At 45.6% G+C, this 288358-nt stretch overlaps 4 protein-coding genes and 5 long non-coding RNA genes across 13 annotated transcripts; 3 read left to right on the top strand and 6 right to left on the bottom strand.

The window, feature by feature from the left end:
- Window positions 1-47564: 47564 nt before the first annotated feature.
- Window positions 47565-54350, bottom strand: LOC310840236. The gene is made up of 4 exons (XR_014561855.1): window positions 54023-54350; window positions 51338-52182; window positions 48468-49089; window positions 47565-48127 (listed from the first exon to the last, which is right to left on the bottom strand). It is a non-coding gene; the product is annotated as an uncharacterized lncRNA (long non-coding RNA).
- A 19192-nt stretch (window positions 54351-73542) lies between these two features.
- On the top strand, window positions 73543-86925 carry TMEM106C (transmembrane protein 106C). The gene is made up of 8 exons (XM_083729515.1): window positions 73543-73741; window positions 79324-79552; window positions 80862-80925; window positions 83028-83187; window positions 83298-83438; window positions 83544-83593; window positions 84370-84423; window positions 85327-86925. The coding sequence occupies exons 2-8, from the start codon at window positions 79366-79368 to the stop codon at window positions 85541-85543; spliced, it is 873 nt and encodes a 290-aa protein (XP_083585641.1). The 5' UTR covers window positions 73543-73741; window positions 79324-79365; the 3' UTR covers window positions 85544-86925.
- Window positions 86926-88518: 1593 nt separating this feature from the next.
- On the bottom strand, window positions 88519-205089 carry AGAP2 (ArfGAP with GTPase domain, ankyrin repeat and PH domain 2). 4 transcript variants are annotated; one of them, XM_083729324.1, is made up of 19 exons: window positions 204575-205089; window positions 115878-115936; window positions 114773-114860; window positions 113604-113689; window positions 112161-112302; window positions 110639-110773; window positions 108493-108590; window positions 107766-107918; window positions 106679-106765; window positions 106462-106566; window positions 105601-105763; window positions 101570-101671; window positions 101300-101446; window positions 99359-99418; window positions 97935-98086; window positions 96854-96944; window positions 94643-94865; window positions 93332-93587; window positions 88519-90814 (listed from the first exon to the last, which is right to left on the bottom strand). In XM_083729324.1, the coding sequence occupies exons 1-19, from the start codon at window positions 204732-204734 to the stop codon at window positions 90608-90610; spliced, it is 2514 nt and encodes an 837-aa protein (XP_083585450.1). In that variant the 5' UTR covers window positions 204735-205089; the 3' UTR covers window positions 88519-90607. The 4 variants fall into 4 exon arrangements, with proteins under 4 accessions (XP_083585450.1, XP_083585448.1, XP_083585451.1 ...); XM_083729322.1 differs by lacking the exon at window positions 204575-205089 and adding an exon at window positions 159325-161660; XM_083729325.1 differs by lacking the exon at window positions 99359-99418 and having other exon boundaries at window positions 204575-205087.
- On the bottom strand, window positions 127941-130908 carry LOC310840247. Its single transcript, XR_014561869.1, has 2 exons — window positions 130761-130908; window positions 127941-128040 (listed from the first exon to the last, which is right to left on the bottom strand). It is a non-coding gene; the product is annotated as an uncharacterized lncRNA (long non-coding RNA).
- Window positions 170187-172167, bottom strand: LOC310840259. Its single transcript, XR_014561880.1, has 2 exons — window positions 171096-172167; window positions 170187-170363 (listed from the first exon to the last, which is right to left on the bottom strand). It is a non-coding gene; the product is annotated as an uncharacterized lncRNA (long non-coding RNA).
- On the top strand, window positions 186553-188111 carry LOC310840249. The gene is made up of 2 exons (XR_014561871.1): window positions 186553-187018; window positions 187870-188111. It is a non-coding gene; the product is annotated as an uncharacterized lncRNA (long non-coding RNA).
- A 17669-nt stretch (window positions 205090-222758) lies between the features above and the next one.
- LOC310840237 lies at window positions 222759-225023 on the bottom strand. Its single transcript, XR_014561856.1, has 2 exons — window positions 224794-225023; window positions 222759-223192 (listed from the first exon to the last, which is right to left on the bottom strand). It is a non-coding gene; the product is annotated as an uncharacterized lncRNA (long non-coding RNA).
- A 4416-nt stretch (window positions 225024-229439) lies between these two features.
- TSPAN31 (tetraspanin 31) lies at window positions 229440-252448 on the top strand. 2 transcript variants are annotated; one of them, XR_014561848.1, is made up of 7 exons: window positions 229562-229844; window positions 239436-239603; window positions 245654-245734; window positions 246702-246842; window positions 248256-248369; window positions 249180-251222; window positions 251286-252448. XR_014561848.1 is itself a non-coding variant. In XM_083729531.1 (6 exons), the coding sequence occupies exons 1-6, from the start codon at window positions 229782-229784 to the stop codon at window positions 249252-249254; spliced, it is 642 nt and encodes a 213-aa protein (XP_083585657.1). In that variant the 5' UTR covers window positions 229440-229781; the 3' UTR covers window positions 249255-252448. The 2 variants fall into 2 exon arrangements, 1 of the variants encoding a protein (XP_083585657.1); XM_083729531.1 differs by having other exon boundaries at window positions 229440-229844; window positions 249180-252448.
- Window positions 252449-254738: 2290 nt separating this feature from the next.
- Window positions 254739-278404, bottom strand: CDK4 (cyclin dependent kinase 4; the record flags this gene model as incomplete). The annotated part of the gene is given in 9 exon segments (XM_083729479.1): window positions 254739-255675; window positions 258001-258136; window positions 260513-260563; window positions 265834-265943; window positions 267844-268011; window positions 268511-268646; window positions 274081-274329; window positions 278252-278328; window positions 278330-278404. Coding segments are annotated over 9 exon segments (1095 nt in total). The 3' UTR covers window positions 254739-255582.
- Window positions 278405-288358: the final 9954 nt, after the last annotated feature.

Here is a 288358-nt window from a genome sequence, read left to right as displayed (position 1 = left end):
TTGAAACAGATGCGTTTTTATCATGGGAAACAGAATTAGCCCTCAATGTCTGAACAACTTTTTTTTGCAAAAATCCCTAAGCCGCGCGGTCACAATTTCTTCTAAATTTCTGACGTTCTGCAATTCACTCAAAAATGGTGCTAAACTGTTGCAAACGATCCCCTGAAAGGTTTTTCGGTGGAAACAGATGTGTTTTTATCATCGGAAATAGAATTAGCCCTCAAAGTCTGAAAACTTTTTTTGATAAAATCCCTAAGCCGCGCGGTCACAATTTCAGCAAAAATCTGACGTTCTGCAATTCATTCAAAAATGGCGCTGAACTGTTGCAAACGATCCCCTGAAAGGTTTTTCGGTGGAAACAGATGCGTTTTTATCATGGGAAACAGAATTAGCCCTCAACGTCTGAACATCTTTTTTTTATAAAAATCCCTAAGCCGCGCGGTCACAATTTCTTCTAAATTTCTGACGTTCTGCAATTCACTCAAAAATGGTGCTAAACTGTTGCAAACGATCCCCTGAAAGGTTTTTCGGTGGAAACAGATGCGTTTTTATCATCGGAAACAGAATTAGCCCTCGACGTCTGAACAATTTTTTTTGAAAAAATCCCTAAGCCGCACGGACACAATTTCAGCGAAAATCTGACGTTCTGCAATTCATTCAAAAATGGCTCTGAACTGTTGCAAACGATCCCCTGAAAGGTTTTTCGGTGGAAACAGATGCGTTTTTATCATGGGAAACAGAATTAGCTCTCGACGTCTGAACAACATTTTTTTGAAAAAACCCCTAAGCCGCGCGGTCAGTATTTCTTCTAAATTTCTGACGTTCTGCAATTCACTCAAAAATGGTGCTAAACTGTTGCAAACAATCCCCTGAAAGGTTTTTCGGTGGAAACAGATGCGTTTTGATCATGGGAAACAGAATTAGCGCTCGACGTCTGAACAACTTTTTTTGAAAAAATCCCTAAGCCGCGCGGTCAGTATTTCTTCTAAATTTCTGACGTTCTGCAATTCACTCAAAAATGGTGCTAAACTGTTGCAAACAATCCCCTGAAAGGTTTTTCGGTGGAAACAGATGCGTTTTTATCATCGGAGACAGAATTAGCACTCAACGTCTGAACAACTTTTTTTTTGCAAAAATCCCTAAGCCGCGCGGTCACAATTTCTTCTAAATTTCTGACGTTCTGCAATTCACTCAAAAATGGTGCCAAACTGTTGCAAACAATCCCCTGAAAAGTTTTTCGGTGGAAACAGATGCGTTTTTATCATGGGAAACAGAATTAGCCCTCAATGTCTGAACAACTTTTTTTTGCAAAAATCCCTAAGCCGCGCGGTCACAATTTCTTCTAGATTTCTGACGTTCTGCAATTCACTCAAAAATGGTGCTAAACTGTTGCAAACGATCCCCTGAAAGGTTTTTCGGTGGAAACAGATGTGTTTTTATCATCGGAAATAGAATTAGCCCTCAAAGTCTGAAAACTTTTTTTGATAAAATCCCTAAGCCGCGCGGTCACAATTTCAGCAAAAATCTGACGTTCTGCAATTCATTCAAAAATGGCGCTGAACTGTTGCAAACGATCCCCTGAAAGGTTTTTCGGTGGAAACAGATGCGTTTTTATCATGGGAAACAGAATTAGCCCTCAACGTCTGAATAACTTTTTTTTGCAAAAATCCCTAAGCCGCGTGGTCACAATTTCTTCTAAATTTCTGACGTTCTGCAATTCACTCAAAAATGGTGCTAAACTGTTGCAAACGATCCCCTGAAAAGTTTTTCGGTGGAAACAGATGCGTTTTTATCATGGGAAACAGAATTAGCCCTCAATGTCTGAACAACATTTTTGGCAAAAATCCCTAAGCCGCGTGGTCACAATTTCAGGAAAAAACTGACGTTCTGCAATTCACTCAAAAATGGTGCCAAACTGTTGCAAACAATCCCCTGAAATGTTTTTCGGTTGAAACAGATGCGTTTTTATCATGGGAAACAGAATTAGCCCTCAACGTCTGAACATCTTTTTTTTATAAAAATCCCTAAGCCGCGCGGTCACAATTTCTTCTAAATTTCTGACGTTCTGCAATTCACTCAAAAATGGTGCTAAACTGTTGCAAACGATCCCCTGAAAGGTTTTTCGGTGGAAACAGATGCGTTTTTATCATCGGAAACAGAATTAGCCCTCGACGTCTGAACAATTTTTTTTGAAAAAATCCCTAAGCCGCACGGACACAATTTCAGCGAAAATCTGACGTTCTGCAATTCATTCAAAAATGGCTCTGAACTGTTGCAAACGATCCCCTGAAAGGTTTTTCGGTGGAAACAGATGCGTTTTTACCATGGGAAACAGAATTAGCTCTCAATGTCTGAAAACTTTTTTTCATAAAAAACCTAAGCCGCGCGGTCACAATTTCAGCAAAAATCTGACGTTCTGCAATTCATTCAAAAATGGCGCTGAACTGTTGCAAACGATCCCCTGAAAGGTTTTTCGGTGGAAACAGATGCGTTTTTATCATGGGAAACAGAATTAGCCCTCAACGTCTGAACATCTTTTTTTTATAAAAATCCCTAAGCCGCGCGGTCACAATTTCTTCTAAATTTCTGACGTTCTGCAATTCACTCAAAAATGGTGCTCAACTGTTGCAAACGATCCCCTGAAAGGTTTTTCGGTGGAAACAGATGCGTTTTTATCATCGGAAACAGAATTAGCCCTCGACGTCTGAACAACTTTTTTTGAAAAAATCCCTAAGCCGCACGGACACAATTTCAGCGAAAATCTGACGTTCTGCAATTCATTCAAAAATGGCTCTGAACTGTTGCAAACGATCCCCTGAAAGGTTTTTCGGTGGAAACAGATGCGTTTTTATCATGGGAAACAGAATTAGCTCTCGACGTCTGAACAACATTTTTTTGAAAAAACCCCTAAGCCGCGCGGTCCGTATTTCTTCTAAATTTCTGACGTTCTGCAATTCACTCAAAAATGGTGCTAAACTGTTGCAAACAATCCCCTGAAAGGTTTTTCGGTGGAAACAGATGCGTTTTTATCATCGGAGACAGAATTAGCACTCAACGTCTGAACAACTTTTTTTTTGCAATAATCCCTAAGCCGCGCGGTCACAATTTCAGCAAAAATCTGACGTTCTGCAATTCACTCAAAAATGGTGCCAAACTGTTGCAAACAATCCCCTGAAAAGTTTTTCGGTGGAAACAGATGCGTTTTTATCATGGGAAACAGAATTAGCCCTCAATGTCTGAACAACTTTTTTTTGCAAAAATCCCTAAGCCGCGCGTTCACAATTTCTTCTAAATTTCTGACGTTCTGCAATTCACTCAAAAATGGTGCTAAACTGTTGCAAACGATCCCCTGAAAAGTTTTTCGGTGGAAACAGATGCGTTTTTATCATGGGAAACAGAATTAGCCCTCAATGTCTGAACAACATTTTTGGCAAAAATCCCTAAGCCGCGTGGTCACAATTTCAGGAAAAAACTGACGTTCTGCAATTCACTCAAAAATGGTGCCAAACTGTTGCAAACGATCCCCTGAAAGGTTTTTCGGTGGAAACATATGCGTTTTTATCATCGGAAACAGAATTAGCCCTCGACGTCTGAACAATTTTTTTTGAAAAAATCCCTAAGCCGCACGGACACAATTTCAGCGAAAATCTGACGTTCTGCAATTCATTCAAAAATGGCTCTGAACTGTTGCAAACGATCCCCTGAAAGGTTTTTCGGTGGAAACAGATGCGTTTTTATCATGGGAAACAGAATTAGCTCTCGACGTCTGAACAACATTTTTTTGAAAAAACCCCTAAGCCGCGCGGTCACAATTTCAGCAAAAATCTGAGGTTCTGCAATTCACTCAAAAATGGTTCCAAACTGTTGCAAACGATCCCCTGAAAGGTTTTTCGGTGGAAACAGATGCGTTTTTATCATGGGAAACAGAATTAGCCCTCAATGTCTGAATAACTTTTTTTTGCAAAAATCCCTAAGCCGCGTGGTCACAATTTCAGGAAAAATCTGACGTTCTGCAATTCACTCAAAAATGGTGCCAAACTGTTGCAAACAATCCCCTGAAAAGTTTTTCGGTGGAAACAGATGCGTTTTTATCATGGGAAAGAGAATTAGCCCTCAATGTCTGAACAACTTTTTTTTGCAAAAATCCCTAAGCCGCGCTGTGATGGGATAATGAGCTGCTTGTGCGTAAAAGCTTGATCCCGCTGGGGTTTGGCCGGTCATCCAAACCCAGGCACTAACGGAGCCCCCAAAAGCATGACTCCGTCAGTCGCTGGTAGAATCTGACAGTGGGCGTCTACGGAATTTACGCCAACATAAAAGCTGTTTGACGGACATGCGCTTTCGTGACTCTCTGCGTGACAGTTTCCGGCGAAGGGAGGGAATTCCTAAAGGGGGTCTAGTTACCTCTTCACTAGAAGCGTCTGAGAGCCTCCCCTCCGCTGTAACTCCTGCACTCCCCCTGCTGGTTCCTGCTTCTGCTGCAGAGTCTCTCCTACTCTGCTAGAGCCTGTCCAGCACCTCTAACTCCGATGGCAGTTCCCTGACATCCACCTCCCCCCCAGGCCCCCCTTCACCCCCTCCCGCCTCCTCTCCCACTGGCGGTGAGGGCGGAAAGCCCCTGAAAGAGCAATCCTCGTCATCAGAGGATTCAAACACTTCTAGCCACGGCGTCCCGTCTCTCTCCCCGTCTTCTTCTTCTTCGTCGGAGGCAGCTTCCTCACCCACCCCTGACTCTGGGAACCCTTCAAACTCTCCCTCCTCATCGGTGGTCCCAAAGTGTTCCCTTCTAAATCGTGCCACGGGTTGCGGTTTTCTTGGGAAACGCTGATGAAATGTTTCTATTAAGATCTCGTCATTCACTACCTCTGCTGGCACCCAAGTGTTTTCCGACTCTACTTCCCCCTCCCATTCTACCAGATATTCCACCTGATTCCCCTTCCACCTGGAATCAATGATTCCTGCCACGTTCATGTCGCGCTCTCTCTCTTCTATCACGAGCGTTTGGGTGGCCTCTCTCTCACGCTCCCCCCACTCACGTCCCTCTCGGTACGGCGACAGTAATGACCTGTGAAATACTGGGTGTAATTTCATGTGACTGGGCAGTCTGAGTTTGAATGCTACTGGGTTGACCTGCTGTATGACCTCAAAGGGTCCCAATTTCTTGGGTCTCAATTTCTTACTCCCACCCTTGAACGGTAGTCCTTGGGTGGACAACCACACTCGGTCTCCCACCCTTATGATTTCACCTTCCCTCCTATTTCTGTCTGCTTGCTTCTTATATTCTTCCTTGGCTCTCTCTAAGTTAAGTTGAAGCTGACGGTGGATCGCTTCCATCTCTTCAAAAAAATGTTCCGCTGCCGGCACGCTCCACCTCTCCCCCCCCTCTCCTGGGAATGCCCGGGGATGGCACCCATAGTTTGCCAGGAAAGGACTCATCCCTGTGGACACATTCTCCGCGTTGTTGTAGGCAAATTCGGCCAGCGGTAGCTTATCTACCCAATCATTTTCTCTGTCCTTTACATAACACCTCAGGTATTGTTGCAAAATGCCGTTTGCCCTTTCCGCTTGCCCATTAGTTTCTGGGTGTCGGGCAGTGGAGAAATTGAGTTCTACTTGCAGTAAGCTCATAAGTTTCCTCCAGAACCTGGAAGTAAATTGTTTGCCTCTGTCACTGACCACCCTCAAGGGGGCGCCATGCAACCTGAAAATATGCTCTACAAACAACTTGGCGGTCTCCTCCGCTGTAACCGCATGTGAACAGGCTATAAAATGACACATTTTGGTTAATAGATCTACCACCACCATGACAGCTGTTTTGCCTTTGGATTTTGGCAGGTCCGTCATAAAATCTATGGATACTGCCTCCCAAGGCCTTTCTGGCGTGGGTAAGGGTTGTAATAGCCCCGCTGGCGCCACCCTCTCTCCTTTTGCTCGCTGACACCTGTCGCAACCCCTAACATATTCCCGCACGTCCTCTCTCACCTTGGGCCACCAAAACTCCCTGGTAACCAACCACATGGTTTTGTGCTGTCCAAAATGTCCCGCTGTGGGGCTGTCATGCAACTGCTTGAGTACTCTGCCCCTCAGTTCCCCATCTGGTATGTACAGTGCCCCTTTGTAATACAACGCCCCGTTCTTTTCTTCAAATCCCCCTGTGTTCTCTTCTGTCCTCCTGAGTTCTCTGAGTTTCTCTTGGGCGTATTCATCGTTCTCCGTACCTTCCATCAGTTCCCTTTGCCCCACCAATGCCGCCCCACACACCCAGCGGTCTTCGGAGATTACATGCCTTGCCTCAGGCGCTCCCTCCCCCTCTAAGTACTCAGGTTTCCTGGAAAGGGCATCCGCTCTCACGTTCTCTGAACCTGGCACGTAACGAATCTCAAAGTGGAATTTGGAGAACTCCTGGGCCCATCGCACTTGTCTCTGGTTCAGGACACGGGCTGTTCTCCAATATTCCAGATTTTTGTGGTCAGTTCGGACTTGAACCTTGTGTTGCGCCCCAATCAGCAAGTGCCGCCATTTCCGGAATGCTTCATGAATGGCGAGCAGTTCTCTGTCGTACACTGTGTAGTTCCTCTCGGATTTGTTCAATTTCCGCGAAAAGAATGCACACGGTCTCCATTCCGACGTATCCTTTCCCGGCTGGAGAAGCACGGCCCCCACTGCTCGGTCTGACGCGTCAGTCTCCACTCTCATTGGTTGTTGTAGATCCACGTGCAGAAGCTGTTCTTCCGACGCAAACGCCTGCTTTAGGCGTTCGAACGCCCGCTGCGCTTCTTCCGTCCAAACAAATTTCTTTTTGCTACTAAGACAATCTGTGATGGGCGCGGTCAAATGGGCAAAGTTTTTGATGAACTTCCTATAGAAGTTTCCGAACCCCAGGAACCTTTGCACGTCCTTCTTGGTCTTTGGTGTTTTCCATTCCAGTACCGCTTGAACCTTGCTGGGATCCATGGCCAATCCCTTGTCAGACAACCGGTACCCCAGGAATTCCACCTCCCTAGTATGAAACTGACACTTCTCCAGTTTCACCCACAGCCGGTTTTCTCGCAGTTTGCTCAGTACCTCTCTTACATCTCGCACATGCTGCTCCTCATTCTCTGAGTACACCAGGACGTCATCTAAAAACGCTACGCAGTTCTTGTAGAGCAATGGCCCCAGGACGTGATTCATGAATGATTGAAAACAGGCGGAGCCTCCTTGTAATCCGAAAGGCATAACGAGGTACTCAAACGCCCCCAAGGGGGTGAACATAGTGGTCTTCCACTCATCCCCCTTCCTCACACGTATCAAGTTATATGCCCCCCTAAGGTCCAGCTTGGTAAAAATCTTCCCTTTTCTCACCTGTGTCAGAATGTCATCAATTCTAGGCATAGGGAAAGTCACTGGTTCTGACACTGCATTCAGGGACCTGAAATCACACACAAGTCTGGGCTTGCCCGTGTTTTTTTTGTCCACAAAGAACACTGGACTGCCCCCCACCGCTCGTGACTCTCTGATGAAACCTCTCTTGAGATTCTTGTCAATGAACTCCCTTAACTCCTGCATCTCACTGTCTGACATTGCATACAGCTTCCCCACTGGCAATTGTGCTCCTGGGAGTAAGGTAATTTGACAGTCAAAGGGTCTGTGCGGGGGCAATTTATCCGCTTCCTTTTCGCTGAATACGTCAATCAAGTCAGCGTATTGTGGTGGCACCTTCCCCTTGTCCATCACTTCCACCCCTGCTAGAGTGGCCCTGCTGCCTGCCTGGGCCTCTCCCTCCTTGCAGTGTTCTAGGCAATGTGCTGATCCAAAGGAAACCACGCGCTGATGCCAGCCTACTAGCGGATCATGTAGTGCCAGCCAGCTCATTCCCAAGATAATAGGGGCTCCTCCCAGGGTGGCTACGTTAAACGCTATCAGTTCTGTGTGCCGTGCCACCCTCATTATCATTGGTACAGTCTGTTGGCTCACTTCTCCTCCCAACAGCTCCCTCCCATCAATCGTGGTAACCTGCAAAGGCTTACTTAATGGGATAGTCTGTATCTGGTGCTCAGCTGCAAACTCCTTACTCATGAAATTACATGAGCTACCTGAGTCCAATAGCGCTCTTATCTTTAGTGGGTGTCCGTTTGCCAGTTCCAGCAACACCTCTATCACAAGTGCTGGTCTTGGGGGTTCCGGCGTGGGCACGTTCACTACTCCCTGGCCTGGCTGCTGTGCCCCGATGTTGGCAACCAGGCGTTGGCTTTTACTTGCTCCTTCATTTCATCCTCCTCCTTCCCCCCAACAGTTCCTGCCATCCCTTGCCATTCCTTCCTTTGCGGACAGACTCTGGCAAAGTGACCTGGCTGTTGGCAGAGATAGCATCTCTTGCCGCTCTTTCCCTCCTTCTTCCGCCCTTCACTGGTGTTTGAAACTGTGCGCGCGCGCGCTGCTCCAAGTTCCATCGGCTCTGCTGGCGGGAAAGGCTGCTCCGGAATCTCTGGAATGCGGAAGTCCTTCCAACGTTCCCCCTTTCCTTCCCGCTTTTCCAAAGCTCTAGCCTCCTGGCGTGCTCCTATGGACAGCGCTGATTTAGTCAGCTGGTCCATAGACTCCGCCCTAGGCGCCCGGGAAAGTTCATCTTTCACTGCCGGAGAGAGACCTTCTTCAAATAGCATTTGAATAGGTTCACTAGCAAGGTTCCACCCCAGTCTATGAATCAGCATGGTGAACTCAGTCCAGTACTCACGTACAGATCGGCTCCCCTGTTTACAAGCCATCAACTCCCTGCGCACCATCCCCTGCTCAATCTCGCTGGAAAACATCAAGTCCATGGCGCGAAAAAACTTCATTGTGTCCTTTAAGATTTCATTATTGGCTGCCATCAGGGGGTGAACCCAGTCCCTCGTCCCTCCCTCTAGATGGCCAATCACGTACGCCACTCTAGAGTTCTCATCGGGGAAGTCATCAAACAGTAGATTGAGAGCATATTGCATCTCTGTTCTAAAGGCTTGATAGTTCCTGGGATTCCCCCCAAATTTCTGCACCAATCCAGGCACCCTTCTGGCAAGTGGGGTGGTTTTCCCCTTATCTGCATCTTGAGCCCTCCTCTCCTCCAGCCTCGCCGTTTGCAGTGCGAGCTGGACCTCCAACGCCCTGTACCTTTCTTCCAGGCTTGGATCTGCTCCAGCTCCAGCTGCCCCGGTTCCTGCTGGTTCACTCATGATGCCCTCTGCTTGCACAAACAGCTTTCGGAGACTGTCAGATTGCTGTGATGGGATAATGAGCTGCTTGTGCGTAAAAGCTTGATCCCGCTGGGGTTTGGCCGGTCATCCAAACCCAGGCACTAACGGAGCCCCCAAAAGCATGACTCCGTCAGTCGCTGGTAGAATCTGACAGTGGGCGTCTACGGAATTTACGCCAACATAAAAGCTGTTTGACGGACATGCGCTTTCGTGACTCTCTGCGTGACAGTTTCCGGCGAAGGGAGGGAATTCCTAAAGGGGGTCTAGTTACCTCTTCACTATTCTCACTAGAAGCGTCTGAGAGCCTCCCCTCCGCTGTAACTCCTGCACTCCCCCTGCTGGTTCCTGCTTCTGCTGCAGAGTCTCTCCTACTCTGCTGGAGCCTGTCCAGCACCTCTAACTCCGATGGCAGTTCCCTGACACGCGCGTTCACAATTTCTTCTAAATTTCTGACGTTCTGCAATTCACTCAAAAATGGTGCTAAACTGTTGCAAACGATCCCCTGAAAAGTTTTTCGGTGGAAACAGATGCGTTTTTATCATGGGAAACAGAATTAGCCCTCAATGTCTGAACAACATTTTTGGCAAAAATCCCTAAGCCGCGTGGTCACAATTTCAGGAAAAAACTGACGTTCTGCAATTCACTCAAAAATGGTGCCAAACTGTTGCAAACAATCCCCTGAAATGTTTTTCGGTTGAAACAGATGCGTTTTTATCATGGGAAACAGAATTAGCCCTCAACGTCTGAACATCTTTTTTTTATAAAAATCCCTAAGCCGCGCGGTCACAATTTCTTCTAAATTTCTGACGTTCTGCAATTCACTTAAAAATGGTGCTAAACTGTTGCAAACGATCCCCTGAAAGGTTTTTCGGTGGAAACAGATGCGTTTTTATCATCGGAAACAGAATTAGCCCTCGACGTCTGAACAATTTTTTTTGAAAAAATCCCTAAGCCGCACGGACACAATTTCAGCGAAAATCTGACGTTCTGCAATTCATTCAAAAATGGCTCTGAACTGTTGCAAACGATCCCCTGAAAGGTTTTTCGGTGGAAACAGATGCGTTTTTATCATGGGAAACAGAATTAGCTCTCAATGTCTGAAAACTTTTTTTCATAAAATCCCTAAGCCGCGCGGTCACAATTTCAGCAAAAATCTGACGTTCTGCAATTCATTCAAAAATGGCGCTGAACTGTTGCAAACGATCCCCTGAAAGGTTTTTCGGTGGAAACAGATGCGTTTTTATCATGGGAAACAGAATTAGCCCTCAACGTCTGAACATCTTTTTTTTATAAAAATCCCTAAGCCGCGCGGTCACAATTTCTTCTAAATTTCTGACGTTCTGCAATTCACTCAAAAATGGTGCTAAACTGTTGCAAACGATCCCCTGAAAGGTTTTTCGGTGGAAACATATGCGTTTTTATCATCGGAAACAGAATTAGCCCTCGACGTCTGAACAACTTTTTTTGAAAAAATCCCTAAGCCGCACGGACACAATTTCAGCGAAAATCTGACGTTCTGCAATTCATTCAAAAATGGCTCTGAACTGTTGCAAACGATCCCCTGAAAGGTTTTTCGGTGGAAACAGATGCGTTTTTATCATGGGAAACAGAATTAGCTCTCGACGTCTGAACAACATTTTTTTGAAAAAACCCCTAAGCCGCGCGGTCACAATTTCAGCAAAAATCTGACGTTCTGCAATTCACTCAAAAATGGTGCCAAACTGTTGCAAACGATCCCCTGAAAAGTTTTTCGGTGGAAACAGATGCGTTTTTATCATGGGAAACAGAATTAGCCCACAATGTCTGAACAACTTCTTTTTGCAAAAATCCCTAAGCCGCGTGGTCACAATTTCAGGAAAAATCTGACGTTCTGCAATTCACTCAAAAATGGTGCCAAACTGTTGCAAATGATCCCCTGAAAGGTTTTTCGGTGGAAACAGATGCGTTTTGATCATGGGAAACAGAATTAGCGCTCGACGTCTGAACAACTTTTTTTGAAAAAATCCCTAAGCCGCGCGGTCAGTATTTCTTCTAAATTTCTGACGTTCTGCAATTCACTCAAAAATGGTGCTAAACTGTTGCAAACAATCCCCTGAAAGGTTTTTCGGTGGAAACAGATGCGTTTTTATCATCGGAGACAGAATTAGCACTCAACGTCTGAACAACTTTTTTTTTGCAAAAATCCCTAAGCCGCGCGGTCACAATTTCAGGAAAAATCTGAAGTTCTGCAATTCACTCAAAAATGGTGCTAAACTGTTGCAAACGATCCCCTGAAAAGTTTTTCGGTTGAAACAGATGCGTTTTTATCATGGGAAACAGAATTAGCCCTCAATGTCTGAACAACTTTTTTTTGCAAAAATCCCTAAGCCGCGTGGTCACAATTTCAGGAAAAAACTGACGTTCTGCAATTCACTCAAAAATGGTGCCAAACTGTTGCAAACAATCCCCTGAAATCTTTTTCGGTTGAAACAGATGCGTTTTTATCATGGGAAACAGAATTAGCCCTCAATGTCTGAACAACTTTTTTTTGCAAAAATCCCTAAGCCGCGTGGTCACAATTTCAGGAAAAAACTGACGTTCTGCAATTCACTCAAAAATGGTGCCAAACTGTTGCAAACGATCCCCTGAAAGGTTTTTCGGTGGAAACAGATGTGTTTTTATCATCGGAAATAGAATTAGCCCTCAAAGTCTGAAAACTTTTTTTGATAAAATCCCTAAGCCGCGCGGTCACAATTTCAGCAAAAATCTGACGTTCTGCAATTCATTCAAAAATGGCGCTGAACTGTTGCAAACGATCCCCTGAAAGGTTTTTCGGTGGAAACAGATGCGTTTTTATCATGGGAAACAGAATTAGCCCTCAACGTCTGAACATCTTTTTTTTTATGAAAATCCCTAAGCCGCGCGGTCACAATTTCTTCTAAATTTCTGACGTTCTGCAATTCACTCAAAAATGGTGCTAAACTGTTGCAAACGATCCCCTGAAAGGTTTTTCGGTGGAAACAGATGCGTTTTTATCATCGGAAACAGAATTAGCCCTCGACGTCTGAACAATTTTTTTTGAAAAAATCCCTAAGCCGCACGGACACAATTTCAGCGAAAATCTGACGTTCTGCAATTCATTCAAAAATGGCTCTGAACTGTTGCAAACGATCCCCTGAAAGGTTTTTCGGTGGAAACAGATGCGTTTTTATCATGGGAAACAGAATTAGCTCTCGACGTCTGAACAACATTTTTTTGAAAAAACCCCTAAGCCGCGCGGTCACAATTTCAGCAAAATCTGAGGTTCTGCAATTCACTCAAAAATGGTTCCAAACTGTTGCAAACGATCCCCTGAAAGGTTTTTCGGTGGAAACAGATGCGTTTTTATCATGGGAAACAGAATTAGCCCTCAATGTCTGAATAACTTTTTTTTGCAAAAATCCCTAATCCGCGCGGTCAGTATTTCTTCTAAATTTCTGACGTTCTGCAATTCACTCAAAAATGGTCCTAAACTGTTGCAATCAATCCCCTGAAAGGTTTTTCAGTGGAAACAGATGCGTTTTTATCATCGGAGACAGAATTAGCACTCAACGTCTGAACAACTTTTTTTTTGCAAAAATCCCTAAGCCGCGCGGTCACAATTTCAGCAAAAATCTGAGGTTCTGCAATTCATTCAAAAATGGCTCTGAACTGTTGCAAACGATCCACTGAAAGGTTTTTCGGTGGAAACAGATGCGTTTTTATCATGGGAAACAGAATTAGCCCTCAATGTCTGAACAACTTTTTTTTGCAAAAATCCCTAAGCCGCGTGGTCACAATTTCAGGAAAAATCTGACGTTCTGCAATTCACTCAAAAATGGTGCCAAACTGTTGCAAACAATTCCCTGAAAAGTTTTTCGGTGGAAACAGATGCGTTTTTATCATGGGAAACAGAATTAGCCCTCAATGTCTGAACAACTTTTTTTTGCAAAAATCCCTAAGCCGCGTGGTCACAATTTCAGCAAAAATCTGACGTTCTGCAATTCATTCAAAAATGGCGCTGAACTGTTGCAAACGATCCCCTGAAAGGTTTTTCGGTGGAAACAGATGCGTTTTTATCATGGGAAACAGAATTAGCCCTCAACGTCTGAACATCTTTTTTTTTATGAAAATCCCTAAGCCGCGCGGTCACAATTTCTTCTAAATTTCTGACGTTCTGCAATTCACTCAAAAATGGTGCTAAACTGTTGCAAACGATCCCCTGAAAGGTTTTTCGGTGGAAACAGATGCGTTTTTATCATCGGAAACAGAATTAGCCCTCGACGTCTGAACAACTTTTTTTGAAAAAATCCCTAAGCCGCACGGACACAATTTCAGCGAAAATCTGACGTTCTGCAATTCATTCAAAAATGGCTCTGAACTGTTGCAAACGATCCACTGAAAGGTTTTTCGGTGGAAACAGATGCGTTTTTATCATGGGAAACAGAATTAGCTCTCGACGTCTGAACAACATTTTTTTGAAAAAACCCCTAAGCCGCGCGGTCACAATTTCAGCAAAAATCTGAGGTTCTGCAATTCACTCAAAAATGGTGCCAAACTGTTGCAAACAATCCCCTGAAAAGTTTTTCGGTGGAAACAGATGCGTTTTTATCATGGGAAACAGAATTAGCCCTCAATGTCTGAACAACTTTTTTTTGCAAAAATCCCTAAGCCGCGTGGTCACAATTTCAGGAAAAATCTGACGTTCTGCAATTCACTCAAAAATGGTGCCAAACTGTTGCAAACAATTCCCTGAAAAGTTTTTCGGTGGAAACAGATGCGTTTTTATCATGGGAAACAGAATTAGCCCTCAATGTCTGAACAACTTTTTTTTGCAAAAATCCCTAAGCCGCGTGGTCACAATTTCAGCAAAAATCTGACGTTCTGCAATTCATTCAAAAATGGCGCTGAACTGTTGCAAACGATCCCCTGAAAGGTTTTTCGGTGGAAACAGATGCGTTTTTATCATGGGAAACAGAATTAGCCCTCAACGTCTGAACATCTTTTTTTTTATGAAAATCCCTAAGCCGCGCGGTCACAATTTCTTCTAAATTTCTGACGTTCTGCAATTCACTCAAAAATGGTGCTAAACTGTTGCAAACGATCCCCTGAAAGGTTTCTCGGTGGAAACAGATGCGTTTTTATCATCGGAAACAGAATTAGCCCTCGACGTCTGAACAACTTTTTTTGAAAAAATCCCTAAGCCGCACGGACACAATTTCAGCGAAAATCTGACGTTCTGCAATTCATTCAAAAATGGCTCTGAACTGTTGCAAACGATCCACTGAAAGGTTTTTCGGTGGAAACAGATGCGTTTTTATCATGGGAAACAGAATTAGCTCTCGACGTCTGAACAACATTTTTTTGAAAAAACCCCTAAGCCGCGCGGTCACAATTTCAGCAAAAATCTGAGGTTCTGCAATTCACTCAAAAATGGTGCCAAACTGTTGCAAACAATCCCCTGAAAAGTTTTTCGGTGGAAACAGATGCGTTTTTATCATGGGAAACAGAATTAGCCCTCAATGTCTGAACAACTTTTTTTTGCAAAAATCCCTAAGCCGCGCGTTCACAATTTCTTCTAAATTTCTGACGTTCTGCAATTCACTCAAAAATGGTGCTAAACTGTTGCAAACGATCCCCTGAAATGTTTTTCGGTTGAAACAGATGCGTTTTTATCATGGGAAACAGAATTAGCCCTCAATGTCTGAACAACTTTTTTTTGCAAAAATCCCTAAGCCGCGCGTTCACAATTTCTTCTAAATTTCTGACGTTCTGCAATTCACTCAAAAATGGTGCTAAACTGTTGCAAACGATCCCCTGAAAGGTTTTTCGGTGGAAACAGATGTGTTTTTATCATCGGAAATAGAATTAGCCCTCAAAGTCTGAAAACTTTTTGTGATAAAATCCCTAAGCCGCGCGGTCACAATTTCAGCAAAAATCTGACGTTCTGCAATTCATTCAAAAATGGCGCTGAACTGTTGCAAACGATCCCCTGAAAGGTTTTTCGGTGGAAACAGATGCGTTTTTATCATGGGAAACAGAATTAGCCCTCAACGTCTGAACATCTTTTTTTTATAAAAATCCCTAAGCCGCGCGGTCACAATTTCTTCTAAATTTCTGACGTTCTGCAATTCACTCAAAAATGGTGCTAAACTGTTGCAAACGATCCCCTGAAAGGTTTTTCGGTGGAAACAGATGCGTTTTTATCATCGGAAACAGAATTAGCCCTCGACGTCTGAACAACTTTTTTGGAAAAAATCCCTAAGCCGCACGGACACAATTTCAGCGAAACTCTGACGTTCTGCAATTCATTCAAAAATGGCTCTGAACTGTTGCAAACGATCCCCTGAAAGGTTTTTCGGTGGAAACAGATGCGTTTTTATCATGGGAAACAGAATTAGCTCTCGACGTCTGAACAACATTTTTTTGAAAAAACCCCTAAGCCGCGCGGTCACAATTTCAGCAAAAATCTGAGGTTCTGCAATTCACTCAAAAATGGTTCCAAACTGTTGCAAACGATCCCCTGAAAGGTTTTTCGGTGGAAACAGATGCGTTTCTATCATGGGAAACAGAATTAGCCCTCGAAGTCTGAACAACTTTTTTTTGCAAAAATCCCTAAGCCGCGCGGTCAGTATTTCTTCTAAATTTCTGACGTTCTGCAATTCACTCAAAAATGGTGCTAAACTGTTGCAAACAATCCCCTGAAAGGTTTTTCGGTGGAAACAGATGCGTTTTTATCATCGGAGACAGAATTAGCACTCAACGTCTGAACAACTTTTTTTTTGCAAAAATCCCTAAGCCGCGCGGTCACAATTTCAGCAAAAATCTGACGTTCTGCAATTCACTCAAAAATGGTGCCAAACTGTTGCAAACGATCCCCTGAAAAGTTTTTCGGTGGAAACAGATGCGTTTTTATCATGGGAAACAGAATTAGCCCTCAATGTCTGAACAACTTTTTTTTTGCAAAAATCCCTAAGCCGCGTGGTCACAATTTCAGGAAAAATCTGACGTTCTGCAATTCACTCAAAAATGGTGCCAAACTGTTGCAAACAATTCCCTGAAAAGTTTTTCGGTGGAAACAGATGCGTTTTTATCATGGGAAACAGAATTAGCCCTCAATGTCTGAACAACTTTTTTTTGCAAAAATCCCTAAGCCGCGTGGTCACAATTTCAGCAAAAATCTGACGTTCTGCAATTCATTCAAAAATGGCGCTGAACTGTTGCAAACGATCCCCTGAAAGGTTTTTCGGTGGAAACAGATGCGTTTTTATCATGGGAAACAGAATTAGCCCTCAACGTCTGAACATCTTTTTTTTTATGAAAATCCCTAAGCCGCGCGGTCACAATTTCTTCTAAATTTCTGACGTTCTGCAATTCACTCAAAAATGGTGCTAAACTGTTGCAAACGATCCCCTGAAAGGTTTTTCGCTGGAAACAGATGCGTTTTTATCATCGGAAACAGAATTAGCCCTCGACGTCTGAACAACTTTTTTTGAAAAAATCCCTAAGCCGCACGGACACAATTTCAGCGAAAATCTGACGTTCTGCAATTCATTCAAAAATGGCTCTGAACTGTTGCAAACGATCCACTGAAAGGTTTTTCGGTGGAAACAGATGCGTTTTTATCATGGGAAACAGAATTAGCTCTCGACGTCTGAACAACATTTTTTTGAAAAAACCCCTAAGCCGCGTGGTCACAATTTCAGCAAAAATCTGAGGTTCTGCAATTCACTCAAAAATGGTGCCAAACTGTTGCAAACAATCCCCTGAAAAGTTTTTCGGTGGAAACAGATGCGTTTTTATCATGGGAAACAGAATTAGCCCTCAATGTCTGAACAACTTTTTTTTGCAAAAATCCCTAAGCCGCGCGTTCACAATTTCTTCTAAATTTCTGACGTTCTGCAATTCACTCAAAAATGGTGCTAAACTGTTGCAAACGATCCCCTGAAATGTTTTTCGGTTGAAACAGATGCGTTTTTATCATGGGAAACAGAATTAGCCCTCAATGTCTGAACAACTTTTTTTTGCAAAAATCCCTAAGCCGCGCGTTCACAATTTCTTCTAAATTTCTGACGTTCTGCAATTCACTCAAAAATGGTGCTAAACTGTTGCAAACGATCCCCTGAAATCTTTTTCGGTTGAAACAGATGCGTTTTTATCATGGGAAATAGAATTAGCCCTCAAAGTCTGAAAACTTTTTGTGATAAAATCCCTAAGCCGCGCGGTCACAATTTCAGCAAAAATCTGACGTTCTGCAATTCATTCAAAAATGGCGCTGAACTGTTGCAAACGATCCCCTGAAAGGTTTTTCGGTGGAAACAGATGCGTTTTTATCATGGGAAACAGAATTAGCCCTCAACGTCTGAACATCTTTTTTTTATAAAAATCCCTAAGCCGCGCGGTCACAATTTCTTCTAAATTTCTGACGTTCTGCAATTCACTCAAAAATGGTGCTAAACTGTTGCAAACGATCCCCTGAAAGGTTTTTCGGTGGAAACAGATGCGTTTTTATCATCGGAAACAGAATTAGCCCTCGACGTCTGAACAACTTTTTTGGAAAAAATCCCTAAGCCGCACGGACACAATTTCAGCGAAACTCTGACGTTCTGCAATTCATTCAAAAATGGCTCTGAACTGTTGCAAACGATCCCCTGAAAGGTTTTTCGGTGGAAACAGATGCGTTTTTATCATGGGAAACAGAATTAGCTCTCGACGTCTGAACAACATTTTTTTGAAAAAACCCCTAAGCCGCGCGGTCACAATTTCAGCAAAAATCTGAGGTTCTGCAATTCACTCAAAAATGGTTCCAAACTGTTGCAAACGATCCCCTGAAAGGTTTTTCGGTGGAAACAGATGCGTTTTTATCATGGGAAACAGAATTAGCCCTCGAAGTCTTAACAACTTTTTTTTGCAAAAATCCCTAAGCCGCGCGGTCAGTATTTCTTCTAAATTTCTGACGTTCTGCAATTCACTCAAAAATGGTGCTAAACTGTTGCAAACAATCCCCTGAAAGGTTTTTCGGTGGAAACAGATGCGTTTTTATCATCGGAAATAGAATTAGCCCTCAACGTCTGAATAACTTTTTTTGCAAAAATCCCTAAGCCGCGTGGTCACAATTTCAGCAAAAATCTGACGTTCTGCAATTCATTCAAAAATGGCGCTGAACTGTTGCAAACGATCCCCTGAAAGGTTTTTCGGTGGAAACAGATGCGTTTTTATCATGGGAAACAGAATTAGCCCTCAACGTCTGAACATCTTTTTTTTTATGAAAATCCCTAAGCCGCGCGGTCACAATTTCTTCTAAATTTCTGACGTTCTGCAATTCACTCAAAAATGGTGCTAAACTGTTGCAAACGATCCCCTGAAAGGTTTCTCGGTGGAAACAGATGCGTTTTTATCATCGGAAACAGAATTAGCCCTCGACGTCTGAACAACTTTTTTTGAAAAAATCCCTAAGCCGCACGGACACAATTTCAGCGAAAATCTGACGTTCTGCAATTCATTCAAAAATGGCTCTGAACTGTTGCAAACGATCCACTGAAAGGTTTTTCGGTGGAAACAGATGCGTTTTTATCATGGGAAACAGAATTAGCTCTCGACGTCTGAACAACATTTTTTTGAAAAAACCCCTAAGCCGCGCGGTCACAATTTCAGCAAAAATCTGAGGTTCTGCAATTCACTCAAAAATGGTGCCAAACTGTTGCAAACAATCCCCTGAAAAGTTTTTCGGTGGAAACAGATGCGTTTTTATCATGGGAAACAGAATTAGCCCTCAATGTCTGAACAACTTTTTTTTGCAAAAATCCCTAAGCCGCGCGTTCACAATTTCTTCTAAATTTCTGACGTTCTGCAATTCACTCAAAAATGGTGCTAAACTGTTGCAAACGATCCCCTGAAATGTTTTTCGGTTGAAACAGATGCGTTTTTATCATGGGAAACAGAATTAGCCCTCAATGTCTGAACAACTTTTTTTTGCAAAAATCCCTAAGCCGCGTGGTCACAATTTCTTCTAAATTTCTGACGTTCTGCAATTCACTCAAAAATGGTGCTAAACTGTTGCAAACGATCCCCTGAAAGGTTTTTCGGTGGAAACAGATGTGTTTTTATCATCGGAAATAGAATTAGCCCTCAAAGTCTGAAAACTTTTTGTGATAAAATCCCTAAGCCGCGCGGTCACAATTTCAGCAAAAATCTGACGTTCTGCAATTCATTCAAAAATGGCGCTGAACTGTTGCAAACGATCCCCTGAAAGGTTTTTCGGTGGAAACAGATGCGTTTTTATCATGGGAAACAGAATTAGCCCTCAACGTCTGAACATCTTTTTTTTATAAAAATCCCTAAGCCGCGCGGTCACAATTTCTTCTAAATTTCTGACGTTCTGCAATTCACTCAAAAATGGTGCTAAACTGTTGCAAACGATCCCCTGAAAGGTTTTTCGGTGGAAACAGATGCGTTTTTATCATCGGAAACAGAATTAGCCCTCGACGTCTGAACAACTTTTTTGGAAAAAATCCCTAAGCCGCACGGACACAATTTCAGCGAAACTCTGACGTTCTGCAATTCATTCAAAAATGGCTCTGAACTGTTGCAAACGATCCCCTGAAAGGTTTTTCGGTGGAAACAGATGCGTTTTTATCATGGGAAACAGAATTAGCTCTCGACGTCTGAACAACATTTTTTTGAAAAAACCCCTAAGCCGCGCGGTCACAATTTCAGCAAAAATCTGAGGTTCTGCAATTCACTCAAAAATGGTTCCAAACTGTTGCAAACGATCCCCTGAAAGGTTTTTCGGTGGAAACAGATGCGTTTCTATCATGGGAAACAGAATTAGCCCTCGAAGTCTGAACAACTTTTTTTTGCAAAAATCCCTAAGCCGCGCGGTCAGTATTTCTTCTAAATTTCTGACGTTCTGCAATTCACTCAAAAATGGTGCTAAACTGTTGCAAACAATCCCCTGAAAGGTTTTTCGGTGGAAACAGATGCGTTTTTATCATCGGAGACAGAATTAGCACTCAACGTCTGAACAACTTTTTTTTTGCAAAAATCCCTAAGCCGCGCGGTCACAATTTCAGCAAAAATCTGACGTTCTGCAATTCACTCAAAAATGGTGCCAAACTGTTGCAAACGATCCCCTGAAAAGTTTTTCGGTGGAAACAGATGCATTTTTATCATGGGAAACAGAATTAGCCCTCAATGTCTGAACAACTTTTTTTTGCAAAAATCCCTAAGCCGCGTGGTCACAATTTCAGGAAAAATCTGACGTTCTGCAATTCACTCAAAAATGGTGCCAAACTGTTGCAAACAATTCCCTGAAAAGTTTTTCGGTGGAAACAGATGCGTTTTTATCATGGGAAACAGAATTAGCCCTCAATGTCTGAACAACTTTTTTTTGCAAAAATCCCTAAGCCGCGTGGTCACAATTTCAGCAAAAATCTGACGTTCTGCAATTCATTCAAAAATGGCGCTGAACTGTTGCAAACGATCCCCTGAAAGGTTTTTCGGTGGAAACAGATGCGTTTTTATCATGGGAAACAGAATTAGCCCTCAACGTCTGAACATCTTTTTTTTTATGAAAATCCCTAAGCCGCGCGGTCACAATTTCTTCTAAATTTCTGACGTTCTGCAATTCACTCAAAAATGGTGCTAAACTGTTGCAAACGATCCCCTGAAAGGTTTTTCGCTGGAAACAGATGCGTTTTTATCATCGGAAACAGAATTAGCCCTCGACGTCTGAACAACTTTTTTTGAAAAAATCCCTAAGCCGCACGGACACAATTTCAGCGAAAATCTGACGTTCTGCAATTCATTCAAAAATGGCTCTGAACTGTTGCAAACGATCCACTGAAAGGTTTTTCGGTGGAAACAGATGCGTTTTTATCATGGGAAACAGAATTAGCTCTCGACGTCTGAACAACATTTTTTTGAAAAAACCCCTAAGCCGCGTGGTCACAATTTCAGCAAAAATCTGAGGTTCTGCAATTCACTCAAAAATGGTGCCAAACTGTTGCAAACAATCCCCTGAAAAGTTTTTCGGTGGAAACAGATGCGTTTTTATCATGGGAAACAGAATTAGCCCTCAATGTCTGAACAACTTTTTTTTGCAAAAATCCCTAAGCCGCGCGTTCACAATTTCTTCTAAATTTCTGACGTTCTGCAATTCACTCAAAAATGGTGCTAAACTGTTGCAAACGATCCCCTGAAATGTTTTTCGGTTGAAACAGATGCGTTTTTATCATGGGAAACAGAATTAGCCCTCAATGTCTGAACAACTTTTTTTTGCAAAAATCCCTAAGCCGCGCGTTCACAATTTCTTCTAAATTTCTGACGTTCTGCAATTCACTCAAAAATGGTGCTAAACTGTTGCAAACGATCCCCTGAAATCTTTTTCGGTTGAAACAGATGCGTTTTTATCATGGGAAATAGAATTAGCCCTCAAAGTCTGAAAACTTTTTGTGATAAAATCCCTAAGCCGCGCGGTCACAATTTCAGCAAAAATCTGACGTTCTGCAATTCATTCAAAAATGGCGCTGAACTGTTGCAAACGATCCCCTGAAAGGTTTTTCGGTGGAAACAGATGCGTTTTTATCATGGGAAACAGAATTAGCCCTCAACGTCTGAACATCTTTTTTTTATAAAAATCCCTAAGCCGCGCGGTCACAATTTCTTCTAAATTTCTGACGTTCTGCAATTCACTCAAAAATGGTGCTAAACTGTTGCAAACGATCCCCTGAAAGGTTTTTCGGTGGAAACAGATGCGTTTTTATCATCGGAAACAGAATTAGCCCTCAACGTCTGAACAACTTTTTTGGAAAAAATCCCTAAGCCGCACGGACACAATTTCAGCGAAACTCTGACGTTCTGCAATTCATTCAAAAATGGCTCTGAACTGTTGCAAACGATCCCCTGAAAGGTTTTTCGGTGGAAACAGATGCGTTTTTATCATGGGAAACAGAATTAGCTCTCGACGTCTGAACAACATTTTTTTGAAAAAACCCCTAAGCCGCGCGGTCACAATTTCAGCAAAAATCTGAGGTTCTGCAATTCACTCAAAAATGGTTCCAAACTGTTGCAAACGATCCCCTGAAAGGTTTTTCGGTGGAAACAGATGCGTTTTTATCATGGGAAACAGAATTAGCCCTCGAAGTCTGAACAACTTTTTTTTGCAAAAATCCCTAAGCCGCGCGGTCAGTATTTCTTCTAAATTTCTGACGTTCTGCAATTCACTCAAAAATGGTGCTAAACTGTTGCAAACAATCCCCTGAAAGGTTTTTCGGTGGAAACAGATGCGTTTTTATCATCGGAGACAGAATTAGCACTCAACGTCTGAACAACTTTTTTTTTGCAAAAATCCCTAAGCCGCGCGGTCACAATTTCAGCAAAAATCTGACGTTCTGCAATTCACTCAAAAATGGTGCCAAACTGTTGCAAACGATCCCCTGAAAAGTTTTTCGGTGGAAACAGATGCGTTTTTATCATGGGAAACAGAATTAGCCCTCAATGTCTGAACAACTTTTTTTTGCAAAAATCCCTAAGCCGCGTGGTCACAATTTCAGGAAAAATCTGACGTTCTGCAATTCACTCAAAAATGGTGCCAAACTGTTGCAAACGATCCCCTGAAAGGTTTTTCGGTGGAAACAGATGCGTTTTTATCATGGGAAACAGAATTAGCCCTCGAAGTCTGAACAACTTTTTTTAGCAAAAATCCCTAAGCCGCGCGGTCAGTATTTCTTCTAAATTTCTGACGTTCTGCAATTCACTCAAAAATGGTGCTAAACTGTTGCAAACAATCCCCTGAAAGGTTTTTCGGTGGAAACAGATGCGTTTTTATCATCAGAGACAGAATTAGCACTCAACGTCTGAACAACTTTTTTTTTGCAAAAATCCCTAAGCCGCGCGTTCACAATTTCTTCTAAATTTCTGACGTTCTGCAATTCACTCAAAAATGGTGCTAAACTGTTGCAAACGATCCCCTGAAAAGTTTTTCGGTGGAAACAGATGCGTTTTTATCATGGGAAACAGAATTAGCCCTCAATGTCTGAACAACTTTTTTTTGCAAAAATCCCTAAGCCGCGTGGTCACAATTTCAGGAAAAAACTGACGTTCTGCAATTCACTCAAAAATGGTGCCAAACTGTTGCAAACGATCCCCTGAAAAGTTTTTCGGTGGAAACAGATGTGTTTTTATCATGGGAAACAGAATTAGCCCTCAACGTCTGAACATCTTTTTTTTATAAAAATCCCTAAGCCGCGCGGTCACAATTTCTTCTAAATTTCTGACGTTCTGCAATTCACTCAAAAATGGTGCTAAACTGTTGCAAACGATCCCCTGAAAGGTTTTTCGGTGGAAACAGATGCGTTTTTATCATCGGAAACAGAATTAGCCCTCGACGTCTGAACAACCTTTTTTGAAAAAATCCCTAAGCCGCACGGACACAATTTCAGCGAAAATCTGACGTTCTGCAATTCATTCAAAAATGGCTCTGAACTGTTGCAAACGATCCCCTGAAAGGTTTTTCGGTGGAAACAGATGCGTTTTTATCATGGGAAACAGAATTAGCTCTCGACGTCTGAACAACATTTTTTTGAAAAAACCCCTAAGCCACGCGGTCACAATTTCAGCAAAAATCTGAGGTTTTGCAATTCACTCAAAAATGGTTCCAAACTGTTGCAAACGATCCCCTGAAAGGTTTTTCGGTGGAAACAGATGCGTTTTTATCATGGGAAACAGTATTAGCCCTCGAAGTCTGAACAACTTTTTTTTGCAAAAATCCCTAAGCCACGCGGTCAGTATTTCTTCTAAATTTCTGACGTTCTGCAATTCACTCAAAAATGGTGCTAAACTGTTGCAAACAATCCCCTGAAAGGTTTTTCGGTGGAAACAGATGCGTTTTTATCATCGGAGACAGAATTAGAACTCAACGTCTGAACAACTTTTTTTTTGCAAAAATCCCTAAGCCGCGCGGTCACAATTTCAGCAAAAATCTGACGTTCTGCAATTCACTCAAAAATGGTGCCAAACTGTTGCAAACGATCCCCTGAAAAGTTTTTCGGTGGAAACAGATGCGTTTTTATCATGGGAAACAGAATTAGCCCTCAATGTCTGAACAACTTTTTTTTGCAAAAATCCCTAAGCCGCGTGGTCACAATTTCAGGAAAAATCTGACGTTCTGCAATTCACTCAAAAATGGTGCCAAACTGTTGCAAACAATTCCCTGAAAAGTTTTTCGGTGGAAACAGATGCGTTTTTATCATGGGAAACAGAATTAGCCCTCAATGTCTGAACAACTTTTTTTTGCAAAAATCCCTAAGCCGCGTGGTCACAATTTCAGCAAAAATCTGACGTTCTGCAATTCATTCAAAAATTGCGCTGAACTGTTGCAAACGATCCCCTGAAAGGTTTTTCGGTGGAAACAGATGCGTTTTTATCATGGGAAACAGAATTAGCCCTCAACGTCTGAACATCTTTTTTTTTATGAAAATCCCTAAGCCGCGCGGTCACAATTTCTTCTAAATTTCTGACGTTCTGCAATTCACTCAAAAATGGTGCTAAACTGTTGCAAACAATCCCCTGAAAGGTTTTTCGGTGGAAACAGATGCGTTTTTATCATCGGAAACAGAATTAGCCCTCGACGTCTGAACAACTTTTTTTGAAAAAATCCCTAAGCCGCACGGACACAATTTCAGCGAAAATCTGACGTTCTGCAATTCATTCAAAAATGGCTCTGAACTGTTGCAAACGATCCACTGAAAGGTTTTTCGGTGGAAACAGATGCGTTTTTATCATGGGAAACAGAATTAGCTCTCGACGTCTGAACAACATTTTTTTGAAAAAACCCCTAAGCCGCGCGGTCACAATTTCAGCAAAAATCTGAGGTTCTGCAATTCACTCAAAAATGGTGCCAAACTGTTGCAAACAATCCCCTGAAAAGTTTTTCGGTGGAAACAGATGCGTTTTTATCATGGGAAACAGAATTAGCCCTCAATGTCTGAACAACTTTTTTTTGCAAAAATCCCTAAGCCGCGTGGTCACAATTTCAGGAAAAATCTGACGTTCTGCAATTCACTCAAAAATGGTGCCAAACTGTTGCAAACAATTCCCTGAAAAGTTTTTCGGTGGAAACAGATGCGTTTTTATCATGGGAAACAGAATTAGCCCTCAATGTCTGAACAACTTTTTTTTGCAAAAATCCCTAAGCCGCGTGGTCACAATTTCAGCAAAAATCTGACGTTCTGCAATTCATTCAAAAATGGCGCTGAACTGTTGCAAACGATCCCCTGAAAGGTTTTTCGGTGGAAACAGATGCGTTTTTATCATGGGAAACAGAATTAGCCCTCAACGTCTGAACATCTTTTTTTTTATGAAAATCCCTAAGCCGCGCGGTCACAATTTCTTCTAAATTTCTGACGTTCTGCAATTCACTCAAAAATGGTGCTAAACTGTTGCAAACAATCCCCTGAAAGGTTTTTCGGTGGAAACAGATGCGTTTTTATCATCGGAAACAGAATTAGCCCTCGACGTCTGAACAACTTTTTTTGAAAAAATCCCTAAGCCGCACGGACACAATTTCAGCGAAAATCTGACGTTCTGCAATTCATTCAAAAATGGCTCTGAACTGTTGCAAACGATCCACTGAAAGGTTTTTCGGTGGAAACAGATGCGTTTTTATCATGGGAAACAGAATTAGCTCTCGACGTCTGAACAACATTTTTTTGAAAAAACCCCTAAGCCGCGCGGTCACAATTTCAGCAAAAATCTGAGGTTCTGCAATTCACTCAAAAATGGTGCCAAACTGTTGCAAACAATCCCCTGAAAAGTTTTTCGGTGGAAACAGATGCGTTTTTATCATGGGAAACAGAATTAGCCCTCAATGTCTGAACAACTTTTTTTTGCAAAAATCCCTAAGCCGCGCGTTCACAATTTCTTCTAAATTTCTGACGTTCTGCAATTCACTCAAAAATGGTGCTAAACTGTTGCAAACGATCCCCTGAAATGTTTTTCGGTTGAAACAGATGCGTTTTTATCATGGGAAACAGAATTAGCCCTCAATGTCTGAACAACTTTTTTTTGCAAAAATCCCTAAGCCGCGCGTTCACAATTTCTTCTAAATTTCTGACGTTCTGCAATTCACTCAAAAATGGTGCTAAACTGTTGCAAACGATCCCCTGAAAGGTTTTTCGGTGGAAACAGATGTGTTTTTATCATCGGAAATAGAATTAGCCCTCTAAGTCTGAAAACTTTTTGTGATAAAATCCCTAAGCCGCGCGGTCACAATTTCAGCAAAAATCTGACGTTCTGCAATTCATTCAAAAATGGCGCTGAACTGTTGCAAACGATCCCCTGAAAGGTTTTTCGGTGGAAACAGATGCGTTTTTATCATGGGAAACAGAATTAGCCCTCAACGTCTGAACATCTTTTTTTTATAAAAATCCCTAAGCCGCGCGGTCACAATTTCTTCTAAATTTCTGACGTTCTGCAATTCACTCAAAAATGGTGCTAAACTGTTGCAAACGATCCCCTGAAAGGTTTTTCGGTGGAAACAGATGCGTTTTTATCATCGGAAACAGAATTAGCCCTCGACGTCTGAACAACTTTTTTGGAAAAAATCCCTAAGCCGCACGGACACAATTTCAGCGAAACTCTGACGTTCTGCAATTCATTCAAAAATGGCTCTGAACTGTTGCAAACGATCCCCTGAAAGGTTTTTCGGTGGAAACAGATGCGTTTTTATCATGGGAAACAGAATTAGCTCTCGACGTCTGAACAACATTTTTTTGAAAAAACCCCTAAGCCGCGCGGTCACAATTTCAGCAAAAATCTGAGGTTCTGCAATTCACTCAAAAATGGTTCCAAACTGTTGCAAACGATCCCCTGAAAGGTTTTTCGGTGGAAACAGATGCGTTTCTATCATGGGAAACAGAATTAGCCCTCGAAGTCTGAACAACTTTTTTTTGCAAAAATCCCTAAGCCGCGCGGTCAGTATTTCTTCTAAATTTCTGACGTTCTGCAATTCACTCAAAAATGGTGCTAAACTGTTGCAAACAATCCCCTGAAAGGTTTTTCGGTGGAAACAGATGCGTTTTTATCATCGGAGACAGAATTAGCACTCAACGTCTGAACAACTTTTTTTTTGCAAAAATCCCTAAGCCGCGCGGTCACAATTTCAGCAAAAATCTGACGTTCTGCAATTCACTCAAAAATGGTGCCAAACTGTTGCAAACGATCCCCTGAAAAGTTTTTCGGTGGAAACAGATGCGTTTTTATCATGGGAAACAGAATTAGCCCTCAATGTCTGAACAACTTTTTTTTGCAAAAATCCCTAAGCCGCGTGGTCACAATTTCAGGAAAAATCTGACGTTCTGCAATTCACTCAAAAATGGTGCCAAACTGTTGCAAACAATTCCCTGAAAAGTTTTTCGGTGGAAACAGATGCGTTTTTATCATGGGAAACAGAATTAGCCCTCAATGTCTGAACAACTTTTTTTTGCAAAAATCCCTAAGCCGCGTGGTCACAATTTCAGCAAAAATCTGACGTTCTGCAATTCATTCAAAAATGGCGCTGAACTGTTGCAAACGATCCCCTGAAAGGTTTTTCGGTGGAAACAGATGCGTTTTTATCATGGGAAACAGAATTAGCCCTCAACGTCTGAACATCTTTTTTTTTATGAAAATCCCTAAGCCGCGCGGTCACAATTTCTTCTAAATTTCTGACGTTCTGCAATTCACTCAAAAATGGTGCTAAACTGTTGCAAACGATCCCCTGAAAGGTTTTTCGCTGGAAACAGATGCGTTTTTATCATCGGAAACAGAATTAGCCCTCGACGTCTGAACAACTTTTTTTGAAAAAATCCCTAAGCCGCACGGACACAATTTCAGCGAAAATCTGACGTTCTGCAATTCATTCAAAAATGGCTCTGAACTGTTGCAAACGATCCACCGAAAGGTTTTTCGGTGGAAACAGATGCGTTTTTATCATGGGAAACAGAATTAGCTCTCGACGTCTGAACAACATTTTTTTGAAAAAACCCCTAAGCCGCGTGGTCACAATTTCAGCAAAAATCTGAGGTTCTGCAATTCACTCAAAAATGGTGCCAAACTGTTGCAAACAATCCCCTGAAAAGTTTTTCGGTGGAAACAGATGCGTTTTTATCATGGGAAACAGAATTAGCCCTCAATGTCTGAACAACTTTTTTTTGCAAAAATCCCTAAGCCGCGCGTTCACAATTTCTTCTAAATTTCTGACGTTCTGCAATTCACTCAAAAATGGTGCTAAACTGTTGCAAACGATCCCCTGAAATGTTTTTCGGTTGAAACAGATGCGTTTTTATCATGGGAAACAGAATTAGCCCTCAATGTCTGAACAACTTTTTTTTGCAAAAATCCCTAAGCCGCGCGTTCACAATTTCTTCTAAATTTCTGACGTTCTGCAATTCACTCAAAAATGGTGCTAAACTGTTGCAAACGATCCCCTGAAATCTTTTTCGGTTGAAACAGATGCGTTTTTATCATGGGAAATAGAATTAGCCCTCAAAGTCTGAAAACTTTTTGTGATAAAATCCCTAAGCCGCGCGGTCACAATTTCAGCAAAAATCTGACGTTCTGCAATTCATTCAAAAATGGCGCTGAACTGTTGCAAACGATCCCCTGAAAGGTTTTTCGGTGGAAACAGATGCGTTTTTATCATGGGAAACAGAATTAGCCCTCAACGTCTGAACATCTTTTTTTTATAAAAATCCCTAAGCCGCGCGGTCACAATTTCTTCTAAATTTCTGACGTTCTGCAATTCACTCAAAAATGGTGCTAAACTGTTGCAAACGATCCCCTGAAAGGTTTTTCGGTGGAAACAGATGCGTTTTTATCATCGGAAACAGAATTAGCCCTCGACGTCTGAACAACTTTTTTGGAAAAAATCCCTAAGCCGCACGGACACAATTTCAGCGAAACTCTGACGTTCTGCAATTCATTCAAAAATGGCTCTGAACTGTTGCAAACGATCCCCTGAAAGGTTTTTCGGTGGAAACAGATGCGTTTTTATCATGGGAAACAGAATTAGCTCTCGACGTCTGAACAACATTTTTTTGAAAAAACCCCTAAGCCGCGCGGTCACAATTTCAGCAAAAATCTGAGGTTCTGCAATTCACTCAAAAATGGTTCCAAACTGTTGCAAACGATCCCCTGAAAGGTTTTTCGGTGGAAACAGATGCGTTTTTATCATGGGAAACAGAATTAGCCCTCGAAGTCTGAACAACTTTTTTTTGCAAAAATCCCTAAGCCGCGCGGTCAGTATTTCTTCTAAATTTCTGACGTTCTGCAATTCACTAAAAAATGGTGCTAAACTGTTGCAAACAATCCCCTGAAAGGTTTTTCGGTGGAAACAGATGCGTTTTTATCATCGGAGACAGAATTAGCACTCAACGTCTGAACAACTTTTTTTTTGCAAAAATCCCTAAGCCGCGCGGTCACAATTTCAGCAAAAATCTGACGTTCTGCAATTCACTCAAAAATGGTGCCAAACTGTTGCAAACGATCCCCTGAAAAGTTTTTCGGTGGAAACAGATGCGTTTTTATCATGGGAAACAGAATTAGCCCTCAATGTCTGAACAACTTTTTTTTGCAAAAATCCCTAAGCCGCGTGGTCACAATTTCAGGAAAAATCTGACGTTCTGCAATTCACTCAAAAATGGTGCCAAACTGTTGCAAACGATCCCCTGAAAGGTTTTTCGGTGGAAACAGATGCGTTTTTATCATGGGAAACAGAATTAGCCCTCGAAGTCTGAACAACTTTTTTTAGCAAAAATCCCTAAGCCGCGCGGTCAGTATTTCTTCTAAATTTCTGACGTTCTGCAATTCACTCAAAAATGGTGCTAAACTGTTGCAAACAATCCCCTGAAAGGTTTTTCGGTGGAAACAGATGCGTTTTTATCATCAAAGACAGAATTAGCACTCAACGTCTGAACAACTTTTTTTTTGCAAAAATCCCTAAGCCGCGCGTTCACAATTTCTTCTAAATTTCTGACGTTCTGCAATTCACTCAAAAATGGTGCTAAACTGTTGCAAACGATCCCCTGAAAAGTTTTTCGGTGGAAACAGATGCGTTTTTATCATGGGAAACAGAATTAGCCCTCAATGTCTGAACAACTTTTTTTTGCAAAAATCCCTAAGCCGCGTGGTCACAATTTCAGGAAAAAACTGACGTTCTGCAATTCACTCAAAAATGGTGCCAAACTGTTGCAAACGATCCCCTGAAAAGTTTTTCGGTGGAAACAGATGTGTTTTTATCATGGGAAACAGAATTAGCCCTCAACGTCTGAACATCTTTTTTTTATAAAAATCCCTAAGCCGCGCGGTCACAATTTCTTCTAAATTTCTGACGTTCTGCAATTCACTCAAAAATGGTGCTAAACTGTTGCAAACGATCCCCTGAAAGGTTTTTCGGTGGAAACAGATGCGTTTTTATCATCGGAAACAGAATTAGCCCTCGACGTCTGAACAACCTTTTTTGAAAAAATCCCTAAGCCGCACGGACACAATTTCAGCGAAAATCTAACGTTCTGCAATTCATTCAAAAATGGCTCTGAACTGTTGCAAACGATCCCCTGAAAGGTTTTTCGGTGGAAACAGATGCGTTTTTATCATGGGAAACAGAATTAGCTCTCGAGGTCTGAACAACATTTTTTTGAAAAAACCCCTAAGCCACGCGGTCACAATTTCAGCAAAAATCTGAGGTTCTGCAATTCACTCAAAAATGGTTCCAAACTGTTGCAAACGATCCCCTGAAAGGTTTTTCGGTGGAAACAGATGCGTTTTTATCATGGGAAACAGTATTAGCCCTCGAAGTCTGAACAACTTTTTTTTGCAAAAATCCCTAAGCCGCGCGGTCAGTATTTCTTCTAAATTTCTGACGTTCTGCAATTCACTCAAAAATGGTGCTAAACTGTTGCAAACAATCCCCTGAAAGGTTTTTCGGTGGAAACAGATGCGTTTTTATCATCGGAGACAGAATTAGAACTCAACGTCTGAACAACTTTTTTTTTGCAAAAATCCCTAAGCCGCGCGGTCACAATTTCAGCAAAAATCTGACGTTCTGCAATTCACTCAAAAATGGTGCCAAACTGTTGCAAACGATCCCCTGAAAAGTTTTTCGGTGGAAACAAATGCGTTTTTATCATGGGAAACAGAATTAGCCCTCAATGTCTGAACAACTTTTTTTTGCAAAAATCCCTAAGCCGCGTGGTCACAATTTCAGGAAAAATCTGACGTTCTGCAATTCACTCAAAAATGGTGCCAAACTGTTGCAAACAATTCCCTGAAAAGTTTTTCGGTGGAAACAGATGCGTTTTTATCATGGGAAACAGAATTAGCCCTCAATGTCTGAACAACTTTTTTTTGCAAAAATCCCTAAGCCGCGTGGTCACAATTTCAGCAAAAATCTGACGTTCTGCAATTCATTCAAAAATGGCGCTGAACTGTTGCAAACGATCCCCTGAAAGGTTTTTCGGTGGAAACAGATGCGTTTTTATCATGGGAAACAGAAATAGCCCTCAACGTCTGAACATCTTTTTTTTTATGAAAATCCCTAAGCCGCGCGGTCACAATTTCTTCTAAATTTCTGACGTTCTGCAATTCACTCAAAAATGGTGCTAAACTGTTGCAAACGATCCCCTGAAAGGTTTTTCGGTGGAAACAGATGCGTTTTTATCATCGGAAACAGAATTAGCCCTCGACGTCTGAACAACTTTTTTTGAAAAAATCCCTAAGCCGCACGGACACAATTTCAGCGAAAATCTGACGTTCTGCAATTCATTCAAAAATGGCTCTGAACTGTTGCAAACGATCCACTGAAAGGTTTTTCGGTGGAAACAGATGCGTTTTTATCATGGGAAACAGAATTAGCTCTCGACGTCTGAACAACATTTTTTTGAAAAAACCCCTAAGCCGCGCGGTCACAATTTCAGCAAAAATCTGAGGTTCTGCAATTCACTCAAAAATGGTGCCAAACTGTTGCAAACAATCCCCTGAAAAGTTTTTCGGTGGAAACAGATGCGTTTTTATCATGGGAAACAGAATTAGCCCTCAATGTCTGAACAACTTTTTTTTGCAAAAATCCCTAAGCCGCGCGTTCACAATTTCTTCTAAATTTCTGACGTTCTGCAATTCACTCAAAAATGGTGCTAAACTGTTGCAAACGATCCCCTGAAATGTTTTTCGGTTGAAACAGATGCGTTTTTATCATGGGAAACAGAATTAGCCCTCAATGTCTGAACAACTTTTTTTTGCAAAAATCCCTAAGCCGCGCGTTCACAATTTCTTCTAAATTTCTGACGTTCTGCAATTCACTCAAAAATGGTGCTAAACTGTTGCAAACGATCCCCTGAAAGGTTTTTCGGTGGAAACAGATGTGTTTTTATCATCGGAAATAGAATTAGCCCTCAAAGTCTGAAAACTTTTTGTGATAAAATCCCTAAGCCGCGCGGTCACAATTTCAGCAAAAATCTGACGTTCTGCAATTCATTCAAAAATGGCGCTGAACTGTTGCAAACGATCCCCTGAAAGGTTTTTCGGTGGAAACAGATGCGTTTTTATCATGGGAAACAGAATTAGCCCTCAACGTCTGAACATCTTTTTTTTATAAAAATCCCTAAGCCGCGCGGTCACAATTTCTTCTAAATTTCTGACGTTCTGCAATTCACTCAAAAATGGTGCTAAACTGTTGCAAACGATCCCCTGAAAGGTTTTTCGGTGGAAACAGATGCGTTTTTATCATCGGAAACAGAATTAGCCCTCGACGTCTGAACAACTTTTTTGGAAAAAAATCCCTAAGCCGCACGGACACAATTTCAGCGAAAATCTGACGTTCTGCAATTCATTCAAAAATGGCTCTGAACTGTTGCAAACGATCCCCTGAAAGGTTTTTCGGTGGAAACAGATGCGTTTTTATCATGGGAAACAGAATTAGCTCTCGACGTCTGAACAACATTTTTTTGAAAAAACCCCTAAGCCACGCGGTCACAATTTCAGCAAAAATCTGAGGTTCTGCAATTCACTCAAAAATGGTTCCAAACTGTTGCAAACGATCCCCTGAAAGGTTTTTCGGTGGAAACAGATGCGTTTTTATCATGGGAAACAGAATTAGCCCTCGAAGTCTGAACAACTTTTTTTAAAAAAAATCCCTAAGCCGCGCGGTCAGTATTTCTTCTAAATTTCTGACGTTCTGCAATTCACTCAAAAATGGTGCTAAACTGTTGCAAACAATCCCCTGAAAGGTTTTTCGGTGGAAACAGATGCGTTTTTATCATCGGAGACAGAATTAGCACTCAACGTCTGAACAACTTTTTTTTTGCAAAAATCCCTAAGCCGCGCGGTCACAATTTCAGCAAAAATCTGACGTTCTGCAATTCACTCAAAAATGGTGCCAAACTGTTGCAAACGATCCCCTGAAAAGTTTTTCGGTGGAAACAGATGCGTTTTTATCATGGGAAACAGAATTAGCCCTCAATGTCTGAACAACTTTTTTTTGCAAAAATCCCTAAGCCGCGTGGTCACAATTTCAGGAAAAATCTGACGTTCTGCAATTCACTCAAAAATGGTGCCAAACTGTTGCAAACGATCCCCTGAAAGGTTTTTCGGTGGAAACAGATGCGTTTTTATCATGGGAAACAGAATTAGCCCTCGAAGTCTGAACAACTTTTTTTAGCAAAAATCCCTAAGCCGCGCGGTCAGTATTTCTTCTAAATTTCTGACGTTCTGCAATTCACTCAAAAATGGTGCTAAACTGTTGCAAACAATCCCCTGAAAGGTTTTTCGGTGGAAACAGATGCGTTTTTATCATCGGAGACAGAATTAGCACTCAACGTCTGAACAACTTTTTTTTTGCAAAAATCCCTAAGCCGCGCGTTCACAATTTCTTCTAAATTTCTGACGTTCTGCAATTCACTTAAAAAATGGTGCTAAACTGTTGCAAACGATCCCCTGAAAAGTTTTTCGGTGGAAACAGATGCGTTTTTATCATGGGAAACAGAATTAGCCCTCAATGTCTGAACAACTTTTTTTTGCAAAAATCCCTAAGCCGCGTGGTCACAATTTCAGGAAAAAACTGACGTTCTGCAATTCACTCAAAAATGGTGCCAAACTGTTGCAAACGATCCCCTGAAAAGTTTTTCGGTGGAAACAGATGCGTTTTTATCATGGGAAACAGAATTAGCCCTCAACGTCTGAAAATCTTTTTTTTAAAATAATCCCTAAGCCGCGCGGTCACAATTTCTTCTAAATTTCTGACGTTCTGCAATTCACTCAAAAATGGTGCTAAACTGTTGCAAACGATCCCCTGAAAGGTTTTTCGGTGGAAACAGATGCGTTTTTATCATCGGAAACAGAATTAGCCCTCGACGTCTGAACAACCTTTTTTGTAGAAATCCCTAAGCCGCACGGACACAATTTCAGCGAAAATCTGACGTTCTGCAATTCATTCAAAAATGGCTCTGAACTGTTGCAAACGATCCCCTGAAAGGTTTTTCGGTGGAAACAGATGCGTTTTTATCATGGGAAACAGAATTAGCTCTCGACGTCTGAACAACATTTTTTTGAAAAAACCCCTAAGCCGCGCGGTCACAATTTCAGCAAAAATCTGAGGTTCTGCAATTCACTCAAAAATGGTTCCAAACTGTTGCAAAATATCCCCTGAAAGGTTTTTCGGTGGAAACAGATGCGTTTTTATCATGGGAAACAGAATTAGCCCTCAATGTCTGAATAACTTTTTTTTACAAAAATCCCTAAGCCGCGCGGTCAGTATTTCTTCTCAATTTCTGACGTTCTGCAATTCACTCAAAAATGGTGCTAAACTGTTGCAAACAATCCCCTGAAAGGTTTTTCGGTGGAAACAGATGCGTTTTTATCATCGGAGACAGAATTAGCACTCAACGTCTGAACAACTTTTTTTTTGCAAAAATCCCTAAGCCGCGCGGTCACAATTTCAGCAAAAATCTGACGTTCTGCAATTCACTCAAAAATGGTGCCAAACTGTTGCAAACGATCCCCTGAAAAGTTTTTCGGTGGAAACAGATGCGTTTTTATCATGGGAAACAGAATTAGCCCTCAATGTCTGAACAACTTTTTTTTTGCAAAAATCCCTAAGCCGCGCGTTCACAATTTCTTCTAAATTTCTGACGTTCTGCAATTCACTCAAAAATGGTGCTAAACTGTTGCAAACGATCCCCTGAAAGGTTTTTCAGTGGAAACAGATGCGTTTTTATCATCGGAGACAGAATTAGCCCATAACGTCTGAACAACTTTTTTTTTGCAAAAATCCCTAAGCCGCGCGGTCACAATTTCAGTAAAAATCTGACGTCCTGCAATTCATTCAAAAATGGCGCTGAACTGTTGCAAACGATCCCCTGAAAGGTTTTTCGGTGGAAACAGAAGCGTTTTTATCATGGGAAACAGAATTAGCCCTCGACGTCTGAACAACATTTTTTCCCCAAAAATCCCTAAGCCGCGCGGTCACAATTTCTTCTAAATTTCTGACGTTCTGCAATTCACTCAAAAATGGTGCTAAACTGTTGCAAACGATCCCCTGAAAGGTTTTTCAGTGGAAACACATGCGTTTTTATCATGGGAAACAGAATAAGCTTTCGACGTCTGAACAACATTTTTTTGCAAAAATCCCTAAGCCACGCGGTCACAATTTCAGCAAAAATCTGACGTTCTGCAATTCACTCAAAAATGGTGCCAAACGATACCCTGAAAGGTTTTTTGGTGGAAACAGATGTGTTTTTATCATGGGAAACAGAATTAGCCCTCAATGTCTGAACAACTTTTTTTTGCAAATTTCTTCTAAATTTCTGACGTTCTGACGTTCTTAGGGGTTTTTTCAAAAAAAGTGTTCAGATGTCGAGGGCTAATTCTGTTTCTGAACAACTTTTTTTGAAAAAATCCCTAAGCCGCACGGACACAATTTCAGCAAAAATCTGACGTTCTGCAATTCATTCAAAAATGGTGCTGAACTGTTGCAAACGATCCCCTGGAAGGTTTTTTGGTGGAAACAGATGCGTTTTTATCATGGGAAACAGAATTAGCCCTCGACGTCTGAACAACATTTTTTTGAAAAAACCCCTAAGCCGCGCGGTCACAATTTCAGCAAAAATCTGAGGTTCTGCAATTCACTCAAAAATGGTTCCAAACTGTTGCAAACGATCCCATGAAAAGTTTTTCGGTGGAAATAGATGCGTTTTTATCATGGGAAACAGAATTAGCCCTCAACGTCTGAACATCTTTTTTTTATAAAAATCCCTAAGCCGCGCGGTCACAATTTCAGTAAAAATCTGACGTTCTGCAATTCATTCAAAAATGGCGCTGAACTGTTGCAAACGATCCCCTGAAAGGTTTTTCGGTGGAAACAGATGCGTTTTTATCATCGGAGACAGAATTAGCCCATAACGTCTGAACACCTTTTTTTTGCAAAAATCCCTAAGCCGCGCGGTCACAATTTCAGTAAAAATCTGACGTTCTGCAATTCATTCAAAAATGGCGCTGAACTGTTGCAAACGATCCCCTGAAAGGTTTTTCGGTGGAAACAGAAGCGTTTTTATCATGGGAAGCAGAATTAGCCCTCGACGTCTGAACAACATTTTTTCCCCAAAAATCCCTAAGACGCGCGGTCACAATTTCTTCTAAATTTCTGACATTCTGCAATTCACTCAAAAATGGTGCTAAACTGTTGCAAACGATCCCCTGAAAGGTTTTTCAGTGGAAACAGATGCGTTTTTATCATGGGAAACAGAATAAGCCTTCGACGTCTGAACAACATTTTTTTGCAAAAATCCCTAAGCCGCGCGGTCACAATTTCAGCAAAAATCTGACGTTCTGCAATTCACTCAAAAATGGTGCCAAACGATACCCTGAAAGGTTTTTTGGTGGAAACAGATGTGTTTTTATCATGGGAAACAGAATTAGCCCTCAATGTCTGAACAACTTTTTTTTGCAAATTTCTTCTAAATTTCTGACGTTCTGACGTTCTTAGGGGTTTTTTCAAAAAAAGTGTTCAGACGTCGAGGGCTAATTCTGTTTCTGAACAACTTTTTTTGAAAAAATCCCTAAGCCGCACGGACACAATTTCAGCAAAAATCTGACGTTCTGCAATTCATTCAAAAATGGTGCTGAACTGTTGCAAACGATCCCCTGGAAGGTTTTTTGGTGGAAACAGATGCGTTTTTATCATGGGAAACAGAATTAGCCCTCGACGTCTGAACAACATTTTTTTGAAAAAACCCCTAAGCCGCACGGTCACAATTTCAGCAAAAATCTGAGGTTCTGCAATTCACTCAAAAATGGTTCCAAACTGTTGCAAACGATCCCATGAAAAGTTTTTCGGTGGAAACAGATGCGTTTTTATCATGGGAAACAGAATTAGCCCTCAACGTCTGAACAACTTTTTTTTATAAAAATCCCTAAGCCGCGCGGTCACAATTTCAGTAAAAATCTGACGTTCTGCAATTCATTCAAAAATGGCGCTGAACTGTTGCAAACGATCCCCTGAAAGGTTTTTCGGTGGAAACAGATGCGTTTTTATCATGGGAAACAGAATTAACCCTCAATGTATGAACAACTTTTTTTTGCTAAAATTCCTAAGCCACGCGGTCACAATTTCTTCTAAATTTCTGACGTTCTGCAATTCACTCAAAAATGGTGCTAAACTGTTGCAAACGATCCCCTGAAAGGTTTTTCGGTGGAAACAGATGTGTTTTTATCATCGGAAATAGAATTAGCCCTGAAAGTCTGAAAACTTTTTTTGATAAAATCCCTAAGCCGCGCGGTCACAATTTCAGCAAAAATCTGACGTTCTGCAATTCATTCAAAAATGGCGCTGAACTGTTGCAAACGATCCCCTGAAAGGTTTTTTGGTGGAAACAGATGCGTTTTTATCATGGGAAACAGAATTAGCCCTCGACGTCTGAACAACATTTTTTTTGAAAAAACCCCTAAGCCGCGCGGACACAATTTCAGCAAAAATCTGAGGTTCTGCAATTCACTCAAAAATGGTTCCAAACTGTTGCAAACGATCCCATGAAAAGTTTTTCGGTGGAAACAGATGCGTTTTTATCATGGGAAACAGAATTAGCCCTCAACGACTGAACATCTTTTTTTTATAAAAATCCCTAAGCCGCGCGGTCACAATTTCTTCTAAATTTCTGACGTTCTGCAATTCACTCAAAAATGGTGCTAAACTGTTGCAAACGATCCCCTGAAAAGTTTTTCGGTGGAAACAGATGCGTTTTTATCATGGGAAACAGAATTGGCCCTCAATGTCTGAAAACTTTTTTTGATAAAATCCCTAAGCCGCGCGGTCACAATTTCAGCAAAAATCTGACGTTCTGCAATTCATTCAAAAATGGCGCTGAACTGTTGCAAACGATCCCCTGAAAGGTTTTTCGGTGGAAACAGATGCGTTTTTATCATGGGAAACAGAATTAGCCCTAAACGTCTGAACATCTTTTTTTTATAAAAATCCCTAAGCCGTGCGGTCACAATTTCTTCTAAATTTCTGACGTTCTGCAATTCACTCAAAAATGGTACTAAACTGTTGCAAACGATCCCCTGAAAGGTTTTTCGGTGGAAACAGATGCGTTTTTATCATTGGAAACAGAATTAGCCCTCAACGTCTGAACAACTTTTTTTGAAAAAATCCCTAAGCCGCAGGGACACAATTTCAGGAAAAAACTGACGTTCTGCAATTCATTCAAAAATGGCTCTGAACTGTTGCAAACGATCCCCTGAAAGGTTTTTCGGTGGAAACAGATGCGTTTTTATCATGGGAAACAGCATTAGCCCTCAACGTCTGAACAACATTTTTTTGAAAAAATCCCTAAGCCGCGCGGTCACAATTTCAGCAAAAATCTGACGTTCTGCAATTCATTCAAAAATGGCGCTGAACTGTTGCAAACGATCCCCTGAAAGGTTTTTCGGTGGAAACAGATGCGTTTTTATCATGGGAAACAGAATTAGCCCTAAACGTCTGAACATCTTTTTTTTATAAAAATCCCTAAGCCGTGCGGTCACAATTTCTTCTAAATTTCTGACGTTCTGCAATTCACTCAAAAATGGTACTAAACTGTTGCAAACGATCCCCTGAAAGGTTTTTCGGTGGAAACAGATGCGTTTTTATCATTGGAAACAGAATTAGCCCTCAACGTCTGAACAACTTTTTTTGAAAAAATCCCTAAGCCGCAGGGACACAATTTCAGGAAAAAACTGACGTTCTGCAATTCATTCAAAAATGGCTCTGAGCTGTTGCAAACGATCCCCTGAAAGGTTTTTCGGTGGAAACAGATGCGTTTTTATCATGGGAAACAGCATTAGCCCTCAACGTCTGAACAACATTTTTTTGAAAAAATCCCTAAGCCGCGCGGTCACAATTTCAGCAAAAATCTGACGTTCTGCAATTCATTCAAAAATGGCACTGAACTGTTGCAAACGATCCCCTGAAAGGTTTTTCAGTGGAAACAGATGCGTTTTTATCATCGGAGACAGAATTAGCCCATAACGTCTGAACAACTTTTTTTTTGCAAAAATCCCTAAGCCGCGCGGTCACAATTTCAGTAAAAATCTGACGTTCTGCAATTCATTCAAAAATGGCGCTGAACTGTTGCAAACGATCCCCTGAAAGGTTTTTCGGTGGAAACAGAAGCGTTTTTATCATGGGAAACAGAATTGGCCCTCGACGTCTGAACAACATTTTTTCCCCAAAAATCCCTAAGGCGGCGGTCAGTATTTCTTCTAAATTTCTGACGTTTTGCAATTCACTCAAAAATGGTGCTAAACTGTTGCAAACGATCCCCTGAAAAGTTTTTCTGTGTAAACAGATGCGTTTTTATCATGGGAAACAGAATTAGCCCTCAATCTTTGAACAACTTTTTTTTGCAAAAATCCCTAAGCCGCGTGGTCACAATTTCAGGTAAAATCTGATGTTCTGCAATTCACTCAAAAATGGCGCTGAACTGTTGCAAACGATCCCCTGAAAGGTTTTTCAGTGGAAACAGATGCGTTTTTATCATGGGAAACAGAATAAGCCTTCGACGTCTGAACAACATTTTTTTGCAAAAATCCCTAAGCCGCGCGGTCACAATTTTAGCAAAAATCTGACGTTCTGCAATTCACTCAAAAATGGTGCCAAACGATACCCTGAAAGGTTTTTTGGTGGAAACAGATGTGTTTTTATCATGGGAAACAGAATTAGCCCTCAATGTCTGAACAACTTTTTTTTGCAAATTTCTTCTAAATTTCTGACGTTCTGACGTTCTTAGGGGTTTTTTCAAAAAAAGTGTTCAGACGTCGAGGGCTAATTCTGTTTCTGAACAACTTTATTTGAAAAAATCCCTAAGCCGCGCGGTCACAATTTCTTCTAAATTTCTGACGTTCTGCAATTCACTAAAAAATGGTGCTAAACCGTTGCAAACGATCCCCTGAAAGGTTTTTCGGTGGAAACAGATGCGTTTTTTGTCATCAGAAACAGAATTAGCCCTCGACGTCTGAACAACTTTTTTTGAAAAAATCCCTAAGCCGCGCGGTCACAATTTCTTCTAAATTTCTGACGTTTTGCAATTCACTCAAAAATGGTGCAAACCGTTGCAAACGATCCCCTGAAAGGTTTTTCGGTGGAAACAGATGCGTTTTTATCATCAGAAACAGAATTAGCCCTCGACGTCTGAACAAATTTTTGAGAAAAATTCCCTAAGCCGCGCGGTCACAATTTCTTCTAAATTTCTGACGTTCTGCAATTCACTCAAAAATGGTGCTGAAGTGTTGCAAACGATCCCCTGAAAGATTTTTCGGTGGAAACAGATGCGTTTTTATCATGGGAAACAGAATTAGCCCTCGATGTCTGAACAACTTTTTTTTGAAAAAATCCCCAAGCCGCGCGGTCACAATTTCTTCTAAATTTCTGACGTTTTGCAATTCACTCAAAAATGGTGCAAACCGTTGCAAACGATCCCCTGAAAGGTTTTTCGGTGGAAACAGGTGGGTTTTTATAATCGGAAAATGAATTAGCCCTCAACGTTTGAACCACTTTTTTTTCAAAAATCCCTAAGCCGCGCGGTCACAATTTCAGGAAAAAACTGACGTTCTGCAATTCACTCAAAAATGGTGCCAAACTGTTGCAAACGATCCCCTGAAAGGTTTTTCCGTGGAAACAGATGCGTTTGTATCATGGGAAACAGAATTAGCCCTCAACGTCTCAACAACTTTTTTTGCAAAAATCCCTAAGCCGCGCGGTCACAATTTCAGCAAAAATCTGACGTTCTGCAATTCATTCAAAAATGGTGCTGAACTGTTGGAAACGATCCCCTGAAAGATTTTTCGGTGGAAACGTATGCGTTTTTATCATGGGAAACAGAATTAGCCCTCGACGTCTGAACAACTTTTTTTTTGAAAAAATCCCTAAGCCGCGAGGTCACAATTTCTCTTAACATTATCCGAGGTGACCCTTCCTGAATCCCAAAATGGTTTTCAGCCTTCTAGGGGGCCAGTGGGCATGATTTTCACAGCTCAACAACTTCAGGAGAGCAAAACCAACCTTGGTGCTCACACCATGCCGCCAGTTCTAGAGGTGCATCCAGCACCTCAGGGGCTCCCCTTGCTTGCTTATGAGAAGAACTCGCTCTGCATTCCATACAAAATGTTGTTGTGCCTGCTGTTTTCTGCAGAGACTGAAGATTCCTTGCCCCAGGTTTTGGCCCTGCTTAAGAACCAGTTAAGCACTTCCATGCCCCATTCATTTAAACTGCTGAATAAACTTGGCCCTCCATGAATCCCATTGAAATCTATAACATTATTTAGTTGTGTCTCAGCATATTTATGGGAAATGTCACTATTACAAAGAGTTTGGAAGAAGAGTTTGGACTTGATATTCCGCCTTTCACTTCCCTTGAGGAGTCTCAAAGCAGCTAACAATCTCCTTTCCCTTCCTTCCCCACAACAGACACCCTGTGAGGAGCTGCATGTGGAGGAGCGGGGAAGCGAACCCAGCTCACCAGATTACGAGACCACCGCTCTTAACCACTACACCACACTGGCTCAAAGACTAATAGATGGCAGCTATACATAACCTTTAGCTTAAAAAATAGCAACAATATCTATCTAATGGAACAGTGCAGTGTACTAGCTCGTGTCTTAGAATCATAAAATCATAGAGCTGGAAGAGACCGCAAGGGCCATCTGGTCCAACCCCCTGCCATGCTGGAACACACAAGCAAAGCACTCCTGACAGATGGCCAGCCAGCATACACTCAAAAACCTCCAAAGATGGGGACTCCACTACTCTCCGAGGTGGCATATTCCATTGTCCAACAGCCCTTACTGACAGCAATTTCTTCTTACTGTTTAGGTGGAATCGCTTTTCCCATAGTTTGAATCCATTATTCTGCATCCTAGTCTCTAGAACAGCAGAAAACAAGCTTGCTCCCTCTTCAACATGACATCCCTTCAAATATTTAAACATGGCTATCATGTCTTCTCTTCTCTAGATTAAACAAATCCAGCTCCCTAAGTCTCTCCTCATAGGGCTTGGATTCCAGACCTTTTACATTTTGGTCACCCTCCTCTGGACATGCTCCAGCTTCACAATATTCTTCTTCAACTGTGGTGCCCAGAACTGGACACAGTATTTCAGGTGTGGTCTGACCAACCAGAATAGTGTGGTAGCATTCCTTTGCTTGATCTAGATTCTAGACACTATACTCCTACTGATGCAGCTCAGAATTGCATTGGCGTTCTTAGCTGCCACATCACACTGTTGACTCATGTTCAGCTTGTGGTCGACTAAAACTCCCAGATCCCTTTCACAGGTACTGCTGTCAAGCCAAGTGTCCCCCACCTGTGCATTTCATTTTTTCTTTCCAGGTGTAGTACCTTACATTTCTCCCTACTGAACTCCTTATTGGTTTTGGCCCAGCTCTCTAGGCTATTCAGGTCATTTTGAATTCTGACCCTGCCCTCTGGTGTATTAGCAACCCCTCCCAGCAATCGTGATCTTTCCAGTCCTCTAGAAGCTGACCCTTTTGGTCATTTTGATCATGGAGCCAAATATATCTTCCCAAGTTTGAAGAGTCTAAACAAGTAAAGAACAAGCTTGCCCTTTACATGCAAAAGCTCTGAAATTCAGCCCATTGGGCAACGGATCATGGGGCTGGGAGGAGGGAGGTAAGGACTAGCCCCTTCTCTGCCCTCCACCTCCAACAGCTACACCTGAAAGATTCATGATGGGGTTCGATTTGAGAAGCTGGATGTTTATAAAGGCACTTAGCTGATTTCTGCCATGGAAATTCTGAACAGAAACACTCTGCAGGTTCAGCCCCCAACAGAAACTGCTCTATGGTCTCTGTGTTGGGAAATGGGAACAGATCTTGCTCATCACCAACCTTCCCTCCGCAAATCAGTATCACTATGAGGCTGAACTGAATAGCTTGCTCCAGAGTTTTAAGAGATACGTTTCTGTGCGGTAGTGGTTAAGAGCGGTGGACTCTAATCTGGTGAGCTGGTTCGCTTCCCCGCTCCTCCACATGCAGCTGCTGGGTGACTTTGGGCCAATCACACTTCTCTCTAAACCCTCTCAGCCCCACCTACCTCACAAGGTGTCTGTTGTGTGGGTGGAAGGGAAAGGAGATTTTTAGCCACTTTGATACTCCTTCGAGTAGAGAAAAGCAGGATATAAAAACCAACTCCATGAATAAGAATTCTATGGAAAAGGACCATCCCTGCCATGATGATGAAAACTATATGTTTGGATTTTGCTGTATTATACCAACCTGTGGAATATGACAGTTCGCAGTTTCAAAATCTATTTATCCACAGTGGATTGACAGTCTGGACACACGAAAACCTCTGGAAGATCTTTTGAATCAATGCCTATGCGAAAGCAGTGGTACCAGTCCTTGCAGTTTCCTTCACAGTAAACCACAGTTAGGTCATCACTGGGCATGGATGTTAAAATCCCCTAGGACAACCAAACTAGGTATCTCCAGGAGAATATCCGCCATGACCTGAAGCAGCTCGGGCAGGGAATCCTTGGTGCAGTGGGGAGGTCAGTACACCAAAAGGAATCCTGTACTGCCCCTTTTGCCCAACTTCCAGAACATGCACTCAGAGAACTGGGTTTTCCCAGTAGGACGCCTGATGCAAGCTAGTGACTTCCTAAAAATCACTGCAACCCCCCCCCCCCCGCCGCCCACATGACCTGGGTTGCTGTGCATAAGAGAAACCTGGTGGACAAGCAGCAGCAAGGACAGACCCATCTGCTTCATCCAACCAAGTCTCTGTTACACATACCAGGATCAAGTCATGGATGGCAGTGGACTTATGAATCATTGACCTGGCATTGCACAGCAACACCTTCAGGTCATGTGGGTTTCCCTTGTTGAGCGCAAATATAACATTGAATCACAATGCTACAAAATAACTCAGCAAGCTGACATTTATCAAGAGTTAAACAAAGATTAGTGTACTAAATATTATTTCCAATTCTAAGTAGTTTGCTATTGGAGAAATACCATATATGATTATATAAATCTAAAGCAAGAATTATTTGAAAATATGATTTCATTTCTAGACCAGACAGACAAGATTTCTTCTACTATATATTTCTTTCTTTATCATATATACCCAAAGCTTCTATTTTTAAACAGGAAATATTTTTGTAACTGAGGTCTATTATACAAATCCATACAGATGTTCATTTTCTTACAGTTCTGTTAAGTTGTATACAAATTATAAACATGAGTCAATTATTTACTAAATTGGCGAGTTTTGCCATTACTGCATATTCTGATAGTTTCTCTTTCCCTGCATCTATTTCAGGACATATGTCAGATTTCCATATGTTAGCCAACACCACTCTAACTGCTATGGTCATATAACTAAATAGTTCCACTGACAATTTCACCATACAGTAGCTGAAGGAGTCATTCCCAACAGCATAGTTTTGGGGTCCAATGCATATTTAGGGGTTTGTTTGTTTTTTACATTTTTTCATTTCGAAATGAACTTTCCTCCAAAACTTTTTGGTCTTCTCACAAGTGCACCATAATTGGAAGAAGATTCCTTAAGGTCTATCACATTTCCAGCAATGTCCATTCATTGCATTATTGGATTGGATTGATCTTTATTACGGCCATTGGCCCATTACACGACAGTTTCCCATACCAACATATTATATTTAAACCTCCAAATTTAAAATCGCCAAAACTTACAAAAGACAAACAGTAACCGAAGCAAAACAAAAACAAAAACCACCATCATACATTACAATAAATTTGTAACCTATACATCGCCCTCTGCTCATAAATTAATCAAGGATATCAATGGTGATATCGCCTAAAACATAGATCATGGTTTAAAACAATGGTGATATCACCTAAAACATAGGTCATGGTTTAAAGGGGTTATCCGAATCACACAGGAGACCGTTTCTCTTCTTTAGGGATAGGACGCTGAATTACATTATTCATCTTCTGTATATTTTTCAAAGTTATATACCATTGAAAGAACATTTTTGTACAGTCATACCTCATGTTACGGCCCCTTCAGGTTACATATTCTGGGGTTGCGGACCGCGGGAAACCTGGAAGTACCGGAACGGGTTACTTCCGGGTTTCGCCACTCGCACATGCGCAGAAGTGCAAATTGCACCTGTGTGTGCCTGTGCAGGCGTGGCACTTCAGGATGCGAACGCTGTGGGTTGCGGACATGCCTCAGTCACGGGTTATATCTGCAACCCGAGGTTCCACTGTACCAATTTTGTTTTAGGGCTTAACTTGCAGTAAGTGTTATTCCTTTATTCATAATTGTTCTCATTGTTCCACTGTAAACTGCTCTTAAAATGTTTGCATCCATTTTGTCATATAAGGTTTTGCTTGTTCGGGCTCAGTGTCATATTTGAGTAATAGTTTATAAATTTTACCCAAAAGGTAGAACTCTGTTATGATGGACTCCAATTCTGTCTTTTCACTGATTTAAATGTTTGCCATACAGTCTTTCTTGAATCTGGATATTAGTTGACAGTATGTAAGCAGTTTCATATTTTTTCTCCTCTTTAATCCTTTGGCATGTATTTGATCTGTTCTTGAAGATGAACCATATCCTGGTACAATATATAGTCATATATTCTCCTATCGGCTCTAATAATAATGTTCCAGTGGTGACATTAACAGTGCAGGTAAGGGCATTTTTGTGATTTTTGTAGTGCAACTCATGATTTTTGTGGTGCAGGCTGTGCCCCTGGCTATGATGTGTGATTTGACGGGGAGTTTGGGGAGCCCCAATGTGAAAAGAGTGAGGATCCATGAGGATCTGTGCTTCAAAACCACGTTTTTGGGCCACGGTATGACCAGGAAGCCGTGGATCTGAGTTTTTTGTGATGTAGGCTGTGCCCCTAGACATGATGTGTGATTTGACAGTGAGTTTGGATTGGCCCAATGCAAAAAGCATGAGGATCCATGAGGATCCGTGCTTCAAAACCATGTTTTTGGGTTACGGTGTCACCAGGAAGCCGTGGATCCGTGATTTTTGTGTTGCATGCTGTGCCCATGGCCATGATGTTTGATCTGATGGTGACTTTGGGCTGATCTAGTGCAAAAATCATGAGGATCTATGATGATCCGTGTTTCTTAACCATGTTTTTGCTCCATTTCGGCAGCACGAAACAGTGGATGCGTGATTTTTTTGGTTCTGCTTACAGACTAAAAAGTGGTCTACAGTATCATGGTGTTTTAATTTTGTTTCACTATAAAAATCATATGAATTCATGAGGATCCATGCCTCGGATCCATGTTTTTGTGGTGCTGCATCCACGTGTTTGATAGTCCAGTCTGTAGGCGTGCCTTCCAGGTGTGATTTGACACTGCATTTGTTGGAGTTATTTTTTTAAAAGTGGAGGATCCATGAGGATCCGTGTAGATGCACCTTTAACCCAGACCCAAGTGCACAATTATCAAGAACTGAATCCTACACAGGAGTAGACCCACCGGTTAGGCTTTAGTGGGTCTGCTCTGGAGGAGGCTCTGAAAAACGGGAAGAGAGCGTGCATTAAGACCAGCCAAGATCATGCGAACAGAGTCAATATTTTAATTAATATTGGTTTATTAATTGGTTTAATAATTACAGGCAAACAGCAGAGGACCTGCACAAACAACGCTGACACCAAACCCTACATATATTTGGTAAAATAGAAAAATCGCCACCCGACCCCACCCCCACCCATCGTTCCCCCCCTCCACCTCTTTCCCCTTTTCTTTCTAATGTCTCAACAAATGAAAATGAATTGTAAAAATGTTACATGGGGGGGGGGAAACATGAGAGAGAGACATTGCACACTTTTGTAAATCAACAAAATCTTTAATAAATAAATAAATAAATAAATAACTACTAGTCATAAAAAAGGGCCTCCTCACCTGAAGGACATCAAAGCCCACCTGAATTCCCAAAACAAAACTATCATATCCTGATCCACGCAGATCCATCCGTGTATGGAGCGATCTGCGTTGATCTGGGTCTGATAGTTTACGACTCCCTGTTGTAGGGTATAACATGTATAATAGTATGTTTTGGGACTTCAGGTGGACTTTGATGTCCTTCAGGTGAGCTTTGGGGCGTACGGCTTTCCTCCATCTCTACTGCGCAGGATTCCTCAGGAATGACAAGATCTTTTGCATAGCTTTCCTCCATCTCCACTGTGGAGGATTTCTCTTGAATTACCAGATCCAGCAAAGAACCACACTTCGAACAAGTAGTTAGACTCTCGCTATTCACTGCACTTCCTGGGGTAATCACCACTACAGTTTCTATTAGAGATGTATCTGTTGTGGTGGTCCTGGTGCAACATCTCTCCATCCCAACCAATGCTGCACTCAGCAGCTGGAAACCTGCAGCGATATAGCCTAGATCAGGGGTCTGCAACCCGCGGCTCCGGAGCCGCATGTGGCTCTTTTACACCTTTGCCGTGGCTCCGGGGCGGATACTAGCGAGGGGAGGAGGCGCATTGTGCACCCCTACACTCCCCACTGTGGCGGGCGCTGTACTGGCTGTGACGTTGCATGGGGGCGGTGCGTGCGTTAGTCATGCACCGTCCTGACGTCACCTTCCCGCCCGCTGTCAGATCGCGGCTCCGGAGATATATTTGTTTTAAATGTCTAAATGGTTTTGCGGCTCCCAGCTTTTTTTTCCTTCGGAAACGGGTCCAAGTGGCTCTTTTTGTCTTAAAGGTTGCAGACCCCTGGCCTAGATAAATAGAAGGTCCAATATGCTGCTTGCTGGGAATTTGAGGCAATTCAAAAGTTTCGGGGAAGTCAATTTCCCCATTTTGTAAGACAGCAGACATGTTCCACACCACAGAAATCAGGACGAGTATTCCTGCAGATAAGTATAGCAGAGCTCCAAGCCCAAAAAAGGTTAAGAGAAAATCCTTGTGTTTTCCAGGCTTGAGCACATTGAAAAGGGCAAATGACTGTAATCCAAGGGCCGCTGAATTCATAACGGCAGCTAAGACCATTAAGTCCTGAGCAATAAAAATTTCCCTCGGGAGGGTTGGATATTGCTCACTGAGATCTTCACAATGGTAATAAGAGTTGCCGTCATTAGCAGGGTCTTTCCAAAAGCAGGCATCCCAGATTCCAATCCAGATGTTTCCAGAGCCGATTCCCTTGACATTTTCCACGCGCCACACTCTCCAGTTGACACTGAGTGTGGATGCAATGCACATCGGCAAGGCCAAAATATCCATTAGGAATGCGGATAATTGGAGGCAGGACACGGATCTCAGCCACCTGACCACCAGGGAGCCATTTTCACCTGCAGGGGGGGTTTGGCCAGGAGGGGACCCAGGAAGACATTGGCAGACATCCTGGAAACAAAAGAGAAGACAAGATGCAGTGAGAGAGGGAATAACAAGTATGTCAAGTCATTGAAGGACATCCTTCCTCCTGCATTCTTCCTTCCATGCACAGAAAGAAGCAGCAAAAGAAAGAGTTCCCCTGCTCTCTCTCTCCCACCTGATCCAGAGAAGCCGACACTCAGACTTTCTTCCAGCACACTGCTACTGATTTAATCTACTGTTGCATTGTTCCTGTGAAAATGGCCAGAACCTCAGCAACTTGTGGTGGATGGGAAGCTGCTCGTGATTTTGCTGTTTTGTGGGTTGAACCACAGAGCCTAGGGCTTGCCGATCAGAAGGTTGGCGGTTCGAATCCCCGCGACGGGGTGAGCTCCCATTGCTCGGTCCCTGCTCCTGCCAACCTAGCAGTTCGAAAGCACTTCAAAGTGCAAGTAGATAAATAGGTACCGCTCCGACGGGAAGGCAAACAGCGTTTCTCTGCACTGCTCTGGTTGGCCAGAAGCGGCTTAATAATGACCCAGACACTGTATGCCGGCCAATAAAGTGAGATGAGCGCTGCAACCCCAGAGTCGGTCACAACTGGACCTAATGGTCAGGCGTCCCTTTACCTTTACTGTACCTATCTTTTTCCACTGAGCATAGACACAGCTGATGGCATAGTGAGGAATGTTTAATAGATAAACTTACATGAAATCCCTTCCGCAGCTACAGTCGAGTGTGCCGGGAACAAAGCAGGTATTTGCCACTGAACTGACGTTTCCCTGAGCAGCCAGCCAGCCACAGCAGCAACTGCTCTGCAGAATTCTTGGGTCAGTTACAGTCCAGTTAGAATCCTGACAACACCACAAATCATAACTCCAGGGTACTGGTCATTTGGAACATCAGGAAGTGGAAAATGGGAGGGAACTCAGTTCCCTTCTTTCCCAATGCAGAGTGTCTTTTCCAGGACACTGTGCAGTTAAAACACGTTCTTCCTGAAGTCAGATTCAGAGCAGTTCCAGCAGTAAAAATGGTGATACAGTATGTGTATGTCAGCACAGATTTGTTTGATGGGCCTGAATGCATTTCATAAAGGATCTCCATGTACAAGAAAGGCTAATAGCATGAGGCCCTGAACAATAAGAATTTCCTTGGCAAAATTATTGAAGACTCCTTACAAACCTCTCATTCTTCTTCCCCATTACATCTTGCTTGGACATTATAGTAAGGGAGAAGATCTTAGCTCTTTTCCTTTGCACTGGGACCACATGGAATGTGTGCCATGGGACCCCATCCCTCACACCAATACAGGCAACACCATTTTCAGAACCTAGGTGTCCATGATTTAAAATGGCTTTCCTAAGACACTTCCGTCAAAATATTTGTGTTGCTTTCTTCCTGTTCCTTTCTGTGTTGATGCTCCGAATGTGAGCTGCTCAGCTGCATGCAGTTTCCACTGAAGTGTGTGTGTGTGTGATTAACATTCGGCCAAGCAATGGGCCTAAATAACTTTGGGAGCCAGCCTTTAAAAATCTAAAGGAGATATCAAATTCAGAGGAATTAAAAGCTGTCATCTTTTTGACTATTTTAAACACCTTAGAAGATACACAAATGTTAATGTTTGAAGGAAGGCAGCAAATGGAGTATTGGAGCCATCCATTCATCCCAGTAGTTGTGACCATTGATAAGATGAAGCACTTTCACACCGCATGGCAGTGTGCAGTGCTTTTTAAAAGGTAAAGGTAAAGGACCCCTGACAGTTAAGTCCAGTTGCGACCGACTCTGGGGTTGCGGCACTCATCTGGCTTTACTGGCCGAGGGAGCCGACGTTGGTCCACAGACAGTTTTTCCGGGTCATGTGGCGAGCATGACTAAGCCGCTTCTGGCAAAACCACAGCAGCGCACAGAAACGCCGTTTACTGTCCCTCCAGAGCGGTACCTATTTATCTACTTGCACTTTGACGTGGTTTGGAACTGCTAGGTTGGCAGGAGCTGGGACCGAGCAAGGGGAGCTCACCTCGTCAAAGAAGCAAGTCCAGTTCTGTATCTGCATGACATCATTCACACCCAAATGCTCTGCCATTCTGTTTCCCCCACTTAATCCGGATACACCATCTCCATTGAAAACTCTGCTCAGTGACACCCATCCAATAGAAAAGTGCTGACCGTCTTCATGCAGATACACTTCCGTGCAGGGGTTTGGCCGACAAGTTCTTCCCGAGTGTGGGGATGTTTTCAGGGGCTCTTTGCTTTTCCCTGCCTCCCCTTTCATCCTCACCTGAGGAGATCTTGGCCATTCTCTTGACAGGGACCTCCGTTCTCAGGCCGGATTTCTGTTTTCCTTCATTCCTCCTTCTCCTGGTCTGGTTCCCTGAGAAAATAAGAGAGAGGAGGTTGCATGCAAGTCAAGGTGTGCAATGGATCTTCAGGGCATTTGGGAGGAAGAAAGGGTTCAGGAACAAGCGACGCAGCAGCCCCCCAAGCGTAAAAACACATTTGGACATATCGCTCATGAGATCCCCCCCCCCCCCCCGCAGGATATAAATGCAGAACATCCTGTGCTCCTATTAATATACAAAGTGGGGTATTTCATATGATAAGAACAGAGGAAGCTGCCTTAGACGGAACCAGACCAATTTTGGGAAAGTGCTACATGGGCCAGTCCACCAATTGGCTACCAATGAGAACATAGCAAAAGACAAAATGGCTGCCATATGGTGTGGTATGAAATAAATTTGCCTGGCTGTGGGGCGTGAAGGCCGCACCCTGCTAGACCCTTTCCACGTGGCCTAGTCCCAGACTCGCTAGCCCCACAAAAGAGGCTCCTCATGAGGCCAGAGGAACATGGCCTGGCTGTGGGGCATGATCCAAAACCTCCAGTCCCAGTCCAGTGCTCTAACCACTAAACCACACTGCCCCCATTGCAGTCTATAACAGCCTGGAGGGCCACAGATGCCCCATATTCTCTGGCTCTGAGATTGCCCAAAGTTTCCTTTCTATCTCTTGTTGTGCAAAAAGAAAAAAAGCCCATGACAAAAGTGATATTTTTGGTTCTTTGGAGACAGTTCTGCTTCTCTCTCTCTCTCTCTCTCTCTCTCTCTCTCTCTCTCCATTTAAAGGAGCCTCATTCCGGACTTCCGGGATAGCGCGAACGAGTAATGGCGGATTCCCTCCGAGCTCCGGAGGGAATCGGCTCCGTCGAGGACGGGTCTTGCCGTGCCGGCGACACGGGGACCCTTAAAAACCGCAGGCGCGGAAGCCTGCGGACCTGGTAACTCAGTGGGCACCTTAAGCGCCCTCCCCGACCCGCGAAGAGCCTTTTTAAAGGCTACGGAGTGGACTGGAGAGTGGCGCGGTGCTGAGAGTTCATCGCTACCTCGGCGGAGCGAAGCCGCGAGCCATTGCCGGAGAGCGCTGTCTTTCTTCCTGAAATTTGGACTGAAATAAGCAACCCGTGAGTAAAATGAAATTTCGGCACTAAAGTTTTCATCCTTGAATTCGAGTACGATCGGGGGACGTGTTAAAAAGGAAGTCCACACTCCCCCCCCCCCACCAAAAGTTTTAAAGCAAGGAGAGGAGTATTAAGGCGGAAAGACTTTGGTGTTTAAATATATAACTTTTACGAATTGGACTAAGAAGTTACTGTGCTGGAGAGAAGGAGAGAGAAATTTCAGAAGTTTTCCTTGCCTGGCTAACCCCCCACCTTTTTGGGATCCCGGGAGTGCCCTGCGTGTGAGCCCGAGGAAAGGAATAAAGAGTTTGACAGCTGTCAAAAGAGCTGTCAAACGGCTGGCCAAGGCCTGGAACTGTGTAACAAATATCTTTTTGGATTAAAAGTGTTACAACTAAACTGAATTGACTGGAAACAAAGTAATTTTGATTAACAAAGTAACAGACTGTTGGAAAAGAATCATGATGGAAATCCCCCTGGAGGAAACTAAAGACATTGCAATGGCTGCTGAAGGAAAATTACTGGCAGAGATACAGAAAATGTTTTCTTTTGTGGGAATTCTACAAGAGCAGAGTATGGCTATGAGTGAACAGCTGGTGACCTTCAATCTTAAACTAAACAACTCTGTTGATGGCAGTAAGCGAATGGAAAAAAACTTTGCAGCTGCAGAAGAAGAGATAACTTTGGAACTGGGGGAAAAAGAAGAAGAAGGAGAAGAGGAAACCCAGGTGGAGAGCATTAATCCAGAGCCTGTAACCTTTGGGAACAAAGGAAATAAAGAAGATGACCAGTGGACTACAAATCTGCAAAAGGAGAGAAAGATAAAAGAAGAAACCCCTGCAATAATTGGAATAATGGACTATAAAAGAGTAAATAAGTATGATGGGGACTTCTTCTTTAGACTGGAGCATGGGAGATCGGTGGATCCTGGGCAGAAATTGTTTTTGACTGATTTGGAAGGAGGAAAATATGAGGGGCTTGTGACAGAACTTCCTCGAGAAGAAAGGGTCAACAAAAAGGACTATCAACAAAACTGGTGGAGAGAGACTAACTGGGGCTTAAGGGCCTCTGATGTGAGGAATCCGGGCTAAACTGTTTTTTTCTTTTGAGGACATTGGTCTGGGAAGGGACAGAGGGGGGAGGGGAGAATAGAGTAATAAGAATCTGAGATTTTGAATTGAAATATTATGATCTTTGGTTAAATACAAAAAGGGAGGAATTCGTGGGAGAGAATTTGGGCCGACCTTAGAAAAAGGATTAAATGTGTAAAATTGGATAAGTAAAACCGGATCAAGTAAAAATGACAAATTGTAAGAAAAGATAGGAAGTGTATTTAAGAGATGAGAAGAAATAACTTGCTGAGATAATTAACGAAATTGGAAGGTGGGAAGGGGTGTGTGGGGAAGTCAATGAAAGAAGGTAATGAAAATAAGGGTATGAAATTTGAGATGTTTTGTTTGTTTTTCTTTAAAATTCAATAAAAATTTATTAAAAAAAAAAAATTAAAGGAGCCTCATTCCTTTTCCCACCCAACTTCCTCCTGCACACAGCTTCAAAATTTCCATGAAGAACTAACTAACTAACTAACCAACCATAATCGGAATTTACGAGATTAAGGAGATTATTTATTTTTATATAATGAAAATAAATGGGAGGATAAGTGAATTGCGCAAGGCAAGAATATATAGGATGGCAAAAATTAAAAGAAACAAAGAATATGATTTGGGTTCTTAAAATAACAACAACACATGCCTCTTTAGTGGATTTCAGAACAAATGTCTCTCTCTTTTTTAAAATTACCCAAACACTGTAATGCAAAGAGTTCTGGTGACAATGCAGTGAGATTGAGTAGAATGCCTGAGTAGAAAGCCTTGGATCCAGGACTTGGATACCCCCTGGTGATGAATTCACTCTTTCCACCCACCCACCCCCCTTTCAAAAATGTGCATGAAATGAATGAGCTGGCATTCATATCTATTCTTTAAAAAAGCATATTTTCTATTATTATTGGGTCCATTCTGACAAATATTGGGTCCATTCTCTCACTTCTGACCCTTCTTGATTCCCTCATTCCTGGGGGTTGGACTAGATCACCCATGGGGTCCCTTCCAACTTTTCCGTTCTGCGATTCTCTCGCCTACAATTCCGACACCCGCTTCAGGTTGTACCAATCAGACCATCAGATAAACCACATTTTCTCCAGTTGATGGTCTTTTTTTAAGGGGTAGAAAGGGCACAAAATAGCCTGGCACCAGCACAAGGCCAACAAACACAAAAAGGAAAAACATCAACGATGTACAGGCCAGCTGGGTAACCCTAGCTTCTACTGAGAGCCCAGTAGAAGACTTGCTGATCAGAAGGTCAGAGGTTCGAATCCCCACGACGGGGTGAGCTCCCGTTCCTCGGTCCCAGATCCTGCCAACCTAGCAGTTCAAAAACACGTCAAAGTGCAAGTAGATAAATAGGTACCGCTCTTATTCTAAGTAAAGCTTAATATCACAGAAACAGAAAATATGTTTGACTTTCTAGGAAATGGCACTGCTGTTCAGATTGCGAGTTACCCAATCTCACAATTGCTTAAGATCATGCAAACAGACCGATAGCCCATTCTAGTCCAATGCACTGATGTCCACAAAAACCAGACGGATGATTCAAGGAAGCTTCCAGGCAGGGCATGAAGGCACTTAGCAATTCCCCCCTCCCAGAACTGATATTCCAGGACAAACCTTTGTTTTGATCCTGCAAATGCATCTCTTGCTCATCTTTTGGGTTAACTGTGCAAATCGTTCATGGCATCCTGAAAACTCAAAGAGTTACAAAGGCACTTCTCCAGTTGTGCACTCTGTGGAGAATTCTGCTGCAGAAACCACCTTCATGCCTACAGCTGCCTAGAGTGAGAAGATGCTAGGATCTTCCAAATTATTGCTTCAAAGGAGCATCTGAGGCCACTGTAACTGTTTTTGTTCTTGGGGAAATTTTCTAATCACAAAGCCACGATTCCCAAGGACTAAAAAGGTGGAGATCTTTTTTTATATATAATATTTTTTTATTCATTTTCCAAACATTTTTATACAATCAACTCATATTAACTCTCACATTCATCAATTTTTGACTTCCCTCAGTTTCTCTGCCAATCTTTCGTTAAAATTTCAATTGTTAATGCATTCCTGAACTTATTATTGCCTTTAACCATTCCTCTTCCTTTCTCCTACTTTCTTTTTTACAATATTTCTTAATTTTTCACAGAGACTCTTCAAAACCAACAAGCGTTGTCTGTGCATCACATATGCTTTTCAGATAATCTGTAAATTTCCCCCAGTCCTCGATAAACTTTTGGTCTTTCTGATATCGAATCTTCCCAGTCAGTTTATCCAATTCCGCATATTCAGTCAGTTTCATTCTCCATTCTTCCACAGTTGGAATTTCTTCCTGCTTCCATCTTTGCGCCAGAAGTATTCCTGCAGCTGTTACAGCGTATTGGAAAAGTTTACAATCTTTTCTATTAATTTCATTACCTACCAATCCTAGTAAGAAGGCTTCTGGTTTTCTAACCAATGTATTTCTCAACATCTTTTTCAATTCCTTATATATCGTTTCCCAGAAGCCTTTCACCTTTTTGCATTCCGACCACATATGATAGAAAGTTCCTTCCTTTTCTTTACATTTCCAACACTTGTTACATGTTTTAAAAAAGGTGGAGATCTTGCAGGGGAGGGAGAACTTGGTGCTGCTCCCTTAGGTGCCAATATTCCCAGAAACTGCAGAGAAGGAGGAGCCAGGAGATTTGGAATATTACCCAAAGAAAAATACAGCAGATGAAGGGCCTGTGGCAGAGGGGGGGGGGGGACCTGGCACCCTACTCTGCTGCCTATTTGCACAATTCATGTAGCAGTATAGAGCATGAGCAGCAAAACCTCATTGCCTTTCGGAATACTGCGTTTGCTGCTTCCCATTTAATACCACCAGCCGAATCCCACACAAGTTTTGAATCATGCCCCACAGCCAGGCGAAGTTCCTCCGGCCTCAAGGGGAGCCTCTTTTGCAGGGCTAGTGAGTCTAGGCCTAGGCCAGGTGAAAAGGGCTTTGTAGGGAGTGGCCTTCACACTCACAGCCAGGCAAATTTATTTCATACCACACCATATGGCAGCCATTTTTTGCCATCCACCATGGCAGCCATTTTGTCTTTTGCTATGTTCTCATTGGTAGCCAATTGGTGGACTGGCCCATGTAGCACTTTCTCAGAATTGGTCTGGCTCCGTATAAGGCAGCTTCCTCTGTTCTTATCATATGAAATACCCCACTTTGTATATTAATAGGAGCACGGGATGTTCTGCATTTATATCCTGCGGGGGGGGGGGGGATCTCATAAGCGATATGTCCAAATGAGTTTTTACGCTTGGGGGGCTGCTGCGTCGCTTGTTCCTGAACCTTTTCTTCCTCCCAAATGCCCTGAAGATCCATTGCACACCTTGACTTGTAGGAAAATGGTTGTTTATGCCTATGTGGTAAAATGGGTGCATGGGTGGAAATTTACTGCAGCCTGACCTTTTGGCAGGGCAGGCTGTGCTGGGCATGATCAGCGCGTGAACACCTCATGCTAGGCCAGTGATTGGTCCATATAGTGTAGCCTGATAATGGGGTGATTTCCATGTATGGTATTGTATTTATCGGCAGAGTTGATACAATGTTGTAAGTTTTTTACTGTTCATAATAAATGTTGGGCTGCAGCAGCTTTTTAGCAGTTAGTTAAGCTTTGAGGCTGGTTAGGCCCTTTCAATCCATTCTGGCGTGAGACTGATTATTTTATGACGAGCAGGCCCTCGTCATTGACTTGCATGCAACCTCCTCTCTCTTATTTTCTCAGTGAACCAGACCGGGAGAAGGTGGAATGAAGGAAAACAGAAATCCGGCCTGAGAACGGAGGTCCCTGTCAAGAGAATGGCCAAGATCTCCTCAGGTGACGGGGTGAGCTCCCGTTGCTCGGTCCCAGCTCCTGCCAACCTAGCAGTTCCAAACCACGTCAAAGTGCAAGTAGATAAATAGGTACCGCATCTGTGGCTCTCCAGGCTGTTATAGACTGCAATGGGGGGCAGTGTGGTTTAGTGGTTAGAGCACTGGACTGGGACTGGAGGTTTCGGATCATGCCCCACAGCCAGGCCATGTTCCTCTGGCCTCATGAGGAGCCTCTTTTGTGGGGCTAGCAAGTCTGGGACTAGGCCACGTGGAAAGGGTCTAGCAGGGTGCGGCCTTCACGCCCCACAGCCAGGCAAATTTATTTCATACCACACCATATGGCAGCCATTTTGTCTTTTGCTATGTTCTCATTGGTAGCCAATTGGTGGACTGGCCCATGTAGCACTTTCCCAAAATTGGTCTGGTTCCGTCTAAGGCAGCTTCCTCTGTTCTTATCATATGAAATACCCCACTTTGTATATTAATAGGAGCACAGGATGTTCTGCATTTATATCCTGCGGGGGGGGGGGGGATCTCATGAGCGATATGTCCAAATGTGTTTTTACGCTTGGGGGGCTGCTGCGTCGCTTGTTCCTGAACCCTTTCTTCCTCCCAAATGCCCTGAAGATCCATTGCACACCTTGACTTGCATGCAACCTCCTCTCTCTTATTTTCTCAGGGAACCAGACTGGGAGAAGGAGGAATGAAGGAAAACAGAAATCCGGCCTGAGAGCGGAGGTCCCTGTCAAGAGAATGGCCAAGATCTCCTCAGGTGAGGATGAAAGGGGAGGCAGGGAAAAGCAAAGAGCCCCTGAAAACATCCCCACACTCGGGAAGAACTTGTCGGCCAAACCCCTGCACGGAAGTGTATCTGCATGAAGACAGTCTGCACTTTTCTATTGGATGGGTGTCACTGAGCAGAGTTTTCAATGGAGATGGTGTATCCGGATTAAGTGGGGGAAACAGAACGGGAGAGCATTTGGGTGTGAATGATGTCATGCAGATACAGAACTGGACTTGCTTCTTTGACGAGGTGAGCTCCCCTTGCTCGGTCCCAGCTCCTGCCAACCTAGCAGTTCCAAACCACGTCAAAGTGCAAGTAGATAAATAGGTACTGCTCTGGAGGGACAGTAAACGGCGTTTCTGTGCGCTGCTGTGGTTTTGCCAGAAGCGGCTTAGTCATGCTCGCCACATGACCCGGAAAAACTGTCTGTGGACCAACGTCGGCTCCCTCGGCCAGTAAAGCCAGATGAGTGCCGCAACCCCAGAGTCGGTCGCAACTGGACTTAACTGTCAGGGGTCCTTTACCTTTACCTTTTAAAAAGCACTGCACACTGCCATGCGATGTGAAAGTGCTTCATCTTATCAAAGGTCACAACTACTGGGATGAATGGATGGCTCCAATACTCCATTTGCTGCCTTCCTTCAAACATTAACATTTGTGTATGTTCTAAGGTGTTACAAATAGTCAAAAAGATGACAGCTTTTAATTCCTCTGAATTTGATATCTCCTTTAGATTTTTAAAGGCTGGCTCCCAAAGTTATTTAGGCCCATTGCTTGGCCGAATGTTAATCACACACACACACACTTCAGTGGAAACTGCATGCAGCTGAGCAGCTCACATTCGGAGCATCAACACAGAAAGGAACAGGAAGAAAGCAACACAAATATTTTGACGGAAATGTCTTAGGAAAGCCATTTTAAATCATTGGCACCTAGGTTCTGAAAATGGTGTTCCCTATATTGGTGTGAGGGATGGGGTCCCATGGCACAAATTCCATGTGGTCCCAGTGCAAAGGAAAAGAGCTGAGATCTTTTCCCTTACTATAATGTCCAAGCAAGATGTGATGGGGAAGAAGAATGAGGTTTGTAAGGAGTCTTCAATAATTTTGCCAAGGAAATTCTTATGGTTCAGGGCCTCATGCTATTAGCCTTTCTTGTACATGGAGATCCTTTATGAAATGCATTCAGGCCCATCAAACAAATCTGTACTGAGATACACATACTGTATCACCATTTTTACTGCTGGAACTGCTCTGAATCTGACTTCAGGAAGAACACGTTTTAACTGCACAGTGTCCTGGAAAAGATACTCTGTTTTGGGGAAGAAGGGAACTGAGTTCCCTCCCATTTTCCACTTCCTGATGTTCCAAATGACCAGTACCCTGGAGTTATGATTTGTGTTGTTGTCAGGATTCTAACTGACATAAGAATTCTGCAGAGCAGTTGCTGCTGTGGCTGGCTGGCTGCTCAGGCGAACGTCAGTTCAGTGGCAAATACCTGCTTTGTTCCTGGCACGCTCGACTCTAGCTGAGGAAGGCATTTCACGTAAGTTTATGCATTAAGGATTCCTCACTATGCCATCAGCTGTGTTTATGCTCAGTGGAAAAAGATAGGTGCAGTAAAGGGACCCCTGACCATTAGGTCCAGTTGTGACCGACTCTGGGGTTGTAGCGCTCATCTCACTTTATTGGCCAAGGGAGCCGGCATACAGCGTCCGGGTAATTATTAAGCCACTTCTGGCGAACCAGAGCAGCGCACAGAAACGCTGTTTGCCTTCCCGTCGGAGCGGTACCTATTTATCTACTTGCACTTTGACGTGCTTTTGAACTGCTAGGTTGGCAGGAGCAGGGACCGGGCAATGGGAGCTCACCTCGTCGCGGGGATTCGAACCACCAGCCTTCTGATCGTCAAATCCCGAGCAGCTTCCCATCCACAACAGGTTGCTGAGGTTCTGGCCATTTTCACAGGAACAATGCAACAGTAGATTAAATCAGTAGCAGTGTGCTGGAAGAAAGTCTGAGTGTCAGCTTCTCTGGATCAGGTGGGAGAGAGAGAGCAGGGGAACTCTTTCTTTTGCTGCTTCTTTCTGTGCATGGAAGGAAGAATGCAGGAGGAAGGATGTCCTTCAATGACTTGACATACTTGTTATTCCCTCTCTCACTGCATCTTGTCTTCTCTTTTGTTCCCAGGATGTCTGCCAATGTCTCCCCTGGTCCCCTCCTCTCCAAACCCACCATGCGGGAGAAAGAAGGCTCCCTCGTAGTCAGGTGGCTGAGCTTAGTTTCCGGCCTCCAGATATCTGCATTCCTGGTGGATCTTTTGGCCTTGCCGATGTGCATTGCGTCAACACTCAGTGCCAACTGGAGAGTGTGGCGCGTGGAAAACATCGAGGGGACTGGCTCTGGAAACATCTGGATTGGAATCTGGGATGCCTGCTTTTGGAAAGACCCTTCTAACGACGGCAACTCTTATTACCATTGCGAAGATCTCAATGAGCAACATCCAACCCTCCCGAGGGAAATTTTTATTGCACAGGATTTAATGGCTTTAGCTTCCATTATGAATTCAGTGGCCCTAGGATTAATTTCATTTGCCTTGTACAATGTGATCAAGCCCAGAAAACATAAGGATTTTCTCTTTCGCTTTTTTAGGCTTGCAGCTTTCCTGAACTTAGTTGCAGGGATACTCGTCCTGATTTCTGTGGTGTGGAACATGTCTGCTGTCTTACAAAATTGGGAAATTGACTTCCCCGAAACTTTTGAATTGCCTCAAATTCCCAGCGAGCAGCATATTGGACCTTCTATTTATCTAGGCTATATCGCTGCAGGTTTCCAGCTGCTGAGTGCAGCACTGGTTGGGATTGAGAGATTTTGCGTCAAGACCACCGCAACAGATACATCTCTAATAGAAACTGTAGTGGTGATTACCCCAGGAAGTGCAGTGAATAGCGAGAGTCTAACTACTTGTTCGAAGTGTGGTTCTTTGCTAGATCTGGTAATTCAAGAGAAATCCTCCACAGTGGAGATGGAGGAAAGCTGTGCAAAAGATCTTGTCATTCCTGAGGAATCCTGCGCAGTAGAGATGGAGGAAAGCCGTACGTCCCAAAGCTCACCTGAAGGACATCAAAGTCCACCTGAAGTCCCAAAACATACTATTATACATGTTATACCCTACAACAGGGAGTCGTAAACTATCAAATCCAGATCAACGCAGATCGCTCCATACACGGATGGATCTGCGTGGATCAGGATATAATAGTTTTGTTTTGGGACTTCAGGTGGGCTTTGATGTCCTTCAGGTGAGGAGGCCCTTTTTATGACTAGTAGTTATTTATTTATTTATTTATGATTTTGTTGATTTACAAAAGTGTGCAATGTCTCTCTTTCATGTTTTCTCCCCCCATGTAACATTTTTACAAATCATTTTCATTTGTTGAGACATTAGAAAGAAAAGGGGAAAGAGGTGGTGGGGGGAACGATGGGTGGGGGTGGGGTCAGGTGGCGATTTTTCTATTTTACTTACTATATGTAGGGTTTAGTGCCAGCGTTGTTTGTGGTTCTCTGCTGTTTGCTTGTAATTATTAAACCAATTAATAAACCAATATTAATTAAAATATTGATTCTGTTCACATGATCTTGGCCGGTCTTAATGCACGCTCTCGTTCCGTTTTTCAGAGCCTCCTCCAGAGCAGACCCACTAAAGCCTAACCGGTGGGTCAACTCCTGTGTAGGATTCAGTTCTTGATAATTGTGCACTTGGGTCTGGGTTAAAGGTGCATCTACACGGATCCTCATGGATCCTCCACTTTTTAAAAAATAACTCCAACAAATGCAGTGTCAAATTACACCTGGAAGGCACGCCTACAGACTGGACTATCAAACACGTGGATGCAGCACCACAAAAACATGGATCCGAGGCATGGATCCTCATGAATTCATATGATTTTTATAGTGAAACAAAATAAAAACACGATGATACTGTAGACCACTTTTTAGTCTGTAAGCAGAACCCAAAAAATCACGCATCCACTGTTTCGTGATGCCGAAACGGAGCAAAAACATGGTTGAAAAACACGGATCCTGATGGATCCTCATGATTTTTGCATTAGATCAGCCCAAAGTCACCATCAGATCAAACATCATGGCCATGGGCACAGCATGCAACACAAAAATCCCAGATCCATGGCTTCCTGGTGACACCGTAACCCAAAAACGTGGTATTGAAGCACGGATCCTCATGGATCCTCACACTTTTCACATTGGGCCACCCCAAACTCACTGTCAAATCACACATCATAGCCAGGGGCACAGCCTGCACCACAAAAATCATGAGTTGCAATACAAAAATCACAAAAATGCCCTTACCTGCACTGTTAATGTCACCACTGGAACATTATTATTAGAGCCGATAGGAGAATATATGACTATATATTGTACCAGGATATGGTTCATCTTCAAGAACAGATCAAATACATGCCAAAGGATTAAAGAGGAGAAAAAATATGAAACTGCTTACATACTGTCAACTAATATCCAGATTCAAGAAAGACTGTATGGCAAACATTTAAATCAGTGAAAAGACAGTATTGGAGTCCATCATAACAGAGTTCTACCTTTTGGGTAGAATTTATAAACTATTACTCAAATATGACACTGAGCCCGAACAAGCAAAACCTTATATGACAAAATGGATGCAAACATTTTAAGAGCAGTTTACAGTGGAACAATGAGAACAATTATGAATAAAGGAATAACACTTACTGCAAGTTAAGCCCTAAAACAAAATTGGTACAGTGGAACCTCGGGTTGCAGACATAACCCGTGACTGAGGCACGTCCGCAACCCACAGCGTTCGCATCCTGAAGTGCCACGCCTGCACAGGCACACACAGGTGCAATTTGCACTTCTGCGCATGTGCGAGTGGCGAAACCCGGAAGTAACCCGTTCCGGTACTTCCAGGTTTCCCACGGTCCGCAACCCAAAAACACGTAACCTGAAGGGGCCGTAACATGAGGTATGACTGTACAAAAATGTTCTTTCAATGGTATATAACTTTGAAAAATATACAGAAGATGAATAATGCAATGAATGGACATTGCGGGAAATGTGATAGACCTTAAGGAATCTTCTTCCAATTATGGTGCACTTGTGAAAAGACCAAAAAGTTTTGGAGGAAAGTTCATTTCGAAATGAACAAATGTAAAAAACAAACAAACCCCTAAATATGCATTGGACCCCAAAACTATGCTGTTGGGAATGACTCCTTCAGCTACTGTATGGTGAAATTGTCAGTGGAACTATTTAGTTATATGACCATAGCAGTTAGAGTGGTGTTGGCTAAGATATGGAAATCTGACATATGTCCTGAAATAGATGCAGGGAAAGAGAAACTATCAGAATATGCAGTAATGGCAAAACTCGCCAATTCAGTAAATAATTGACTCATCTTTATAATTTGTATGCAACTTAACAGAACTGTAAGAAAATGAACATCTGTATGGATTTGTATAATAGACCTTAGTTACAAAAATATTTCCTGTTTAAAAATAGAAGCTTTGGGTGTATATGATAAAGAAAGAAATATATAGTAGAAGAAATCTTGTCTGTCTGATCTAGAAATGAAATCATATTTTAAAATAATTCTTGCTTTAGATTTTTATAATCATATATGGTATTTCTCCAATAGCAAACTACCTAGAATTGGAAATAATATTTAGTACACTAACCTTTGTTTAACTCTTGATAAATGTCAGCTTGCTGAGTTATTTTGTAGCATTGTGATTCAATGTTAGATTTGCGCTCAACAAGGGAAACCCACATGATCTGAAGGAACTACAACTAATCCAGAATGCGGCAGCTAGTCTGGTGACTGGGAGTGGCCACTGGGACCATATAACACATGTCCTGAAAGACTTATATTGGCTCCCAGCACATTTCCGAGCACAATTCAAAGTGTTGGTGCTGACCTTTAAAGCCCTAAACGGCCTTGGCCCAGTAGACCTGAAGGAGCATCTCCACCCCCATCGTTCTGCCCAGACACTGATGTTCAGCACCAAGGGCCTTCTAGTGGTTCCCTCACTGTGAGAAGCAAAGCGACATGGAAACAGGCAGAGGGCCTTCTCAGTAGTGGCGCCCGCCCTGTGGAATGTCCTCCCATTAGATGTCAAAAAGATAAACAACTACCTGAAGGCAGCCCTGTTTAGGGACGTTTTTAATGTGTGACTTTTTAATGTATTTTTATTTCATTTTTTTGGAAGCCACCCAGAGTGGCTGGGGAAATCCAGCCAGATGGGCAGGGTACAAATATATTATTATTATTATTATTATTATTATTATTATTATTATTATTATTATTACTACTTTGCAGGATTTGATAATCTTTATAGGTCTTTTAAATTTCTAATCTACCTATCTGTCTATCATCTATCTATCTATCTATCTATCTATCTATCTATCATCTATCTATCTATCCCCTCCCCCTTTTCCCTTTCTGTACTTCCCTATCCTTATAAAATTGAATATATATATATATTAAAAATTTATGTCTCCACAGTTTTCTGGTTTTTTATGTTTGGTCACCCGGAAATCACTATCAAATCACACATGATGAATATGACCCCTGAATGAACCACAAAACCCACAGAGCATAGCCAAGGAACAAACACTATATTAAATACTTTAATCCTCATGGATCGTCATGATTGTTAAATGGACTCCACCAAATTATATTGTAAGATCACACCAATGTCTATGGAATGACCGAAATAAAAACTCTATCTGAAATGGTTCTGCATTAGCAAGAACATTGTATTGAAATGACATTCATATTCATAGCTTCCACTGTGAAGAACTGCACCTGGAAATTTTTGACGCTGCTAAACTTCAAGAATATCCAAGGCAGAGATTGTGATGATCTTACCTGTGAATGTAAATTATCAAACCAACTAAATGGAGACCACCAAAGTAACCACGAAAAACAATCACCTGTCTTGCATCAATTCAGCTACAAATGGTTTTGCGACAAAAGATGGTTGCTTTGGGGGGGGGGTAATTATAAATGGAGGTTTAACTGCAAGTTTTCTTGCCAACAGATTTTGTCAGCGCAAACTCTGAAATACAGAACTGGACTTGCGTATTTGAAGGGGTGAGCTCCTGTTGCTCGGTCCCTGCTCCTGCCAACCTAGCAGTTCCAAACCACGTCAAAGTGCAAGTAGATAAATAGGTACCGCTCCGGCAGGACGATAAACAGCGTTTCTGTGCGGTGGTCAGGTTTCGCCAGAAGCGGCTTAGTCTTGCTGGCCACATGACCCGGGAAAATTGTCTGCGGACCAATGTCAGATGAGTGCCACAACCCCAGAGCCGTGAATGAACTTAACTGTCAGGGGTCCTTTACCTTTACCTTTTTAAAAGCACTGCACACTGCCATGCGATGTGAAAGTGCTTCATCTTATCAATGGTCACAACTCCTGAAATGAATGGATGGCTCCAATGCTCCATTTGCTGCCTTCCTTCAAACATTAACATTTGTGTATGTTCTAATAAAGGGACGCAGGTGGCGCTGTGGGTTAAAGCCTCAGCGCCTAGGACTTGCCGATCGAAAGGTCGGAGGTTCGAATCCCTGCGGCGGGGTGCGCTCCCGCTGCTTGGTCCCAGTGCCTGTCAACCTAGCAGTTCGAAAGCACCTCCGGGTGCAAGTAGATAAATAGGGACCGCTTACCAGCGGGAAGGTAAACGGCGTTTCCGTGTGCGGTTCTGGCTTGCCAGAGCAGCGATGTCACGCTGGCCACGTGACCCGGAAGTGTCTCCGGATAGCGCTGGCCCCTGGCCTCTTAAGTGAGATGGGCGCACAACCCCAGAGTCTGTCAAGACTGGCCCGTACGGGCAGGGGTACCTTTACCTTTTATGTTCTAATATGTTTCAAATAGTCAAAAAGATGGCAGCTTTTAATTCCTCTGAATCTGATATCTCCTTTAGATTTTTAAAGGCTGGCTCCCAAAGTAATTTCAGGTGAAACAGATGGATTTAGGCCCATTGCTTTGCGAATGTTAATCACACACACACACTTCAGTGGAAACTGCATGCAGCTGAGCAGCTCACATTCGGAGCATCAACACAGAAAGGAACAGGAAGAAAGCAACACAAATATTTTGACGGAAGTGTCTTAGGAAAGCCATTTTAAATCATGGACACCTAGGTTCTGAAAATGGTGTTGCTTGCATTGGTGTGAGGCATGGGGTCCCATGGCGCAAATTTCATGTAATCCCAGTGCAAAGGAAAAGAGCTAAGATGAACTCCCTTACTATAATGTCCAAACAAGATGGGATGGGGAAGAAGATTGTTCAGGGCCTCATGCTATTAGCCTTTCTTGTACATGGAGATCCTTTATGAAATACATTCAGGCCCATCAAACAAATCTGTACTGAGATACACATACTGTATCACCATTTTTACTGCTGGAACTGCTCTGAATCTGACTTCTGGAAGAACACGTTTTAACTGCACAGTGTCCTGGAAAAGATACTCTGTTTTGGGGAAGAAGGGAACTGAGTTCCCTCCCATTTTCCACTTCCTGATGTTCCAAATGACCAGTACCTTGGAGTTATGATTTGTGTTGTTGTCAGGATTCTAACTGTAACTGTAACTGACCTAAGAATTCTGCAGAGCAGTTGCTGATGTGGCTGGCTGGCTGCTCAGGCGAACATCAGCTCAGTGGCCAACAGCTCAGTCTTCTTGAGGCTCAGGAGCACCTAGCAAATACCTGCTCTGTTCCTGGCACGCTAGACTCTAGCTGAGGAAGGCATTTCACGTAAGTTTATGGATTAAACATTCCGCACTATGCCATCAGCTATGTTTATGCTCAGTGGAAAAGGATAGCTTCAGTAGCAGATAGCAGAAAAGCGAATCATGAGCAGCTCCCATCCACAACAGGTTGCTGAGGTTCTGGCCATTTTCACAGGAACAGTGCAAGAGTATATTAAATCAGTAGCAGTTTGCTGGAAGAAAGTATGTGTGGATCAGATGTCTCTACCTAACCAGGGGGTGGGAGAGAGCAGGAACCTTTTCTTTTGCTGCTTCTTTCTGTGCATGGAATGCAGAAGGGAGGATGTCCTTCAATGACTTGACATGCTTGTTATTCCCTCTCTCACTGCATCTTGTCTTCTCTTTTGTTTCCAGGATGTCTGCCAAGGTCTCCCCTGCTCCCCTCCTCTCCAAACCCCCCCTGCGGGAGAAAGAAGGCTCCCTGGTGGTCAGGTGGCTGAGATTAGTGTCCGGTCTCCAGTTGTGTGCATTCCTGATAGATATTGTGGCCTGGATTATGTGCATTGCCTCAACAGCCGTTGTCAACTGGCGAGTGTGGCGGGTGGAAAACATCCAGGGAATCGGCTCTGAAAACATCTGGGTTGGAATCTGGCAGGTCTGTTTTTGGAAAGACCCTTCTAACGACGGAAACTCTTATTACCATTGCGAAGATCTCAATGAGCAACATCCAAGCCTCCCGAGGGAAATTTTTATTGCACAGGACTTAATGGCATTAGCTTCCATTATGAATTCAGCGGCCCTAGGATTAATTTCATTTGCCTTGTATAATGTGTTCGAGCCCAGAAAACATAAGAATTTTGTGTTAACCTTTTTCAGGCTTGCAGCTTTCCTGAACTTAGTTGCAGGGATACTCGTCCTGATTTCCGTGATATGGAACATGTCTGCTGTCTTACATAATGGGAAAATTGTCTTCCCAGAAGCTTTTGGATTGCCTCAAATTCCCAGCGAGCAGCATATTGGACCTTCTATTTATCTAGGCTATATCGCTGCAGGTTTCCAGCTGCTGAATGCAGCATTGGTTGGGATTGAGAGACTTTGCGTCAAGACCACCGCAACAGATAAATGTCAAATAGCAACTGTAAGGCTGATCACCCCAAGAAGCGCGGCAAAAAGCGAGAGTCTAACTACTTGCGGAAAGTGTGGTTCTCTCCTGGATCTCGTAATTGAAGAGAAATCCACAGATGAGATGGAGGAAAGCCATGCGGAAGATTTTGTCATTCCAGAGGAATCCTGCGAAGAGGAGATGGAGGAAAGCCGTACACCCCAAAGCTCACCTGAAGGACATCAAAGCCCACCTGATGTCCCCAAACATACAATTATATATGTGGTTCCCTACAACAGGGAGTGGTAAACTATCAGATGCAGATCCACACAGATCGCTCCATACACGGATGGATCTGCGTGGATCAGGATCTGATAGTTTTGTTTTGGGACTTCAGGTGGGCTTTGATGTCCTTCAGGTGAGGAGGCCCTTTTTATGACTAGTAGTTATTTATTTATTTATTTATTTATTTATTTAAGATTTTGTTGATTTACAAAAGTGTGCAATGTCTCTCTCTCTCATGTATTTTCCCCCATGTAACATTTTTACAAATCATTTTCATTTGTTGAGTCATTAGGAAGAAAAGGGGAAAGAGGTGGAGGGGGGGAACGATGGGTGGGGGTGGGGTCAGGTGGCAATTTTTCTGTTTTACTTACTATATGTAGGGTTTAGTGCCAGTGTTGTTTGTTCAGGTTCACCTGAAGCGGGTGTCGGAATTGTAGGCGAGAGAATCGTAGAATGGAAGAGTTGGAAGGGACCCCATGGGTGATCTAGTCCAACCCCCAGGAAGGAGGGAATCAAGAAGGGTCAGAAGTGAGAGAATGGACCCAATATTTGTCAGAATGGACCCAATAATAATAGAAAATATGCTTTTTTAAAGAATAGATTTGAATGCCAGCTCATTCATTCCATGCACATTTTTGAAAGCGGGGTGGGTGGGTGGAAAGAGTGAATTCATCACCAGGGGGTATCCAAGTCCTGGCAATTCACTCCTTGCATTTATTTAATATTTGAAGATTCCTTCTTGCTTCAACTCTGTTTTTTGTGTTTTAATTTTTTATACAAGATAAAAACACACACACACAAATAAAACAATAATAATAATAATAATAATTTAGTTAGACCCCGCCCATCCGGCTGGGTTTCCCCCTCTTTTAATTCTTATAGCGCATTAGAGTTACGATATAAAAGAGGGAAGATAAGTTGCAGATAAGGGTGGAAAATAATAAAAAAAACATCTTAGGAAATGGGATGGGAAGCTGATAATAGAAAAGGGGTGGGGGGACTTACTATGTAACGAATCCTGATGTGCAATTTGTGGAATTTTAACAACAACAACACAACACAACAAAATACTTAATAAAAACCAGAACAGAAAGAAACCAAACCAATCCCTACCCTTAATTAGGTATTATCCAGATAAAAAGCAAAAACTAAAGGACATAACTAATTCAATCCCATTCATTCCAATAGGCTTACTCTGAGTAGAATCTCACTGTATTGTCACTGCAACTTCTTGCATTAGAGTATTTGGGTAATTTTTAAAAAAGCCATGCAGAAGATTTTGCCATTCCAGAGGAATCCTGCAAAGTGGAGATGGAGGAAAGCCCAAAACATACCATCATACATGTTACTCCCTGCAACAGGGAGTAGCAAACTGCTAAATATTGGAATATATTGATATATGGAAATATCTGAAATAAGGATGGAGCTATGTAGAGGCATTGGCTGGCTTCACAGTTTTCCTCACGTTGTGATTTTTGTACAACACGCACTCTCACACTTCATGATTCGCAATCTATTGGCAGGTCAAATATTATGAAACCAAAGTGGCGATATGGTCGATATATTGCTCAGCCCGACTAGTTGCGGGACAGAATCTTTAAACTATTTTCTGTCCCCTGTGCGTGTCAATACTGTACATAGATTTGAGTCACCTGAGCCTCCAGATGCAATCTCTGGAACATGACTGTATAATTGGATGGTGGGAGTGTGTTTGGGAGGAGCTGAAGGAGCCCCCTGTTCTGCTGTCCTCTCCCCCTCGGTCAAGCAACTACTCACCAGCTACTTCTCTGTTGTCAGTGCCTCTGGCATGTGCCTCAAGGTCACAAAGACCAACATCTTGCACTTAGCATTGCACAGAAGAGCACAGGAGCCCTTCTTGGCTTGGGTGAGGAGCTCTCAGTAGAAGCTAGGGTTCCCCAGCTGGCATGCAGACCATTGATGTTTTTCCTCTTTGTGTTTGTTGGCCTTATGCTGGTGCCAAGCTATTTTGTGCCCTAGGCATGGCTAGCTACTCCTCTCCCCAAAACTGCTAAGTTCAACTTTCCTAAACAGGTGCCTTGCGGGGGGGGGGGATGAAAAACACAAAATGTGAAACTGCTATCTTTATATGAAATTATTACTGGCCTCCTCTCTGCAATCTGTTCTTATTACAGTTACGTAATAGCTTCTCTCACAGATATTTGTCAAAATCAGTAGTTTGTGCTTTGAACCTTAAAAGTTCTAAGGTGTTGTTTAATACCGTAAATGTCTGAATTTGAAAACAAAGTTTGTCTGAGATTTTTGAACAATTAAAATGAACCTACTATATATATATATGAAGTGAAGCAAACATAGAAATATTTCTTCCAAATAATCTGAAAAGGAGTCTGAGAATTCATTGACACAACTCTTGAGAACCTGCAGTTGTAGAATGAAAAGAACAACCAATAAGGAACAGCATCTGTAGCTACACCTTCACAAGAGTTTGAGAATTAGAGCTTACAGTCTGTAGACGACAGTTCTTCAGTGTAGCTCCTGGTTTTGAGAGCTTTGTAACTAATTGCTTTATTGAAGAGCCCATTTTTTCAAAACATCAACTTTTGTCAAAAGATTGACCAGGTAGAAGATGTAACATTTTTAAAGGTATACCGCTATTTGAAATGTGTCGTTTCCCTTTTTATTTTAATACACAATTGAATGCTTATTTGCTTTGAGGACAGTTTAACCACAATATAGAATTCTGGAATTGGGAATCTTAGTACAGTATTTGGAGGGGCTTGTATAAGTATAACATCCTGATCATGTGAGCTATTAACCAGACTGACTTCAAGAAACCAAATTAAGGTTAAGGAGTTTGCTTCAGGAAATTTCCAAATGACATTTAGTTGAGAGATTATTGAAGCCTCCAAGGAATTTTGTAATCCAAGCCAAACTTGGCCTTGTCTCCAACCTGCCATTTGAAGTTCCAGCTGTTAACACTTGCAATATACAGTATGGGAATAATAGTATGGCTTTGGCAACAGGGCAATTTATAGAAGATTAACAACCTCAAAAAGCAAAAGCAAAGAACCAACCATCCTCAAACCTTTCTCCCAATGAAGTAAGATGTAAATTAGGAAGAGCTTAGGTTCCCTTTTTTGCTGATATCTTTTATTTCTGGATGGACACCCCACTGGTCAATGTCAGGCAGCCTAAAGCCATGAATTGCGACATTGTTTTCCATTGTTCTCACTTCTGCCCCACCAAGGTAGATGGTGAGGAAGAAACAGCAGAAAAAAGAACCAGGAAATTCCATCCCAGACAACTGAATATTACATCTTTTTCTGTCTCTATGCATAAGAGGCGTAAGGATGTAAGTGCAGAAATCCAGTGAATTTAGTGGGTCTTATTTCTGAGTAAACATAGACTCATAGAGTAGAAATAGTAATACAATTATAGAGTTGGAAGGGATACCAAGCTATTTCAACCCCCTGCAATGCAGGAATCTCAACTAAATCATACATGATAGATGGCCATCCAACCTTGGCTTAAAACCTTCCAAAGAATCATAGAGTGCTTATTGTGGAGTGGTGCAGGCCCAGCTCTACCACCTCATTGCCACACTATAAGTCATTTATTTGTTTTTTTTATAGGATATTTATTGAGATTTTTTAAAGTATTACAATAAAAATGGGAAAAATAATTAACAAAAATACAAAATAAAAACACAGATTTTCCATTGCTAGTTTTCCTTTAGCTTGTTTCCCGGACCTCCTCATACCTCCCTTTTTTGTATTCCACTTCAAATTGTTGGTTCAGCAAATCCTTACCATTAGATTTTTACCTGTTTATAACCCTTTTTTCATATTCTCTTAAAGCATTACAGCTGGAAACCACTCAATTTCTATCCAACATCATTCTATCATTAATTTTACAAAATTTCTGTAGATAGTCTTTAAATTTCTTCCAATCTTCTTCCACCGACTCTTCTCCCTGGTCTCGGATTCTGCCAGTCATTTCTGCCAATCCCATATAGTCCATCACCTTCGTCTGCCATTCTTCCAGAGTGGGTAGATCTTGTGTCTTCCAATACTTTGCAATAAGTATTCTTGCTGCTGTTGTAGCGTACATGAAAAAAGTTCTGTCCATAAGTCATTTATTTGCCTTACTCTTAGGTTGCAATACTCTCCGCACTCATGGGAGTAAAGCTCATGGAGCTCAGTGGGTTGCTTCTGAGTAGTCATGGGATTGTAGTGTTATGCACCTTCACTTTGGAGGCGAAGGTCAGTGGGATTCAACAGGGAATACGTGGATTTAGGATTTATCCCAGAACCAGGAAGGGTAAGCAGCCCATTAAAAGGGAATAGGCTGGATTTGGACATAGCCATGCTTAGAGGAGACCCATTGAATTTAAAGAGCCTGCTCTCATTGTAGAATTAATTCTGGATTCAGCTGGGTCTTTTACAGCTCATGCAACAGAATGCTTACCACTGTGGAATTAAATTTATATGAACCCCTGGTGTGCATGTTTGCGATTAAACTGAATAGAACTGGAGCAAATTGGTGTCAATCTGCATTCAGATACAGGGCTGGCCAAAGACAGTCTGGGCAGCTGAGGCGAACCACAGTATGGTTCCCCCCGCCCACGCCAAGGCAGAAGGGGTGAGTGAAGATATACATCCGTGTTCCCCAAACTCGGGTCGCCAGCTGTTTTTGGACTACAACTCCCATCATGCCTAGCTAGCAAGACCAGTGGTCAGGGATGGTGGGAATTGTAGTCCAAAATCAGCCAGCGCCCCAAGTTTGGGAAACAATGATCTACATGGAACAAGGGGGGGAATAATGGGCTAGAATGATTCAATAAAGCTCTGTACTGTCTTGGGATCTGCTGCCCCAGCGCCTCCTGCGCCCGCCTTCTTTTGCTTCCCGGGCGGGCCCGCCCCTTTCAGAGAGCCCCGCCCCTTCAGAGAGCCCCGCCCCTCTCAAGAGACAGAGCCTTCGCTGCCTAACCATTCTTCGCACATGCGCAGTGAAACCAACAGCGCTCCCTTGTGGGGGGCCGAGGCTTCGGCGTCTCTGCGCGTCGTTGCAGCTGCGCCTACTCCTCGTGATGCGGGCTGACGCCGGTGCTAGGACTGCGCACGCGCGCTGGGGTGTCACGCCCGTATGCCGCGCCTGCGCACGGGGAGGTGAGCGGCTCCTTATATGGGGCGGGCTTGAAAACGCCCCTTCTTCTGTGGCGTCTTGCGGCTCCGGGCGGGGGCGTGGCTTCCTCTCGGCCCCGCCCCCTCCCTCGTTGTGACGCTGCTTGGTGTCGTAGCGACGCTAAGCGGCTTCAGATGGCGAGGAGCCGCCGGTGAGGCCGGAGCTGGGGCGCTTTCAGCCCGGAGGTGAGAGAGGGTGAACGTGTGAACGTGTGACGCGGGAGAGGGAAGAGGGGGGTGGCCCGAAGCGGGTCGGGGTCTTCCTCAGCTGAGGCAAAGCGGTTTCAAGACCCCTTTTCAGCACCTGCTATTTCTACGACACCAGCCTACTTAGTCTTAGAAAGCTGAGGTGGTTTTTAATAGGGGTCAGCGTTTTAACTTTTGTGTTTCTTTCTCTCTCTCTCCCTCTCCCTCTCTCCCCATTGCACTGATTTATCTTTCTCTCTCTTCATTGCACTGTTTTATCTTTCGTAAGCTGCTTTGGGCTCGTCGTTTCGCAGTCAGGCGGTGTGTAAGTTTGATGAAATAAATAAATACCTCTCCTTTTCCTCCAAGGAGCTCCCCCCCCCCATTCTCACGTATTTTTATTTTATTCCCACAACACCCTTGTGAGGTAGGCTTTGCTTAGAGAGGGGCAGTGGCGGGTGGGGCTGGCCGGCCAATAATAATAATAATTATTATTATTATTATTTATTATTTATACCCCGCCCATCTGGCTGGGCTTCCCCAGCCACTCTGGGCGGCTTCCCAAAAAATATTAAAATACTGTAATACATCAAACATTAAAAGCTTCTCTAAGAGCCCTTGAGCCCTAGTTTGACACCCCTAATCCTTCCACCCCGCTGCCTTTCTTCTAGTATCTGTCCCAATAGTCTTTTAACCTTACCTGCTATGGGTTGGACTAGATTGACCCTGTGGTCCCTTATGATTCTATATACAGTGGTACTGTACCTTGGGTTACATACGCTTCAGCTTACAGACTCTGCTAACCTAGAAATAGTGCTTCAGGTTAAGAACTTTGCTTCAGGATGAGAACAGAAATCGTGCTCTGGCGGCGCAGCAGCAGCGGCGGGAGGTCCCATTAGCTAAAGTGGTGTTTCAGGTTAAGAACAGTTTCAGGTTAAGTACGGACCTCCGGAACGAATTAAGTACTTAACCTGAGGTACCACTGTATGGCCATCTTTCTACCTTTGTCTTCTCTCCCCACCCTCTTTCTCCTCCTGCATCTCATTGTTTGAAACGAACAACCCCCTTTTAAAAAGAAATTAAAGAGTGGTTCTGCCTTTGCACAGCCTATCCGACATGTTTCTGTTCCCCAGTTTGGGCTGTGAACCCGCCAGGTGAAGTATCTCATTTAGTCTTGCTATCTGCTTTAGTAAGTTGTGTTGTGAGAAAACTGCTTGTGTGCCACGATAAGTAAAGTTTGTGCGCATCCCGTCTGTTGTGTCTGCAATGCTTGATTCACTGTATGGGTCTTGCCTCCTTTCAGTTAGTCTCTTTGCCAGGGGTGAGAGGATAATCCTGCCACCTCTATGCCTGGGGTTGTGTGATGGCATCACTCGGTTACCCCAATATAGAGTTGCACTTTTGAGTGCCTCTTGACTGTAAGGTGGAGCGGTCCTTGTAGAAAGGTGAATGTCACTCATCCTATAGAAAAAAATCAGCTGCCGTCAGAATAGCCATTTTCAGGTTGAAGAATGACGTGTGCCTCCAACTTTAAATTTGTGTGTGGGATTGCACTGAATAGTTGGGCGAGGGAATTTTAAGAACTAGCTCCTCCTGTATGATCCTGCCTGTCTATTGTGGTCCCCAGTGGAGGTGGCTCTCTGTTTCGCGACCATGAGCGGTGTGGCTGGAGTCCACATAGGACAAGGTCTTCTTCTTTTGTGGAACTCTCTCTTGAATATTTGTTTGGGCCCCCCCCCACCACCTGTATTTCCACGGCTTGTAAAGGCTGTGTTGTTTTGTCATGCCTTAGGTGTGGATTAGCTCTCTCCCTGACTTCTGTTTGTGCTGCATATAAAGCGTTTAAATTGCTGAGATGCTGTTGTGTTTATGGCCTCTTCCAGATGCCCTTTTTAGTTTGCATTCATGATCTGTGCTCATGATGGTATCAAGGTGGTTATGTGATCTGTTTTTCTGGTACTTTTTGCACGTGCAAAAGTTTCGGGCATACAACTTGGTTTCCTGCCAGTGCATGTCCTTTAACTTCCTCCTGAAATTCTGTAAGTTTTTATGCCATAAATGTCCTGGCCTTTTTTTTTTTTTGTCTCACTCTTTTTACCTTATAGTTCAAGAGTGCCTCTCCAAATGGCAGCAATGCAGTAGCACTGGGGAAGCATCACAGAACAACTTATAAAGCAGAATGATGGGAAGATGGTCCACTATAGTGGTACCTTGGTTTAAGAACAGCTTAGTTTATGAACAACTTGGATTAAGAACGCTGCAAACCCGGAAGGAGGTGCTTTGGTTTGTGAACTTTGCCTTGGAAGCAGAAAATGTTCTGCTTCCTGTTGAGTGTGTTCCATTTGTAAATTGAGTCCCACGCTGCTATGGGAAAGCACGGCTTGGTTTAAGAACGGACTTCCAGAACAGATTAAGTTCATAAACCAAGCTACCACTGTACTAATGTTCTGTTACTGCTTCAGTGACATATTGCAGAACACGCCCCAAACAAACAAAAAACATAGCCTAGAGGTGCCTTACACATTTTCTGTTTTTGGTTGGTTGGGTCTGTTAATTTTTAAGTTTTGTAAGGTGCGCTTGAGGGCCTTTTAAAATGGCCAGGTATCCTATTTGGATTACCAGGAATGTGAAAACATGAACTGAATCTGTGAAAAAGGACTGACCTCAATATTTTCTCTCAATACTCTGTCATACACCAGTGTGACCCAAGTCTTAGGGCCCAACCCAGTGGTGTCCCCGAATGCTCCCTTGTATAAATCTCTCCCCCATGTAAAATAATGATGAATAATCCCATCTTTGTTGGGGGATATAAAATGCTGTACAGTATATGGGAGGAAGGGCAGTGTTACAGTGTGATCAAGGCCTTTCATTCCTGCTGCTGCTGAAAGGCCTGACCCACAATGACACTATTGCAGTCATCCCTACAGTCACACATTGTCCTAATGACATTCATCTTGCTAGTAAATAATGTTTTTGTCTTGGGGTAGGTGGGGAGGGGAGCTACTTGTAGAGAAATGGGGTGGGAGGCCCTGTAGGAGAAATGGGTCAGGGCCATGAGAGAGATGCTCTTGAGCAAAGCTACTTTGTGGGTGGGTGGGTGGGGGTGAGAAGAAGCAATGGGTTTAAGTGGGGGGGGGAAGGGGGTGTAGTTGGATGTGGCTTGTGCTTAGGGAACTTGGATTTCCTTACTTTCTAGGAGAAGTCTAATTAGATACTGTTACGAGTGTTTCTGGTCTTGCTTAGTGACCCTCTCTCTCCTTTTTTGCCCATCTTGAGTGGTGAAAGGGCTGGTCTTGATTTTACGTGTTTTTCTTTGTGTTATGTGTTTTAAGTTTGTTCTTCCAACATCTCCTAACCAGTGCACATTCTCTTTATCTATCCAAAAAATAGCGCTATTGTTTTTTAGACATGGGTATGCTTCTTTTAAGGTTATGTCCACAACTAGAGCTTAGTTCTTGTTTGTTTTATTTATTAAAACATGTTTCCTGTCTTGTCTCTGGGTGGCTCTTAAGATGTCTCACCACAACACATTTTAAGAACAATACCACTGGGGTGGATTTGATTTAAATCAAATAGATTTAAATCACTAGTCAGTAAGACTTGATTTAAATCAGATTCTACATAAAGACTCATTCTTGCTGCTATAATCTTAATATTTACAACCAGATGAAGGTTTTGATTTTGGATTAATACATTTTTAGTGAAGTTTTTACAGTTATATAAAAAATTACAGATTTGGTTATACTATTAGAAATACATAGACATAATTATGAAATTATTGTGAGGTTTAATAAGTTAACTGTTTATATTTAGACAACTTTTCTGATGTACTTTAGTGGAAGGAGAAAAATAATCATTTCCTTAATAACAATTTAAATTATTTAACTAAAAGAATAACATTATAGCCTATGTATCCATATTTGTTAACTACTGTGGTTAGGGACTTTATTGTTTAGACAATGTCAGGCGAGTCCTGGGAAGAAGAGCTTGGAACCAGTGAACTCTTAGTAGTTGACTGGCAAGCACTTCAAGGACTTATAGATCCCAGTTACTATTTCCACCCTACCCCCCTTTGGATATGCTTCTACATTCAGGTGTATATTCTGTACAGTTAAGTGTCAGTGCAGTTGTTGGAACCCAGTGGGGGATTTTTTAAATCAAAAAATCCTATATATATATATATATCAAGGAATATATATATATATTCATTGATTTTTATCCACCCTGAATACCACAAATGAAACAGCATTAAAAATCATCAGCTGATCAGAAAATGTTGTTAATCTTGTCCACATTCTTCTTTTACAAATCCAAACCTTAACTGCTTGACTCAAAGTGAGCGGTGCCCTGGGCGTTCCATAGTTTAAATGTTACAGTTGGGGAAAGTCTCGTCTCACATTCATGCATGCCTTACTTCAGGTGAGGGGTGAGGAACTTGTGCCCACCCTCCCACCCCCATGTTGCTGGACTAAGTCCCATGATCATTGGCTGTGCTGGCTGTGGCTGATGGGAGTTTGACAATATCAGAGGGCCACAGATTTTCCCATGCCTGCTTTAGATGACAGGGGTTCAGGCAGCAGGCCTGCAATTCTTGAATGGAACACACGACCAGGTTTATATCGAAGGAGGCAGTTCCTGAAGTATCTTGGTCCCAGATTCTTTAGGGCTTTGAAAGTTAAGACTCACACAAACAGGGACTCAGTGAAGCTGGAACAACGCTGTATGGAAATCCAAAACATCTTGCAGCAGGCAACAGTCTGGTTGCTGCATTCTGGAGCAATGGCAGTTTCCAGACTTACTTCAAAGGATGATGCTGGATCCACAAGCACTTCCTAGGTGTACAGTATACCTTTTCTTGCCTGGGAACATAGCCCCACCAGCGGCAGACCAAATATATGAATCTGTATGATACAGTATACATATATATTCATGTGCAGAGAAAACAGCGTCATTTGCTGTTTTTTTTTCCTGTTGTGAGTGCATTAGCAAGAGGGAGACAAAGGTGCTGCAACTGTTTATATGCTGCAAGCTGTTTGGGATCCAGATAAAGTGCAGGAAGTGGAACTGGACAATAAATTTTGGTTTCCGAATACTGTATCTTCTTTTAATGATTTCTAGGCTGTCTTTCTAGGGCAAACCCTTCTCAAGGCAGCCTAACTTCAAATTTTAAAAAGGCAGTTAACTTAAAACATTTCAAGAGCCAGCACCCTGCTCACATTAAATATCAAACAGGATACTTGGTTGTCACTCTTCTCTCTCTCTCTGCTTTCTTATGCCTGGGCAAAGCAAGCTGAAATTTTGAGGTGAGAGAAATGAGATATCCTCTTGTTTTGCCCCTTCCCAGAATTTTAGCACAGCCGTAATACATGGTGTAAAAGTGAAGGGAAACAGTGCAGAAATGTAGATTGTATACAGGTTGCAGAATTCTTTCATTTCCCCATCACCATCTTGGTGCAGAATTCTAACCTTTTCTTTTGGATTACATGTGACCCTGATGATGTCCCTTTCTGAATCAGATTAACCTGGGGTGGGAGAGATACTGCTTTTAATGTCAACATTTGTCCTCTGCTTCACCATTTCAGGACACGTTAGGAACCCCCTCCTTCCCGAAAAAACCTGATGCAATGGGGTCTTTGCAATCTGTCGGCACCAGCTCCTCCTCCTCCAGGCGACGACAGAGAGAAGAGGACAACGATTTGCTAGACAACAAGGATCGTGAGGAAGACATTGCTAAGTTTCCATATGTTGAATTCACTGGGCGAGACAGCATCACCTGCCCCTCCTGCCAAGGCACTGGCTGCATCCCAACAGGTAATTCTGGCTCTGTATACCTTAGCTTGCTAGCTTACTTCCAGAGGACGGTGAGTTTTTGCACTACTAGGCCATACCTTAATGGCATCCTAAAGTGCCTTTTCCTACTCCTGCAAATCCTGTCTTTTAGCATTTCCTACTATCTCACCTTGGGCTGTGCAATAACTGTACTTGAGAAGTTCCTCTTGGGTCAGGCAGGCCAGTGGCCTGGAGAGCTTCCCCTGTATATGTTGTGGCTTACTACTTTGATCTATCTGGATTTGCGTGGAGTAAACCAATCCCTGGTCCTGCAGGAATCGCTGGCGTGGTATTCACACAACTTGCTGCTGTTGCACACCAGTCATGCCTGATAAGTGGGGGCTGTTGGAAGCTAGAGAATCCTACCCCCAACATAGGACTTGGACTGGGCTTCCTTGAGGCCCCTTCCTGCTACACAGTTTTGCAATCTGCTGTTGTCAGTGGACTCCATAGCAAGCTTCAGCTCCCATTGGTTTTGAAAGCATGTTTCATCCTGTGGGCTCTTCCCTGCTCCCCCCCCCCCCACCTTGTGATTTTCCTGCCACTTGTAGTTTATGTCCTTTATAAATAACAGTCACATGGTGACACGGTGTGCACCTCGTTTATCAGAGGTGGGTTTGGACAGACTGAATCTCACCCTGCAGACCTGATGTTGCCTGCCTCTGGTGTGGCAAACTTGGCAGATTCTGTGGAGTGGTAGGTCAGCACCTCTAGATCAGTGGCACAGTCTTGATTCTAGACTCATGTCTGCCACAAGTGTATAATTTTGTTCAAGTTACATTTATTTCTATTTCTACCCTATACAAGGGGGAAGAACCTGTTGCCTTCTAGATATTGTTGGATTTAAACTCTCATCAGCCCCAACAAACCTGGCCAATGGCCACAGGGGATGAGACTGGTAGTCCAATAATATCTGGAGGGCCTCAGGTTCCCCTTCCCAATCTTGTTTGTTTATTTTACTTAAACTAAAGGTTCCCAAGGTGGACTTGAAACCAGTCTGTTGTTTTGTTGAGTATGAGTTACCATAGCCTCCTGTTTTTTAAACAGCTTAGGTAACACCTACCCCATCCCACTACATTGTCCTTGTAGAGTTGTTCACTTCTCAGTCCTGTTGATAATTCACAGGAAATTCAAGTAAGTTATTTAGGACTTTTTCATATGGAAACCCAGATTTCACAGTTCTCAGGCTGACCTTAAAAAACTGTGAGGTGCATATCTGTGCATTGAAAACAAGCCTGTAAGACTTGAGAGCTTCTAGCATTGGCAATTACTTCTTGCTTTCTTCTTCTAGAGCAAGTCAACGAATTGGTAGCTCTAATACCATACCATGACCAGAGGTTAAAACCTCAAAGGACGTAAGTACAAATGAAGTCTCTAACTCCTCTTGCTGCCTTTATGTTCTGGACATAGACATGGAAGTGAATTAATATCCTGCTGAAAGGAGATATCACACCTCCGCGTCCAGTTGGCTTTCTGCCCAACTACTCTAATCTACAAAATGCCTTGACTACTTCTTGATTGTAACCTGAAATTTTTACTGCATAAATAGGAGCCTATAAAAAAATGCAACTCAATTTGTTCCCATTCTGCAAAGTGAATTCCAGTATTTCTGGTGTTTAGCAAGGCAGGTGTCTTAACAAGTTTGCTGAATGTGCTAGCAGATGCACACCATACATTTAAAGCACACCAAACACACATTTAAAGCACATGGCTTCCCCTAAAAGGATTATGGAAACTAGTTGTAAGAGCAGTGGAACCGTAGGTCTGCGATGGGGGAACTACAGTTCCCTGGATTTGTTGGGGAGGAGTCATGTGCATTGAATGCACTTTAAACATATGGTGTGGAAGCAAAGCAGAACTTCTCATATGGAAGGCTTTCCCACACATGAGGTTTACATAGCCATCAAACCTCTCTTCCATAAGCTTGGGGATACAGGAGAGCAAACCACAGATTTGTTACTGTAGGTTTTTATAGAACTAGAGAAGTAACTGCTTTAAGTTCCATGGGTGGAAAGGCCTTCAAACCACCAAAAGGAGCCTTTAAATACCGTGTTTTTTGCTCTATAAGACTCACTTTTTCCCTCCTGAAAAGTAAGGGGAAATGTGTGTGCGTCTTACGGAGTGAATGCAGGCTGTGCAGCTATCCCAGAAGCCAGAACAGCAAGAGGGATCGCTGCTTTCACTGCGAAGCGATCCCTCTTGCTGTTCTGGCTTCTGGGATTCAGAATATTTTTTTGCTTGTTTTCCTCCTCCAAAAACTAGGTGCGTCTTATGGTCTGGTGCGTCTTATAGAGCGAAAAATACGGTACTTTAAAGACTGACAGGTGCATTGCGGCAGAAGCTTTCATGAAGAAGAGTTTGCTTCCTTGGAAGTGTTTTCCTTGCTCAGCAGATGTGCACCCACTCATGGGGAAACTGTTCTTGGCCAAGTTGTGTTTTCCCTGTAAAAACAAGCTCTGCAAGTCCTGTTTACAAATTCATTCTCGGCTTTAACAGCCATTTTGACCACAGTGACTGGATGTTGAAGGGAAGGAGGGGGAGACAGTGACCTGCAGGCCTTGTGAGTGAAATCCTAATGTTGTGCTTCAGATTGCAGCCACCTTTGTACATGGCACCTCTCTCTGCCTTGTTGGGGTGAGCCCAAAGATGGCATTGTCTGAGCATCATAATTTCCTACTTCAGGCTTTGTGCTGGAAAGCTGTAGTGCTTTGTTTTGCTGCCTGGAGTGATGCATATCCTGAACAAAAAAAGTGTGCATTATCTGTTGCCTGCCCCCAGAGATACTGAGGTGCATCTTCAGGATGTTTTGAGGAGCTTTTGTATAATGAAGGGTTAAATTATTATTTTTCTGATGGGAGGGTAAGGGGAGAATTTTGCAATGATAGGACTTTGTGTGGAGAAGAACTGATGGATTAAATATAACAGCCTAGTCCAGTGCCTTGCGCTTCTTTTGTGTTATGTACTGAAGTTCTCACCCTGGGCCAGCAGGGGGATACTGTAGATAGTTATGCAAATAAGGGATCGAAAGTGACACTCAGTGATTGGATAGTTTTAGAAAATTGTTACATTTACGTTGTACTGGAGCTCTATATAAGCAGGCTGACTGAACCCTTCAGTTCAGTTCTGTTCTGGCCTCTGAATAAACAAGAGCTGTTTGAAGAATCGCTGTGTCATCTGATATGTTCACCCACAACTTAACACTTTGCAAAATGGAGATGTGCTTTGGTGTGTTCACTAGTTGCTGGAAATCACGAGCAAGGAGAGTGCTGCTACCCTGAGGCCCTGCTTGCTGATGTTCTTCCTGTAGGCATCTGTTTGACCAGTGTAAGAACAGGAAGCCTTTGGCCTGATCCAGCAAGGTCCTTCTTATGTCCTTAAGCATATAAAGTGTGGATCTGTTAGCAGGAGCTGAGCCCAGGAAGGGAAACTGGCTAACTGTTGATCTTGTCCTCTGCAGGAAACTCTATGTTTTGGTGTCAGTGCTGCTCTGCCTCCTGGTGTCGGGGCTGGTGGTCTTCTTTCTCTTTCCTCATTCAGTCCTTGTGGATGACAATGGCATCAAAGTGGTTACGGTCTGGTTTGACGAGAAAAACTCCCTTGTGGTCCTTGCCATCACGGTAATACCCAAGTGTGTCTATATATGACTTAATGCAGCTGTAGTTTTCTGGATCGGTGCTAAGAATCTTATCGGCTTCCTGCCTTTCTTTTCCTCTGTCCTACTTTATAGGCCACTCTCCGGATCAGAAACTCCAATTTCTACTCGGTTGCAGTAACCAGCTTGGCCAGCCAGGTGCAGTACATGAATACTGTGGTTGGGACTCGGCAAATCAACAACGTCACCCGTATCCAGGCACTGAGTGATCAGCTGGTACTGCAGTCTGGAAAAGCAATAGGGGTCTTGCCTTTATGGTGGGGAGAGAGGAGATGCGGCCTCTTAAACTAATGCGGCTTTGCTTCTGCCCTGTTTTTCCAGGTGAACTTCACAGTGAAGGCTGAAATGGGTGGACCATCTTCTTATGTATAGTAAGGACTTGGTTTTTGCTTATCTGTGTTTGATCCTCAGCTAGGCTCTGCAGCACTTACCCCAGAGTAGCTGCCACTTCTCTCCACCCACCTCCACTTTTCTAGAGAGCTTTTGGTTCCCTCAGGTAGTTAGTTGTCTTATGCCTGCTGGAGCAACTGCACAATAGAGCCAGTGGATAAGCATAAGCTGTGCACAAGATTTGGAAATGGTCTCTCAGCAATATCTTGCAATTGTATTAGAGCATCGCCTCTCAAGATGTGGAGAATTATGCCCCTCCCAGCCAAACTTACTATAGCTTTTATTGCACGCTCCCGCCACAAACCAAGAAGCCGTGAGTGAGTGAGTGTGTGTATAGTGTCTTGGTTCTTCTATGCCACTGCTCTCTCCTGGTTCCTAGGTTTCTCTTCCCTCTTCTTGCTACTTTGCTGCAGGCCCAGCTATCTCACACCAGTGTGGTATAGTGGTTAGAGTGTTGGGCTAGGACAAAAGAGACCCAGGTTTGAATCCCCACTGGATGGTTGGGCTAGCTCAAGCTCTTTGCGTAACCTGCCTCACAAGACTGTTCAAGCTAGAAAGTGCAGATAGCTCCCAAATAAAGATTAAAAAGGCATCAAAATGTTATCAAAGCTTGAACAGCACTGCACTTCATTAAACACTTGTCATGAGATGGTAATTTGTCAATATGATTAACATGACAAGACTTCACATTTTGTGTGTTTCCTTTTAATTGTTCAAGCCTCTTGCCAATTTATTTCGTTGTCTTGGTCTCTTCCAGTTTCTTTTGCACTTTACCCAAGATCAGAGTGCACAACATGGTGATTTTCATGAGGTATGCTGCTCTTATATATTCTGCTTTGCCTCTGCTAGAAGTAAATTTGACATCAGTCGATAAAGTGTGAATTCCTAACTAGACACTGACCTGTAGGACCATTGGACTCCCAGTAAATGTGTGGGTTGCATGGAAGTACAGTGTACAGTGGTGCCCCGCAAGACGAATGCCTCGCAAGATGGAAAACTCGCTAGACGAAAGAGTTTTCCGTTTTGGAGGTGCTTCGCAAAACGAATTTCCTATGGGCTTGCTTTGCAAGACGAAATGTCTTGCGAGTTCCTGCGGGGTTTTTTCCCCTTCCCCCCCTTTTTCTAAGCCGCTAAACCGCTTATCCGCTAAAAGCCACTAATAGCGCTAATCCGTCAATGGGCTTGCTTCACAAGACGAAAAAACCGCTAGACGAAGAGACTCGCAGAACGGATTCTTTTCGTCTTGCGAGGCACCACTGTACCTTGTGTTACAGATGCTTCAGGTTACAGACTCCGCTAACCCAGAAATAGTATCTCGGGTTAAGAACTTTGCTTCAGGATGAGAACAGAAATTGCGCAACGGCAGGCCCCATTAGCTAAAGTGGTGCTTCAGGTTAAGAACAGTTTCAGGTTAAGAACGGACCTCCAGAACAAATTAAGTACTTAACCTGAGGTATCACTGTATAGTTTTGTGAGAAATAAAATAAAAAAATATCTGCTGGGTCAGTCCAAATCTTGAAAGCTGAACTCTGTGACCAGAATAAATCACACAAATCCCCAGAACAGATTGGGAAAGGAGAGGGGAGAATGTTTGCCTCAGTGCTTCTTTGAATGACTGCATTTTTGGCATAGTATGGTATGCATGGCATAGCAGATAGGGGTGCAGCCTTTCTTTCCCCCGCCGTGATTCCTTCTCTTTGCTTCTGCCTCTCAGGACTTCAGTGAAGATCTCCTACATTGGCCACATAACTCAGAGTTCCCTGGAGACTCACCATTACGTCGACTGTGGCGCGAATATCACCTATACCCAAGGCAGTTCTCGGCCTGTACCCACACCACCAACTAGGGTAGGTGTAGCTCAAGAGAAGAACAGTTTGAGTCAGCTAATGTACTTCAGTGATCCTAGCAGCCTGGTTTCGACTACTGTATAACCTCAGGACAATGGGACTTTGCTTTTGTATTTTTGGAGGGCAGACAGGGGTTGTTGTAGTTCTTGGTGAAACGGAAGCTATGAATGTCTCTGCACGAAGCACTTCTCCCACACGATTACATGAATAGCTGGACGACGCCTCGGCTCTTGTTTTGGAACAGCCTCTGCTTAGTCCCCACCCCCTTCACGCTGCCAGCATCTAGCTTGTGTTATTTTGCTCTTAGCTGATCAGCCTTGGTTCTTGGGGACACCCTCTTGAGTGTTCCTCCTTAAAATTAGGAAAAATCGTGTTCCTGCAGGTGCTTCATTCCTCTGGACTACAAAGAATGAAATAATTCCCAGGATGGTGCTCCTAACTCTGTTGTAACCAAAGAGGGAACTAATATTCGATTGTGGAAGGGGAAGTAATCTTAACCTCATTTCTTGTGTACTGGTTTGAAACATTTGGCTTGCTTGTTGTCGGTGAGACCGACTAGCCAGGAAGTGAGAAGACTAGCCAGCAATCTAAGTTTTGCCGAAGCAAATGGATTTTGCAATAGTTACAGCCCTGTTGTGGGTGGGGATTTCTAGACATTCAATGGGGTTTTCATGGTTGCAGTTCCTTTTAAGCTAGTTTTGACTGTGTCAGTGGTATTCCTAAAGCTCCTTTGATGTCTCTTAGGTGTATTGTTCTAAAGAGAGCACTATTGATTTAGAGCAGAGGTGGCTAACCAGTGGTCCTCCTGCCCCTAGCTTCCATTCTTCCTTCCTGACAACTGGCCTTGCTAGCTGGATTGATGGGAATTGGAAAGCCACAGGTTCCCTATCCCTGACTTAAGAGTTGTCACACTTTCTGCACTAGATTTTTCTGCTAGGAAAGGGCTACAAGACTTCTGGATCTTTGCATCAGGAAAACCTATGAGCAGCGGGCTTTTAAAAATCTGACTCTCCAAGCTGGGAAATGTCGGGTCAGTTTAGTTGGCCCCTGTGCTGTTTAGAGGGGTTTGTTCTCAGTATTTTTGTATTTTGTAGTAAATAAAAATATTTATCTTTTTAGTGTTTCTGTCTACAATGTTTCCCTCTCTTGTAAGGATCAAGAGGGATACATCCTAGGTAAACCGGGAAAGTAAAATTTAGGACTGGAAGGATACTCCTATCGATCACTACTAATCCTTTCCCCTTTAGTAACTTCAAATATCTGCTGCTGAAGTTCATCTTCCCTTTAACACTTTTTTGTGTTCTAGCCAGTCTGTGGAGAAAAAAGACACCCATTTGAAGTGAGTTTTAACTCTGTATTTTGATACTTAAATGACGGGGAGAGTTAATGTTTCTATAGAATCTGTACCTTTCTGCTTGAAAGACTCTAGTGCTAAAAAGTTAATAAACCTTGTCTTTTGCTTTTGAGAGAGGTGTGCTGATTTTTCTCTATGGTGTCAGTTTGATACAACACGGCTTTGTAGGATACTTGATGGCATTGCAGAAGTTGTGGTTTCCGGTCTTGCAGTACAATGGCTGGTGGTAATAAACCCAGCCCCAGATACGAAGCCTGCTAGGAGGGAGTTGGCCAAGGATAGTCTGGGACCTGCAATGGCTTATTGCTCAGTGGAATGTTTATCCAAACTAATAGTGGCGTTTCTTCCCTTGGCAACACTTTCCCTCCGTTTAAACTCTGTGCTAGCCGATCGCCAATTTCCATAACTCAAAAATTGATCTGCCTTCATTTGGAAATTACTACACCAGTGGATTGTGGTCGTAAGAAGAATGGGCAGAAGCTTTGTTGATACGATGAGAATGATTTGTTGGGTGGTGCATGTGCTGTGTGGACAAACTGCTTGTGAAAATGAATGCCCTTCCTACGTTCATAACGTTACCATCAATGCTAATGTACACCTGTTACAGAGTTAGTTCCGGCACACGTTTTGTTGCAGCTCAGACAACATCCCTGGTTCAGGTGTGATACCACTTGCTCCAACAAACTGGTTTGTAGGCAGCACCTAAAGCCTTAGTTGCTCAGATGGCTGAAGAGCAGCATTTATTGCAGCTCTGTGGACCCTGAGTCCAGCAGATTTGCACACCTGAGCCAAGGAAGGAAGCAACATGAAAACCTCCGAATCACCAACCTTACCAGAAGCAGGATTTCATGTTAATGCTAGTATTTTGTGAGGCCTCGCATCAGATCCAGCAGTGTAGCTAATTGGGGTGGGGTATGTAAACAAACATACACGGGACACGGGTGGCGCTGTGGGTAAAACCTCAGTGCCTAGGACTTGCCGATCGCATGGTCGGCGGTTCGAATCCCCGCGGCAGGGTGCGCTCCCGTCGTTCGGTCCCAGCGCCTGCCAACCTAGCAGTTCAAAAGCACGTCAAAGTGCAAGTAGATAAATAGGGACCGCTTACCAGCAGGAAGGTAAACGGCGTTCCGTGTGCTGCGCTGGCTTGCCAGATGCAGCTTTGTCATGCTGGCCACGTGACCCGGAAGTGTCTGCGGACAGCGCTGGCTCCCGGCCTATAGAGTGAGATGAGCACACAACCCTAGAGTCTGGCAAGACTGGCCCATACGGGCAGGGGTACCTTTACCTTTACCTATGTAAACAAAGCAAATTCTCTCCTTCTCTGTCTTGCTAGTCCTCTTGTTTTTAGTCCCTCCTGTTCACCAGACCTGTGTGGTTTGAGAAACATTTTGCCTGCTGTGATGTGCAGAGGAGTGTTGTTCTGTTCTTGCTTCTCCAGGCAGGGTGAACTTGCTTGCTGCTTCTGAGACCTCTCAAGGCGAGAGCAGGATTGAAGTGTCTGGGCAGCCAGTCCTCCACCAACCTCTTGACACCCAGCCTTGATAATCTCTCTTGTGGCCACAAACACTTTCCTACTCCCTCACCCGTGCAATTCAAGGTGGCCTTAAAAGGCATCCTTTCCGGCTTTAATCTCTGCTAGGAAGGAAGGAAACCGAGTAAGAACTGTTTCCCGCCCAGCAGCAAATCCAACTCCAGACCACAGTCACAAGAAGGAATAACCAGTCTTTGTTATTACATCTTCTTACATTGTCACGTACTTACAAGTTACAATCCAAGAGATTACAACAGCGGCACAGGGCCAATACTATCAGCTCTGGCACTTCTGCGTCCCCCTCCCCCCACCCCCAAACCTCACATTTTCCCCCAAGAGGTATTATAATCCCATCCCACTGTGAGGGCTTGCACCAGAGGCTCTCCTACAACCTTGTGCTGAACTGCCATGCCCAACAGCATAAATTACATTCAGTCTTCAAGAGCCCCCATACCCCACCTGTCCCCCTCACGACCACAGGCTCTAGCCCTCCAAGGCAGGGGGAGGAGGAGCGCAGGGGTCCGAGGTGCAAGGTAGCCCCTCTCAACATCTGGTTGTGCCAGGCCCATCTTCTCTCTGCAAGGGAGGAGGCAGTGGCACCAGGGTAGTCCTTGCCAGCAGGCCCTTCCACCTCCACCAAGGGCCTCTAAACCTCGTGCAACACAATCGCCAATACATTCATGAGTGTGGTCCAATTCAGAAGGGCAGAGAAAGGCCTGGAGCCTCCGTGATGTGGCCGAGATGGGCTTGTGCATCTGGCCCACTCGTTAGCTCCAGCCCTGAACAAAGCAGCCCGGATATGAACTGAGCCACAGCCAACCACTGTGGGGAGTCAGTGCCTGTTCACCTTCCTCCTGGAATTCACTGCCATGACCCTCATCACAGATTTGAAATAAAGCCTGAGGCCACACCACTCATCGCAAACCACACAGGTGCCTCTGCTGCAGTGATGGGACAGGAGGACGACGAACCCTGGCACCAGACATGCTGCCCAGCCAGAGAGAGCGAAGAGTTTTATGAAGCAATAAATTAAAACAGCAGTAGTCTAGCCAGAGAAGGAAGTGGTGACAGGGGGAGGGAGGGAAGGGCCTTTTTTCTTTAGTTTTCAACAAATAACCCTTTATAAAAGCACTCTTGTTTTAAAAGTCAAGGCCTGGGCTTTCCTATCGGTGTCCTTTGTCACACTCTCCCGGCTTTTTGTAGGCCACACCGCCAGCAGGCTGCTGTAAGCTGCACTCACAGCAAACAACAGCCACGCCTGAGCTGGTAGGCAGTGTTTTGGCGGCTGATGGCAGGAGCCTCTCCCAAGGAACCAGAAAGTGATTTGAAGGGATGAGCAGAGAGCAGGTGAGGGGGCAGATCAGTGGCAGGTGCATGGTGGTTTGGGGAGGGGGAGTGCGCATGGCGGTTTAGGGCCAAAAAGAAACCTTGTTGAAAGGCAGAAAAGGTGAAGGGTTGAAGCAGTGCCTTCTCACCCCCTCCCCAGAGGGAAAGGAATGAAGGTGCCAAGACTGAAAGGGGTGTGTGGCCTATTTGGAGAGGCCTGGCAGGGCCATGTGGAAGGGCCAAAGGGTTTCTCCCTCTGCAAATGGCACGGAGGCCCCCTCTCAAACTTTAGGCCCCTGCACACTCCCTTACAAAAGACAAGACTTGCTGGACCATTTTTAACCTTCTCCCCAACAGCCAAGCTTTTCTGGGCCCTCTTAGAGTTGGTTAGGTGAGGCTGGGTCACTGACCACTCCAATAACACTGATTTACATTCCACCTTCAAAGCTTGTTACAAACACAGAAAGAAAAGCAAAAAAACCCCACTCACCACTTGCCCACCCCCGCCCTCCCCATTTCTAAAAGTCCCCAGTAACTGGGAAGAGAAAGCCATCCTGGGCCCTGATCCTTCACTCCAAGCGCTGGGGCGCATTGCTCTCTCTGTTCCCTGCAGGCGTTGGCTGCCTGCCTTTAGAGATGGCTGTTGCCCTGGAGACCAGCAGAGCAGCTCAAGGCCTGGCAGTCGGGAGGAGAGTCGCGAGCCGCCGAGGTGGTTCGGGTGACGGCGGCGGCAGCCTGCGCCAAGCAGAGCCATTGGAGCAGAGCTCTGGGTGGCCACCACCTCCTCATCCTGTGCGAGACGGGAACTCATGATCCAAGCTCCTTGGCACGTAGTCCGGATGCCAGAGGGGTGTGGGGTCTCCCTAGGGAGAAGAGGCATCAGTTGCTGGACCCCTGTTGCACCACTGGGATAGGGAAAGAGGCTCCCCCTGGGATGCTACACCAGGGCAGTCCGGGCCTCGGTCCTTCCCACGCTGGCACTGCTGCTCTTCCGGCGCAGGCCAGGGGTGGCGATGCTGCTGTAGCCTTCGTTCGGGCAGCCGTGTTGCAAGAGGATGTCAGTGCATTCCTGGCTCCCTGATTGGCGGGCGTAGAAGAGGGCTGTGTGCCCAGTGGCGTCGCACGCCTTCACGTCAGCCCCATACTGTGGGGGAAAGAGCGGTTGAGCCGTGTTAGGAACCCCAAGGTGCTCATTCAAAGAAGACACAAACATACACCTAGGCTCATGCTGAGGATTGGGAAATTAGGGTTTCACTGAGTCAACAGCGTACGTTTGCACCCTTGGCTTCCCTTCCACTTCTCCTCTCAGTCCAGAGGCTACCTCTCTCACCACCACCTTACTTCCCTTCTTAGCTTTTTCTCAGACTCTCTTCTGCTTTTCCCACAGCTGTAACGGCAGGCTAGAACAACTTCCTAGGACTGGGACACTGCCCTCTTGCTTGGGTTTGGGAGGGCCTGGTTTGTTCTGGAGTCTGCCAAACCACCTGTGACTACTATCTTGTTTTTTTTTTAAAAAAAAAAACAACAACCCTTCTTGCCCAAAGAGCCTTTTAGTAAATACCGTATTTTTCGCTCCATAGGGTGCACCTGACCATAGGGCGCACCTAGTTTTCAGAGGGTGAAATCAAGTAAAAAAATATGACCCCCCCTCCCCCAGCTCTGGGAGCAGCGGACAGGCTGCAGGCAGCCTGTGGGCTTCTCCCAGACCTTCTTCCTTTTTTTGCGGGAGGTGGGGGAATTCCCCCATCTCCCGCAAAAGCCCACAGGAGCCACGCACCCTTTAAGGAGCGCACGGCTCCTGCGGACCTTTCTACGAGGAGGGAGAAGGGACCGACGCGGCCAGTCAGTCCCTTGTCCCTCCTCTGGGAAAAGCCCCCAAGAGCGCATGGAGCTTGTGTGCGGATCTTGGGGGCTTTTCCCGCCTGCTTCCCCCCTGCATTCGCTCCATAGGTTGCACACACATTTCCCCTTGCTTTTTAGGAGGGAAAAAGTGTGTCCTATGGAGCAAAAAATACGGCAACTATCCCTGTGCCCAACTCTCTATGCAGCAGACACTTCCAACCTGCCAATCTGACATACGGCCCCAGCAGCACACTAGCCAGCCACCCCTGCCGCAACGTAGTACCAAGTTATCTTGTGTATGGAATGGTCCACCAACATTTTTATGCACCCTGCTGACCTTTGCTAATGCTATCTAGAGTACTGTTTTGATTTTAACTTAGAACAGTTAAACCGCGAGAACTGCAGGTGGGATTGGGGGGGGGGCAGTTTGGGGAAATCTGAGCTGCACAAATACTTTGGCCTGGGATGGTCACTGCCAAAAACTGCTGGTGGGAAGGCACACTGATTAGAAGCTACACTAGTCCACCCATCCCAGTACGGTCCACTCTGATTGGCAGAGGGTCTCAGGTAGAAGTATTTCACGTCACCTGCAACCTGATCCTTTATATATATATATATTGAAAACCTGGATATGCCAGGGATTGAACTTGGGCCCTTATGTAAATCGCATGCTCTGCTACTGAACTCTGGCACCTTTCCCTTATATCGATTGTAGGTTGAAGCTCCATGGGCTTTAGATTTGGACCATGGGTGCTCTGCATTTTTTTTAAGGCTGCTTTTAAAAATCTCAGCTGATACAGGTGTCTGAATCATTTCTTAAAGAGCCCACATTGCAGTTGTACATGCTACTACAGAACTCTTAATGTGATTTGGAGCTAGGGCATGGGAAATGGTGCTTTTGATATTCATCAATCACTCAGAGATTCTAGTCGATGTATACAAGCTACAAAAAGCAGCATGAAAGAGGGGCACCTAAACTAGCCATATGGAGTAACTCATGAGAGTCAGCTCTATGGCAGCCCTTGTAGACGCCTGTCCTCTTTCTCCATATAAGGCTCTCATGTGAGGAGAACCTGAGCTTACAGGGTAAAACAGCTCAGAGTGTACGCCCTGCCTACTAATGGGAGGGGGGAGATTCGTCATATCCGAGAGTCTCCAGCCTTTGTTCTTTCTCTCTACTTTCGCTTTTGAGGAGAGAGGACGTGTTTTCACGATGCTGTTCGCTGTGATAGACAATGGATAGTCTGCTGTAAATAAAAACTGCTTCTAGCTGCTAAGATCCTGAGTGGATTTTATTTAAGCACACTGAAGAAAGCATTGGAGCTTGCAGCTTTCTCTGACCGCTGCTCATCTCTGCGTGTTGCTCAGAGCCTTTGGAATGTGGCCTTTGAAGTCCGGAGGCCTAGCAGAACTGCGCAACAAGGCTGGACAACAAGGCTTATCTGAGCAATTAATAGTCTTCATCTCATCTGCACTCTGCATTTAAAGGGGGCTGAGGGATGTTAGGAGACCGCTATTGCCCTCACAGAGCTACTATTTCCAGAGTGGTTTATGAATCCATCAACCCCTGCATCCAGGGAACTTTGGGAAGAGAAATAAAGGTCTCCTAACAACTCTCAGCAGCCTTAACAGACTACACTACTCAGGATTCTTTGGGGGCAAGCCTTGACTGTTGAAAGTGGTATGGTACTGCTTTAACTGTAGAGTGCAGATAGGGCCTTAATCCTTTTTGACCCAGGGCACATGAAGAGAGCTGGAAGGGAACATCTGCTTCCCTCGGATCCCCAACATCCTTCACCGTCCACTGCCAAGAACTTACCCAGACCAGAAGCTGAGTAATAACCACATGCGCCAGGTCACATGCCACGTGCAGCGCCGAGCGCCGGTCTTTGTCGCCCGTGGGGGCGTTGATCTGATCCTTGGAGCTGTGGGCCAGCAACAGCAGCACAGCACCCAGGTCCTGGTCCAGCACGGCCTGGAAGAGCTGGCACCCGAGGGAAAGTTCAGAGGGGGGCAGCGGTGCCAAGAATAGCCGCTGCTCGTATTTGGCTCGAATCCATGACTCCCGCTCTTCCCTGAGAAGACAGACAGAGAAAGGGGGGTTATGATGGCTATAGGCAAATTCCATTTTCAGAGTCTGTATGCTGCGGAATACAAGGGGAACAGAAGGGAAGGGCTAGTGCACTTATGACCCTGGTTGAGGTTTCTTTCCCCCAGTGAGAAACAGGACTGGATGGAGCAGTTGGCATGATCCACTCAGCATGGTCCTTCTTAAGTAGAGAAGACCATCACGCCAAGTGAAGAATAAACTAGATGATTCTCAGGGACCCAACTCTACAATATAATCATTCTGAGTCTAAGCACCGGCCTAGCACTAAATGGAAAGAGCAAAACCCATAACAATGTACACCTAGAGTTTGTAATCGGTGAATGTAAATGGATTCTCTGTGCCCTTACATCTGCAAAAAGATTGATATTGATACATTGGAAGGACAAAAATATAGCCTCTTTTGATCAATGGATAGATGACATGACAACTCTTGCAACCCATGAACAGATCGTTTTCAGATGAAGATTATGTATGGACAAATTTAACAATGTTTGGAACTTATTTACTGAAACCATAGTGACCCATGAATCAATGTATATTTGAGAGAAACAGTATGTTCATTCATTTACATATATGTTATATAGTTCTGTAATCTTAATTATATTTTATTTTCATATTGTTGTTTTCCTCTGACTTTTAATATGTTTTTTGTATTCTTTTTCTTTTTTTTACTTTAACTCATTGTATTATTATTATTATTATTATTATTATTATTATTTATTTATTTATTTATTTATTTAGAGTAGCTACTACGTAGGACCGCAAAAATCAGTTAAGGGCACAATAAGCCAGGCAAAGTGAAGCCATTTTGAGAGAAGGTGTGGCAAGTGCTTAAGTTCCCCCACCTACCCCAGGTACCAGTCTAAACTGGTAGTTTAACAGCGCAATTCTGCGCATGTGGACTCAGAATTTAACGCCCACAACTTTCGACAAGATTACGCTTCTGCACAGGGCTGCAGCCTTAGGTCCTGGAGGCTCCAGTTGTGGCTGTGTTACGGTGGCAGCTTGCCCTGCACTCACCGTGACGACTCGCAAGTGGGTTTCCGGCGTCCTTGCGTGCATTTCTCCCAGACGCTGTTGGCCGTTTCGTTGCCGATGGAGGTGAGGACCAGCGTGAGCTCCAGCGGCCAGTCGTCCAAGTCAAGGGAGCGGACCCGGGAGAGGTGGGTACCAAGGTTCCGGTGGATGCCAGAGCACTCAATGCAGATCAACGCCCCCAAGTTCAGGCTGGCCCAGGTTGGGTCTGGGGGTGAGACAAGCCAGCCAATCAGAAATCAGGGAAGGCTCCTCTCGCCCCCTGCAAAAAGCTCACAGAGCTACAATTCCCAGAGTTCTCCCGGAAGTGAGGTTGTTGAACCACTCTGGGAATTGTAGCTCTGAAAGGGGAATAGGAATTTCCTACTAGCTCTCTGCTCTTTTTGCAGACTACAGTCGCTAGGATGCTTTGGGGAAGCCATAATTGTTTAAAGTGGCATGATGCTCTTTAAATGCATAGTGAAGATGGGGCCTTACTCATGCTCATCAAGCCAAGATCCACCTTGAACTGCTCACCTGTCTTTTTAAAGGTTTCCTCTACCTCCCCCTGACAATCATATGCTCCACTGAAGAAAGCTTGGAGCTTTTGATTTTCCTGCCCACAAACAAGGGACTGTGCCATCTTCCAGTGAAACAATGGCTTTCTACTGCCTTCACATCTGAGCCCCAGGAGTTATCAAGTTAATGCTATAATACCCCAAATGAACAGACAAGAAAGACATGAAACAGAATTCATACAAACAATCCAGGACAGCAAAGTTCAATTGCTTCACAGAATTACAACCCCATCATTCTCAACCAGCGAGGTCAATGTTCAGGTTTGATGGGAATTGTAATCCAAAACATCTGGAGGGAACCAGATTGAAGAAGGCTGATCTAGTGGACAGGGACTAGGGAGACCTGGGTTCATGTCCCTGTTCACCATGTGATGTTGGGCCTATACCCCACTCTAGCCCAACCTACTTCAGACTGCTGTTGTAAAGATAGAGGATTTTTGTACGCTGCTTTGTGAAATAAGGCTGGGATAAAAATTTTAAAAGAATTAAACGCACTTGTCAGGACTGCCGCTAGGTCCCAGCTCACAGAGGACCAACGCCCAGTGGATGTTATATACAAAAGTCTTTATTAAAGTTTAGTTTCCATTTCCAAGCTCTGGGCGCGCAGACCCACGTCTCGACGCTAGACCGGCTGAGTCCCCTCTGACTCACTGCTCCACCCACACCAGTTTAAGATTCTAGCCCGGCTCCACCTCCTACGCTGTTCTTTCCTTCGCTGGGTCCTTCTGCCCTCTGGGGTTCCCTCCTTCCTGGACTCCTCTGACGCTGAGCCTCCTGAGTCTTGCCCCTCCCTCCGGCGGGCTTTAGGACCTGGCTCCCTTCCCGGGCTCCCCGCTGTGCCGCGCTCCTGTACATTTGAACTTGGCGCGCGCGCCCAGCCGTGACTTTCCTTCTGACCGTTTCCCCGCTTCCTGATGTGGGCGTTGCCAAACCTGACTCCTCTCCTCCCTCTGGTGGTGAGGACACTGGTCCCGACTCCTGGGACTCCCCCTCCCCACTGCGCTCTGGTGGAGACGCTGGTCCTGATCTCCAACTGCTGCTCAGGGACTCCCCGCTGGCCCCTTCCTCCTGGGGCTTCCCCCCTGGAGCCCCCCTCGCTCTGGCCACCGGCGCTCCCTTCTGTGAGTCCTCCGATTCGCTAGAGAGGCTTGTGGAATAACTCTGGCCACTGTCACTGCCTGCGCCCCCCTCGTACTCCTCCTCCTCACTCTCCATTTGCTCCCCCTCCTGTGTCTCTCCTTCTGAACCCCTGACAGCACTCAATCCCAGCTCACTCCTGTTCCCCTACCTGCAACTATGGCATTTTGGCTATCATAGATTGTTTCATCTTGGGCAGGTGTCACACCCTCTCTCTGTTCTGCATAGCATCTAGCACATAAAATAAAGATTACATAGAAGCTGTCATAATACTCCCTGGATCCTCTGTCTCCAGACAGGATTAACCAACGTGCTGAAAGGGAACTACCCGTTCCTAAGGAACTGGCAGAAAGCAGAGCTGCGTGGTGCCAAATGGCAGCACTAATATCTCAATAGCTTTAGTGCTAATAATACCCAAGGATCAATCACTGCCACCCAGGGGGAAAACACACACATCTGGAATCTCTTTAGATCCGACTGCATACAAAAGAGAAATACTTACTCAAGGCCCCACAGTCCACACATAAGGAATTGCCTTTGGCATTACGGATGGCCTGGATTGCCACTGCTTCACTCTGGCTGTCCATGCGAGCCTGTAGGGATAGAGACAGAGGGTGCATCTTCCTGCTAGCCTTTTCTTCAGAGCGCTCGAAGCCTGGTCTCCCTCCCCAAGGCAACAGTTCAGCCCCTCTTCAAACCTTGAGCAAGGTTCTCGCTTTGTGTGCCAGTCTTCAGCCCCAACTGCAACAGGGTGGCCCCTGGAGACATTGCCTTGTGCCATGGACTTTCCTTATTTGAGCTGAGACAAATGGGATCACAGAGCAGCTGACTCTGAGATGGGACCTGCTTTATGGAATGCTCTACGCAGGGAGGTCGATCGAGAACCCTACCTCGCCCCAAGCTTTTGCACTGCATGTTTGGATTTCTACTGTTTTCTCTGTTTGTGTTGATTTTTTTGTATTTTTTTGTACGGTTGCTGTTTCCATGCTCCCTATTCAGAGTAAAAAAAACTCATCACCACCAAACACCCGGGGGGTGGGGTGGAGATGTTCTTCCCTGGTGCCAGAAAAATGGGGAGAGTGTTGGAAAAATGGAGATCTATTACAAAAAAGGCCCATCTATATAACACATGGGTGGCTAGGACTTGCTGATCAGGTCGGCGGTTCGAATCCCCACAACAGGGTGAGCTCCCGTTGCTCGGTCCCTGCTCCTGCCAACCTAGCAGTTTGAAAGCACGTCAAAGTGCAAGTAGATAAATAGGTACCGCTCCGGTGGGAAGGTAAACGGCGTTTTCGTGCACTGCTCTGGTCACCAGAAGCAACTTAGTCATGCTGGCCACATGACCTGGAAGCTGTACGCCGGCTCCCTCAGCCAATAAAGTGAGATGAGTGCCGCAACCCCAGAGTCGGTCACGACTGGACCTAATGATCAGGGGTCCCTTTACCTTTATATAACACATTAAGTGGAAGGTGTGATCATGACAATGGTAGCCAATATTGAGACAGGCAAGCCTAGATCATTGCAGGGTAGAGTCATATGTGTGTGCCCCCGTGGTTTTTTTTTTTGGGGGGGGGTATCAGTACCTTGTTCTTGCTACTCTCGCAGCACTGCAAGCTAGCCAAGATCTGGCTCTCGATGGCCTGGACCCAGGAGTCCCTCTCTTCAATGGTGCTGGCTTCGAAATGCCATGTCTGCCCTGTACTGGAGACGATGATGAACTCAAAGTTCTCCTCCTCTGTGGATACAAAAGAGCAGCTTCCAGCTGGACCGCAGTGGAGGCTGGATGAACCCTAGGGCTTCCAACCAACATATTTTCCCTCCCTGCGCTCCCGTAATGGACAGGTTCAACACAACCAGAGAATGGGGAGGGTGCCCTGCAGGGGGAGTGACATCGACAACAGCCACGGCTTGTGTTCGCTAAGAGCCTTAAACCCCATAAGGAGAGCCAGAGCCAGAGTTTTAAGGCACACACCTTCCTGAGAGCACGAGTCCCACGATTACACTTATTCAAATATTTGCCACTGCCAACGTGCAAACATATTTGCTACTGCAAAAGTATTTACATAGCGCCCTGAAGTTGTGGAATGCTGTACAATGTGTGTTTTGCCTGGGTTTTTTTGCCGGCTCTCTCACAACCGTGCTATAAACTGCCATTTCCCATGTTACAGATGGGGGGGGGGCAGGGGAGTGAAAAAATGGAACACACTGTGGGGTCCAGAAGAGGCGGGGCTTGAACTCAGGTCCCCTCAGCCCCAGACCTGCGGCTTGAATAAATGGGCCTTAGTCTCTTCCGGAGTCTTCAAGAAAATCTCCAAAAGTTAACGGTACAGCAGTGCCCTTATGTAAGGGCAACTAAAAGGTGACAAGCAAACAAGGAAGGTTTTTAGTTCATCAAAACCCTTGGTGGAAGGACACAACAACGACAACCACCAGGGCATTAAAAAGGGGCTGGTGCCATAATGCCACAATGTGCTGGCTTTCCAAACTCTCCCCCTTCAGGGCTCTCTGTGCTCTGTTGACGTGCCTGCCAAGGAACCTCTGGGCATGGCAGAGGTTTCTGGGGGAATGCATTCTAGGGCACCCATGGGGCATTCCTGTTCACCTGCACACACTAAGAGGGCACTCTAGACACACCCAGCAATCCCCACGGCTGTACAGTGCAGGACGAGATGGGGCTCATCTGTCATTACAGATCTTCCAGTTGAGGAAGCCCTGAGGAGCCCGCAGGCTCTGTGGAACACAGTTTGGAAACAGCCATCTTAAAGGAATTCCAGGAGCTCAGCCACCTTTGCAAACCCAATGTGAGCAGGGAGGGACATTTTAACACTCCCCGGGGGCTGGGGGGTTGTTAAGGAGAGGCAGAATAGGACGGAAGCTTTCTTGATCACGGGGGAAGCGTTTTGGGGACAGACATCTACGCAGGCTGCACGTCACGATGTAAGCACAATCGCATGCAACAGGCGCCACGGCACAAAAGGAGCTCGCGCCTGCCCCCGCCACTCATTACCTGTTTTATAAATATTTCTTAAACTACCAAAGGTTTTTAATTTCCACATTTTACGCTTGGCTGCGGAGGGTCCGGAGGGGAAGCAGGAAGCGAGAGGCAGAGAAAGAGAAGGGAGGAAAAGAAGAAAGGGGAGAGTGTTCAGAGGAGGAGAAAAATAAGAACCAAAAAAAGCAGAGGCTATCCAGAACCCACGGGCCCAGGGGGTGGCAGTGGCGGTGGATGCGTGAAGAGTCACAAGGGAGAGTGAGGGGAGGAAGCTGCGTGAGCCGCGATAAACCCTTCCTGGGCAAGGGGGCATACAGCAAAACCGCAAGAGTGGAAAAGAAAGGCTTCACATCAGCTGCCTAGTGTAGACAGAACAGAAGAGGTGGGGGTGGGAGCGGGAAGCCCAGTTGGACTTGGGGTGGTGCCTTCCGGACTCGGAATCTGTGGGGTGCTACCCTTCAAAAAACCCACTGGTTTCAGCATGGCCTCCCCGCAGTCTAAATTCGTACTTCCTGAGGGCGGGCGGACTGAAGACAGTGCTGGCCTTTCCTCTAGATCAGGGGTGGCTAACATTTTCCTTGAACCTTTTGGCCAATTCTCCAGCAAGTTATGGTGCCAAGAGTGGGTGTGGCCACCACACACTCTTAGGACTCATCCACATTTCCCCCAGGAAAATCCATTCTTTAGAGCTAAATCGGACCAAACGTCAATTGGATTTCTCTGGGTTGACATATGCTCCAATTGAGCACTAAAGAATGGGTTTTCCAGCGGGAAGCAGTCGGGCAAAGGCAAACCCGCTTGGATCCATGCCTACAAAGCAGGGGACAAATGGACGTGTGGATGAGCCCTTGCATGTTGGCTGGAGCTGATGAGAGTTGGGAGTCTAACAACATTGAGAACCACAGGTTCCCCAGCCATGATCTAGTGTGATCCACTAGATCAGGCAGAGGGAGCTTCCAGTTCACAGACCACATTGGTCCCAGCAGAGACCATTTCCACCCCACAGAAAACCATCTGCTCCACACCCAACTTCATAAGATCAGAGATCATCACAGGAGCTATTTCCCCATTGAAAACCAGCTTGCCTTCACAGTGATGTAAGGTGACTGACAGGCGGATGGCCCTACTCACCTGTCAGCCATGGTAAATACCCAATCCCAGTTCACAGGATCATTCCCTACATTTTTCTGAGGGAGAAGGAAGGTGTGAAGTGGGCATTTGGGCAGAGTGCTTGGGGGTTCGCACTGTGGAAGGGAGTCTTCCCTCTCCTGCAAAGACTGTCACTCTGGCAAATATATGCATGTCTTCCCAAGAATGTGGCTACTTATTTTGAAAGGTGAGGCGAGCAAGCTCCTTCTCCTGTTCTTATGAAAATTTGCATTACCAGGAGCAAACCAGCTGGGGCCACAACTTTTCCTACCCTAGAAAACAACGGGGTGGTCCTTCTAAGATCGCAAAAATGTTAACCCCTATCTGAAGACAGAGACGATGTATGTACCTTTGTAACCCAAGAAAATCTTCAATAAAAACATTTTTTAAAAAATGTTAACCCCTGAAATGGAGGGTCAGTGTGATGTCACTACAGGCACCATTTTAAAAAATCAGCTCAATGCATCATTCCTAAGTCTGTCTCCGCAGTCTGGAGTGAGAGTTTGGATTTGATGTCTGGCTTTATCACTACCCGGAGTCTCAAAGCGGCTAACATTCTCCTTTCCCTTCCTCCCCCACAACAAACACTCTGTGGGGTGAGTGGGGCTGAGAGACTTCAGAGAAGTGTGACTGGCCCAAGGTCACCCAGCAGCTGCAGGTGGAGGAGCAGGGAATCGAACCCGGTTCACCAGATTACAAGTCTACTGCTCTTAACCACTACACCACACAGGCTCTTGAGTTTCTCAGGGGTCAGGAGCCCACAAGCCAGTCTCCCTTGCAGACAAAACCAAGGCAGCTACCTCTTACCTTCTGCCTGCCCTGCAGACCCCTCTGTTTTTGAAGGAGTTGACAGCTTCTTCCTCCGGTGCTTCTTTCTGTCAACCATAGGGGATGGAGGTGGGTCTTTCCCACCGCTGCCAGGGCTGGAGAGCCCTTCTGCAGCCATGGCTACCTCTGCAGAAACAGGCAGGAGAAACAGATCACATGGCTTCCTCCTTTCCTCTGGGCTCAAAGCAGCCCTTTCCCAGCATCCTCTCTCCTCCATCCTGGGAGCTTCCAGGTCTGGGCTGAACTTACCAGCCTTGGAAGAGGACACAGATCGCTGCAGGCGCTCAGGTTTGCCTAAGAGTTTGATCGCTGGGTCGACAGGAGGATTCAGCAGACCTGGACTGGGGCAAGCTGGGATGGGCGGGATAGAATGAAATAATGAAGCCGTGTCAGTCAGGACGTTCACACAACTGGCCCAGAACTGCCACCTCTGACTCCCATCAGCACTTTAAACTCTCTCAGGTTTTCTCCAGGTTTCAACTGAAATAGGTGGAAACCTGTATACCTAAGACCTTCTGCATGAAAAGCATTTGCACAAGAGTAAGCTGTGGCCTGTCAAGGTGTGAATATCCTAGTTTCCTAGATGTGAGTTCCTCAACATAGGGGGCCTAAGACAGCACTTGCTCTTCCCATTTTAGTTCATCTAAATAACTATGGCTTTTGAGGGGGGGGGGGGTATCTGATTTTTTAATTTTTTTGGCCTGCATTCTATTTGTTTTGTTGGAGGTGTGGGTGTTTTGGGTATGGATTCTGAGCACTGCCAGTGAGCATTCTTTTGTGAAATGAATTTTGTGGTACCCACAACAGTTTCTGAGATTTCTAAACGTGCCCCATTTCTCAGAAAAAATGGGGACTCCTGGGCTGTGGCTTGGAAAAGCAGAATAACCAGGTCTGGTTATTTACACGGTCATTTCATCAGTCTGAACCAGTGAGAAATCACAGCAGTGTGTCCAAAGCTAAGCCTACATTTCTCCTGAGCGTTATCTTCAGCTCAAAATAGGTTGAGGCTCAAAAGATGAAATGGGCCACTGGTTAGGCTCCCATTTCTTCCCCCCACCGCCAATCCCACCCCTGGTGCTATAATTTCGCCACCTTTGAATGAGGCAGCAAATATAAAAGGGCCTTGGGCTTTATCCCCGCTTCCACTTGTGCTGTACATACATGGGGAAATTCTACAATTTGCAGTTGAAAGGCTTCCTGTAGGGGGCGCTGCTGCTTCATCTTACAGCTGTTTTCCCCACACTAAGGCTGAAGGGAAAATTCAGTTCTCCAGGTTTGTGAATTAAACTGAAACGATTATACATAGCAAATGCTCCAATTCAACTTGGCACCATTAGACACCTCAGAACAAAGAAATATGACTTCATTTCATAAGCTAAGCTAATTGCCCAAAGCCAAAATTCATCATAATTTTTTTTTATTAGAGCTTTGATTAGATTAGATGGGAATCAATTCTTCGATTTGAGCATTTTCACAGAGGAGGAGAAGGTGTGCAGCACCTCCAGGAAATCCGAACATATCGTGGAGTTCATTTACTGCAATCGTTCAGGAATCTTGTGTTTTGGAGCTGGAACTCCTTGCAGCAGATGTACATAACTTGTGTCCCACCAACCACGAATGGGGATGTATTAAGAGGAGCTCGATAGACCAACCTTGTAAATAACCACTAGCCTGGTCACCTGTGGTAAAATGGTGACAAAAGCAGGGAAGCTTTATTGAAGCCGGCTCTTTTTATCTTCCGGGTACAAATGCCTATCGTAGGTGCACGCTGCCAGGCTGCTTAGAAGAACTGGCTGTGGAATAGTTCCAGGAAGTTAGTCGCATGGTGGCAATAGATCTCCTGGGTTTGCTGCCTGCCCAAGACTGCAGAAAGTGGGGGGAGGGGGTGTCAAGATCCTAGCAGACAGTCATGGGGGGCTGATATGCAGGTGGGTCACAAGAGGCCCCACTGTATGGATTTTTACATCCTATGTTGGAAAGAGGTGAATGGTTCTGATGTACAATGAGGAGGAGAAGGGTGATCACTCCCCATCAGGGGGCAAATTGCATGCTGCTTAAGGACTGGTTGGAATGTACAGAGCTGCTCACCTTGACTTTTCCTTTCTAAGGTACCATCGCCGTGGGACGATATTTCTATTTTCATCGGACATAATTCAATCCCAAATGGAAGCTATTTCTCCATTTTGATGTTGTGTCCTATGACCATAATGGTAATCCAAAACATACCCAGAGACTCGCCTCCCATTTTGGATTTAATTGGAAGACTGGGAAATATTATGCACATTTGCAGACTTATGAACGCCCACGCACCACTTTTTGGGTGATGTCCCTCAGCTCATGTTCATGATTTGATACTCTTGATCTGTTTTATGCAGTGTGTATATTTCTTAGGGAGTCATCTGGGACTTCAGTGGTTCCCAAACAGTTCTCATGGGCTACTTGAAAATTGCTGATTTTCTTGGCGGAACATTTAATGCCTTTTTTGCTTGTTGTAGCAATGTTGTTAGATGTTGCATGACTTTTAATTGCATTTTTGCTGATCATGTTGTATTTTATTGGATTACAATGTGCATTCAATGGAATACAAATTATAATACGATAAAATACAATATAAGAAGCAATAAAAATCGAAAAGCAGTATGAATATTTAATGCCACAGACCACCTGAATGAAGCTTGTGGAAGCCCTATTTTAGATCACTTATGTCTTTAATTATTTTGCCTTAATGCATTACACTGTGAGCAGAATGTGGTTTTTATTTCCTGCTCCCAGCTGATTCACTTTTTAAGAGGTTGACTTATTTTCTTGATTCCTATGTCTGTATCAGTAGAATAAAAATATTTCAGGAGGCACAGCCACTTCAAACTTTCTCACATGCAAAGCATTAAATACTCACAGACAGATTATCTGACAATCTCACACACACCAGTTTCCCAGCACATGACATGTGCAAACTGGCCTGTCATAACAGAATGCACATGTACAGAGAAAGAGACACATGTTCAACCATCATGCATGACATGTGGGTTTCTCTCTCTCCCCCCCCCCCAATACGAGGGGGTTTCCAATGTAGGAAGGCGTGTCATAGCTGAGCCAGCCCTTCGTTAAAAACACTCTTTTGTTGTTTTTCATGATTTCCTTCTGTTACACCCTTCCTTGGCTGTTACTAATTGAGGTTAAACGAAAGTGTGAGTGCATCAACATCATAGTGCAAAGGGAGGGGGGGACACTTCCCGAGTGGCTGGAATCTCAGAGAATTGCAAATAAAGAAAACACAACGTATCGGGAGTGTGAACTAACAAGCAGTAATTATACACACACCTACACAGCCAAACACCATGCAAGTATTCCTTCCCTGGCAAGCCTGCAAGTGTCAGAGCTCTGATTTTTGTGCTGTTGCTGCCCAAGAAACCCCATTTGAGTCTCACACTGAGGCATCAACCTGCCTAGCTAGGATGTCCAGGCCACACGTGACACTCAGTGTGTTGTAGTGTGATCCCTAAAGGTGCTGGGGCAGGGAAGGAATTCTGGGATGTAAAACACAGGAGCAGTCAATTACATTCCTAGAGTGTATATGTTAAGACATGGGGAGGGATGTCTGTCCAGCCAGCAGGTAAACTGCCTGGGGCAGACTTCCTCCGCATGTGACCAGAGGTGGGTGTGGCCTCACCTGTGCAGGTAATGATAAAAGCACAGGGCAGGACAGCCATCTCTCTCTTGCTCTCTCTTCTCATCTTCAAAGAAGCAACATCTGCTAAAGATGACCTCTTGGCTCCCAGCCCAGAAAGGAGGATAGGACTATCTTCCTATAAGATAGATTCTAAATGTATTTTACCTTTTTAAGCCTGTCTGCCTTCTGGGATCCTATTGTGAACAGAACGTGAGTAAACTCTTTTATACTTTTATGAAAGACTGTGTCATGTCTTGTATTTTAAGAGGGAACAAAGGGAAAATTACCAGAGTAATTATTATAGAGGTTCTAGCGAACCAGAGCACACGTTACCGTTGCGAACTTAAAAAGGGGAATGTCTAACTCTGCTGATATTTTGGGAACTTGTTAGCACAATATATCTCACAATATATCCTCTCCTGCATCCCTGAACATTCCCACAGGAACAAAGCACTCGGGGTCTCCTGTTAAAGTTTAAAATCCTCTCCCGCTCCTACCCCAGCAACTTGAAAGGGTTTGGGGTTTTTTCTTAATGTCAAGAGATACAACCGCTGCAGTGCGCTCCCATCCTCAATCTGCTATGCCCATGATGTGGAAACAAGCCACTTACTGCTGGTGTCCCCGACTCCTACGCTGCTCACGTCTTTGACCAAACCGTTGATGCTCGAGGAGGTGCTACAGGCAGAGATGGCTCTGGGTGGGCGTTTGCCGGGCACCTTGACAGTGGTGCGGAGCAGGTCCATTTCTTTGCCGTGGCTGCTATGGATATAGTCCTGCAAAGGCACAAAGACCAGATTCTTTTTGGGTGGGGCGGGAATTAGGAGAATGGATCGCATGCACATACATACAGAATGGTGCAACTGTTTTGGACACTGGTAGGGATGGACAGAACGGGATGCACCCAGTCTCTGTGTCCCTTGCACACAAGTAGATCAGCAGGTCTGTTACACCAACTGATTGTGTGGATTTTTAGGTGAAATCTGGGAAAAAAAACCACACGCTTTTAAAATGCACCTGTTGGAAGCACACATCTTTTTCTTCACACCATTGCCCAGGGACTGGTGTTATGGCATCATGTGCTGCCACATGAATGTCACAAGTGCCACGCTTTCTAGCACCTCCAATCAGCTAGAAATGTTTTGTAAAAAGAAAAGGGGGTGGGCATGAGCCAGAAAGCCCTGGCATTACCTTGCAAATAAAAACTCCAAAACAAAACAAAGAAAGCCCCTAGCAACAGCAACAACGTAAGCGTAAGTGGACCAGGCTCAGAGCGGTCTGTAGAAATGTGATCTAATCCATATGTCTATTTTCCAATCTGGCCATGATCTGTTGGATGTCTCCCTCATACACATTTTGTGGTTTTATTGCACTCTGCTGCCTTTAGATGGTAATGTGTAGGACTTGACAATGCGACTAGCCAAGCCCTGGTGTGTTTGGAGCTGATGGAAGCTAGAGTACATGGCGCACTTACATTAATGCTGGGGTGATAGAAGAGAAGCCCATTGCTGGAGAGAGTCACGTATTTTTTCTTCCACTCCTTGTTCAGAGAATTGCCGCTTCGTTTCAGCAGGAAACTCTAATGGGAGAGAGGCGGTGAAGGCCGGGGGTTACCGACGGTGCCCGGACTCTTGCAACCGAGGGTTCAGAGGACTGGCAAACAGCTGCCAGGACAAATGTAAGAAGGTCACCTGTTTGATGGGTATGGCTCGGCCACTTCCCGTGTTGTCCCCTCTGCTGTCCAGGCTCCGCTTCTCGGTGTCACTCCCTCTGCGATTCTGCAAAGAGACACAGATGGGGTTCAAAGGTAATGTCCAACCACGGTTTGCCATTATGCCTTCACAAAACATGCCTTGCTAGGTAGCCAGCAACGTGAATCTGTGAACTATGGCTTGAAGCTAATTTACAAACCATAGTTCGGGGAAAGTGATGTTATAGTCGAAACAACAAAGCATGGGTTGGGGGGGGGCATTGCTTTCCCAAAGCTGGGAATAGCCTAAGAAGCGAGGCAACAGACCTGAAAGTCTTTGGATACTGGGGCTGGTGGAGTTGCTTCCATGGCGGCCTGTCTCACCATCAAATCACACTGGGAGAGGGGAGGGAGGCCAGGGAAGGTTGAGGAGGGCAGGGCCCAGAAGAGATTCAAAAACAAGGGGAGCTGCCTTATTTGTTAATCTACCGTAATACAGTAATGCCTACTCTGAATGACAGCAGCAGTTATCCAGGGTGTTATAGAGAAACACTTTCCCATCTCCTGTTACCCAATCCCTCGGTGTTGCTGTGGTTCACGATGTTGCTCCTTTATAGCAGAGGGTTATTTTCGGTCTGGACTAGGGGGTGGAGGAGAAATTTGATTCCATTTGCATTTAAAGCTTCATTTCTCAAATTTGCATTTTCCAAAACAACGTAAGAACCAAAGCACAGCTACCCTTTGAAATATTTATCTGAATTTTGCAATGCAGTTTTCTAGCCAAACCGTGCTTACAGAAATGAAGATGTTCCTGAAAATAATGTACAAAAATGCGTGATTGCAAAAACGTGTAGCTCAGCCAGCACAGAATTAAAAATGTGTTTATTAGAAGAAAACCACACCAAAGACTCTAAAAAAAATGTAATTTGCAAATTGCTGCAAAAAGGCGGAGAAGCAAATTTAAGATGGGAAAAATGAGAAACTGAGAGAACCAGAATTGGAGAGATACTTCCATCCTCAGCCTGGACTGGGCCACCCACCCTTTGGCCTCCCTTGTCCCGTGGCTGGTGGACTCCCCTGGAACTCACCGCAAAAAGGCTGGTTCGGCGTTTGGTCCCACGATGCAGGGAGCTGGGTGTGCCAATTATAGCCGTGGCCTCCCCACGCAGCTCCCGGTGGCTGATGTTGGGCGTGGAAGGAAGGGATGAGGAGTAGTCACTCGTGTGGCCACCGTTACTTGCCTAGAGGGGGAGGGAAAGACCAGGCAGACTTATGCCAGCCCCTAAAAGCAAAGGAAGACAGACACGCAGGTCCGGCGGGGCCTTGGCTGCGTGAAATCAAGAGGCAAAGGTCCTGCGTGTGTGATTGAATGCTTGAAAATGAAAGAAGCAGCACCCCAGATACAAAACTAGCACTGTCAAGGAGATGGCTAGGCTGTGGAATTTTTTCGTCCACACTTCTGCTTGTCCTTCCACTTTCTCCCAGGAAAACCCACTGTTTACCACTTAATCGGAACCAGTGGCAACAGGTTTTTATGTGGATTTATGTTTCCTCTGATTCAGTGGTAAAGCGATGGGACAAATGAGAAACCGCTTGGATCCGTGCTTTCTAGGCACAGGAGAAGTGGAAGTGCGGACGACGAGCCCTAAGTGCCGACAGAGGAAGCTCATGCAAGGAGGTCCACTAGATCCATGGGGCTTAGCTTCACACCCTCCCTCTCCATTCATGGTGCTGTGCCACCAGCAAGAGGAAACTCCGATTCCCGTAACTGGGCCATTCAGGGGGATGTACTTGCGCAAGGTATATTCCACCCACCGGCGTGGAGACGGCTGAATGGCTGGGGGTGCTGGGCAAAGATTTGCAAGATGCAAGGAGCTGCTGCTGTTTCTTCATATTCACAATCTTCTGAGCAACTGCAGTTGGGGTGGGGGGAGGAAAATACATATATATATCTGTAAATCGTAGGGCTGCTCAGATCCTCCAGTTGCCATACTGGAAATCGGCTATAACTGCTCGAAAGGAAAAAAAAAAACTTTGCAGGGGCATGACTGCAGACCCTGCAACATCCAAGCTCTTTTGTTTGAGTCCCATCCACATTTGCCAGTCCTTCAAGGGCCAGGTCATGCACACCCTGAACAAACTCTGCTGGGGCTCTTGACACAACCCCCCATCTAGCAGAATAGGAGTCACATCCAGGAGGGGCTCAGGAAAGGGGTCTTTCTTCACGCAATTAGCCCCATGCTGGGAGGGTGCCAATTGGGTGGGAAATACACATCTGATGCATCCCCTTCGCCCAAACCTGGTCATATTATTCCCATGTGCTCTTCTGCAGCATGAGATCGCAGCAGGTGATGGGGAGCTTGGGCTCCCTGTGTCCAGCCCAGGGTGGGGAACCTGCGACTTCCCAGGTGTTGCTGGACTCCAGCTCTCATCACGCGCAACCATTGGCCATGGGAGTCGGACTTAAGCAACGCCTGTAGCGCCCCAAAACTGCCAACCCTGGCCTAAACCAAAAAATATATGGTGCTATCAGAGACTCCTCAAATGGCTGTCTCGTTGTTCTTGTATGCCGGATGTGCAGAAAGCAAAAGTACTTTGGGTCGCAAACCAGGGTTTCCGCCACAACCACAAAACTGAGCACAAGAAAAGCTTTTGACCTGTAACACACTGCCTACAAAGTGTACTCTCTCTGCTACAGACCCCTCTATGTAGACAGAAGTCAGTCCTGGAGTCAACAAATCCCCACATACACAACACAAGCTGCTTGTCCCAATTCTTATTATGCAGGAGCACACCTCCCGAGAACAGTAGATGCTTGAGCATGGCCGCCTCAAGCCACTGACTCTCCAACCATTGACACGGAAGAAGCAGTTCTGTATACCTGTATACCTGTATACCTGAAGGAGCATCTCCACCCCCATCGTTCTACCCGGACACTGAGGTCCAGCGCCGAGGGCCTTCTGGCGGTTCCCTCATTGCGAGAAGCCAAGTTACAGGGAACCAGGCAGAGGGCCTTCTCGGTAGTGGCACCCTCCCTGTGGAACGCCCTCCCACCAGATGTCAAAGAGAACAACTACCAGGCTTTTAGAAGACATCTGAAGGCAGCCCTGTTTAGGGAAGCTTTTAATGATGTTTGATGTATTAGAGTATTTTAATATTTTTTTGAAGCCGCCCAGAGTGGCTGGGGAAGATGGGCGGGGTACAAATAATTAATTATTATTATTATTATTATTATTATTATTATTATTATTATTATTATCATCATCATCACATATGATGGAGCACACAAGGTGGTCATGAGGTCCCTGGCACACCCCCATTCTTATGTTTATTTATTTAACGGCTGTTTCCACTCTCCTCATGCCCAGAACAGGTATCAAAGTGACAGAATGAAGCAACACATTTAAAGCACCAAGTATAATGCCAGAGAACAACAACAACAACACAATAATAATTAATAACAATAATAATAACAATAATAATAATAATACCTCACAAAACAAATTTAAACTATTATATCAGGTGCAGTTGGTGCATCCTTGCATAAAAATATGTACGTCTTGCTTGCACAACCCACCATTTTTGCAGCATACAGATTGGTCCTGCTTGAGGGTGTCTTATAGGCACCTAGTTGGCCATTGTGTAACTAGTAGATTGGACTTGGTGGACCTTTGGCCCGATCAAGCAGGGCTCTTCTTATGTTTGCATTGTGTAGGCATTCAAGATGTCCACACGTGAAGATGGACATGCATATGCACCAATCGTGCGAGGAATTTTGCACCACTGAAGGGTCTGCAAACCCAGGACACACTCTCTTGCCCTACACACAGGGTGAAACTGCTCTTGTTTGCCATGTCTTGAAATGTGTTCTCCCATGGCTCATGTTCACAGGTGCTCTTGCGGCCAAGGAACCCAACTTCCCATCCAGTTTCCCAGGAACACATCCCAGAAAAGTCCTCACCTTCATTGAAGACCCGGTCAACATTGAGTCCATAAGTGGCACATGTCTCATAGTAGAGACAGCGGCGCATTTCAGTGCACAGAGCTCTGGCTCGGGAATCCTCAATCACACGTGGGTTGCTGGCACTGATTTTATCTGCAAGAAAGAAGCAAAAACAGACACACACATACTTCATCTCTGAGCTGGACAGAAATTTTCTGGAATCAACAGGACTTGCTTTTGAATAAACATGCATAGGATTGGACTGGAAAGTATTCTCATTCTGCCTTAGCTGTGTTATCTCCTCACCACAAAAACATGCTCCTATATTTGGCCCTGCTGTTTTATTTCGGATGTAAGAAGGTATCAATTTCCTTTTCGGCCCCCGTACACTGCATGCAGTGCCGTTTCTGTTCCGCCACAGTTCGACTTCCAAAAAAACCTACGTTATTTGCCTCCCTGTCCTCTGTGGCAGAACTTGACATAATTAATTCTGTTACATAATTCCACAATACTCATTTAAATGCAAATGTGGGAGAGGAAATGCCACCAATTGCATATCATTTGCAGACTGGAAACAACAATAACAGTGAATACCGCTTGTATTCACTGGATTGGTTTCCATTCTGGACACGGGGCAACAAATTTTGGCAATTTCCACTGGAATCCTTCAGCATCCCTAGTAACAGAGACAACCACAGATCTAGAAAACTGAGCGGGTTTTGCTTTTTCTATGGTGCTGCCTTGTCCCAATTTGGTGCTTTCATTTCTCCACCAGTGATATGAACACTCACAACTAGAGTTCCTACTGGACTGTGTTTCAGCATGTGCTGCTACCTCTTGGTTTCTGACCTCAGCTGGCCTCTTTATTCTGCTCCAGCTATTCTCATCGGCATCTTGACCCAGCTGGACAGGTGACTTAGTAATACTAAACCGGCTTGCACTTAACTTTGTTTCTGTGCAACCTTCCCTGCTGGATCAGGCTTCCCTGCTGCTGCCACGCTAAACTTTGGACTGGATCCAGCAAAGGCTTACCTGGCCATACCACCCCCAGTCTGGTGTCTGGGATACGCCAAGATACTGAGTCAAGGCTAAGAGCCAACAGATGTCCTGCAATGGAATTCCTTGCCTGGCTAACAGAACCACCAGGTGTATGCATTCTGTGAGTGCATTGTGCACATGCAGAAATGGATACTAGGATGCTATTCCTTTAAACAAATGAGGACAGGCTTGAAAGTAAGCGGGCAATGTATGGTGGAAGTTCAGAAACCAGAGAAAGCCTGAGCAGAGCTTTAAGTGGTTGGGAGGGGGAAAGGGGCAGGGTCTCTGTGCAGCCCCCAGCAGAAGTAATTATAATCCTAACTGGGCTGTCAATCTTTTCATGTATAAAGAAACAGTTAATAGCAAGCCTAGCGAATACAAAAGCTTCTTCCAGTCGGCCTCAGGAAGACCCCAAGGAACAACTCCACCTGACTGCCCCTTGCAGCCCACCCATGCCCCCAAGATTAAATTCTCTGTAGGGCAGATACTCTCGCCCACTCACCCTGAGTGCCCACAAGCGCGAGAGCCATGTCGGAGACCGCGCGGTAGTTTGTGAGGAACCCGTAGTATTGGGTCAGTTCTTGAAAACTGGCCTCGTTCTCCAGGCTGAAGACAAAGATGACGGCATCTGCCCAGTTTGCAAACTGCAAGCAGGAAGGAAATCGAGAGGGAGAGGCATATCAACGGGGGGACAGTGTTCAGACCGGTCACACCTTCTTCCTCTGTTTTTGGCACTTAGTAAGGGTGGAAGCAGGAGTATGAAGGGATGCTACTGTTCTAAGGTCTACCCCATACCCTCCACTCCACTCCAATTATACAAAACCGGCAGCTCAGTGGTGGAGAGGCCATAGCTCAGTGGAAGAGAATCTACCTTGCATGCAGAAGTCCCCAGCATCTCCATGTGTGAAAGGTGCAATCCCCATATGAGATAGCTGCATATTCCTGTATTGCAGAGGGTTGGACTAGATGATCCTCAGGGTCCCTTCCAACTCTATGATTCTGTGAGTTGGATAGACGCATGCCTGAAACTGCTGCTGCCACTTGGTGTAGACAATACAGAGCTAAATGGACCAATAGGATAAGGCAGCTTCCTACATTCCTAAAGGTAAAGGGACCCCTGACCATTAGGTCCAGTCGCGGACGACTCTGGGGTTGTGGCGCTCATCTCCCTTTATTGGCCGAGGGAGCCGGCGTTCAGCTTCCGGGTCATGTGGCCAGCATGACTGAGCCGCTTCTGGCGAACCAGAGCAGCGCACGGAAATGCCGTTTACCTTCCCGCCAGAGCAGTACCTATTTATCTACTTGCACTTTGAGGTGCTTTCGAGCTGCTAGTTTGGCAGGAGCAGAGACCGGGCAATGGGAGCTCACTCCGTTGCGGGGATTCGAACCGCCAACCTTCTGATCGGCAAGTCCTAGGCTCTGTGGTTTAGACCACAGCTCCACCCACGTCCCAAGGACCTACATTCCTACAGAAGCCCAACTATGGGGAGAACCTCGGACCACGCCAGGCTTACTTTTCCCCAGGTTTCCTGTAATTAGGTCTCTGTAGTGCTGTTTATGGTGAATCCAGACATTTCAGGTGCAGTTCTTTTAAGTTCATTCACAAGTCATGATTGGAGGAGGGACGACTGTCTGATTTCAGATAAAATCAGCTGTGAGGGTAAGCGGAACCAATCCCCCTCCTTTCCTCTCTGTTGCCTGAGGTGTCCGCCCCCCCCCCACTCCCCAACTCGGCTCAGCTAAGAGAAGGGTTTCAGGGGCAAGAGGCCTTGCAACTTCTTCTTCTTTTAATTCCCAAATTGGCACTTTAATAATAACTTTTCTTGGCATCATCCTCTTGAAGGATGCTCCATGCAGCTTCTGACGTAGTGTGAACTGCAGCCTGGGAGGGTCCACAGCGCCCCAAAGGGACCCCACAAGGACCTCCGCACATTCCTCGGCCTACCTTGCCATCTGGAGGTCCCGCTTCCTCTCGAATCAGCAGGAGGTGGCTCTGCCCATCCACCACCACTTCCTTCTTGAACTGGCCCCCTGAAAAACAGAAGGAGGCAGAGCTGGGGTTGGGGAGGAGCCAAGCAGCAGAAACAAAGCTGTCCTTTCAGTGCAATGGCTCCCAAGTGGAAAATTAACACAGCTCAGTATAACAACATAAGAAAAGCGCCGCTGGGTCGGGTCATTGGCCCATCTAGTCCAGCTTCCTGTTCTCACAGCGGCCAACCAGGAAAGCCTACAAGAAAGGCCTACAAGTAGCATTCCCCTCACTTGTGATTCCCAGGCTGCAATACCTCAAGGACCATCTCTTCCCCTGCGATCATCATCTGAGACCCTTCTTTGTGTGCCTCCTCCAGGACAGGTCCAGAGGCAGCAACATAAGAACCGGCCTTTTCTGGGCTGGCTCCCTGTTTGTGGGATGCTCTCCCCAGAGAGGCCTGCCTGGTGCCTAATAATAATAATAATAATAATAATAATAATAATAATAATAATAATTTATTATTTATACCCTGCCCGTCTGGCTGGGTTTCCCCAGCCACTCTGGATGGCTCTGACCTTCTTTTTCATACCTGCAGGCGCCAGGCAAAAATGTTTCTCAATAATCAGCCCTTTGGCTGATTGAGGTTCTATGGCCTTTTAAATGTGTTTTGTGGGGAGGGCAGTTAATGGTTTGTTTTCGTTTCGTTATTTAACTTGTGTTCTCATTTTGTATTTTGCTGTTGTGAACCACCCTGGGATCTTTGGATGAAGTGCGGTATACAAATTTTAATAATAATAATAATAATAATAATAATAATAATAATAATAATAATACTGCCTCTGGGGGTGGGTGGGTGTAGAACATGCAGATAGCTGAAGCCTGAGATGGGAAGGAGAAAACCAGTGGCTCAGAAACAAGTATTGTACGTGGGGGATGATAGCTGGCTGGTGTAGGTTCCCAGGTTCAATCCCTGCCATCTCCAGTTAAAAGCAGATGATGTGAAAGGCAAAATTTACTCTGTTTACTTTCCTCGTCTTCCTTTCTTACTTCCCCATGAGGGAAAGAAAACTGAGTAGGTGCGCATTGGGCAGGGCACAAAGAAGTGAGTTAAAATATGGGGATAGGGAGGGAAAGCAGCTCACCCTCTGCAGGTTCCAGGCCCAAGTAGGAGCCGGTCAGGTAACGATGAACGAGGGCGGATTTCCCACTCTTGATGGTTCCGAGAATACCCTGCGGAGGCAAAAGAACAGAAGTCACTGGCAGGAGATAGCTTGACATAGTACAACAACACCACCCTCACCCCGTGGCTCTCTAGGTGCTTTCGGAACATGCTGACCTCACTGTTCCAGAACTTTCTCCCATCCCCTACACACACACGCTCGCCAAAGAGTGCCCCCTCACCACCAAGCCTGGAACCAGAATTAGCATGAGAAGAAGTTGGCTTGTGGCAGAAGCTCGCCCTGAGTAGCCATGGGCAATTCAGTATGTTTTTGGTCTGTGCCACTGTTACGGTATACTTGTCCTTTTCTTGCATTGATCGGCAAGAAAATCTGCAAGGAAAGTCCCATTTTAATATGTATTTTAAAAACGGTTTCTTCCTCAAAATGCTCATTTCTAAACTTGGTTTGGCACATTTTAAAAAATATCAGAATTCGTAAAGATTAATTTTTTCAAGGATCCCTACCCCAGAGAAAGTCCAGTGACGAGGCAGCAAAGTAGGATAGCTAAGGCTGAAGAGAGACAGGAAGTGGAAGTGGCCACTCATGCCACCATAAGGTCAGGCTGGCTCTGTGTGGTGCAGTCAAGTTTGAGTGGTGGACTTGGGAGACCCAGGTTCAAAGCTGGGGGATCTTGGGCCAGTCACTGTCTCTCAGCCTAACCTACCTCACAGGGTTGTTGTGAGGACAAAATGGGGAAGATGGGGACCACGAATGCCACCCTGACCTTGGAGGAAAGGTGGGGTATAAATAAAATCAATTTTGAATTGATTTTTCTGTGTGCCAGAGCTACCTAAGAGAATCAGCTCAAATTGATGCAGTTGGCTAGGGACACCAATGTCAATATGTGATGCAGCATGGACAATTAAAATGAACTGTGTTATTTATATAGGCCCATTGATGTGAATGTCCATTTGCAGAAGGAAAAGATGACAGGCCTCCATCAGCTTGCAATGTAAGGAACACATTTATGATATCCAGATACATACTCAGTGCATGTATAGGTGACAAAGGTCATCAAGACACCTACCAGTCGTAGCTCCGGAACGGAACGTCCAAGGGTCCATTCTTGGCTGTTTGCAACGGCCTCTGAGGAAAGGAAACAAGAGAGACAGGTAAGAAATTAGTAATCTCAATAATCCGTGCAACAGCCCTGTGAGACAGGCTCGTAGCTTATCACTCCCACACTGCAGGTGGAGGAAGCTGAGAAATCGTGATTCGCGCTAGGGCAAGTGGTGAATTTGCAGCAGAGGGACCACTGGACCACTGGCTTACAGCTCACAGAGCTCTTAGCAGATTAGTCTCAAGACAAGTTGGTCCTCTACACAGAGCTGGAGATCACCCCCCTCCCCGACTGCTGTTTGCAGCTTTCTGAGGAGGCAGGAAGTTGGGGAGCACAGCTGGGCATGTGTGCCTGTGTGTGTGGATGGAGGAATGGGGAGGAAGGACAGAGAAGAAAGGCAGGGATGAGCGTCTCCCCTTCACGTACCATAAGCTGCTCTGTGGGGACAACTCCTCTAGCCCTTTGACTCTCCCACACGCAACAGTTTCCCCTTTGTGCTACTTCCGGGGTGGCAAAGGAACGGAGAAGGCAGCTGCAAGTGGGTGGGCACAGAGCACAATACCCATCCAGGGTCCCTGGGACAAGAGTCACAGTGGCGGAATGCATCCGCCATGGGATAAAGAGCCAGTTTAAGGCCCAATGTGAGCTGCCTGGGAGTCAGGAAGCGAGGCTCAGAGCAGGTGTACTGGCAGGCTCCATGGGAAAATTGGTGGGAGGGCAGGAGGGGAATATAAAGAGGACTTTTCCCTCTTTAGGCACCTGCAGCCAAGGTCTGAGTTGCCAACTCTGAGGCTCAAAGAAGCATTTTGATTTCCATGCCCAACCAAATGCCTGGGAGTTCTGCACCCTTTGCTGAGAACCTGGTATTGGCAACCCCAGGACCTGGTCTAGTTTTACGACTGTTTTTTGTTTTTTTAATCTTGGTTTAATGTTTCTTGTTATTCTGATTTTTGCCCTGTAAATTGCTCTGAGATACTTTAGTGTACAACACGATGGATAGATGGGGATAAGGATTCATAGAGTAAGAGACTGTGGTGTAGGGAGGTAAAGGAGCAATGGCTGTATGGGGCAGACAGAAGAGAATAGAAAATATGTCTTAGGGTATCTCCAGGCTGTCGGTATTTTGTTGGAGGGACACAAGCACATACCAGAACTTTAGGTTTGTGCAATTAAAGTGGATTAAAGGTCTCTGCAACCCTAGCACAACAAATCTATGGGGGGGGAGGGTTTTTTGCCATTTGGAAAGAAACAGGGAGATTCACTGAAAAGTATGGGGTGCACAGATGATTAATGGGAAGGTGAGGCAATACCCCAATGAGCGCTCATTGTTATATAACCACCTCAGAAACAAATCAGAATGAAACAAAGACCAAACATAGTCTAAGGGTCTAAGCTTTGCGGAAGGAAAATCAAGATGAGTGCCAAATAAACAGGTTATCTTGGGAGGTCTTAATCTGGAGAGTGCTCAGTGCCCCCTGCCCCCTATTTTCCTTAAATGCTTTAAGTATTAATAAAAAAGTGCTTCTGAACATATAAAGAGTGTTTTCCCCAGCTATTGCCTGCCTTCACACACCTGCATTTTGAGGGATAGAGGTCACATAGCATAGCTCCCAGGAAGACTTCACCGCCCAGCAGTTCTGTTTTGAGAGACAAATGACAGGACAAACAGATATACAGTGGTACCTTGGGTTAAGAACTTAATTCGTTCTGCAGGTCCGTTCTGAACCTGAAACTGAACCTGAGGTACCACTTTAGCTAATGGGACCTCCTGCTCCCACCGCCACGCAATTTCTGTTCTCATCCTGAAGCAAAGTTCTTAACCTGAGGTACTATTTCTGGGTTAGCGGCGTCTGTAACCTGAAGCGTCAGTAACCCGAGGTACCACTGTATACACATGTGCCTATGGCCAGATTGCTTGCTTTTATGTCTGCCTGTTTATAGCAGGAGTAGGGAACCTTCTTTGCAGCCTCAGGGCCACATTCCTTGGGGTGACATGCTCTAGCCACATGCTAGAGGCAAAATGGAAGTGTCTCGTATTTCCACAGCAGGCTACATTCCACCAGGAAAGCACCAGAGATTTCCACAATCCCTGCATGCATGCTCCACATACAAATAAGAGGCATTGTTGCAGTTCAAGGACGCATTCCCACAAGGCAAAAGCACTCAAGGAGGGTGTTGAGCACAGACAGTGAAGGGTGTGGCCTGGAGAGAGGGGGCGTGGCCTAGAAAGGGGACTTGGCCTGGAGAGAGATTCAGGTGTCAGGCAGAGTTACCTGGAGGGCTACATTTATTTCCCCGGCATGGAGCTCCTCCACTCCAAGAGACAGCAACAGAACCACCACTAGCCCTCCCTCTGAGTCCCACATCCATCTGTAGAGATGTCCCTGGTGGAGTGCTGTTGCTCAGTTGACACTGAATGTACAGGGAATAGGCAAATCACACCTGAGGCTTCGACCGCCCATGGAAGAACTAACAAGAACCAGGCAGCTAGATGGCACTAAGGAAGGAACCAGTTCTGGAAAGAGCTCCAGAGACAAGGATGCAAGTGCAGGCACTAAAATTATTTGCCAATATTAAAATTAATCAGAATTTCAACTTTGGCGGCTCACAGTTTGAAAGTGAAATACTGACACTGAATTTGTACTTAAGTGGGGAATTTTATCCCAAAATTTTAAAACACAAATGCTAAATGCCATTGCATGTCAAGTATTAGGTAGTCATCAAATACTGCCAGATATCAACACCATTCCATGTCAGCTATTAAATTTTGCCAGGTTTTAAGTACTGTCTAACTGTGGATTTAGGACTATGTATCCCAGGCCTCCCTAAATTCCTCATGTGGTCTAGGGGGATCTTGGACCAAAATCTAATTTCAGCTATAAATTCTCATTGAGTGGCTTATTATCAGTTTTGAAATAATTTTCTACCAGTGTACTCTTCCTCCTAAGAGCCAATACTCCTAATGATGTATTGTCAGTATTAAAACAATTGACATTTGGGGCAAGGGGGAGTGGGGAGTTTGATTTTGTATTGTTGACATCTTGCCTGACTCCCTTGTTGTTGAATGATATTTTGTTAAGAGTTCTCCCCCCTGTTTATTAACTATTTTTAATTGATGTTTTAAAAATGTTTCATTGATCATGCAGATAGTCATCATGAGGACCTAACAGTGAGGCAGAAAGGCAGAGCAGATAGGATTCAAATCGGGGATGAGGAAAATGTTCAGCCTAAGGGCCACATTTCCCTGTGGGCAATATTCCCAGGGCTGCATGGCAGTGGTAGGTGGAGCCAGAGGCAAATGTAGGCAGAGCAACAAATGGAAATATCCTCTTTGTATCTACACACACTCATACATCCCTCTCTTTCCTCCATCCGGGCAACCAAAGGGCATTATCAGAGCTCAAGGACACAGTCCAGACAGGCAAAAATGTACGAAGCAGGTCTGGTGAGGAAAATGGCCTGGGGATAGTTCTGGTGGCCACCTAGAGGGGTTTGGAGGACTGTATCTGGTCTCTGGGCCAGAAGTTCCTAACCCATGATCTAAATCAAGTTGGTCTAACATGTGGCCCTCAGGACATTTTGTGATGGCCCTCGGCAACATTTGATGTCCCCCAGAGTCCACAATGCCTTCCCAAATGTTAAGTTGTGGGTGAATATATCAGACGACACAGTGATTCTTCCAACAGCTCTTGTTTATTCAGAGGCCAGAACAGAACTGAGCTGAAGGGCTCAGTCAGCCTGCTTATATAGAGCTCCAGTACAACGTTACTGTAGCAACTTTCTAAAACTATCCAATCACTGAACGTCACTTTCGATCCTTCATTTGCATAACTATCTACATTATCCCCCTGCTGGCCCAGGGTGAGAACTTCAGTACATAACACCAAAGCTGGGTAAACAAGGAGCTGGGCTTTGGGAAGGAGGCGTGAGGGCTTTGGCAGGCTCCTAGAGTCCTCCTGCCTTGCTCCCAAAGCCTACTTAGCACTTTTCCAGAATCAAATTTAGGGCTCACTCCCCCACATAATGCAGCAAGGCAGTGGGCGAGTTCGGTGTCAAAATACTCTTGGTATGAAAAGTTGGGCTGCCCCTGATTTAAATAAACACGCTCACAAAATTTCAGTCCAGGACTCAAGGCTATTTTTTCTCTATCTCACTGATCCCAGAAAACCCTGCAGCCGTCCCAGTGTAAGCAGCCAGGTGGCATTGAGATGCCTCCAGATTAATTATTATAATTACGATTATTTATTAAATTTGTATACCGCCCTATACCCGCGGGTCTCAGGGTGGTTACAACATAAAATCACAATATAAAAACATAAAATACGTAATAAAAATAAAGACAAAAGTAACTCAACCTTCTCCCCAACACAATCAGCCAAAGGCCTGGTTAAAGAGGAATGTTTTTGCCCAGTGCCTAAAATATATATAATGAAGGCACCAGGTGAACCTCCCAGAGGAAGTACTCCACAAACAGGAAGCCATTGCAGAAAAAGCCCGTTCGCATGTTTCCACACTCCAGACCTCTCATGGAGGAGACACACAAAGAAGGACCTTAGATGATGATTGCAAGGTCTTGGGTGGGTTCATATGGGGAGAGGTGGTCTTTGAGGTGTTGTGGTCCTAAGCCGTTTAAGGCTTTATAGGTCAAAACCAGCACTTTAATTGGGCCTGGAAACTAATTTGGTTTATACCTGGTGGCCGGTAGCAAATTTGTGCTGCCGGTGGTGTGTGAAGCAGACCTTAAGCCATCCTGGCCGGCCTCCCTCTCCTCACATGTTGGGGTGGCGAGACAGCCGCCGTTTCCTCCTCCTCCTGCCAACTCCCCCCTGTTTGAACCCCAATCCTGGCTTTGCAGGCTCCCTGGCGGAACGGCCCTCGCCTTGCATGCACCTGAGCAAAGGGAGCCCTGCACAAAAGCACAGCTCACGCCTTTTCTCGCTCTCCCTGTGTGTGTTACTACGAAACGGTTGCTTAGCAGCAGCACCCTGCACACATCACCAAGGTAACCGGAGAGGAAAGGGGGATGAGGAAAGGTGCAGCAGCCCCTGCTGGCCTTTTGATGCAGAGCCAAAAGGGCAAAGCTGTTGCCCACTTTGAAGCAATGCCACCCCCTCTGCAATTTGACTAATCCTGCTGCCACCCGCTAGCCAGCCAGCCAGCCAGCCAGCCAACCTTCCCCTCCCTCTTACAGCAGCAAACTACCGTGGCCATCTTCTTCCATTCTTCTGCCATACAGCGGTCAAAAATTCAACAGGTGCAACCATCCCCAGCATAGCTGTAACCTGTTGAATTTCTGTCTGATGCAGCTGGCTACAATCAGAGGCTGCATTAGGTTAAGCACAGGGTAGGAGGGACACTCTAAAGTACACAACAAAGGTGACTGGGTTAATTTTCTTCTCTCTGGTGCAGCAATGTCAGCTGTCAGTCAACCAGCCAAATAACCAGGGGAAACAGCCCTTTGCTCAGGATAACGGTATCTGTGGGTGCCTAAAACAGGAGAACAGCAGCAGCATCAACTGCTACTACATGCATACATTATGATGCAACATTACTCAGCGGATGCAAATTGATTAAGGAATGTAATTATGAACCCTAAATAATAAATCGGGACAGCTGCCATCTTATAAGGGTGGTGTTTTCCATTCTAGGACTTCGCTCCAGTTTCACAGCTGAATGTTAGATATTTGATCTGCCATTCACACGCTGCAGCTTACACGCATGTTTCCAACACAATTCTTCAGCTAGAAAAACTGTGTGCGTGAACCCTGGGAAACACAAACAATAAACGCTGCTTAACTTCTCTTGGTGAAAACTGAATAGATATGGAAGTGACGAAGGAGAACGTACATTCAGAAGGCACATATCCCTTCTGCATTTTTATTTTTGTTAGAGCTGAGGGGAGCTCCCTTCCTCCCTTTCCCAGGGTGCCTCTGTTCAATACACCAAAAAAAGGACGTCCACTCTAGAAAGCCATGGAGGGAAGAACTGATGCTTAGCTTCACATGACTTCCTGATAGGGGAAAATGTGGGCAAGGTACACCCTGGTTTTAAGCAGTATGCCAGCCACATGCGCCTTCCTGAATTACCCTTTCCAAAGTAGCCTAGGAACATTTCTGTTGTTACATCACCGCAGCCTCAGTTTCTAAGGGGCTACAACACTTTTGACTTTTACAACTGCAATGTATTTGGGCGTGACTCAAGCATGTACACAATCCATGTCCAGTCTCTTGGTTTTTAATTATGTACACAGTGCCATTGATGAACTATAAAGGACTTTGCAGACATTCATAAGCAAAAGGAAAGGCAGGTTGTGTCTGGATTTGGAAAACCTGGGTTCAAATTTCCCCACTCAGCCACAAAGCACACTGGGGCTGTGTACACACCACACATTTAATGCACACGACTTTCCCCCCAAAGAATCCCGAGAATTGTAGTTTGTTAAGGATGCTAGGAATTGTAGCTTTGTGAGGGATTAACTACAGTTCTCAGGATTCACTGGGGAAAGTTAGGTGCTTTGAATGTATGGTGTGTGTACATCAGTAGCATACCATCAGGGCAGTCGCCCTGGGCACAAAACTGCTAGGGGCACAAAAAACCAATACCAAGTGCTGCCTCAATACAGTTGCACACTTCTGTTACTGGCCTCTGGTTTCGCCATGTGAACCAGGAAGGGACCTTCAGACAAGGGAACAACTCTTCTTTTCTGATCTCTGTAGCTGCGATCTCCTGGGTGAGGCAGACACCATTAGGTAGTTTAATGTGCATGCATACTCTGTCCATTTCCCTCCCTCTTTGTGGCCCTGGGTGCTGGCAACCCATGCTACACCACTGGTGTGTACACAGTCTAGGTGGCCATTGACAAGAGTCTCTTTCTCTCTGTTTTTAAAATACACCTAAGAAAAAACATGGAGTTGCCAGCTCTCTAGACATTTTTCTTCCTCTTTTCCTGCTAAACACCTAGCTTAACACAGTGCATGACACGACATCACCATACTGTTAGTTTCCCTGCTCCTGCCTCTGTCTACATGCGCTACATCAGGAAGATTTGGGGCATAACATGGCAGGACAGAGCCTCAAAGAAAGATGTGCTCTCCCATGCCCACATTCCCAGCATGTTCACACTGCTGTGTCAGCGACGTTGATGCTGGCATGGTCACGCCCACAGAATGGAAGATGGCAGTATCTCCAAAGACCTGCTCCACAGGGAGCTGGCTTCAGGCACCAGGCCTACTGACAGACCAACTCTGAATTACAGAGATGTCTACAAAAGTGACATGATGGTTGGCAAGATTAACCCCACCATGTGGGAATCCCTTGCAGACAACCACAGCACCTGGAGACAATCAATTGGACTGTGTATCCACAAGAGTGACCAGAGAAGAAATGACCACTGGGAGGAGCGCAGAGAGAAGAAACACCATGGTGCATCTGCTGTAGCACAACCGGACACCTTCATCTGTTCCAGCTGCAATAAAACATGTCTCTCCCATATCAGTCTCTACAGACACAGCAGGCACTGCTTCCAGCAGTTTTTCACCCCAAAAGGCACCCTCTTCCATTCTCTTCCGAAACAGACGGATGCCAACAACAAAAATATTAAGGCAAAGGTGGAAACGACTCTGTACCTCTTTCCCAGCCCTCAAACATAAACATAAGGATGTGAACATCATTTTCTGGACCCAGTATCAGAGGGTGAAAGGCCCAATCTGCCGAGGGAAGGTGCAGACATTGCACCTGAGCTAAGCCCTACAAAGGCACGGGTAGATGATTACATTATCAATCCAGGCCATTCCTTAGTGTAAGTACTATCCCTAAATTACTAAAGCACTGGTTTGGGTCAAATTTCCTTACTCTGTCTACCAGAGGCAAGTTTGCCCATCTCTGGAGTGGCAAAGACTTCAAAACAACCAGGCATGTGACCTCTTTGCAGTCTTTGGCTGCAGAAAATTGAGGCTGATGACTATCCCATTATGATGATTGCCTCTTGCTCTCTCTATGACCTTCCATTTTGCCCAAAATGGATGCGCACAATGCCTGACTCTAACTTTCAATTTAATCCTATTTTTTGAAGTGCCTAGTTGCATTTGCGAAATTCTTCTTCTTCTGGCCTGCAAATACTTTCAAAGTACTCTGGCCTCTGGCCAGCGCACTAAATAAATTTACCTTACGGTACAAAACTACAAGTCAGGGTTAATATAGTTGCCTCTATTGCCTGAGGAGGAACTGTTGATTTAAGATCCTGGGAGGGTTGTGGCATCATGGCAGAGTGGTTGGCAGGCATCCATTACCACATGCAAGCAAGCACTCACTCACAGTGTGACTTCTGTCCCAAACTCCGGACATAATTCTCTTGCAAAGAAGAGTTCCCGTGACAGGCTTGAAGCTTCCCTTTTGAGTGACTGCTCCAGGCTGACAGTGTTCTCTCCTCTTAGGATGTTACATAAGGAGCAGTGTGTGTGTGTGTGTGTGTGTGTGTGTGTGTGTGTGTGTGTGTGGGATACTGGCACCCTCCTCCTCCACCTGCAGCAGCAGCTTCTCCCCTTTTCTGAAGACTTGGGCTTGGAGATGCAACAAGGCAGAATATGGAAGACGCCTCTTAAGGCACCACTGCCCACTTCCTGCCTTTGTTGTCTGCAAAAGGAGGGCTGCACCACGGCTTGCATGCAAGGGATGTACGCTTTCAAGCCTAGAGCCTCATGTCTAGGTGACAACAGCAGCCAATTTCCAAACAGCCATTCATCTTCTGCTCTCCAAATCGTCAAACCTGGGGCGCTCAAATCTTCCCCTCCAGCAACACGAGCAGAGGCAAACAACATTGGATACAGGTTAAAAGGGATGCGGAGAAGCCATGAGCTTCTCTAAAGTTCCCACAACCTTTATGTGTAGGAGTTTACTCCTTCTCCTCTCTCTCTCTTTCTCCCACACACAGGAGAATCATGTGCTGTGAAGCCGCATGAGGACACCTCAGGGTGTTTTTTCTTCCACTCTTGCTTTCTAGGCAGAAAGTGTTCCCATCTCCCTTCGAGTGGCTGAGCACCCGCAGACGGGCTGCTGGAAATCCTGCTCCCATCACAATCAGAATGAACAAGTCACTCTGGAGTAAGACTAGCCACCTTTCTCTTTAAAAGAGTTCATGTGTTTGCACCATCCACTAATGCTCCAGCCCCTTTGCTTGGGCCTGATTCAAAAACAAAATTCCTGTGGACAGCTCCTTGAAATCTGTGGAATATCCACAGAACAACCCAAAACGGTGTTAAAAACACAGACTGGGTCCAGAGGCTCAACTGAGGGCTTATTCAAACTTACCTTTCCTCGGGGCCCCATGTCAGAGAGCCTCCCCCCCTTTTTTTGCTCTGGAGTTTTCTCTGTGAAAACCCTCTCTTTAATGCTCAACTGGAGAAAACAGCAATCCCTAGAAAACTCAAATTGCCATTTGTTGCAATTCAGCTTTAAGGAGCAGGTTTTCACAGGGGACGCTCCAGAGAGGGGGGGGAGGGAGGGAAGGAGCTCAGCTTTAAAGTACAGATCTGTGCCTGGAAAGAGCAAAAGCTATGTGTGAATGAAACCTGCCTGGGGAGCAGCAATGAGGAGCAGAAGGTGATATGAACAGGTGAGAGCCAGTACAGTGTAGTGGCAAATAGTGTTGTTGAGCCAGGAGCTGGGAAACCAGGGTTCAGATTCCCCACTCAGCCATGAAACCCACTGGGTGACCTCTGGCCAGCCACCAGGTGCACCAACTCCATGGGGCTGAGGCATCTACCGCCCCCCTCCATGTCCACTGGGATGGGGCTCAACCCCCTCAGCAATCTTGAGGGGGCAGAGGAGGCCGGCTGGACGTTGCCCTGGGCTGTGCGTCATCTTCTGCCACCGTGCGGCCTGGCAGGAAATCTTTGAGAGACGCTGTGCAGACTAGCATGGCCTGGCAGGCAAATGTTGCATCGAGAAGCAAATGTCACACCTGGTCAGCCTCTCCTGATGCGACAGCCATCACACACGCTACGTGTGATGCGCATGATGTCACACGCATGCATGACATTAGCCTCCCCAATGCTGAGTGCAATTGGTGCCTGTGCCAGCCACGGTCCTTCAGCCTGGCTTACCTGACAGGGTTGTTCTGAGGATTAAATTGAGAGGGGGAAGAACATCAGCTCCTTGGAGGACAACACTGTAATAATAAATAAATATGCAGGGCATTTTCACCCAGGCTTGAAACTGATGCAGGTAGCCATCAAAAGTCTGTTTGCCTTAGGAAGACAGTCTAACCTTGCCTTAATAGCAGGATCAGTACCAGCTTGATAAGGAGATTCAGCCATGCCAGGCAGACTGGCCAGTTGCTGAGCCTATTGTGGGCGATGGGTATGTCGTATGCAAGGGTTTTTTGGAGAAAGAAGAAATGCCAAAGAGCACATAGCCCATTTTACAAAATGGCCGCTGGCACAGTTGGGGGGGGGGGTTCAAACTGCCAAATTAGCCATCCCTCCTGCTGCCAAGTCACATGGAAGGGAGTCACCCTGTTGAAATGGACGGATATCTGAAGAAATCAATGGAAAGAAAAGCTTGTGGCTCGAAGGTGGGGAAGAGAGAAGTAGGAAAACAAACAAACAAACCTGAAACCAATTTCAAGCCAGTATTTAGATAAACAGCAATAATGAAAAGCAGCTCTGCATGTGAGCCCCTTTCTATGCAGGGCAGTGGTGCTCCATTGCTATTAGGGGAGCAATTATCCTCTCAGCTACGTCTGAGTTCCTGCAGGCCAACGGGAATGAAGTAGCCAGTTCTTATCGCCCATCTTTCCCGGGCTGCTGGCAGCTCCCGTAAATTAAACTGCCCAAGCAGAGCTATAAAAAACGCTGTCTCAGCAAGCCTGGAAACCTGCAGCTGATTGAGGAATCAGCCTCTCACTTATTCAACAAGTTGCTACCCAGCTTTGCCAGCAATGATGCGTCATAAAGACCTATGCATGGAGGCTGCATCAAAAACATACCACCACCAAACGAGACACCTGTAGGGAGTGTACCAAAAGTCTACCGACTCCAGCATTCTGATCCCAAAGGTAGACAGCCAGATACTTCTAAGCAGCCGACAAGCAAGGCATGAAAGCAAGAGTGTGCTCCAGTTCTTTGGCCCCAGAGAATACCTTTCAAAGATATGCTGTGCCTGACAGTGGAAGTATCATTTTGCTCCAATGGCCAACAGCTGTGGATAGAGTGCCCCCCTCCATGAACTGGTTTACTCTCTTTCAAAAGCAAGGGTAGGAGATTCATTCAATGTTTTTGGATTCCTGGCCAATGGCCAGGGGTGATGGGAGGTGTATTCCAGCAACATCTAGAGAGCCACAGAGGGTTTCCCCTTCAAAGTCAGTATTTGCCTCCACATCTCATGCCAGTGAACACAAATTAACCAAATTTCCAGAATCTGCTGCCCAGTTTCACCAGGGTCACATCCACACCATGCATTTAAAACACTACATGGCCTCCACAAAAGAATCGTGGGGGATGCAGTTTGCTCCTCACAGAGCTCCAATCTCCTGCACACTTCACAAACTACAGTTTGGAGGAACCTTTGGAGGAGGCAAATTAAAACCTTTGGTGTTTTAATTGTATGGTGCGCATGTCACCACTGAGTTATAATTTTGTGAGAAAGGACAAAAATATTATCCTTCCACACCATGCATCCTTTAATAATTCTTTAACATGCCTCCCTGAATTCATCCTCCTCTGCACACACACACACACACACAAAACCCACACCCCAATAAAAGCCCTGAACACTTTGGGTTTTTGTTTAAGTTTTCAGTATGTATGTATGAATATATGTATGCATGTATATAAGGTGCTCTAGCCTCTTGATTCATTTTTCCTGCATTTTTCCGTACCTTTCACAGATCCATGGTGTACTTTTTAAGAAGATGGGTCAACCAGCAATGTACACAGTATTCTAAACGTCGCTGCACCAGGGATGTGTGTAAAAGTTATTATGATAGAGGCAGTTTCATTTTCAGTCATTTTCCTAATAATCCCTAACATGGATTTTTGCTCTTTTCATTTCCATTCCAAACAGCAGTTCCAGAAAACAATTCTGTTTATGGGCAGTTCCTTGTTTCGTTTCCAGTAACATTTATCCACTGAATCTGCCATTGGAAAGAAAAGATCAGTTGCAAAGGGACGGGGGAAGTTTCTTAATCCCTTTGCCTCAAGACTGTTTTTACTGTTGCTGGAGAAAACATACAAGTGGGAGCAGAGAAGGCCCACCAACAGAACCTTCTGCTTGGATTATGAGACCTAATTATTTTCTCTCAGTCTCAAACTACAAGAACTCAGAGCCATCAGTGAATTTACAAGTCAGACAATATAAAGTCACATCCAGGATGGCTCTAACTTCAGAGTTTGCAAACACTGTTTTTGGCGCAGGATGCAAGGAGTAGATGGTCTTTTGGAATAATCTGGCAGGACCGGTGGCGTAGCGTGGGGGGTGCAGGGGGGGCTGGCCGCACCGGGCGCAACATCTGGGGGGGGCACACTCGCCGCCTCCGGAGTCGCTGAAGAGCCTCGGGCGCAGGCTGTAGCAGAGCCCCATGTCTCGCGGAACCGATGAGCTGTGCACGTGTCCAGGCTGAAGGCGTCCAGCAGGTAGCGGTTCTCAGCGCTCGCCGCGGTCCCCGCGCATCAGGGCTGCGGAGGGCGCGCCAGGCAGCCCCTCCTCACAGCTCCGCCGCCACCGCTGCAGCTGCTGGGCCATGTTGCATTTTCCTCGCCTCTCTGCCCTCCTCCTCCTCTGGGCAAGCGGCGTCGTTTGGGCAGCAGCGCCAGCGGCAACTCGCCTCAGATCACCTGACACGGACCCGCCGCCGCCGCCGTGGCTACCTTACCGTAAATACACCAGCCCAGGCAGCAGCAAGAAGAAGCTGGCAGCGGCGGCAGGTTGGGGGTTAGGGGCGCAAATGACTTGCCTTGCCCCGGGTTAGGGGGCGCAAATTACTTGCCTTGCCCTGGGTTAGGGGGCACAAATTACTTGCCCGCCCCGGGTGCTGACAACCCACGCTATGCCGCTGGGCAGGACTATTTTTATGTTAGGAGGAGGCTGGCTGGGATTGCCAGACATCAGAAGATGGGGATCTGGTGTCCTACACAATCCCTCATTACAACCTATTACCCTCTGTCCCTACAGCCAGCCCTTTCCCACTTTCCCAATTCCCACTTAGAGAAGTCCCAAATCCTTTCACGATGGTGGATCTGGGACAACAACATAAATACGGCACAATAAGCAGGTGCATAACTGTTAGGATCATTCCTGCAATTCTGGATGAAGGATTTGGGATACAGTCACACAGAGTTTTTGTGCGAATTCTTCTTCTTGCAGAACATACACACAAACACACAGAGCTGTGACTACAGAGAGTTTGATTCAAATCAGACAATCTGGGATTAGTTCCTTAATAGGAAGATGCTAGGGTTCAAGCCAAGCCCAGCGGCCCACCTTCTGATCAAAGGACTCCGTTGGCTGTCCCTTTAGAACAGGGCTGGGGAACGTTTGGCCCTTTGGGTACTGCTAAACTACAACTCCCATCAGCCCTAGCATGTGCAGCCCATAGCCAAGGATGATGGGAGCAATAGTTTAGCAACAACTGGGGAGCCAAAAGTTCCCTACACCTGCTATAGAAGGCTGATTATTAGAACGGGAAAAACACTCTTCCTGTGTACAGAGATACTTTCCTTTATTACCACTACTGTACTTTCAACCTGTTCCGGGGTTTGAAAAAGAGGTCAAGAGGCTGTGCCATGCCTCCAATTAAGCCTTGGCTACATATTCCCCTGCAAGGCCCATCCAGGAGGACCCAGGTGCTGGTTAATCTCCGGCCTCTGACTCACAGACCCCGGGGCGGGGGGAGCAGAGCGCATTCTGCAACCTTATGCCAGGGGCTTGGCGCGCACGTTCCAGTCGATTATGTGCAATGATGAGAGCTGACAGCCGCTAGTTGCCCGCTGTAAATGCTCAGAAGTGCGATCTGGTACCAGAGCACCCAAAACAAAGTGCATTTCTAATAAATCTCCCCTCTCCTCGCCTTGCTCTTTCTTTCGAAGCTTGCTGCATACCGATTCTCTGGGGCTGGTGGCTTTTTTGAAACGTCAATCAGAGAGGATCAAAGGGAAAGCTGGAGAAGTCATTTTACACCCTTATAATTCCTCCTGATTAACACATCTGCTCAGACAGAGGTTTATGGCTGGGAAGGAGGGAGAGAGGGAGAGAAAGAAAGAGAGAGAAGATGGAATCAGGGCATCAAAGACAGCCTGGCACAGCTGTCTAGGGGATTCTGTTCATACAGCAGATCCGAGCGCTAGCTGGGAAAGCGGGCAGGGGGGAGATAGAATCATGTCATCCTTAATGCTGCAGCTGGGGTTCAGACCCCCCCCTCCCCAGACACTCTCTGGAAGCAGGAAGCTTATTGCCTCTATGTTACTACAGGTAGCTAAGAGACAGAAAAATGAATTGATGGGGGAAGGATGAAACACAGGGCATTCAGCACTGTTAACTGATGCACCAATAGTCCTAATTCTACATCTTCAGCCTTGGATTCTAAAGCAAGTGTGGGGGACCTGTGGGCCCCAGATGTGGCTGAACTATGACTCCCACCATCCCTGACCACTGACCATGCTGGCTGGGGATGATGGGAGGTGGAGTCCAATAACTTCCAGGTTCCCCATTCCTTGGTCCCGCTGTACAAGGCATAGCATCCTTCCAGTGCTACCCCTATACTGTACATACATATACATACATCACTTTTAATCTGCAAAGTACTTTACAACGCCAGCCTCATTCTCGCAGGAGACATTCGTGAGAACGTTCACTTACTTCCACTTCAGAAAATGGAAATGTAGATTTAGAGATAAAGACTTGCCTAGAACCGCACAATGAGTCCACAATAGAGGTTAAACATGAGCCCAGCTCTCCCAGACTCAAAGCCTCCAGAACCTGGGTCAACTAACTGTCCCCTAGGTTCACAGACTCCTATAGTGAGAGGCTCATGACCTCATAATGGAGGAGGCTCATGACATCACAATGAGGGAGGCTCATGTTGCAACAAGCAGATCAACAGCAGACTGGGCAGAAGGGTAGATGTCATTTTTCTATCTATATCTCACAGTTTTGCCAATTAACTTCCAACCTTATGCAAGCTTACATTGCATTAGGGTCCCACTGAGCTTAGTAGTGTCTGATCTGTGGGTGAACATGCATGGGACTGGCCCATAAAATGTTTACCTGCAGAGGTTCCTTGGCACTCTCTGCAAATGCCCCCGGCAAGACAAATTGAGGCTCATAACTGTGAAGTCATGAATTTATATAATTATTTTGATTGACAACCATGAAATCAAGATTCACAACAGGTTAATTGATACCTCTTGATGTTCCAAGCACAAGTTGGGTGAGAGAGGTGTGTATTATACAAAGAAAATCAAGATAGCAACACAAGTTCAGCTCTCAACTCAGCCATGGCCCCTATCAACACTCATAGACCTGTGACTATTTTGCAGCCTCAGTTCCCCATCTGTTAAAAAGGAATGGTGTGTCTACTTTACAGGGCTCTTAGGGTCATCAGAAGGAAATGCAGTTATTTACAGTGTGCCATAGCAAGGACTGTAGATATGAACTAAACAATTTCAAAACTCTGTCTTGAGCTAACTCAAATGCTGCAACCTGCATAAATTAAGCAAAGCCATGTGCATATATCTGCATCATATATTCTGCTTTTACAGTGGTACCTCGGGTTAAGAACTTAATTCGTTCTGGAGGTCCGTTCTTAACCTGAAACTGTTCTTAACCTGAAGCACCACTTTAGCTAATGGGGCCTCCCAGTGCCGCCACACCACCACTGCACGATTTCTGTTCTCATCCTAAAGCAAAGTTCTCAACCCGAGGTACTATTTCTGGGTTAGCGGAGTCTGAAACCTGAAGCATCTGTAACCTGAGGTAAAAGGTAAAGGTACCCCTGCCCGTACGGGCCAGTCTTGACAGACTCTGGGGTTGTGCGCCCATCTCACTTAAGAGGCCAGGGGCCAGCGCTGTCCGGAGACACTTCCGGGTCACGTGGCCAGCGTGACATCGCTGCATCTGGCGAGCCAGAGCCGCACACGGAAACGCCGTTTACCTTCCCGCTGGTAAGCGGTCCCTATTTATCTACTTGCACCCGGAGGTGCTTTCGAACTGCTAGGTTGGCAGGCGCTGGGACCGAGCAGCGGGAGCGCACCCCGCCGCAGGGATTCGAACCGCCGACCTTTCGATCGGCAAGTCCTAGGCGCTGAGGCTTTAACCCACAGCGCCACCTGCGTCCCACCTGAGGTACCACTGTACTAATCACAGAAATGGACAAAGTTGTGAAGATCCTGCTTAGCTTCTCTTGCAGCTTCAAATATCTTGCAATACACTATCCTTACACTCCCATGTCAGCCCAAGAGGGCTGGAAATCAATAAAACCCCAAATCTTTTAATTCCAAATTCTTCGTATGCAACAACAGCAGCAAGAATACTCATCGCAAAGTATTGGAAGACACAAGATTTACCCACCCGGGAAGAATGGCAGATGAAGTTGATGGACTACATGGAACTGGCGGAAATGACTGGAAGAATCTGAGACCAGGGAGAAGAGTCGGTAGAAGAAGATTGGAAGAAATTTAAAGACTATTTACAGAAACATTGTAAAATTAAGGAATGTTAGAAGGATGCTGGAATGAATATAGGTGGTCTTAGCAGTAATGTTATAGAATTAAGTAAAATTGGACTATGAATAGGTGAGAATGTAACGATACAATATATTAAGATAAATTATTAAGATAAAAGCAAAAATGGAAAGGATTTGCTGAAACAATTAACTGAATTAGAATACAAAAAAGGGAGGTGTGCGGAGGTCAGGGAAACAAGCAAATGAAAGAAAAGATATGAAAAGATTGATTTGTTTTTAATTGTTTTTATTTTTATTTTTATTTGTATTTTGTATTTTCTGTTTTCTTTTTACTTATTTATTAAAGTTTCAAAGAATTACAAAAATATATTATTTAAATAATAATAATAATTCCAAATTCTTCACTCTTTATAAATCTCCATGTGGATATGGCGTTATTGCCGAAGCCATAGCCACCTGGCTAGATCTAATTCAGCCATCACATGAAAGCAAGAGACCTCTGCATTGACAAAACATAGTTTGCAATCAGCAAACCAAAATGAAAAAATGTGATTTGAAATGGCATTGCATGGTGTCTGAATCAGTTACATACACTCCACCTCCAGAGGCTCTGACATGGCATATACACATACATACATACTTCTATTTGCATGCCACCTTTTCACTGCCAAGCTCAAGGGAGCTTACAAATGAAAAACAGACAAGCAGTTCTAAACCATAGTTTAGAATAAAGCTCAAACCATGGTTTGGATTGGTACAATTCATGGTTTGAGGGGATGTCAAAATTAAGCAACCATTGTTCCAGCATTTGTACAGTTCTAGGGACGGTGAAACTGAAGAGGTTATGCAGTGCCAATTTTAAAGGTACCTTCATTCCATCATCTAAGATGTCAGGTTGCACAATCACACAGCCAGAGAAGACACACAACACGAGAAATCTAAAATCAAGTCAGATTATAAATCTGTAGAAGATTGTGACAACACAACACTACCAGTTCAGTATGTTTTCAGCACGGTTCAGTCTGAATCATGAAAAATGTTGGCTTTAAAAGGCACATATTGGCTAGTATCCTTGACAACTGCACCAACCCATCAGCCTCCACTCACTGGCTTGCTGATATTTGTGTACAACCAGTTGATGATCCCATGGTGACCACCGCTGTGGGTTATGGTTTCTTCCTGTACACAAAGAGCCTTTAGTAGTTTTAACGAAGAGACCCACTGCTCTAATTTGTCATATTCTGGACTCATGTTCTGAGCTGTAATCTCTCTTACCGCTGTGCCCTGCACTGTCCCACTAAACAGCAGCCTAGTGACCCATCCACAATACAGAGCAATGTTTGGTCCTCCATCCTTTTTTTTTTAAAAAAAAGGATTTTATTGTGTTACAAAACAAACAAATAAACAAGGGAAAATACATATTGCATCTCCCTTTTCGATTCATAGAGTCTGGACCCCCTAATCTCTTGCAGTGCCAATACAAATAAAGGACCTACTCACGTGATGCTGACACAAATCCTACACTAACACTATGCAAGAACATTAACCCCAATCTCCCTCCCTCCCTTCTTTTCCTCCAATTGCATGATGTCTATGACAACAGTGTCTCATACTGAACAGAAACGAACTGTGAAACAGACTCCTCCACATCTATTTGAGCATCACTACCAAAAAGAATAGTGTCCCTTTCAACCACTCTACGCTCTCCAAGGTCCTGAACTAACCAACACTTTCATCTCAGTATAGGCCAATCTTATGTTTGAGCTGTGGTCAAATTTTAGGGCTCTCTCTTCCACTATTTAAAACTTCTGCTGAAACTAGCAAACACTGATATGCTTGTGTGTGGATGTCGGTTCTCCTGTTTCTTCCTCATCATCTTTTCCTTCAGTCTTTGTTCCACATTCCTCTGCTCTACCTGTACAGACTTGATCATGCTACAACAACAGGGGCTGCCTCCAGGATCTCTCTAGTCAATACCGTGAGAGTCAGGACATTAATAATGTGTTGCAGTTACACAACTGAAGTTGCCATAAGCAGCCAGGGAGAGGCAAAGTGGCCGTGATGAGTGTAGCAACTGACGTGGGAGTGGGCTGCCATTCTGGCATTTGGCCTGTTCGAGAAACACACAAAGAGAGGCAGGAAAGAGAGCCTACATCTCCTGGCGACTTTCTGTGCTTCATACTTTGAAAATGATGGCAGAAAGCATGCTCTTAGCTCACCAGCTGTACACCTAATAAGGGTTGGCATCTCTCAATTATGCTGTGCTCAGAACCAAGAGAGCCAACTCACGAAGCATCTCCTTCTGAGAAGGTTTTCTCACAGAGGTTTGACAGGCACTCATCGGGGATTCTGTAGGTCATAGAGCAGGGGTGTGGACTGCTAGTCAATCCATTTGACTTCTTCCAAATCTAGAGCAGCACAAGAGGCACACACACCCTGCAAAATGGAAGCAATAACGGCAGCCTGTTTTATAAGTTGGTGCTTCTGTACAGATTGCTGCAATAATGCAGGTGGAGCAGTTAGAAAAGGCACTGCTCAAACACCAAGTATTTTATTATTATTATTATTATTATTATTATTATTATTTCTATTTGTACTAGCCAAGACTGGAAGGGACTGATCCTCTCAGCTGCCTGTCACCCTGGCTATCAAAGGACAGCAGCTCAAATACCCCTGGTGCTGTTCTCTGCAAAACAATCTATTCTCTGAGCCTTGAAAATCACATAGAGAGGAAGTGGGAAAGTGTTATTCTTCCAACTTCCTCCTTCAGCTCTAGGGAGAAAAAGGTAACCGTATTCACCACCTGATGACTAAGAGAATTGTGGGGGGGTGACCACTCAGGGTTTTTACTGGCATCAGGGAAAGACCATTGTGCCCGTGAGCACCATGTTGGTGGCCTCCTTTAAAGGAGCCTTGTAAATAACTTGAGATAACTGCCTGGCTTGAGATAAATAACTTGAGATAAGTGCTCATCCCCATGCTAGTCACACATGGCACACTGGTGACATAATCAAATCAGCTCTCCTCAATTCCACACACATTTCCCTAACTAGCAAACAATCCTTTCTTGACAGAAGCTATCGATATTAGAGGAGCTGTTTTCAGGTAAGAGTCAGAAAACTGTGATGAGCTTCTACCATAGGTTAAAATGACCCGGGGAACACTTCCTTGAAGGAAAGTTGGCATCTTATTTTGAGTGCTTGCCACAGTGAAATCCAAAGCAAACCATGGCCAACTGTCATGGATGCTTTGGTTGAGATTCCTGCATTGCAGGGGTTCCAACTCTACAATTCTATGATATCCATCAGAAGCTGCAGGAGCCAACCTGTATGTAAAGGATCTCCAGGATCTGTCCAACTTCTCAGTCCCAAGTCTTGTTTACATGGCAGCCCTCAGGCATGGGATATCAATAGCAGGGATGGGGAACCAGCACCCCTCCAGATGTTGCTGCACTACAGCTCTCCATTGTCCCCAAACCACTGGCTGTGTAGCAAAGAGTTGGGAGTCCAAGAGCATCTGCAGGGGAACCACTGATTTCCCCCCATTCCCTGTTCGATGTTTTCCATAACGCACAGCATCAAAATCTCTGGAGAATGGCATTCTGGGAAATGTTCCCACAGTGCCAGGTGGCTGAGAGAAGGCAAGAGCAACTGTCAGCAGAGCAGAGGGATAAATATGCTCCCCTTCGCGAGGCACCCTATAGATCATGGGGGCACGTTGATGTAAACAGGGACTCTGTGTACACAGCACAGCAGCTGTTTGCCTCCCTTGAAGACGAGTGCAGGGAAGAGACCTTCAAAGACACAATGGTGGGTGATGATGCCTCGACTCCGAGCTGAAAAGTTACTGTCAGCTCCTGCACTCTGAGTCACCAGCCAGGCAGCTCATTAAAACGTCAGCCCCTGCCAAACTCCGATGCCACAAATGGAAGTGAGTGCAGCGGGGAATGGGGGAAAGGGCGGGGGGACTGGGGTGGGGGTAATCTAGCAAGCATTGTTTCAGCCTGCGTGTGTCATTAACTCATTTTTAAAAGGCTGCTAAGAGGAATGAGCAGAAACGCCCCTGAGTGGGAGTTTGAGTGCTATGGAGCTCTTTTTATAAGAAAGAGGGGGGGGGGGACAAAGAGCAATGCCCTAGTGGGTTAAAAAAGTAAAAAAAACAATGGGGAGGGAATGAGCAGAACAATGTTCTTCTTCCATCCCTGACTCTGCCTACTGACTCCTCCTGGTGCTTCGCTGTTACATCCTGTCCTTGTAGGGAAGTCACCCCAAAGCGGATTGAGGATCAAGATCACCATCACCACCTGGGCTAGGGCTCTCTGTCAGTTTCCAACATGTGTTCTAGGTCACTCTGCCATTCCACAGGGCTCCACAATGAGGAAAATGCAATAGACCAGGCATGTCCAACAGGTAGATTGTGATCTGCTGGTAGATCACTGGACGTCTGCAGTAGATCACTGGTAGATCATAGGCTCCCCGCAAAGAAGCTGAACAACTGTGGCTCCCCTAAAAAAAGCCTCAATATTTTACCTCCTTAACAACTTTCTTTCCTCCTTCCTGAAAAAAGCTCAACAACTTTGTGAGTAGATCTCAGTCTCTCGGGAGTCGGCCACCCCTGCAATAGGCAATCTGTCCACTGTCCACTGCTGCTGATCTTCCCTTGCAATCAGTGGTGTGCGGTCAGTGGACTAGGGGGACTAGGCTAGTCCCTAAATGTTCCCCTGGCACCTCCTTCCCAAAGCCTGTGAAGTTTCAGCCCGGCTTAAGGTGGGAGGTGTGATGCTCACACAGTGTCCAAGAGCCCTCCTGCCACCTTCCCAAAGCCCACCCAGCTTTGGGAAGAAGGCAGGAGGGCTCCAGCATCCCGCCAGAGGCCTGACACCTTCTTCCCAAAGCCCAGGAAGCTTCTGCACAGCTTAGGGAGGGAGGCACGATTCTCCTGCGTGCAACATCAGGACATCGTGATGTCAGCTCCGCCCCCCAATCGCCCTCACAAGCTGGCACCTCTGGCCCTAACCGTTCCCCTACAGAAAAATTTCATTGCATGCCACTGCTTACAATGCACAGCCACAGCGGAGGATCATAGCCACACTATACCACAGGAAATAGTGGCATATGCATGTCTGATGCATAACACGAGTCAAGGAGCTGCAGTCAGTCCCAGTTTTCTGGCAAGCACAAATTCATAACGCACATAACTGAGCATATAACCTCATTTTTTTTTAGGTTTTGAACCTTCTCATGGGTGCTCCCCAGATTTGCAGTGTACATTCAGGCCACCATCTGCACAGAATAACAGGCCTGGCTGCCTTCTTTACTGATTGAGCTGACACCCAAAAGCAGCACCCCAGGAGGTGCTGAAGTTGTGCAGCTGTTGAGCTGATATAGAAAAAGCTTTCCCCCTCCTCACACATGCTGATCTTCTGTTTCAAATTGTGGCTGCAATATGTTTGTTGTTTGTTTTTATTTTTTAAAAAAAACCTCCTGAAAAATACATTAGTGCTGGCTGCCTTGTAATTTAGGGGGTGGCCTCAAGCAAGCTTAAATGAGAGTCTGGGGTGGAGAGTTCAGTCCAGGAGGTCGAAAGGAAAAAGTTGAAAGGAAAATTGAAGTCAAGTTAGAGTGTGCCTTTGCTGCCTCCTTGGCTGAGATCTGCTAGCTGTTTGTTACGTTTATATCCTGTCTCTCTTTCAAAGCAAGCCAGGTTGGCGTTTAATAGTCCATCCCTCTGCAGAGGGGCAGGTTAGGTCCAGAAAACATAAGAGGAGCCTGCTGACTCTGGCCAGTGACCCATCTCCTGCAGAATCCTGTACTCACAGTGGCCACCCAGATGCCTGTGGGAAACCTGCAAGAGCCCTCTCCCCTCCTGAGGTTTCCAGAAACTGGCATTCAGAAGCATTGGAAGATAGCTATTACACCTAATAGCCATTGCTAGCCGTCTCCTCCATGAATTTGTCTAATCCTTTTTTAAAGCTTCACAAACAGCCAACTGTCCTCTTTCCAGTCAACTTGTTTTTATAAAACTGGTCCTCTGGAAGGTTTTAAGGCAGGCATAGGCAAACTCGGCCCTCCAGGTGTTTTGGGACTACAATTCCCAACATCCCTGACCTGTTAGCTAGGGATCATGGGAGTTGTAGTCCCAAAACATCTGGAGGGTCGAGTTTGCCTATGCCTGTTTTAAGGAATTGATTTCTAGTTAAAATACTTTAATTAATTAAATACACTAACGGTGCTTGCAACCTTCAGGCTTGAGTGAATGCCAGCTAGTAGAGATGGCTTTGACATGCCTGCATTGCAGAGGGTTGGACTAGATGACCCTTGGGGTCCCTCCCAACTCTACAATCCTATGGTTCTAGGATCAAGGGCTCTTCTCCCTCTGCACCTTCAGTTACGTCAGAGTTTAGCTATGGAGCAGGTTAAGGAAGAATCCCCATTAACCTCTGTTACAGGTGTCCAAGAGACAAAGGGCACGAATTTCTAGGCGCCTCTCAAGTCACGAGACTGTGAACCTTAGACCTGAGCCAACCTCATTGTGTGATGCATCTTCTAGAACCAGGAAAGTGGAATGAGGGAGATTCTAGATCTGTACATTTGTGAGGTGGCTGTTGGAAGAGACCAGAAGGCAACTTCTGCTCCCACCCAGGCTGTGAAAGGTTTGCAGCCAGAATCAAAAGACTGGGGAGAGAAACCTCCTATTATTTACAGCAATAAATGGAAGCACAAAGCCTACACTGCAGGTGAGCCGGCATTCAAGCGTGAGCCCAGCCCACACCATCCGCTGCCGCCGGGGTTAGCTCAGCTGTTTCCTTGAGGATGCCAACTATGCAAGCTTCTGGTGTTGTGCGAAGGAAGGAAGGAAGGAAATGCAGGAGCGAAGGGAAATATTCCAGGAACAATGCCTGTGATTCTTTTAGGCGACTCTGCTGAATGAAATCCTTGCCTTTTGTCAGCTAGTGGAGATGGCTTTCCAGCTATGTGGACTTTTGTTTATCATTCAAGGAAAGGACATTAAACAGAGGAGAGGGTGGATGCTCAGCCATCTGTGTTCACTTTCCTTTTTAAAAAAGTGAGTAATGTAAAAGTGTATATAGAAGCTCACTTAACACACTCATTTAAGTTGTCCATTATTTTAAAAAAAATATAACCGCATTGTACTCACAATCAGAACTGCTCTAAAGCGACCGGGGGGGGGGGGGAGATTTCCTTGCACCCCTTCAGTGTCTGCCTTCTGCAATATGGGGTTCTAATGAGATCTGTGCCAAAATGGGACAACATTCCTGAACACACCCATTTCTGGCAACTTCTTTGGGACTGGGATTGAAATGGCCTCCTGATGAAGCATGTGACAACAATATTTCTGGAATCAGGCACAGACTCAATGGAGAGTGACTGGCTCAAGGTCACTCAGCAAATCCACTAGAGGCACAATCTAGAAATGACCCATCCAAATCATAGACACGGCTTGAAAAGAAATCCTATGGGGTGCCCATGGGAAACTAGTCCCAAAGCCATGGGGCAGGAAAAAAGCAAATTAGTGCAAAGAAAATGAAGGTACATTCTTTCACCTTTGGTGGACGTGCCCAAGGATTAAGGCTTTCTGGGAAATGATTTATAATGAAATGAAAAAGGTATTTAAATATACCTTCCTGAAGAAACCAGAGGCCTTTCTCCTGGGCATGGTTGGCCAATTGGTGCCAAAGAAGGATAGAACTTTCTTTATGTATGCTAGAACAGCAGCAAGAATACTTATTGCAAAGTACTGGAAGACACAGGATCTACCCACTCTGGAAGAATGGCAGATGAAGGTGATGGACTATATGGGATTGGCAGAAATGACTGGCAGAATCCGAGACCAGGGAGAAGAGTCGGCGGAAGAAGATTGGAAGAAATTTAAAGACTATTTACAGAAATATTGCAAAATTAATGAATGTTAGAAAGATGTCGGATAGAAACTAAGTTGTTTCCAGCTGTAATGCCTTAAGAGAATATGGAAAAAAAAGGTTTAGAAATAGGTTAAAATTTATTGATAAGGATTTGCTGAACTAACAATTTGAATTGGAATACAAAAAAGGGAGGTACGAGGAGGTCTGGGAAATAAGTTAATGGAAAATAAGTAATGGAAACTTTGTGTGTTTTAAATTATTTTCATTTTTGTATTTTTGTTATTTTTTCTTTTTGATTTTTATTGTATTACTATTGAAAACTTTAATAAATATTCTTTAAAAAAAGAAAAAGAAAAAAGCAAATTAGAACATACTGACAGATCACTGGATGATTTGTAGTATATCAGCAATAGCCACAACAAGAAGCCCCTTTCTTCATAAATGTTGGTGTTAGAATTCCTGATCTGTAGTAACTTAGCTGTGGATTTGTACTTCTAAATGGAGGTCTAAATGGAATGTGTGGCACCTACTATGCAGGAAGGTCTCTGCCCAAAGGAAGCTACAGTCGGAGGCTGACAAGAAGGAAGGTGTCAGCGAGAGGAAGAGACGGGTGTGGAGCAGAGAGGCAATTTGCACAAAAGCCTTTCCAGGAAATCAAAACTTGGGACACAGGCTTGTATCTGACATCAGAGTAGACCTACTGAAAGGAATGAGCACAACTAACTGTGACCCTGGCTCTGCTTAATTCCCCAAGCCACCATTTTGCATCTGGCTTCCATGGATGCACCTCTGAGTTCTAAAAAATTAAGTCGTTCCCGCAAGCTTAAAATCTGCCCACATCTGTCCTAAGCAAACCCACCACTGGCATTTTATCCACATCTGGGTCAGAAGGGACCCACCTACCCACAATTGTAGGTATCCAGAAACCTTACATAAGCCCCTGCTGGACTCTTAATCTTTTACAGAGAAGTTTCAGAGTTAAAGTCCACAGCAGAAAGGAACTCTCCTCCTGCTGGTGGACTGTAGATGTTACTTGGGTGGGTTGAGGACATCATCTTAAGATCTCCCCAGTTCACCATGACCATCCCTTCGGGTAGGCCAGGATCTTCCCTCAGGCAAACAGTCTCCAGAGAGCAGAATGCTTAAAAAACCGATTATATTTTCTGACAGGTGGAGGAAACTACATCTTATCAAATCAGACTCAAGAAGTAAAAATTGCCTGGGGAAGCCCAAACACCCAGAAGAACAGCTCAGGAAATGAGAGTTGGCGTTCTCAATTGTGCTGTGCTCACAACAAGGGCAGTGAGCAGGAAGCAATAACAATTTGGAGTGTTTAGCAGACAGTGGAATTTTAATTCCAGTTTCCCCTTACTTAACCTTGCCAAAGGCATGTATTCAAACTTCATTGCAAGCTTCCTGCCCATTATAATAATAATAATTTATTATTTATACCCCGCCCATCTGGCTGGGTATCCCCAGCCACTCTGGGCGGCTTCCAACAAAACACTAAAATACAATAACCTATGAAACATTAAAAGCTTCCCTAAACAGGGCTGCCTGCAGACGTCTTCTAAAAGTTTGGTAGTTATTTTTCTCTTTGACATCCGGTGGGAGGGCGTTCCACAGGGTGGGTGCCACTACCAAGAAGGCCCTCTGCCTGGTTCCCTGTAACTTGGTTTCTTGCAGCGTGGGAACCGCCAGAAGGCCCTCGGAGCTGGACCTCAGTGTCTGGGCAGAACGATGGAGGTGGAAACACTCCTTCAGGTATACTGGACCGAGGCTGTTTAGGGCTTTAGGGGTCAGCAGCAACACTTTCAATTGTGCTCGGAATCAGCTACCTTTGACTCTCCATATGTTGTTGGACTTCCCAACATTCCCAGCCAGCATGGTCAATGAATGACAGGAGTTGCAATCCAGCAAAACCTCCAGAGGATCACAGGTTCCCCATCCCAGGTTTAACACCTTCTTTGGAACAGGATCTGTTTACCCTGGGCCAATGTCCTGCATAGTTACCCAAAGCCATGGAAAACTGGAGTCAAGATGGGTACTCTCTGGAAGTCACCAGCAACTTTCATCAAATACAACATTTCAGGGCTTTTCAGACTTAGCATCCAAAGTTTCAAGGCAAGTGGTGTGTGTGGGTGTGTCATAAAGCACCATTGTGATGAAATTGGAGACTCTTGCACAAACACCCAAGAACCTTCAGTAAAAGGGGGGAAAAGGTTGCAACATTTCTCAAGGAGGTCCCATACATTGGTAACATTTCTCAAGGAGGTTCCACACACACCCTCCCTATATCTCTGTGTTTGGAAAATAAAAAATATGGCAGGTTTGTTCACTTTAATCTGATCAGGATCAGCCCATCCTTTATTGTCCTGATGGCTCAAACCACAGATGGGGAACTGGTGCCTCAATAAGTGTTGGACTGCAACTTCCATCATCCTTGATTACTGCCCATGCTGAGGCCCAGGTTCACCCGTCCTTACGCAGAAATTATCCAAGATGCTGCTTTTGTGTACTGTGACGCCACTTTCAGTCTACAAAATCCTGAATGGCTTGGGTCCTGCACATTCCGCCACAAACACTCTCTTGACTACACCTATGGTAAGCTCACCTCTATGGTAAGTACAAGGGCTACCACATAACCTTCCTCTGGAGGTTTGCTGAAGTACAAGTCCAAACAATTCCCAGAAATAAAGCAAGGTGCTTTTAAACTGAATTGTTCAAACCGAAAGGGCAGCAGACGAAAGTTAGGCTGTTCAGAATTTTGAGGAGGCTTGCTTGTACAGGTTGGGAGGTCTGTGAAATTTGTAGGGGGGAGGAAATGGTTGATCATGTTATATGGGATTGTTTGACAGAACACCTCTCTTTTGTAGGTTTAGTGATTTGGGCTTTGCAGATTTGTCTGTGGGGGCTTCTCCTTCAGAGCTAGAATTTCTGAGGCTCAATATTGGACAATTTATGATGGTTTGTGAAAGATATAAGGCCGTAAGGGTGAAATATGATCACACTGTTGCCAGTAGAAGCAGTTCCTAGGAATCCTGCCTATCCAAAACGAGGATTTGTGGACTAAATCAGGTTTCATTTGTTACTTGCCCTGGCCCCGTGGAATAGGGAGAGCAAGAAATCCAAAATAAAAATAGTATAAGTACCCAAAATCAAGACTTATCACATTCTTACCTCGAACAACGTTTTAGGAAGCTTTTCAAGATATGGCAACTCCTGAATCAGGATGGAACACACCTGAGTGGACAAGTCAAACACACTGGTTGTGAAACCAGTTAATCAACACACCAAAACCCACACAGAGGCTGGAATCTAGACACATCAAAAAAAATGTTTCAGGAAAACGCATTGTAAAGCTCATAATGGGAAATCGAGTTGCCAAAGGATCAAACTCTACAGCGCCATCAGGTGCCACAGTGTTATAACACATTTTAAATACTTTTTTAAAAAAAACAACAACTAATGAAGCTGAGTCCAGAGTCGACCAGAGTAGAATGTGAATTGGCTTCAAGATCATATCTACCGGTATTTCTAAGCAGAATGGAAACCTGCTCAATGCTGGGTGTGGGGAGGAAACTAGACACATAGAAATGCAGAACTTCCATGAAAAAATGGGAAATATTAATTCAGTCTGGTACAGGACTGGCGCTTAACGCAATGCAAGTCCTTAGCATACCACAATATCCGTTCAGGTCTGCTTGCATTAGTTTCCATGTAAGCTCATTTAAAATTGCCCAATAGCAGAAAAAGAGGGAACATTTTATCACATGTGGTGGGAATGTAAAAAGGTGAAATGCTTCTGGGAGATGATATGTAATGAGATGAAAAAAATGTTGAAATATACATTCATAAAGAAACGAGAAGCATTTTTACTGGGCATTGTGGGGAGTGATATAAATAGAAAGGAATGTAAGCTCTTTTTATATGCAGTAACAGTAGCAAGAATATTACTGGCCCAAAAATGGAAGCAAGAAGAATTACGGACGATTGAAGACTAGAGGATGAAGTTAATGGACTATGCAGAACTAGATAAACTAACAGAAAGGATTCGAAACCGGCGGGACCAGAAATTCACGGAAGACTGAAGTAAATTTACGGACTATTTGAAAAGTATTTGTGAAGATCAGACGATGTTTGTAGGTTTGCAAGAAATTTTGTGAGGAGTATTATTGGAAGTAATGCAAAAATGGAGACGGGGAAGGATGATTTGTTAAGAGATGTAAAGGCAATATAGAGTTAAGACATGCATAAAAAGTGGTTAAAACGGTGGATCATCAGAGGTGCTGATGGAAGTCTAAAAAGATTGTATAAGTGATAAGTTTTGTGGTACATTTTATAATTTATATGTTAAAATCAATTAAAAAATTAAAAAATTGCCCAATAGCGTAGAGGCTCAGTGTTCAGAAAGCTGGCCAGCTCAACACCACTTCTGATTCAGCGTGGTCAAGCCCTGCCCAACTACACCCCCCCCCCAAATCACAAAGCCTTCTTCCCATCTTAGTTCCTCCCAATACCTTGACAGTCTTGGCAATACAGTTCGCTTTCCATTGATTTCCAATTGCCAGGCACGTGATGGATGTGCTCTGGGGAGAAAGATCGGCTTTACTCTTCTCTCCAGCATCCAGAAGAGAATGCCAACCTCACTCGTACTTGGCTTTGAACTCTGCCAAGAGGCTGCTGCATGTCTTCCCTATCTTGTAAACCAAGAGGTCAGGTGGGACCCAAGATAGCAAATTACAAGATGCCTCAGCTGGCACCATGCCTGCCTGCCACTCATGCTAATTGCAGGCAGGAGAGGGGACTGACTTGAGGCGGAGCCCGCGAAAACGAGAGAATGAAGAGATACTTCCAGTCAATGACCATCTCCTATGTGTCCCACAGATTTCTGGGAAATCTCTCATTGCAAGACTGTTCAACGCTCACACAGATTTCTCATATGTCTGACCCTGTCTAAAGATGCTTCAGCCTCACTCACTGACTCAGGCCACATTCCCAGCATATATTTAAAGCACTATTATGCCACTTTAAACAGTCATGGTTTCCCCACTGCAAAGGAACTTGGGAAGTGTAGTTTGTCAAGGGTCCTGAGAATTGTTAGGAGACTGTTATTCCCATCACAGAGCTACAATTCCCAGAGGCATACCCTCCAACAGTTCTCCAGTGAAAATAGGGACATCCTATTCAATAATAATTCAATAATAATAATAATAGGGACGCAGGTGGCGCTGTGGGTTAAAGCCTCAGCGCCTAGGACTTGCCGATCGAAAGGTCGGCGGTTCGAATCCCCGCAGCGGGGTGCGCTCCCGCTGCTCGGTCCCAGCGCCTGCCAACCTAGCAGTTCGAAAGCACTTCTGGGTGCAAGTAGATAAATAGGGACCGCTTACCAGCGGGAAGGTAAACGGCGTTTCCGTGTGCGGCTCTGGCTCGCCAGAGCAGCGATGTCACGTTGGCCACGTGACCCGGAAGTGTCTCCAGACAGCGCTGGCCCCTGGCCTCTTAAGTGAGATGGGCGCACAACCCCAGAGTCTGTCAAGACTGGCCCGTACGGGCAGGGGTACCTTTACCTTTACCTTTATTCAATAATAATAATAATAATAATAATAATAATGCTTATTATTTATACCCCACCATCTGACCGGGTTGCCCCAGCCACTCTGGGTGGCTTGCAACATATATAAAAACATAATAAAACACTAAACATTTTTTAAAAAACTACCTTATACAGAGCTGCCTTCAGATTCTTCTAAAGGTTGAATGGTTACTTATCTCCTTGGCTCAGGGATCGCATAACTTCATACCCTCCAATATTTCTCTGATGAAAATAGGGACATAGAATCATAGAATCATAGAGTTGGAAGAGACCACAAGGGCCATCGAGTCCAAACCCCTGCCAAGCAGGAAACACCATCAGAGCACTCCTGGCATATGGTTGTCAAGGCTCTGCTTAAAGACCTCCAAAGAAGGAGACTCCACCACACTCCTTGGCAGCAAATTCCACTGTCGAACAGCTCTTACTGTCAGGAAGTTCTTCCTAATGTTTAGGTGGAATCTTCTTTCTTGTAGTTTGGATCCATTGCTCCGTGTCCGCTTCTCTGGAGCAGCAGAAAACAACCTTTCTCCCTCCTATATGTGACATCCTTTTATATATTTGAACATGGCTATCATATCACCCCTTAACCTCCTCTTCTCCAGGCTAAACAGGCCCAGCTCCCTTAGCCGTTCCTCATAAGGCATCGTTTCCAGGCCTTTGACCATTTTGGTTGCCCTCCTCTGGACACGTTCCAGTTTGTCAGTGTCCTTCTTGAACTGTGGTGCCCAGAACTGGACACAGTACTCCAGGTGAGGTCTGACCAGAGCAGAATACAGAATACATCTTAAGGAAAAGTGGGACACTCCGGGATCAAATCAGAAACAGGGAAGGCGTCTGTAAATCTGGAGATGTCCCTGGAAAATAGGAACACTTGGAGGATCTGAGAGGGTGCAGCAATCAAGACCTCTTCCCAGGGAACCCTAGAAATTGTTATCTCTGTAAGAGGAACAGGGGTCTCTTCTAGCATTCTTAATAAACTACAGTTCCCAGGATGCTTCAGGGGCTGGAGCCATGACTGATAAAGTGGCTTAATAGTGCTTTAAATGTATGGTGTGGATGTGGCCATATCCTCTTTTCCGTGAGTCAAAATTGTTGGGGAACTTCCACAAAAGATTGAAAGCTGAAGTCCAGCACGCACACCACTCACACAGAATCTACATCACTTTATTAAACAACACTTTCATCTCTCTCACTCGGTGCCCCCAGGGCTCAGGCCTGCCTCATAATAGCAACCAGCACAGAGCAAGCAATATAGCACAGATGGCACAGAACACTAGACTCTGAGACCCACCAGTCAGGCGCAAAAGAGACTGAATTAAAGAATTCTGAAACAAGAAATTGGTTTTGAGTACTGAAACTGAGTGCACAGTTAAGAATGGGAGAGAAGTTCGATTTAGTTCACATTTAAAGCCTAATTTGTCAAATTTTCACTTTCCAAAACAATATGAGAACTACAACACAACCATCCTTCAAAATTCACACTTATCTGAATTTTGTGGTGCAGTTCTCTGGCCAAACAACATTTCCAAAAATGCATATATATTTGGGGGAAAGTGTGCATAAAAATGAGTATCTTAGTGAAAACAACATACAAAAAATATATATTAGGAGAAATCGCTTGCAAAAATATGTACGTCCATCAAAACAGCACACAAAATGTGTTTATTAGGAAAATTTTGCAATAAAATTCTGAACAATTTTCATGATTATTATTATTTAAATCACAAATTTCTGCAGAAAACTGGATGTGGAAAACTACTCACAGTTGGTGCCTACATACATTCTTCATTTTAGGTGAGTTGTTTTTGTTTTTGTGGGGGAGTCAAATTTAGTTGCTACTGTTAAACCGGAGGGTGAGATCAGAATCCAGTGTAATTTACAATTATCCAAGCAACCACTAGTAGATCCCAATCTATTGCCTGGCAACTCTTAGCCAATAATATTAAAATCAAGTGTACCTCCGAGTATGCATAAAACAAAGCAAAATCATTATATAAACTTTTTAATATACTTCAGTGTGCCAAGAAATTTATCTCCCTGTTGTTTTTGGCTATAGAGGCATCAACATTCTCATCCCCAACTCAGGTCTTTCAAAACCTTATAAGTTAAAAATATTGAAGGTCCTATTTTCCACTGTGAAGGTGCCTTCGCAGGCAGCACACATTTGCCACCTATTTTTACAGGTCAGGATGCCGACCATGCATGTGGTTGTGTTGCATTGGACCGTACCACAATTCACACACTTGGCATCCTGCAATGGTCATAAAAACACCCACAGGCAGAATACAAAATGCATCTCCTTTGAAACTGCAGCTGGTGTGCTGCTGATAAATGGAGCCGTTCTCCCTGTGTGCGCGCTAGCAGCAGAGCCCCTCACAGACATCTCCTTCCATTCTGTGGCACTCTGTATGCCGAGTGCATTCCCACTCAGAACCACCCCAGGACTTTAACGGAGGAGGAGGGAATTATTTTATATTCACTTTGCAATTACAGGATGTGAACGTTGCATCTCTCACTGAATCATCCCTTGACAAAGGGAACCACAAGCACATATATTGTATGTCTGCAGATCCCTTTCATTACCTTATTTTGCTGAGCGGAGGAGAGTCTGTGGCCCTCCAGACTCCAGCTCCCATCATCTCTGACCATTGACTGTCTGGGGCTGGTGGGAACTGCGGTCCAACAATATCTGGAGGTCCACAAGATCCCCATCCTTGGGCTAGACTCTATAAATGTGAGCTTTATGTGTTGAAGCCAAGAAAACCTAAATACTGCAATCTAAGCAAGTTGTGAAAAGCAAGTAAATTTGTATCTCCTCCACCCATAATCTATTTTGCTTGTGCTAGTCGTGGGAGAGGCAGAGGTCTGTGCAGTGCACTGCGACCCTACAGGAAATCCAGCACTCAGGATTCAGAGGCTCCACAAAGAGTCACCCACACAGAAAAATCTTTTTGCAACCATAAGGACCAGAAACATGAAAAAACCCTAAATGCCGAGGTTCGGGGGGGGGGCTTACGTCTGCAGTCAATACCACATTTTGGTTCCGTCCCCCCCCCCCAATCTTGCACAGAGTTGCAGTATATATGCACTTCCCCGCTGACAAACTGAATCAATGCTATTTGATGTAATGCGCCAATAAAACTGTCAAATAAATGTGCCTGGATTGCAGAGTTCACAAATTCCACTCAGCAGCTGCTGCAGCCATAATTTGCCAGTATATCGTTGGTTGGGGATGGACTATATCTCAATGGAAGCGCACATGTTCTGCATGCTGAAAGTTCTCTGCTCAATCCCTAGCGTCCCCAGCTAAAAGTAGCTCGTGTAGCAGGAACAGGGAAAGACCCCTGCCTGACCCCTTGGAGTGCCACTACCAGTCAGAGTTGACATTGGGACCAGAGGAAGCTGCCTTATTCTAAGTAGCTCAGTATGGTCTGCATTGACTGCTGGAGGTTCTCCATGGTTTGGGGCTGGGAGATGCTGGAGGGCTTCATCCTGGAAGCTTCTGCATGCGGACAATGCTCTGTCCCTGAGCTATGGTCCTTCCCTAGGAAGGACCATACTGGGGAACAATACTGGGCTAGATGAGCGAATTGCAGGACTCAGCAGAAGACAGCATTATATGACGCAGAAACTCCAAGTGTCTCTATTTTCCTGGGGCAGTCCTGGATTTACAGAAACCATCCTGGTTTCTGATTTGATCCTGGAATGTCCTGCTTTTCCTTAGGACATAGCCATTTTCACTGGAGAAATGTTGGAGGGTATGGAGTTATGCAAAAATCCCCCAAAGCCAATTAGATAAGTAACTATGCAACCTTTAGAAGACATCTGATGGCAGCCCTGTATAGGGAAGTTGTTTAGTGTTTAATGTTTTCATATACTGTATGTTGGAAGCCGCACCAGAGCAGCTGGGGCAACCCAACCAGATGGGTGGGGTATTGTTGTTGTTATTATTATTATTATTATTATTATTATTATTATTATTATTGAATAAGCCATCGCTATTTAAAGACCCTGATGTTGGGAAAGATGGAGGGCACAAGGAGAAGGGGACGACAGAGGATGAGATGGTTGGATAGTGTCTTCGAAGCTACAAACATGAGTCTGACCAAACTGCGGGAGGCAGTGGAAGACAGAAGTGCCTGGTGTGCTCTGGTCCAGGGGGTCACGAAGAGTCGGACACGACTAAACGACTAAACAACAACAACAACAATTTTCATCAAAGAAATGTTGGAGGGTAGGACGGCATAGACAAAGCTATCCAAAGGGCATCCTCATATATTACATACATATATACACACACACATATATATTATACACCTAGTAAAAAAAAGTACAAGACAAGTGAGAAGTAAGAGTCTGCAAACACATCACCCAAGCATACTCACCAGGAGAGCCTGGACTTGTCACAGCTCCCTGTTGCGCACCCATTTGCTGGTATACCCAGGTTTGCCTCTGTGTTCAGACATTGACCAATAGATGTGTGACCGTGCACATCATGGTGATCCACAAGGGGGTGGAACGGGCTTGTGTCCACTCTGCCTTCACTCATGATGACCCAGAATGCAATCCCTACACAAATCAGGGGTTGCCTGTACACAGAGCCCCACAACTGCCCAGCAACACAGTGATGCAATAATGACAAAAATAAAAAGATGAGACTTGCAGGATATTTGCAAGCAGTAAGAAGCATGCCAATATGGCTTTGATACCACAGAATCACAGGGCTGCAAAGGATTGTAACTCTACCTCCAACACAAGGCCAAATTTTTCCACCTACTGAGTCCCATCCCGCAGATTGACCCATATAATCAAGGCCACAGGAATGCTGAGAGGGAGGTGCAAGGCAAGGAGGAGCTGGTGGAGCAGATAGCTCCAGGTGACTCATGGGGAGGGACAGTATCTAGGGAAACAACTTTCAGAGCGGGAAGCACATTAATCTGTTGCAGCAAAAATAAACCACAAAGTCCTGCGGTACTTTATAAAGACTTGAACCACAATACTTGCTTTCATCCCAGGTGAGTAGTTGGGGGCACTCTGGACCTACTCGCAGATGCTTCATAGTACCATAGTCTCTGCAGTATTGCCACCATCTATTTAAAATGTATCTTCAACCAGAGGGGTAAAGTCTGAAGTACCAGTTCCCATAACAGAAACCAAACAGTAGGACTCACCAGCAAATCTTCCTGGTCTATTTCTTTCCAGCAGATTGGGATTCCATTTTAAAACAACAACAACTAAGGAGCGGTAAGTTTTACTGGGAGTTTGTTGTCGTTTAGTCATGTCCGACTCTTCGTGACCCCATGGACCAGAGCATGCCAGGCACTCCTGTCTTCCACTACCTCCCACAGTTTGGTCAAACTCATGCTGGTAGCTTCGAGAACACTGTCCAACCATCTCGTCCTCTATCATCCCCTTCTTCTTGTGCCCTCCATCTTTCCCAACATCAGGGTCTTTTCCAGGGAGTCTTCTCTTCTCATGAGGAGGCCAAAGTATTGGAGCCTCAGCTTCACGATCTGTCCTTCCAGTGAGGACTCAGGGCTGATTATTGGGAGTAGGTCCACTGAAATTAGCGGGCCTAACTTTGATTTCAGTGGGTCTGCGCTAAGTAAAAATTTAGTTAAAATCGGCCTCAGGCTTTCATTTTTTTAAAGAAGAACCCTGCCTCAAGCCATACCACACAAAACTGTCTACACACAGCTATTCCCCACTGCATACCTCGAGCTTATACACACCCCAAATCTGTATCTGGCGACGCTCTGGGACTTTCCAAGGAAAGGCATAAAACCATCACCTGAAAAAAGCCCACTCCAGTCTTCCCCAATATCTGGTGTCCTCCAGATATTGTTGAACTGCAATCCTTGATGGGTGGGGCTAATAGGAGTTGGAGGCAGGCCCCACCTATTCAGACCAGGGAAGCCCCTAAGGCAGGGGTAGGCAACCTAAGGCCTGTGGGCCAAATGCGGCAATCACTTTCTCAATCCAGCCCACGGATGGTCCGGGAATCAGCGTGTTTTTACATGAGTAGAATGTGTCCTTTTATTTTAAATGCATCTCTGGGTTATTTGCAGGGCATAGGAATTTGTTCATTTCCCCAAAAAAATATTGTCTGGCCCACCACATAGTCTGAGGGGCGGTAGACCGGCCCACGGCTGGAAAAGGTTGCTGACCCCTGCTAAGGTGTTACACTCACGGGCACTCTGCCACTGGCAGAGAAGCAGCACCAACACTGGCACCATTTTCTGGTAAGATCTTGTGAGATTTCACCATAAATCCACAAAACCTCACTGAAAATTGGTGCCAGTGCTGTTCCTACTTTTCCACCAGCAAAGGCAGCACAGGCACGGCAGGGCACAGCGGCACATCCTGTTTCACCAGCAGCAAAATGGGACACATCACGCCCCACCCCGGTTGGTGACCAACTTCATTTTAGGAGGCTGGGGAAAGTCTAACCTGGATCAACTCCCTGCTTGATGAAGGGAATTCAGAGCAAGCGCATCTCCAATAGTTGGTTGCAACAATTAGAGAGGAAGAGTTGAGATCACAAAATCAACACAGGTTCACTCTTCCTCATGGATCATAAAGCTGATCTGGCCAAGTTGGCTTCGAACTCCTGCACTAAACTGTATTTTTAACTTGCTGCATTTAATTTGGTTCCATTCCTGGAGGATGTCCAGTTCTGCAAAATTATGGCTGCCTTGTGCCTTTTTGTCTTCTGCTGCTTTTAGTTATTTCGGCTTCATTTGTTTTTAACTACACGTCGTCAGCCGACTGGAGCTTTGCAAAGGAAAGACAGGATATAAACGCCTTATTTAAGCTTGACGCCAAGCCTTATTTTCATATAGCGCTCCCCACCAACTGATCACACAGATGATCCCAATTCTAGCTCCCTGGTCAACAAGTCACCAGTGGCATGGGGGGAACCGGGGGGGGGGCTGGCTCCAATGCATGCGTGGGAGCTGCAGGTACAGCTTCCTCGTGCGACAGCCCAACGCCACCAAGAGCAGCTCCATTTCCAGTGTGGAGAGAGGTTGCAGCACACAAAGCGCCCAGCCTGGTAGCTCTGGCTGAGAGAGGACAGTGGTGGACTGTGTTGCATGAATGCACCCCCTGTGCCGCTTTGCGAGGCAAGCCGCAGCGGGCTTCTTCTGCGTCCCACCCCCCTTAGGGGCATGCCCTGCACACCCGCCCCGGGCGGCGTTTGCATGTGCTATGCCACTGCAACTCACTTTCCTAGAGGCGAAAATATGGTGGTCCACTTATCAACAGGAGCTATGTACACACTGTACATTTAAAGAACATTTAAAAGACCTAAAAAGAAGAATTATGGGAACTGTAATTTACACCCCCGCCCAGCCCCGCCCCACCCCCAGTGTTGGAAACTCAGATATATAAGCTAGGCACCAAATGGCTCCTTACACCAGGGTTGTAGGGTTACAGACACCTGATGAATTGCTGTGAAACCTTGGATTTCCTCCACCATGGCACAAAACAGATATTCAACCTGCAAGTCCTGACATTCATTTAGAGTTGCAAACACTTTGCAGAAACCTGCCATGTTAAATGTATTTGGTAGCAGAAAAAAAGAATCCCAAGTCCCCTTAATGGCTAATACTGGCATAACTTTTAGGGCTCCTATTTGATGAAGGAAGCTCTCTAGCCCATGGATGCTTGCGTACAACAAGACTTTAAAGCCACCGCAGGAGCTTTTGTTGTTCCTACAAACAGATCAGAGCTTAAGAGTGACGCATCAAAAATTATCCAAGAGGGGGGTGGGGTCATACAAGCAGCGAGGCTGGGAGTGGAGTGCTCACTGCCACCTGGTTCCTGCCTTTGACTTTCCAGGTGACCTTCAGGATGGTCCAAGGCTGCATCTTGAGCCTGTGCCTCAGTTTCTCTTTAGCCAGGCCAGTGATCAACTTAGGAGGACTTAAAACTGCCAATGGTCAGTACTAGTAAATGCCTCTGTGATCCTTATACTGAGATGCTACATTCAGCTCATTGTCAGCAGCTGTAAGGAGTTCCATTAATTCTAGGGAGCCCATCTGGGCACAGAAACAGGAAAGCTATAGAAAAGAATTGGCTGCTCTGACAAGAGAAAGCATTCCCCGGATTGTCATATATTTTAAAAGGCAGCTGAAAAAATTGTGGCTCGTTTCCTAAAATGGCACGTATCTGGACACCACACCACAAAGGAGGGCTTGATGTTTAAGTTCGATGTTTCCTTGAATTCCCCCCGACAACTCTGGACCACCCTACTAGAAAACTTCCTCAGCCTGGATGCCAAAAGGGGCTCTTCCCTTAAATCTTTATATGCAAGTGTACACCCCCAATAACATACATTCAATTTCTCCTCCATTCAATTTTATCCTGCATTAACAATATTCATTAATAATGATAATGATAGCAATAGCTCAAAAGGTGCTTTTCAGCCTGAAAACCCTTATTGGGCAGGCCAGCAAAACCAGTAGCCCGCCAAGTTGAACACACCTCAGTAGGGGCTTGATGAACGTGCTGGTTTTCCTCCTGCAGGATAAACAACTGTGGGGGTCCTCCAGACTAGGTGGCTTTTTGTTTGTTTTTGAAGGGGTATTCTGCAACATGCCACTGATACAGCTGATCGTGATAGGGGCATGATGGAAATCTATAAAAGCTATGCATGATGCAGAGAAAGTGGACAGCGAGACTTTTTCTCCATTTCACATCATACTAGAACTGCAACCATCTAATGAAACTGAATGCTGGAAGATTCAAGACAGGCAAAGGAAAGAACTTCAGACAGCGCAGGGCCCCTCCAGACCCTTCTCTGCAGGTGTGACCCTTCTTTGCAGATGTCATTGATACAAAAATAGTGCATTGGTGATGGATTTATATTGGGCTGCCCACACATTATTCCACTTCATTAGTTCTTCTGTGATGCTTAGCCAATATGACTGTGTTATTGCCATCTGGAGGGGGAGGTTTGCACTCAGGGGCGCCAACATGAATAAAATGTTGGGAGACCCACTTAAGCCTCACCCTGCATAATTGATCACATGGCACTGTGCATGCACACTATTTGAATGGCAATGCCCATCAACTATGGGGGGGCACACGCACAAAGGAACCTTGGCCCCTAGGAGTTGGCTCCTATTCTTGCACTAAGGTGCAGCCAAAGCAGAACAGCAAACCACCTGAACTATTAACAGCATTTCAGCTGGAAGTTGTAGGACATGTGTCAAATGAAAACAAAGCAATGTGTCCATCCCAAAACCTTTGCAAGGGCAGAAAATACTGAAATCAGGGTTGCATATAAGCTCCTGCGTACCATCATGAGCACAAATAATCCTGAATCCACAATCAGAAGGATATCTGGAAGATCCCAGAAACTTCCAGTGCAAGGGAGATTATCAAACACCTGGTAGGCCATAATACTTGGTAGAGATGGTCAGCACTCAGCATAGTAAGGCCTCAATCTCAAACATATTGGTTGCAGGGGTTTTGACTGTTGGCTGCTCTGAGCACTTTTGGATGGACAGCATATACATTTTATTTTATTTTTTAAGTTGCACATCCCAAATGAAGCCTACAGCTCTCCCTAAGAATGGCGGCTTCTGCTCAGCTACAGCTTCAGCACTAAACCAGAAAGATAAATCGCTAACCGAAAGAGAGAGAGACAACTTTCACCCTGCCTTCATGTGCAGGATGAACAATTCTTCTTTCTGATATAGGGCTCATCCCCTTTGTTAATAGGGAATGCCAGGCTCACAACAGGCAGCATTCATTGTAGCCTCAACATGCACGTGTACTGCAAGAGGCATGTTATATGCATTTCTAGACATTTTTCAGAATCTATGTGCACATGGTTAGCAGGTCATTTTCTTGAAATTGGGAGGAGGGTATGCTGTCAGGTTCTCAAATTTCATTGAGTCTCCCATTCCTTGTTTATTCTTTACAGAAACTGCTCTTCACTCAAAACACCCCTACCATGCAAATCTAGCCTCCTGCAAAGAACCCCCAGAATGCAGTTTGGCATGACTGCTAAGAATTCTCTAATAAGAGAACTCCCCTTAGCTCCCTTCATAGGATTTATAGCTCACAGGGATCCTAGGAAGAGGAAATGACTACTAAACCAGCTATAAGTCTCTGGTGCAGGTGTCTGTCCACAGAGGATCATGCTGAGCTCTTTTGGGAGATCTCCCCAGACTGGGGTCAGCTAGCTATAACCTCCTTCCATCCCTCAATGTTCTCCTAATTACCAGAAGCTATCAGTTGCCAAGGGGAGCTGAATGCAGAAATATGACCTTGGAGAAGGGAAAGGATCAGTTCTTCACACAGTACCATATACCAGGGGTGTTTCCTGCTAACAGCATAGTGGGAACAAGGACCTGCCTTAGCTGATGGGGGACGACGACTAATTCCTGCCTTCTAAAATATACCCTTTAATCTAAAACTTTCCACTGCAATTAACCTCTCACTTCAGAGAGCAATTAGAAGAACAGTCCTTCTGGCTAGAAGGTCTCCCAACCCTCCCACAATGGGAACACATCAAAATCAGAAGAACAACTAGACTTTGACGGGCTGCAAAGAAGCCATTAAGACCATAATCTGGTCCTTTGAGGGTGGCAGGATTAGAGAAGACATTTTTTAAAACTACCCAGAAATGGGAAAAGTGATCCATCCTTAGGCAACCAATGGATATACCAAAGAAAAACTCCTAAGCAGGTAGAATCTTTTGATCACCAACTGATGGAGATATCTTTGTTGTGAACTTCATTATTCCACGCACACCCCCAAATTAAAAGCCTAAACTCTGCACCAAGAGAACTGGAACATTAATTGTACATTAATATAATAGAAAATAGATGCATGCTGACATAAATTAATCTGTCAAACATGATACTGAGCTGTGTGCTAGTTTTCACAGTTTCCACAGTAATGCCTGCGCCAGCCTTTCCCAACCTGGTGCTCTCCAGATATCTTGGATGGCATTGCCCGTCAATCTTAACAACCAGGCTGATGGGAGTTTGAGAGTCCACACTATCTGGAGAGCACCATGTTGAGAGAGGTTGATTAGAGGAAGATCCTCTCCAGGGACTCAGGCAGAAGTCTTCCCCAATCATTTGCTGCCTGAACCTATTGGCTGGAGATGCCAGGGATTGAAACTCCGACTTCTACTGCTGCGCTATGGCCCCTTCCTTAAAGGAACAGAAGGGCAATGGGAGAAGAATGCAACTGGAGACCATGACAGAAATCAGAGAGACAGGCAAGAGACTCTGCCTCTCGTCCAATGGAGCTTTCCGTTGAAGTACACTGGACAATGTGAAACTTATCTTCACAACCATGAGGGATAGCAACCTGCTTTTTAAAAATAGAAAGAGACAGGCGCATGCACAACTGAGATTCTCAGGTCAAAATCCACAACAGGTATCAAATAATCACGCAGAACACATACCAGTTTCTATTAAAACTTCCACAACACCATATTGCTGTGTCCCACCATTCACATCCATATGGAATGGTGTCTGAATTTTCTGAAAACAATAACAGTTGCCTTTACTTTCTATTACAATGGTACCTCGGGTTACATACGCTTCAGGTTACAGACTCCGCTAACCCAGAAATAGTACCTTGGGTTAAGAACTTTGCTTCAGGATGAGAACAGAAATCGTGCTCCAGCGGCGCGGCAGCAGCGGGAGGCCCCATTAGCTAAAGTGGTGCTTCAGGTTAAGTACAGTTTCAGGTTAAGAACGGACCTCCGGAACGAATTAAGTACTTAACCCGAGCTACCACTGTATATTTTTAAATTCTTGTTGCCTGTTAGATTTTGTTGGATGCTGTTATCTCTTGCCTAGTAGGAAAGGGCAAAAAGAGGTACCCAGCTCCCCATACACTGTCAAACACAATTGCCAGTATCTCTGCTTAATTATATTTTATAGAACTCTAAGAATTCATTCCCCCCCCCCACACACAGGTACGTGCACACACCACACCTGCCTACCATCCAATACTCATTGAAGCAACCTGTAAAATCAGCAGAGTTCTTGTTCAGCACAGTGAGCAAGAGAACCATTTGCTGCAGAGGTTGATTACACTCCTGTTCTGCACTTACTGTTTCTGCTTTGGTGGGGTCCAATTCGTTGTGCTGTAGAGGATGCAGAGCTACCACCACCCCTTTCAGAGTTAGCCAAGCACCTCCTAGGTAATCCCTAAATCACAACCATTCATTACGACAAGGCTTTGGCACGTAACAGGTAGTGGGGGCGGGGGAAGAAAATATATGGGAAGCAGAATGTTCTTGCATTTGAAAATTCGTCAACAGCTAGCCCAGGGATTTTGTTTCTTGAATGGCTTCACAACCTGTACCACTACACCGGTAGTTCCAAGCCATCGTCAGGACTGAGATCCACCCTAAATGTTACCCCCTTCAGCATCTGGCTTGTTGACCACATAGTGGAAAAACCCACTGGAGAAAGCATCCTTACCAGCCTCCGCAGAAACCCAATAGTGATAATATCATTTTTGTCACATTCCACCATAAGGGAGATATTAAGGTTGTGAATCTCATCACACACACACACACACACACACACACACACACACACACACAGAGTTTGAGGAGCTGCTGCTGCAGCACATACCTGGGCTCACCCCTCCTCACCTAAGTGAACTGTTCCATTTTTGAGTACATACTCATTGGCTGCCATCACCTACCCATCACCGTGGCAACAGAGCTAAGAGGCCAGAATCTCCTTCCCAGAGAAATTCCACGTTTCTCTCACAGGGTACACCCACCAGTGGTCTTGAGGCCCCACTCAGCCCAGACTCCATATCTTTGGAGTGAAATCTACAGAGGTGACTCTACAGAGCAGGGATGGGGAACCTGATGCCCTCTAGGTGTTGTTTGACTCCAGGACCCCATCAGCTGGACCGGCACACCCAATGGGCCAAGGATGATGGGAGATATAGCCTGGCAACATCTAGAGGGCCACATGTTCCTCAGCCTTGCTATAGAAGAAGTTGAGCAGAGGCCCATACAGATCTGTAGCTGCTCCATGCCAATTTTTCATTCTGGAGCTCCTTGCTGGAAAGAAACCAGCCTAGCATTCCCATTGTCACATCCCAAGGCAAAGTTCTTGGTGCCAACATCTTCCAAGCCAATAATGAAGCCCCTTCGGTCCTCAAGCCCATCTCCCATGTTCCACAGTCAAACCTCCACCCTCAACACCCCAACCCATCCCTTCCATTCAGAGAGAAGCCGGGCCTCTTAGGCCACTGTACTTACTGGGCAATTCACCCTTGGCCAGTTCGACGCTGAGCAGCTCCTTATGGCTAAGGCTCCAGCCGGGTCCAGGGTGGGTGGGAGTGGATGCCGGGCTCTTGGTGAAGATGCCGCTAATGAACTTGAGCATTTTACGGTCCCGGGTAGAGGCCCGACCACCTTCCCGGCCTCTCTTCAGCCCCACAGCTGCCTCTGAGGAGCAGGAGCCAGAAGAGGCCAGACTGCCCGGGCCATGGTTGAGGTCACTGTTGTCCAGAGTCTTGCTTTTGTTCTTGTGAGGGGATAGTTTTGCCCGGGATCCCCCTCTGGGGACCGTCTCCCCACTGCCCTTGACAGCTACCTTCATGCGTCCCTTGACTTCGCTCTCGGGCCACGACAGGCGGTTGGGGGTGGCCCCCTTGTGGCCCCCTTTGCCAGCCTTTGGCTCGGCACTCACCTTGGCCCCGCTGGTGGTCACTGTCTTGAAAGGCTTATTGGTGGCCAGGCGAAGGCGACGGTTCCCAGCAGCCGGGTGAGGAGAGGAGGCTCCCGAGTGTGAGAAAGAAGAGCCACCCACCCGGCCCACACTCATTTCCAGGGTCCCGGGCTCTGGGCCACCCCAGCTGGCATGGCTCACCAACATACGGCGCCCTGGCGCTGCAGCACTGGAGGAGCAACTGGCAGTGGTGGGCGTTGGAACTGGCGACTCGTCCCCAGGCACCCCCAAGGTCTCCTTCAGCCCAGCCTTGGGGGGGATTGGAATCACCTCTGGCTTGGGGGGAATGGGGGGAACGACGGGGATCAAAATGGCTTTGGGTTTCGGAGCTACAGCTGGAGCTGCAGAAACCACAGTTACTTCAGGCTTGGCAGTTGCAGCTGGAGGAATGGCAGCCTCCACCTTAGGAGTGGTGGGTGAAAAGAGAACAGCTGGAGGCAGCTCAGGTTTGGGGGGGACAGTCGGGGCTATAGAAGGAACAGCCAGTTCAGGTTTGGGGGCCAAAGGCGGGGCTACAAAGGGCACAGCTGGTTCAGATTTGGAGAGCGCAGCTGTTGCTGGCTTGGGGGGCACTGGCAGCTCAGGTTTGGGGGGCACCGCCGGAGCACCCAAAGACCCTTCGGGCTTTGGCGCAAGGGGTCTTCCTTCTGGGCTCATGGCGGCTTTGGCCTTGGGGTCCCACGGGCTTCCTCGGCCCACGCTGCCCCTGGGGGGTGTCCACACGGAGCCCGGCCGCCCTGTGCCATCTGGGGACGGGGACGAGCTGGGCGTCCCGGGGCTGCTGGGCGAGAGCTGCAGCAGGTAGTCGGACGTGCTGGCGCTGCTGGTGCTGATCCAGAGCGCATCCTGCCGGTGGAAGATGCGCTCCTGCCTCTTGAGCTTGGCGGCCGCCGCTTCCTCGGCTTCCTTGCGGTCCTTCAGCCCGGAGGGATCCGCCGCGCAGGGCGAGGAGACTCGCGCGGGGCCGCCGTCCCTGCCGTCGGGCAGGACGCCCCCATCGCCGGCGCCCGCCTTGTCGTCGCCTTCTTGCTGCTGCACCGACTCGAGCTTGACCAGGGTCAGCGAGATCAGGTAGGTGGTCCGGCGCTGCAGGGTCGCTCCTCTGCTCATGAGTCTTTGCGGGAATCGCCGGCGGCGGCCACGCCGCTAACCAACATGGGCCACACGCTCCTGCTGCTGCCGCCGCCGCCGCCCCCTTTGGATGGCACCGGTCGCCCGCCGCCGCCGCCGCGGACCCCTAGCGCCCCCGCGCACAAAGGGCAGCTCGACAGGGACGGTGCAGGGGCCGCCTGGGCATCTCCCAAGCACGACGATCCCGAGGAGCCCTTACCTGCTCCTCCGCAGCGCAGCGGCGGGCGGGCAGGCGCGCATCTTCCGCCGGAGGAAGAGGAGGAAGAAGAAGGGGCGGCGGAGGTGGGCCACCGGGGGGCTGGTCCTGGGTCGCTCACCGGAGGCGATCGCCCAAGCCGAGGCGGGGTGCGCGCTTCTCCCGAGCAGGCTGCGCAAGGCAGGGCGGCACGAGGAGACGGGTGGCTGTTCCCATGCAGACGAGCCGGAGCGCGGGCGGGTTCAGAGGCGGGCGGGCGGGCGGGCGGGGGGGCGCGAATCGGCGAGCGGATCCCCCTTCGCGGTCTTGCCGCAACCTCGGCCGCCCCTCGGCGCGGACCTTACGGCTCGGGCAAGGCGCCAGCCGCTCTGCTGCTCCCCCGCCGGGTCTTGGCACTCGCAGCCCGCCTCCAAGGGCGCATCTCCGCCTTCCCGCCGCTGCCACCGGGTCCTGGCTGGAAATCCGCGCTCGCGTACCAGGAGGCCGCCTCTTCCCGCTCCCCCACCCGCGCCGCTGCGCCAATGCCCTCCTCCGAGCCTTCCTCCTTCTTCTTCGCCGCTGCCCCCCCCCCCCCGCCGCCGCCGCCTTCCTTCTGGCTTCTACTTGGCGAGGTTATGGGCGCGCGTTTGGAGAGGTGCTCTTGCGCCTGCCTGGGCGACAGCAGCGGCTGGTGGCGAGCCGGAATGCGGAGATCAAGGTGCTGGTGGGCGGGTGGGATCGTGGAAATCAAAAAAGCAGAGCTATGGCAGCAGCAGCGACGCCAAACCCCTTCGCCGACGGTTTCCGAAGGAGGGGAAAAGAGGAAGAAGCTACGGCCATTTGCTGTAGCCTACGGAGTTATAGGTGGGGGGGGGGGGAGAGAATGAGAGAGGGGAGAATTAAAACGGGGTGGGAAGGCAGATCCTGAGAATTCTCACATTGGGAATGCACAAGCCAAGAAGTGAAGGGTTTCTGCAGGGGCACGTGGAAATCCCGGACTGGATCGCATGGAATCTGGCCCCGCGCACGCGCGCGCACAAGACCTGAGAGATTGCCTGGCTCAGGGATTCATCAGGCACCCTTCCGGCGCTGGCGCAAGGGGGGGGGGGGGCAGCCGCCGCCGCCACCCGCAGATGTTACATGTCGTGGGACTAAAATTAGCTCGCGCTGATTGGCTTCCTTAGTCTGCCCCAACGGACAAGGTCATCTGGCGACCCAGCTGGGAAGGCGCAACATCTGGAGGCTTAGGGGGATGATGCGGCTAATGTGCTCAAATCTCCACCTGCTGTGGCATAAGCATCCAGGTAATTCGAGAAGGGAAACGATGTTAAGGTGAGGCTGCAGGTGGAGTTACAGGTGGCTGCAATTGTCTTAACAAGCCTGCCTTTCTGGCCCGGCCACCACCCACCCGCACCTCCATCAACTGCTCCTCCCATTCATTTCCACAGAGGACATGCCTATGACTTAATCAAGCAGGAGTGACTGGTGCACCAGTTTCGGTCATATGTTTCTGGGTTGTTGTTGTTTATTTTAAAAAGCACATCAATTATTATTATTATTAGATTTACATTTGTTAAGTGTGTATGTGTGTGTGTATGTATGTGTGTGTAGTCTCAAAGCAACTTAACAAAATACAGATAAAAATAAAAAAATGGCAAAATATGTAAATGCAAAATTCTTCAAAACGCTCATCCAACAGCACAATAAGAAGGACAAGTCCTATCCCACCCCACTAAAACATAAGCACCACAGCAGAGGCTGATTTAACTATTAAAAGCCTGGGTAAATAGCAATGTCTTTAGTCTGGTGCCTAAAAAACAGACCATGATGGCACCAGGCACATTTCCCTAGGGAAAGCATTCCACAAATAGGGGTGAGGGGACCACCGAGAAGGACAGTTCTCATGTGGCCACCCTTCCCATCTTCCTCAGATGAGATCCAAGGAGAAGGGCTTTGATGAAGGTGGTTCATATGTTTAACCCCAAGGTTAGGAATGGCACAGAGCACAGAGAATCTCTGCCCAGTAAGTATGAAATCAAAGATGGGTGGCAAACTGTGACCCTCCAGGTATTGTGCAGCTAAAGCTCCCATCATCCCAAGATGATGAGCCACCGGTGTTGCCCATCAGATCTAAGGGCTGCTTGTTATTCATGTCCATTGGATGATGAAACTATGGCACTGGGTTATTTTTAGCATGGCAGCCAGCTTTGTGAATGTGCTGGCAAATCTTTTTAACATGTAGCAAGATCACAGCTCCCTATGTTCTAAAAGCATGTTGAAATGCTAGAACATATTTGAGACATAATCTCAACACGCATGGGGGAAGTTGCAAAACTGACCACTTTTGCCAAAATTGGCATGAACATCATCGTGCCCGAATAGGTCAAGTGAATTAGTGTGGTACAGCACAGGGAAGGCAGAATCAACCTGTGGCTGGCAGTGGAGATGAAGGAGGTCAGGTTATGTGACAGCAAGTACTGCAGACCTGGTAATTCTATGGCAATTGAAGAAAGTGTTTGCTGGGAAAAAATATTATTTCAAGGGGGAGGGGGAAGAATTGCCTTGACTAAATGCTGCATACACAGAAGATCTGGAGTAATTTGCCACCTTCTAGTTTCATTCAATAACTAATGCCTCTTCACCCATTGTTTTTACGTGGGGTGGGGAATAAATAGGGGTATGTTGCGTCATAATTCCAGGTGTCAAAAAGCAGCTGCTGTCAATACAAGGTGGCCAAAATTTGCTGGTGTTTCAATTATAGGACACTGGCTCTTTGTGAACTACGCAGGTCTCCAGTCCATTTGCAGGCCCAGTTCAAGGTTATGTGGTTTTGTTCATGGCTTGGGACCAGGGTACCTTGAGGCTCTCTCCCAGTACGTTTCTGAGCACAATTCAAAGTGTGGGTGTTGACCTTTAAAGCCCTAAGCGGCCTCGGTCCTGTATACCTGAAGGAGCGTCTCCACCCCCATCGTTCAGCCCGGACACTGAGATCCAATGCCGAGGGCCTTCTGGCGGTTCCCTCATTGTGAGAAGTGAGGTTACAGGGAACCAGACAGAGGGCCTTCTTGGTAGTGACGTCCGCCCTGTGGAACGCCCTCCCATCAGATGTCAAAGAGATAAAGAATTACCTGACATTCAGAAGACATCTTAAGGCAGCCCTGTTCAGGGAAGTTTTTAATGTGTGACATTTTAGTGTATTTTTGGTCTTTGTGGAAGCCGCCCAGAGTGGCTGGGGAAACCCAGCCAGATGGGCGGGGTACAAATTATTATTATTATTATTATTATTATTATTATTATTATTATTATTATTATCTCCTCCCCTGCCAGACATCTGGTACAATGTGTCCTAAGTACACCCAGAAGCCTTCCCTGGCCATTTCTATGCTTTCAAAACATGTACCAAGAAGGAATCCATCCATACCATTGCCTCTCTAAGAAGACATGTGTGCACCGCCCTCAAAGAGCTTCTCAATGTGCTGGTCCAGCTAGTATTCTGATGTTGCCAGCAAAGGACCAATTAATGCTAATTGCACCTAAATATCCCAACTGACGGCACCGTTGAAAATGATTCATATTCAGGAAGCAGCACATTCTGCACTGGCTGCTTCCTTTCTGAAGTGCTGAGGGAGCATTTCTAGCCAACTGTACTTACATCACAGCACATAATCGCCACAGTTCTCTTACCTGGGTCACAATCTGCCGTGCTGCGCTGCTATAGAAAGGTTTCACTGGCAGGCACCCACATGCAGGACCCGTGCTGCTTTTAAGAGCAGGTGTGCACAAGGAGTGGTAGAGACATGGTCATTCCGAGACCAAATTATCTCCCCTACGTGTGAAATTAATACCCAAACACAGAGAACTGGGCTCAGGTCTGCAAGGACGTATATCATATCTGCATGGACAGAAATCCACCAGTCAGTTCAGCAACAGCAGTGCACCAATGCAGAAGAGATTCACACAATCTCCATTGTACCCCGAGGCAGTGGGTATGTATGAGTAACTAGGCTGTAGAGTTTGCACACAGACCAGTGGAATTGCATGTGAAATCTCTGTGTCAGCACTCGCACAGGGTCAGACATGTCCTCATCCCTAGGTTTTCTTTGTCACATCCATATTAATAATTGTGTATTAATCTTTGTAACCATCTTGATTGTAAAACTTGTACGAGGGTTAAAAAGGTTGGGCCATTCTGAATGGATTGTATTTTCCTTTGTTCCCAAATGCACGTGGAAGATTCCCACCTATTCTGTGCCTTCCCTTTGAACTCAGTTTGAGCTTTCCTCTCAAAAGCATCCAATTTACAGCACAATCCTAACCATTATTTATGAAATGTATATCCCACCACCCCTCCCAAAGGAACTCAGGGCAGGAAACACATCAGCAATAAAACAATACAATTAAAAACATCTTTAAAAATCCACCATTGAAACCATTAAAAACCATTCCCATTTAAATGCAGTCTGGGATAAAGATGTTGAAATGTCCTACTGAATCCACTAGGGCATAAAAGGATAATCATAATCATAATCATCACAATAATTTCAGTTTCTTAGCCACCTTTTACTATAAGGTTGCATGGAAGTTTACAGCAATAAAAAAACCCCCACAATATTAAAAATTGTTTAAAACAAAGTGCAGTCTTAGTGATCATGGTGACACTAATTATGTAATCAAGATTCCTAAATGTAATTTCCCTTATCTGGGACAAGCTCAGGATCCAACCCTTATATACCGTATTTTTCACTCTATAACACGCACCCGACCATAACACGCACATAGTTTTTAGAGGAGGAAAATCCGTAGGCATGCCACCCGTAGGCATTTCCTCCATAACACGCACAGACATTTCCCCTTACTTTCTAGGAGGAAAAAAGTGAGTGTCATGATGCAAGAAATACGGTAATGCCCATTGTTATTGAGACTGTCAAAGGGGTTTTGGAGATGGTTTCACTTCACCATTATGGGGATTCTTCCTATGATAAGGAAAGAGTCCTTACAGACACCTGCAGGGTCATTGTCTTGGCTGACCACTATTACTGGATGCATCCAGCTTTCTCCTGCTAGGTGGCTGTACAGGTCTGTTTTTGCACTGTATAGTGCAAACTAAGAAGACTCAATTTTTAACCTTAAAGAATCCTAATTCCTTTTTTAATGTACAGAAACAGGGTCCCCCAGAGTACTAATTGCTGAGAGGCAAACAAAGGGGGAGTGTTACTGTCTTCCTGCCATAGATGTAAGTCTCCAGTGACTGACCACCATTGAAACTTTAACAGGGTACAAGTCAATGTGATGTGTTTAAAACAGGTTATCATGTCATCGTCATCATCAATATTTCTTCTTTAAAACTCTACATGCTCATAACAGCCCTGGGATACATGTCATTACTGTTATCGCCACAAGTGTAGTGCAACCATTGAGCCCTGTCTGTGGAATATAACACCGAAGCCAGGACCAAGGATTAGTCCAATCTTACCCACTACTGTGATACCAACCAACCAACCAAACTACGATCCCTTCTTTTATTATTTTAATTTATTACACATGCTTCACCTTAAGGTCCCAGGGTGGGTTATAACAATTTAAAATACAGTGGTACCACGGTTTTTGAACATCTCCGTTGACAAACGTTTCAGTTTTCGAATGCCATAAACCTGGAAGTAAATGCTTCCATTTTCGAACGCGCCTCGGAAGTCAAACTTCCGAGGTGGCTTTGGCTGAGTGCAAGATCCTGTCGGCTGTTGAGTCCTGTTGGCTGGGAAACAGCACCTTGGTTTTTGAACGTTTCAGAACTCAAACGGTCTTCCGGAATGGATTACGTTCAAAAACCGAGGTACCACTGTAGTTTTGAAGCCATGCCAGTCTCTCATGAGCGGTGACTACATTATTACATGAGCACTGTTCCACAGCATTTGATATTTTCATTTATATATATTCATTCGAAATAAGATGGGTTTATGAAGCATTCTATATCCACCCACCACAGTGACGAAGAATTCTACGAAACAGTAGTCAATATCTGGAATTACTGTTCGGTGTTGGACATCATCGTTGAATACACAAAGCTTCACAGCTTGTCTTCCACCGTACAAAGTTTGGTACTTCGCTTCATTTAAAGATTTTCAGAGACTTTGAGACTAAAGATTTCATTTTGAACTTTTTATGATTTGAAGGAATTCTATAAAGATTGTCTATTACGTATATATATGGTCATCGTGTTGCCTAGACATTGTTGACAGTCTCTCATGAGCGACAACTGAAGGAGCCTGCTCAGAGCAACCCACTCCTTTCTTCACAATGGCTGGCTAGTTCAAACCAATTTGTGCATGTCAGCCTCCTGGCCATTGCCTCATAAGGTGGCTATGGGTCCCGCTTTACAGTGGACAGCGTTACATTTGAAGGTGCCCTCTCTTTGAAAAGCCATCCCAATTTGTTTTTTTTTTAAGAATGATTTTTTATTAACCGACCAATCACATCACATCAAACCAAATTACATAAATTCCAAATTACACAGCTGGATTTTAAATTTTTGTTGGGGGTACCCATATTTCAAGTTCCGAAGGGATCCAATCAACTTCTTGCTTCTTACTGCTGTTTTAATGTCCACAAATCTAACCTTATGACGTTCACAGTACTATCCAGTCCTTTCTTATTATTTTTCCACATCTCTTGTTGTTATTTTCATATATTTTTCCTTTCTCTTTGTGACCTCTGATAGTCTCCGCAAGCTGGTTAGAACAGTTTGTAATCCTGCTTGGATATTATTATTTTTATCCAGTAGCCATATCCCGACGTTTTCCATATAACATCACTTCCATACATCAAAACAGTCTTAGCGTCATTAATCTTCACCAATCTGCCTCCTTTCTCAAAACCTCTGAGGAGATTCACCAGGAATGCAGTCTGAAAACAAGTCCGTTCCTTCTCTCGGCTATAAATCCTTTGGCAAGATGGCGACTCTGAATTAATTGCTGTGCCATTCCCAAAAGCTCTTATTGCTTCTCGATCTCCATAAAGCATACTTTTGGTTAAAGTTTATCTCCCCACAGACCTTAATCATCCTGCTTGGGGCAGTTCAACCGACGATTCTAATGAGGAGGGGTTCTTGTAAATCACACAGAAGGAAAGTAAAAAAGGTTTCCCCCCCATTCAGCCCCGTTGTCAACATACCCAGCCTTTGGTGTATCTTCATTGTAAAATATTCCTGTTTCTCCAGCCCATCGTCCTCTTTCGCAGAGCTCACTTAAATTAGCAGACTTCACTCCCCTTCTTCACTTGAAATATGTGCATTTGCTTCTTTTGTAATTAATTATTCCAAATTGCTGCAACTAGTGCGCGATCAGAGACAGCGCCCAGGAGAGCCGAGGTCCACATGGGGCATTCTGCCTAGGGCCCTCACCCCCTTCTTTCGAATTAGGGGGTGATTTATGGGCACAGCAGGCAAGGGCGGTGTTCCCCATTTCCTTGGGGCAACAAGGGAGGCTGCCTACTCCCATAACAGCCTCTTAATTACCCCGTGTGGGTCGGAGAGATGGTATTGTCGGCCATCTTCCAATGCGCCCCCTAGTGGCCCCTTAAAAAAAGCCATCCCAGTTTGAGTCTAATTTAAAGGTAAGGATTCCAAGGAAGGTAGCTTGAAGTTGCCTGTCAACAGTTTGGCACCTGGGTAGCAAACCAAACAGGCCCAGTGGTCACTTGGTCAAAGTCTTTCCCACTATAATGAGATGTATTGTACTTCTGTTTAAGTTTTAGTATTCCTAAATGGATGTCTATGCATATAAATTAATATACTGTATACACATCTTATGCAAATCTGCGTCCTTTTTTAAACAATGCATTTCCTCTGCTTTGGCGACACAGAAATTGTCAGTCCTAATCTTGGGCCTTCTTCAGAGCTTCTGAGAGCATCCACCCTATGCTTAGTCCTCAGCTAACTGAGACAAACAAGCCAATACACTGAACCACATTTACTGGGAAGCAACAGATTGCTCCGTATGAACCAGACTGTGACTAGCATTCAGCGGCTCTTTTTGTTTCACGACAGGCCAGATTTTTCACAAGCACTTTGTGTGCTGCTAACTGGAACCTTTTGAAATCCCAGTCTGCAGATTGCAGATGGAACTATGAAACGCAAGATGAGAAACCCTTTTTAAATCTTAACTGGGAGTTAGTAAATGAATAAATAAATAAGCAAGGAAATAAATAAATAGCAAGCAAACAAATAGCCACTCTGCAAAGAGCTCCCTGCCAGTCACGCTTTATCTTGGTTATTTCCATCACTCCTATCCTTGTCAAATCCGACTGCTTCTTTCTGAGTCAGAGAAGCTAACAAAAATATGTCTTTGATTTTTAAAAAAAAATCCCTACATTTTGTTGTTATAGCAACCAAAGCTCTGAAAATGTAGGAAAACAGCAGGAATAATTAAACTAAGCAGTGAAATCAGCATTAATGGGAACAGTCAAATGCACCTCAATTCCAAGTTCATCAAAGGAGGAAGGATGTGCAAGCGTGGTGGTGGGGAAGGGGCTGGAAACGAGAGTACCAACTTGAATAAAATATTGGGGGGGGGGCAGGTAAACCCCACCCCACATAATCAATCACAAGACATAGCACCGGTCTTGAAAGACCTACATTGGCTCCCAGTACGTTTCCGAGCACAATTCAAAGTGCTGGTGTTGACCTTTAAAGCCCTAAACGGCCTCGTCCCAGTATACCTGAAGGAGCGTCTCCACCCCCATCGTTCTGCCCGGACGCTGAGGTCCAGCGCCGAGGGCCTTCTGGCGGTTCCCCCATTGAGAGAAACAAAGCTACAGGGTACCAGGCAGAGGGCCTTCTCGGTAGTGGCGCCTGCCCTGTGGAACGCCCTCCCATCAGATGTCAAAGCGATAAATAACTACCTGACATTCACAAGACATCTTAAGGCAGCCCTGTTCAGGGAAGTTTTTAATCTGTGATATTTTAGTGTATTTTTGGTTTCTATGGAAGCCGCCCAGAGTACCTGGGGAAACCCAGCCAGATGGGCGGGGTACAAATAATAAATTATTATTATTGTTGTTGTTGTTGTTGTTATAGCTCATGCATACCAGTTGAATGACAATGCCCATCGACTTGGGCTCAAATATTTTATTGGGGGGGGGTGAAGGGGTCTCGGTCCCTAGGAGTTGGCTCCTATGGCTGGAAAGATTATGAATACCCCCCAAAAAAGGCTGAGATAGGTTGGTGAAAAGGATAAGAGGCAGCTACAATTGCAGGGAATCTCCTTCCTTTAAACTGCAAAAAGGAGAGAGAGATGTACCAGTAGAGTAACTGAGATTACACCAGAGATTCCTCTAAAACAATTACATAAATGAATAATTTAGCAAACCCATGCAACCTTCTTTACAGAGGACCATTCTCTGTTTGAAGGGCTGTCAGAGGAGGGCCTTCTGGTCCAAGTCCAGTTTGAAGATAAAGAACATGAGGAAAGGAGACCAGCAAGGGCAGGCATAGGCAAACTCAGCCCTCCAGATGTTTTGGGACTACAATTCCCATCATCCCTGACCACTGGGCCTGTTAGCTAGGGATGATGGGAGTTGTAGTCCCAAAACTTCTGGCGGGCCGAGTTTGCCTATGCCTGAGCAAGGGCTTTCAGAATTGCCCATCATCCATCAATTGGCAGCACCCGGAGAAACTGAAGGAGCAGCCATACAAATAGCTCAATCACAGCTTTCCCCACTATGGTGAGATACATTCTATTCTATTGTATTTTGATCTCAATTAAAGTGATTGCTTCTAAATATATATCTGTACAACTAAATTAGCATATTCAGACCCATGTCCCCTTTTGTGCTGATGCACAAGTGACCTCCCTAACCTGACCACAATGAAGCTGTATCAGTTTCACTGGCTGGAGATTGGGTGGGTGGCTTTTAACAGATGCAGTTTGGGCTTCACTTCATTCTAGGAGGGGAAGGTGGGAGCCAGATTATAGCAGGTGGTAATTTTATTCCACTGACTGTAATAAGCGAAATCTGATGTATTCGTTTCCACTGAGGACCTGTCCTAGTGGCCAATTTACACTTTCTTGGATCTTCTAGCTCTTTTTGGAGACATACAATGTAGTTTTATCTTGTGAACCACCCTGAGATCTTATGATGAAGGTGGCATATGATATACATATAATAAATAATACAAAAAGGAGGGCATTTATTCTGCTTACTTGGGTGTAGAGGAACATCAAACAACCTATATTGCCAATGGTTCCCATGTCCTCTATATTGGGCATATGCAATAAACACGAGTTGCTGAGAGTTGGACAGGCGGCAGGCTGATATAGTGCGGGCACAAGCCCTAGCAGGTGGGGGAATAATGGTATGGGGGGTGGGAAGCTTTGCGTTCCTATATAGGATACTCCAAAAAATTAGGGATGTTACTTGGTCCATGGCTGCCATTCGTGCAATACTGAACTTCCTCTAGACACAGGTGGAATTCAATGTCATGCTATGATGAATGTCCCATTGGCATAAGCATTGCCGCTTGTCAGTCAGAATGATAGTCACGAAATTAAAAGATGCCTGCTTCTTGGGAGAAAAGCAATGACAAACCTAGACAGCATATTAAAAAGCAGAGACATCACCTTGCCAACAAAGGTCCAAATAGTTAAAGCTATGGTTTTCCCTGTAGTGATGTATGGAAGTGAGAGCTGGACCATAAAGAAGGCTGATCGCCGAAGAATTGATGCTTTTGAATTATGGTGCTGGAGGAGACTCTTGAGAGTCCCATGGACTGCAAGAAGATCAAACCTATCCTAAGGAAATCAGCCCTAAGTGCTCACTGGAAGGACAGAACCTGAAGCTGAGGCTCCAATACTTTGGCCACCTCATGAGAAGAGAAGACTCCCTGGAAAAGACCCTGATGCTGGGAAAGATGGAGGGCACAAGGAGAAGGGGACGACAGAGGACGAGATGGTGGGACAGTGTTGTCGAAGCTACCAGCATGAATTTGACCAAACTGCGGGAGGCAGTGGAAGACAGGAGTGCCTGGTGTGCTCTGGTCCAGGGGGTCACGAAGAGTCGGACACGACTAAACAACAACAACAGTCAGAATGATCCCTCACACTCTGTTCTAGGGCCACCCCAGAGCCAATTTCAGGGGGTGCAGGGGGCCCACAGAGGGAGGAGATGTCCATGGCTTCCCCCAAAGAATCCTGGAAACTGTAATTTCTTAAGGGTGCTGGAAATGGCAGCTTTGGGAGGGAAAAGCTACAGCTGAAATGCATTGAAATTAATTACGCCATTAATTACTTTAGTTTTGGCCGCAGGGAATAGTAAAACAAATAATGTAGGTTTCAGCCACTGTCAAACTGTAGCAGAATGGAAACTGCTGATTGCGACAAACGGACGCAGGACAGGACAGAAACCGCTGCCTCCCTACATCCCTGCCTCCCCACGATGTTTTGGAGGGCATAAAAAGCACTGTAAAGCTCTTGGTGTATTGTAAATGTGACATATAATCATCACAATGTCATAATGGGCATCCTATATTTTTGAACCTCATCGCTTCACAGGAAGGTTTTCCAGAACAAGCACTTTGTATAGCGCTAATTTGAAATGGAAATCCAGCAGCCCTGGCTGAAAGCTCAAAAGGATAACTGTAGGGTTTCCCGTTCCAAGCCCTTGTTAGGGAATACCTTGTGCTGGTCAGCAGGTGTGTTTTGCAAGCTTACAAGCCCAGGCATCCAAGTGGCTCATGCAGCCCCACAAAGCCTTGCAAACAAAATCCCAGCAGCTCTCAGAGATCCAGCTGCTCCCATCTCTTTCTTTAATGCCAGTGCTAGCTGGGAGGGGCTGCCTGAAAGAGGCATCCTCCGAATTCTGTGGGCTGCATTGGCACCAGCACTAAAAATCCACAGCTGAACCTGGGGACTCTTGGCCCTTTTCAAAGTAGCTCTTTGTTCCGAGGGAGCCATTAGTTTCAGCAGGCAGCGTCAGGGATGTGACAGCTGACTGCCCAATCCGCATCCCAACGAAATCAAAAGATGTGATTTTAAGCCAATTGAGGCTCATTTGATTCAATTGAATCACATACCCTTGTAGCCCAAATTAATGGATATCAGGCCTTAACATGAGGCAAGATTCAGCCTAGCAACCTGTTTTCCGATGCCAGGATCAGGAACGAAGAGTACAGTTGTCCTTATTTGCTAATTTATGTACTGCCAAAACTGTAATGGGAAGAGCACCTTCAAACCTGCACAGAGTGCAGTTCTCTCACTGATAAGTGTCCATCCACCCAGATCTGGAATCAGTGGGCAGGGATTCTAGGTCAATGGGTGTGGTTTCCAGGGAGCCTTTTCAAAAATAATAATATTTAACAATTGATGGCTACTCCCCATTAATTTCATGCTTACCCAATCACCAATTCCCACTTCATACCATAAGTACACATCGCACCACCGGTTGTGATTACAAGAGAGGATTAGAGATTAAGCATAATCTGTATTGTAATCTTGAATGGGTACCCTGGCTCTTCTTACTGGGTCTGACAATTTTCAGCCCCGCTGAAAAGAGCTAAATCACATCCACACCATACGTTGAAAATACTCTTAGACCACTTTGAACAGTCATGGCTCCTGCCAAAGAATCTTGGGAAGTGTTGTTTGTTAAGACTGCTTGAGAGCTGCCAGGAGACCCATTACTGAGCTGCAGTTCCCAGCACCCTTAACAAACTACATTTCCCAGGATTCTTGTTGGTGGTGGGAGCCATGACTGTTAAAGTTGTATAAGAATGTTTTAAATTCACAGTGTGGTTGTGAACTAACTTCTTTCCCTATAACCTTGAAGGCACAGTTTTAACATGCAGAATGATGGGGATCTTTGTCCGGTACAAAAGTAAGGCATTATTCTACACACACAAACACACCCCACAAAAAGAAGACTCAGTACTTGAAATGCTTTCAACAGGTACTGGTTACTTAGGATTTGCAATTGAGTGTACACAACAGGGAGCTGAAGCTAATCCTAGTTCACTCGTGAGGGTCCATATATAATACACATAAAGGTAGAGGGTAAAAGGACCCCTGACCATTAGGTCCAGTCGTGACCGACTCTGGGGTTGCGGTGCTCATCTCGCTTTATTGGCCGAGGGAGCCGGCGTACAGCTTCCGGGTCATGTGGCCAGCATGACTAAGCCGCTTCTAGCGAACCAGAGCAGCGCACGGAAACGCCGTTTACCTTCCCACCAGAGCGGCACCTATTTATCTACTTGCACTTTGATGTGCTTTCAAATTGCTAGGTTGGCAGGAGCAGGGACCGAGCAACGGGAGCTCACCCTGTCGTGGGGATTCGAACCGCCGACCATACAATCGGCAAGTCCTAGGCTCTGTGGTTTAACCCACAGCACCACCCGCGTCCCTATAATACACATACATGTTGGCAAAATGTGCTTGCTTCATTCCTTTGTGTTTGGGTGAACTAGAAATTTGGTGGCCGGCCAGCTGATCACCTGTAAAGTGTCAGAGATGGCAGTTTAGAAAGGAGAACCCATCCTAGGCCTGCTCTTTTCCTCCACACTGTTTCCCCCAACTAGAGTTCCCAGATCTATGTTAGCTACAACTGGCAGAAATACAGCTGAGAGAGAGCAGGAGAGAAATGGCAGGTAAGAAAGGGTTAATCATCCTCTCCTGCTGCTGCTTCTCCATTCCAAATTGAGGGAGCCCCCACTCCACCCGCCCCAAAAAAAGTTCACCTGCTGCTCTGCAGGTTCCTAGACTAGGATCTGCCACAGAATGTTTTGTTCAGTCCTGGAGAACATGATGTATGAAGCAGCCCATAGGCTCCAGAAGCATAGCTTGCTTGGCTTGCTCACTGTCGCTTTGGGGATAATAATCCACATTTAGTAAGTGCTACAGGAAACCCAAATAGTAATATAACACATTACACCATGTTCTGGAAAAACCTTGGCACATTGGGTTGAACCTGGAAGTGGCACCATGATTTTGAGCTGTCTCCAGGGTTGGCCCTATCGCCAGACAGCATAAGGTGGTTGCTTCAAGCTATTGGTTTGGGGTTTTATGAAAACAAAGCAAACTCTTAATTACCATATTTTTCGCTCTATAAGATGCACCAGACCACAAGACACACCTAGTTTTTGGAGGAGGAAAACAAGAAAAAAAATATTCTGAATCTCAGAAGCCAGAACAGCGAGAGGGATCGCTGCGCAGTGAAAGCAGCAATCCCTCTTGCTGTTCTGGCTTCTGGGATAGCTGCGCAGCCTGCATTCGCTCCATAAGACGCACACACATTTCCCCTTACTTTTTAGGAGGGGAAAAGTGAGTCTTATAGAGCAAAAAAAATGGTATTTAACAAATTACGATTGTGTTTTCACTCCCAGGGAGAGGGACTCATGGGGTTTCCCGCCACAGGTGCCAAAATCACTTGGTTGGTCTTGGGCACAATGCCTCAGGCAACAAAATGTCTCGGGTTGGCCCTGGCTGTCCTCCTTCCAAGCACTTGCAGGGCCAGTCACACAGAAGCTCCCCAGTAGGAAGCTGCCTTATTCCCCATCTGACCATTGGTCATCTTGCTCAGTATTGTCCGCACTGGCAGCCGTGTTGTCAGGCAGATAATTTTCCCAGCCAGCCCCGGAGAGCTGCTATCAGGGACTGAACCAGAGCCCCTTCCCCTCAAGTTGTGTGAATCAGCCTTTATATAAAGCACAGGCACAGCTGGTTCACTTCATTTCTCAAGTGCCAATCGGCATGTCATTCTAAGAGGTGGGTTCTTGTCGCTACATCTGCTAATTTCCCTCAGCCCCTGACTCACGATGCCACTGCAATGCAACTCCTGACTAGGAGCCGACTTTCCTCCATCCTGTCGCTGCCTCTCAAGCCACATATCTCTATACCAACAAGGACGGGTGTGCAGATGCACTATCAAGACACTTACCAGCGTCATGGAGATATGAATGATTCAGGGCTCAAATTAAAGCAGGGAATGCAAATGTTTGCCAAAAGCCAGAGGGAAAATGCTGGCGCTGGCAAGCTACTGACTTCGTAGTGGAACAGAACACGCATGCTGTAGCCACAGAAAATCATTGCAGAGCAAATTGTTTGGGGGTGTAATCACCAGCATCACCTCCTTGTCACTCAGGCACCTTGCAAAGGGAAACATTTTCTTCCCCAAAGGGTGAAAGCAAGACAGCAGGAACAGGGCACCCAGGAAGAATGAAATAGTCAAAATGGAAGCAAGCTAGTGAGCTTTCTTATGGTTTTTGTAGGTGTTCCAACTTGTACTCTCCATTTTCTTTCTGACGGAATGGAAGGTTCTTTTCTCTTTAATATGACTGATCTCTAATCCTACTGGGAGATATGGGTGCAAATTATCCCTTTAACCCTTCACCTCCCCCTTTTCCAACAAACCAAGCAGCTTTTTTTTAAAAAAAAGAAACTCCTCTTTGAATATACTATTTATAGCTCCATGCCTCCCTCACTCATCTTCTGAACATTCACACACACACACACACATACAGCCAGCACAATGGAATTGTGTATAAAATAGAAACATTCCTCCTGCTCCCCTCTCCCCAGGCTAGGCTACACGCCAATCATTCTGCTTGCTCTGCAAGCCCATCTTGCAGTTGCAGGACCGGATTTCTGACCCTAACATTGGACATTTTGCAAATGAGAAAAATCTGCATTCTGCGTTACATTCATACCAAACATTGCGGTTTGTTTGTTTCAAATAGTCATGTTTTGCAGAATTGGGAATTATTTGACAAGGACTGTGGCAGAGAGGGGAGCTAAATGGCACGCTGGGGCGGCTATTTAGGAATGTTTAGAGTTGAAGGGAAAGGACTGAAGGTGCATTGCAGTGGCTAAGGAAATATGCAGAGCAAAGACATGTTAGTTCTTGGCCTATACTCCTAACACCCAGATCCACCGTTGTGTTTCATGTGTATACACAACAGACGGTGCCAAGAGTAATCTGCCTGTAAGGACAGTCTTAATCCTTTGGTGTTGCCAACTCCCCTTTAAAAACTGTAGCCATGGACAAGCTGATCAGAAACCTGCAAAACAGGGGGCCGGGTATGATGAGAGCAGCAGCGGCAACCTCTCTTTGTAGGGAGGAGCTGCTCTTAAATCCCCTCACACGCTTATATCTTCAACATGCTTGACTGCAAAGCATACGTTCCTTCAATGCTCCGAGCCCTTTAGCACTGAGGAGGCGTTGCTTTTCTGCAACCATCTGGATTTAAAATGGAAGATCCACACAGCACTTAATACAGCACTGTATTATCTAGCGTTGCTCACCCAAGCGGCCAAGATCTTTCCACATACAACCTTTGTGGGCCTGTGAAGATATCTGCAAGCTGGAAATACTGATGTGGACACCACATGTGCACCCAGCGCTCCCCACCTGAGCTGCAACCCCCAACTCCATATCACCCCAGGCTGCAATTAGGGTTGAAACTATTTTGTTATACTGGAGAGAAAAAGTCTTATGTTGGCCAAAAGAGGTTCCGTTCAGCAGAGGGAAAGGCAAGGGGACAGGTCCCTGCAGGTGTCAGGAAAGGCGGGGCTGCCCTTGAAGCTGACCCAGAAACTCCAGCAGGTGCAGAATGCCACTGCGAGGCTCCTTACGGGGTCCTTGCCGCGGGACCACATTCATCCAGTGCTATACCAGCTGCACTGGCTCCCGGTGGAGTACAGGGTCAGGTTTAAGGTGCTGGTTTTAACCTTTAAAGCCCTATATGGCCCAGGACCCTCGTACCTATGGGACCACCCCTCATGGTATGCCCCACGGAGGACCTTACAGTCCGCAAATAATAATATCTTGGAGGTCCCAGGCCACAAGGAGGTTAAACTGGCCTCAACCAGGGCCAAGGCCTTTTCGGCTCTGGCCCAGCCTGGTGGAACACTCTATCGCAGGAGACCAGGGCCCTGCGGGACTTGACATCTTTCCGCGGGGCCTGCAAGACGGAGTTGTTCCACCTGGCCTTCGGTCCGGGCCCAGTTTGACCCCCACCCCTCTATGGGACCCTGTAAGTTACCTCTTTGGCCCTTTTATCGGCTCATGTGGGACCAACATGGATAGCTGGCCCTGATAAATACTTGAGGTTCCCGACCCCTATGGTTGTAATTCGTGGGCAATCATTTAATTTTATCTTGATTCTATTTTTTAAGCTGTATTTTAATCAATTGTTTGTGTTTTAATGTATTTGATATTTGATGTTAGCCGCCCTGAGCCCGGTCTTGGCCGGGGAGAGCGGGGTATAAATAAAAATTTACTTACTTACTCTGGGGGCTCATGTGTGTCTGTGGGGGCCACATTGTTGACCTATGTTCTGCTGCTTTTTGCAAGTCTGATATATCAAAAAACGTGTTTCTCAAAAATAATTTTTAAAAATTTGACCTTGCAGACATGTAGATAAATACCTGGGCGCATGTTCACAATGGACCTCAGGTTTCCAGAAACTCACGGAGGCTGGGAAAGTATTAGTTAAGGGGAGGTGATGACAAGACAAAGTGAAAATGCATCCCATCAAGCACCACCCATTACAATCTGGAAGGGAAATGCAGAGAAAGAGTTGAATGAAAGTGCTTGTGTGCGGATGAGCGTGCACAAAAGTGCACCTGAATAAAATGGACCTGTGCGACCTGCTCTGGTGTTTAAACAGCCTGCATCAAGAAAAGCTGAATTCTGCAACCATTATAAAGCACACAAAATTAACACACTTATTTGGCACAACTTGTTCAGCTTATTTAACCATAATGAAGGACAGGTAAGTCCACAGAGGACTGCCCTGCCCCCACCTTTCCTGGTTTCTCACAATTCAACTTTCACACTAACCTCACCCCCCTAAGCACTGGGATTTATGAAAGCTTAGAGCATTGGGGATGCTGAACTCTGCATCCAGTACCATTATTTGCACCTGCATGTTGCGAAATCAGGGTTCTGAATACATATAGCAAGCCAAGATATACGTGCCACGTCCTCTCCCAATACTGCAATTTATATGAGTGTCATTGCATGAGCTGGTCATGTATCAACCCTTAGACGGTGTTCATTCTCCCATTTCCAACTCTCTTTCGGCAGAGGAACGCACAGAGGAATAGCCCAGTTCTTCCATTTTTCTCCTTTAGACACGGATCTCCCACAGTATTCAGCAATGCAGGAACATGCCATACTAGGAGGATGGTTGAGGAATGGCACCCTGCATCACAGTGATAGTACTGCTGGCGTCTCCATAGCGACGCACCCACATTGTCCCAGCTTCCTGCTGGCTTCATCATCTTTTTCCAACCCCCACTAGAGCCCAGAAAAAGGGTCCCCCTGTGAAGAAATGCCCAGGGTAGAATTAGCCATCAGCTATGGAAGCTTGAAACCCAGAAGACTGCCTGAAGGCATCTGATAAGCTTCAACAGCTGAAGATAGAAGCTAAGGATCTGCATTAAGAAGACTGTTTGCAAAGAACATATGAACTGCTCTTCAGCTCCTTGGAAGAGCCTCATACAGTAAATTAAAACGGAAAATAAAACCATGTCTATCTCAGTACCAAACTATCCAAAAGCAAAACGGAAAGCCACCATTAATGCAAACCAGACTTCACTGACTTGGTGCTCTTCAGCTGTTTTGGACTACAACTCTCATCAGAGGTCTGCTTGCTTGATTCTGGAAGAGTTCCCTCTCCCATGCCAGTCCCAGCCTCCCCCAACCCACACTGCTTGGCAGGCTGGCCCTGCGCCCTTCTGGATTGACTTTTCAGCTGCAGAGGCAGGTCCATTAGGGTGGGGAGGGCACTGCCCCACCAACCTCTACTTGCCCTCAGCCAGGCCCAACCTGTCTGCCTCCTTACATACAACTGGTCCAGGGGGAGCCACTGCCCGGGGCCAGTGGCGTAGCATGGGGGTGCAGGGGGGGCCGGCCGCACCGGGCGCAACATCTGGGGTTAGGGTTAGGGGGCACAAATCCACGGGTTAGGGGGCGCAAATTACTTGCCTTGCCCCGGGTGCTGACAACCCACGCTACGCCACTGCCCGGGGCAGCTTCCTCCATCCTCAGTGTTGACCTTCTACAACTCGGTAAAGAGGAGGGTGGGGACAAAGCTAGAACTGGTTGGCTTCACCCCGGGCCCATTTTTCTGGATGCATGCTGCTCCCGCTGCCCACCCTGAGCCAGCCCTGCACCGCTTTAGGAGACCTTGCAAAGTCACACGTTCTCGCAAACAGAGACTGGGAGGGAGTTTTGAAGCAGGGTTTAATTTGCTGCAGGGACAGAGAGTGCAGATTCTGATGTTTGACTAAAAGACACACCCAGAAGCCTTGCCTCATCTCTGAAGCATTTGGGCTGGTATTTGTGGTAACCATGGAAAGGGAAGTTACTTTGAACACACAGATTGACTTTCCTTGCCAAACAGCCTGCAGGTTCAAGAGAAAAACCATGTGTAAGCTGTCCATGACTCACATTCCACCATGGTATGGCTGATTCTCTAGGAACGGTGAAAGGTATGGAAATTCTTGCTGTGCAACCTTATAGACAGATGTGAGCAGGCAGACTCTCTGGGACTGGGGTTGCCCCCTGTTGAACTCTCCACCCAGACATCGTCTGTCATGGATGCTTTAGCTGAGATTCCTGCATTGCAGGGTTTTGGACTGGACGACCCTTGGGGTCCCTTCCAACTCGAAATTTCTATGAATAATAACAACACTGTTAGATTAGATGCCATTCAAAAAGAGGCAGCCCATCCCATGTCACCACCTAAGGTGAAACAAGAAGGTGCCACCCCTGCCCATTCTCCTTGTTATCACCACTTCTCCTTGCTTCTCTTGTGGTGGTGGCGACGGCAGGCTACCCACAAGAGCACTAACCTGACAGATTCTGCTGCTTGAGGCAGCTGCCTCAGTCTGCCTCATGGGTGGGCCGGCCTTGCCCTTTTCCATAACACTACAGGGTGGGTCACAATGGCACAAATAATATAGTTAAAACCCATATAAAAACCAACCACAAAAACAAGCACCACCATACGTTCATCAGAACTTTTCAGGTATATTTGAAATTTTGCAAATATATTTGCAATATATGTGAATTGACACCAATGTGTTTGGCAGGCAACTGAACTCATCCAGCAAGCCAAGGAACAGCCAACTTATTGTCAATAACACACACAGGAAGCAACACACGCTCTGGCTGCAGAGCATGCATCCTATACACCTGTATTGTGTACTCCACATTAATTCAGAATAACAACCATTCTCTATTTCATGGGTGAACTACCCCTACTGAAAAGCAGTGTGTGTGTGTGTCCTCAGAATCATTAACAAAGATTTGAATTCCCACAATACGCATGCACATTGGATGGGTGGGAAAAATAAATGGGAGTATTCCAGGTAGATGAAGAACAATTAACCCATGTTAATTGCCTTTATCTAGAATTAGCCCCCCTAAGTACTCAAAGGGCTTCACAAACATCCTTTCAGAAACTCGTACAACCATGGTAAGGCAGAGATGGGAAACTTGGGGCTCTCCAAATCTTGTTGTGTACTACAACTCCCATCATCCTTGGCCCATGCTTTTTGAGCCTTATGAGAGCCCAAGATAATTTGGAGGACCAAAGGCTCCCCATTCCTGTAACAAGGAAAGTCAGGATTATTCCCACAGACAGGAGAGGGTGGAGTTGAGGGTGAATAATGGCTTGTCTGGTGTCACTTACTGAGTTCCTGGCTGTGGTGAAGTTTGAACTTGATAGTACAGCCTTGCAGCTGAGATCTGGTGTAGCATAATAGCTAAGGGCTGTGAGCTGGGGAGGATCCTGACTCCAATACACATCAGTCATGAGCTGACTAGGTAGCCTTAGGCCTGCCAGAATTGCCTCATCACTTTCAGCTAAGGATGTTACAGAATTCTGATTAAAACATAGACGGGAGTGGAAATTGCCAGGGTTCACTTATTTGTCTCATGTCTGGAACGTAAATCAGTCCAGTGAATACGATTGGTATTTACTGCTGTTGCTTTCAGCCTGCAAACAATACATAACAGATTATGTTTCCCCTCCTTTGCCATGAAATCAATGGGGCGGAAGAGCGTAATGAAAATGTAACTTACATAACTAATTATATAAATTATGTAATCTCACCACTGTGGGCAGAGACGAGCAACGTAGTTTTCGGTGGAAGATGAACTGCAGTGGAAGGCAAGCAGTGCTGTATGAATCTGATACAGGGCAGAACAGAAAACGATGCCTTCCTACATCCCAACATCTACACACAGAAATGATAATACTGCCCTACCTTATAGGCTTGCTGCAAGGATTATTGAGATAATGTTTGTTGCAGTTATCAGGCACTAGTGTGTGTGTGTGTGTGTGTGTGTGTGTGTGTGTGTGTATATATATATATATATCCCCAGACCAGTGATGATTCAAGATGATGGGATGCCTGAGGTGCAAACAGTGGCGTAGCGTGGGTTGTCAGCACCCGGGGCAAGGCAAGTAATTTGCACCCCCTAACCCATGGATTTGCGCCCCCTAACCCGTGGATTTTTGCCCCCTAACCCTAACCCCCAGATGTTGCGCCCGGTGCGGCCGGCCCCCCCTGCACCCCCCCCACGCTATGCCACTGGTTGCAAAATCCACACAGCACCCCCATCATAGTAAAAATTCTCAAAATAGATTTCAGTAATTTGTAATTTTGCTGCTTTTCCATGGCACCCCCCCCCCCGATCTGCCACCTGAAGAAGAGGCTGCCTAACCCTGCCTCATGGGCAATACCTGGCTTTTTTGCCAAATTAATCCTCTCCCAGGAACAGTCGCAGGGGTTTCATTCTCTTCCCTGCTCTCTCCACCCCAACCCCCCTCCATTTCAGCTGCTCCAAGGGGCTGATTCCCCCAGCAGCCTGCCAGGTTTTGACAAGCAGAGCAGCGAGTTGTGTGGGATGCAACTCTCTCAGTCACGCTTTGCAACGCACTTGTCCCTTTCCCCTCCCTCCTTCTCCCTCCCTCCCTTTCTCCGCCCTGCCATGTGGAAGGACAGCAGCAAAGTACAGTCCTCGCCCCCACACACACGAGACAAGGATGTCCTTAAAGGGGCTGGAACATTATGGAGAAAAGGCTGTGTGTCTGACTCACTTGCAATCCTGGGAAGCAGTCCTTAAAACAGCACAGCAGTCCTTCGCACCTCCACTTCCCTCATCCGTGTTGGCCCACTGGGCTTGGACATCAAGTCACACCTGAAGTCACTGCCCCTTGTCTGTGACATCACCAACCACAATGACGTCACAATAGGGGTTAGCATTATTCATGAAGCATAGACAGCATTTTTTATACACCAGTGTGTTTTATAATCCTTCCTCCATGGAGTATTTTATTCAGCCTTCCTCACAAACAGCCTTTCCTATTCCCATCCGTATATCAGTACGTTTCCGAGCACGATTCAAAGTGTTGGTGCTGACCTTTAAAGCCCTAAACGGCCTCGGTCCTGTATACCTGAAGGAGCGTCTCCACCCCTATCGTTCAGTCCGGACACTGAGATCCAGCGCCGAGGGCCTTCTGGCGGTTCCCTCATTGCGAGAAGTGAAGCTACAGGGAACCAGACAGAGGGCCTTCTTGGTAGTGGCGCCCGCCCTGTGGAACGCCCTCCCATCAGATGTCAAAGAGATAAAGAATTACCTGACATTCAGAAGACATTTTAAGGCAGCCCTGTTCAGGGAAGTTTTTAATATGTAATGCTGTACTGTTTTTAACACTGATTGGGAGCCGCCCAGAGTGGCTGGGGAAACTCAGCCAGATGGGCGGGGTATAAATAATAAATTATTATTATTATTATTATTATTATTATTATTATTATTATTATATATGGGAATTAAGATGGTGACTTGTCCATTATAGTGACTTCCTATTCCACAACAACAGCAACAATTTCATTATTGGGCTTGGGTTGCCCCAGCCACTCTGGGCAGCTTCCAACATATATAAAAACATAAAAAACTCCCAAACACTAAACATTAAAAAAACAACAACCCTTCCCTCACAGTGGGCCAGATTTGATGAAGTGAAGGGCCATGACCAAAGTTGTTGACTTTTTTTTTTAGGATTGAAGTTGCTGAGCTATTTTTGTTACTTTTCCCCAGGAAAGAAACTGCCACAGGGGTCAGATTAAACCAACCAGCGGGGACCGAATTAGGCCCCCAAAATGGACTTTGGACATGCCCGCTACAGGGCTGCCTTCAGATGTCTTCTAAAGGTTGTATAGTTGCTTATCTCCTTGGCTTGGGGGGACATTTCACCTCCAACATTTCACTGATGAAAATAGGGCTCTCCTAAGGAAAAGCGGACATTCCAGGATCAAATCAGAAACCGGGGCGGCTTCTGTTAATCCGGGCGTGTTCCTGCAAAACAGGGACACCTGGAGGGTCTGTCTTCAGGCCTGGATTTAGATGGGGTTTCTCATGGCCCCAACTCAGCCTTGACAGAATAGGGCTGCCCTGCAATTCCACATTTTCATGCCACTCTAAGCCACTTTCCCCCCTTCAGTTCGCCTTCTCTATCCAACTGCCTGCTCTGCTGTGCAGCTCAGCCAGCCGTACCTCTTCCCATAATGCAGATTGCCCAAAGGGAACCTCACACCGAAAGGCAGCCGTTAGGTGGGGGACAAGCCAAGTCAAGTGAGTTGGCTTCAGATGCTCCTTGGACGCCCTGCTGTCTTCCCCTGTGCTTTGGCTGAACTTGTTTTTAGAGCCATGTCTATTCATGCTGCAGAACTATTTTGTTTGGGGGATTAATTCATTTTGCAGCCTGACATGCTCTTTCCCCTCCCTGCTCCCTTCCATGTCCCATTGGCACATCTGATGGAAGCAGACGATGAAACCAGGAGGGAATGAAACACAGTAGGCCACAGGATGCAGCCACGCAAGCCAAATTTTGCAGCTCCATCTAGTGAACCAACCATGGTTTCTGTGGTTATGGCTGCAAAAAAATAAAAAAATAAAAACCAGCTCTAAGGGAGCATATGCATTGTCAGATTGACTTCCCCCGAGAGCTGTAGTTGGCTAAAGGAGTTGGCAATTGTAGCTCTGTGATGGGTAATTTTAGGGTTGCCATATGTCTGGAATTTCCTGGACATACCTGGAATATGGCAGTCGGAAGCAGTGTCTGGGAAGAAATCACTGAAATTTCCAGGAAAATCAGGACATGGCAAGTCTAGATTTTGCTGAATTTCCTCAAAAATGTCATTTTTGTGTGTCCAGATTTTCACTTTTTGAAATATGGCAACATTAGGTAAACTCCAATTCCCAGAACTTGTGGGGAGTGCTTTAAAAGTATGGTGTTTGTGCAGCTTCATGGTTGGTATCCTAATGGGCAGAGGTAAGCTAGCAAGAGGGGATTCTCCCCCCCCCCCCAAAAAAATCCCAGAATCCAGAGCTGTATTCATGCTGCACAAATTAGAAGGGGAGGTAGAGGAAATAGTGCTCAGAATAAATTATGCAGATTAAGACAATCAGCCTTTGTTTTCCTACTTTATGTGCTTTATATAGTGATTCCAAGAGCCAGGTTCTCAGACAATATGGAACTATTCTCACAAAGGGAAATATGAACTAAAGGGCATGATGTTTCAGGGATATAAGTGCAGAAGATGTATTATCTTATAGCTGGAAGACGGAAGAACATCAGAATGGATATGCCAGGGGTGTTGGCCTGGCCAGCCCTACTGATCTTCAAGATCATCATTCTCCTCTGCTGTCAGAAGACACAAATATTCCTTATGGATGTTCACATACAAAAGATAAGGACAACAGTTGCCCCCTTTTAGAATGCAGAAAGCTGCCTTACAGCAGGACTTTTGTACTCTGACTTGCTAGAGGTCTACAGGATATTCCCATCACATCCTCAAACACTCACTCACAAACTCAGAAGGAGAGGAAACTAATTGATTTTAGGAAGTTCAAGGGTTTTGATTCAGGAAGCACCACCCAGAAGAGGAGCCAGGAAAGAAATGACTTTGGCCAATCAGAGTTTGACCCTTGTCACTGGAGATGCCAGAAACCAAACCTGGGATCCTTTGCATGTGTACATCTTCTGAGCTATGTGTGCTGTTTTGCACAGTTTTGGAATATCAAAATGTCAGGCTGGGACCACATACAGCCTACTAACTTCACTCAGGCAGAAGTGCCTCAGCCCTGCTTATGAAGACGGGACCAGAACACATAATCTTGCCTTGCCTGAAAAGTACAGGCATTTGGAATTTTATCCACTTAACCCAGCCTGCTAGGGTCTGGAAATAGCACATGCAAAGTCATTTCATGCTTCACCTGAAGGGCGTCCTAACGGAGGGTCCTACCACCATGGGGCTAAAGGTACTATAGCACCTATGCTTTGGCTATAATCAACTCCAAGAAAGGTGCCACATCACATCCCTAGCAACCCTCCATCCTTCCCACGCTGTCCTGTTGTCATGGCAGCAGAATGCTGGGTTGCTATGTGGGAGATGGCAGCAATTGTCTAGAGCAGCAGATGCAGCGAGGTCTGGGGTGGCAGGCAAGGAGAAAGATGGGGGGGAAGAGATACACGTGTGCCTTCCAGTGAGGACAGGGTTGAACGGGTGATGCCGCTGGCTGTAAGGTGGCAGGCACTGCCAAAGCGCTAGGCTGTACTTGCGCAGTGGCCTAGACCTCTTGGGGAGGAGAGGGAACTAGCATAAAACCACCCTGGCATTACATGTGTGTCAGCCTGGAGTTTAGAGAACAGCTGGGGGCAGAGGGGTGGAGTGAGGTGACAGCTACAGAGAGAAGGGGAGGCAGGAGTCCTGAGTCACACGACCATTCATGAGACTGGGAAAGGGGAGCAGGAAGAGACGTGGCAGGAGATGCTTGCCAAGGAGGGTGGCAGACAGGTTCTTCCAAGAAACGTGCCGATGTCAGAAATGGCAGGTGACCAGTTGAGTGTAATGCAGGTATGGACAGGGGAAGAATTCAATTCAGTTCACATCTGGAGGCAAAACTGCCGAATTCATGCTTTCCAAAACAGTACGTGAACTGAAACAGCCACCCTTCTAAATTCACACTCCTCCGAATTTTGCAATGCCATTCTCCAGCCACGTAATGGGTATAAAAATGCACGTCTAGAGTAAAGCATGCTCAAGACAGCAGGGATCAGTCACCCCATATAACACAGAATTATCCTGATTCACAGCTTTATAATAATTTTATTATTTATACCCCGCCCATCTGGCTGGGTTGCCCCAGCCACTCTGAGTAGCTTCCAACACATATAAAAACTATAATACAACATCAGACATTAAAAACATCCCGGACTGAGCTTCGAATAAAGGAGATCGCTTAAACTGAATCAGACCATCGTCTGTCTCAGGGGTAGACAATGTGGTACCCTACAGAAGCTGTTGGACTCCCATCACTCCCAGCCAGCAAGGTCAATGGTCAGAGATGATGGGAGTTGGGATTCCACAACATGTGCAGGGCACCACGTTGGCTACCCTTCATCCACATACTCTGGCTGGGAGTGGCTTCCCAACATTGCAGGCAGAGAGGTCTTTCCTAGCCATTCATCAGCTGATGTCAAGACTGAGCCTGAGTGGACCATATCCATGCACAGCATTGCACTACCAATTAGCTACAGCTTTGATGAGTTGGGGATGGTGACTTTGTAATTTCTTGTGGGCACTTCCTGTTCCATTCGCCTGGCCCTGCGTCAAGGTTGCCAGATGTCCATTATTTTATGTAAATGCTCTTTATTCTAGAACGCAGCGGCATTGCCACTGAACATTTGGACGTACTTTTGTTTCAGAACATTCTGGCTTCTAGAACTCACTCGTGCAGATACCACAACTCCAGGATATCTCCTTTTTTCATTAAAAGAAATTCTGGCAACTCTAGTGTCTACAGACATACAGAGTTCTCTCTCCCTTTCCTCAGACCATCAATAACACAACAAAGCATTTAATGAAGGACAAGGGGAGAGTTCTTCACTAGCCTTCTGCTCGTTCTCTCGCTTCCTCTTTTATTGTGACTGAACAAACTCTGACAATTCTTCTGTTTTTGTATCAAGTTTTTTTGTGAGGGTGGGGAGACTTCAGACTTATAATATCTGTTTTGTTTTTACCAGAAACCTGAGACCTACCCTGGAACAACCAAATGCAAAATACTGAGGGGCAGGGGTGGGGAAGCATGCCAACAGATTCACAGAACAAGAGTGCCTCTGAGCACATGCTCAGTGCAGGAACTTGTTTTCAGAATCAGAGCTGAGCTCACAGTTCTGCCACACAAAACCCTACCCTTGGTCCCCTGCCCTGTTGCCCCACTGCAAGCTTCCTTCATATCTCCCGTCCACTTTAGAAGGGAAAAATTAGGATTCAGGACTTCGGCTAATCTACAGCAAATCAGAGAACATCCAGTAAATGCTGACAAACATTCTGTCCATATTTGGTTTCAGGGTATGCAGCATGGGTTGTGCATATTTCCTACAGGGAGGACTTTCATGCCATGCAGAGCAGTACAAATTCTAGAAACTGTATATATTGGGCACAGTTAGCTATTGATAAGGAAACAACATTCTTTGCTGTCCCACAAAGTTGCAGGTACAGGGGAAAACTTTCAGCCAGCTCAGGGTTCAGGTGCCTCTGACTTTAAGGCCCAGCAAAGGATTGTACAAAAGGAGTTCCACCACAGGCAGTGGAAGAGGGAATAGCAACGCCCATCATAGAATTGGACTGGGTTATCTAGTCCAACCCCCTACAATTCAAGAATCTTTTGCCCAATGTAGGGCTCAAACCCACAACCCTAAGATTAAGAGTATCACACTCTACAGACTTCCCTGGGCCAAATACAGCCTGAAGAAGGATGTCAGTGGACTCATCTACCATGAACAGAGACATAGGGTGGTGTTGCATTACATTCTTCTCCCTTTTCCATCTGAAGATTGTGGGTTGTACAACTTCCACTTACACAATGGGACTTCCCCTCCTGCTCCTCCCTATCTGTCCCCCTACCCTGTACCCTCCCAAAATCTGCTCTAGGGTTGTCCTCAACCCTCTGGAGCATATAGGGCGGCCAGGGGAAGAGAGAAGTTCGGTTGAGTGAATGGAAGTCATTTCTTGAGAGCAATGACTTGATCCGATTCAACCTGGTTCTCCTTTAGAGCAGGAGGGGAGAAACTGTGGCCCTCCAGATGCCAATGGACTCCAACTCCCATTAGCCCCAGCCGTTGTGTCCAATGGTCAGGGATGAGCAACATTTGGAGGACCAAAGGTTGGCCGCCAGTGCTTCAGAGGGGCATGTGTTTGATGGGCATCTCAAGTTGTTTCCCAGAGGCTGCATACACACAATATTTTATTCTAGAATCAATGAAGAATGATCACTTGGGTTTTTCTACACAGAAAACCCTACATTTAGACATTTGAGGGTGGGAGAGAAAAAGAAGATAGCTTGTCAAATCAGTAGTACACGAGGCAGGAAGCTGTGTCTGGCAGGAAAACCACAGTGCTCAGCAGCTGTGGGTTGCAACCTGAAAAACTGAGGCCTCATGATGCCCTTCTCCCTTAACCCATATCTACATAATGGCCTAGCAAGCCACTTCCTGCTATTTTTACATAGAAGTACAATCATGTGCTTAAGGATTTGACAGAGAAAAATAGGTATGCTTGCTTTATGTTAAACAAGCAAGGCAGGAATTCCTGGAATGGTGCTGAAAAGTTAAATCAAAGTAAGCCATTGCCATGGAAGTTTGCCAGCTTTTTAAAAAAAACTAGCCTTACTCCTCTGACATAAAAAAATGAAAAAAGAATGGTAATCAGAAATTAAGTAGGGGAAGGAGCTTCCCCCAGCTCTTTATCCCCATGTAAGGAAAAGTGTCAGTTGCTTAAATTTATACACACCAGGCTGCTATTAAAGGCATAGGAGCAGGGTGAAAAGTAAAAAGTTGGCAACCTTAATACCATGAAGGAGGTGAAGCACCTGTTAGGGGTTCGTGACAGATAGTCATTTATAGCCTTCCCCCCCCCCCCCCGAATCTGTTTGACTCCTTTTTAAAGCCATCCAAGCTGATGGCAGATACAAATTCCACAGTTTTAAGTATGTGGTCCCCTGCAGGCATCCTTTTTATTAAGCATTCATCACGACTTGCACTCATGGTGTTATCAGGGTGGTTACATGCAATTTGCATTTTCAGTTCAACTCGTTCCTGCAAAAGCTTTGAGGCAGTCATGCTGCTTTGCTTGCGGTATGTGCATGCCCTGTAGCTTTTGGCCAAAATCCTGCAACTTTTCACATCACAAATGTTCCTGGGATTTTTTTGTTTTTTGTTCATGCTTTTGTGGTGCCACAGTGTAAGAATATCTCTCCAGACGGGAGCAATATGGTAACATTAGGGAAGCATCACAGAACAGCTGATAAAGGGGAATGATGTGTGCGGCCCAGTATAAACCCACCACTAATGCACCATTAAAAGGGACGCGGGTGGCGCTGTGGGTTAAACCACAGAGCCTAGGACTTGCTGATCAGAAGGTCGGGGGTTCGAATCCCCGCAACAGGGTGAGTTCCCGTTGCTCGGTCCCTGCTCCTGCCAACCTTTCTTAAAAAACTTTTAAAAGGGTTTCTTAAAAAACCCTTCCCCCCTTTTTTAGGGAGAACCACCCACCCTGCTAAGGGACTTGCCAATCAGAAGGTCAGCAGTTTGAATCCCCGCGACGGGGTGAGCTCCCATTGCTCGGTCCCTGCTCCTGCCAACCTAGCAGTTTGAAAGCACATCAAAGTGCAAGTAGATAAATAGGTACCACTCCGGCGGGAAGGTAAATGGCGTTTCCGTGCGCTGCTCTTGTTCGCCAGGAGCGGCTTGGTCATGCTGGCCACATGACCCGGAAGCTGTACGCCGCCTCCCACGGCCAATAAAGCGAGATGAGCGCCACAATTCCAAAGTCAGTCAGGACTGGACCTAATGGTCAGGGGTCCCTTTACCTTTTTAATGCACCATTATTGCATCAGTGACAAGTTGCAGGTAATGCCTGCAAGAAAGCCAAGAACCAGGGAGGGGCCATGTGCTGTCTGAAGAAGTTCTTTTTTTTGTCGGTCCTGACTCTTCCAACGTTCAGCTTCACTGGATGGTCTCAGTTCTAGTATGATGGGAGATGGAGAAAAACTTCCTTTGCATCATGCAAAATTCTTTATGCATCTTTATCGCACCCCCAGCCCTTTACTCACCAAAGCCCCAAATGTTGTAACCATTCCTCATAGGAGAGTTGGTTCAGTACTGTGACCATTTGGGTTGCCAGTCTCTGAACCTTTTCCAGCTCTACAATCTTTTTGAAGATACAACAGCCAAAACTGTACAAAGTATTCCAAGTGTTGTCTCACCATAAATTTGTACATTGGCACTATGATATTGGCAGATGGTTCTTGTTGTTTTCAATCCCTTTCCTAATGATCAATAACATGGAATTCACCTTTCTCACAGCTGCCGCACACCGGGTCGACATTTTCATCGAGCTGTCCACCACAAGTACTCCAATATCTCCTTCCTGATCCTTCGCCACCAGATCAGCCTCTACAAGTGCGTATGTGAAGTGAGGTTTGTTCCCCACACCAGAATGTGCATCCCTATAGCTATTGCCTTTAACAGCAATGTGATGTGCAGATCCTAGCAGGCGATAGTGCTGATATCCATGCTGTGAAAAACCAATTTCAAGTCAATGTCAAAGGCATGTCAGGCTGGAATGGTTCTAGTCAGTTAGCAACCCTACCTTTCCCTTAGCTAGCTGTGCACAACATCCACTTTAATATCAAGCTGTAGTGCAATAGAGCCTTGGGTGTCAGAGCTCGTCACTGGATTTCCAGCTGCCTTTGCTAGGGTCTTCTAGAAATTGTCCCTCAAGCAGATTTCTGCAGAAACAGGAACTATCGGCAAACTAGAGTCCAGATCCACATTTCTGGTCCATGTTTTCCAAACTACAACCTGCCACTTCAGATAAAGGACAGGACAAGGAGTTAGGCGTCTGAGCAGGTTTTACTTGGGTTCTGGACCTGAATTACGTCTGATAATGCACAGCACACCATCAGAACATTTAACTGCCTACCATACGGACCACAGGAAATCTGCAATATCAACATATCCAGCTGCGGCTCTGAGCCTGTAATGGCTACATAACTGGCAGAAGAAGTTCAACAAGGGAAGCTTTCCCCATCGCTGCATCACAGCAGACTTCTGGTTCAGGCAGCTGTTGAAAGCACAGGACCTCTGTCTTCAGAACAATGTCAAATGGCAACTCTGCTGCTGGAGATGAGGAATCTGTGGCCTGCTCTGTGTTGTTGAATTCTGGCTGCAACTCCCAGCACCCTCAGCCAGCATGGCCCAATACTCTGGGATGATGGGAATTGTAGTTCAACATCTGGAGAGTCACAAGTTCTACATCCCTGCTATAGGCAAACAGCCAGCTGTGGCTATGAGGATGTAATATAGACAGGGAGTGGCATTTCCAAGGGGCAGGGGGTGATCAAATATATTTCTAATGCCACAGCCCTGCCTCCATCTGCTCCTCACCTAAGCCATTTTGTTTCTGGTGGTCCACACCATATAATTGTGTCCATTTCCACCAACTGTTGCATGGCAAAGGCTCATCTGAATTACAACAACCACCAGGTTAGGTAGGAGGAGCTGTAGCTCCAAATCTCCACACTGTGCATTTGGGAGACTAACTGGGAGATCAATTGTGGCACATGCACGAGGCTTTATTTTGTTTCGGTTTTTAATAGAGGCACTTTGTACAAGACTTCTTTATCACTCTTGTGCAAACCTTAGTCTGGAAAAATAACATTTCTGCAAGATCTCAGTATTATTCTTTTAAAAAACACAGAAATGAAAATGGATATTGTGTTCCCTCCACACACACGCACACACAGAAAGGGCAGCTCTGACAGGAGGGCCAATATCCCTTCTTGAATCAAATAAAGTTGAAATATTCCAATTAACACTTCTGAATTTTGATTTAACAGTGTACACATATTTGCACAACCCTTGTCTTTTTTAAAAATAGTTGCTTTTAAGCAAAGTCAAATATCAAGTTCCATTAGTATAATTAACAAAGTAAAAGTTCCTGTACAGTTTGAGGGGGGCTTAAAAAAAAAAAAGCAGAACTCGTTTTACTGTAGTGCACGAACGTCTACATTAAAAATAGCTAAATCAAACAAATGATAGGCTTTGCATCTTGTGACTGTCACCAGCCTAGAAAACATTATAGCACCAATGAATTTCATATTAAACACATTACAACTGCACATGCTCAACATCAAACTAATGGCGTCCAAATACTGAATTGAACAGCAGGTACAGAATTGTTTTTTAGAAATAATGTAAGAATCTACATGCAGCCTCTCCAACCTCCAAGACTGAAAAGTACTGGAAAAATGTCAAATTCACATTTCTGCAGTAGAGATGTAAAAAACAAACATACACACACATTTTAGGGGAGTCATTTTAGATCTCATATCAACCCCAGCATAGTCTGCCTATCTGGCAGATAGGGTTGCCCACTTTTTGAACCTCTGTAGCTCAGGCAGGAATCAGCAGGGGAAGCTTTGCACAGGCATGGAAGTAAATAAATATTATCACTTGCTAATCCTGTATATCCAGAGCTATTAAAGACACAACAGCAGGCCACTCCAGTTTTTCTTCTGGTCAGCTGGCAGCCCTACTTGCAGAACCCAGAAAGAAGCCAGTGGTTACGCAGAAATCCCTGCTGACTTCCAGCTATACTTGTGTGCTCTCAGCAAAGCACGTTCATGCCAACACAGCAAGCTAACTCAGGGGTAGACCAGTTCTTGTATATGCAACTCTATGAGTAGCTGCTAGCCAAAGCCAAATTCAACCGTGTTAATAATGACCAGATGAGCCACGAGCAATGCAACTGTTTTCTTGAATTAATACAATGGAGCAGTTTTAATATTTCAGACCTTCCAAGTGTCCCTATTTTCCAGGGACAGTCCCGGATTTACAGAAGCTGATCCATGAGGGGAATAGGTGTCTAAACCACAGAGCTTAGGGCTTGCTGATCAGAAGATCAGTGGTTCGAATCCCCACAACAGGGTGAGCTCCTGTTTCTCAGTCCCTGCTCCTGCCAACCTAGCAGTTTGAAAGCACGTCAAAGTTCAAGTAGATAAATAGGTACTGCTCCGGCGGGAAGGTAAACAGCATTTCCGTGCGCTGCTCTGGTTCACCAGAAGCGGCTTAAGCATGCTGGCCACATGACCCGGAAGCTGTACGCCGGTTCCCTCGGCCAGTGAAGCGAGATGAGAGCCACAACCCCAGAGTCGTCCACGACTAGACCTAATGGTCAGGGGTCCCTTTACCTTACCACCCACACCAAACTGCAGCTCCCATAATTTTGGGGGGAAAGCCATGGCATCATAGGGCGTCAAATGAATGTGGTCTAAATGAAATCTTTGAAAATGTTTTCGAATATGATTTCCAGGTTCCTTTAAAAATATATTCCTTGTTTACTAGATACCTGCGCTCATTCACGTTTTTTCTTTTTGCATAGGATCCATTTCCATCTTCCATATACTACGCAATAGGCCATCGCACAGTGGCAAATATTTTGTGAATATTTATCTTACTCAGCAAAATCTGCATACCACCTCATTGTCAAAACGTCTGAAAACTTTACATAAAACACACGTTACAATTATCTATAAAAGTCAGAAATTAAAAAACAAGTTGACATTAAAAAATAATTCAAATACGAATAAAAGCAGTAGTTAAAAATTTACATGTTCAAAAAGAAGAAGGAAATTACCTATTAAAATGCAGGTCAGTTGTACATATTACAGTAGGATTGCCTAAACAAAAACATGCATTTATTTATGAAATTACTATCCCACGCTTCCTCCCAAGGGAGCCAATGGTGTCAGAAACAATATACTGCCTCATATCAATAGGCAGGGAGTTCCAGGGTGTCGCCACAGTGAAAGATCGGTTCCGTACAAGTGCAGAACAGACCTTGTGTAGCACTTGCAAAAGCACCAGTTCTGCAGATCTAGGGTGGTCTTCCCATCTATGGATTTACGTTGCCACGTGTCTCTGGGTATATTAGCATCCATCTGCTGGGAGAAACTATACTTCTGCCTGTGGCACTTGCCTGGGGAGAACATAGAAGTGCGCCTTGCTGCTGCTGCCAACAGCAGGAGGGAGCTCTCTGCTGTCAGGGCTGTTCATCCCCATTGTGAAGCTAACCCCAACGGACTGGATATCAAGGAGAGGGGGTTCCCCCCGCTGCTCCCTTTAGGAAGGGGTGTGCCTTTTAGGCAGCCAGATGCCTGCTGCTACTGCTCAATAGATCCATTTCAAGCTGCTGAGGATCAGCCGATGTCTCCGAGTCCCCACCAAGATGGGAAGTGACAAGAGAGGCAAGCGCTTTTCACTTGCTGTTTCAGGCTCTGGTGCGCACAAACATTGCAAGGGCTGGGCATGCACACTAGGGGATCTGCTTTTGCCTCCCCCGTTCCGTTCCGAGGACCCCCTACTGAAGCCAAGTGGATGGTATGATTTCTTCATCTCAAGCATTGTCAAAGAGAGTAGAAGGGGCTCGTCACCCTGGGAAGGGGAAATAAGCGCTGATCTTAAACGCCCACTGCCTTGCGGCCATACTCACTCTTGAGAAAAGCTTCGGGAGAAAATCCCAAGGAACAATCCATACCTCTTGCCTTGAAGGACATTATTTGGGAGAAGAAAAGGCTAAGGAGTAAACCCTCCTGAAATGTGGAGTCTCTAAGACGGTTGGATGGCGCCTCGTAGAATCATAAAACTGTAGAGTTAGAAGGGACCCCGAGGGTCATCCATTCCAACCCCTTGCAAATGCAGGAATCTTTTGCCCAAAGTGAGGCTCAAACTCACGACCCTGAGATTAAGAGTCTCCTGCTGTACCAACTGAGCTATCCCAGAAGTTTCATACCAGGGCTGGGGAGCCTGCGCTGTTGTAGCATCCGCTGGGTGCAATTCTCAACTTGCACATGATGTTGGCAGCAACATCAGCAAGTGTGTGAGAGTCCAGAGGCCGTTGAAAAGTCTAGCCTTTGGCTTCTAAGGTCTGTCAGCGTGGAAGCAGGCCCCACCAACAGTTTTCCAAGGCTGTGCACACATTACAGTTTGCTCTGGCTCCGTGCTGTCTTACCACTCGTGTTTGAAGCTGTGCACACTGATGCGAGCCATCATCCCTATCGATCCTGCAACTTCTTGAGAAACGCTGCTGTTTGATGCATTACCCCTCAAACCAGCTTCCACCTGATTTGAAAACATATACAGTGGTACCTCGGGTTACATACGCTTCAGGTTACATACGCTTCAGGTTACAGACTCCACTAACCCAAAAATAGTGCTTCAGGTTAAGAACTTTGCTTCAGGATGAGAAGAGAAATCGTGCTTTGGCGGCACGGCGGCAGCAAGAGGCCCCATTAGCTAAAGTGGTGCTTCAGGTTAAGAACAGTTTCAGGTTAAGAATGGTGCTTCAGGTTAAGAACAGTTTCAGGTTAATAACGGACCTCTGGAACGAATTAAGTACTTAACCCGAGGTACCACTGTAATCCACATTCCCTTTGCAGTTTAAACTGAGGTGTGTACGTTTGAGACAGCCGCTGCGCATGCTCAGACAACAGCTTTGTGAAAAGGAGTTCAGGGGTGTTGTAGATGCGTGTGTGGAGGGGGGAACCAAACAGGAAATGTGCATTAGGTGAAGGCATCCCTGCTCCCTCTCTGGTGTGTATAGCAACATGCAAATATGACTTGAAGCACACGGGTGCAGAGGGAATGGCCTTGCTGAGTTTTAAACTGCTAATGTGTGCATTAAACACCTTTTAATTCTCCCTTGTGCTTTTAGACAACGGCTGCTGTGCAAGAAGTCTGCTTAGGCCTTGGGCTGATTCATGCCTTCCCTGTTCCCTCACAGCCTAGTGCTGCCCTCATGAGGCAAGTCACCCGCAGGCCTTGCGATCGGGAGGAAAATACAAGGCTGAATTATCATGGGTTTGCTTATCATGGGTTTGAAATCATCCACCTTCTCCTATTGAAGGAAGGTGAAGACAGGTGACCCCACCTAGGCCCGAAGTCACCCCCCACCAAAGCAGGCTCAAAGCTTCTCAAAACTTTTCAAAATCATTTTCTCAGCAGCTAAGCATCAGAAACATTCTGCTCTGCTGTAACAAAGGTAGAGAACAGTCCATTGTTTCATAGGCCTTTCTGATGCCTTCTTGCTAAAGAACCACATTGCAACTTACTTTCTGTCCGGGAACCATGCCAGAACAAGAGATTGAAACATATCTGAACACTCTTGAAACCCCTTTCCTGGGAAGAGTCCAATAGTCCCAAGATAGCTTTCTGTTCATGCTCAGAGGACTCCTGAGGGAGGAGAAAGGAGGAGGGAACTGGAAAGGGGTATATATGCTTGTGCACATGGCTGTGAATTTCGTGCATGCTTTTTGTGACTTATCACACTTGCTCCTTCTACCAGTTCATGGATGGTAGAAATAAAAGCCTTTTCTCCAAAACTATTCCTTGAGTGTCTGTTGACTCCCACTTCCCTTTCCCGGGCGCAATATTTTTCCCACCTGAGGGCAAAGCCTCATAAGGCTACACTATCTCTGTCTAAATTCTTTCCCCTCCCATTCCTCCCATCAAATTCCCCCTCGCCCTGACAGACTTTTCACATAGATCTCTGGTGGTACGGGAAGCACCACAAAACACTCGGTGGCAGGACGGTTGCGCGTGCGTGTTGAGGAAATGAAACCATTTCCTACAATTAATGAATTAACAAGTTGGCATACATTATGCCCCTTGCCAGCAGAGGCTGAGCTTTATGCTAGGGTTGCCATATTCCGAAGAGCAAAAAAGTGGACACTTTTCTAGCTGGGCCTTACCTTTGCTGTCTTCGGCCTCCTGCTCACGAGACGCTGCGTCTCCAGGCGATGCAAGGCTGAGCGGCCCTCACCACCACGAGGCCGAATGGTGTACAAACAATAAAAAATAAAACCCAGGGCATTTTGCAAAATTTAAAAAATCTGCCCTGAATGGTGATTTTACCTTTGAAAAAGAAGTCCATAAGAATGAAACTTATGGACTTTGCAGAACTAGATAAAATGACTGGGAAAATTAGATACCAGAAAGATCACAAGTTCACTGAGGACTGGAGAAAGTTTACGATTTATCTGGAAAGTATCTGTGATGAACAGACAACGCTAGTCGGTTTTAAAGAGGCTTTGTGATGAGAAAGGGTATTGTAAAAGAAAATGAGAAGAAAGGATATTATTAACTGGCAATATATTATAAAGGAAATGCGTAATAAATATAAAATATGAGGATTGTGGGAGGAGCTGGTGGAAGTCAAAAATTTGTAATATGGCAAATATGAAAATGTCTGAATAATTTGTAAAAGAGAAATTTGTAAAAAAATTAATAAAAAAAGAAAAAGAAAAAGAAGACATGTCTGGGGAAATCTGGATGAATGGGCACCCTATGCTGCGCTCTTAAGACCAGACCTTACAAAACAAAACACAAGTCAACACACTGGGGCTGCAACCCAGCCCAGCCAGGCTGATTACTGAGGCAGCTGCATTTTACAGTGGACGCTCGGGTTGCGAACACGATCCGTGCAGGATGCACATTCGCAACCCGCAGAGTCCGCAACCCGCAGCTGCGCGAAACCCGGAAGTAACCCGTTCTGGTACTTCCAGGTTTCGGCGGTCCGCAACTCGAAGAAACGTAACCTGAAGCGTCTGTAACCAGAGGTATGACTGTACTGCCAATCTACAGGTGCTGTTTGATTTATTTATTACGTTAAGGCGGCCATCCTAAACCCACTTGCCTAGGGGTAAGCCCCACTGAATTCCATAGGGCTTATTTATTCTGAGTCCATTTCTCCTCCATCTCTGGCTTCATGGCTGAGAGTGCATGTGAAACCCAGTCTCCTCTGTCCTTGTCCAACACCTTTAAAGACACTCACAAAGGCTCACAAGGTTACCCATTCACATAAATGGTGCTTGCACATGAATAGGCCCAGAAGGCCCAGAAGACTTTCCCTGTTTCTGAGATACCCACATGGTGACCTTCCCTTGTGTGAGTCAGCCCAGTTTACTTGGAATGTCACTTTTAGGGACTGCTGATAAGCCGGTATTTCCATGTGTGTATATTAAAGGGGCACAGAATTGTCTATGGACGCTCCATAATTCACATGAGACACCCTGCTACACACACTTAAGGGGGAATCAGAAACAACTTTTACACTTAGGAGAGGATGAATTATATATAGTACAGGGCCTCCTTTACAGTTACACCAGAGTTTTGGAGCTCCCCCCGCAATGTTGGGGTGTGGCAAGTACATTCTATCCCCTCACTGCTAGTCTTCCAACAGAAAGGAAATACTGTTTTCATTCAGAAAGCATTTGGGGCATCAATATTCCACACACACACACACCCCAATTGCAGACCTGTGTTTCGTTATTTTTACAGCTTCTTGTCCATTACAGCTGTTTATTAATTCCATTGTAATGTGCTTCAGTACAAGATATTGCCCTGGATTTTTTAAAAATAAGCAAAATAATATATCTTTATCACATTGCAGATTCTTAAACACAAATATTGAACTACCAAGGGCCCAAGAATGATGCACCAGAGCAGAATAGAGCCTGTTTGGGAGCATTTATGTATATGGCCAGTTCACCATTGCTACACAAAGTGACTATTATTGTAACCACGATAAATGCCTGTGTTCCAAGTGCAGATGCCAAAGCCGCCACCATCCCTTTGCTTCAAAAATAGGGGACAATTGCTGAACCTGGGTATTACTATGAGGGATTAAAGAAAGACAAGGCACACAACAAAGGCTCTTCAGCTACAGTGCTTCGTTAGAAGTTTAATTTCTCCATGTAGCGCGAAGCAAACCTCGCTAAGAATCTTGCTCTCTCCTCCCATCTGAATCTTGCATGCTTTATTGCCGAAGCCCTATACAGTGGTACCTCGGGTTACATACGCCTCAGGTTACATACGCTTCTGGTTACAGACTCAGCTAACCCAGAAATAGTGCTTCAGGTTAAGAACTTTGCTTTAGGTTGAGAACAGAAATCGTGCTCCGGCGGCGCGGCAGCAGCAGGAAGCCCCATTAGCTAAAGTGGTGCTTCCGGTTAAGAACAGTTTCAGGTTAAGAAAGGACCTCCAGAACAAATTAAGTACTTAACCCGAGGTAGCACTGTAAATACCAAGTGCAGAAATACAATGGCCGTTTGGAATTACAATTGCCGTTCTGGCTACTGTTACATCTCGTGAGATAAACTACCTAGCATCACTTCCATCTTGAAATTTCACCACCTATCCCCTTCCATTTCCCCTCATGAGCTATCACACATGCGCCTCCCTCCCTCCCTTCGTTCCTTCTCCCTAAACAATGTTCTCAGCTCATCAAAGAAGCTAAATAAGCTTGTCAAGAGCTGAGCTGCTAGACCAGTTTCTTGCAGGACCTCAGTTCATGAAGTTCATAAGAACCTAAGAGCTTACTGGATCAGGCCATGGTCCATCCAGTCTAGCATCCTATTCTCACAGTGGTAACAGTGCTGGTAACAGCGGTAACTAGTTTTGGGCCATCAGCCTACCTACTTTGTGTGAAAGGCACTAAACCTCTCATCAAAATATCGTTTCAGCAAATTTGATTACTGCTGTTCGTGAACATCCCCTGTGTCTCTTTCTCTTTCTCTCCCTCCCAACCACAGTGCCTAGAACAGAGATGGGTGACCTGATTCCCCCAGATGCTTTTGTGCTCCATCAGCCCCAGTCAGCATGGCAAATGGTCAAGAGACAACTTCCCCCATATGTTGTCAGTCCCTTGCCTGAAACTACATGGTTCACATGGGTGTAAAGACAGGATATCAGTAAATGGGAGGAGGCTAAAAGAAAAATCTTCATCGCATTCTCCTACCCAGCCTTCTGAATGTGACTCTGTGTGTTTCTGCTTTGAATTTCTGCAGTCAAGAGAAAATGTGCAGGAAATTGCAAAACCTACATGCATAACCACACACCTCCTTGCATGAGATCTACTATCCAGAAAGCTTAGACTGCATGAAGCAGTTTCTTCCAATACATGTAGCTGATATACATTTTATCAGCACTGGCTTCGTACAACCTTGCCTTTCCAGTACGGAATATTGGCTGCCTATTATCACGTGTGTGAGAATCTTACCTGCCTCTAAGTTGCTGCAAATACATGCCTGGGAATCAGATGTTTATGTGGGAAGCTAAATGTGGAATTTGTGGGGTTTTCTGTTTAACTTTTGCAATGCTGTTGAAGGGGCTTGAGGAGAAGGTAGCTTGGAGTCTACTGGTAGATTTCTGCATGGTTTGCAGTAGATCGACAAGCGACAAATCAGGCTGCTGAGTTAAAGAAAGCTGGTCAGGTGGGAACTTCCACGCTTGCTGGTGTAGCTTGGGGCAGCTTCACTTCTTGAGAAAAGATGGCCAGCTGTGTTCAGCTGTGGCACTGAAAATACCTTTCCAGGCTCAGAATGTGCTCCGAGGCACCCTGCTCATTTAGTTATAACATCAAGCACGGGCTTGCTGAGGCTGCTGGGAGATGGAGCTCAGCAAGGGAGGGCCAACGTCTGCCCACACCTGCTCTACGTCTTTTGCACCTGCCTCTCTTGAGTTCATCTTGGAATTCTAATTTTAAAAAAGTAGGTCTGGCAAGCCCAACATCTGCCCGCCCCTGCAGTACACACGACGACTGGGCTGCCACCTTTCCTCCATTCCATTAAAAGCCAAGAAGGTGATTTGATGTAGATATGCTGGAAAAGCAAAACACTGCCTTACAATCTTATTGCTAAGGTTTATTAGGATCCGATTTCTTTCCGCAGGGCCTGTAAGACAGAGTTGTTCCGCCTGGCCTTTGGCTTGGAGCCAATTTGATTCCCTCCCCCTCTTTCTTTTTCCTTTCTCCTCCTGTGATGAGGCTGCATTTTAATATTTTAATGTTTCAATATTTTAATTGTTGCATTTTAATTTTGTTTTTAAGTTGTAATCATTCAACTTGTTTTTATTATTGCTTGTTAGCCGCCCTGAGCCCAGCCTTGGCTTGGGAGGGCGGGATATTAATAATAATAATAATAATAATAATAATAATAATAATTGGCATTTCACTTGTATTGTAAAGGGAAGAGCCACAGCAGTCCCAGATTCATTCACCAGCATCTCCGAGTACAGCTGGGAGGGTCCCTTGCCTGAAAATCCTGGACAGCTGCTGCCAATATCAACCATGCAGACAACACCTCAGCACATGCAGGATGCAAAATGCCAGTGTTTAACACAGAGCCTTACACATTCATGTGTGTGTGCACTGACACACACATGCGCTAGAGATGGAACACATCCATTTCAGGGCTGTCTTAAGCATATGCGGTGCCTGGCCGCTTCAGTGTCTCGCTGGCTCAGTTGCCCCCGAACTCGCGGCAGCAGAAGAGCCAGCTGTGGCACTCCAACCAATGGGTGGGCTCTTCCCCAGACTCAACTCTCGGGTCCTGGACTCTCAGCCTGGTGCCCCTGAAAGCCCGGCGCCCGGGTGCCCCGCGCCCCTAGTGCCTATGGGTAGGACGGCCCTGTCCATTCCTCACTCAGCTCTCTTAGCTTCTAAGTATCCTTCAGTTGAACGCTGAAGACTGACAGCTATAGCAAGCCACACTGACGAAACAACAGGAACCATAAAGCAGACTGACCCTAGTAAATGAAATTCGGAAACGACAAAAAGAAAAAAAGGGAACCATTCTCAAAAGATGCTGAAGGGAGTGAGGCTTTTTATTAATGCCCAATGCATTTTGGCCCAAAAAGGACCTCCTCTGGACAAGAGTTAAGAAAGTCTGCTTAAAACACACTTCTTAAAAAAATAATGCTTTTATATATTTTAAGCATGGTTTATTCATTGTTGTTCAGTTGTCTTGTTTTATTTTAGTAGAAAAGCCCCCCAATGGAAGCACTTTGGAGCCGTAGCCATAGCAAACCGAGTCACTTGTGAGCATATAATTCTAATAGCTGATGGAGGCCCCTGACTGCAGGTGGCCATTGTTTCCTCATTACGTATATAATTTCTGCTCCAGTCTTATCCTAAACATTTGTCAGGCTGCTGCTGTGCAAATGTAGCATCACAGCAGCGCTGGTGTAACAAAGCTGGAAAAGTGACCAGCGCAAGGCAGTCAAAAATTTAAATACGAGCAGACTAATTTCCTTTAAATTGACGCTTTCAAATGCATTAACAAATTAAACACCTGTGCTTAACAGTTAGCCCAGTGCTGTGGCACTCATTGGCAGGTTGCTGATCCATTGGGTAGATGTACTTGTTACTCATCAATTAGGTACAATACTGCCTGCATGCTTTTCATACGGGTGCAGATTTGCAGCATGATCCTAATGATGTTTTGCATGCTTGAGCCCTATTGATTTCAGTGGGGTTTAATAGTGCTCATGCTTAGCTTTTGGATATATTGTACCTCTCGTGTGCCCCCTCCCCATTTTTTTTTGTGATGGAAGCCACTGCAAAAAAGAAGAAGCAGACATTCTAGGAAGAGGCTTCATTATAAATATTATGTATTAAATTCACCCGTATGATTAATCAACTAAAGTGGGGTTAGGGAATTTCCAGTCTGTGGTCTGAAAGTGGCCTTCCAAGCCTTGCTGTACAGCCTTTGACAATCTCCAAAGGCAACCCCCCACCCCTATATTCGCAGGCCACCCCCTTCACCAGCCCATCTCTGTGCCTTGCCAGATTGTCTTCTTGAGCTGTGAGGATGCTTCTTGAATAGATGTGTCTATGGGCATAGAAAAGTCCAGCTCTTGTGCAGCTGGAATTCCCCCAGAAGATGGCCCACGAGGGAAGGTAATTCTCAGGCTGAAAATGGTGCCACAATCCTGAACTAAAAGTTCAGTCAGATTAGAAGCTTGCGCCCCCCCCAACCCAGACTAGTTTGTGATGATGGCAAGGTACACCTGGCAAGGTAACCAGGTTGCCAGTGGGGGTGGGAGTTGGTGGGAACAACCAGCTCTTCTGCCTTTAGCATCAGCTTGGTTAAGCTTTTTGTCATGAATAGATAAGCACTGTCACCTGCTGATGTTGGTCATGTATGCTTCTGTTAAAGGCAGAGGAGCAGGAGGCAGTAAACAACACCACTTGGCAACTTTACCTACAATACATTTCTATCTGGGTGTTAGAGCCCTTTCATTTCAAGAGTCAATTTTACTCTTTCGGGTTACCACTCCCTTCCTTCAAGACTTTCAGAGACTTTGAGGCTTTGTGGTATATGCAAATTGAGAGAGTTAAAGCAATTTAAAAGATTGACCCATTAACGGCCCCAGGAGAAGTGCGGAGGGAGGGGGAGAAGAGTTCACTCCAACAGAAAGTGTTTTTAAATGAGTGGTCCGAGAGAAAAATGCTTCCAGCCTGCCCAGACAGTCCCTCCATCGCTCCCTTTGAAAGGCCCAGCCCCCGTACCTCGCACGATGCTCAGGGAAGTCTTGATGCTGCTCTTCAGATGTGGGTCCCCGACCAGCTCCACCAGCCGGAAAAGTTTGTTGAGCTGCACTTTCACGCTCTCATATCTCTGTGCCTCAGTCCGGATGGCTGCAGACGTCAACTGCCTTTGCACATTCATGATGGACGTAAAAAACAACAACACAAAACCTCTTGACAGGGCAGGCAGAGGATCTCAGCCCATGGTACAGCTCCCAGCTCAGTGTCTTCTCTTGCCAGAAAACTTACGTGTGCCTCATGCGCAGATAAAGCACCGACCTTTCTCAGACGTTGGCCTGTTTCTCTCTCTCTCTCTTTCTGTGTCAGTTGAACTTCCTGAGCAGAGCGTCACATTTCAGAGCCACTGCTTTCGGTCCCCCCATCCCTATCTGATTCTGACACCAGGCAAGGGCGTAGCACAACCAAAATACAGCGCAGCTACTTCTCAGCCCCGGCTGTGTGAAACATCCTCCAAGGATCTCAGGCAGAACTGGGTGCTCCCAAAGCAGGCGGGACAGGATTGGCAGGTGTTTGGAGCTCTGGCTTTCCAAAAGGTGTAATTATGGCAATGCTTTTTTGTTTTGTTTTTTCTTTCTGGCAGCTGCACCTAGATAAACAAAGGGCCATGTGAAGTCATTTGAGAGGCCAACAGGCATGCAGTTTGTCATCGCCGTCCATGCCTGCAGACACACCCATCCAACATTGACGCATCATTTTCCTAAGTGTATGCTGTCATCCTAGCAAGGAGAAACCAGCACCAGGAGATGAAAGGCAGACTTGGGTCTTTAACGGGTGACCTCGCCAACGTAAGACCATGAAAAGAGCCTTGCCAAAGGCCACCTAGTCCAGCATCCTGTTCTCACACTGGCCCACCAGACGCCTGTGGGAAACCTGCAAGCAGGACAAGAGCCCTCTCCCCTCCTGTGTTTTCTTGAAACTGGAAGTCAGTAGCAAAAAAGGTGGCGCTGTGAGTTAAACCACAGAGCCTAGGGCTTGCGCTAGGAGCGTCTTCACCCCCATCATTCTACCCGGACACTGAGGTCCAGCACCAAAGGCCTTCTGGCGATTCCCTCACTGTGAGAAGCCGAGTTACAGGGAACGAGGCAGAGGGCCTTCTCGGTAGTGGCGCCCTCCCTGTGGAATGCCCTCCCACCAGATGTCAAACAGAACAACTACCAGACTTTTAGAAGACATCTGAAGGCAGCCCTGTTTAGGGAAGCTTTTAATGTTTGATGTATTGCAGAGACATCACCTTGCCAACAAAGGTCCATATAGTAAAAGCTATGGTTTTCCCAGTAGTGATGTATGGAAGTGAGAGCTGGACCATAAAGAAGGCTGATCACCAAAGAATTGATGCTTTTGAATTATGGTGTTGGAGGAGACTCTTGAGAGTCCCATGGACTGCAAGAAGATCAAACCTCTCCATTCTGAAGGAAATCAGCCCTGAGTGATCACTGGAAGGACAGATCGTGAAGCTGAGGCACCAATACTATGGTCACCTCATGAGAAGAGAAGACTCCCTGGAAAAGACCCTGATGTTGGGAAAGATGGAGGGCACAAGGAGAAGGGGACGATAGAGGAGGAGATGGTTGGACAGTGTTCTCAAAGCTACCAGCATGAGTTTGACCAAACTGCGGGAGGCAGTGGAAGACAGGAGTGCCTGGCGTGCTCTGGTCCATGGGGTCACGAAGAGTCGGACACGACTAAACGACTAAACAAGTATTACAGTATTTTAATTTTTTTTGGAAGCCGCCCAGAGTGGCTGGGGAAGCCCAGCCAGATGGGCAGCGTATAAATAATAAATTATTATTATTATTATTATTATTATTATTATTATTATTATTATTATTATTGCTGATCAGAAGGTCGCGGTTCGAATCCCCGCGACGGGGTGAGCTCCTGTTGCTTGGTCCCTGCTCCTGCCAACCTAGCAGTTCAAAAGCACGTCAAAGTGCAAGTAGATAAATAGGTACCGCTCCGGCGGGAAGGTAAACAGCGTTTCCGTGAGTTGCTCTGGTTCGCCAGAAGCGGCTTAGTCATGCTGGCCACATGACCCAGAAGCTGTACACCGGCTTAGGGAAATTTTTAATGTCTGATGTTTTATTGTGTTTTTAATATTCTGTTGGGAGCTGACCAGAGTGGCTGGGGACACCCAGCCAGATGGGCAGGTTATAAATAATAAATTATTATTATTCCATATACACTGCCCAGGCTTATGCCAAAGGGAGGTCATTTCAGTGCTGCTAATGCAGTGGTTTGACTTCATCCCCGAGGTGCACTCCATTGTCTCTCGAAACAGGTCTGCAACAACAATCATACAGAAACAAGCCTTCTGATAGGGTCTGGGGGGCAATAGGTGTCATCTTCAGGTCGGGAAAGGCCACAGCTCAGCGGAACAGCAACTCCTCTGCACACAGAAGGTCCCAGGTTCAGGCAGAGCTGGAAAAGCCTCCCCGTCTGAAATCCTGAAGAGCCAAGTTTAAATGTTGAGCTTGATGGACCAACAGCCTGGCTCAGTAGAAGGCTGCATCCGACATTCCAATAAAAAATATTAACTATTCTGCTGGAAGAGCATTGTAGTCTGTGGGCTCGTACCACACACCTGTTGCTATACCAGGGCAGAGTCGTTGGATGAGGCATAAGACTTTGCAGAAGTAGGTCTCAGGGAGGGGTGCTTTTCTGCCTCCAACCTGTCTCCCTGTCATTAAGAAAAGAAATCAGGAGGGAATAGCTATCATTTTGAATTTTTGCTTCAGGTGCGAAAGCATCTAAGCTCTCCTTAGCCTGAAGTCTGCTTTCAGTGCTAGGTTTCTGTAAGCAGTGCTCTCAGCTGGTACAGACGGAGGACTGCCCAGGATCCATGAGCAGCTGAAAGACTCACTGAGCTAAGTTTTGGAAGAGATGCCATAGTGATGTCAGTCTGAACTCACATTCCATTCTGCTGTTCCAGTGTTCCGGAGACCAGTGGTGAAGGCGGATTACAAGTTATGGAAACAGGCTACAGGTGCATTCAGGAGACAGCCCCGGGTCTTTTACACTGTGTCCCAGATCTTTCCACACATAACACTTAAAAAAAAAAAGCACAGTGCCACTGAGAACCCAGCCACCTACCATCTTAGCTTCCCCAGAGATCCAAATTTGCATCTCTACATATAAATCAGCATATGCAAATTTTCTGCAAGTCTGTGTCATGGGCCTATGTACCGAGCCCTCTAAGTAGCAACGCCTCTGGGTGCATTCAGGGTGGGAAACCACCAAGGGTTAAAGAGAGGAGCCACTGGAGCAGGTGTGGAGGACCTGTGGCCTTCCAGATATTGAAGGATTACAATTCCCATCATGCAGTTCTGATCATTGGCCATGCCTCCCTGCGGCTGGTTGGAGTTATAGTTCAACAAATATCTGGAGGCCCACAGGTTCCAGTGTTTATATATCTGAAGGAGCGTCTCCACCCCCATCGTTCTACCCGGACACTGAGGTCCAGCACCGAGGGCCTTCTGGCGGTTCCCTCGCTGCAAGAAGCCAAGTTACAGGGAACCAGGCAGAGGACCTTCTCGGTAGTGGCGCCCTCCCTGTGGAACGCCCTCCCACCAGATGTCAAAGAGAACAACAACTACCAGACTTTTAGAAGACATCTGAAGGCAGCCCTGTTTAGGGAAGCTTTTAATATTTGATGTATCAGAGTATTTTAATATATATATATATATTTAAGCCGCCCAGAGTGGCTGGGGAAGCCCAGCCAGATGGGCGGGGTATAAATAATACATTATTATAAATTATTATTATTATTTCTCAAACTTGGGTCTCCAGCTGATGTTGACTGCCACTGGCATCAGATCTAGCTAGCAGGACCAGTGGTCAGGGATGATGGGAGCTTTGGTCCTACAACAACTGGGACCCAAGTTTGAGATACACTGGGTTAGCCATTCCTGCGCTGGCTGGATTTTACACAGAAACCTAGAACGTTCCCCACCCAGAAGAATATTTTCTTGAACATGTCGCCAAGTGATTCTCTCACCACCGAGTAACCACAACTACGGTTGCCTGGCTGCAGCTCAGAGTTATGTGCTGTGCTTTTAAATTCACCATTGCAATGGGAGACAAGATAGCCACAGCTTCTCCTGCCCTTCACCTGCCCATTATTCCTCCACTAGTCTTCTTGTGTGGCCTCTTGCCTAGCTGCATAACCAGAGTCCTGCTCACTATAGTGGGTGGGGAGCAATGGGAAGAAGAAGGCATGGGTGCTTGTCTCAAACCACACTGGGAAAGGCAGACGTACAACACAAATCTCTGAGTTACACCTTGGCAATCCTAAGCACATCCAGTCCCGCACATACACACACACCAAGAGTTAGAGACTGGAGGCTTCCATGGCAGTTGGATTCACCTCTTAATTTAGAAATTCAGCCTTGCAAACCCACAGTCCCATGGAGAGGATGATTTGATGCTTGAGAGACTGGGGCAAGGCACCTGAGTGTCTCTTCCAGCCCTGCCACCGAACTTCAGGGCTCCTCAAAGACAACCTGTTTATATGAAGCATTTGTCCTGATTTGTTTGCACAAAGCTTACATGGGGGCCAGACTATAACCTTGGGAAGATTGGGTCTGTTTCATTTGCAAGGCAGTTCTATGGCAATGAGCACTCATCCTGATTTGCTGTGGGACAGTGTGGTATTTACAAGTCTTCCCATCAAACACTTGTTTATATCACACTTTTATGTGCGTTCCCCCATCACTTTCCTAACCTATAATGCAGCAGGAATGAGTAGGAACAAAAACAGAATGGAGGAATGGTGGGAAGTATTACATTTTATGTTAATTTGTTAAAAATTGGTGAAGCTTAATAAAGAAATAATTGAACAGAGAGAGAGAGAGAGAGAGAGAGAGAGAGAGATGTTATGTTAGGGTGACAGAGCACTTTCACTGCGCAACTTAAATTTCCAGTATGTGCTTGAATAGAATACCAACAGTCCAGAGGCCCTCTCAGAAACCGCTAGAAAAGTTATTTTCTTTGTGGCCAGTAGCGCAGTTAGATAATTTTAGACTCTGGACCAGACTTACTTCAAAATGTGGTAAGCCAACTCCGCTGCATTTCGGGCCCAGGACTCTGCCCCAAAGTTCTGTCCTGAAGGCACTATAGCTCTTGGCCACCATTTCTTCCCTCCATTTCCTGTGGGGAAGAGATTATGGCTTCGCATGGCTGTGTGTAGTATTGTATCTTAATGGAGCCTCAAAGAAAAATCACCCCTACTTTCCTTTCGGCAGCAAGGGTTTTTGAGTCAGACCTCCTAACAGATGGGAGTCAACAACTGTATCCTATTGATAATTGCCATATTTTCCTCAGATCTCTTAAATGCTAATGCAGTACGATGTTCTTTTGCAGCTGAGGGGAAGGCACACAGGAAAACAAAACTAACCCACCCACCCCCGCAGTTCTTCTTAAGAGTCTTGGATCACACTCAAGAAGGCTTTCTCTCAGTCTTGAGCTGAAACAAAAAAAATTCCTTCCAGTAGCACCTTAAAGACCAACTAAGTCAGTTCTTGGTATGAGCTTTCGTGTGCATGCACACTTCTTCAGTCTTGAGCTGGGTACAGATTACCACTCACTCTGGCTACAGTGCTAACCCACTGACGCTAGCCACAATCCCTCTCTGTCCTGTAGTTTCTTGACAAATACTCCTGTTTGATACTTTCCCCCTCAAACCAGCTTCCATCTGATTTGAAAAACTAAGGTGAGGTGTGTACACACCATACATTAAAAACACGACCCTTTCCCTCAGAATCCTAGGAACTGTAGTTTAATAAACAACAACAATACAGTTGTACCTTGGAAGTCAAACACGGTGGGGGTTAGGGTTAGGGGTGCAGGGGGGCCAGCCGCACCGGGCGCAACATCTGGGGGTTGGAGTTAGGGGCTCAAATCCACGGGTTAGGGGGCGCAAATTACTTGCCTTGCCCCGGGTGCTGAGAACCCACGCTACGCCACTGGTCAAACAGCTTAATTCTTAAATGTTTTGGCTCCAAACGCTTCAAACCCGGAAATGACTGTTCCGGTTTGGGAACTATTTTTGGAAGCCGAACGTCCGGCGGGGCTTCCATGGCTTCCGAATGGCTGCAGGAGGTTCCTGCAGCTAATCAGAAGCTGTGCTTTGGTTTTCGAACGTTTTGGAAGTTGAAAAGACTTCCGGAACAGATTCAACTCAACATCTGAGGTACGACGAGGCGGACGAAGGTGGGGGCAGGGGGAGCGGTCCATCCGGGGGGGGGTTGACATCGCGGTCGCCCCTGCTCCCACCCCCTGGGACGTGCGCAGCTTGCTGCGCACCCTCCCAACGCACGCCACGCCCCCTTGGATGTGACCCACATCCGAGTGCTGGCGCATGCAGCCCCACCACTGGGTACGACTGTAATAATATGATGCCACCCGTCTGACTGGATTGTATACCCTCCAACATTTCTCTTATGAAAACAGGGACCTTCTGCTCTGTAACAGGAATAAAACTTTCAGGAATCTCTGGCGGTGTGAAGAGAGATGCAGCAAGGCTTCATGATGGATGGCCAGCTGGGGACAAATCAAGTGTGCTCCTTTTACAGTAGTCCAGACATGAGGTCGTTGTTATCACAGGCCTGAGGGCCGAAGGATCAGAACCTCAATTCAGCACACAGCTTGATTTATTATGGCAAAGGGAGGGATATATATGCCTTCCCTTGGCTGAGAAACTGATTGGATATGATGGGTTGATGTTTGTCTTTTCACTTAGAATCCCTCGTTTTCTTACCCCTTCCTGCCCCCTTGAGGCACGGAAGAGCCATAACATTGGTAAGCTAAGCTCAGAAAACCACAGCCACAGAGGTTCTACTTATACATTAAGGCATGTAATAAATTGATATGTACTAAAAAAAATACAGCCGTACACCTTTGCAAGTGATTGGCAATAACTGACAATGTAGGAGAAACACTTTCCTATCCTCAAAGCACATTACAAGGTATCAGCGATATCTCACAACAATCTGGCGAGGTAGGCTGGTGTCATTATCTTCTGGGGGAGGGAGAGCTGTATTTTTAGAAAGTTCACTGCTATTCAGCTCTTAAAGGCAGCGGGGCCTTGCAGGAAGAGGGGAGGCTGCCAATATTATTCCCAAAAAGCGTTCCAGTTACTCCAACCTGTAGCAGCAGAAGCCTCAGTCACTGGGGCAAAATCCCAACAGGTGGAAGCTCTGCACAGAATGAGTGACACATTTGGTTCTTTGCTGGTCTTTACCTCTGAGATTGGGTCTCACTCCAGATGCCATTTCCGTCCCTTGCTGCCACCTTTGTCAGCTGCCAGCTGCCTCCGTTTCCTCTCACAGGCCACCAAACATCCCGGTGCTAACCTCAAAAATACAAACAACAACAACAAGGGAATAGAGATGAATTCAATATGATTGCAGAGGCCTGTGCACGAAGGAGCAAAACAAAACTTGTGTTATCGCAGATAACGCAATCTGATAACCACTGTTGGGAGTGCTCTGCGGGTTCAAAGTGATTCCTACGTGACAAGCTACATCTGTTGAAATACCCTGCACTATTTAAAAGTGCAGGAGACTCTAACCACCCTGTGCTTCATATACATTATCTCACTAATCTTTTCTTTAAGCTTATAACACAGGTCATGAGAACATAAGAGAGCAGCCCTGCTGCTTCAGATAAGTGGTCCATCTGGTATAGCATCCTCCTTGAAAGAGCCCTCAAGCAGGGCTTGAAGGCAATTGTTGCCTGTTATTGCTCCAGCTCCTGCCTCCACCTGCTACTGTTATTCCACAGCATCCGGCCTCTGAATTTGGAAGAAGGTTGCATGCAGCCATCATGATTAACACCCATTGCCCCAGGTTGGTAAGTTAAGTCTGGAGTTGTTGAATATAACACAAAGCATGGTCCCAGCTTCTGCCAACCTAGCAGTTCCAAAGCACGTCAAAGTGCAAGTAGATAAATAGGTACCACTCTGGCGGGAAGGTAAGTGGCGTTTCCGTGCGCTGCTCTGGTTCGCCAGAAGCGGCTTAGTCATGCTGGCCACATGACCTGGAAGCTGTACGCTGGCTCCCTCGGCCAATAAAGCGAGATGAGCGCCGCAACCCCAGAGTCGGTCACAACTGGACTTAACTGTCAGGGGTCCTTTACCTTTTTTTATGCCAACTTAGCATGTGCAAATTGCATAAAATGTGGCAAGATATTACATAGCCACTATGGCTAGTAGGCATTGATAGCCTGATTCCCCCCAGGAGTTTGTCTAATCTTTTTAAAAATCCACCCAAGTTGGCAGTATTATTATTATTATTATTATTATTACATTTGCCAGTCATACAAAAGAAAACGTTTCAAAGTGACATGGCAGGATAGAACACAAGAAATAAAAGCATTTGAAAGCCAGAAAAAAGTAGAGCAGTGAACAATACAAAATACATAAAATGCTCAGTCAGTAAAATATTAAGGAGTCCTACTCACCTCACTAAACGATGAGCGTCACCATAGGAGACAACTTAATGAAAAGATCTTAGCCTGGCACCAAAGAACTGACAAGGTGGGTGCCAGGCCTGCACCCCTAAGGGCAAGCCCACTGCAGATGCAGGGGCCACCACTGAAAAGGCTCTTTCTCACCACACTACATCTCTGCACTACATTTTGTGTACGTTATGGAATTTTGTGTGAGGAAATTCCATCATTTAACTGTACGCTATTTAGTGTTGCCAGCTTTTCAACTGGCCTCTGTAGTTGTGCTTGCAAGGACAGCGGGTCATATCAACAAGCTGTGAAATGCTTCCTCTGCTAAATCCTACTGAACATGCCTCTTTTAAAGGTGCATCTACAAGCCTGGTTGGAAAGTTAATGGCCCTACTTTCAGTTTCTGTGATTTCTACTGTACAGACCTGCCCTGTGGTTAAGATATGCTGTGGAGGTTCTGCTAGATCTGCCAACCTCAACGGAGACCTGCTATAGAGCAATAATAGAATCACAGAATTGTAGAACTGGAAGGCACTCCAAAGGTCATCTAGTCCAACCCCGTCATGCAGGAATCTCAACCAGATCATTCTTCCCTATTGAAGGAGAATTCCATGAAGATGAGGTACAGATGGTACACAACACCAGTGCAGTTAGGGGAAATGTATAAAACTAGTTCAAATATATGTTGGAAGTGTAAGGAAAAGGAGGGGACATTTTATCATATGTGGTGGGATTGTAAGGTAATTAAAAAATTTTGGGAAATGATATACAATGAATTAAAGAAAATGTTCCATTTAACATTTGTTAAAAAACCCGAGGCATTTTTGTTGGGGATTGTAGGGAAAGACCTGCCAAAAAAGTTGAACAACATCTTCATGTACGCGACAACGGCCGCGAGAGTTCTGGTAGCACAAGGATGGAAGACTGAAGAAACCCCAACTAAAGAATCTTGGCAAGAAAAATTGATGGACTATGCAAAACTGGCAAAATTGACATATAAGCTACTGGACAAGGATAACTGTGACTTTAAGGATGAATGGGAACCTTTTACAAAGTATCTGAAGATGCAACAAAGCGAATTGGACTCCTTGGCAGGTTTTGAATAAACATTCACAATTTTTTTTACTGATAATAATCAGCTAAACAGTTTGAGGATCTATACAACTTTGTAACATGCAGAAAACAGCATTCTTGGAGAAACCAAAGACTGGAACTGAGGGAAGTCGGTTGTGGGGTTCTGGGTGGGAGGGGTGGGGGAGGGAGGGAAATGGGGGGGAAATAAGGATACGTTTTGGATAATATGTCTGGTTATAACTTTGAATTAAAAAATAAACAAAACAAAACAAAACAAAAAAACCTCCAAGGAAGGAGAGTCCACCACCTCATGTGGGATTCAGCTCTAACTGTCAGAAAGTTCAGTGGTGGTTTCCCATTTCTGGAACTCCCTCCCCTCTGAGATATCGCTGCCACCAACTCATTAATCCTTCTGACACCAGCTGAAGACCATAGTATTCACCCTGGCTTTTGCTGGACTATAGCGCCAGCGTTGATGTTTATTTTAGTAGAGTGGTAGCAACTACCTGCCTTGTTTAAAATACGTGTATCTGGGTTTGTTTGTCACCAGCTTTGGAACTGCATTTGCAAGGAACAGCTAGTTAAAAGGTAAAGGGACCCCTGACCATTAGGTCCAGACGTGGCCGACTCTGGGGTTGCGGCGCTCATCTCGCTTTATTGGCCGAGGGAGCCGGTGTACAGCTTCCGGGTCATGTGGCCAGCATTATTAAGCCGCTTCTGGCGAACCAGAGCAGCGCACGGAAACGCCGTTTACCTTCCCGCCGGAGTGGTACCTATTTATCTACTTGCACTTTGAGGTGCTTTCAAACTGCTAGGTTGGCAGGAGCAGGGACCGAGCAACAGGAACTCACCCCGTCGCAGGGATTCGAACCACTGACTGTCCTAGGCTCTGTGGTTTAACCCACAGCGCCACCCGCGTCCTTAACAGCTAGTTAGAGATGCTTTAATGAGTTAATGTAAATATCATCCTGATCTGAAATTCCCACCACTTAAGGAGGGGAGGATGTGTGAAAATGCGCATACTTCAAGCACATGCCAAACTCAGCACAGATCCCATCTGCTCAACTCCCTTATTCAACACAGCAATTCAGTTGCGTGTCGAGGTCCCCAGAGCCACCCCAATAACTCACACATCACACAGAATTTTTTTGTTTAAGATTTTTGGCATAATTTTGGCCACAACTTTATTGAAATACAAATTTGTGAGTGGTTGCTTAGGCATTGGTTGCGACTATCTGCCCCCACCATGGGGGACAGACTGACATTCCGCACGATGCGAAAGTCAGAATAATGGGAATACACTTGGGGGTTACGCGGAGCAGGGAACCTGCCCTCACCCCAAATGCAACCAGGAGCTCATTGCTATGGCCCGAGCCCCCTTGACAGAGTGGACAAGCAATAGTTAGCCTCCAATTCCTTTAACAGAATCCCTTGCAGCAGCAGCATTAGAGGGGCAGGCACTCAACCTACCAAGGGCAGGCACTCAACCACTTCCCCTCAACCAACCAAACCATAAACCAATGCCTAACCGCAACCTTACAAGTTGTGACGATTTGCCATGCAGTAGGCAAAAACCAAATGGCCCCAGCCAATCAGCCAGATGGACAAAATTCCTACCAGGCCCCCGCTCCAAAGCAGACGACCCCATGACAGGCATAGCAAGGTCAAAGCGAACAACCCTAATTCTAGGGGGGGGGGGACGGGCAAGCCGATGCACGGTCGAAAAGAGGAAGCCCTAGCCTCGTGCAAGGAGTTTTAGCATTTCTGGCTGTCAATCAACAAATGGAAACATTAACTTCTTCCCAACAACAAGGGAAGCCCCAATCGCAATGAAAAATTAGCCGGCCCCCAACTTTGGAGTGTCCTGGCGGCCCCCACCGCAACACGTGCTCTCCATGAAGGAGAACACGCTTTGTGGGAATTGACCTTGACTCTTCGTCCTCCACAGTTTTGGGGCTGGCCTCCAACTCCCGACAGTCCCAGCCAGCATGGCCAATGGCCAGGGATGGCAACAGTTGTAGCCCAGTACATCTGGAGGGCACCAGGTTGGCTACCCTTGTTCTAAATGAAAGTGGCTTCCAGGGAGGATTACCGCCACCACACACCCCATATCTCTTCTTCAATAGGCATTGCCCATATGTTTAATCAAAGCTTTGCTTGACAATGGAAACAAAGGAAGGAATCAATGTGCCAATACTACCAACTGTTTAAAGCGCAGCCGACACACGTTTAAATCACATTATTGTTGTTGTTGTTTAGTCGTTAGTCGTAACCGACTCTTCGTGACCCCATGGACCAGAGCACACCAGGACTTCTGTCTTCCACTGCCCCCCACAGTTTAGTCAAACATGCTGGTAGCTTCGAGAACACTGTCCAACCGTCTCATCCTCTGTCGTCCCCTTCTCCTTGTGCCCTCCATCTTTCCCAACATCAGGGTCTTTTCCAGGGAGTCTTCTCTTCTCATGAGGTGGCCAAAGTACTGGAGCCTCAGCTTCACAATCTGTCCTTCCAGTGAGCACTCCGGGCTGATTTCCTCAAGAATGGAGAGGTTTGATCTTCTTGCAGTCCATGGGACTCTCAAGAGTCTCCTCCAGACCATAATTCAAAAGCATCAAATCTTTCGGTGATCAGCTTCTTTATGATCCAGCTCTCACTTCCATATGTCACTACTGGGAAAACCATAGCTTTAACTATACGGACCTTTGTTGGCAAGGTGATGTCTCTGCTTTTTAAGATGCTTAAATCACATTTCTTCCCCCAGAGAATCCTGGGAACAGTAGTTGGTTAAGAATGATGGGAATTGTGGTTTGGGGAGGGGCAAAGCTACAGTTGGCAGGATTTAAATGCACAGTGTGGTCTCAAATGAACAACAGCTGGAAGTCTCTGATGCGATGTCAATTTAAAAACAGCAACAGCAACTCTGCAATCGGTATTCTTTAGCCTTCGTAACAGACTATGCATTGGTAAAAATGCTGAGAAACAGATGTTCTTTGCACAGCCAAAGGATGCTGCTGAGATGGGTGGGGAGAATTCTGCAGACTGACAGCCAGGTGGCTGGATGTAAAGGAGCGCAGGGATCTTGCACCTTTAATCACAGTGCAGTAGAGGGAATTTCAGCAAGCTGCAGCTTTTCTGCACCTGCCCGAATCCCCTTCTGCTTAACTGTTTCTGCATACTGGCTTCTTGAGCCACCTGACAACAGCTGAGCATTCCTGCAGTGGTGGCAGCAAAATGCACAGAAGAGCAGACCAAATACTCAAACTTTGGGCAAGCTGCCAGGATGGCACCGAGATCAAGGTCAAGACATGGTCTTCCCCTCCATGTAGCATGTCAAGGGAAGACAGCAATCAGCTTCTTGCCACCTTGGGTGTTGATCTATACGAAACCACCCATCTTCTTCAAAGCACTAGACAAAACAAGGCTATGTAGGTATGGTGCAGGCAGTAGAAACTGGTCTAGTTGGGTTCATGGGGCACTGTTCCACCAAGCTCAGCCAGCCCCCCACTAGCCTAACTCCTTATTCACAACCAGTTCAAGGAGTAGCACTGGCTGTCATCTTCCTTCATCCTCCTTAGTCTCAGAACTGCTCTTGTAGAACTCAGCAGGGAGGAGGCAAAACTAAAACCAGCTGTGGTGGACATGCCCCAAGGTAAAAGACTTCTGGGAGGATTTATAATGAATTGAAAAAAGTGTTGAAAAACACATTTCTTAAAAAGCCAGAAGCCTTTTTACTTGGTATAGTGGGGGGAGGGGTTTGAAATCCCCCAAAAGGATGTTACTTTTTTTCTGTATGCCACAACAGCTGCGATAATATTGTTAGCGAAGAATTGGAAGAAACAAGATTTACCAACAATCGAAGAATGGCAGATGAAGATGATGGACATTATGGAACTTGCCGAACTGACCGGGAGACTCTGAGACCAGAGAGAAGAGACGGTGGAAGAAGACTGGAAGAAGTTTAAGGAATATTTGAAAAAATATGTTAATATTTAAATCTTAGAATAGCTTTGGAAGTGGATATAGGCTGTAGGGTTAGAAGTAGAAGATAGGGTATTTTAATATAGTATTGTTTGTAAGTGATAAAATGTGAAGTTATTTTAAGTGTGATTTAAAAAAAAAAAAGGATGGTTAGAAATTATGATATATGGAAACTGCTAAAGATGAAGTAAAATGAAAATCAGATGGGTGGGACTTGGGGAAGCCCACTTAACAATGTTTAGAAAAATAAGGATATGGCAAGACTTTGTTTGTATTGTTTGTCTTTTCTGTTTTTTATTTGTGTTATAAAACGAATAAAAAAAATTGGGGGGGGGGGGGCTAGAACCAGCTGGCTCTGCCTGTCTTCGGCTCTCTGGCGCCACTTACTGTTGGCATCTCATTCTTTTGCCCCACCAGATCCAATGAGCACCAGCTGCCATTGGATGCCAGGGATCCACAGTAGGATCTGCCAGGGCTTTCATTTGTAATTAACAGATGCCCAGCCGGGAAAAAGGCTTTGGGGACGGAGAGCTGGGCAGAGGTAACTGGCAAACATCTTAACACCCCATTTCCTGCTAACGTGGAAATTTGCCCCTTTCTATCTATGCCTGAGGAAGCTCTGTGTTTAAGCTCAGAGCTGCTGCTGTCATGTCTGGTTTGGCCCTGGCACTCGTCTGTCTCAATGGCAAACCAGGAAATGTCACAGGCTGCGCAGCAAAGAACATAATCCACAATTTTTTATTAATGAGGCCTAAACGGACAGCTTGGTGGAGAGCCGGTTCCTGTCTTTAGCTCTTACACCAGACATTCGTCTTTCAGAGCCGGAGCTGTAAGTATGACCTCAATTATTCATCGGCGACACGCACGGTGATCCCTTATGATGTGCTACCTATAAGTCTTCTTCTTCTTTGGCAATCACTTGTAGCTGAGTAAGATTGTCTTCCATAAACACGGTTTTAACAGTGAGTCCGTAAGTGACTGTGGAGGCCAATTCTGGATCCACACGTCCTTCTACAGTGGGGACATTGGTTTCCAAGGCGGGGGTTGTTCACAGTGTGGATTTGCCAAGCATGCCTTCCCCCTAGCATGTTTCTCCCTTGCGTCCTGAGTTCAAGTCAGTGGCGTAGCGTGGGTTGTCAGCACCCGGGGCAAGGCAAGTAATTTGCACCCCCTAACCCGTGGATGTGCGCCCCCTAACCCTAACCCCCAGATATTGCGCCTGGTGCGGCCGGGCTCCCCTGCACCCCCCACACTACGCCACTGGTTCAAGTGTCTTCAAAGTCCATGACACCTTTGGTAATGGCTGTTCTCCAACTGGAGTGCTTGCAGGCCAGTGTTTCCCAGTTGTCAGCGTTTGTTGTTGTTGTTGTTTAGTCATTTAGTCGTGTCCGACTCTTCATGATCCCATGGACCAGAGCACGCCAGGCACTCCTGTCTTCCACTGCCTCCTGCAGTTTGGTAAAACTCATGTTGGTAACTTCGAGAACACTGTTCAACCATATCGTCCTCTGTCGTCCCCTTCTCCTTGTGCCCTCCGTCTTTCCCAACATCAGGGTCTTTTCCAGGGAGTCTTCTCTTCTCATGAGGTGGCCAAAGTATTGGTGTCTCAGCTTCAGGATCTGTCCTTCCAGTGAGCACTTAGGGCTGATTTCCTTAAGAATGGATAGGTTTGATCTTCTTGCAGTCCATGGGACTCTCAAGAGTCTCCTCCAGCACCATAATTCAAAACTACATTTTTTTTAGATTTGTCTTGTACCTATAAGTAATGGCACTAAGAAAACAGGGCTGCACTTTGACACACTACCTTTTACATCAAACTTCCCACGGCTCCTCGATGCAAATAGTTGAATGGGGCTCTGCCAAACCTGACGGCACGCAGCACAGTGTGTCAACACAAGTCCTCAGTGACTGCTGTAGTTTTGCATCTCTCTTGTAAAGCTCAAGTTCGAGAAATCTGCTGCAGAGTGAGGTGCAAACATTGCAAGTGAAGAACATGTTAAGCAAAGAGCAGCTGCCAGACTTCTGTGTTCAAAAAAGACACAACAACATTAAAAAGGCAAGTTAACAATGTGATGGTGTGACACTGTTGGGAAGACCTTGAAGATTTTTAACTAGCATTCATGGTTTTGGCTATTTTGTGATGCTCTTCAAGGAGTAGCTTGAAAAGAAAAAAGCACCCACAATTTGAGAAACGTCACATTATCACCATTGCTCCTTCGAATACTGAACTTGGGTGGGGTGTGCTGATGGCTTTGTAGCAAAAACGGCAGCACCCCAAAACAAGAGGGAGGTATCTGTGAACTAGGGTGAAGCCCAAGATTTGTAGAAATACAGCAATTAAATTCAGGACCCCCCAACCATTATTATTTATTAAGCATTTGTAATTCTGCTGGTATATAAATAATAAACTAGGTTCCTGCCATAGCAGCTTACAGGCAGTTCCCAAGATACTTTGTGTATGCTTTAAATGTATGGTGTGTCACTGAGCACAGTGGAGCTTGCTGCTGTGAAAATGTTTGCCGGATCAGGCCACATGAGTGGACAGTGAGACAGAAAGACCCTGGAAGGAAACGGAAAGCAAATACTGCATGATCTCTAAACAGGATCAATTGGCACAATCTTCTCCTCTTGTTAATAATGACTGGAGGTTAGCGGAGGAGACAGTCAGGCCCACGTGTTCCCTACTGAGAGCTGGAAGGCATAAGACATGGAATAAGGCAAGGACTTTGGGTACTATATACAGTTAAAAGATTGGGGGAAACTGTGGAAGGAAGTATTAAAATTTACAGCATGCAATGCTTTGAAAGAAAATGTGATGAAAATGATGTATAGATGGTATATTACACCAGTGAAATTAGCCAAAATGTATAAACTCAGTAATAAATGTTGAAAATGTAAAGAAAAAGAAGGATCTTTTTATCACATGTGGTGGGAATGTAAGAAAGTGAAAAGCTTCTGGGAAATGATATATAATGAGATGAAAAAAATGTTGAAATATACGTTTATAAAAAAAACCAGAAGCATTTTTATTTGGCATTGTAGGGGAGGATATTAACAGACAGGATAGTCAATTGTTTTTATATGCAATAATGGCCGCAATAATATTATTGGCACAGAAATGGGAACAAGAAGAATTACTGATGAAAGAAGAATGGCAGACGAAATTAATGGGCTATGCAGAATTAGATAAGCTGACAGGAAGGAACTGAAACCGGTGGGACCAGAGATTCTCTCTCAGAGGACTGGAGTAAATATTTGAACTATTTGAAAAGCAGTTGTAATAAACAGATTATGCTAGTAGGATTGCAATAAGTTTTGTAAAGAGGATTATGCGAAATATTGCAGAGAAGATTATGAAGAGAGTTATTAGTTAAGGACAATTAAAAGTAATAGAGGAATTAAGAAATGTAGATTAAGTGATAGACTGAAAAATCTTCAGATGCGGTTGATGGAAGTCCAAAATATTGTATAAGATAAGAAAGTATGTTATATGATTTTTGGAAATTATTTGTAAAAATCAATAATTTTTTATTTATTTATTTTAAAAAGGAAGGCATAAGGCATGGCTGCAGGTGTGGAAACCTGTGGCACTCTCTCCCTGAGCATTGGCCATGCAGGCTGGGGTTAAAGAGGGCTGGGGAAACTTCCAAGAGACCATATGGAAATGGTGAACAGAGGCAAAATTGGGCAGAGCAACAGATGCAAGTTTTGCTTTTGTACATGTGGGCGGTTTTAGGGTAGCGTGACCAGTGCGGTCGCACTGCAGGGAGTGCTGAAGCAATGCTGTAAAATGGAACACAAGAGGCGGGGGGCACCAAATTTTAGCATCTCATGGGGCACTGCTGAAATCTGAGAGCCCCAAGTCTGCCACTGCTAGCTTCCACACACCTCATTTCTGCACCCAGGCAAGCAAGAGCCACATCCTCAGAGTGCAAGGTAGAGCCACAGAGGGGCGTGGCCTGAGAAGAGGGGGCGTGGCCTGAGAATTGGACAGCACCCAGCTCCCAGGGCTGTAATTTCCCACCACTCTGCTAGAGACAAGGTACACAATGGAGCTTTATATGTGAGGGTCGCTGCAACTGCAGCTGCTGCCAAGTTCTGTGGCTCTGCCATTAGGCAGAGTAAGGTAGTTGTTTCAGGCTGCTGATTTGGGGTGTCACGAAAAGACAGCAGTTTATTATTGCTGTGCCTTTACTATCAGGAATGTGGAGAGATGCATGTGAGATTTTCTGCCTTGGGTACCAAAATAACTTGGCAGACCTGTCGCTGATATACCGTATTTTTTGCTCTATAAGACTCACTTTTTCCCTCCTGAAAAGTAAGGGGAAATGTGTGTGCGTCTTATGGAGCGAATGCAGGCTGCGCAGCTATCCCAGAAGCCAGAACAGCAAGAGGGATTGCTGCTTTCACTGCACAGCGATCCCTCTTGCTGTTCTGGCTTCTGAGATTCAGAATATTTTTTTTCTTGTTTTCCTCCTCCAAAAACTAGGTGCGTCTTGTGGTCTGGTGTGTCTTATAGAGCGAAAAATACGGTACTTTATATGGAGCTTTATATGTGAGGGTCGCTGCAACTGCAGCTGTTGCCAAGCTCTCCGGCTCTGCCATTAGGCAGAGTAAGGTGGCTGTTTCAGGCTGCTGATTTGGTCACGAAAAGACAGCAGTTTATTATTGTTGTGCCTTTACTATCAGGGATGTGGGGAGATGCATGTGAGATTTTCTGCCTTGGGTACCAAAATAGCTTGGCAGACCTTTCGCTGCTATACATTTTGACCGGAGAGAGGAGTATCCTTTCCACCTTAGGCAGCGAAATGTCTCGCGCTGGCCCTGAAGGGAGGGAGGGATGAGCAGAGAGCGTTGATGCGTTCCTCCAGGCTACTCCTCTAGAGTTCTAATAATCGTCCGCTAGATGTCAGGTTGATAGGAGGAGGAGAGAGGCACGCTGTCCGGCAACAGGAGGCAGGCAGCCAATCACTTTCCGTCCTGGAGAAGACTGCTTCCCTGCTGGTTCTGTGCAGCCATCAGGAACCGGCTGTCGTCAGGCAAACCACATCTGTGCAGCAAAAGGAATCAAACCTGTAATGCAGGGTTAGAAAGGGGGGAGAGAGAGAGATTAATGGCAGCATGTAGAACTGAATGCAGAAAGCTGCAAAATGCATCTCTTTTTGATGCACAACATCCAAACAATATCTAATGAAGTTTTTCGGGAGATGGGGCTGCTACCTGAGACACAGTTACCTGGGTGTTGAATTCAGTGGGATTTATTTCTGAGCAGGCATAAAAAAGATTGCCGGAAAAGAACCCCTCAATACACACAGGACTATTTGTGGCACATGATAAATGTGTCTATAAGGCATAAGCTTCAGGTCTAACCTCATAGCGACACGCTGTGCCATTTCAGCTTCCCCTCTGTACAGAAAAACTGAAAATCCGAAGAACCTCCTTATATGAAAGCTGTAGTGATTTTTTAAAAAAAAATATTTTATTAAGGATTTTCTTGTTTTCTATTCCCTCACCAACTAGTAAAGTGAGCTAGTCTGGAATTTTGCATTAATGTGAATAAAGTCTACATTATCACTGTATGGCTGCAATCGCCTCTCCTCTTGCCTGCTAGGAAACCTCCAAGTGTCAGTTGGGGGGGGACAGGGACTCATAGCTGTCAACTTTTCCCTTTTCTTGCAAGGAATCCTATTCGGAATAAGGGAATTTCCCTTAAAAAAAGAGAAATGTTGACAGCTATGGGGGGACTTTGGGGTGGGTAACAGAAAATAATTCTTCACTTTGGAACTGGCATATTAACCCACAGCTGTGGCCTTTAAGCAGAGGCTTTCATCCTTTTTGGGTCCATGACTCTCTTGACCAACTCCATTTTTTCTGTGGCACCCCTGTGGGGCTCAGGAGCCCAGTTATGTCCCCCCTTGCCTGTAGAGCTGGCAGCCTCTCACCCTTTTTCAAACACACTCCCTTGTGGAGTGTTCCTCAGCCTCCTCTTTTCTCCCCTCTCCTTGGGAGTTTTCTGGGCATCTATTGCTGCCGCTCCCTGATCTCTGAGCTGCCCCCCCTCCCTGTCCCAAAAAGAGGTGCCTCCTCACACTGCCCCACAGGGGCCTAGGAAGCAACCCCCTGGCCAGCCCCAGAGGCACCATTCGCCTGGGGAGATTGTAGCCAGGGCTGCTGCAACGAACAGCTGTGCAAGACTTTGGGGGACAGAGACACAAGAGGGCATCAGAAGAGGGAGGGAAGGAAAGAAAAGAGAGACAGAGGCCAGTGTTGCCTGTAGCACCCCTGACCATCATTCAAGACACCCTAGGGTGCCACAGCACACTGGTTGAAAACCATTACGTTAAAGGGATGAACTGTAGTATAAAATATACAAGTCGGACCTGTGCTAAAATGTTGCAGTGTATTTCTTGCTTGCTAGTGTTATAAGAATTTTAAGGTCATATATAAAAAAAATAAATGTTCATAACTATATATAAACCACATGTCTGAAACCCCACAGATTAGGTCCTGAACAAATTGACCTCAAATATTTCTCTGCCAGGTCAAAAGTGGGAAACCCCCCCATTGTCTCTTTCCTCACAAATCCTGTCCTTGCAAATAATAATAACAAAAGAGTGGCCAAAACCCAGATAATGCAATCAGGTAACTTGCCAGACAGGAGGCAAACAACGCACTCAGATTTCTGTTGTAGACCGCCTTTTCTGTGATGTATGTATGATGTATCTGGGGGGTGGTCTTGGGCTACACCCCTTCTGTGATGTATGTATGATGTTTCTGGGGGTGGTCTTGGACTCCACGGCAGGCAATTTAAAATGTCTATATAAGGGCGGGCACACCTTTGTTCTGGGTCCTCCTCCTCTCTCCTGCGTGTGGAGGAGCACCCTGTTGCAAAAGTTAATAAAGATCAGGCTTAGTAGCTGCTTTGCTTCTTAAGATTCTCTGGCTGGTCTCTGTTGTTTTCTCCTACTGATGGAGAACCTACAAAAGGACTCTATATATGGGCTCTTGGGTACCCCATAAGGGAAAAGGACAGGGGCGCCGACTTATAAAAAATATTGGGGGGGCGGGGGCCCATACCGACTTATAAAAAATATTGGGGGGGGGCCAAGACCTCCAAACCGCTGCTGCTGGGGGAACGAAAGGGGCGAGCCCCGGGCTGCCCCGACCTTAAGTGAACCTGTGAGGGCCCGCCCTTTGCGGCAGCCGATTGGCTGCCGCCGTGGGCGGTGAATATTAATGAGCTGGGGGGAATCCCCGCTTCTCGCGGGGCTGACGCCAGCCCCGCGAGATTGTTGATGGGTCGAGAGCCCGCAACCCCACCCCCTCTCTAGATCGGGAGTGGCTTTGTTTTAACTCATTACTGAATGTATTTTAAAAGGTAACTATCGTCAAACAAGGAAAATAAAAAATACCAACATAATTTTGTGATTTTACAAAGCATAATATAACTAATAATTCTCTTAAATTATTGGGGGGGCAGAGCCCCCCCCAAACGAATTTTGGAGGGGGCTCGGGCCCCCTCAGGCCCCATGGAGTTGGCGCCTATGGAAAAGGAACAGGTTTTTTTCTTATATCACTAGCAAGAGTGCTCTGGTTGAAGGTGCAAGCCAACAACCAGCCAATCTCACCTTCCTCCACGATGCTATAAGCTGCTATGCAGCTGAAGAGGGACATTTCACTCTCTCCCCCTTTACACTTTTTTTTCACAGATGACACACTCTAAATTCTAATGAACATGCTCATTTTATTTTTTACTCGACTGGTGCTCTTGTCTCTTTCTCTTTCCCTCTCTCTTTTTGCCCTCTTAGAATTCTACAAATAACTATTGTGTACTTCTGCAATCCTTGTCATTTCTGACCATATCAATCTATACCCCACCACCTGCAGATGGCAGCAGGGAGTGATCAGCTTGGTAGTGGGTAAGGCTCCCCAGGGACTGGCATGCAGCAGACAGAGTGGTTGAGAGGGCCACATGTGGCCCATGGATTGCCCACCTGGGCACCTGGCCACCTTGATTGGCTGTGGATATTTCCTAAGCTAGCAATTCATGCACACAGGTAAGATAGGAAGGAACATAAGAAGCTAGCTTATACCAAGTCAGACCACTGGTCCTGGTAGCTCAGTACTGTCTACACAGACTGGGAGTGGCTCACCAGAGTTTCAAGCAGCCAGTTCTACCAGGTGTTGCCAAGCACTGATCGTTCTTCCACTGGACCACACCTTCCTCAACAATCTCAGGTGGTGCTTGCGAGCTAGCAGGGTGGGTAAATGGTAAATGGACCCCTGACCATTAGGTCCAGTAGTGGTCGACTCTGAGGTTGCGGCGCTCATCTCGCTTTATTGGCCGAGGGAGCCGGGATACAGCTTCCGGGTCATGTGGCCAGCATGACTAAGCCGCTTCTGGCGAACCAGAGCAGCGCACGGAAACGCCGTCTACCTTCCCGCCAGAGCGGTACCTATTTATCTACTTGCACTTTGACGTGCTTTCGAACTGCTAGGTTGGCAGGAGCAGGGACTGAGCAACGGGAGCTCACCCCGTCGCGGGGATTCAAACCGCTGATCTTCTGATCAGCAAGTCCTAGGCTCTGTGGTTTAACCCACAACACCACCCACGTCCCTTAGCAGGGTGGGTGGTTCTCCCTAAAAAAAGGGGGGGAAAGGAAAAAGGGTTTTTTAAGAAAATCCTTCCAAAATTTCACACCAGAGCAAAAAAGTGACAACATGGGAACAATGATCTACCAAGGACAGGGCACAGAAAAACTGGGACAGACTTTTGTGAAAAGGAACCGCTGGAGCAGATGACAACTTTTGTAAACCGTTTTCTTTTCTTTTTTCCATTCCTCGATAAACATATTCTAATCTCTGAACTCCAAATTCCAACCAAGAGACTAGTTTATGCCAAAGAACAGCTTCCCTGACAGAACGTGGGGAGAACTGATTTTCCAAAGCTTACAATCTCATCATGAGCCCAGTTTTACTAGAATAGCAGAAGGAAAACGTGCAGTTCCTGGGAAAAACAAATTGCTGAAATGGAAGATGAGGTGAGCATGGGAGGGGGATCAGTTCCTCTTGTTATAGGACTTCTAAGGTCTTGTACATTTATAAACATTTACTTTACATATATAAGGCAAACACATACCTAAGTATATAAACCACGAGTCTGAAATAGTACAGAACAATCCTGAAGCCATTTTGACTCCCCCAAATTGACCTCAAATATTTCTCTTCAAAGAGGAAGGAAATGGGAAAAGCTTTCCAATTGTCTTTGGACTGTAGGGGCTTACACCTCCCTGTAAATACAGTCTGGCAAGTATCTGTTAAGCTGAGCACACTATCAATATGCTTAAAAGATTCAGGAACTATTTACCATCTCAAAGGAATGGCCAGGCTATCCAGAAAAGGCAATCAAATAAGGCATTATCAGATATCCTGGCAGACAGAAGAGAAGCAACACACTCAAATTTCTGCTGGGGACCACCTCTTTCTGTGATGTATGTATGATGTTTTGGGGGGTAGTCTTGAGCTACAGGGTAGGCAATTTCAAAAGTCTCTATAAGAGCTTGCACACCAATGTTCTGGGTTCCTCTCCTCCCTCCCTGCATGGGGGAGTAGGGGACCCTGTTGCAACAGTTTAATAAAGATCATGCTTACTAGCTGCTTTGCTTCTCAATACTCTCCGGTTGGCCTGTTATTTTCTCCTACCTATAAAGAACCTACATAAGGACTCTATACGGGCTCTTGGATACCCCGTAAGGCAGGGGTCAGCAAACTTTCTCAGCAGGGGGCCAGTCCACAGTCCCTCAGACCTTGTGGGGGGCCGTACTGTTTTTTTTTTTTGGGGGGGGGGAATGAACGCATTCCTATGCCCCACATATAACCCAGAGATGCATTTTAAAGAAAAGCACACATTCTACTCATGTAAAAACACCAGGCAGGCCCCACGAATAACCTAGAGATGCATTTTAAATAAAAGGACACATTCTACTCATGTAAAAAGGCTGATTCCCGGACCATCCGTGGGCCGGATTTAGAAGGCAATTGGGCAGGATCTGGCCCCTGGGCCTTAGTTTGCCTACCCATGCCATAAGGGATAAAGGAGCAGGGGTTGTTTTTTTTATATAACACTCTCTAAGAAATATCTCTGTTGCAACAGTTGCTTGGGCAGTGCAAGCAGTAGGGAGGACATTTTCAAGATGGCATAGGATGGGGTTAATAAATAACTAGCAAATGCCTGTCGCTTTGCTGGAGGTGTGTGGGTGTTTGTGTGTAGGTGGGTGGGCAGAAAGAGAAGTTGCCTCTATTGCAGCATCTGAATTTCTGTGGTACACATTATTTCCTGTCAACAAGGGAGGCCCAACAACATCTGTCGGGCGGAGATTTTGCCTTCAACAAGTGTCCCCAAATGCAGCATTTTACTTCTTGCATGGATGAAGACAAACCATTAACATAACTTACCATGGGCATATATTTTACTTCCATTTTACTTCCATTGCCTGAGGCATCATACCAATTTTCTGGGAATCTCAAGTGGAGAGAGTGCTGTTAAGCTCAGGGCTGTGTTGGGCTTCCCAGTGGCATCTGCTTGGCCAGTTGGGAGAATGGGATGTGGGATTAGATTAGTCTTTTGGCTTGATCCAGCAGGGCTCATCTTATGTTCCTAATTTGGCAGTCAATGGTTAATGGTGTACTTATGGGCACCACTGAGCTAAACCCCAATCCTTGAATTGACATCAGATATAAAAAACCACGGCAGGAGAGAAAAAAAATACATTCTACACTACTCTATTAAAATAATTTTAAACAGAAAGGTTTTAATTTCCTATCTTCTCATTAGCAAGCAGGTTCATCTGCAAAACCTGACTTGGGCGGTGGCAGGGGGGGTCGAGGTCACTGCTATTTCCAAGTATACTGTATTAATAATAATAATCATTTTTATTTATACCCTGCCCTCCCCAGCCAAGGCTGGGCTCAGGGCGGCTAACAAGCAATATTATTATTGTACTAGAAATATTTTATTATTATAAGAATTATTAGAATTATTAGTTATCAATTATTAATTATATTATTAGTTATTTATAATTAAAATTAATTATAAAATATTAATTATTAATAAAAAGTTATTAATACAATTATTAGAAATATTGTATTAGAAGTATTAGAAATATTTCCAAGTCCTGCATATGTTGTCTCGTTTTGTTTTTTAAAACTCGTACGTGAATCACTACGTACTTCCGCCACCTCCTTGACCCGCATATGGCGGAGCCGAACCGGCACCGGAAGTGGAGGCTGCGTCAATTTCCCCTGCCCCGTATATTGACGCAGCTTCCTCCTCCGCAGTGCCCGGATGGGATATGGAACGCAAAACCCCCAATGAGGGAAGCTCCACCATGTGCGCGTGCGTAGCAGGGAGAGGGGCGAAGTGGGTGGGGCGAGAGCCGGCGCGCTAAGAAAGGGAACGCGGCGCCGAGCCGGTCAGAAGCAGCAGCAGCGGCGGTAGTAGCAGCTGCGCGCAGGCGCACTGGCGGCGGGCTGATATTTAAAGGGACCGCACCAGCGGCTGCTGCTGCTGCTGCCGCCGCCCCCGGACAGGGAAGGAAGAGCCGGTCTCTGTTTTTTTTCGGCGGGGTGGGGGCCAGAGGCTTCGCTTCTCCTGCTCGAGAAGATGGTGTGCGGGGGGTTCGCCTGCTCGCGCAACGCGCTGTGCGCCCTGAACGTTGTTTACGTGGTGAGTGTGACAGGCGGGTGGCCCCTCCCTTGTCTTAGCAAAATGGGGGGGGTTTGGGGGAGGGGGCCTGAGAAAGTGGGGCGGGGAGGGGGCCTGGCCATGAATGGGGCAGCTGTGGGCCCTTGAAGGATCCCAGCAGGAAGTGTCTTCCTTTTTTTTAAAAAAAAAGAAAGGGGTGGGGGAGGGGCTGAGGGGGTGGGGTTTATGGGGGGAGGGGTTGAGGAGTGGGGGTTATTTTTTTGGGGGGGGGTCAGCTCTTCCCTCTCCCTGGGATAATAGGTGAGGGTGGAGCAAGGTGGCCTCCTCCTGCCTGGAGAGAGGATGGCAGGCCCTTTCCCTCCCTCCGTCCCTCCCAGGTGGGGTGGATGTGATATGGGGAGGGTTGAGGTGGGAAAAGGAAAGAACTGGGTTTTTAGGCCAAAGCCCACGAGACCCAGTAGGACTGGAGAGGCGCGATGCCAGGCCAGTGCGGGAGAGGGGATCTGGCAATGGTACCCGCCTGGAGAAGACCGCAGAAGTTACAAAGTGTGGCTGCTGTTGTTTAAAAAATGATGCTGAGGCTCCTGTTGACTCAGTTGCGTGTTCCTCGCCTCATCTAGTTCTAAGAGGCTGTCAGGTGTACAGTGGTACCTTGGGTTACATTCAGTTCAGATTACAGACTCCGCTAACCCAGAAATAGTACCTCGGGTTAAGAACTTTGCTTCAGAATGAGAACAGAAATTGTGCTCCAGCAGTGCGGTGGCAGCAGGAGGCCCCATTAGCTAAAGTGGTGCTTCAGGTTAAGAACAGTTTCAGGTTAAGAACGGACCTCCGGAACGAATTAAGTACTTAACCCGAGGTACCACTGTACTTGTGTGCATTTTACCAGCACCGCTGCACCTGTGTTTCTTTGCTAGAACAGGTCAGAGTTTTCCTTCCGCCCTTCTCCATTGCAGGTCTGGAACATTGCTTCGGGCTGCTCCTCTGATTACTTGGAAACTGAGATAAATGAGCAGGGAATGGCTATTACCTAGTTTCTTGCTTGTGGGTGTTGGCACTCCCCAGCATTGGCCTATAGGCCTCCTCACCAAAAAATAATCCTTGCCGTTTAACTAGGCCCCCAGTTAAACTGCAGGGAATCTTTGATCATCTGAGGCTTTCGCATACGAGCAATAACTTGAGCAAATGTAAAAGGCTGCTTTAATAGCAGTGCAGTATTTCATGCGCAGGAAGATAATGGTGTTATGAGCAATGGATGTCTCAACTACTTGGTGGACGGTTGTTCAGACCTAATATACCCCTGCTCTGCTAAGATGTACAAAAGATTTAGGGTGAATAAAGCGTGTCTGGGCGAATATAAGGATGTTTGTTGGGGTGTGTGCTGCTGTGATAATGCTGGAATATTAGGTGGAAAAAAGAACAGAACTTTAAAAGACTCCTGAATCTGATTCATTTACTAAATTCCGCTGCAATTCTAAACCTACGTATTGGGCATTAAGTTCCACCGGACACATTATCTGAGTAAATGTGCATAGGATTGTGCAGTCAGAGAGGAAAGATCACTAAGAGTTAAGAGTAGGCCAGTCTGCACCAGGTAACCTGATTCCACATTTAACAGGCCAACCTGTAGGCACATGGAGTGTTCCTATGCAGATGTCCCTGAAAGTACATGTAACTTTGAACTCATATTTTTAAGCAAAGTGTGTTTTTATTTTTTATTTTTGCCTTGAATACTTAGACCAGTGGTTTTTAACCAGTGTGCCGTGGCACCCTGGGATGCCTTGAATGATGGTGAGGGAGGCCTCAGGCTACACTGGCCTCTGTCCCTTTCCCCTTCCCTCCCTTCTCTGATGCCCTCTTGTGTCTCTGCCTCCCAAAGGCTTTCACAGCTGTTTGTTGCAGCAGCCCTGGCCTCAAGCTCCCCAGGTGAGTGGTGCCTGTGGGACTGGCCAGAGGGTGCTGGTTGCCAGGAGCTGAGGTGGCCCTGGGATAAGCAAGCAAGCGGTTGAGGGAGCCCAGCCAGCCAGTTCACCAGCCATTGCTGACAGACAAGTCCCAGGTGCCTGTGGGGCAGTGTGAGGAGGCATCTCTCTTTGGAGCATGGGGGGGGGCAGATCAGAGACCAGGGGTAGCATCAGCTGCTGCCCAGAGGACTCCCAAGGAGAAGGGAAGGAAGGGGAGAGGAGAGGAGGCTGAGGGAACACTCCACAAGGGAGGTTGTTCGAGAAAGGGTGAGAGGCTGCCAGCTCTGCAGGCAGGGGGTGACATAACTGGGTTCCAGAGCCCCACAGGGGTGCCCTAGAAAGAATGTAATCGGTTAAGAGAGCCATGGACCCCAAAAGGATTAAAACCTCTGCCTTAGGCAGTGGAAAATCTCAGCTCGAAGACTCAAGTGTGTGTTGAATGTCTTGCAACCATTGCTTCTTTTCCCTGTAGTTTGTAGGATGGAATCTACCTGAAATCAATCATCCCTCTCCTCATGTTCTTCAACATGTTCTGGGGGGAGGTGTAAATGCTTCTACCAAGCTGCTAGTAGAGAGGAAAGGATGAAGAAATGTTTGCTGATAGGACAATCTCTGGGAATTCCATGTTTCTGGTTAGGTGAAACTGTAGCCCAGCCATGCTTACATCTTTAGTGCAGGAATGCAGTTAAACAGTTTGTTCAATAGTGTGTCCTTGCCAGGGACGCAGGTGGCGCTGTGGGTTAAAGCCTCAGCGCCTAGGACTTGCCGATCAAAAGGTCGGCGGTTCGAATCCCTGCGGCGGGGTGCGCTCCCGCTGCTCGGTCCCAGCGCCTGCCAACCTAGCAGTTCGAAAGCACCTCCGGGTGCAAGTAGATAAATAGGGACCGCTTACCAGCGGGAAGGTAAACGGCGTTTCCGTGTGCGGCTCTGGCTCGCCAGATGCAGCTTTGTCACGCTGGCCACGTGACCCGGAAGTGTCTCCGGACAGCGCTGGCCCCTGGCCTCTTGAGTGAGATGGGCGCACCACTCCAGAGTCTGTCAAGACTGGCCCGTACGGGCAGGGGTACCTTTACCTTTACCTGTGTCCTTGCCGCCACAATTTCTTGGCCCAAACCAAGAGTGTTAATGTGCAGGAGATATCCAGATATATGGAATATACTCAGCCCTGGATATGAACATATCTGCAATTCCGCAGAAAATGTCTAGCTTTTAAAAGAAGCAAGTATTTGACCCTTAATGGTTTCAGGGGCGAAATGTTTTTTGCCTCCCCTCACCAGTCATTTCTCACACAGATCAAGAGAGGAGTGTGTGGGCTGTATGTTACACACTCCCTTCTCTCTTCTATGTCAGTGTTTCCCAACCTTGTGCCTCCAGATGTTTTTGGCCTACAACTCCCATCATCCCTGACCACTGGTCTTGCTAGCTAGGGATGATGGGAGTTGTAGGCCAAAAACATCTGGAGGCACAAGGTTGGGAAACACTGTATGTAACCCCTGTTCCCTGCTAAAAATGAATTGTCTTGATCTTGCTGGACATTTGGAAATCTTCTAAAAACTTGGAGTTAGGCCAAGCTATGCAAAGTAAGCAGATAGTTGGAACATCATCTGATTTTGTATAATTTATCTAAGTCACAGAACATGAATTCTTCTATGGTGCAGAGTTTATATAGTCTTACAATTGCTTTTACTTTACCAACAATATTCCTGCCATTATGATGGACATCCTTTACAGTCTCCTGTATAAGTGGTTGTTCCCTGTGAATCCAAGGTAATGGGGCTGTGCTCATGGATGTAGTTACTATGGGGGCAAAGCATTCTTTTTGCTAGGCTGAGCAGATTTTGGCTTCCACCTCAACACCCTTTTAGGATTGGGAGAATCGTAGAGTTGGAGGAGGACTTGAGGTCTTTAGTCTTTCTGCCCTCTGCTTCGTGGAGGAAATCGAGCTAGAGCCTCCCCAACAGATTATGGTCCAGCCTCTGCTTGAAAACACCCCACAACCACAACGAGAGCCCACCACTCCTCTTGGTAACTGGTTCCCTTGTGTAACTCCTCTTACCCTCAAGTTGTTTTTCCTAATGCTCTGCTGAAATTTAACTTATAACGCCAGCCCATTAGAGCTAGCTCTTGTCACCCAGAAAAGCAGAAAACAGGTCTTTGCTCACATAGAACTGAAAGAGGATAATCTTTAAGTACCCGTAGAGCTCTGTCATCATCCCCATCTTCGGTTTTTCCACCTCTAAATTATTCAGTTACTTAAATCTTTCTTCATTTATTTTCTGCAACCATCTTCATTGCCCTCCTCTGTGGCTGTTCCAGTTTGTCTATATTCTTAAAGTGTGGCATCCAGAACGTGACACACTGCTCAAGATGAGAGTGAGGACTGCGTGGAAGTCAACAAAAGTCATTCACTCTTACAAATAAAGATGACCAGTGCTGGCAGCTGAGGCGCACAACGTCCTCTTAGAGGCTTGATTCTCGGTGAAGAGTGAGGATCTGATTTAGCCCTTTAACTCAGTGATGTCCTTGAGTGAACCAAGTAGAGAAAGCCATGCAACCAAAGCTTCACTATAAAAATACCAGAACAAAAATACAAACCCCATTTCAAACAATATTTACATTTTCTTGCATGTATATAAAGCTCTGGTAGGTCAACCAATTTACTGGAATGATTTATATGGAGGAGTGGAGCAGCTGAACTGGAGAGTCATCAGCAGATGTTGCAAGTGATATTAAGTGCAGAAGTGGGATGTTCTTCATTGTCTCTGTATGAGGGCAAGCACCTAGCTTTACACAACTTGCTACAGCATGTCTGCCCATGCCCAATTCTGTATCGGTTGGCCTGGGAGCAGCTTTGAACCATTTAAATGCAGTTAACATAATTAAAAGTTAACATCCTGGATGGGTCCAGGGCCAGCAAGAAAATATTTAAGAGTGCTTTAGGTGAAATTGTTGTTGCCTTAGTCACTATGCTGTAGTGTGGTCTATTCTTCCACCTACTTTTATCTAGGTGTTTGATGTATTCTGTGTTATCTGTAGAATATGGCAGTAGCAGTGAAGGAGAGCCCGGGTAGAGTTTGGGGTCAGGGCTTTTGGTGGGCCACAGGCAGCTGGAAGGGCTCCTGGAACTTCTTCCCTGATCTCTTAGGAGATGCAGAACCAGTCTTGTAAGTCACATATTTCGGTTTCATCATCTGTTTGCTGCTGCAAGGATTAAGGAAGAAGGTTGAACCTGCAGAGCAATGGGTGTGCGAGGATACAGGAGCAGTGACATCATGGGATTCCACCAGCTGATCAGGGGTTCCCAAAGTCTGGTCCACAGACCATTACTTCATTCAGTTGGTCTGCCGCACATCTGTGGATTTGTGGCTGAAGACGGGAGACTGTAATCCATCGCATCAAATATTCATACTGATTTTTAATTGTGTTTCACTTTCCGCTTTTATTTCTTACACTGTATTTTATTGTACCACTCTTTGAATTCTGTGGAATACAACACATAAGAAATGGCAGGGCCAACTAGAGTACAAGTATAATTAAAATCATACAGCATCTAGTAGAGTGCATTACCATTGCTACAGCTGGCAAATAAATAAATAAGCAGTCCACCTTCAGCAGTTTTCGAGTTGTTCATGGTAGGGTGGGAACCACAATATGAAACGCCTTCTAGTTTTTAGGTAATAATAATTTATTTGTACCCTACCCATCTAGCTGGGTTTCCCCAGCCACTCTGGGCAGCTTCCAATAAAGATTAAAAATACATTAAAATGTCACACATTAAAAACTTCCCTGAAGCCTTCAGATGTCTTCTAAATGTCAGGTAGTTGTTTATCTCTTTGACATCTGATGCGAGGGTGTTCCACAGGGCGGGCGCCACTACCGAGAAGGCCCTCTGCCTGGTTCCCTGTAGCTTTGCTTCTCACAATGAGGGAACTGCCAGAAGGCCCTTGGCGCTGGACCTCAGCATCCGGGCAGAACGATGCGGGTGGAGACACTCCTTCAGGTATACTGAGCCGAGGCCATTTAGGCCTTTAAAGGACAGCACCAACACTTTGAATTGTGCTCGGAAACGTACTGGGAGCCAATGTAGGTCTTTCAAGACCGCTCTTGGCGGCCACTCCCAGTCACCAGTCTAGCTGCCGCATTCTGGATTAGTTGTAGTTTCCAGGTCACTTTCAAAGGTAGCCCCACGTAGAGCGCATTGCAGTAGTCCAAGCGGGAGATAACTAGAGCATGCACCACTCTGGCAAGATTGTTTAGGGCAGAATGACATGTTTAATTGGCAAATGTGCTTCCCAGCTGGGGAATGGCAATTTAGTGACTGGGTATTTGATTGGGAGGGTGGGTGGTTTGATAGGCTGGGGTGTGCATGCGCACGCATGTGTGTTTGTGCTTGCACTCTTAACCATTTCCTGCCCACAAATGCTGTGTTTGAATTCCTACCCTACAAGGGTGGAACAAGTGCCAGGATGGAGGTTGCAGGTCAAAAGTAGTAAGGGGAAGAAGAGTTACCATATTTTTCGCTCTATAAGACGCACCAGACCATAAGTTTTTGGAGGAGGAAAACAAGAAAAAAAATATTCTGAATCTCAGAAGCCAGAACAGCAAGAGGGATTTCTGCACAACGAAAGCAGCGATCCCTCTTCCTGTTCTGGCTTCTGGGATAGCTGCACAGCCTGCATTCGCTCCATAAGACGCACACACATTTCCCCTTACTTTTTAGGAGGGAAAAAGTGAGTCTTATAGAGCAAAAAATACGATAAGTACATCCACCTGTGAGCTGATCCTCCCTTGCAAGTGCTGCCAGGTCCTTTATTTGCATTTATACGGCAAACATGGTTTCGAGGTCCCTGCAAGTGTTGTGTAAAATGTAATTCTGTGTTCTAGAAGCTGCTAATGGATGTTGAAATTTCTCAAGGGCAACCCTGAGAGCTAGAAATATGTTTTAAAATAGAGCTAAATGCCTCTGATCAGGAATCCATTATTAGCTTTCTAATCCCTTATTCCATGCTGTTACTGCTGTCGTTTCTTTTCATACGGGTTTTGAGATTTCCTCATGTAGTCATGACACGCAATATAGATATTACACTTGCACAACCATAAAATAAAATAAAGTAGCTTAAAACAGAACAATTGCGGAGCAGGGTGCATTACAGTTGATGACCATTTCATGCAGGGGTTCTGTTCCTGACCCCCCACGTGCATACACCCTCCCCCCCACTTTCCTTGCTTTTATTTTATTTTTTCTCGGTTCCCCTTGTTTGTTTCTTTACTATTATTATTTTTAAATAGTAAATTTTATTAGTACTTTCCACACAACAACAAAACGAAAAATAACAATACACAAAAACAAGCATATGAAAAGCAAATCCAAATCTTACAAATTAATAATATAAACACTAAAAAGGAAAACAAACATTGACTTCCACCAATCCCACTTCACCTCCTTTACCTCTCATTGTATCTTCCTGTTTTCCTTATCATCTCTATCCTAGCATCTACATATAAATCCCTCTTTCTTACCCTTTCACTTCACAAGGTTATTCCAGACTCGTCCAGATTTCTGTCCTCAAACCTTGGCTTTTAAGGTATTCGTTCAGGCACTCCCATTCCTTTTTCAATTCACTTTTTGGTTTCCCATTACAGTGGTGCCCCGCAAGACGAACGCCTCGCAAGACGAAAAACCCGCTAGACGAAAGGGTTTTTCTGTTTTGGAGGCGCTTCGCAAAACGAATTTCCCTATGGGGTTGCTTCACAAGACGAAAAAATCTTGCGTCCCCCAGCGGTTTTTTTTTTTTTTGCTTTTTTTGCCCTTTTCCTAAGCCGCTAAGCCGCTTATCAGCTGTTCCGCTGATAAGCCGCTTAACAGCTGATCGCTGGAAGCCGCTTGACAGCTCTAGCACTAATCCGCTAAGCTGTCAATGGGCTTGCTTCGCAAGACGAAAAAACCGCTAGACGAAGAGAATCGCGGAACGGATTAATTTCGTCTAGCGAGGCACCACTGTATACCTTTTTAGTTTCATGCTTTTTAATAGGCCGTTGCCTGTACTACCATTGCAGGCTGAAGGCACAGCACGGTGTAGTACAGGACTAAACTTATTTTGCCTTCATCACCGCAGTATGTTATTTCATGTGGGTATGCACAATACTGGTTTGTGCTGCAGAAGTTCTCTAACATATCAAATGTGTAAGAAGGTACTGGCAGTATCAAGATAAAGATAACTTCAGTTGGCAACAGGGCCTGTTGAACACTGATAGCCTTCCAGTCTTCTCAAATTATAGCATGCACTCAGTTAACATCTGCACTATAATTTATCTGTGGGCTTGTGTAAATTCTAAATATGAGCTTAGGACTCAGAACAGAAATGGGAAATGTTAATGGCTCTTCTAGCATGAAGGAAAGTAAAGGTAAAGGGACCCCTGACCATTAGGTCCAGTCGTGACCGACTCTGGGGTTGCGGCGCTCATCTCGCTTTATTGGCCGAGGGAGCCAGCGTACAGCTTCTGGGTCATGTGGCCAGCATGACTAAGCCGCTTCTGGTGAACCAGAGCAGCGCACGGAAACGCCATTTACCTTCCCGCCAGAGCGGTACCTATTTATCTACTTGCACTTTGACGTGCTTTCGAACTGCTAGGTTGGCAGGAGCAGGGACCGAGCAACGGGAGCTCACCCCGTCATGGGGATTCGAACCACTGACCTTCTGATCGGCAAGTCCTAGGCTCTGTGGTTTAACCCACAGCACCACCCGCGTCCCTTGTATGAAGGAAAGTACCTAGGGACTAAACAACAAATGGCGAAAAAGACAGGTGCAGTAGTCAAGAGTTCAGATCCTGCTAGTGAATGGATGATCCATTTTTCAAATAGCCCCAAACATGTAGAGAAGAGGTTAGACTTTTTCTTGCCGGTGAGGGGAGAGAAAGAAGAAGGAAGAAGAGGTTCTTATTTGCAGGAAAATCTTGCAGAGTTCACAAAACACCTTCCAAATTTAAGTGAGTCGAGTTGGCTTCCTTTTGTTGGAAATGCTTTAAAATGGCCATTAAAAGCAAAGAAACATATGGTGTGAGCAGTGATTTTCATGTTGCTGCCCGATAAATTTCTCACGTTTTTCAAGGAAAGCCTTAGATAATCCAAAATGAAATCAAGTCACAGATGATGGGAAGCCTGATCCAGCAACCTGCCAATTTAGAGGACTTTGATTTTAAACAAGTATTTGTGCTTGTTGACTTCCGTAGGATTAAACCTCTTCAAATCTGAAGCATGCATGTGGCTGAAATGAAGAGGGCAACCAGAAAGAGTTGAAGATACAGTGCTTAATTCGTTCTGGAGGTCCGTTCTTAACCTGAAACTGTTCTTAACCTGAAGCACCACTTTAGCTAATGGGGCCTCCTGCTGCTGCTGTGCCGCCACCGTGCAATTTCTGTTCTCATCCTGAAGCAAAGTTCTTAACCCGAGGTACTATTTCTGGGTTAGCAGAGTCTGTAACCTGAAGCGTCTGTAACCTGAAGCTTATGTAACCCGAGGTACCACTGTACGTATGAATGAACTAAGCCTCAAAGAAAAGAAGTGCTAGCGCTGCCATTCCCACCTGCCTTTTGTTCTATGCTTCCAACTCCTCCATTCTGACTCCCCTGAATTCTTCTTTCTCTCCAGCTGGTCGGGCTGCTGCTGATTGGCGTGGCTGCCTGGGGCAAAGCCTACGGCATTGTTTACAGTCTCCACATCATCGGAGGGGTCATTGCTGTTGGTTTCTTCCTGCTTCTCATCGCCATTGTGGGGCTCATCGGTGCTATCAACCATCACCAAGTCATGCTGTTCTTTGTATCCTTCTGTGTTGTTTCCAAGCAGGGGCGTCCGCCCTGCCTTCCAGAAACCGGTACTTTATTTTCTTGCCGTGCAGACACGAAACTGGACATGCCCAGCTAAATTGCACCATTTGTAGAAGCAAAGAGCTCTGCCGGTCAAGAGTGGGTTAATGGTTTTATTCTGGTCTTCACTTGTGGGCTTTTATGGGGTGCGGGAAGGAAATGGAAGCATGCATACTTCGCCTAAAATGTTTATAGCTTTTTCCTCTTTCTTTTTCTTTACTCTTTGGAATATTGGGATTGCCAAAAAGGACGCACACACACCTTTTTGCAGCTGGCATTTGAGTTCACATTGAGGATCTGCTCTGCAGATTCTTGTTCTGTCTGTGGTGTTGTGTGGAGAGCCTTGCAATGTAATGCATTGATAATAGGAGAAAAGCAACTTAGTGGAGGATAGTAGAGAGCCAGTGTGGTGTAGTGGTTAAGAGCCGTAGACTCGTAATCTGGTGAACTGGGTTCGCTTCCCGGCTCCTCCACATGCAGCTGCTGGGTGACCTTGGGCTAGTCACACTCCTCTGAAGTCTCTCAGCCCCACTCACTTCACAGAGTGTTTGTTGTGGGGGAGGAAGGGAAAGGAGATTGTTAGCCGCTTTGAGACTCCTTAGGGTAGTGATAAAGTGGGATATCAAATCCAAACTCTTCTTTTTCCTCCTCCTCTCTTAAGGCAAGTGGGCTCGAATTTGATTACCACCTAATCCATCCCTCTGACTCAATTAATTCTACCCCTGCATATTAAGTGTAAGTGTGCAAAGTATTGTGGCCTGAGTTGTGACACACTCTTTCTTTCTTCTTAAATTTGCACCTTGCCCCTTCCTCCGTTTTGCATCTCACAACAGCCATTCCAGGTAGCTTAACTGGAGAGATGTGACCTTTCCAACCCAGGGAGATTCAGAACCAAGCAGGGTTTATACAACACAAGGGTGTATGCTGTCTTCTTAAGGTTCATGGGACTTTGATGTGAAAGTCACTGGTGTATGTTGTCTGCCTGGAGAGTTGGACATAATGGAAGCCTGACAAAAGTTAACATCCCTGGGCCTTGTTCCCCTCTCTGAATGAAACTGAAGCAGGGTGTGATACCATCATGCAGCAGGTTTCCTCACCCTAATCCATGTCATTGTATCCTATAGTTGAGTAAACTTGCAGCGCGATGACATCACAGGGGATGTGGAGAATCGCACGTATACACCGCACCCTGGGATCATGTAGCAAAGGGCAGGAAGTAAGTCCAAATAAATAAAGACTTTGGGAAAGGTGGGCAGCTTCTTATCTGCCATATTACCTACCGTGTTTTTCCGTGTATAAGACTGTTTCCCCCCCAAAGAAATAATGTCAAATATCAGTGGGCATCTTATACATGGATAGTACTGAGGGTGGACTGACGATTGATTGCCCAAAAATAGGGGGCGTCTTATACATGGGGGCATCTTATAGGCAGAAAAATACGGTAATTCTGCCAGAGGGTCAACCCAGGCACCCTCATCTTCTGTAGTTACTCCTGCCAATAAGTTCAAAGCATACAAAAATGGAAGTGGGGAAAATAATGGCCTGAGTGCTGTTTTTTCCTAGGGCTGCCATACGTCCGGAATTTCCTGGAAAATGCCAGGATTCGGCTGCCATCCAGGCGGAACTTTCGTCAGCCGGTTTAAATGTCCAGGGAAACCCAGAAGTATGGCAGCCCATTGTGGAAGTGTGTTTTTTGCCCAAGTTTCTCAAAAAAAAACCTCAACAACTTGGGCAAAAAGAGAAAGGTCAGCAACTTTTGTGTCCGGATTTCCACCTCCCGAAATATGGCAACCCTACTGTTTTCCTGCAATACAGCACAATGTCCTGAGTTGCAGGTATACAGGTATCTCCCACAGGAAGCTTCAGTCAGTCACTGTGTTCCTTGTAAACAAACAAACAAAAACAATTATTTTATTAATTTACCATGTATGGCACCATAGGCGCCAACTCTAAGGGGCCCAGCTCTTTTGATTCCCCCTCCACCAATATTTTTTTCCAAAAACTTATTCCAGCATGTTTCAGATATGCAGAGTGGCCCAGTGAGCGACACAGATTTATCAGGTCGATGTGTTTGCCAGCAATGTGTGTTTTTGAAGAGATAGCTTAGTATGAAATCCCACTCCTCCCTACAAGGGGCAATGAGATTGTCTGGGCATTGTTTGCCTCTGCTTTTCAGTGGCATGGAACGATACGAGGAGATGTCCCAAATATTCACTGGTTCCAGAGGCTTCTAGTAATATTTGGTTTGTCAGGGATGGTTTGTGAAAAATAGCCTTCCTTGAAGTGGCGATGGTTGCTTCGAATGTGGATGGGGAAAACTCTTTTAATTAATAGGAAAGCACTTAAAAAGAATTAAGCACTAAAATTACAAAATAATAAACTTTTAGGATGCTAAAAGTAAAATAACAATGTATCAGTGGACAAAAGGCCTATGTAGTTCTTAAAGAAAAACAATAGCTTAAGGAAGATGTTCATTATTTTCATAGGGTGGCATTTTGTTGGGCTGGGGCTGCCTTTCTGTATTTAAAGTTTAGCTTCCCCTGCCGACACTGGTCCAAGTACTGGCCAAAACCATCCAAGGGCGTGTCAGAAATGATGCACACAATAGTTGGCGATGAATGGCATTCTGCCTTTTGCAAAACTCTGGAAGCAGCATGGCTTTCTTTCATATCAGGTTTGGCAAACTTGTTGTCTTAACTTCTGCTGTACAAAAAAAATGGATACCATTTAGCTAGAGAGGCTTACATGTGATAAATCTTACTGCCACCTTCCACCTGTTAATACCAGACAGCATGGTTTCATGTCAGTATCGCCTGTGTTCAGAGGGTTGCTGCACTCTTAAGTTGGTACTCGGCTAAGTTTTACGCAGTGTAAATCCACTGAAATTAACAAACACGAGTAAGTTAAGTCCTGAGTAAAGCTTAGTTGAGGAGGACTTTTGGCATCCCATTGGATTGTTCCGGAGCTTGCTGGAATCCACTAAGACAGGGGTCAGGAAACTTTTTCAGCAGGGGGCCGGTCCACTATCCCTCAGACCTTGTGGGAGGCTGGACTATATTTTTTTTGGGGGGGGGATGAACAAATTCCTATGCCCCACAAATAACCCAGAGATGCATTTTAAATAAAAGGACACATTCTACTCATGTAAAAACATGCTGATTCCCGGACTGTCATTGATAACCCATAGTACATTGCTATGGCAACCCAGGTTTTGTGGGATTGTTACAACACACATGGCTGATGTATGGGTGATTAAATAAAAAAATCTGGCATGTGGGGGGAAAGGAAAGAAAGAAATGTAGTTTGCTAAGTACTGGAAAATCCCTTTTTTTCTGTAACCAAAGGAAGACTTAAGCTTCACCTAGTTTTCTGCTGACACAGTTAAATTTCCCAGAAATGAGCTTTGGGGGTTTTAGAGGGACAGGGTGGTTGAAGGGAAAGGCAAATGACACTCAAAATGAAAACACAGAGCACCTCAAAGTTTCAGGTGCTGTTTGTCTTGAGGCTGCTGGCTGCTGTTTCAAGACCACAACATCTGAGAGAGGACTAAAAAGGGTGTGGCAAATCAGGGGTCTGGAGGGACACCATCCATTTACTTTTATGGTAGTACTGTAGAATACATCTCTCCCCTCACCCAGCCTCCAAACTAAGGTCATTTCTGTTCTTGTGGATTTCTGAACGGAACAGCAGAGTTCATGAATGACAGGATGTACGTACAGGAGTGATCAGATCACCACTTTGTTTCCCCAGGCGCCTGGGAATTCCTGATGTAAGATTTCCTAGTAATTACTGTTAGGGAAAGGGACGTGGTTGGTGCTGTGGTCTAAGCCACAGAGCCTGGGGCTTGCCGATCAGAAGGTCAGCAGTTTGAATCCCTGCGACGGGGTGAGCTCCCATTGCTCGGTCCCTGCTTCTGCCAACTTAGCAGTTCGAAAGCACGTCAAAGTGCAAGTAGATAAATAGGTACCGCTCCGGTGGGAAGGTAAATGGCATTTCCGTGTGCTGCTCTGGTTCGCCAGAAGCGGCTTAGTCATGCTGGCCACATGACCCGGAAGCTGTATGCCGGCTCCCTGGGCCAATAAAGGGAGATGAGTGCCGCAACCCCAGAGTCAGCCACGACTGGACCTAATGGTCAGGGGTCCCTTTACCTTTACATTACTGTTAGGGAACTTATGGTATAACTTCTCCTGGTAGTTTCCATTAAGCAGCAGGAGAGAACTACAAAGGCTCCTTCTGTCTGTGTGTTCCGAGATGTCAGGAAACATATCTCTTACAGATGTATAAAATTTCCCATTCTTGCATGGAGTTCCCAGTGGATTCCTATCGGGTTATTTATCACGTCCACACACTCTCCTATCTGCTGCTACTTTGCAACGTCAAGCACTTCCATTCAGAGGACTCCTTCCGGCTAGTTTTTAGGGAGGATGTGTGACCTCATTAGGGAAGGCTGTAAGAATAAACCCAGCCAGGAGCTTAACACCTGTGCTTCCCTAAAACAGAGTTCTGCATTAAGGAACATTCCAGAGAATAACTTCTCCGCCTCGCCATGTGATGAATGTGGAGGCACCTCAGTCAGTACAAATCCAGGCTTTGACATCCATGTTAATTGCTGAGATTCTACTCTGGCTAAGGGAAGTCCCACCACCGCTCTTCTAGCATTTTGTTTTTATTTAACCAATACTAGTTAAATATCTGGCCGTAAGAGAACCTCTAAGCAGTTTAGCATGTAGTCAGAATAGGCGCCATAATATTGGCTGTAATAGATAAGTTGCCCCGACGTCAATGCACTTGCTTGCATCCTTTTACAAAGGGTGATCCTCTGTTTGTGTGAAGACAATGGGATTGCAGAATTCAATGTTAAAGGTAAAAGGACCATTAGGTCCAGTCGTGGCCGACTCTGGGGTTGCGGCGCTCATCTTTCTTTATTTGCTGAGGGAGCCGGCGTATAGCTTCTGGGTCACGTGGCCAGCATGACTAAGCCGCTTCTGGCAAACCAGAGCAGCGCACAGAAACACTGTTTACCTTCCCGCCGGAGTGGTACCTATTTATCTACTTGCATTTTGTGCTTTCGAACTGCTAGGTTGGCAGGAGCAGGGACCGAACAATGGGAGTTCAATGTAAGACCCCTCTTAAAAACATCTAAAGAAGGGTGGCTTTCAGAAGCTGCTGCTGCTTCCTTCTGCACCAGAACTGTGTTGCCTCAAAATCTCCCTTTCTTGCAAATGTATGGCAGATCTGATCTTCCAAGGGTGTCAATGCTGGAGGTGGGGAGTATTAAGGGACCAAGGAGATTTGGGTATTGAAAGCCTTAGAAGTAAATTTGGTTTTGAATTCGCTGAAAGAGAATGCAGAACACCCTTCACAAATAAAGGATGGTATCTTGGGAACCAGCAGTAAACTTTTAAACCTGGAATTAAGTTTACAACTTAAAGAAAAAATAAGGCATTTATTTCCTGTGTGTCCAAGATGTCTGCCAGAGGTGGAAAAAACCCTCTCTGAGAAAACTGCTTGGTAAACCATGAAATGATAAGAGTCTAAAACACAGTGATCCAACTTTCCAGACCAAGTGGGCTTCATGAGTACACGGAATCCGCAGGCCACACACACACACTGAATTAAGTTTCGATACCGTGAATAAAGTGTTTTAATGTTATTTAATATACACAATCAATAAATATAATTAAATACACAGTTAATTGATTTAATATAATAATTAAACAAAAGTAATAGATGTGCTCTCATCAACAATGCGTTACACAAATAATATTTTTTAAGGCTTTAAGGAGTTTTTTCTCGAATGTTACCAAGGGCCGCCAAAAAAATAGGCACCAGGGACTGCATGCTGGACCACCCTGGTCTAAAAAGACACATGACTGAATACATTTCAAGTTGAAAACTGGAAGAAGTCGGAGGTGTTTTATCTGCCATTAGCTATTCATTGGTGTTTCCTTTTAGAACCTCTCTACTTTCTCAAGCATTTCCTTAACGTCACTTTCTCATCAGTACATGATCATTTTAGGGCTAGTGTTTCTCTTCCAGTTTGGAGTCTCCTGTTCGTGTCTGGCACTCACAAGAAGTAAACAGGTAAGGGCCCCTTCCTGCCTTGAAGCTCATTCAGGTTTGGAGGGAACTCGTGGAGTGTGTTTTTTAACCTGCAGCTCAGGTTGGGAGAGAAATAGTGCTTGGGAGAAAAACGAAAAGGTAAATCTACATTTGCACATTACTATTTCCAGCTCAATTGCACACCCTTCCCTCCAGCGCATCCTATCCAGATCTTAAGCACATCAGCGTGTTTCTTTTATTGATTGGGGATGTCGGACGGAAGAGTAGGCTCAGCCTCCTCTCCCTATAGCACCTTTACAGTTCTGAGCACACAAAAGTTGCAGGCTAGTGACAATGTGTAGTAGCCTGCTGGAGACTGGTGAAAGAGGGACAGGTTGCTCCTGCCCTTTCCCAGCAGCCTGTTGCAATCCCTTCCTCTGTTCTTCCTCTGGCAGCCTACAGTCATACCTTGGAAGTCGAACGGAATCCGTTCTGAGTGTCCGTCCGACTTCTAAAACGTTCGGAAACCAAATCACAGCTTCTGATTGGCTGCAAGAAGCTCCTGCAGCCAATCAGAAGCCGCAGAAGCATCATCGAACGTTCAGGTTCCAAAAGAACATTTGCAAACCGCAACAATCACTTCTGGGTTTGTGGCGTTCGCGAGCCTAAACATCTGAGTTCCAGGGCGTTTGGGATCCAAGGTACAACTGTATTTGGTTTCTGTGCTAGGAAAGGGGAGGGCCTCTTCCACAAGACTTCTCACTCACCCACATGCAATTCCTTCTTGGTCATAGATACCAGGCTACTACTTAAATAGCAAGGTTGCTTTAATAATTGATTTTGGGGGTGCTTTTATTCTAATTTAACCATTTACCATGAATTAAACTTGTCTTCACCGCAGCAAAAACATTCCCTGTCTTCATTCCTGCTATTCGTTATGAATTGAGAGGGGATTGTATTTAAAGTAACACGGAATGTCTGCCCTCGCTATTTTTTACTTTCCTCTCAGGAAAGTCTCCTGAATGGAGCCTGGGAGATGAGCAACGGCACCAAGAAGTCGCTGGAAAACAGCTTTAACTGCTGCGGGCTATTCAACAACTCTCTCGAAGCTAGCAAGAAATTCAAGGCTGATGTTGAAATGTGCAAAGCGGTAAGTGTTCACTTCACCTTGAACCCTTTGTGTCTCGGGTGACAGAGAAATATCTCCATCCATCACTAAATTACTGGGGATAATGGATCTCAAATTAAGATGGCTTAGTCAAAGGTCTGCTGCTTGAAGGTGGCTGGGTGATTGTCACTATGCACTGTGAAAAACAGGCTGTCAGTGAATATACTTAAATAGTGAAAACATATTGCTGTGATTGTGGTTGTTTAATTAAAGTTGGAAGTCATGGGCAATCATATAACCAGATTTGTGACTTGACCTAGCAGACCAGACCAGATTGGGTTCTAAAAAACCATTGACGTTTGTATGCACTGATAGTTGGCAATACCTAATGCCTACGCTGATGGAGCAATCTGCATAGTGCTGTGTAGGATTTCTCCCAATGTACGGAAGCAGTAGAGAACTGTGCTAAAACACAGGCCATTTTAAAATAAACAAAACAGCAGTATAAATCCCGACAGCTAAAAAAATAAATTATACAGTACATCTCTTTTTACTGGAGTCTCGTTTTTCCTCTTCTGCTGCTGTTGTCTACAGAGGCCTACTTTCCCTTAAGAAACCTTATCTGTTCTTTCTACTTTCTTCCATTCAGGGCACTTAACCAATTCCTAAATTACCAGACCATCCGCAACTCCCATTGTCATTTTGATCAGTATGGCTGGCCATTTAAGACTGAACAGTGATCAAATCCAGTTTTTTGCCTCCTCTTCCCCAAAGTGGCTTATTAGTCCTCTTTTTAACACTAGCCGTCCTTCTGTTCCTTTTGTCTAACGTGCCTTGGGGTATTTTCCCTGCCCTGCCCCTTTCTCTTTTCTGCTATTTTCCAATTGCAGGGTTGCTTCTTGGCTTTTTCAAACTTCTAAAATGGGCTTTGCCTAGGGATCCCCAGCTCTTTACAGAATATTTTTGCTAATATACTTACTGTCTCATACAGGATGAGCCAGACTTCTTCTGTCTGGGAGAGCCAGTGTGGTGTAGTGGTTAAGAGCGGTAGACTCGTAATCTGGTGAACCGGGTTCGCTTCCCCGCTCCTCCACATGCAGCTGCTGGGTGACCTTGGGCCAGTCACACTTCTCTGAAGTCTCTCAGCCCCACTCACTTCACAGAGTGTTTGCTGTGGGGGAGGAAGGGAAAGGAGAATGTTAGCTGCTTTGAGACTCCTTAAAAGGGAGTGAAAGGCGGGATATCAAATCCAAACTCTTCTTCTTCTTCTGTTTCACAATTCCCTAGATAGAACATGACATTTCAGGAGAAGACTGGCAAGCTGTATTTTCAGAGATGTTTGTCCATCGTTACTGATCTTTCCCCCCTACATAGTGTAGGAATTGTGAGCGTCTCCTTGCAAGTGATAACCAGAGTCACAGTGCTTTTTTTTTTTTTAACCCTCCCACCCTGCAGCCATGCACAAAATCAAAAACCGGGTGCATCAGTTGCGGTGAGGTGATGATGGAACATGCGGGCGAGGCCTTGAAAATCCTTGGTGGAGTTGGACTCTTCTTCAGTTTCACAGAGGTAACTGTCTATTAGGCTGAATGGGGGAGGGACAGGAGAATATTATTTGTACATCGTTGGTAGCTTTGCCACCCCTGCAAAGCTAAAGGGCTCTTCCTGTACAGCTGAGAAGCAGAATCTCAACAGCTGCAGACTGTGCTGGTATGAATGGTAATGCTGTAAAAAATCGTACCAGTTTGAATTTCTGCCTGATAATTCAAATATTTAATAAAGGAAACTATATGCACTGGGGAAAGAGGGCAGCTATTAGGCTAGATGGATACTTCGGGACGTGGGTGGTGCTGTGGGTTAAACCACAGAGCCTAGGACTTGCCGATCAGAAGGTCGGCGGTTTGAATCCCTGCGATGGGGTGAGCTCCTGTTGCTCGGTCCCTGCTCCTGCCAACCTAGCAGTTTGAAAGCACGTCAAAGTGCAAGTAGATAAATAGGTACCACTCCAGCGGGAAGGTAAACCGTGCGCTGCTCTGGTTCGCCAGAAGTGGCTTAGTCCTGCTGGCCACATGACACCGGCTCCCTCGGCCAGTTGAGCCAGATGAGCGCCGCAACCCCAGAGTCGGCCACGACTGGACCTAATGGTCAGGGGTCCCTTTACCTTTTATGGTTGCTTCACCTTCTCTTGACATCCCATCAAGGAGATTCTGCATCTTCCCTAGTTGGAGAATTCAGTTTTTATTGCAGCTCTGATGTGACCCACATCATCACATTAATTAATACTCCATAAGTAAAATATTGAACAAGGTGATTTGGGGTGTGATTTTTCAAAGATGTCCCATAACTAGATCCTCCCCCCCTTTTTTTTTCCTCTTCCAGATCCTTGGAGTGTGGCTTGCCATGCGCTACAGAAACCAGAAAGACCCCAGAGCCAACCCCAGTGCCTTTTTATAGACCATCACATTCCCCCCATCTTCTCTCTACCACCTTCCCCAACCAACCATGTGTTTTCCTTTTAATTAGTTGCACGTCCCTTATTCAAGAGATCCTTTTCCGTCACGCAAGAAGAAAAGCAATCCAGCAGTGAGGGAGCTGGGGTTTTTTGCCATTCTGCCAAACTGCTGATTGGATGAAATAGCAGAGCAAAAAGGTTGCATCCTAGACATGAAGCCTTTGGCAGGTGGCAAAGACGACTCTGCCTTTTTTGGGGGGGGAATATGGAGTCATCCCTTTGCAGAGTCACTTATCTAATTGCAGCTCATAGCTACAATCACTTCTGTGTTTTTAAAACTTGTACTTTGGGTCATTGTCTTTAGTGGGGGGGGGGCTTTGTTTTTAAGGCACGGGTTGAGGGGAACCTGTGCCCCCCCACAGATGTTGCTGGACTCCATTTTCCATCACACTTGGTTTTGCTGTGGTCTCACTTGGGCTGAAGGCAGTAGACATGACAGCCACATGCAGCGATTCTGTAAGGGAAGTTTTTCGATTACAGCTGAACCACATGGGTGGGTCTTTTTATTATTATTAAGAAGTCGAGGGGTTTTTTTTTTTAATCCATAAGTTGAATTTTGCCGGACTTAATCATAAGTGCAGGTTCCCTCCTTCCGAAGGGAAAGTAGGGGCCTGTGTAAACCTTTCAAAGAACTGGATCACCCATAATGTAACTGAAGTTTGCATCTAGCGTGCACATTTTTAAGCTGGCTTGAAAGTGGTTTTTCTGATGACTTGTTCTAAAGGAACAGAGGACCAGAATCTTGTCGGTCTACTGAGTCTCAGATTCCTGCTCCCTTTGCAGTCCTCCTATCCCTTTCGTTCCTTGACTGGGGAAAATAGGCTTGAAGCTGCTCGCAGAATAGATAAGCTCTATTGCTCCTAGAATATTAAGTGCTGTTCAGGCTCTTCTCCCCTAAATCGATCCAGTAAGGATGTACAAGGGAATGCATAGCTAGCTCCAGGGGCATGTTTTGAATCCTAGCCCAGTTCATGTCCCTGTAGATACTTCCAGTCTTGGTCTACTGTCATTTAGTTATAGATGGGCAGCAAGGAGAAGCTGGAACCACAATTCCACTGAGCACCGAAATGCTGTAAATTTGTACTAAGCTCCTCCTGTGCTGGTGCTTTCAACTGGCAGCCTAAGGGAAAAAAACTGCTAAGCTGTGGGTGCTTCTTCTATCAATTTCTCCCTGAAAACTCACCTTGGCTGTTTTAGAAGAGGTTACTTGGACTTCAGTAGGGTGTCACCAATTTCTTCTCCAAGAATGATGCATATTTGTTACTGGAGCTCTTATCTGCCTACAATGGACTGCTTTTGAAACCCAACATTACACCTTCTTATCCCCTATAATATTGGAAAACACCCACATTGGACTCTGGAAGGAGTAGCGGCTGGGTGGCGATGATGGCAGAACAAAGGATCCGGCAGCTGGACCGTTCAGCATCTCCCCAGGCTCAACAAGGGTAGATGTGACCTACTGCCTTAAGGAGGTTGGGGGGGGGGGAGTTACAACGGCGGAGACAATGACACCCAGGCATTAGGGGGACGTTACTGCTGCAGCAAGAATATTCCCTTTCCCCACAAACCAAGCCTCTTAGGGCAGCAAGGACTCTCCCATAAAGGGTGAGAAGCAAAAGTCTGTTCCCTTAACCATCAGCACAAATGGGCACACACCCGCTTTCCCTGGCTCTTGGCAGAGTGGAGAAATGGAGATGTTGGAAAGCTAGGTTAAGAGGGAGGTGGGTTGTACAGAAAAACATGCATGGATAGCATTAAGCCTGGGCCAGCTCAAGGCCATGGTACCCGTGGCTCACCAACTGCTGTTGAGCTCCATCTCCACTCTGCCCCTGTCAGCAGTGTCAGGGGTGATAGGAGTCCTAGTTCAGCACCACCTAGAGCAGCCTTTCTCAACCTGTGGGTCCCCAGATGTTGTTGAACTACAACTCCCATCACCCCTAGCTAGCAAGGCCAGAGCTCAGGGATGATGGGAGTTGTAGTCCAACAACATCTGGGGACCCACAGGTTAAGAACCGCTGATCTAGACAGACAGGCGTTCCTCAGCCCTGGCTCAATGTGAATGAGCAAACAAGGAATTTCAGAGTGAAGACACTGGCTGCAGCGTTTCTCCCTCCTGTGGTACTAGCCAAGGCTAAACCATGGTTTGACAGTGCTGCCACCCAACCCATTCTCTCTGCCTCCCCCTCCCACAAACACGTTAAACAAAACAAATCTTGGTTAAAAGCTTGTGGTTCGTGTACAATGAATGCTGAGCCGAACCATGGCATAGCCCTGGGGAGCATGCAACCGCCATCTTTTCTCCAGGACCCCCACTCATTCACACTAAGCCATGGTTAGACTTATCATTATACACAAAAAACCCAGATTTTATACTACACCGCTGTGACTGCTCTAATGGGCACCATGCTATTTATTAATTGGGGGGGGGGACAACTTTTTGCAAACATGCACCAAAGTTTGAGGCAGGTTGGATAAGGTGGCAGCTTCTGCAGAAACAGTTGAGCCAAGGCGTGTACTGAGCAGGTGTAAAACAGCTAGTTACTGGCTTGAGCTTAGCCTAGCAAGGGCTAACAATATTTAAAAGATAGAGATGATACTGCTCTGTACTACCCTAGAGTGAGACTTACTCTATTAAGCAAAGCTGTTGGCACCACTCTTTTGAGCTAAACTACTGGGGTGGGAGACACAAGGCAAAGCTGAACTGCAGCAGCAGGGGCTGATCAGAACAAGCTAAAATGCACTTTATTTAGGGTATAGAGCACATAAACGTTGCTGTGACTCCTAGCCAGGTTAGTATTGCAAGCAGGTCTGTCATCCTATTTACTTTAGAGGAAAGACTAAACAATATGCCTGCTCAACCACAGGGCAGGCAGCTTTTCCGGCTGCTTCCAGGGACCTGGGAGACTTGATTCAGCGCTGCCTAGTTGCTAGAGACTATCCTTGCCTTGAACTTTTGGCAGTGGGGGGGATAAGAGTGGCACAGGCTTAATGTGTGAGGAAAAAAGACGCAATGCTCAGAAGTTCACATCACCAGATGGCTTTGTTAAAATCAATATACTTCTACCATCATGTACACTCTTGACGGCTGCCGTTGTAGATTGGAGTTGCTATTTGAATAAAGTACATTTCTCTCAAACTCAGGCCTTGTGAGTCTCGGGGAGGAGGGTCGTAGAGAGCACACTTAATAAAAAAAAATATGGTGCTCAAGTGCAAAATCCCACCAACCATCTTGCTTGTCGTGCAATTTTATGTTGTGACCGCCCTGAGACGCAAATTTAATTAATAAATAATAATTTGCACGATTTGTTTCCCAAAGAGAAATGATGCTCAAGTCACACTTCCTTCATTCTCAAACTCTTAACAAGGACCCATCTTTACAGAGCAGGGATGGTGTTTCATCTGCTAAAAGAATGTATGAAAAATGAAAATCTTCAAGCCATTCTCAAAGTTTTTGCATATCAACATTCTTGCCAGCAGAGGGCAACATAATCCCCATTGGATTTAAGCCAATTCAAGAGGCCTATATATATATATATATATATATATATATATATATATATATATATATATTCCAAATGATTTTCCAAATTTATAAACAAACAAACATAAATCCTAACTGTAATTATTCCGCTATTATTAACATTGTTAGGTGACTTCCTCAAATCCCCCTGGCTGAGTTTTAATGTATATCATTGTAAGTTTTCCAAAACTATTTTCTCATAAAATTTACTTAGTCAATTAACTTCTCAAGAGGCCTATATCAAAGGAATAGTGGTGGAAGACAGCGAGCTCTTGCCATCTTTTAAGTGAGCGTTGTCCGCTACCTACAATTGCTTTGCAAGATCAGATCAGGTCTCCCCACAGTCCAGCAAACCAGGCAGGCGAGAAGACAACAGGTTTTCCTTTGGAGTTTGTCCCTAACATCTATACAGAGGTAATAAGCTTTCTTATTAAAAGTTCTTCCAGTAACTAAGCTGTCAAGTGAAGACTTGTATGACAGCTTGCTGCCTCTCCTCCAAGCAATGAGATTTAATGAAGGAAGTTGACTGATTTGCCTGCAAGGCAACTGCAGGCTGGAGAGGCTCTGTGAAGTTATCTTTCAAGAGGTGGCTACTGCTTGCCAGAAATGGAAACTGCTTCTGACAAGGTTCTCATTTGAGAGTAGTAGGCAGTTTACTTGAGATAAGATTGCCTCTTGCACCCAGGGCTGAAACAAAAAGAAATACCCTCCATATTTGGCAACAAGGAAGCCCAAGAGTATATTTGCATCTACAATTCTCCAGTTATATGTTCATAATTGAGATATTCCAAAGGGATTTGGGGGAGAGATTGAAGATTTTCAATGGGCGAGTGCTGGCTCACTAGACGGGAGTGCAGAGGGTGATTTCCCAGGAAGGCGCTCTGGCAATCTTCAAAGGGACACCCACACATCCTGGCAGGAGTGGCCCGACTCAGACACTGGGCAAATTCTTACTCCTGTATTTTTTGTTTAGTCGTTTAGTCGTGTCCGACTCTTCGTGACCCCCTGGACCAGAGCACGCCAGGCACTCCTGTCTTCCACTGCCTCCCGCAGTTTGGTCAAACTCATGCTGGTAGCTTCGAGAACACTATCCAACCATCTCGTCCTCTGTCGTCCCCTTCTCCTTGTACCCTCCATCTTTCCCAACATCAGGGGCTTTTCCAGGGAGTCTTCTCTTCTCATGAGGTGGCCAAAGTATTGGAGCCTCAGCTTCAGGATCTGTCCTTCCAGTGAGCACTCAGGGCTGATTTCCTGAAGAATGGAGAGGTCCGTATAGTTAAAGCTATGGTTTTCCCAGTAGTGATGTATGGAACTGAGAGCTGGACCATAAAGAAGGCTGGTGGCTGAAGAATGGATGCTTTTGAATTATGGTGCTGGAGGAGACTCTTGAGAGTCCCATGGACTGCAAGAAGATCAAACCTCTCCATTCTTCAGGAAATCAGCCCTGAGTGCTCACTGGAAGGACAAATCCTGAAGCTTAGGTGCCAATACTTTGGTCACCTCATGAGAAGAGAAGACTCCCTGGAAAAGACCCTGATGTTGGGAAAGATGGAGGGCACAAGGAGAAGGGGACGACAGAGGACAAGATGGTTGGACAGTGTTCTTGAAGCTACCAGCATGAGTTTGACCAAACTGCGGGAGGCAGTGGAAGACAGGAGTGCCTGGCATGCTCTGGTCCAGGGGACACAACTAAACAACAACTTAAAATCAGATTCTTGGAACCAACGTTTAAGATTCCCATTTCAAAAAAGCAAAGATTTTTCACCACCAGATTGAGTTGGTGGGAGATTTCCATTTCAGGACCTAGCAGAAATTGCCCCCACGTATCAGTGGATCAGCACTCAAGCAACCCATTCCCCCCACACACACTTGTTCATTCATCATACTAATAAAAACACAATACATCTTCAAGTGACAGAAACGGGGGAAGACCAAGCTATACTTGCTTGGCCCCCTGCCCATCCATATTCTTTATTGAAATTTCCTTTTCGGAAGCTTTTTTTAATATTAAAAAGAAAAGAAAAACTTCACATCAATGACTGGAATCAGCTGATCTCTCCATCTGAGCAGTTCTCCCATGCCCAGATCCCCGATTACGTAGGTCTCTCCCGACCAGTGTCGTGTAAATTCAAAAAAATTCTTTAAAATGAATTGTGAATACTTTATACAAAAATATCCTCTGCACCCGCTTTCACGGCGCTCGGTGTAACAAGTTAAGGCAAGGCTTTAGTGTCAAACTGTTAGCCACAGGAATGTGATAAAAGGCAGGAACATTATTGTGTGTAAACTGTTATAAAAAATTTATTCATTTTAAAAAAAAGTTATTGGAGACGCCTTTGGCTATGAACTCGGATGGCAAGAGAGAGAAGCCTCTAACTGGGCTGTCTCAAAACACAAACTGACCTTCAAGAACAGTGCTGGGACTCAACCCAGGAACACAGAAAGTGAGTGTGCGCGTACATCTGCGAGGGTGTTGTTGGCACAGAGATACCACAGGAATCCTAGTTATTTCCAGGGCAGGAAGGATTTCGGCGTTGCACGTCCTGCAACAGGCACCTTTTCGTTTTTGTTCCGCATGTTGGCAACGGCTCCAGCCCCCTCCCCGCCCCTCAAAGTCCCAGCACAGCCAGGGGGCTTGGGAGACGGTCTGACTGCAGCCTCCAGGCGGGGGGCCAATTATCCCCATACACACGCAAAGTCTTTTTGTGTACAGTCTTTTCGCCCCTTGCCAGGGACCTGCTGGGATGCCGCTAGCCTTCACCTGCACTCTGGTCTCGGAAGTACTGGTGGTGCAGCGCTTTGAAGGCAGAGATCCGTTTGTACGGGTTGAATGTCAGCATTTCCTAGAGGGAGACAGAGTGGGAAACATTATGAATATCACATCATTTCCCCCCCCCCCAATTTTTTATTAAATTTTCCAAATTTAAAACAAACATATCATCGAACAAAAAAAGAAAACATCAAACAAACAAACAAACAAACAAACAAACATATATCCTAACTATAGACGTTCCACTTTTGTTAACATTGTTAGATGACATCCTCGACTCCCCCGGCTGAGTTTCCATATAAATCATTGTAGCAGTTTTCCAAAGCTAATTTTACATAAAATTTACTTAGTCCAATTAACACCTTTCTTTCTTTTCATTTTAACTTTTATCCATAGTATTCTACAACATCACATATTTAAATCCTAGGCCAATTTGGTACTCGCAAGTAATTCTATTTAAGTTATCTCAACATATTTAACTACCGTAATTTTTGCTCTATAAGACTCACGTTTTCCCTCCTAAAAAGTAAGGGGAAATGTGTGTGCGTCTTATGGAGCGAATGCAGACTGCGCAGCTATCCCAGAAGCCAGAACAGAAAGAGGGATTGCTGCTTTCACTGCATAGCGATCCCTCTTGCTGTTCTGGCTTCTGAGATTCAGAATATTTTTTTTCTTGTTTTCCTCCTCCAAAAACTAGGGGCGTCTTGTGGTCTGGTGCGTCTTATAGAGCGAAAAATACAGTAAATAGTCTTTAAATTTCTTCCATTCCTCTGGATACTCCTCCTTCTTCTGGTCCTTTAACACCGTACATGCAGTGAACTTGACCACTTTCCTCCACAATCCTCAAACATTATGTTATGTCCAACAACTCTTGCCCAATCTATCATCACAGATTTAACTTGTTCATCCTTTGTGTGCCACTCCAACAGTAAATTATGCAAAATGTAAAATGAACATCACATCATTTTTCATCGCAGGCAGAACAGGGTCCAGACCTCCTCTGCGCAAGAGGGTACCCTGAATGTGTGCAAACCCCAAATTGGGACACAGTGTGCCTTACTCCAAGGATTCTTCTTGCTACACAGCTTACAGCTCTCGAACGTCTCTCGCATCCTATTTCGAAAACATTGCCCCGCATCATCCTATGACTAAGGGTGAGTTCACACGGCACATTATTCATACGGCGGTGATCGCCAACAGCTTGAACAGATGAAAAGCCAGTAGTCCCTCCCAGTTACCAAACATTTGAGTCACCGACATTTGTTGCCTGTTTACTTCCACAGACAAATTTTCCCCAAAGGTAGGTCACTAAGAGCCAACGACTTGGCCGTGTGGCAACGTCTTCAAACAGTTTGCTTAGTAGAAATGATAAACCCTCCCTCAACCTCCAGATACTGCTGGATTTCCAAATGCAGTCAGCCCTAACTAGCAAGGCCAATGGTCAGGGAAGAGGAAACGAGTTGGGAGTCCCAACAACATTCTGAGAGCTCAGCTAGTCTAGGCATATTTAATTTTGTTGTGCACTTCGATAAATTGGGGGGGGGGGGATTTAATAATGTCCCTCACACTTTCCAGCCAAAGCGATCAGGACTGGTTTTGCCACTGGAAAATACTGCTGCTTTAGATTGCTCTCCAGGGTGGATTTATAGGTTAATGATGGGCGTGGATTAAAAAAAAAAGGTAAAGGACCCCTGGACGGTTAAGGCAAGTCAAAGGCGGCTATGGGGTTGTGGCACTCATCTCGCTTTCAGGCTGAGGGAGCCGGTGTTTGTCCACAGACAGCTTTCCAGGTCATGTGGCCAGCAGCACTTAACCGCTTCTGGCGCAACGGAACACCATGACAGAAACCAGAGCACACAGAAATGCCATTTACCTTCCCGCCGCAGCAGTACCTATTTATCTACTTGCGCAGGCGTGCTTTCGAACTGCTAGGTTGGCAGGAGCTGGGTCAGAGCAACCGGAGCTCACCCCGTCGCGGGGATTCGAACCGCCAACCTTCTGATCGGCAAGCCCGAGGATCAATGGTTTAGACCACAGCAACACCCACATCCCTTGAGCATGGATAGAAGGCATTCAGCATATGCACATCGCTTATGCAGTGCTGCCCAAACCACACTAAGATCTGCCCTCACAGTGCACAAGAAGAGTAGATCCCAACTACTGGAGAAGAGCGCTGCATAAATATTAAGTGCATGTCATCCACTCTTGAAGCCACCGTGGCGGAAACAGTGAGGCCAAGGCCACCCAGCATATTCAGGATTAAATCTGGGTCCGTGGGGGAGGGAGGCACAGCTCATGCTTTTAACCATCATTGCAACTCCAGATCTCATATCCACCCGTTCTCCTGATCTATTCTCCCTGCTTCACACGGTGACCTGCCCATTTCTATGGAATGTACCAGCAGCAGCTGAGCTCCCAGGGGTTCGATTTCCGGCACAAACTTCTCGACGGGCTGCGGGGAGCGAGCAGCAAAGGCGCAGCGTGGCAGAGACACATCCAGGGGCCAGTCTTCCTCGGATGGGAGCCCGATCAGGCTGCAAGTCAAGGAGAGATCGTGAGCCAGAGTCGACTGGTGGCTTCCCCAGAAGGCAGCCCTCTGCCAAGATGTGTGGGGCCCGAGAGGTTACCAGGGTTCAAGACCATCACCCCAGCAGCATGTCAGTTCCTGAACTACGCAAACCGGTTTCTCCTAATTTTGCCACTACCGGTCTATTTCAATGTCTCCACAGCCTTAACTGATGCTGAGCACAGCTCTGGCCCACAGACCGAATTCTGCTCACCAGGCACCCCCATTTGGCCCATGTGTCAAGTTCGGTCAGGCCATGTTCACCTGCCTTACGCTGTGCTGGGTGATTAGAAGCTGCTATTAATAATTGATAAATAATAATAATTTTTATTCTTTATACCCCACCCAACTGGCTGGGTTTCCCCGGCCACACATCCTCTCTTCACCTGGTTTCACGAGCCCTGGTGATGAGTTATCACCAACACTGTGGGCTGTGTCTTTGCCCAACCAGTTTAATTTCAAACTATGTGGGCAAGAATGGGTCAATCGTCCATGATGGGAGATATCCACTTATCAGACCTGGAGCATAGGAGTGGGGTGGGGTAGAGATATAAGGATTTGGCCCACGAGGCGGATCCAGTTCCCCACCCCTGCCTTAAGATCTGTAATAAACTGGTCTTTAGTCAAGTCACCCGAGACCTGAACCCGGGACGTCTGGTTCCTGCCCACCACAACAGCGTTGGCCAACGTGGGAGTGCTGTTGTGCTCAGCTCCTGTCCATGCGGTTGGCCACGGTGAGCATAAAGTTCTGGACTAGATGGGCCTTTGGACTGCAGCGTCCCAGTCCCCTTGCCTCACCTATTCCCATATGTGATTGTGCCAGAAGTAAAGGTAAAGGGACCCCTGACCATTAGGTCCAGTCGTGACCGACTCTGGGGTTGCGGCGCTCATCTTGCTTTATTGGCCGAGGGAGCCGGCATACAGCTTCTGGGTCATGAGGCCAGCAGGGTAACAGGGCAGCGCACGGAAATGCCATTTACCTTCCCGCCGGAGTGGTACCTATTTATCTACTTGCACCTTGATGTGTTTTCAAACTGCTAGGTTGGCAGGAGCAGCGACCGAGCAACAGGAGCTCATCCCATCACGGGGATTCGAACCACTGACCTTCTGATCGGCGAGTCCTAGGCTCTGTGGTTTAACCCACAGCGCCACCCGCGTCCCTTGTGCCAGAAGTAGATCCCCTAAAATTATCCACATCGATTTTTGTTTTTAATTACCTCTTCCAACGTTTTACAGTTTAAGTCACCCTGGAACCTTCGTAACTTTTCGGTTTCTTAAAATTTCAAATTCTTGGGCTTTTCAAGGAAACCTTTAGGAAACAATCCTTTTGATTTTTGTGAGGCTGAGGCCACTTACCCAGGAGTAAGCATCAGTGAACCCAATTAAGCTTACTTCTGAGTAGACACATACAGGATTGTCTAAGTGGGGGACTTCATAGATCATTCTTGCCACTCCTCTTTCCCTTCCTTTCTACTGTTCGTCCCACTTCAAGAGTGAGACATGCACCTTGAACTACTTTAGCTTCTCACAATGTTGGAATGAGTTTAAGAGATCTTACAGACTAAATAATCCAACATTTGCATTCATTATGCTAGCAGCATATTCTGACCCCTGCCAACCTAGCAGTTTGAAAGCATGTCAAAGTGCAAGTAGATAAATAGGTACTCCAGCAGGAAGGTAAACGGCATTTCTGTGCGCTGCTCTGGTTTCGCCAGAAGCGCCTTAGTCATGCTGGCCACATGACCTGGAAGCTGTACGCCGGCTCCCTCGGCCAATAAAGCGAGATGAGTGCCGCAACCCCAGAGTCGGCCACGACTGGACCTAATGGTCAGGGGTCCCTTTACCCTTTACCTTTATGCTAGCAGCATATTTGGAAAACTTGGAAGTCTACTTGTGCACGCAGACGGACAAATTTCATTATCCAGAGACCACCTATTTCAACTCCTTGCTGTGAGTCAGGATCTTTTCCTGCTAACCACCAATCATCAAACCCAGTGCAACCTTTAATTAACTGGGGCTGTCAGAGCAGATAGCTCCAGTCGACAACACCAGACAGGTTTGTGCTCTGCAGCGGAGAACACACACTAGTCACTAAGACGAGGCAATGTGAAAAGGTGGGGAGAAATCCCTCAAGACCCCAGGCTAGAATTTACTAAGTAATAATAATAATAACAACGAGGAACTTCTCTTACGCATACACATGCCTTGACTTAGCACGCTCATAAAAACAAATAGAGTCATGCACGATTATGCTGAGTAAGGCAGATGACCTAACGAAAGAGATTTCCCTTTCCCCCAGTGACTTTCACCAGCCCTTTGGAGCAAACAAAAAGGCGAGACTCACTCAAAGATCTTGCCTAGCTGGTCAGCTTCAGAGTTGCCACAGAAGAGGGGCCTGCAGAGAAGACAAAAGGGAATTGTGGTTACTTGTCATCGCAAGCCCTAAACATGAATTACCAGAAACCTCTGTCATCAGTTTTTTTGAGTTCACGTGTAGGACATGTGATATATTGTGTCACTGCAATACTGGGACTGTATTACAGGCAGTCCGTCACAAGGCAGTTGCGACTTGATCCACAGAACCAGGAAACGTAACATTCAAAATTGCACCGGTCAAAGACAGGGTTCCCTGGCCCAAGCCATGCCCCAGACAATGGTGGCTAGCAAACAATGAGAGACGGGGTGAGGCGAAGAACAGATCTATTGATAAGGTTGTAGCACCTCAGGGTGGTCCAGTTACTCATCCCACTGGTCAACTGGAAGGCTAACCCTTCCCCAGTCGTCCATGTACAGTGGTACCTCGGGTTAAGTTCTTAATTCGTTCCGGAGGTCCATTCTTAACCTGAAACTGTTCTTAACCTGAAGCACCATTTTAGCTAACGGGGCCTCCTGCTGCGGCGGCGGCGCTGGAGCATGATTTCTGTTCTCATCCTGAAGCAAAGTTCTTAACCCAAGGTACTATTTCTGGGTTAGTGGAGTCTGTAACCTGAAGTGTATGTAACCCAAGGTACCACTGTAATGTCACCAAGCAATTACAGAGGATTACATCATACACACAGCAACTTCATGAACCACTCTCTCTCTCATACACAACCAAGGAAGTCTTCAAGGAGAGCACAACAACTTTCAAAATTAAGTACTTTTTGTTTTAAAAGGTTTATAGAAACACCACCATTTCCGACCAACCCCTTCTCCCTCATTTGACCGTAGCCATCACTCTGCGAGGTAAGTCAGGCTAGAAGAAATCCAGTGACTGGCTCATCAAAGTCTCACGGTTTCACAGCTGGGTGGGGATTTGAACCCTGGTCTGCCAGGTCCGAGTTTAACCACCACACCGGCTCATGAATGGCTCTGCTTCCCCCATCTTTTGGTGGAACCAGGGATTTGCACAAGAAGATCTCTTCAACAGGACTTTGTGAAGCCAAGTCTACATGCCGAGTTTCTGCACTTTGATGTCAAGGTGGAGAGCCAAGTACAGGAAGCACTCATGTAAAAATGCTCTGGAAGGAGGCAGACATCTTTTTGGCAGCTACTCCCTGTTGCGCCGCGCCCCATTCTGCACCTGAACATCTGAACAGAAGTGGACACCTGGTGTGCCATGCCTCAAACAGAAGTGCTTTTAAACAGCAGTCTTCAGCCATTTCAAACCTGAAACCTACCTTAATCTAAATAACCATCTGGGGACCCACTTCTTAATATATCAACATTATTTATTTGTATGGTGTTATGGTTGCAAAAGGCTGGGCTGGATGAATCCCAAGCCAGAATTAAGATTGCCGGAAGAAATATCAACAACCTCAGATATGCAGATGATACAACCTTGATGGCAGGTGAAGGTGAAAGAGGAGAGCGCAAAATATTGTCTGAAGCTCAACATCAAAAAAACTAAGATAATGGCCACTGGTCCCATCACCTCCTGGCAAATATAAGGGGAAGAAATGGAGGCAGTGAGAGATTTTACTTCCTTGGGCTCCATGATCACTGCAGACGGTGACAGCAGTCATGAAATTAAAAGACACCTGCTTCTTGGGAGGAAAGCAATGACAAACCTAGACAACATCTTAAAAAGCAGAGACATCACCTTGTCAACAAAGGTCCGTATAGTAAAAGCTATGGTTTTCCCAGTAGTGATGTATGGAAGTGAGAGCTGGACCATAAAGAAGGCTGATCGCCGAAGAATCGATGCTTTTGAATTATGGTAGTGGAGGAGACTCTTGAGAGTCCCATGGACTGCAAGAAGATCATACCTCTCCATTCTTAATCAAATCAGCCCTGAGTGCTCACTGGAAGGACAGATCCTGAAGCTGAGGCTCCAATACTTTGGCCACCTCATGAGAAGAGAAGACTCCCTGGAAAAGACCCTGATGTTGGGAAAGATGGAGGGCACAAGGAGAAGGGGACGACAGAGGACGAGACGGTTGGATAGTGTTCTTGAAGCTACCAGCATGAATTTGACCAAACTGGGGGAGGCAGTGGAAGACAGGAGTGCCTGGCGTGCTCTGGTCCATGGGGTCACGAAGAATCACCTAAATGACTAAACAACAACAAATGGTTGCTGTTACCCATCTTACGCCAGGCAGCAGTGACCTCCAACTCTCCAGCTGAAAACCAGTGGATTGGACACAACACCAACTGACAAAAGTCTCTTTGAGCAGCTTTTTTTCTTAGGGGGGTGGAGGGGGTGGTCAAGAAGGCGTCTGCCTGCTCTGACAGTGCATGACAAGGAGGGTTTGCAGAGAGATTGATGAGCATTCTCAAATGCCAAATAATACGCAGATTGAGTTGACAGACCAATCTAGCTGCCACCTCACCGCAGCGGCGTCTTGAACAAAGACAGTGATCTCAAAAACACACAAGGCGAATGAGCACACAGTTGCAAGCCAACGTTGAGCCAAATACTGAATCATATTAATTCACCAAGAAGCAGTGGGAGGAGAATGCTGTTCTATTTTATGTTTTTATGATGTGAATAATTTTTTTAATCATTATATTATATTTTACTATGTATTATACACTGTTTTGATTATTTTTCTAATATTAAGGCACCTAGAAATCTTATTGGCAATCCTAACATTCTTAGCTGTGAGGATATGTGACCGTTTTAAAAACGTTTTTGGATGCTCTTAATTTTTTTAGAAGCTTTGCTTAATTTATTTTTAACTATTGTGTTTTTCTGAGTTGTTAGTTTGCCAGATCCCAAGTCCCTCCCATCAGATGTCAAGGAAATAAACAACTAACTGACTTTTAGGAGGCATCTGAAGGCAGCTCTTTATAGGAAAGTTTTCAATATTTGATGTTTTACCGTGTTTGATGTTTTAATTTACTGGAAGCCACCCAGAGTGGCTGAGGCAACCCTGTCAGATGAGAAGCATATAAATGCCGTATTTTTCCTTCTATAAGACGGCCCCTATTTTTGGGAACTCAGATTTAAGAAAATGGAGGGAGATGTATCTGTGTATAAAAAGGTAAAGGTACCCCTGCCCGTACGGGCCAGTTGTGTCCGACTCTAGGGTTGCGTGCTCATCTCGCTCTAGAGGCCGTGAGCCGGCGCCGTCTGAAGACACTTCCGGGTCACGTGGCCAGCGTGACGAAGCTGCTGCGGCGAGCCTGCACCAGCGCAGCACACGGAAACTCTGTTTACCTTCCTATTTATTTATTTATTTTATTTAAGTGGTACCTATTTATCTACTTGCACTTAGGGGTGCTTTCAAACTGCTAGGTGGGCAGGCGCTGGGACCGAACGACGGGAGCTCACCCCACCGCGGAGATCCGAACTGCCGACCATACGATCGGCAAGTCCTAGGCACTGAGGTTTTACACACAGCGCCACCCGCGTCCCTGGTATCTGTGTATAAGACACCCCCTAATTTTTGACATTATTTTTAAGGGGGAAAACCTAGTCAAGGTTTTTCCCCTTAAAAGGAAAAATATGGTAATAATACAGTAATAAAATACGGTAATAAAAAATACGGTAATAAAAATACACACACAAAAATACGGTAATAATATATTACTACTACTACTACTACTACAGTGGCTACAAATGCCTTCCCAAATCATCGTTTTCCCAAAAGCCTGAACAACATAGCAGAAGTGCCTGCATGATTGTAGCAGGAAAAAAAGAAAAAGAAAGCCCCCAAACCATTTGCAAGCTTCTGCCCCCAACGGCATCTGTTGTCACTCCATCTTCTGCAAAGCAGGTCACCAGCTCCTCCCTGCCTAGCAGTCCTCAGCCGGAAAGATAAGCAAGACAGGAGGTTTGGGCAGGCCCAGCCCTAATCTATTGTCTTCCAGCTGTGCCGATGGCTTGGAGATCTAGCAAGTGGAACGTGCCCCAGAAATTCACGATATCAGTCCCCCAACTGCAGTTTGCAAATCCTTGGCAGAGTTTATATTGTTGAAGCACAGGGAAAGCAAGGAGGGGCAGCAGGCAGGTCTTCAGAAGAGTGAGGAGACGTAACATATTCTTGGGACTCACATCTCACACGCTACTTGTGTCTAAACCACCCACCCCATTGTGCCTCACTGCTCCCATTAAGCTGGAGCGGGGTACATTTGACATAACCCGTGAGCCCATGAAACCCGCTGCATGACTTGGGCCAGGCACTGTCTCTTAGCCTCTGACACAGAGTTGTTGTGAGATAAAATGAGGTAAGGGGGAACTATGTACTCCACTTTGGGCTACTTGGAGGAAGTGGAAAATAAGTGTAATACAGTGGTACCTCAGGTTAAGTACTTAATTTGTTCCAGAGGTCTGTTCTTAACCTGAAGTACCACTTTAGCTAATGGGGCCTCCTGCTGCTGCCGCGCCGCCAGAGCACGATTTCTGTTCTCATCCTGAAGCAAAGTTCTTAACCTGAGGTACTATTTCTGGGTTAGCAGAGTCTGTAACCTGAAGCGTCTGTAACCCGAGGTACCACTGTAATGAATATGATTTTTCAAAAAGGCCAACACACACACACACACACACGTGCAAACCTCCTTTCTCACCTAGTCTTCCCTCGCCTCTGCAAACAGCCAATCCATGCCAGTTTGTGCAAAGCTTTTAACAAAATACAATGCACAAGACTACAAAAGTCTGCTCTGACTGGCAGGATTCAGGATTTAGGCAGGGGTCCTTTCCCACCATCAGGAAGTGCCAGGGATTGAACCTGACACCTTCTCCAGGCAAAGCACTTGCTCTTTCCCAAAAGAGGAGTGTCCTTGCCACAGAATGTGCCCTGCTGTGCCAGTTTCTGAAGGCACATTGGCTCCATCCATACTACCCATTGAAAGGAGCAGTGTACCACTTTTGAGTAATCAATAGCGTCCCCCATTGAATTCTGGGAAGTGTGCTTGATTGTTAAACCACTCCGAGAACTCTCCAAAACAGCTCTCAGCACCCATAACAAACTACAGTTCCCAGGATGCTTTGGGAGAAGCCAGAGCTGTTTGAAGTGGGATGCTGCTGTTTTGAACATGCGGTGCCTTTGGCACACAGCACTAGAGCTGCAGCAAATCAACTTCCCACCCAACAGCGGTGCCCGACAGCTGTGTTGGAACCCCCTCTAACGACAAAGGCCGCATCTGATCAGCCAAAATACCACCCCATTCCCTGCGCCTGGTGAGATGTGCCAACCCTGCTGCCACTGCCTCACAAGCGAACGATCTTCCCGCGCCACTCACTTCCTCCGAAACATTTCCGCAAAGATGCAGCCGACACTCCACAGGTCCACGGGGGTAGCGTAGGCCGACTGGAGCAGCACTTCTGGAGCCCGGTACCAGAGGGTGACGACCTGCGGCAGAGATTTAGCAAGGGTTCACAGGTGAAGGAGGTGGCTTGTTTATAAAGCACCCCCCCCACCGCTTCCGCTCAATGCATCACCACGAAAATCCCTTGAACAGCCCATGCACTTTGGACCTAGTTCTCAAGAGACATGCTGGCCATGGGGCCAAGCGCCATTCCCTTCAGCTACATGGGATGATGGTCTTTCTGGCTGCTACTTTGATTGGCGGTGGGATACATCCAGCCCGTTCTACAGTGGTGCCTCGCAAGACGAAAAGAATCCGTTCCGCGAGTCTCTTCGTCTTGCGGTTTTTTCGTCTTGCGAAGCAAGCCCATTAGCGGCTTAGCGGATCAGCTGTTAAGCGGCTTAGCGGATCAGCTGTTAAGCGGCTTAGCGGATCAGCTGATAAGCGACTTAGCGGATCAGCTGTTAAGCGACTTAGCGGCTTGGATAAAAGGAAAAAAGAGAGGGAAAAAAACACTGCAGGAACTCGCAAGACATTTTCGTCTTGCGAAGCAAGCCCATAGGAAATTCGTTTTGCGAAGCACCTCCAAAACGGAAAACCCTTTCGTCTAGCGGGTTTTCCGTCTTGCGAGGCGTTCGTCTTGCGGGGCACCACTGTACTTCCCAGGGGGCTCCTGGTCAGCCAGCCTCGGCTGGGATTCAGCGCAGCCATACAATCTGCAGCTCTCTGTCCCAGAGTCAGGCTCCAGGGAATCAGATCACGAATGGCAGCCAGAAATGGGAAAACAAGAAGTTCTTACCATGGTATTTCACTCAATATTTGCAGAGAGAGACGGATGAGGCCAACTTTCAGATAATGGCGTTGCTGAGTAAAGTCCCACCCCCTCAGTCCCTCCTATTCTACGTTATCCCTGTGCCAGCTGATCTGTGCTCTCTGCCTCTGAGCTTTCTGTTCTACTACTCTCAATGCATGCCTGGTCGGGGGGGGGGGGTCAGGAATGCTTTCTAAAGACACTGAGTCTGTCAACTGTCTCTCCCCTGGTGCTTCTACGTCCTGCTGCTCTCCCAATATTTCACGTACTAGACCAGAATGAAGTAAGCGGCACAGAAAACGCTACCAAACCATTCTACATTCTAAATCTTATATTAATAATCCAAAAACTGAGAGAGCTATGTACAAGATCTACCACAGAAGCCACAAACAGAAAACTCATTCAAATTGTGTCCAAAAGGAAGATTCAGTCTTTAAAGTTCCTTTAGCCAGGCTCCTGTAGATATCAGTAAGTTTGATCAAACGAAGAGTTGGTGATGTTACGCACAAGAGTTAGACAGGGTGCCGGCATTTGTCACCTGTTTCGCCCATGAAGAGTCTCGGGCTTCTTCAATAAATTCTCTCTCATGGTTTTGATTTATTTATAAACATCCAAGTCCATATGTTACATTTCTAATATCTAATTTCTTTCTTGAGGAAATTCTTCCTCAAGATTTTGGTGTATTTACATACATTCAACTTCATATGCTAAGTTCTTTCTTGACTTGAGCATTTATTCATTTACTATGCCAGTCCCCGACACCCAGGCCTGAAAATGGTCTGTGTAACATGGGTGGAATACCTGGTACCCTCCTGATACTGCTAGGACTGCAACTCCCATCACCACCGCTTCCCACTGGCCATGCCGGCAGGAGCTGGAGTCCCCACAACACCTGGAAGGTCACAGGTTGTTCTCCATCCCTGCAGTGTAACGTACCTGCCCCATGGGTACTCTAGCGGTCTCCTTTTCATGCTGTGCTTAAATCAACAGAAGAAGAACCAGACAGAGAGCCGCCCACCCTGTATCGGCTGAAAAGATCCAAAGATCTGAGAATTCCCTAGTCAATGTGACAAGCTGGTCACGCAAGCCAGAGCAAAAGCCCTTGGACCTTTGACGGGACCCAGTAGACTCACCAGTGGCGTCAAAGCCATCTGGCAGCTGTAGATGCGAGCCAGGCCAAAATCAGCCAGCTTGACTTGACCAGAACTGGTCACCAGGATATTCTCCGGCTTGAGGTCACGATGGACAATGCAGTTTGAATGCAGGAATTCCAAGCCGCTCAGGAACTGGTGCATCATGTCCTGGGAGGAGGAGAGGGGAAAGAAGAGCATGTTGCATCAACAGCCACACTCTAAATGCCTTAAAAAGCTAAAGGTAAAGGGACCCCTGACCATTAGGTCCAGTCGTGGACAACTCTGGGGTTGTGGCGCTCATCTCGCTTTACTGGCCGAGGGAACCGGCGTACAACTTCTGGGTCATGTGGCCAGCATGATTAAGCTGCTTCTGGCGAACCAGAGCAGCGCATGGAAACGTCGTTTACCTTCCCGCCGGAGCGGTACCCGTTTATCTACTTGCACTTTGAGGTGCGTTCGAACTGCTAGGTGGGCAGGAGCAGGGACCGAGCAACGGGAGCTCACCTCTTCACGGGGATTTGAACCGCCGGCCTTCTGATCGGCAAGCCCTAGGCTCTGTGGTTTAACCCACCCGCATCCCTTTAAATGCCTTAGGGACCCCATATTCAGATGCCCCCTCCCAAGTACCATCCCAACATCAATTCAGGATGCTTGCAGGGATGTTTACCTTTATTACCTCCACGGGTAAGCCGGGAGGTGGCGTTTTTTCCAAATACGCTTTCAGGTCCTGATCCACGTGCTCAAAGACCAGCGTCACTTTAGTCTCGCGCTCCGTCCGTGTTGTCGTGCAAACATCCATTAGCCTACAGGGTGAGGAAGATGCTTATAAAGTGCTCCAGAACTACGGGGGGGGGGGGGGAAGGATGGAGCTTGTGACATTGGGAAGTTAATTAAAAAAAAAAAAAAGGCAGCTCCAAATAAGAGCCTCAAATAGGGCTGGTGTGATCCAGGCACTTCTCCAAACGCAGAAATCAGGAACCTTTCATAGCCCGAGGCTGACGGAAAAAGTAGAAGGAGAAACATAAATCAGACCTTCGTAGATAAGCCAGAGTCCGAAGGCACATTCCCTACAGTACAAAACACCCTAGGAGGGTGAAAAGCAAGGGGCAGTGAGGGGTGTACGCTGAGACCTCTGGGTATAGGGTGGTATATAAACTCTAACAACAACAACAACAACAACAACAACAATAATAATAATAATAATAATAATAATACAGTGGTACCTCTGGATGCGAACGGGATCCATTCCGGAGCCCCGTTCAAATCCCAAAGCAAGCGTAACACGTGACTGCGCGGGTCATGTTTCGCCACTTCCGTGCATGCGTGTGACGTCATTTTGAGCGCCTGCGCATGCATGAGCGGTGAAACCCGGAAGTAATGCGTTCCGTTACTTCTAGGTTGCTGCGGCATGCAACCTGAAAATGCTTAACCTGAAGCGTATTCATCCAGAGGTATGACTTTAATAAGGCTGGAAATGATGCAGACTGCCAACAGGCCATGGCTACAGCACTGAAACTGCGAGAACATCACTTGCTCTAACTTATGCCGCCCCACCCACTGTTAATTCTGGCCCAGATCATAACAAACTGCACCTTCCAGACCCATATTGCTGTAGGCACAGGGTATTTTCACTGCCTGCTCATCTGCCAGAACCCTTCCGTTCCGGCCTCAAGACTCACCTCTCCCAGGTGTGGCATCCTTCGGCCCTCACACTTTCTCTCCTCCCATATCCCCCTTGCTCCACACTCGCTTGTTCCTCTCTGAAGTCCTCCTCCCATTCCAGCCTTGCAATTCCCCCCACAATTCCCCTGCAGTTTCTGCTGAGAATTGTCCCTCAAGGCAAACACTATCGGGGTTGTAAACCATCTGCCTAACCAAGTCCTCTGCTCTCCCTTAGTCAGGAAACAACTCAGAGAGCTGGGGGTGGGGGAACCAGTCTGATTCAGTGCCCCTTATCTGCAGGCCCTGAAGCCGGAGGACCCAGATTCTGGGTTTGGCCTTTCTGGGTCTCCCCAAAGGAAGAAGATATCAACCCAACCTGCAGCCAGCAGGAAGAGTGGAAGCAGATGAACATATACAGTGGTACCTTGGGTTACATACGCTTCAGGTTACAGACTCCGCTAACCCAGAAATATTACCTCGGGTTAAGAACTTTGCTTCAGGATGAGAACAGAAATCGTGCTCCGGCGGCACGGCGGCAGCAGAAGGCCCCATTAGCTAAAGTGGTGCTTCAGGTTAAGAACAGTTTCAGGTTAAGTACGGACCTCCGGAACGAATTAAGTACTTGACCCGAGGTACCACTGTACCATGTAGCCGGTGTGGGCAGGCCTGCATAACCATAAGCAGTACTTTTTCCCCCTGGGCTGACGCAGGGGTACGCATACCCCTAAACATTTTGTGAATCTAAATTGAGGAGCAGTGTTTCAATATGAGTAGGAAAATGAGAGTACCCCAAACATTTTTTTTAAAGCACTGACCATATGTGAAATCTGAAGCAAAGCATTGTGGGAAGTGAGCTGCTTTTTTAAAGGTTCGGGATTCAAGGAACAGGACCATCAGGGAATGTATATCCCATCCCCTCTTTTTCACTCGGGGGCCAGTTGATCCTGCTCCCTTCCTCTCTAGGTTTCCAGGCCAGGGACATGAGCAGGGGTCCTCTGCTGAGTCCACTGCCTTTGCGCTGTCTAAATTACCGACGGGGGAGCCTTAAACAGGTTTCACCACCTGAAAACCCCAGTCTGGGCCCGAAGGAAGATGCCAACAGAGTGGGCTGTGTAAAGGCCACAAGCAGCTTGTGCAGACATCAGCTGCCTTTTCCAAAATGTACATTCAAACGCTGGTTCAGGGATAGGGAACCATTTTTAGCCCTCTTTGGGATGCCGGTGGTGGACGTAGCTAAAGGCAACAGGGCAAAGCCCTCTTTAGCTTCTTTTTTCCTTTCCCGCCCCGACCTGGCCACAGTGATCCATGCGACGGTCACCTCCAGGCTTGACTACTGCAATTCGCTCTAGGCGGGGCTGCCCTTGAAGCTGTCCCAGAAACTCCAGCGGGTACAGAATGCTGCAGCGAGGCTCCTCACGGGGTCTCTGCCATGGGAGCATATTCACCCAGTGCTTTTCCAGCCGTACTGGCTCCCGGTGGAGTACAGGGTCAGATTTAAGGTGCTGGTTTTGACCTTTAAAGTCCTTCACGGCCTAGGACCCTCGTACCTACGGGACCGCCTCTTCCGGTATGCCCCAGAGAGAGCCTCAAGGTCCATAAATAGCAACACCCTAGTGGTCCCAGGCCCTAAGGAAGTTAGATTAGCCTCAGCCAGAGCCAGGGCCTTTTCAACACTGGCCCCGGCCTGGTGGAACGCTCTGGCTCATGAGACCAGGGCCCTGCAGGATCTGATTTCTTTCCGCAGGGCCTGTAAGACAGAGTTGTTCCGCCTGGCCTTTGGCTTGGAGCCAATTTGGTTCCCTCCCCCTCTTTCTTTTTTCTTTCTCCTCCTGTGATGAGGCTGCATTTTAATGTTTTAATGTTGCATTTTAATCTTGTTTTAAAGTTGTGTTCATTCAACTTGTTTTTATTACTGCTTGTTAGCCGCCTTGAGTCTAGCCTTGGCTGGGGAGGGCGGTGTATAAATAAAAAATATTATTATTATTATTATTATTATTATTATTATTATTATTATTATTATTAAATGCGAGCTGAGCTTTGGACAGAGCAGGCTAGTTTCCACACACAAATGCAAGCCCTCTCTCCATCCAGCAAAGCAAGACCCAAAATCAGAGATCAAGGACACATTCCAGCTAGGCAAAAACTCTCAAGGAGAAGGCAAAGCAGGGCCAGTGAGAGGTGTTGCTTGGCAGTGTCAAGGAGCAGAGGGGCCTGGAGGACCATGGCTGTCTCTAGGCCTGAGGCTCCCACACCAGCTGTCACTGCTTACGGAATTGCTTCCCAGTCAGTGTATTTAGGGTTGCAGCCCTAATTAAAGAGGAAGTCCGATCTTCCAAGGTTGACTCTACCATTTCCCCTAACAAACCCAACTATTGCCTCTATGCAAAAAACAACAACAACCCCACAACCACACCAAACCAATGGGCCAACAACAGAAATTGCTACCACCCCTGAAAGCAGTGTTCAAAATTAGCCAGACGCCAGGCTTTCAGCTACTTGCAACCAAGTGAAGATGCCTTGGTGCCAGAATGGCAACTGGAGGTGCATGCCTAGAGATCACTGGAACTGGGCTGTTTTCACTCGCTAATGCCCCACCCTGTGGAATTCTATCAGTTATATTTTATCTGCACAATCATAATGAATTTGAGGAACCGAAATGCTTTTTCTGTGCAGCCTGAGCAGGAACAGTGAACAACGCGATAGTTAATTGTTGCAGCTCGTCGTCACTTACTGCCCCCCCCCCGCTGCCCTGCTCACAGTTGTGAAAAAATAATGTTATGAATGGTCCATGTCGCCATTAAGAAAAAGAGGTTGGAATAGGCCAATATATATGTGTACTGTCCCTGGATCAAGGGACTTTTCTTCTTTAAGTTCTCAAAGCTCTTAACCTAGCTCAAGGTTGTCATCTGGACTAGGCAGATGTTTAATTGATCGTGCATCATTTGAAAAGACTTTAGGGCCACCCTAACCTTGGTTTAAGGAGCCATTTGGCGCCTAGCTTATAGATCTGAGTCTCTAACACTTCCTAAAAGGCAGGAGCAATGAGGGGGGATCTTTCCCGTCAGCTAGCACCTTCCTGGGTGCCAGTTTTCAATTGCAAGACTCCAGGGACAGTAAAGGTGGTGCCCTCCATAGGGAAGCTGAATTGCCTCTCCAGCTGGCATAGCCAGTCATGGAGAACATGTGGCCCTTTGGGTATTGCTGGACTCCAATTCCCATCAGCCCCAGTCAGCATGGTTAATGGTAAGGGATGATGGGAATCGGAGTCCAGCGACATCCGCTGGCTACCGTGCACTAAGTGAACAGGAGTTTGGTCTAAAGTCTGCATAACTTTGTGGGGAAAGGGTACAGCAGACAGATTTGAACCAGAGGCAGGAACAGAGGCAGACAAACGCACTGTGTGTGTCTGCAAGTAGCCCGTTTCCTTCCTAGTTCTTAAGAAATCCCAGCCTTAAGGGGAACCAGGCAAAATTCCAACTGGCCCAAGAACAAAGACATGTCTGCTCCAGTCAAAGGAGAGCCATTCACTTTGAAATGGGCTCTTTCAGGAGGGTCTCCATGCCTCCTATAGGTCAGGATATAAGCCAGCCATTTCAACAATCCAGGCCCAAACACTATAGGTCTCGTCCGTGAGCGTCCTTCACCCTATCCCTAGCTTGTGTTCATGCTAGTGCAATTCTCAAAGAGGGTTCTGGAACATTAAAAATGGCGGGACTTAGGCCAAGCAATAACACCACAAGTTCCTCCTGGCTTACAGGAGTCAAGACCAAGGCCTTAATTTGAGCTAGGCCTCTGATCATAACCTCATATTCAATACAGTCTCATCAATTCTGGAACATCACACTGTTATAAGATTATATCTGAGTATGTACAGAGCGCGTCTCTCTCCCATTCTAGCCTCAGCCTTCCCCTCTACCATGCTTGCACCCCTTCAGATGTCCCTGACTACTAGTCTTGCTGACCCAAAGGCCTAGAGGATCAATACAGGAATGGACAATTTGGCACATTGCTCTACTAGAAAAACTGACATTACAAATAAAAGGAATGAGACATGATAGATTACTTTTCTGTTCAATGGTATAGATTTGCTCGGTGGACAAAAGATAGAAGATAGCCCTAATAAAATCCTGCCGCCACCCACTGAACTCTCTGGAGAGCCTTATTGGGATAAGGACAATGATTAAATGGTAAACTTGTTAAAATACTTGGAATGCAATAAAAAATAACATCATCATGGATATTCTACAGCTAATTTACTACAGAAGCAAAAACCATGCACATCATTGGTCTTTATAACTTCAGCTACGTTTCCTATGGATAAAAATTTAAATATGAATAGTGTGTTTAAAAATAAAAGATCTGAAGGGCCACAAGTTCTCCGCCCCAACCTATACCTTTGGAATTAATAGGTGTGTCTTAACATTCAGAGGCCATTGTTTCAGGTAGCCTTGGAATGCCGGCCTCCTTCCTCTCCCGCCCCTGAAAGAAATCGATTGCAGCACATGCCACAAAGCACACACTCCCAAGCCCCACCCTGGGATCCTTGCAGTCACACCCCCCCGTCACGCCCCTCACCGAACAATGTTGGGATGGTCAAAGTGCTCCAGCCGCTTCAGCAAGGCCACCTCGCGGACGGTCGACAGCGGCAAGCCGTTCTCGCTGTTCTGCACCCGCACGTTCTTGAGGGCCACAAACTTGCCGCTCTGCAGGTCGCGGGCCTTGAAGACGGTGCCGTAAGCCCCGATGCCAATCTCGGCCACGGGCTCGTATTGATCCCGCACTCCCATGGCCATCCTGGCAGTCTGTTCCAAGAGGCCGCAGAGGCTTCACGAGATCGAGGGGAAAGAAGGTGGTTAACAACAGTTAGACTTTCCCTTACAGTAGAACAGAGAGGCTTCACGAGATCGAGGGGAAAGAAGGTGGTTAACAACGGTTAGCTGGGCAGTCGACTTCCCCTTACAATAGGACAGCAGATTCGCTCCAGTGTCCCAACGCTCAGCTCCCTCTCCTTCATTCTTCAGTGAAACGCCGGCCTGTTCCTCCCATGTAATATAATAATAATCACAACAATAATAATAATATTTTATTTATACCACACACATCTGGCTGAGTCTCCCCAGCCACTCCCAATCAAATGTTAAAAACAGTACAGCATTTAATATTAAAAGCTTCCCTAAACAGGGCTGCCTTCAGATGTCTTTTAAAGATAGGATAGCTGCTTATTTCCTTCACATCTGAAGGGAGGGTGTTCCACAGAGTGGGTGCCACTACTGAGAAGGTTCCCTGTAACCTCACTTCTCGCAGGGAGGGAACTGCCAGAAGGCCCTCGGCGCTGGATCTCAGTGTCCGGGCTGAATGATGGGGGTGGAGACGCTCCTGCAGATATACTGGACTGAGGCCATTTAGGGCTTTAAAGGTCAGCACCAACACTTTGAATTGTGCTTGGAAACGTACTGGGAGCCAATGCAGATGTCTCAGGACCGGTGTTATGTGGTCCCGGCGGCCACTCCCAGTCACCAGTCTAGCTGCCGCATTCTGGATTAACTGCAGTTTCCGGGTCACCTTCAAAGGTAGCCCCACGTAGAGCACATTGCAGTAGTCCAAGCGGGAGATAACTAGAGCATGCACCACTCTGGCGAGACAGTCTGTGGGCAGGGAGGGTCTTAGCTTGCGTACCAGGTGGTACACTCTCTTCTGATGTCACAACTGCACCACAAGTTTAAAGCGCGTTTGTAGCATTTTAAGAGACACAGCTTACTTCGAAGAATTCTTGGAACTATGGTTTACTCCTCACAGAGCTGCAATTCCCAGCACCCTTCACAAAACTATAGTTCCCACGATCCATGTATTTTAAATGTATGGTGTGAATGTGACCTCGGCCTCTCTCTTTATTCCCTCCCTCCTCCCTCACTCCAGATTCCAGGATTCCCTCTCCTCTCTAGTTATCCCCCTAACCTTTGCTTTCCCATCCCTGAGACAGGAGGAAACTATAGGGGAAAAGTTGGCTCCCTTGTTAGATGATTGAGCACCTTCTTTTAAGGTTGAAGAGACAGTCTGCTTAACACTGCCTTGGACCAGAGCTCCCCAAAGCCCAGTTTCCATTATCAAGAAGGAGTGCTCCTGGGCATGCGCAGATTATAGTAACCAGATAAAAGGAGACAAGCAGGGAAGCTATGCTTTGAATACTTAAGCAGGAGAGGGAGTTTCAGCAGGGGCACAGCTAATTTCACTTTCCAATATCTCCTCCTTAGTACACCATTATTTACAGCGTTAAGAGCGACAAAAAAATCCAGCCTTCAAAGGCTTTCAATCGAGCCTTTCGAAGTAGCACCCCCGCCAACTGATCCCTCGACACATGCACACCCAGCCACTCCATTTTGGGCTAGCAGATACATTTGTTCCACTGAACACCATTAGTTGCTAGCACCTTTCTCAGACAGTGCATGTGCAATTGCTCCATGTGCATTGGGGGTGGGGGTGAGCAGGTCTGCAACTGCAGAGACACTGAGCCAGGGGTAGGCAACCTAAGGCCCGGGGGCCGGATGTGGCCCAATCGCCTTCTCAATCCAGCCTGCGGATGGTCCGGGAATCAGCGTGTTTTTACATGAGTAGAGTGTGTGCTTTTATTTAAAATGCATCTCTGGGTTATTTGTGGGGCATAGGAATTCATTCATATATTTTTTCCCCCAAATATAGTCCAGGCCCCCACATGGTCTGAGGGGTGGTGGACCGGCCCATGGCTGAAAAAGGTTGTTGACCCCTGCACTAAGCGCACATACTGTATAAACTAGGCCCCACATAAACACACCATCAGGGACCCTGGAAAAGCAGCATCCCCGATCACGCACAACTGTGTGGGTGTGTACTCAGCAGACAGTTTAGTGAACATGTGTAGGCCAAAGCATGCTGCCATGTTCCCACTCTTGCCCCAACCTCACTCATGGAGTATACACACAAGTGCGCGCGCGCACACACACACACACTGACTAAAAAGGACTCCTGTTTCATAATCGCAAACCAGGAAGAGTGGGTGTTTTCCCCACCCTCTCAAGGCATGTGGGCGAAATGGGAATTCCAACTCACGTTATTACAGAACCCAGGGTGATCACTTACACAGGGTACAAGTGTGTCATCCAATGTACTTACTCATTTGCACCTTGCTTCTCGTAATTCACCGTCAACTTAAACGGATTGTTTCTTGGCCTCTGTGAATGCACCAATGCCACTGCTACAGGGATGGCGGAACATGAGGCCCTGTACATGTTAGGCTCCAGAACTCCCATCATCCATGACCAACAGCTATGCTGGCTGGTTATTATGGAATTTGGGAACCTAGCAACATGGGGAGGCCCTGTCCTTCAGGAGCCCAGCCTGCTGGGCAATACTACAGGGGCACCTTTCTCCCGGGATGCAGGTGGCGCTGTGGGTTAAACCACAGAGCCTAGGACTTGCCGATCAGAAGGGCAGCGGTTCGAATCCCCGCGACAGGGTGAGCTCCCGTTGCTCGGTCCCTGCTCCTGCCAACCTAGCAGTTCGAAAGCACATCAAAGTGCAAGTAGATAAATAGGTACCGCTCCGGAGGGAAGGTAAACGGCGTTTCCGTGCGCTGCTCTGGTTCGCCAGAAGTGGCTTAGTCATGCTGGCCACATGACCCGGAAGCTGTACGCCGGCTCCCTCGGCCAATGAAGCGAGATGAGCGCCACAACTCCTAGGTCACGACTGGACCTAGTGGTCAGGGGACCCTTTACCTTTACTTTCTCCCACCACAATAATTGCTCCACACAAAAATCCCGCCGGCATCTTCTTCAGGATCCAGTCGAGGCACCAACTGGCCTACAAGAACACACCCTACCCCACAATGCAACAACACTTATGCCTCCCTGCTGCTCGCCACCACCTGGGACAGTTCAGTCAACAAAGCGTTAGGCTCTTCATCATGGGTTCGAGCCCCACGTTGGGCAAAAGATTCCTGCATTCCTGCGGGTTGGGCTGGATGACCCTCAGGGTCCCTTCCAACTTGGCGGTGCCATGTTTTCAAGAGGGCTTCGCCACGTTGAGTTGGTGTCTGCAAAAGCGTGCATTTTGCAGGCATTGAAAGAACAACCGCACAGGAGGCAAGAGTCCCCCGTTGCTCAGCTGCACGACGTTGTTCGCCTCGGGGCTTGCAATGCAAACTTCCTTTTTGAGCGCTGAAGATTTCAGCAGCAGGCCATTTTTGCTGAGCAGGAGCCGGAGAGCCTCTGCTCATTGCGACTCCTCGGTCGGCTTCCCGCGCGCAGGTCGCGCACCCCCTTCGGCCCCGACCCCTAACCATGCGGGCCCCCGCCCCACTTCCCCGAACAAAGCCCCATTGTGCGCTCCCAAGCTTGCAACTCCTCCCCGGGGATCGCCGCCACATGCTCCCTTCCTAGCCCAGATGGGCAGCGAAACAAAAGCCCCGCCACCCCGCGCTTCTTGCAGCCCCCGTCGAGAAACCCCAACTTGCAATAACTTGACAGCAAGTTTGCAAAAGGGGGGGGGGGAATCCTCAGGCCAAAGCCTCTGCCCCAGATCGCAACCCAGTGCAATACTCCCCCCCCCGCATGCACCCACCCCACTGCCATCCCATAATAATAAAGCCCCCCCCTTAAAAAAAACTTCCCTCTGCCCAGCACGGAGGGGCAGCAGGTGCCTTTGTCTCCAAAGGAGCGAGCACGTTGCTGCCCCCCCCCCCCCATTGCCAGCGATCCTCCGGGCCCGGACTCACCCAGCTGCAAGCGGCGAAGGGGCTGCTCCGTCCCCGCCGCGGTGGAGCGCAGGGAAGCGGGAGGAGGGAGGGAGGGGGCGTGGCTGGAAGACCTGGCCCAGCCAGCGAGGCGGCGCGGCCAGAGAGGCCGCCTGAGCGGAAGTGGGTCGCCATAGTTACCGGCCTGAGGGTTGTGGGCGGGGCCGGGCGCTTGCTCTTTGCTCAGCTCCCTCCCTCCCTGGTAAAGAGGCAGTAGGGCTCAGTGGTTAAAGCCAGGGCCGGATTTACGTATAAGCTAAACAAGCTGTAGCTTAGGGCCCCACACGCTTGGGGCCCCCCCCAAAAGTAAAGTAAATAAAAACTTGGATGTACATTTCCAAAATATAAGATAAATAAAATAAAACCTCCATACAGCAACAGTGTTTTGTGTTGTGTGTGATGTAAGTAATGGGCCCCGCCTGCTAGCCTGCTCCCTAAAATATCACTTCTTAATTGTATTTCAGTTCAACAATTACTTTGATAAAACACATATTTTGTTATGTGCAAATGGCTTTAGATACCTATTGGGTCCATAAATTACGGTACCATATAGTATATATTCAACACAAAGAACAGCGACAATTTGTTGTTGACAAGGACAGCTGGACATAAAGGGCTCCATTAACTTCAGTAACTTAGGGCCACATCAAACCTAAATCCGGCCCTGGTTAAAGCCATGCCCTCCTGTATTATTATTATTATTATTATTATTATTATTATTATTATTATTATTATCATCATTGTACCCCATCCATCTGGCTGGGTTGCCCAATCCACTCTGGGCACCTTCCAACACACCTGAATAATAATAAAACATCAAACATTAATAGTAACAATCAGCTCCTATATGAAAAGTCACAATAACTCTAAAATAAACAACTTATACCAAATAAAGCAGTATACAATAATGCATTAGAATCTAATAGTAAACACTAAAATTAAACACCAGCAAGTAATAATTCAAACAGTTTACAAGAGATCAACAGGTTAAATCTGGCTGACTTCCGGAGGCGGCGCGAACGGTAATGGCTGCCCTTTCCTAACCGGGAGAGGGAAGCTACGCTGGAAAAGGGTCGTCCGCTACGGCGAAGCGGAGACCCATTCTGGAAAACCGCAGGCAGCGGAAGCCTGCGGTCTCGGGACCCGGCGGGCGCCAGGAGCTACCCCCGAAACGTTGAGGGAACCCCGTAAGGGGCTCCGGATCGCAGAGGGGGTAGCGGCGCTGTGGGTCTATGCGCATTCAGCGGAGCGAAGCCGCGTTGCCGTTGCCGGTGAGCGCCGACCTTTCTTCCTTCAACACAAGATTCCAAAACGTAACAACCCGTGAGTAATTGAGGACTTTACTAAATTTCGGGACTAAAATATTGAAAATAAGCTGAAAGCGGAGAGACGAGGAAAAGGAAGTCCGTCCTCCGCAGCCATTGATTTTTAAAGCAAAGAGCAGGAGGAGTGGAGGCATAGAGAGAACTTTTGACAGCTCAGATTGAGCACCCGCAGAAATTACTTTTCCTTTTAAAGACTGTAAGCAATTGATTTTTGGACTTTTATTAGGACTTATATATTCCTTTCTTTGTGGATTACAATTCTGTTTAAGAAGCCCAGGTGTCAGAACTGCCTGAGCAGTAGAACTGTCAGACTGCAAATTTGGATACATTCTATTTAAACTTGGAGACAGTCTGAGGGAGTTCAGAATGGTTACGTTCTTGCATTTTGGAACTCCAGTAAGCACAACTTGAAATATTGTGGCAAACCTAAAACCAACTCTGCTAAAACTACTTTTGTGAAGATCCCTAAGAATTGGTTTAGATTTTGTATGTGGAATGGACTCTTCTTCCTAGGACATTTTATGCTCCCCCTAGAGGATTGAGGACTTACAACAAAAACATTGTTTTACTTTCTATTTCCCGGCCCTCTGTTTGATTGCTACCATCTGGGCCGTAGCTTTCCCATGGGAATAACTCAGCTTGTTTTGGAATGAGTGGCGCAAAAAGAAAGGGATTAAGAACCAGACAAACAACTCTGACAACCGTAACTGCAGCCTCACAAGCACGCAGATCATCTGTGCCCACTTTGCCCTCGGAGGAAAAAGTTACCTCCCTGTCACAGGCAGGGGAGGAAGAAACTGAGGATTTACAACTAGAAGAGATGGCCTCAGGAGGATCTGGTTCTGTATTAGAGAGAATTCTTGAGAAATTGGAGTCTTTGGAGAGGAAAGTTGACCAACAAACTGCGAAAATTGACCTTAATACAGAAACTTTAAACAAATTATCTGGGCAAGTTGCACAGAATGCACAAGCAATCGGACAACTGAAGGAGGCTGCAGGTGAAAATCAGAAACTGGCCGAAGAGACCAGCCAAAGAGTGGGAGAGTTGGAAAAAGAAGTAAGGCCGCTCAGTAAGCAGGTCGGAGAACATCAGACCTATCTCTCTATGTTGGAACTTCGGAACAGGGAGATTAATTTAAGGATAAGATCGATACCAGAAGTGGAAGAAGGTAATCTAGCTGAGTTTCTGACCAAAGAATTCTCCAAGTTCTGGGGTTTAGAGGAGGAAGATTTTAAAATTGTGTCAGCCTTCAGACTTGGAAGACTTACAAAGAGAGAAAGGCCCAGAGACTGTTTGATTACGTTGAGATCAAAGGAGGAAAGGGACAAGATTTTGGGCCTGCACTACGGAAGCTCTTTGAACATTTCGGACAAAAGAATTGAGATTTTTAAGGACATTCCTAAACAGCTGTTGGATCTTAGATCTGAATATTTGGACTTAGTAAAACTGCTGAGAAGCAACTCAATCATCTTTAGGTGGGACTTTCCCCAAGGACTATCTTTTACCTTTAGAGGGAAGAAGATCAAAATTAGAACTTTGGAAGATAGGGATAAGTTTTTGACTGCCTACGGTGAGGACCTTCATAAAGGACTTGAACTACCCTCAGGGTCTGAACCACCACAGGTGCCTGTACCTCAGAACCCTGAAGACTCACAGAACAAAATACCATCCCAAGGAAACTAAACAGATCTATCCAGGATGTCTCTGCAACTTTTAAGTTGGAATATAAATGGCTGCAACAGCCCGGAAAAAAGGAAGAAAATCTTTCACTTATTAAAAAAGGAGCAACTAGACATTACTTGTTTACAAGAAACACATGTGACTAGGCTCCACAGAAAAATATTGGTAAATAAAAGGATAGGCCAAGAATTTATATCTTCGGATTTAGTTAAGAAGAGAGGAGTGGTGATATATGCAAAGGAGAGCCTCTCACCAAAATTTCTATTTAAAGATGAACATGGAAGAATTTTGGCAATTGAAATACAGCACCAAGGAGAGAAAATTTTGATATTAGGAATCTACGCTCCAAATGAAGGGAAATCAGAATTCTACAAGAAGTTGCATGAGATTATGCTGGATTATCTGGACTATGATAACATCATTATGATGGGAGATATGAATGGGATCGTTTCTACAAACATGGATAGGTCACAAAGCCAAAAGGTTACTAAAGAAGGCAGACTACCAAAGACCTTTTTTGAAATGACAGACAACATGGACTGGATTGATATATGGAGGACAAAGAACCCCTTAGGGAAAGAAGGAACATTTTTCTCTGAAGCCCAACTGACTTGGACAAGAATTGACCAAATATGGATTTCTAGAGGTCTGGCTCCTAAGGTGAAGAAAGTGGAAATCTGCCCAAAGACCTGCTCCGATCATAACGCGTTGAAAATGGACATGACATTATTACCAACCGGCTCCTTTAGATGGAAGATGAATGACAACTTGTTTAGAGATCAGGAGATTATCAAGAAGGCCCAAAAAACAATAAAGGACTATTTTGAGATAAATTTGAACACTGCTGTGGAAAAAAGAACAATCTGGGACGCAAGCAAAGCTGTGATGAGAGGGTTCTTGATACAACAGAACGCCATAAAGAAAAGACTACAAAATGAGAAAAAGGACAAGATTTTGGGGAAAATTAAAGAGTTAGAGAAGAAACTAAGAGTAAACCCGAAGTCACAGCCGATTTTGAGAGAAATTAAACTTCATCAGGCACAATATTCCAAACTGATAAATCAGGAAATAGAATGGAAGATTAAATCAATGAAACAAAAAACATTTGAATCGGCTAATAAATGTGGGAAACTGCTGGCTTGGCAGTTGAAGAAGAGACAAAAGCTGAACATAGTAACAAATTTGGAAATAGAAGGAAGGAATATTCAGAACCCGGTGGAAATTAGAAAATGTTTCCAGAAATATTTCAAGAAATTATACACTCAAGGGCCACAAAAGGAGGAAGAGATTGCAAAATTTTTGGAGAAAAATGGACTTAAAAAACTATCACAAGAAAATAGATCACTCCTGAATAGTAAAATAACACGACTAGAGATAGAACAGGCCATTCAGAATATGAAGTTGGGCAAGTCTCCAGGGCCAGATGGCTTGACCTCCAAGTACTATAAGACATTAAGTGACTATTTGATTCAACCACTGCTGGAGGTCAGCAATGAAATTATGGAGGGAAAGAAGGCGCCTGAATCGTGGAAGGAAGCTTTTATCACATTGATACCAAAATCAGAAACTGAAAAGACACAACTTAAGAACTACCGCCCCATTTCCCTTTTAAATGTGGATTACAAAATATTTGCTGACGTTTTGGCAGGAAGATTCAAAAGAGTTTTAAATGAGATAATTCATAAAGACCAGGCAGGCTTTCTCCCAGGAAGACATTTATTTGCTAATACAAGGAACATTATTGACATTTTGGAACTCTTGCAAACAAATATTAACACTAAAGCAGTTCTAATTTTTATAGACGCGGAGAAGGCCTTTGATAATATTTCTTGGAAATTTATGAAGGGGAATTTAAAAGAAATGGGAGTGGGGCGGGGTTTTGAAAATGGGATTGACGCGATTTACTCAGAACAAAAGGCAAAACTGATAGTTAACAATGTGGTTACAGAAGAGTTTAAGATTGAAAAAGGGACACGACAAGGCTGCCCGATTTCCCCCTTGCTGTTTATTTCTGTCCTGGAGGTGCTCTTGAACTTGATTAGAGGGGACCGGTTGGTGCAAGGGATTCAGATCGGAGTGAAACAATATAAACTTAAAGCTTTTGCAGATGACCTTGTTTTGACATTGCAAGAGCCAGAATCTAGTACAAAAAGAGTGTTACAATTGATTCAGGACTTTGGTCGGGTAGCGGGCTTTAAACTAAACAAACAGAAAACTAAGGTGTTGGGAAAAAACTTGACAGATGCAGAGTCAGAACGGTTTCAGAGAGAAACAGAACTAACTGTGGTTAAAAAAGTAAAGTACCTAGGGGTAAACATAACAGCAAAAAATCTGAGTCTATTTAAGGATAATTATGAAAAATGTTGGTCTGAAATTAAGAGAGACTTGGACAGTTGGTCAAAATTGAAGCTTTCTTTGTTAGGCCGAATTGCTGCTATTAAGATGAATGTATTGCCTAAGATGTTGTTTTTATTTCAAACATTGCAAATTGTGGATAAGACGGAGTGCTTCAGGAAGTGGCAGAGAGATATTTCTAAATTTGTCTGGCAGGGCAAAAAGCCCAGAATTAAGTTTAAGATATTAACTGATGCGAAAGAAAGAGGGGGCTTTGCCCTGCCAGACTTAAGGTTGTACTACGAAGCCGCAGCTTTCTGCTGGCTAAAAGACTGGCTACTTCTAGAGGACACTGATGTGTTAGATTTAGAAGGTTTTAACAATGCATTTGGCTGGCATGCATACTTATGGTATGACAAAGTTAAGATCAATAAGGCCTTTAAGAACCATATTGTCAGGAAAGCAGTGTTTAATGTCTGGACAAAATACAAAGACCTATTGGAAAATAAAACTCCAAGATGGCTATCACCTCTGGAGGCTAAGGCCCGAAAAAGACCCAATATGGAGGCCAAATGGCCGAAATATTGGGAAATAATAGAGAAAGAGGGTAACAATTGGAAATTGCAGAGTTTGGAAAAAATGAAAGATAAAGTGCGAGACTGGTTACATTACGCTCAGATTCAAGAAATTTTTAAAAAGGATAAAAAGTTAGGATTCCAGGTGGAGAAATCGAAGTTGGAAACAGAATTGTTAGAACCTAAGACTAAAGTACTTTCAAGAATGTATAACTTGCTGTTGAAATGGAATACACAAGATGAAATGGTTAAGTCGGCCATGATAAAGTGGGCACAGGATATTGGGCATAATATTATGTTTGAGGATTGGGAAAGGTTGTGGACCACGGGGATGAACTTCACGGCATGTAATGCTCTGAAGGAAAATGTAATGAAAATGATTTATAGGTGGTACATGACCCCAGTTAAACTAGCCAAAATATGCCATGTGCCAGACAACAAATGCTGGAAATGTAAGGAAAATGAAGGAACATTCTTTCACCTCTGGTGGACTTGTCCCAGGGTGAAGGTCTTCTGGGAAATGATATATAATGAGCTGAAAAAGGTATTTAAGTATACCTTCCTTAAGAAACCAGAGGCCTTCCTCCTGGGCATTGTCGGCCAGATGGTGCCAAAGAAGGACCGAACATTCTTTTTGTACGCAACAGCAGCAGCAAGGATACTTATCGCCAAGAAGTGGAAAACTCAAGATCTACCCACTCTGGAAGAATGGCAGATGCAGCTGATGGACTATATGCAACTGGCCGAGATGACTGGCAGAATTCGAGACCTGGGAGAAGAGAGGGTTGAAGAAGATTGGAGGAAATTTAAGATTTATTTACAAAAATATTGTGATTTGGCGGAAAGTTAAGTAGGATGTTTGATCATAAATAATTGGCCACCACAAAATCGGATCGAAATGGGATGTAAAGTGAGATTAAGAGAAACTAATTTACAGAGGATTATATTTAAATGAGTGGTTATAAAATTTGCAAATTAGATGATAAATTGCTGGGAAAAATTTATGATGATGAAAATGGCAGCGGGAGATGTGAGGAAGTCCAAAGAAGTTATGAAACTTTGTTGAGATAAAAGAAAGGTTGTTTATTTCTGTACTTTATTTTGTAAAAACCCCTAATAAAAATTTATTAAAAAAAAAAAAAACAGGTTAAATCTGTAAGGATACATTGGGCAAAAGATTCAGGACATAATATACAAATGGCAGATTGGGAGAGGCTATGTAAAACAGAAATGAAATTCACAGCATGTTCACTGAAATAAAATTATATGAAAATGATGTATTGGTGGCATTTGACACCTGTCAAGTTAGCAAAAATGTACAGAACAAGTTCAAATATCTGCTGGAAATGTAAAGAAAAAGAAGGTACAGTGCCTTTTATCATATGTGGTGGACGTGTAAAGTAACTAAAAATTTATGGGAGGTGATATATAACGAAAGGGAAAAAAAATGTTTAAAATAACTTTTGTTTAAAAAAAAACAGAAGCTTTTTTACTAGGAATCATACGTAGCGAGATACCAAAAGACCAGAAAAGATTGTTTATGTACGCTGCACGGATGCTACTAGCCCAGAGATAACCCAGACCAGAGAAGAATGGCAAACCAAGTTGATGGACTATGTTGAAATGGCAAAATTAACTGGGAAGCACAGAAATCAAGAAGACAAGAACTTTAATGAGGAATGAGGAAAGTTTATAATTTACTTACAAGACCACTGTAAGCAGTTTAAAACATTAGCAGGATTTTAACCACACTTGTAAAGTAATGGAAAGTATGCATAATTTCGAAGGATTAAAAATTAGGATAAGTATTGATATGCAATTGTAAATAATTTCATTAGGACCCATGGAAGTGATGGGGGGGGGGAGTCAGAAGATGCGCTGAGCCCCAGAATGTGTGTGTGTGTATAGAAGGGGAGAGAGCCTCTGAGCACGTGCAGATTGCAAAAAGCATGCTTCTCCTATTGGTACAAGGGGAGCCAGTCTAGAGGAAGTACTTCGCTGAAGGCTCAGTTTCTGTTCACACAGGAAGATCTGGGGTTCAAGGGCCCTTTGCCTGCGGTCTGGGCTCATCAGGGTGCAAGTTAACAGAGCCCATGTTACAGGAGTTTCAGACCTTGCTCAGTGTTTCCTGTTAAAAATGAGTGGCTGATGATGAATGTAGAAGAGGCTGCTGTGGGTTTCCTCCTGTGCTCTCTCACCTTGCACATCAATGCTCATAGGATGCTGTGGTTATGTTTCTGGGATGATAGCTAAGGGTCTGCACTGGGAAGTGTGACCTATAATTCTTTGGTTTGAGATTATGGACTTTTTGGAGCTAGCTGACCTTAGTGGATGAATCCGTGACCAGAAAGAAGAGGAATACCAAGAAGATTGGAGGAAATTCAAGGACTATTTGAATAAATATTGTAATATTAAAAATTAGAAATTACTTGAAAGTACCAAATAGGCCTAGGATTAAATTAGGATTTATTTATATAAATGGGATCTAGAACACTAAGAAAAGTGAATAAATTTGATTATAATTGGAATATTGTTATTTAATAACAATATTGGATAGCTGTTACATTCAGACACAAGGAAACTCAGAAGGGAGGGACTAGAGGAAGTCAAGTAATATGTTTATAAAGTTGGATTTTAAAATAATTAAGTTTGTTTTTGTTGAATATTTGTTTGTTGTTGTTTTTCATAGATGTATTCTTTTGTTTTTGGTTTGGTTTGTTTTTCGGTTGTGCAACGCTTGTTGCAGTATTTGTTAAAATTGTAGAAAACTTAATAAAAATTATTGCAAATATATATATATATATATATATATATATATATATATATATGTACCCCTGCCCGTATGGGCCAGTCTTGACAGACTCTAGGGTTGTACGCGCATCTCACTCTATAGGCCGGGAGCCAGCGCTGTCCGCAGACACTTCCGGGTCACATGGCCAGCGTGACATGCTGCATCTGGCGAGCCAGCGCAGCACACGGAACGCCGTTTACCTTCCCGCTGGTAAGCGGTCCCTATTTATCTACTTATATCTAATTATCTACTTATCTAATTATATATATATATTATATATATATATATAATTCTTTGGTTTGTTTGCTAACATCAATATTGCTTTCCCATACCCTCCAACATTTCTCCGATTAAATTACAGATGTCCTATTCAATTATTAAGGGCCACGGGTGGAGCTGTGGTCTAAACCACAGAGTCTAGGGCTTGCCGATCAGAAGGTCAGCGGTTTGAATCCCTGTGATGGGGTGAGCTCCCATTGTTCGGTCCCTGCTCCTGCCCACCTAGCAGTTCGAAAGCATGTCAAAGTGCAAGTAGATAAATAGGTACCACTCAGGCGGGAAGGTAAACAGTGTTTCCGTGCGCTGTTCTGGTTCCCCAGAAGTGGCTTAGTCATGCTGGCCACATGACCCGGAAGCTGTCTGCGGACAAACACCAGCTCCTTCGGCTTATAGAGCGAGATGAGTGCACAAACCCAGAGTTGTCCGCAACTGGACCTAATGGTCAGGGGTACCTTTACCTTTATCTATTCAATTGTTATTATTGTTATTAAGAATATATTACTATTTATACCCATCCATGGGTTTCCCAAGCCACTCTGTACAGCTTCCAACATATATAAAAACATACAGTAATAAAACACTAGCCATTTAAAAACTGTCAACATTCAACTGGTGAAAATAGGGATGTCCTAAGGAAAAGCGGGACATTCCAGAATCAAATCAGAAACCAGGACAGCTTCTATAAATCTGAGACAGTCCCTGTAAAATTTGGAGGGGCTGCTTTCCCCTTTCATTTGGAGGTTCAAAGCTGCTATCATAAAAATTCAATCATTAGAAACATTAAAATATTTTGATAAGTAAAAGTTCTTTTTTTCAAAAAAAACAACAACATAAATTAAGGAAGCAAAATTTCCCTTCATTTCCATGTGAGGAGTAGCTTTGCCTGCTAAATTTATGGCAGGATGGAGAGCCCGCGGCCCTCCAGATGTTGAGTTCCAACTTCCATTGGCCCCAGGATGGCCAATGCTGAGGGGTCATGGGAGTCCAAAAACAATTAGAGATTGCTTTATGGAGATTAGGCAGTCGTTAAAGGCAGAGGCAGTCAAGATCCCCTGTGTTGCAAACAGAAAAATCTGGCAACCTGCCGTGTTGCTTTTAGGTTGC

Source organism: Podarcis gaigeae (assembly GCF_964106915.1).
Source record: "Podarcis gaigeae genome assembly, chromosome: 2".
Lineage (NCBI taxonomy): Eukaryota > Metazoa > Chordata > Lepidosauria > Squamata > Lacertidae > Podarcis > Podarcis gaigeae.
Note: the sequence above shows the minus strand (reverse complement) of the source record. Positions and strands in the feature narration are given on the sequence as shown.

Excerpts from the sequence above, each read along its gene's own strand:
- TMEM106C (XM_083729515.1), top strand. The coding sequence starts at position 79,366 with ATGGGGTCTTTGCAATCTGTCGGCACCAGCTCCTCCTCCTCCAGGCGA. Across the intron at positions 79,553-80,861 it reads CACTGGCTGCATCCCAACAG|AGCAAGTCAACGAATTGGTA; the intron begins GTAATTCTGGCT and ends TTCTTCTTCTAG. Across the intron at positions 83,188-83,297 it reads TTGTGGTCCTTGCCATCACG|GCCACTCTCCGGATCAGAAA; the intron begins GTAATACCCAAG and ends CCTACTTTATAG.
- AGAP2 (XM_083729322.1), bottom strand. The coding sequence starts at position 160,906 with ATGAGCAGAGGAGCGACCCTGCAGCGCCGGACCACCTACCTGATCTCG. Across the intron at positions 114,861-115,877 it reads CCGTTCCGGAGCTACGACTG|GGTATTCTCGGAACCATCAA; the intron begins GTAGGTGTCTTG and ends TTGCCTCCGCAG. Across the intron at positions 93,588-94,642 it reads CCCACTTGCGAGTCGTCACG|GGAAGAGCGGGAGTCATGGA; the intron begins GTGAGTGCAGGG and ends CTGTCTTCTCAG.
- TSPAN31 (XM_083729531.1), top strand. The coding sequence starts at position 229,782 with ATGGTGTGCGGGGGGTTCGCCTGCTCGCGCAACGCGCTGTGCGCCCTG. Across the intron at positions 229,845-239,435 it reads CCCTGAACGTTGTTTACGTG|CTGGTCGGGCTGCTGCTGAT; the intron begins GTGAGTGTGACA and ends CTTTCTCTCCAG. Across the intron at positions 239,604-245,653 it reads ACCAAGTCATGCTGTTCTTT|TACATGATCATTTTAGGGCT; the intron begins GTATCCTTCTGT and ends CTTTCTCATCAG.